The sequence below is a fragment of the Natrix helvetica genome, assembly GCF_964273705.1.
Source record: "Natrix helvetica genome assembly, chromosome: 1".
Taxonomy (NCBI): domain Eukaryota; kingdom Metazoa; phylum Chordata; class Lepidosauria; order Squamata; family Natricidae; genus Natrix; species Natrix helvetica.
Genome location: NC_138548.1, coordinates 71607696 through 71840442, shown reverse-complemented (window position 1 = coordinate 71840442; position 232747 = coordinate 71607696). Strand labels below are relative to the sequence as shown.

General features: G+C 41.2%; 3 protein-coding genes across 11 annotated transcripts; all 3 read right to left on the bottom strand.

The window, feature by feature from the left end:
* Positions 1–14223: 14223 nt before the first annotated feature.
* Positions 14224–89364, bottom strand: MGA (MAX dimerization protein MGA). 8 transcript variants are annotated; one of them, XM_081935476.1, is made up of 25 exons: positions 89297–89346; positions 83392–83509; positions 81379–82509; positions 76501–77443; positions 76208–76307; positions 75591–75683; positions 73528–73659; positions 72492–72590; positions 70154–70806; positions 68827–69163; positions 61524–61768; positions 55812–55955; positions 50192–50246; positions 46652–47145; positions 45220–45493; positions 42738–43211; positions 33989–34267; positions 29533–31517; positions 26975–27099; positions 25481–25526; positions 24286–24468; positions 23021–23132; positions 21742–21981; positions 21060–21236; positions 14224–17862 (listed from the first exon to the last, which is right to left on the bottom strand). In XM_081935476.1, exons 3-25 carry the CDS (start codon positions 82464–82466, stop codon positions 16640–16642), a joined length of 9501 nt encoding a protein of 3166 aa, XP_081791602.1. In that variant the 5' UTR covers positions 82467–82509; positions 83392–83509; positions 89297–89346; the 3' UTR covers positions 14224–16639. The 8 variants fall into 8 exon arrangements, with proteins under 8 accessions (XP_081791602.1, XP_081791601.1, XP_081791599.1 ...); XM_081935475.1 differs by lacking the exon at positions 89297–89346 and adding an exon at positions 89270–89288; XM_081935473.1 differs by lacking the exon at positions 89297–89346 and adding an exon at positions 89194–89271.
* A 10899-nt stretch (positions 89365–100263) lies between these two features.
* TYRO3 (TYRO3 protein tyrosine kinase) lies at positions 100264–191091 on the bottom strand. Of its 2 annotated transcripts, none has more exons than XM_081935486.1 (19): positions 189444–191091; positions 173002–173185; positions 168405–168505; positions 157994–158164; positions 153847–153933; positions 142999–143114; positions 135422–135596; positions 134225–134367; positions 131891–132035; positions 129697–129826; positions 128574–128671; positions 126926–127021; positions 125445–125525; positions 124057–124149; positions 121993–122114; positions 117369–117478; positions 108608–108767; positions 106444–106580; positions 100264–104717 (listed from the first exon to the last, which is right to left on the bottom strand). In XM_081935486.1, the coding sequence occupies exons 1-19, from the start codon at positions 189535–189537 to the stop codon at positions 104354–104356; spliced, it is 2607 nt and encodes an 868-aa protein (XP_081791612.1). In that variant the 5' UTR covers positions 189538–191091; the 3' UTR covers positions 100264–104353. The 2 variants fall into 2 exon arrangements, with proteins under 2 accessions (XP_081791612.1, XP_081791613.1); XM_081935487.1 differs by having other exon boundaries at positions 135422–135593.
* A 14106-nt stretch (positions 191092–205197) lies between these two features.
* Positions 205198–223945, bottom strand: LOC309383225 (transmembrane protein 151B-like). Its single transcript, XM_081935490.1, has 2 exons — positions 223818–223945; positions 205198–207000 (listed from the first exon to the last, which is right to left on the bottom strand). The coding sequence occupies exons 1-2, from the start codon at positions 223908–223910 to the stop codon at positions 205579–205581; spliced, it is 1515 nt and encodes a 504-aa protein (XP_081791616.1). The 5' UTR covers positions 223911–223945; the 3' UTR covers positions 205198–205578.
* Positions 223946–232747: the final 8802 nt, after the last annotated feature.

Below are 232747 nucleotides of genomic sequence, written 5' to 3'. Positions count from 1 at the left end.
TAGTCCTCAACTTAACAACCGTTCCTTTAGCGACCGTTCAAAGTTACAATGGCACTGAAGAAAGGGACCTAAGGCCATTTTTCACACTTACGACCATTGCAGTATCACATATATTAAAATTCAAATGCTTGGCAATTGGCTCTTGTTTGTGATGGTTGCAGTATGCTGGGATCATGTGATCAGCTTTTGCAACCAAAGTCAGCTGAGAAGGCAGATGCACTGACTTAACTGCAATGATTCACTTAACCGTGGAAAGTCATAAAATGGGGCAAAATTCACTTAGCAAATGTTTCACTTAGCAACATAAATGTTGGGCTCAGTTGTGGTCGTAACTCAAAGACTACCTGTACCTGAAAGCCAAATTTAGTCGTTGCACTAATTCAAGTACTGTACATTTGCCTAAGTTTGCACAACCTGCTAAGCCTTTGTATGATCTGCCTAGTTTCCACTTAACATAAGATGTGAACCATGCCTTGCAATTTAGGTGTTCTTTAGCCCCAATCAAGTAAACTATAAGTAAGCAAAATGTAGCTATACTACATGGTATCTGAAGTGCTCTACTGTTCAGTCATCTTGCATCAGAAGGAAGTGACTTGATTAAAGGTAATTTACTACCAATTAAAACTACTACAATCCATCACCATTTCTGCACTAAGCTAACCTATGCAAAGGTCTACTGGAAGTAAGCTTAAATTTCTGGATTTTTCTCCCCTGGTTTTTGTATGTATGGAGAATGTGATTGGGCAAAGATAGGTTCAGCTCTCCTCCAGCCTAATTATTTCTTGGCAAACAATAAGGATGCTGACTAAGAATTTAGTTTTAGTCTCTTTCCTCAAAGTGTTTACACAAATGCTACACTTCTTTTGGCAATCAACTCTCTTTACTTCCTCATAATGACCATTAAATTAGTCAGCAGACATATGCCTTGCTCAGCACAAATCAAGTTGCAAGTGTGCTTGCGTTTAAAAGCAGCCCAAAATAAATAAGTGTTATTTAAGCTCAAATGGTTAACTACATCTTTCTGGGAACAAACACAGAATGCAACCAGAGTAGATCTCTGTCATGAAACATTTAAGAATGGTTTGGTATCTGTTAAAAGTTCTTGTCACAGTACAGTTACCCATTAATTTCATAGCTGCCTTTTCCAACTTTTTTTGTTTCAGGATGTCCCATTCCAGTGTATGTTTTGTACATGGTATTGCTATCTTCCTAGGCAACAGATGTTAAAGCTGTAATCCTACATAAATTTACAAGGATGACCATGGCCATAGGATTCCCAGCTGCATCTGAGACCCTTTCATTACAGGCTTATTTTTAAAAGTGCTTATCAGATCATATTTGCTTTCATTTTATTCCCTGTGTGTCCCATCAGAGGAGACAAATGCTGCACTGCAAACTAGACTAGACTAGACTAGAACAGAACAACAGAGTTGTAAGAGACCTTGGAGGTCTTCTAATCCAACCCCCTGCTGAGGCAGGAAATCCTATACCATTTCAGACAAATGGTTGTCCAATCTCTTCTTAAAAACTTCCAGTGTTGGAGCATTCACAGCTTCTGGAGGCCAGTTGTTCCACTGATTAATTGTTCTAACTGTCAGGAAATTTCTCCTCAGTTCTAGGTTGCTTCTCTCCTTGATTAGTTTTCCATCCATTGCTTCTTGTTCTGCCCTCACGTGCCTTGGAGAATAGCTTGACTCCCTCTTCTTTGTGGCAACACAAAGAAGTAAACTCATGTAGAAAGACACAGTACTGTATACAGCACTTTCACAAACGAATAAACATGACTACCAAACTGGAATGACTGTTAAAAAGGATTAGGCAACTTCACAGAGAAAATAATCCCAAATCTGTAATTATGAAATACCTTGTGTGGGATCAACCAAAGTTGCACACAAAGATCTACAATGTTCACCAGGTGGGGAAAAAGCAACGTACTTCAAACTCTAGGTCAATGGTTTATATCATGAGGTTTGGTTAGGTGGCTCAGTGGCTAAGACGCTGAGCTTGTCAATCAGAAATGTCGGCAGTTCGGTGGTTCAAATCCCTAGTATAGGTTTCCTGTGTGAGCAGGGGGTTGGACTCGATGACCTCCAACATCCCTTCCAACTCTGTTATTCAGTCAAGATCACATGAGGTACTAATACCCTTCTAGAAAGCCTTAGTAAGGCCTGCACTGGGACTCACTTTTGAACATACAGTAAGTGCCAGCAGCCTAGAGCATTCACTTTCACAAACCTGGTTTAGAGAACCTCCTACTGTCTTATCAGGAAAGGTGTCAGCCCACATTTTGTAAGAGTGTAATTTGAAGCTGCACCATGATTGCCAAACCAAGCAAACTAGAAATAGCCAGAGTAACTAAACACAAGTGCTGTATTCCAAATCTTCATGACTGCAGACTAAATGGACCACCTGCCTTTCAGTCCTTCTTTACCAATGTTACATGCAGCCAAAACCAACATGAAAGTATTGTTTTTCCTTTCCTAGCAGGCCTTTCTAACACTTGGTGCTTCTCCTCACTTCTTCTTTACGTGCCATATTTGTCTTTTCTCTATCCTACCTTTCTGTAGGAGTGGTGGGGTTTGTGCAAAAATATTTTGCCTGGTATCCCATTTTCTCTTTATTTAATCTTTAATCTAACCCTAAAGAATGAGTGGGGGAAATAAGGTGCCATAACCAGTATTTCTCACTGGCTGAGAAAAGTAAAAAAGAAATGCACCTGGAAGCCCAGGGGAGGAACAGTGCATTTTTCAAAACAAGGCTGTGACTCAAAGGAGTTTTAAAATGATTGGAGCAAATCAGTTCCCATCTCTGCAATAAATCTTCATTTGTTTGCTTGTTTTGGCCCGGAGTAGATTAGCTTGTTTTAAAGCTTTCTCCCAAATACTGCCCAAGGTTAAAAGTTACACCTTTTTTTCTTTGTTTTTGGAACAGTGTTCTACTACAGTTGATGAAACTCTATTCTGAGTCATCTTTAAAGCCTTCTGCCTTGATATCAGAAGAGATCTTAACTCTCACATCTGTCATCAATTTTCAGACCTGGCACGGAAGAAAAGGAAACGAAAGCCCTGTCCTGACGGGTATGCAGTATATGGTGGGAAGATTGCTGGGAAATCTACATGCAGAGAATGAAGGCAATAGCACTTCCAGCAAGGGACTTTTCTTGGATTTTTCTACCTGTTAAAGGTAGAATTGCTTTTTTAACATGGGACATTTTTTTTTCTTTTTAAGAAACCTGTTTATGTATTTCTTAGTTCAGTTCAGATTCCATAGTCATCGTCCTCCTCCTCTTCCTTTCCTCCACAAGCCAGAGGTGGGTTCCTACCGGTTCGGATGGGTTCGGCTGAGTAGATAGTAACTCGGCCGCCCACAATTCCAAACTGGTTCTATTGACAGCGCCATAAGCTCCGCCATCTTGTTTTTTGCTCATGCGCAGAAGTACTTTTTTCACTACTGCGCATGTGCGCATGTGCTAAGCACACACACACACACACACACGCTAAGCACGCATGCACCCAAAGTGCATCCCTGAGCGAACCAGCAGTAAAAGAATCTGGAACCCACCCCTGTCACAAGCATATCATTCCTTCTGACCTGTCACAATACTTCCCTTACTATCTGGGAAAAAAAGGAAATATGTCTCCCTCACAGAATAGCCATATTGTTTGAAGCTCCATAACACAAGTAGAGCTGACACTTTACAAGTGGTGATTTGCAATCTAGTGGAGAAGACGGCAAGTAGCAAAACAAGGCCTTCCATCATCTGTCACCCCCATTTTGTCAACTTACTTTTGGTCCACAGGGTGCTTTTTCCACCACTTGGGCCTTGTTACAGAATTTATGTTCTGTATTAAATGCCCTAAGGCAGGGGTGTCCAAACTTGGCAACTTTAAGACTTGTGGACTTCTGGGAGTTGAAGTCCACAAAGTTGCCAAGTTTGGACACCCCTACCCTAAGGTTTCTTATGTCAACGTTTGCATTTAGCCACTGATCAACCGTAAAGCAAGAGTTCTTGAGGCAATGTACAATTACATATATGATTAAAAATGAAATGATAAAAAATACCAGACAACATCATTTAAGCCTCTATAGAAAGCTGCAGAATGGCTGTTACAAATCAAGAGCAACAATAATAACTGCAGTAAATACAGTATAAAAATATTGATAAATTGCTTGTGTGTTTAAATACTTCATCCTTTAATAATCTTGCAAATCAAATATATCTGAGGCCTCCTTCCATGATCAGAATACTGCAGCCCAATACTGCATTTCTTTCTGGTTTGTCTATGCTGTAAATTAAACGTTCTTATATTATGCACATTTACACAAAGATAATTACATTGTTGACAGCTTTTATCTCTTTAAAGTGTTTTAGGGTTGTATTCTAGATAGTGAGGAAAGCCTGTATTATGTTTTACTTTAAAGATCAATGCAAGAGAGGAGAACCATCTGTTCCCCCTTTCCTTCATTATTCATCCATTAAAATAGCACGGTTGGGATAACTACATTGGAATGGCTGGCATATGATTGCCTCTCACCTAGAGGAGATACCTGACTTTGGAGGTACAGTACCTCATGCATAAGCGACCTCATTGGACATCTTGCGGTAAAATGGATTCCTGATCTTCTACAAATTGTAATGACATGCTGATCATCTCATTATGTTAAATGGCAGCATGTTCCCCTCCCCCATTCCAATCAGCAAAATGCATGATGTTTTGTTGCATCTCACTATTGCAATTAAAGATGTTTCAGTGTCATATGCTAAGCAATATCCAGGCCTTGAACTATAATAGTAGATGTTGTTATGCTAGCTACACTCTATTAGATGACTACAATATTCCCATTCCTATTGTGTGTCATACTAAGCCTAAGGCTCAAGGATTTCCAGTCGATTGTCACATATTTAATTATAAAGTGTTAGTATGTGGTAATAAATTGAGGAGATGAAGTAATGGAAGTTGCCATTTGTGTTAATTACTAAGAGCACCCTCCCTTGTTCTATTTAGTATTTATATTTGTTTTGGTAGAGATTTGCATGGATGGCTGCAGCCTTAGGTGATGATGATAAATTTATCCATTCAGTTGTGTCTGACTCTTGGCGATTATATGGGCCAGGTCTCTCCACATCTTCCGATCTACTTGTTTGAGTTTTTCTATGCTCTGGCTGGTATCAGCTTTGATGGTGTCCAGACACCACGTCCTTTGGCCATTTGGTTTCCTTTTACCGCCAATTCTTCCAAACGGAATTGCTTTTTCCATCCAGTGAATTGCCCCACATGACATGGCCAAAATAAGTGAGATGCAGTTTTGTGATTTATAGCGTTAGGAAAGAGGTGCAAAAGGAACCTGGGGCACAGATCTAGGACTCTGTAATCTGGAAAGGTCCCCAAATGACTAGAAGCAACGACAAGGGTTTCAGGACAGTAAAAGAAAGTGCTTGCAGGCAAATCTACTGGTTCATGTTACTGTTTGCTATTAAATATTTTCCAAGCTTTGCAGAAATAGACATTGCCTTTAGGGACTGTGCCTGAGCCTTTCTGTGGGTTTCCAGGATTTGATAGAAAACTCCATGCAAACTTGATTTTGAATTGCTCATCCTTTTATTAAATAGTAGTGAGTTTCACTTTTAGACACATGCTTTAGTCATGTGTGGTTCAGTGTGGGTTGCCAATTTTTTTACTACCGGTTCAGGCATGCTCCCGCATGCGCAGAAGCGTCCAGGTGGGTGGGTGGAGTCTCCTGCCTCCACTACTACCAATTCGCCCGATCCGGGCCGAACCAGGAGCAACTTACCTCTGGTGTGGTTCTTCTACCTTCTCTTGGTTACTTTCAGTGATAAGATGCAGAGAATGAAATCTCAACCTGAAATATAAAATTGTGATTGGAATGTTTTCCCTTCTACTGAAATGTGCAGCTAAAGCTTTTCTAAGCATGTACTGAATATGTTTGCAAGTCATACAATTAGTGGGTGCCTACCCTTCTATGTTCCTAAGTACTGTAAATACTATTTTTAGCATTAGGAAAGAAACTAATGCTAACCACTTCCTCTCAGACAGTCTGGCAACCAGCTTGTTTTGACTGGTAAAACCTCTTCTGTCATCTTTGACTTTCTCCAAAGTTCACCTTCTTTGTGCTCTCATCTGGTTCCGGTGGCTTCACACTTCTCAAACCTACTTGTTGAGAACAAAACGAAGCTTCATCAGTCCATGTTAATACGGTTCAGTCCTCTTTGGATTATCAGCTAGCTTCATAATAAGTCAAATCAAATCTTCAACATCTATCTTTTTTAGATCCATTTTAATTGCCAGACATTATATCCACCTCCACTCCAGCTGTCCCAATTAATCCTCCTAAAATTGTACCTGATATTTTAAGATAAGTAGAAAGGTTGACCAAGCTTTCTCAATTCTGGGGGTGGAATTGATTGCATGGCTGTTCTTAGTTGGTGCATAGTTTAAGATTCCACCTCTGATGCCAGTCCAATGCCCTTCCGTCTGTGACAATAACATTTTCCTGTGAGAAACTAAACTAACACTCAGGTTCTCGTATCAACTAGCTAGCACAAAGTGTCTGGGTTTCTGCACGTATACACAAAGAGCAGCAGGGAGCCACGATTGAAGTAAGCTGTCACAATAGAAGTATTGAATCATAGGAAACTTCAGTCACTGATCCAGGGCCTCCATTAGTCACATATACTCCATGCATATTCCCAGTGGTAAGATCTGATTTATTCATTTATTGTATTGAAAAGCTTAGGACAACAATTTTTTCCAAAAAATGTTACATGACTGCTGCTAGCCTACGAACCCCTGGCCTTAATCATGGGGGCAGCCCAATGCTTTCTTTTAAATAACTGCATAGTTTAAGAAAACTGGTTGGCAATGGTATTTGGCATAGAAACAAAATTCATGTAATAATAGGATTGGAAGGGACCTTGGAAGTCTTCTAGTCCAAGCAGGAGAACCTATACTAGGTGTCGGCAACGTGCGGCTTCTGAACTGCATGTGGCTCTTTCGTCCCCCTGCTGTGGTTCACTGCCGGCTGGCTGGCCCCGCCCCTTCCCTCCCAGTCACTCCTCAAATGGCCTGAGAAGGTAAGGGTGATAGCAAGGATGGAGACTCGCTCCATATTCCAGAGCGGGGGGCAAGCACTCCTGTACTCCCTGCATGGGAATCATAAGGAGGATTAATAGAAGCAAGATTATGTAGTGCTATTTGTTAAAATGGGAGAAACCCAGTTTTAAGCCCTAGGAATTAACTGGGTGATTTTGGGCCAGTCATTCATTCAATGCAATTTACTTCAAAGGATTGTTATTGTAAAGATAACACGAAAGGACATTCCCGTGCTAAGTAGTTTGAACTCTTGGAGTAAGATGGTGTATAAATAATTCAATTAAAAACATAGCCAACCTATAGCTGACACACAAATGCTACAAATCATTCAAATATGCCCAGAACATTTTCCTGGCTTTTACCCAAAGTAGCAACAGAATCTGTGCAATAATGTATTATAAGGTTTGCTCCTGTCAAGGGAAACATAGTTGCAAAATTAAATACTGATGAATGGCTTAGAATTTAAAAATGAAGTTTGTTATTTATATACATTTGAAACCAAAACATTCCACTTTTAGCTTGCACTCGCTATGGGTTTAGAGCAGCCATGTCTAATCTTTTGATTTGCCTGAGCTGAATTGAGTGAGGAAAAATTGCCTTGGGCTGCATATAAATATATATTTTATAGTTAATGTATATAAATAACAAACTTCATTTTAAAATATTTTATTACCATTTTGTGGGGTTGCATTACTTGCTGTCTGGAGCTGTATGCAACTCATGGGTTGGATAACCTTGTTTAGGGGAGTGGCCCAGACACCAACTGATTGTCCTGGCTGGTAAGTGAACCATAATCAGGTGATTCCCTAGATCTGTGATGGTGAATCTATGGCACCAGAGGTGGGTTCCTACTGGTTTGGCCAAGTAGGTAGTAACTCTGCTGGCCACACCCCCAACTGGTTCTATCGGCAGCGCCATAGGCGGCGTCATCTTGTTTTTTGCTTTTGCGCAGCAATTTACTACTGCGCATGCACATGTAGCGCACATCAAGCATGCACACGAAACACCTCCATGACCTAACTGGCAGTAACAGAAACCGGAATCCACCCCTGTATGGCATGCCTGCCCGAAGTGACATGCGGAGCCATGTTGCCTGGCACACGCAGCGTCACCTGTTCCTCTTCCAGACTTCATGTGCGTGCGATGATCAGCTGGCCTTTGTGCCTGCGGCAGTGCCAGAAACTGGAAGACCTGGTCTTCCGTTTTCCAGCATGAGCATGCATGCCGGCAAGCTGATCGTCATTGGAAGACTAGCTTGGAATTGAATTTTATTCATCTTCTGGTGCGTACATGCCCCCTGGGCTTCTCTTCCAGGTTGCGGCCGTGATGAGCAGGCAAACATGCATGCTCCCTTTTCGGCACTTGTTGCCGAAAAGGTTCACCATCACTGCCCTGGATTATCCAGAAACTGCCAATGTCTAAAGCATGGATAGATTTTTCTGCATGTGTATAATATGGTCAGGCTGTCTGGAGTGATAGAACGTTGATCCTTATCTGAACGATTCTTTTCTGTAGCATAGGCAGGAGGGGCTACAGCTGGGTTTAGTCACAGCCTGATTGGTCCAGAGACTGAGGAGTTTTTCTTAAGTAACTTCCTTTCCCTCTTGGCTCCCAGTTTCATGAGGTTGAATGGAAAAGCTGCGAGCGGTATGTAAGGAAAGCCAAGGCACACACAAATACATTCCCGACCTCCCCGACCCCTACCAATAAAGACAATGGGCGGGATATAGCCCCTCCTACCTAGGCTACAGAAAAGAATCTAACATTCTGGCTGACTACACACACAAAGAAAAAGAACAGATGGGGTGGGATATAGACCTGGTTTATAGAGTGAACTCAGCTTATGCTAGAACACACAATGTACCCAGGGAGGTTCACATTAAATTCCTTAGAAAAAGCACAAGAGATGAAATTCTGGGTGTACAAAGGGGGCAAGCATTGACATATCATGATATGGAGATAACCATTCTGAAGCAGATCCCTAAGAAGATTAGAGAAAAAAGAAAAAATTATTCGCAATTAGCGAATAAATTATACCAGAAAGGGGTGTGGTTTAGATGGTTGATGCCTGAAGGTATGCTGATATTCTGGGAGGAGACAAGAATCAGAATCAATTCACCCATAGAGGCGCAGGCCTTTATGGAAAAAAATAAAACACTCCTAGAGAAACCACCAGACACTACAACGGACACGCAGGACACGGGAGGGGCCAGAGCTCTGCCAGTGGAGGGAGATGGGGCAATAGCAAGAAGACTCAGATCACAAAAATAAACAAGAAAATCATATTATTATAAATTGACCGAAAGTGAAAATGGAATTATATTTGGATTTTATACTGTAATGTTTAATTTGATTGAATTTAATAATAGAACTAATATGCTGATTGTAATCAATTATATACTAATGCATTATATATAAATGTATACTATGGGTATGGAGGGAACGAAATGAGCACCCACTGAAGCGTCTGGGAGTAGAGCCGGGCTCACGGAATGATCCCGATGCACGATACCATCTTGCCCATCAGGCGGGCCAAGGTCGGGATGGAAGCTGACTGACTTGCGCGGGCGTGTCATGCTAGGGATTGAAGGCTTGTCAGGCGCTCTGGAGAGAGACGAACTAACCCTGATCTTGAGTCCATCACCATGCCCAGATGTAGGATTCTCGTGGAGGGAGACAGATGACTCTTGGTGAAGTTGATAGAAAACCCTAGGGATTGTAGAGCTCCGATGGTGATGGAGAGGTCTTGGATGGCCTGGCTCCTTGACTGGGCTAGGACTAATACATCGTCGAGGTAGCAATTGAGTCTCACCGTGAGAGAGTGCAGGTGAGCCGCCAATGCCTCCAGAACATTCTTGAACGTGTGGGGGGCAGAGGCTAGGCCGAATGGGAGAGCCCTGTACTGAAAGTGTCGACCCCCGTGAGAGAATTGGAGAAATTTGAGATGGGCTGGCCGAATCGAGATGTGCAGTTATGCCTCTGTAGATCTATTGAGGCCATGAAGTCCCCCACCGGATCCCCAGGAGAATGGACTTGAGGGCGGACATTTTGAATCTCTGGTAGACCAGGTAATAGTTGTGGCGCTTTAGGTCCAGAATAGCCCTTCATCCCCCAGAGCTCTTCAGAACAACGAAAAGGTTGGAATACATACCTAATCCCCGTTCCTCTGGGGGAACCGGCTCGATCGCCCGAATGTCCAGCAGGTGCTGAATTGCCAGGAGCATTAGGCGTCGCAGCTCCGGATCCCTGGACAGAGGGAAGGTCCTGAAGAACATTGGGGGAGGGGAGAGAAATTCGAGCTGAAGGCCATCCCTGACTGTTGACCTGACCCAGGCATCTGATGTTATCTGGTCCCACTGATCCGCAAAGGATGTCAGGCGGCCGCCTATGGGTTGACTCGGATTGGAGTCATTTCCCCCTGCGGAAGGGACGGCCGCCCCCCCTCAACAGGGCCGTTTGGACTGCCCCTGATACCTATTCCTGTCCTGGTAGAAGGGCCTCTGACTCTGCTGTCATACCTGTATGGGACAAACCATTGTTGGCGATAGTCCTGGTCAGGGGGCCTGAAGTAAGAAGAGGAAGAAGCATAAGGCCTTCGGTACGAAAACGGACGGGAGTCCGACTTCTTAGTGTTAGAGGGAAGGACCTTCTTCTTATCCCTATTTTTTATCAGGAGGAGATCAAGTGAAGCTCCAAAGAGATTGGGACCAGAAAACGGAGCTGCTGCAAAGTTCCATTTAGACTTGTTGTCCATTTGCCAATTGCGAAGCCACAAAAGGCGCCTCGAGGTAACTGAGGTGGACAATGCCCTAGATGCGAATTTTAGTCGAGTCTAGAGTGGCATCTGCAGAGAACTGGACAGCTGAAATGATTTTGGTGAGGTCTTGGTGAAGACGCTCATCCTGCAGCGGAATACGGTCCTGCAGTTGGCATAGCCACATGACCGTTGTGTGATTAAAATAAGATGCTGCAGCGGCAGATTTGATGGCCCAGGCCGAAGTGTTAAAAGTTTTTGCGGAGGGTGAGCTCCGCCCGCTTATCCTCCGGCTTTAGCTTGTCTGCCATGTCGCCCGACACTACCGTGGAGGCGTTAGCAAGGAGGGCGACTGGAGCATCCACTGTGGGAAGTTGAAGGGCCTGGGCAAATTGTTCCATATTGTAATAGTGCCTATCATTGCTCCCAGGGTTAGGTAGGGAGGAAGGTTGGGACCATTGGTTCCTGACCACTTCCAAAAACAAGGAAGGAGCTGGAACCTCCTCTTTGTCTGTATTGGGATTTATGAACATGTCCAAATTTGGATCCCTGTGTTGTGAGAATGGGGGAGCCTCCGTGCCAATTTGAGTAGTCTTTTAAACCTTGTGTAGTAGAGGCTTGAAGGCCGGAGGAGGAAAGCGATCTGGGAAGGCAGGTGTTTCAATGATCACCAAGTCCTCATCCTCTGAGAACTCCAACTCTGGATGGGCCACCTCCCCCAAAACGGAACCCTTGCTGACTATAGAGGGGGAAGGGGGCCTAGGGTCCCTACCCCTAGAGGCTGATGGGGATCTATGCCTGGAGGCCATAGGAGGCCTGGATGGTCTCTGGGGTTGATGTTCTCTTTGGGACAGGCCCAAGGAAATGCCCCTGGAAATAGCAGCAGAAATGAGTCTCCTAATACTGTCAGGCAACAAATCCAAATCTTCCTCTGAAGGCCCTCTGGGGTCTAGCTGAGCTGCTGGTAAGTAATTCCTGAATCCCCCCTCTCTTGGATCCTCAATGCCCCAAATAGGGGGAGCAAATAGGGGGAGACGGAGAAGTCACCCTTCTAAGGGGCCTTGCTGGTGAAGGACTGAAGCCCCTGAGAGGGGAACCTGAGTGGTGGGAGTTGGGCAATATAGGAGATCTGGATCTACAAGGGGATTCAGGCCTGGTTGCTTGAACCAGCCTCTCTGCCCTAGCCACCTGCTTCTCTAAGGCTTTTTGCCTCCTGGTCTCATCCCTAGTGGCCGCTCTGGAAGGGCGCTGTTCAGCTGCAGGCTTGGAGGCCGCTGTTCTAGGCCGAAACCTGCCTTGGGCTTCCTCCACCATTTCTCCCGGGGCCTCGTTGGAATCTGAAACTGTGGAGGAAATGCCTCACTCACGTGTCCTGCGATGCTTTGAGAGCCGAGTGGGATGAATGTGGACTTCGTTAGCTCTGAGTGCGGGCCGCAGTCTGGGAAAATGGCTGCCACCCACAAGGTCGCCCCACAATGGCCGTCGCACCTCGCGGAGTGAAGAAGATGGGAGGCAATTTACTATTTTTAGATGGCTCTGAGGTGTAAGCTTTGCGACGAGCCGCACCCCAATGCTGCCAAAATCCTTTCGTTGCCTCTCTCAGCCGTGCTGCGTTCTGCTGGAGAGCCTGCACTCCGCGCGCTTCTACAATCAAAGGCAGCTTCCTGGTGTTTAAAACGGCCGCGGTGGGTTTTTAAAGCCTCAGCGAGGCTCCGGTGGTCGCTTGAAGCGAAGAGGAGGCTTGCGGCAATTTAAACTTCGATCTTCAGGCTGCTAAAGAGCTTTCCACTCCTGCGCCCCCAGGAATCAGTACAGCTCTTGCTGGCTCAGGGTGGGGCCGAAGCCCTCAATGCCCTGAAGGGACTTTATCAATTGCCCTGGCCACAATCAATTCGTTCTCTCCTTTAAGTTATTTTATATTTTCCCAATTAGTCAAATGTTGTTGTATTATATTAATTTATATTAAATGATACCTCACTGGAGACACAGCTAGTGCTTGGACCAAAGACTGAGGAAACTGGGAGCCAAGAGGGAAAGGAAGTCACTTAAGAAAAACTCCTCAGTCTCTGGACCAATCAGGCTGTGACTAAACCCAGCTGTAGCCCCTTCTGTTGAAGCTACAGGAAAACTGAACCATTTAGTTTTGAGATAAAGCCTCAAAAATTCAATGGCCCTAAAATACAGAAAGGTGCTCAGGGATTTAATCAAAGCTTTCTCCCCTCCTGCTAATAAAAATTCTGCTACAGAGGAAAATTGTGTCAAAAATTATCTTTGTTCCATCCTGAACAAAAGATTTAACACTGACTTGGAACTGAATTTGAAGTGAAGAATCCTCATGCAATGGCACATGGATAGATCATTATTATGAGGCTGTTCAGAACCAAAAAGTATCTTACCATTACACTACCTAAATTCCACCCATCTCAAAATATGCTATATAACCTGTTTAACTTAGCTGGCCTGGCCTAACTGTAGCTTTTGTGTCCCTCTAGCCTATATTTTAAATTTTAAATGTTTAGGGATAGATTTTTTAGGTTGTTTTAATTTTTAACTATAACTGTACAGCCTATCATATAATTTGTTTTAATGGGTATTTATAATTATCTAAGTTTGTATATTGTTTTATTGTGGTCTGTACACTGCCCCGAGTCCCTTTGGGGAGAGGGGGCGGTCTATAAATTTAATAAATTAAATTAATTAATTAGATTAAATTAATATGAGCTGGGATAATTTTGCATGAATTCTCTGCACTTTATCCACACAAGAACCTTTTGCCTCTCAACATCCATATAAAAATTTAACAGTATGGACAAGAGTTCACCATGTGTTGATCCAGAGGAGCCTGAAGTGTTTATCCAATGGAGAAACTGTGCTTTACATTTCTAATACTTTTGAAAAAGAATGCTAAGTCAAATAGCCCCATGAAAGAGTGTATGAGTCTGTTTTAGTACAGCTGAGAGAACAGAAAAATAATGGAAATGATTCTGGAGAAGTGATTTCAATATGCTATTGTTATGCTAAATAAAATAAACATCAGGAAAGCAGCCACATCTACTTAACAACTAAGGAATGGGCAAAACTCTCCAAAGTATTCTGGAACATTCCAAGCAAAGTTTTGTACAGGAATAAAATCCCCAAATGTGATTCAGACAAATCATAATTTGTCTGAAATCAAAATATTAATAATCTTTATAACAATAACAATGCTAAGAATTTTTTTAAAATTCAAAGTATTCTTTTTTACAAGGACTAATTTTATTCTAGAATTTTATCAATCAAACTCAGTAAACAGTTATCCTCTCAGCTTCTCCTCCGGTGTTTGGCCTAGAAATAATATTTCAAAACCATTTTCTAGTTAGAGATTATTTTAATTACACAGATTCTCCTCTCAGTTATTCAGACAGGCTTTATGGTTTGATAACTACAAAAATACAGTTTTTAGTAGATACAGAAAAAGAAATATCATAAAAACAAAATCTAACATTGTTTTACTAAAAACATTTCAGTCATTTACAGATGAATTAAAAATCAATTTTACAAGCTTGCTTAAAATGAAATGAATCAATTGTCAAGTGTTGATTAGAAAATACTTATAAAATTCAATATTGCATTATTCCTAAAAAAAACTATACATAATTGTTATCAAGGCTACTTTTGAAATACATAGGGAATAGTGTTGTAGGAGGTACTATTATTTTTAAAAAACTTTTGATTTAAGCACTGAAATGCAGACAAAAACTATTGAAAGAGATGATTGGGTATTGGAATTTTCGAGTTGTTATCATATTTATAGTTTTCCTGAAATCCTTTACTGCTTATTTACATTATGATGCACTGCATCTTTAAAATAGTCGTGTTTAGGCAAGAGGCCAAATGACCACAATTGTAATGATATTATGATATAATTTGTTCTAAAGTAAAATGTGGAAGGATAGGTTTTTTTAAAGTTTCTACAGCTCAGAAAACAAGAAAATACTAGGAAAAAGGATGAGCAAAGAATGAAAAAATTAATGCTATGTTTTATTCAAATTTGTAGTGTAATGGTGGTTTCACAAAATAAAGGGTGGGCGTAATTTATTTTATGTTTATTTAATATTGGTAAGCAAATCGCCACAAGTCTTGTTCAGGCTTTTTTACTTGAACAAGCAAGATGTCCGAGTGCAGGATTTCATACAGTCAGAAATCCTAACAATAAAGTGTTGATGTACTCATAAGAGCTGCCTTCATTTACCACTCTATATCCAAGGATCCCATCAGTGCTGATGTTCACACATCTGCTGATGTCTGTGGGACATAGGCTCTCAGAGAAACCACATTTTCAGTTGCACATCCAGACAAAACACTTAAAAGGCTTGTGTTACATTGGAGCCTGAGCCTTAAAATAAACAGGACTGTCAGATTTTAATTAAATTGTGATGTCCGAAAGTTCTTTTCATGTCCTAAGGCACTGAATGAACACAGTGAATCAAGAAACATAAGAAAACCTTATAATAAACTGAAAAATCGCATAAGGGAATATGTCAGCCACAAAGAACAAATTGTATAATCCACACTGCATAATACTTGGACAACTTTTCCTTTCTGTTATTATAAAGCTTTTAAATCAATAGCATTGATTTAAGGAAAAACTAAACCTGTAATTCTGTTAACAGCCAATGCAGATCAACACAGCATTGCTATTTCTGTAAAAAATCTCTGAGAAAGAGTTTAACTTTTTTCATTTAATTCAGTCTGCATATATTTTTAAAAGCTGAGGAATTACCCACCAGAAGTAATTCTGATTCATGCCTGTTTGTTACATGTAAACCTTCGTGCTATAAGCACATTGGAATTGCTCATTTCTCATGCTTATATAGAAAGCCGACTCTCAACAGTTAATTCAATCCACGTGATAAGGAAGCTTCAAATATTAATAAATGAAGACAGCTTTAACGTTTTATGATGGGATAATAAGAAACATTACCTTCCTTATTGAATTTACCTAAAATGCATAAGTTTTAAGGTTTCCTATAACAACTTGTTCAAAACACTCAAATGCTTCACACTTAGTGAAAAATGTATCATTTACAATCATTTGGAAATATTTAATATCTTTTCCTAGATGAAAAATGTCATTATTGTACATATAAAAATCTGTATACAAAAATATAAATCATTTTACAGTATGAAATCTCACTTTGCTTTACAGGAAACCCCCCCAAATTAAACAACATTGTATTACAGAAAATACTTTGTTGCTGAAATGCTTTAATCTGAGTTCCTGAACACATATATTTATACAAACCACTTACATTCCTGATTTTTAAAAATACTTTAAAAAAAGATATTCTATGGCAATGTCATACAAAGGAAATAACCATGACACCTTTCCTGTCAATTAAAAACAACTCCACTGGAGCTTAAGCAAAGCAGTTAAAATTCTCACTACATTAGTTATTATGAAGAAAATAACTTAGTTCTGCATTTTTTTCTTCCCAGAATGAACATTCTCAAACATGTAAATTGTTCAAGAGCCTCAACATATTTTACAAGGGTTCTACCAAAATAATAGATAAATGAAGTATTTTCATTATTTATCTACCTCATTAGTCTCTTAATTTTTTGACTTCTTAACCTCTAGTATAAAACTTTGTTTTCATAAATTACATGCATACTTTTTACAATATCTGACAATGTAATGCAAGCAGCCAAATGCACATGTGTATTCTACATCTACATTAAGCCTCAAAAGTCAGAAAGAAAATATTAAAATCTGAAGTTAAAGCCACAATAATTAAGTTAATTTTGTCACTGCAGTTGCTTTTGTGTTTGTTGCTTTAGAATCATGACTGGGATTAATTGCTGACTGTGCCAATTTCTTCTCTTTTGAAGCAACAGGTGCCAGTGCAGGCATCACTTTAGTACTTTGTCCTTCAGAATCTAATGACTGATTAGCAGTTTTTAACCCCAGTGGTGCCAATTTGGGCATAGGTCTCCATGACATGTCCGATGCGCCAGCTTCTAAATTAGTTTTCATATAAAGAACGGGAGGTGAAACACTTCTTGTCTTTGTGGAGGATTCCATGCTTTTTCCACTTCTGTTTATTTTTAACAAGTTGGAATTTCTATCCTTGACTTCGGAGCCTAGCATGATTTTTAAAGCATCAGATTGTGATGAAACCTCTCTGGCACTTCTATTGCCAACAGGAAAGTCGTCATCATCCAAGTGAAGTAGGAGAGGAGTTATGGAATCACCATTATCTTGAATCATAGAAAGATCCTTAAAATTCCCACCCACTGTACCAAATTGGAAGGCAGAGCTACTTGCTGAATTTGATTCCTGGTGACTTTCTGTATCTGCTAGAGAAAAGCCAGAACTTAGGGGGTTGGAAAGTTCTGGTATGTCTGAAGCATCATCACTCAGATGCTGATTGAGGAATGCAATTTCATTCAGAAGTGAGGTCAGAGTTTCATCTGTATCATCATTCTCCTCTATATCTACTGAACTGCTCGTATCCATTGTTGGTTCATGAATTATGGAAGCAACTTGCTGCAGTTCCATTTCTGACCCAGAGACCTTGGTTTTATTAATCTGTAGCTTTTGCAATGAGGGATTCTTTGATTTTTGACAATCTCCTCCTCCTCCACCTACCTCTTTGGCCCATGTCTGGCTTCCAGTTAATTCTTCAAAGCAGAGCTTTGTTCCAAATGTTTCTGGGGAGCCCTTTAAACTGGAGACGTTTAGTATTTGTGGAAAACTATATTTTTCCTCAAGCAGATCTTGTGTTGTTCCAGTAGCATTTCTCTCTTTTTCAGAACCTCCTTCGTTTTTTTTGCATTTATGATTGGATGTTTCCTGAGATAAAACTTTCATGGAAAGCTCAGATGCCTTAGAATCAGTATTTAGCATTGTATAAGGCCCTTTATTTGCATCCAGATTTAAATTCGTTTCTTCTTCAGTAGCTAGTGATGTTACATTCACGATTCTTGGCATCAAGAATGAATCTTCATTTTCTGCTAAGGCCAAACAAAACAAAATCAATCAATCAGATTATTGATTAAAGGATCCCAATCTTATTTCAATCATTCTGCTTGGAAAAGTAAATTGTTTTACATGCAAAAATTTGGGTTACTGATCTTATGCATGCTAACAGATGAGAATGAAAAGTATCTTCCTTCTTTGAAGAAATGTTGACCTGGCCTTGGGAATGGAGAAATAATGTCAGCCATTAAGAAAAGATTGCTCAGTCCCTAGAAAGCGAAAAGACAAAGAAAGATACTCAAACAATCCCACCTTGATTTTCTTTGGTATAAGAAGCAGCAGGAAGAAACTCTGATAAAATTGAAAGAGTCTGTTCTTCTCCTATACAATAATAAAGAGCATTCTTTGGATCCCTGCTTCGTCTATTCATCCCATATTATATTAAAGGTGGAAAAAATTCTGAAGTGATTTATCTTGGTCTGATATTTTTACATCTCAAAAACCTGGCATTTTAAAAAGGGTGCATAGACTTTATATTTTGTGTGTGTGTCGGGGGGGTGTTGCGTGTATAGAACAAAACATAATTGGTAAATACCAGGTGATGGGCTATCACAAGGATACAAATCCTGGGTAATATTGGGTCCCAATTTGGTTTACTAGCAATAACAGCAGCACTTCCCAAGAGATTAGTGACTGATGGCTTCCCTGCCATGATGGCACTTGTAGTTCTTAGGGTTAGCAGGCTCAACTAGTTTGTGTTCACAATGATAGAAACATTCTGCAAGCCCTCCACAGTTATATGAATCAACCAATTAAAAGCACCCATCGGAGTGCTATCATGACCCCAGAATGCACGTAATAAAAGGCTGATGCAGAGAAGCAGTGGCTTTTTTTTCTTCCTTGCTTTTTCAAATGCTGTGAGTTCAGATTTCTGAGGCTATTGGTAATCATGTGGACTACCTGGCCTAAGAGGAACAATTTGAAGAACAGAAGTGTATTCCAGAGAATAACGTCCATGAAGTAATAAAAAATAAAGTATATCAAAAGTGCACAGAAAATGACGAAACTGGTCCCCAGACATGGAAGATCCATGTGATGAAATATCAAACAATGGAAAAACAGAAGAGGAGAAAGGACTGTTGCAAAAGAGGGACCTCAGCCAAGGGGGAAGGGAGAAGCATGAAATTCACAGCTACTGCAGCTTAATTATGCTAGGTATAAGTTGAACATGGCAATTGCTTTGACAGCCTTTCAAGTTTCTATTATATTACCCGATTAGCAAAAGGAGAGAGAGATTTCCTGAGTTTGCTAATCTCCCAGAGGAAATAAACAGTTTAGAGACAGGTGCACACCAGTGGTGGGTTGCAGGCGGTACGCCCTGGTACGGGCGTACTGGAGCCTACCCGGAGCACCCAATAACAGTTCTGGTACGGTGCTCCGGAGGGCCCACCCACCCGTCCGAGCTCCTTACTTTTAAGTGCTTCCGCGCAGACGCACGGTGCATACAGCAACTGTGCGACGTTCCGCTGAGCAGCTGGAGTGTCGCAGAACCTCATGGAGGCAGTAAGACGCATGCGCATGCTGCGCGTGTCCATGTGGACGCTGCCGGGCCGGTTCCAATTGTACCGGTTGGAATGGGATCCGGAACCCACCACTAGTGCACACATTCATTTTGGATGAAAGAGACCTTTGCCATCAAAGGTCTGCAAATCCTTAGTCCAAACCCAACTCTTGAACTGCAGTTATGCATTGCAGCACAATCCGTCATCATAGTTAGCAGGAGAACAACTGGTAGCGATCAACTGTTTCATAACATGGACTGTCTTAGCATGGAAAAGTAATGATCTCTCACTTAATGTCAAAAATATAAATCAAGGAGGAAACTTTTGTCCAAAGAAAATACTGGTATTTTGCTAAGCCGGTTTGAAAACGCCTGTTTCAAAGGGAAAGAGTAAAGTTTTAGCTGTCATTCTTTTCCATGGGAGCCAAATATAAATACTGATAAACTGTGAGGTTAATCAGATGTAGCCATGTGGATTGAAACATTGACCCTAAAGACAGAATACCTGAATACCTATCCTATACTTGAGTATGCACTTAAATTTGACTTATTAATATAGAATGAAGCAAAATATTTTAACACTGAACATGTTTAAGGATATTTTTGAACAATGGACCCAGAAGTCAATTTTAAGAGTGTCTGCCTCTATAAGCTAGACTGCATTTAAACAACGTTATGGAAGAACAACAAGTCTTACCTGAATAGATTGAGACAGATATGAAGGTGGATTTAAAAATAACAGGCTACAAGATTGATACAGGTAAAGATGCTGCACTGGACAGACAACCTCACCCCCCACCAAAAAAACAAAACAAAAATGGTTAATGCTATTAAGGGATATAAAAAAAGAATAAACAAAAAAAAGCAAGTTGGGTAATTTTCCTCTGCTCGATATACAAAAGAGGCTTGTTAAAACTTTGAGAAGAGCCGTGGTGGCGCAGTGGTTAGAATGCAATACTGCAGACTACTTCTGCTGACTGCCGGCTGCCAGCAATTTGGCAGTTCGAATCTCACCAGGCTCAAAGTTGACTCAGCCTTCCATTCTTATGAGGTCAGTAAAACAAAGACCCAGGTTGTTGAGGCCAAATGCTAGCTCTGTAAACTGCTTAGAGATGGCTGTAAAGCACCATGACGCGGTATATACAGTAAGTCTAAGCGCTATTACTATTGAAGAATTCTGTGAGAAGGACAAAGAAAACAAAAAGAAATCAAATTTTAGGACTATTGATGGAACTAAAGTCAAGATTGTTAAAAGAAAAAGGAAGAAATATAAAGTTGGTTTATTTGATTAAGGTTAAATAATTGGTTGTTATCTCTGGTAACTTTTAATGGGATTATGCTGGTCAAGATTGAAATGACAAAGCTTTAAGGATTTATATATAAGTAAAAGTTAGAATATTGTTGTATTTTAAGATGTGATAAAGTCTAACATTGTTTATATTATGATGAAGGGGAAATAATTTCTTCATATATTTGTTTTGTTTTACTGTATCCTTACTTTTTGTCTTTTGTCTTTTCTTTCTTTCTATTTTTTTATCTCTGCATGGGGACTACCTATAGATGAGACAAGTGATAAAAGTTTCCACTTTGGGGACATGGACAATTTAGTAAGCTTCATGCCAGAAGCAAGGCTAGGTTCAACTTATTTTTTCAGTTGTTTTCTCATCTTACCTGACTGCTCTTTCTCATCATTGCCCTCCGTTTCTGATTTAACTTTGCCTTGTAGAAGTGTGGTAGGCAGGGCAGCAACCTGTCTTGGCACCAATGAGCTTCTGAATGCCAGAACCTGGCCATTTGTAGTTACTAAAAGGTTGGCATTGGCTAATGTTATAGAAGGAGGTAGGTCTCCTATAATAAAGCAATAATAAAGAAATGTTGAGATAAGTACATAAATAACAAGGAATATTATTTATATTGGCATTCCTTTTACATTTATTCCCATAAACTACAACTGTTTTTCTGTAACACATTTCAGACCACACTGAATTTTTTAAATATCAAAAGCAAAATAAATAAATAAAATAAATTGTTAAATCAACTTTGCAATACCTTTATAGTATTTCATACACTGCAGTGGCTGTTGTGATAATTTATTACCTTACTATGCTGATAAATAAAGTACAGGCATCCTTGGTTTATGACAATAATTGGGACTAGAATTACAATCACTATGTAACAGTCATAAAGCGTAATGTCCCTTGATTATGCTACCTAGTTTGTTTCCAGCATTAAGTGATGACTTCACATGATTGCGATTTCCAATTTCCTGCTGGCTTCCCATTGACTTTGCCTGTTCAGCAACGAATGTCAGGATTTTGTGTAGATCAATTATTCCTGTGTTTCTTTAGCCTACCTGTGACATTTCCTTTCTTGGAAAGTATCAATGGTTTTGTACGTTGATTGGATAAGACCACTGGCTTCACCTCTCCAAGGACAGTAGGATCTTTTTCCACCGAAGGACTAGCAGTCTGTGTAGTTTCAATCACCTTCGTAGGATCTGTTTGTTCTTTCTGCTTCCCTTTTTGAGCTGCTACTGCTTTCTGTTTGGCATAAATGTATTCTAACTTCTTCAAGACCACTTCTTGTGTCTTTCCTAGAGATGAAAGTAGAACTCAGGTTTCTCTTTCATAACAAACATGCTTACAAAAGTCTAAACTTCCAAGGGAAATTATATGCTAGCCCAAATGCAATTGTTTTTAGTCTTTCTTTCTCCATCATAAACATGCAAGGGCTCTATATTCTTGGGGACTCCTTATTAATTTTATTTTAATCCTGTCTTTTTATATATAATTCAAGGGTGTGAACCCTATTGTTCCTGTCTCCTACTTTCCCCACAACAACCCTGTGACGTGACCTTGACTGAGAGAGAGTAACTGGTCCAAATTGACTTTCATACCTAAGGCAGGCTCAGAACTCATAGTCTCTGGTTTCTAGCATCTTAACCAATAAACCAAACTGGCCCCTAGTTGCATAATATTACTGTATTAGACAGGTAATCTTCAGCTTACAACCATTTAGTGGTTACAAACATTTAGTGACAAACATTCAGTGACCCTTCTAAGTTGCAACATTGCAAGAAGTGACTTATGACCGTTTTTCACACTTATGATCATTGTAGTATCCCCATGGTCACATGATCAAAATTTGGATGCTTCGCAACTGGCATGTACTAGGGTCATGTGATCACTTTTTTTGATCTTCTAATAAGCGAAGTCAACGGAGAAGGCAGATTCACTTAACAACCATGTTATTCATTTAATATCTGCAGAGATTCACTTAACAAGAGTGGTAAGAAAAGTCGTAAAATGGGGCAAATTCAATTAACAACTGCCTTGTTTAGTAACAGGAATGTTAGGCTCAAATTGTGGTTATAAGTCAAGGACTTCCTGCATGGAAAAAGCATTTAATTATGTTTTATGGTCCTAGCATGAGTTCATAATTTCTTGAAGGTTTTCCTACTTCCCATCTGTGGCAGCTTCCAGATTCTATTTTAGGACCATTCACATATTTTACAACTATACTTCATTTGTAGCACATAACTTTCTTTGCCCACCACTTCAAACTATTCCAGTGATTTACAATCCTAAGAGACAGTTCCGATTTTATTCTGCTCATTCTCTCTGGCATCTCACCTGAAAGTGCAGATACTTTACGAACCAAGGTATCCTGCGTGTGCAACAGTAAGTTCTTTTGTCCTGTGAGTTTGTCTGCTTGATCTGTCAGACCCTGGATCTCTTCCAAGGCCTGAAAAACAAACTATTTTTAGATTCCAGAAGAATATATCTGAGCAGAAATGGCTTCTCATATTCATATCAGTAAATTATTTGAAAACTATATTGAAAGGAATTAAAATTAAATAAAATATGTTCCAAGTCATATGCTTGCACAAAGAAGGGAAATTATACAGATTTTGTTTTAGCCAAAAATGCAACGAGGAAACAACCAATTGGTTAGACAAAATCTCCAATTTTAGTTCATGAGTCATATAACAGAGTAACAGAATTGGAAGGGACTTTGGAGGCCTTCTAATCCAACCCCTGTTCAGGCAAGAAACGTATATCATTTTAGTCAAATGGTTGTCCTATCTGTTTTTAAAAACTTCCTGTGTTGAAGTACCCACAGCTTCTGGAAGCAAGTCATTCCACTGATTAATTCTTCTGTCAGGAAATTTCTCCTTAGTTCTAGGTTGTTTCTTTCCTTGATCAGTTTAGTTTCCAGCCATTGCTTCTTGTCCTGCCCTCAGATGCTTTGGAGAGTAGGTTGACTCCGTCTTCTTTGTGACAGCCCCTTAAATATTGGAACTCTGCTATCATGTCACCCCTAGTCCTTCTTTTCATTAAACTAGACATTAGGCATTTCAAGATATTTTCAAGGAAGGTTTTTTTTTGGGGGGGGGGGGATCCAGAAAAAAACCAGATAACTAAAAAGTATTATTTTTAAAAAGTAACACTGAAATTAGAAACAGGTGTGGCATTGCTTAGCTTCCAATCTCCAATAAGCGTACTGAGCTTGAGTCAATCTAGACTGATCTGAAAATATTACGTGTAACTGAATCCTAGTTAGTACTTAGATGGCTCTCCAACAAGGAATACCAGTACTGCAAACAAGATTGGGAAATTTAAAAAAAACATATTGGAAGAAGACTGTTTCCATAAAAGCTAGAGATATATCCAAAAAATCACCAGGAATGAGCCTATCTTGAAAATGGCTTGAAATAAACTATTATTTCACTTGAGTTGGGTGGCCAATAAATTTATGTAAATAAATAAGCAAGCTTGCATAGTATTAAATAAGTCTATTACTAATGTTAAGCAAGATTTTTCATCTCTACTGTACTTAAAATCAATTCTGTCCAGTATTTTTCTTTTATATGGAAATATGAATATAAAATACTAACTTGTTTTAAAATGAAGCATTTTGAAACCTTTGGAAAAGCCTGAAGTCCTAATGTTGCTTTCAATTTTTCAAAGAGTCCTCTCATTTCTTTTCGACGTCGACGTTCGTTTGCTGTATGTGTTTGCCGATAGTTAGCAAAGGCCTGCTCCTCATTCTTTAGCTTTTTGTTGAGAAACTCCGATTGCTACGAAAAGACAAATCTGCTCTCATGAACAGTTTAAAATACAACATAGTAAAACTGTGATTCTTATAATTAAACAATACATGGTAGAAATGCACCTTGCATCCATCAGGCTTAAATAATTTTTTCAGGATCATAAAAATTGGGGTTATCTTAAAGTGGCAACTGACTGGAAATAAGACTTATTCCTGAAGACCCTCATGGGTGTGTGTGGAGATCAAGTCCTTAAGCTAACGCTTACTGTTTCCTTAGAGTCCTTGTGGGCTAGATGGAAAATCTCCATGAGCTGGGCTGGGCCAAGCTGGGCCTGTTACCGGAGATTGCCAATGTCTGCTTTGTAACAATCAACACTAAGAACCATCTCTAAATTTCCTCACAGCTTTCTGTTATGTCGCTTAAAGCACATATAAGTAGACTTCAACTTTTGATCAGTTCCTCAGTGACCATTCAAAATTACCTGTCTTTGCAAAACAGATTTACAATCTTCCCAAATCCATGCCTTGCAGTCACATGACTGCATTCTGGGCACTCGGCAACCAACCCATATTTATGGCTGTTTGTGACATATGATCATGTGACCCCTATTTATGTTTTTGCTAGTTTTTGGCTAAAACTGCTCTGTAACAAACAAGGGGTCTATTTAACAACTGCAGTGTTTGCTTAACAACCCACCACAAAAAGGGTTTTATAATCTAGCATCATCACATGCTGACCAATCTATGTCCATCATGACTTACAACTGAAATTACAGGATTAGTTATAGTCATAAATCAAGGACTACATTTATTCACCCTCCCCTTACATTGCTGATGTTATATTCCCACATGATTATCGGCAGAAAAATATACACAGATATTGACAAAACTTCATGGAAAGTAACTTAGCATGATACAAGTTAGTTAACTGCTAATATCAGTTTATTCTGCCTTTAGAAATAGCTAAGAATAAATTAGTGAATCTTTACAATGAGACTATCCTTTACTAATTAAACCCAGAAGAATGAACATGACTGTACCTTATGTCGCTTGGTAGTCTTATTAGAATGGTTATGAACCAAGTGCCTGATAGAGAAAATAAACAAGTTTAGTTCCTGGGTTTTTATTCTGGCATTGCCTGAAACTAACTGAAGAATTAAAATATAAAACATAACATAGAAAATAAACCTTGAAAATATAATAAGCCCAATCAGTTTAAAAATGCCAAAAGCAATTTATCCCATCACAAAAATAAGCCTGAGACAGAATGAAAGCATGGCTGAGTTATTCTCTACTGAAGTTATATTCTTCAGGATCAGCTTTCAGAAGTAAGAGCACTCTTGTGATGGTGATGGTCCTAGAATCAAAAAGTGGTGTTGAGTGCCTTCTGTTCTACTCCCTGATAACAAAAGTGTTTCCCTGCTGTTCTAGTCTATTTCCCATGCTTTAGATCAACTACTTTAAAGTGCTGACAGAAGTTATTTGATGTTACAGTGTCATCATTACCCTGATTACACGTATTTTTACATCCTTTCACCTAATAATCCAGATATGACTTTAAAAAAAAACTTGCAAAAACCTGCCCATTTCAGTTGTGATCAATTCTCACTTGAGGTCAAGTGAACATCTCTGATAGAAGAGGTGTGCACTTTGGTGTTTTGAATCAATTATTTTATTGGGGATTAAGAGCATCTTATTTCAGTTTTCAATGTGCTTCTTGCTGTTCATTCTGGACAATAGCCTAATATCTATTCTCTGCTAATCACCAGGATAAATTACTATATTCCTTTTCAAAAATTTCAGCTAGTCCAAAATAAAAAAAATACTTAACTATTAGCTGATACTGGTCAGTGTAATCAGATGATGCCGGTGATTCAGCAACTGCCCTGGAAAACAACCTGTTTCCAAACTGAGTTTGAAGTGTTGGAGTGTAACTTTAAAAGCCCTAAATTATTTGGAGGCAAAGTTTCTAAAATAATTTTTCTCACTATGAAACTACTTAGACCCTCATTTTAAAAAGGCCTCCCCTAAATGCATTCCCTTAAAATAATTTAGTTAGGCAGACACTCTCCATTTGATATCCTGTTAATAGATGATATTTCCTAAGGCAGTTTTCCTTTTACCATATTGTTTGTTTCACCTCAAGGGAAAAAACATCCCGTATTTTAAGATTTAGATCCAGCTTTGATGTTCTTAAGATTTTTAAATATTTAACATTCTGTTTCCTTCGCTTAGTGTTGCTTATTGTTTATGTTTATTCTTTTTATGTTACTTCCAGAAATGTTATTTTTTTGTTACATGTGGAAATTAAATATACATTCTACCATATGCATTAAATAAGCTTCAAGCCTTTGTTTTAAACAGAAATGTATCTTTAAAACAACATGGAAGATTCCCCCTTCTACTATATTAATGCTCATTCAGATAAGGAAAACTGTATTTAGATAAACAATCACACAACAAAAGTCAGAGTTTTCAACTATAAAATTACAAATAAAATTGCTCAATTTGGGTTTTCAAAGGAATATGCTTACAACTGTTTGGACAACAAAGCATGAGCAGCTGTAGCCTTCAAGCGAGCAAGATTAACTTTTTCTGAAAATTCCTCCACAGTCTCAATGTCCACATTCTCCTCAACTTCACTGGATTCACTTCCATTCTGTGACAAAGTAATGAAACACAGTAAATTCTATTGTCCCAGTCATGTAAACTATTTAATATCAATTAATATAAGAATCTACACTTTAAATAATTAATACAATTCTCAACAATTTTCTAATGTATACCAAACTGTTATGGCTATATGTCATTTTAAGAAAATAGCTATAACTACGGTATCAAGTCAAGATTTAAATAACTGAAGATCTAACAAGAGTCATTCATAGTACCAACACCACTATCATAAGATTTACATTGCTGTATTTTAGTGTTAGGTAGCCTATCAGAGTACTGATGGAATAATCATAGCCAAGAGATTACAATGTTGAAAAAACAATTTCAAAGAAAGAAAGGCGAATGATGGATGTAGACTAATGAAGTTCAAAATACTTAAGCTAATTAGAAACAGTAAGTCAGTGAAATAGATTGATGGTTTTACATTGATTTATTTAAGTTGGATTTCCTATATGCTAAAGCACCCATAAAAGCAATTAAAACATAACAAAAAGCTTTAATTCCTCCAGTTTTATGAGATGGGGGGCTGAACTTTACAGGGGTTGTTTCACAGTGGCATTAAGTATCCCAATTAACATACATCTGTTCGAAATTATATTGGTCCCATCATACTGGCTTTCCTTCACCTTTCAAAAACTGAATTCTTTTGGAAGAATTGAGCCCATGGAGGATGAAATGCCATCAGTTATTACTGTTATTGCTACTTTTATTTTATTTTAATTACAAAATAGGTATTTTACTGTATTTACTATAAGAACCATGGTGGCACAGTGGTTAGATTGCAGTATTGCAGGTTAATTCTACCAGCTACCAGAAGTTTAATCCTGACTGGCTCAAGGTTGTCTCAGCCTTCCATCCTTCCAAGGTCGGCAAAATGAGGACCTAGATTGTTGGGGGCAATATGCTGACTTTGTAAACCACTTAGAGAGGACTGTAAAGCACTATATAAGTCTAAGTGTTATTGATATATTATTGATTGCCTTGTATCTACTATTTCTAATTAAAGTTTAGCCTATCTGCCATCCAACTTTCTTTCCATTTCAGGTATATCATCTTTCCTTTATTTTTTCTATGTTAACACTGAAATCTTTTGGGTCACTGGATATCACCCGAGTTCGCCTTTCATGAAAATTAGGTGGGCTTTCCCCCCCAATCCTCAGGTTGGCTTTTGAGGCTAGAGAACTATGACAGTTATGAAAAGATTTTCACATGGACACAGTAGTTGTTCATTTGGATACTTTCTTCCATAGTCAGTTTCACAGTCATTCCATTAGTGGATTAGAAAAATCACAAATGAAGAACTGGTTACTCACATCTTTTTGTAGTTTTTTCTGTGGCACTTGTGAATTTTTGCAAATAGGATCCTGGCTCATTTGATCTCTTATTCCTTCAGAACTTGTGTTCTCAGAAATGTAATGGTTCAGTGAGAGGTGCACCTTGATGCATGATATGTATAATGTGGTATTCCTGACAGATATTCTGTAAGATCTTGAACAGGGCTCCATACAGAAATGAATTTCAGAGGCCACAAAGCAGGAGTGAAATTCAGCAGGTTCTGACAGGTTCTTGAGAACCAGTAGCAGAAATTTTGAGTAGTTCGGAGAACCGGCAAATGCCACCTCTGGCTCTAGTATTAATTATGTTCAACATATTTTGCTTCTCTAGGGACTATTTAGTGCCTATAGATAGATTTCTAGTAAAAACCTATCAGCAGTCTGCTCGGTCCCTGCTATGAAAAGCTCTTAAGGAAGCCTTTCACATTTTAGCTACCTGTTTGGCCATTGGCTGCAAGACATTGATTCTTTGGTGGATATTTCTCTGATTACCTGTCCCTATTTCTTTGGCCTCACCTACTGGCAATCAAGATCAGATCCCCCAAAGGCTCCTCCTTGCTTGGTAGAGAAGCTATTTCAGGAAAGCAACTATTCCAAGAGCTGTCATGATGGTGGAAAGCACTTGGGACAAAAGTAAAACATCCACAACCTTTCCAAGGATCCTTCAAAGTCAAGAGTGAAAGGGTTTTAATCCTGCCAATTTGAGATAGCATTCAAATAGTAGCTGTAGGCATTTCAGCAGGACATGTATGGACAGGGAGGGGGTGGAATTAACAATAACTTTCAGAAATATATTAATTAAGGTTGACTGCATTTCCATCTCATCCATACATAATCAACTATCTATTTTGGGGTGCTAAAACTGACCTTGAAGCTGATTCTAATTATATGTACAAAACTAAACTACAATGAGAAAGACAATGGAAATACTGTAATATCTAAATCCTAATTTTCTGTTTTGAGAGATATATAACCTTTTCAAATATCAAGCATCATTTTGATTGCTCTGTTAGACAATTATAAGATTAGTTTTATATTTTTGAAATTTGTGAATATTTTTTAATTTAAAAACTTAAGATGCTTACCAATACTTCGATGTTTACTGCATCCTCACTTTGATATCCAAATCCTTCATCAACCCTCTCATTTGCAGATTCTTCTGTTTTTTCATCTTTTTCTGTATTATCCCGGGTAATATCAATAAGAGGGGAGGATTTTTTTCTGTGACTCTTGATTTTCCATGTATTTTGTTTTGAGGTTCTTCTTAATTTCTCGGCAAGTTCATCAGCATCCACGTTGATTTTATTTTGTACAACTAAGGATGGTCTGGATATTTTGCCACAAGTTTTACTAATTTTGTGTTCATCTTTCCTATTTCGATTATCTTCTTGTGTATCTTTAATACTTTTTTCATAGCTAGAAAAGTGACGGCTACTTTGAAAATCAGTATTTTTTTCATATAAATCTTGGTGAGTACTACCCAGGTATTCATTTCTTAAGATGTTATTTTTATTTTTTCCAATATTGATCTTGACCTTCTCACTTACTTTTTCTTTATCCTTTTCTTTAGACCCAAAGTCACACTTTTCCTTCATGTTCTGTCTTGGCAATTCTGGATCTTCATTTTTCCATGGATCTAGACATGGTTTAGTCTTTGTTTGCAGCTCTTCGGTATTATTTAGGGTTTGGGGGGACTGAGCTGGTTTCCCTGGTTTCCCCCAGGACTGTTCAGTAATCAATCCTGTTTTTGTATCTAATGGTTTTTGTTCAGCTTTTTTTGATTCAGTAATTGGATTTTGTGTTGACGTTTCTTGTAATAATATATCACGGGCAAGAACTGCAACTTCATTACATTTTTCATTAGGATCTGAAATTTTATCTAGGGGGTGTTCATCATCTTTGTCTTGATTTTTTTTCTTAATCAGTGCTTCATTTTCTTCACATTTTTGCTTCTCACTGGTATAGGAGTGGTCTGATTGTATATTAGCCTGCAACATGTGAGAAAAACCTGGTAACTTCAACATTTCAGCATCCTTTTCCATTATTTCTGATATATTCCTGTTACATGTTATTTCTTCAGAATGGAAGTCTGGATTATGAAGTGGTAGTTTGTTTTCTTTTAATTTACTAATTTCCGAGTCAGTAATTTCGGCCGTTTGTGAACATATTGGATCTTCTTCTAGATTATTGGCACTGAGCTCATTTTTCTTATGTGAAATTTTAATCTCAAGAGATGCAGCTTTCTTTGCAATGGAACTTGAATCATTCTTCTGCCCTGGAAACTGAAGCAAAGCAAAACTGCCTGACTGTAGAGATATTAGATTATTTATATTGCTTGATAGCCCACTGGCATTACACTTTATTTTAGACTGAGAACCTGTTTGATCGGAATTGCTTTTTATTCCAGGAGGAGAAATTCTCAGAGTCAAAGTACCAACTGGGGACACAGAACCTGAAGAATTAACAGGTGTTACTTGAGTTACTGTAGCACAATGCACAGCTGTAGTTCTAATGTCCTGTAATGTCCAATTTGTGACAGGGGATTCCGAAGCAGCAGAAGTGTCCTCAATGATAGAAGACATAAGTATAGTAGAAGGAGGCACGGGCAACAAAGAATTAGTACTATTAGGTGACACTGTGAATATTGAAGGGGACTTATTGGTAGGTGAAACAGGCGTAGAACAGGGTAGGGATGATGAAATTGCAGTTGTAGAAGGTACAAGTGTAGTAGAAGAGGTTGTGGGCAACAAAGGAATGTCAGTAGAAGAGATCATGGACGAAAGTGAAGATGTTTCAGCAGAGGGGGAGAAAGATAAAGCATTAGAGGGCATGGACAGCACTAAAGAGGACTCGGGGGATGGAGTTTGTGATAATAGCGCAGTGGTTGTGCTTGATGTCCCAGATAAAACAGAAACGTTCTCTGCAGTTGAGAATTCAGACAAAACTGAAGGAGATGTAGACAGAATTGAAGTTGTAGTAGTGGAGGTCACCGATGGAACAACAGAAGCTTGACATGCAGCTATTTCAGGAAGCTTAGAAGGGCCAGGAAGTCGGATTCCTACCACAGAGCCTATAATTAAAAAAATTAAAATATTATTTCTTGCTAAATACTTAATCCACCCTCTAACATAAGCATTATTTTTAATGCAATATCAACTCCAAGGTATAAATAAACAAATCCTGATCAGATATCTTCCCAGAACTTTTTTTAGGTGGTCATTTTACATTCACACAAGCAGATGTTGTACTTCCACAGGTTACTGTTTAGAATGGTCCTTCCTGAGCTGCTTTTTGCAGAAAGTGAAGCCAATTTCACGGACTATTCTCAATGCAGTGCCTCTTGCTTTTACTTCAATTCCTTAATAGCAGTAGCACTTAGACATATACCGCTTCATAGTGCTTTACAGCCCCCTCTAAGCGGTTTACAGAGTCAGCCTATTGCCCCCAATAATCTGGCTCCTCACTTTACCCACCTCGGAAGGCTGGAAGGCTGAGTCAACCTTGAGCTTGGTGAGATTTGAACTGCCAAATTGCTGGCAGCCAGCAGTCAGCAGAAGTAACCTGCACTACTGCACTCTAAGCACTGCGCCACAGTGGCTCCTAAGCCAGAGATTCTCAAACTTTCTCAGTTCATGGCACTCTTAATGTCTCAATATTTTTTTCATGACATCCCTAGATCAAATTTGTGAACTTATTTAATTTTTCATTTATTCTGTGGATATTTTTATTGCTCTAATTTTTCAATTTTTTTTTAAATTTTAGAATTGTATGCTGCCCAGAATCACTCAGTTGAGTTGTGTGACTATAAAAATTGAATAAATAAAATAAACTAACTTAAATTAGCAATTTGGGAGTGTTTGAAAGATTTCCAGTATTGGAAATCTTGCAGGACACCATTGTGCACACTTTGGGAAACATGGCCTTAAATTACAGCAGATATCCTTAATGGTAGGCAAAATTACTTTGACTGACAAGAGATAAAATTCATTTCAAACAAAACTGGACAGAACTGCCTAGTTACAAAATATACCTCTTAAAAACTTGCATTCAAGATATAATGCTACAAAAACCTCTAACTATATTATAGACTTTTAAACTGTTATATTTTTGAGGCTTTCGGCTATTAACCAAAATAGAAGCATTCACAATATAATAATTTTGATCAAAATAATGAAATCTTTAAAAACATAACCAAAAGAGAATCCATGAAATAATTAACATTTTGATAGTAACAGTTAAGTAATAAATTATAAATTAAGCGTGCCCTTTTGAAAAAGACAGCAGACACAGCTCAAACAGAAGAACCACCAACTTATTGTACTTTCCGGAGTATAAGACGCCCCTTTCCCCACCCCCTAACAGTGGGTGAAAATGTAGGTGCGTCTTATAAATCGAATACAGGTGTTTTTTGCCTCCCAAATCCTCCACGTGCCACATTTTCACCCTCCCCGGTCCCCAGAAGCACTCTGCAGTGCTCTGCACATCCCATTTTCACTAAAAAAGGGGGCCGTTTTTGGGCTCCCAAGCCTTCAGTGCGTAGCATTTTTTCCCTCCTCAGCCCCTGTGTCAACTCGTAAAGCATTTCCATATCTGTTATCGAGCTAGAAAGCCAATGTATAGAAGTGTCTAAAGGAATGGAAGAAAGATCATATTCCATTAATGGGAAGTAATGATACAGCAAGGGGAAAAAGAGATATTCAACTGCAAGACTATATATTGGAAATATTCTTTTGGATTCATTGGGAGAAAGCAACCTTCTAGATGTTAATGACACAATTATTCTTCTGGGGAAGATGTATCTATCACTTACCCACATAATTTTAAAATGGTACACACTATTACTGAATTCTTCCAGGATGATTTTGACTACTTACTCTGCCAAAGTATCATTTCAAATCTCATGACCCCTGGACACTGTACTGAACTTTCTCCCCCCCCCCCTTTGTTAGCATGTTATTTCTTTTGCACTAATACAACTTTCATTAAAGGAGTGTATTTACTTCTAGTAAAAAGTACTGAATGGGAGAAAACATTCTCAGAAGGCCAGGAATATATTAATCAAAACTAAATTTTCCATTCTAGATGGTGGGCATAATCCAGCAAATCCTGGGGAAAATAAAATTTGCGAACACAGCAGGAACATATGTTCCCTTTCAGATGAGTTTTTTTTAAAAAGAAAGGGGATAGCTCCCTTTTGCTCTGGGTTTTGTTTTGTTTTTTGGCTCCCATTACAATTGCTCCCCAATTTGACTCCTGCCTTTAAGAGCGGTTCCCTAATTTAGGGAAGGGTTGACACAACATTAAGAATTGTGGAGAAACGATTTAGGAATTGAAACTGAAGAACTCCAGGAGGGCCAATCCAACCACTTTCCTACACACACACACACACACACACACACACAGTACATAAGCACTTATTCATTAGAAGTTTATTATTTTAATATACTAAAACTAGAAACACAAATAGAGCAGGATCTGCTAGTTCAAAATTACTTACACAATCGCATACAATAACAGTAAAATATTTGCTGTATTCTGTACCTGGATTACGGAGCATTATGGGCTGTAAACTGGACTGTGCTCCTGAAGTTTGAAGCTGTTGCAAGGGAACAAGTTGGATAATCTGACCATTGGGGTGTCGGTAGAGATTGACAGCACCTGGATGTCTCAAAGGTTGTAAAACGACTCTTTTGCCAGAAGCAAGTTGCATATTTTGCGAAGGTTTCAAGGTAGAAGAACACTGCTGTACTGGAATCAAAATAAATCGGGTTCCCATACGATACTCTGCTCCACGAGGCAAACCTGGAGGACTTGTAGCACCTATATTATTGCAGGAAGAAAAACCATTCTTCTTATCCAATTCTTACTACTTAAGATTTGCAGACTATTTTACAAAGTTGAGATGCAAATTTTTGCTATAACTAGTGCTTCCCCAAAAAGATCAAAAACTTTAGATCCATTTCAGGGGATTTAATGGGACAAGATGTGATTTTCAAATTGAGATTGAAACATAATAGAGGGGAGAAATAAATTTTCGTACCAATTATAACTAGTAAAATACCGTATTTTTTGGAGTATAAGATGCACCGGAGTATAAGATGCACCAAGGTTTTGAAGAGGCAAATTTTTTAAAAAGTAGGTAGGTAGAGGGAGAGAGAAGGAGAGAGAAATACAGTAGGTAGGTAGGGAGAGAGAGTGAGAGTAGGTAGGTAGGTAGATAGAGGGATATATATAGAGAAATACAGTAGGTAGGGAGAGAGAGAGTAGGTAGGTATGTAGCTAGAGGGATAGAGAGAGAAATACAGTGGGTAGGTAGGGAGAGAGAGAAAGAGTAAGTAGGTAGGTAGAGGGAGAAAGAGAAATACAGTAGGGTAGGTAGGGAGAGAAAGAGTAGGTAGAGGAATAGAGAGAGAGAGAAATACAGAAGGTAGGTAGTGAGAAAGTAGGTAGGTAGAGGGGGAGAGAGAGAAATACAGTAGGTAGGTAGGTAGATAGAGGGATAGAGAGAGGAATACAGTAGGTAGGTAGGAAGAGAGTAGGTAGGTAGGTAGGTAGGTAGGTAGGTAGATAGAGGGATATATATATATATATATATATATATATATATATATATATATATATATATATATATATATATATAGAGAGAGAGAGAGAGAGAGAGAGAGAGAGAGAGAGAGAGAGAGAGAGAGAGAAAGAGAGAGAGAGAGAGAGAAATACAGTAGGGAGGGAGGGAGAGTAGGTAGGTAGATGTTTCCAGGTGTATTTATCCATGTGCTGGAGAAGGAAATCGCTGACAACCTAAGACTTGTTTCTGTGGGTACCGCACTTGATCAATGTAATTCCCATCAATCACTCTAACTAAAAAGCTTTCCAAAAGGGGGAAAAAAAGTTTTTGCACTCTGCAAACCTCCACAAAATGGTCCGTTTTTCAGGAAAACAGGCCAATTTTTTTCAAATAAAAGGCATGAATAGCCTTGGGGGGCTTGCAGAGTGCTTCTGGGAGAGGGGGGGGGGGCAAAAAAGAGCAAAAAACTGCCTGTTTTCCACAAAAACGGGCCCATTTTTTGTCAAAAAGATTGCATTTGTATGGAGGCTTATAGAGTGCTGCTGGGGGCTGGGCAAATACGGCCCTTTTTTTTGCTCATTTCTGCCCTCCCCAGCCCCCAGGAGCTCTCTGAAAGCCTTCATAAGGCTATGCACGGCATTTAGGTGAAGGGGGCGAGGCTTCGGGAGGCAAGAAAATGCTGTATTCGATGTATAAGACACACCCAGATTTTCAGCCTCTTTTTTGAGGAAAAAAAGGTGCGTCTTATACTCTGAAAAATACGGTACTTAAAGGAATCACCAAGTACTCCTACTTTGTAAACTATGATGCCCTACTTTTGCAGACAACCTATTTGGAACAGTGTATATGTTATGGCAATATGTCCATGAATCCTTGGCTAGGAACTGACAATATTAACAACAATAGATCAACAAAGATTAGAGCTTTTGTGTCTATTTGTGTTTAAAACCATTGGACTGGAGATTCAAGTGCCTTGGAGAGAAAAAAATAGCTAAGCGTTGCACCACTCTAATGGCAAATGTTCCCAAACATTTCAAAGAAAATTTGCTTCTTCTAACCTGATTGTTCCTATGTTTTCTATTGCACTTGAAATCTTTTTATATTAACCTGTTAGCATGATAGTCACACTCATATAATACCGCAATTGCATGCTGCATAAGATTCTGGAGAGAAATTCAAGGTTTCACACAGATAAAGATAGTGTTTTTGATCCCATCATATAGAATGTCAGTTGGTCTTACCTGAACTGCATGTCTCGAAGATGGTGTGGGCGGAGTCACAGCTGGGTATTAACATGGCCCCTTTTGCCCGGAGACTGAGGTAGAATTTGAGGCCACAACTCTACTACTCCTTCTGACTCTCCAAATTAACCGATGCTCCAGTCGAAGAAGAATCCTGGGAAGGAAGGGAATAGGAAACCACCCCAACTCCTTTCCCGGTCCGACTAACCAGTAACTAACCCACTCAGGCCCCCATGCGCAGGAGCGCACCAAACGGGCGGGAAGTAACTCCTCCCACGTCATCTTCGAGACATGCAATTCAGGTAAGAGCAACAGACAGTCTCCGAAGTGGGGCGTGGGAGGAGTCACAGCTGGGACATACCAAAGCTAGATGTCCATGGGGGGATCATTGAGCCTGAGCCCCTCGAGTGCCCAGCACTCCCTGAAGAACCCACCTCCCAAAGGATGCCTCCGTGGAGGCATAGGCATCTAGCCGGTAGTGCCTAATGAAGGGCGAGGGTGAAGACCAGGCAGCCGCTCTGCAGATATCCTCGATGGGAGGCCTAGTCTGCAGAGGTGGCCACACTCCTGGTGGCGTGCATGGTATGCCCTCGGGCACCCGAAGATCTCGAGCCTTGTAGGCCTTGGAGATGGCTAACCTAATCCACCTGCTGATGGTGGCTGGGGAGACCTTTGCTCCCCGTGTCGAGGGATAGAAAGAGACGAATAGCGCCTCTGACCGCCTGAGGAAAGCTGTGCGCTTCAGATAAATGCGCAGTGCCCTTATGTTCAGGTAATGCCAGGACCTCTCCCTTCCCCTGGAAGGGTTTGGACAGAAGTCCGGGAGAACTACCTCCTGAGCCCTATGGAAGGGAGAGTTGACCTTAGGCATAAAGGCCAGATCGAGCCTGAGCACGACCCGGTTGTCGTGGAAGGTGCAGAGATCCTCCCTAGTGGACAGAGCATTAAGCTCGGACACCATCCTGGCCAAACTGATCGCTACGAGGAAGACCACCTTGAGGGTCAAAAATTGCAAACTCACCTCCCTCAGGGGCTTGAAAGGTGGCTCCAGGAGCTCCTGAAGTAGGAAGATCTCAAGAGGGGAAGCGGTGGACCACCAGGGGCCAGAGATTAGCTGCCCCTCTGAGGAACCCTTTTATGACTGGGTGCTGAGACCTGCGCAGTTTGACACCAGGACACAAAGGAGGCCCAGGTCGCATCGTAGATGGGGGTGGTAGATTTCCTTCTGGAAGCCTCAATGGTTCTGATGATCTTGGCGGAGAATTGGGCCTCTCTTAGTTGCTCCCGCTCAATCCCCAGGCGGTCAGATAGAGCCACTCTGGGTCTGGGTGCTCCAGACTGCCCTGGCATAGGGCCACCTCACCCCGCGGAATGGGGCAGAGACAACATCCCCACTAGTTTGCGAACCAGGGGCACCGGAGCCAATAAGGTGCCACCAGAATGACCTCTGCCCTCTCTAGCACTAAGAACCCTGGAAATGAGGGGAAGGGGGGGGGAAGGCGTAGAGAAGACCCGATGGCCATCTGCAGCGTAGGGAGTCGATGTCCACCACTCGAGTCGGGAACCGTGATATGAACCTCGGAAGCTGGGCGTTCGATGAGGAGGCAAAGAGATCCACTGTTGGCCTACTGAATCTCTGGCAAATCTGCTTGAAGATGCTGGAGTGAAGTTGCCACTCGACGTGGTCTACTGTCTCTCTGCTGAGCCAGTCCGCCTGTTGGTTTTCCACCCCGGAGATGTGTTTTGCCCGAATTGACAGGAGATTCCATTCTGCCCAGTTTCCCAGCCGCACTGCTTCGTCGCGTAGTGCCACAGAATGAGTGCCTCCCTGCTTGTTCACATGAGCGAGAGGGAGAGCACCTGGGGCGTCATGAGGACCTTGAAGATTGCATCGCTCGTTCCATTCCTCTGGTGCAGAAGCAGGAACCACTGTAGTTCTCTGGCGTGGAGGTGAGCCCAGGGCACGATCCTGATGCAGGAGATGAACTTGCTGAGAAGCTTGGAAAGGAGAGCTATGGGGATAGATCAAGTCCTACGAATCTCTCAAATTAATTCCACAATACTGTCCCTACGCTCCTGTGAGAGAAAGACCTAACACTCCACCGAGTCAATGATGGTCCCTAAATGTTGGAGTCTAGTGGTGGGGACTAGGTGGCTTTTCTCGAGATTGACCAAGAACCCTAGGGCTCGCAAGGCATTAATGTTGAGTCCCAGGTCCCCTTTGTTTCTGGCTGCTGACGTGGCTAGCACGAGGATGTCATCCAGGTAACAATGTAATCGGACCGGGATGGCTCGGAGGTGGGCCGCTGCCACGGCTAGAACCTTGATGAAAGTCCTGGGGGCAGAGGCCAACCCGAAGGGAAAGGCCCTGTATTGAAAATGTGTGCCCCCATATGAGAATCTAAGGAACCTACGGTGTTAGGGATGTAACCCTAGGCTTGGTTTGGCAGAAGAATCCAGAAGAAGGTTGGAAAGAGAGCAACTGAGAGTGAAACAACCACAGCATGAAGAGTCACCTTCAACTGCCTATACTGTTAGAAAATGTTTTTCTTATGGGGCAAAGGGGCATATAGCTAGATTCGGTAAAAATGCAAAACAACAATACTAGAAAGGCTAAGAAACATGATAATGTCAACTTAGGTATGTCTACTTTGACTATCTCTAGAAATGCACCAATAAGACATGATTCATGGGTTGTTGATAGTGGAGCATCACAGTGCATTACTAGAAATAAGAATTGTTTTATAAAAATGTCTGCCAGCAAGCAACATGTATCTTTGGCAAATGGATGGAGGGTGAAAACATCTGGTGAAGGTATGGCAAGGTGTTCATTTGTAAATGAGCATTTATCCATGTTGTATATATCTAAACTGAAATTTAATTTGTTATCAGTAAGAGCTCTAGTTAAGCTATGTAGTAACCTTTAGGGGAGATAACTGTATCATAGAAAAAGAAGGTAATAGGATTAACAATCCTATTGTTAATTAACATTAACAAATGGTTTATATATTATAACTGATGACCATACTGCAAATTCAGTGTATGATAATGTGAAACCACATGATGAATGCATACATCTGCTACATAGGCATATGGGGCACATTAATTTCAAGACGCTGCTACAAACTGTAAAGTTGTCAGAGGGAGTGAAATTAAAACCTTGCAGTATTTAAATTGTAATGTATGTAGTAAGGAAAAGAGCAGGGTTACTCCAGCAAACAGATATAATGGGTTTAAAACGAAGGAACTTTTAGAAGTTGTTTTTGCTGATCTAATTGGACCTATAAAACCCAGTTTGGGAGGTGCCTGTTATGTTTTGAGTATCATGGATCATTACGGTTTCTGCTACTTAATGAAAGACAAGACAGAAACATTTCAATATTTCTTTAACAGGTTAAGATTTGCGGAAAGGAGTTTACAAATTATAAGTTCCAAACTATGTTAAAAACAGCTAGTATTGAGCATCAACGTTCTGCTCCTTATAGACCTCAATATAATTCGTTTGTAGAACGAAGGGGGCAAACGTTATAAGCCATGACTAGAACCATGTTAGCCGATTCAGGATTGCCTGAAACATTATGGGGTGAAGCCATGATGTGTGCTAATCATTTACTGAACAATATTGTAAATGCTTCTACCGGAGAGGTACCATTTACTCGTTGGCATGGTAGGAAACCTGATTTGAGCTACTTGCACAAGTTTGGAGTTCCTGCATGGGTGCATATTCCAGCACAGATTAGGTTAAAGGGACAAACTCGTGCAAGGCAGTTAATATTTGTAGGTTATGACTCAAATCATAGATCTTATAGGTTCTGGGAACATGGGACAATTAAGATCTATCACAGTGCTAATGCAAAGTTTTTAGAGCATGTTGGTTGGGATAAACTGGAATTAAGCAATGAGGTAGTAATTGAAACCCGAGTAGATCAAATAATGTATCAGGAATACCAGAAACAAGTGATGAAGGTAAGGAGTCTATTCAGGAGGAAAAAGTGATAAAGCAGGAGAACGTTCAGGATAGTCCACCTATAAGCCCTGAGTTACCCAGAAGGTCAACCCGTGTAACGCGGCCACCTGATAGGTATCAAGCATCTGTTGCATGTAAGGTGGATAAGGTACCTGCTACATACCATGAGCTGACTATGTATCCAACTGAGGATAAAAAGGTAGGGCAAGCCGCAATGAGCAGTGAGTTTAAGTCATTGCAGGATTTGGGAGTGATTGACAAGACTGATTTACCTTCAAGTAAATATGCAAGGGGACGCAAACGGGTGTATAAGTGTAAAACTGGAGTGAATGGGAATTATGTAAACAATTATGGATGGAAATTATGTAAACCACGATGAGCTAGATGATGTTGATACAAAAGGTTCTATGTTTAATAAGGGATGCATTATGCAATGTATCTTGAGCCTACATTATGTACTGTATTGTGTGTTAAAGAAAAACATAAATCATTATTGTGATGATTATGGATTTAGAATGTGAAGTTGTGTGTAAATACATTGACAACCCAAGAGGGGAGAGTGTTAGGGATGTAACCCTAGGCTTGGTTTGGCAATGTATATAAGCTAGGATTACTTTACTGTTACTTTAAATGCTTAAGAGATGTAATTGGTTTGTTACCTCAAGCAGCTATAAGAGGGAGCCAGAATGTATATCATCCGACAACTCATACAAGCTGAGCTGCACCTGTGCCTCCACTCCTCGTGGCATCCACCATCACGCTTACTCACGGTTTGTAGTCTCTCTCTACCTCCTCTCACGATGTCCACTGGTCTTCAGGCTATTGCGTGGAATCAGTGCTCCTTCGAATCCACACGCTTCTCAGCTGTGTCGCCAATCTGCAGCTTGAAGGAAGACCGGGCCACCGCTGAACAGCTGGGGCCCTCCCCGGATTACTGGCGGAGAACAGGCCCAATGAAACCCTCCTGGGCGCTGGCGGTGGTTGTGAGCACTTGCGGCCTCTGTAACCGGAGTGCCGATCCCTGCGCTCTGCGCGTGCGCCCTCATTCCAAAATGGCGACCGCCAATCACGCGGTCTGAGTGCCTGAGCTGGCTCCGACTGAGCTGCTCTCCTCAATTCTAGGATCTGCAATCCCCTCCGCTGAATCAGGGATTGTGCTTTTCGTCGCCCGTGGCGCACAGCTTGGAGCTCCACCACCACCGCTGACCGGTGGCTCGGGAGCCTTCTGCAAATGCAGTGAGCTCAGCTCGTGCCAAGGCAGGGATAGAGAGGCCCAAGAGAGAGGGGTAGGAGGAATTTAAGGTAGAATGAATTAGGTAAAGGAATAGTTTGTACCAAAAGAGAGCTAACCAAGATAGCTCCTTCTGGGCCGAAGACTGAAGTTAATCTGGGGAGTCAGAAGGCGGAGTAGAGGTGTGGCCTCAAATTCTACCTCAATCTCCGAGCAAATGGGCTGTGTTAATACCCAGTGGTGACTCCTCCCATGCCCCACTTCAGAGACAAAACAGAAAACGTTAGCTAATTATCACAATCTGCAGGGAAGAGTCTGAAGGAGCATCTAAAGAGCAACTGACAAACTTGAATTTTCATATGTTATAGTTAGTTATATGAAGTAAGGATATTGATTTGATATATTTAACTATATAATAGTTTAATTTTGTAGAGATACAAGTTTTGATTCTCAGTTTACACCCTTTACACAAATATTTGAAATAATTATGAATTATTTTCAGCTTTCACCTGTACAATCCAATGCCTGCTTTAGTTTTTCACTACATCAGCAAATCATCAGCAAGGCATGAATAACTTAGTTTGACTTTGAGCAATTAAACTACCAGGAAAGCTTCACTGTTAGGGCATTATATCTGTATGTTTAGGAAGAACTCCTCAGCTGGTAAGCACATGTGTGCACCCCGACCCACCACTTGGGCAAGTTGAGCTGTGCACATCTCTGCCAGCCTACTGCTTGAACATGTCGAGCTATGTGCATGCACACCAGCCTGCTGCTTGTGCAAGTTGAGCTGCATGCATGCACACTGGCCTGCCACTTGTGCAAGTTGAGCTGTGCATTCCAGCCCGCTGTTTGCACAACTTGAGCTGTGCGTGTGCAGTGGCCTACTGCTTATGCAAGCTGCGTTTTGTGCATGTGTGCCAGCCTGCTTCTCATGCAAGTCAAGCTACATTGTTGCACGGTGGCCTACTGCTTGCACAAGTCGAGCTTCATACATGCGCAATGGCCCACCACTTGTGCAAGTCAAGCTACGTGCAGGCGCACTGGTCTACTGCTTGCGCAAGTTGAGGTATGTGCATGCATATCATCCGACAACTCATACAAGCTGCGCTGCACCTGTGCCAGCCCACCGTAGAGCCCAGTTTCAAACACTCAACAGCCCTGTAGTGGGTCGCAGCTTGGAGGTGGGGACCCCTGCTCTACCTCATTACAGGTTGCCTGGCAATGCAAAGATTCAATCAAAACAAGCACCTGTAGCAAGAAGTGATGATAAATAGAAGTTTTACCCTGTTTTTGATTTGACGGGGGGCTTTTTTGAATTCCTGAGAGTCCAGAGGGTTGAACACAGCTAACTGATGAAGTTGGTGAAGTCACAGTGAGTGGAATTACAGCTGTGGATGTAGAAACTGGAATTGAAGACTGAGCAAAAGGCATGCTTTTAACTGGCTTTGTTATTTCCATAGCATCTGTGGCTGAGGATATATTTATTTCTTGTTTTCCAACAGTATTTGTACAAGCAATGTCAGGATTATTGTTATTCTGCAAAGGGCTGGAAATTGTTACAGGAAGCGATGCCACAGAAGTTACAGCAGTTTTAGTATCAACTGTGGTTGATCCAGCAGAAGGTAAGATAGATTTGGTATGAGATTTCTGTGGTCCTGTCAAAGATTGAGATGATCCAGTTTCAGAAGCCTTCTTCTGTAGACCTCCAACTGTATTTAGAGACTGACTGGTCACATCATCTAATAATGGCCGAGGAGCTGAAAAGAAAGATTTTTAAAGTCAATATATTAATATTTTTATTTTATATTTTCTCCATGTATGGCAGTGATTTGATTCTGATTGCATTTTCTTATTTTTCTTTCTTTTTTCAAAGAATTTTTATTTTTTTATTCTCTTACATACCATTTTAAGTATACATTCACATAATTGGTATTCTTCTTTACATTTATTATTCTTATACATTTATTATTTCATTTAATAAGTTATAATGTACAATTTGGGTTATTTTATTTACCATCCCTTCCTCCTTTTGTAACACCTCCTTGTTTTCCCTTTCTTTTCTCCCTCCCTCCCTTCTCTACTTTCTTTCTTCCTCCTCTTCTTCTCTTCCCTTTTTCCTACTCCTGCTCTTTGTCTTCCCCTTTCTACCCTCTCTCCTTCTTTCTCCCCCTTCCATCCACCTCTCCTTACCTCTTTCCTCTTTCCCCCGTCTTCCTTTCTTTCTCTCTTCTCTCCCTTTCTTTTTCTATTATTGTTGGTGTATATTTCAAAACTCAGTTTATGTTTCCTCGGGATGGTATTTCCGTCAGCCCAGATATAATTCAGTATCATTTCTTATTCCCTTACCTTCACTAATATACCCTAGATATGCCCCCCCCCCTTTATATCTCGTTCTTGAATATATACTTATATCTTTTTCTGTTTTCCCCTTCTCCCCCTCCCCCCCTTTCCCATTTAATCGTGCATCATCTGGGTACTTTATCTTCTCCCTACTTTCTTTTCTAGTTTGATTTCTCTAACCAGTCATAGAACCTTCCCCATATCTTGAAGTACTCCGATTCCTCTTTATCCTTTATTTTCATTGTCAACCTATTCATCTCTGCACAATCTAATATCTTTTTTATTATCTCTTCGTCTGTTGGTAGCTTACTTCATTTCCAATTTTGGGCAAATACAATTCTCGCTGCTGTAGTTACATGTATAATCAAATAAGTATCCTCTTTCTTGAATTTCTCTGAGATAATACCTAGTAAAAATATCCCTGGTCTAAACTCTACTTCTTGTTGTAACAATTTCTTTAACCATACTCTTATTTTAGTCCAATATTTCCTTGCTTCTGCACATATTCACATGTGGTAGTATGAACCTATTGCTTGTTGACATTTCCAACATTCTGCTGACTTGTCTTTAAACATCTCAGCTAGTTTTCCCGGTGACATGTGCCATCTGTAAAACATTTTATATAAGTTTTCTTTGTAAGCTGTTGATATGGTTAGTTTATAGTTCCTTTCCCATAGTTGTTGCCATTTTTCTACTTCAATCATATGACCAAAATTCTTTGCCCAAGATAATATTGTATCTTCTTACTATAAAGGAGGTCAAGTATAGAAGAAAGTCTCTTATCCTGCCCATGTCTTAAAAACTTCAGTTATGAATCCATGTAAGGACAATAGATATAAAAATGGTTACATGCTAGCAAAAGCTAATTTTAAATAGTTTAAAATATTTCAGAGTTGGCATTTCTCTGTTTCCTTACATGAAGCTTAGTAGTAATATCAAAGTTAGGGACAAATCACAGAAAAAAAAATAGAGAAAAAACTTTTTCTGAAAAAATTAAAACAAGCTATTACAAAGTATTTCCTAATATTTTAGTTTTGAATAACAAACACCTAAAATAAAATACATTGTTTAAAAAAATGAAACACAGTTTAACAGAGGTATGGGCAAAAGCAGCCTCTTACTCCCAATGTCCCAAATATGCTTTTTCTAAAAGGCAACTGGACTTTTTTGGTTTTCGTTTTCTTTGAAAATGTTTCACTTCTCATCCAAGAAGGTTTTTTTGATTCTTCAGAACTTCTTCATTTCCACCCTCAGGCCTCTCATCATCTTGGTTTTTAATTTAAGTCTTGTCATTTTTCTCCATGGATGGCTTAGCAGTATATCAGAATCAATGGCATTAAGCAACATGATAGAACAAAGCTGTCTTCGTTTTCATTCATCCATTCATTTCTTTTAGAATACGGTAGAAAAAAAAATCTGACCTACCTATCTGTCTCTGTGCTGAGACACGAGCAGTGGAGACTGTTGTAGTATCAGTAGAAAATGGAGCTTTAGATGTTTCTGATGTGGACACTTCAGTTGGTAGTGATTCAGAAACAGCAAGTTTATTACTGGGTGCTGTCTTGAGGATCATTGTTGAGAGATCAAACATGGTTGATTGCAGTCTACCCGTGAGATAAGCTGCTAGATGACTGGCTGGATGCAATGCTCCCATCTGTCCCAAAAGAAGTTTGGCTTGAGGAGAGTTTTTACCATTAACCTGAAATAAAAGAGGCAAAATGCCACACCCACTACCACAGCATGGTTCAACAGAGTCTAGAACATCGATGCTGATTTAATTTAAAGCAACAGAATAGTGTGTCATTTAAAAAAAGCTGAAATCAATTTAATTGAACTTTTAAAATTTATTTCAATTTAAAAAGCAACTTGTAGCACCACATGAATTACTGCTGTTTGGAAACTTATTCTTAACCCATCTTATTCTAAATAAGGTATTTTTATTCAGAGCTTGGTCATGTGTTTTATTTTTCAAAAAAATTCCATGTTCCAAGTAACAAAACCCTTTCCTTATTCAGAAATCTATGGATCAGATATGGGTAGTCCTCAACTTATGATTAGTCACTTAGCAACCGTTTGAAGTTCCAATGGAAGTCCCTGGGTATACTTATGACCCAGATTTAAGATTCCAGCAGTTCCCACTCCCCACAATCGCATGACTACACTTTGAGCACTTGGCAACAGAGCTGCATTTACAGCCCTTTGCAGCGCTTCCATGGTCATGTAACTGCATTTTATGAGTTTTGCCAAAAACTAGAATTTACTTCCAATTTTTGGCAAAACCATGCCCGTAATGAAACACGGGTTCCCTTAACAACCAGTGTTCACTTAATAAACAAAGCAAAAAGTTAATAAAATTGGGTCAGTCATGTGGGGGACCCAATTTATGACCATCACAACGGCAATGGGCAGCTCCATTATAGTCATAAATTGAAAACTACCTGTACTTGGACAAATTGCCTTCTGATTGATAAATGAAGAATTTCTAGGCTGTTTACCCTTCCTGTTATCTCAAGAAGCACAAATAAACTTACAGTTTTTGACTTGAGTGTTTTAACATACTGCCTTCTACTTCAGTAACATGGCCAAGATTAGGACTAAAAGAGGTTAAAGCCAGCAGTCAATACTAATAGGCAAGAAATTAGAAAGAAAGCTCATCTGTTTACAATGTGGCAAGAGTATTTGCAAGGAAAAAACCAAGTAATCAGAGAGTTTAGAGTGTCTCTTCAAATAAGATCAGGAATCCTATTTGTCCTATTCTGTCCCTCTCCACTTAAGAACAATTATTACTAACAAATATTAGGGGTGGAGGTAGAATTCTATATACTGAAAGCCAAACTGTCCCAGAAGAATCCCCTACCTGAATTGAACCTGAGGGATTCAAGTCATATTTGCATGTGTTAGCAATCAGCTTTCCGGCAGAAGGAAGTCCTGCATAAAAGGGTAAACCTTTCTTCCTCTGTTCCTGTAATTTCTCAGGGGTTGTTAATTTTTCTGTTCTTTTGCATGGTGACAATCCAGCAATAGGTGACTCAACAACAACCGGAGGGCTTTGGTTCTCGTTCTGACATGGTGACATGGAGATTTTCACTCGAGAAGAATAGATGGGTGTATGCTTTTCATCCCAGGTTTTGCTTTCAGATTCTAGTTCAATAATAAAATGGCCTACTTTAAGTGATTTAGGCATCTTATTTCTGATATGCTGTGATAAGATATTCAAGATCTCTTTGCGATCCTCCTCCCAGTTGCAATCAGAAATAATCTCAATTAATTTGTTTTTGCCATCTGGAGTAATACGATGTACATAAGAAGTAGATGGATCCCCAGCACTACAGGAAAACCACCAGCTTTTCTCTAGGAAAGAATGGGAAAAAGTTTCTGAAATATTGCAACTTTACACAATTTAATTTGGAGATATTTTCATCAACATGAAAAAAGACACAAGGGAAAATAGCAAAAGAAACATACTTTATTAACAATAAAACTATAATATTTAGGCATTTGCTAAACATGTTTGAATTTTATATTGGCTATATATTTATTAATATACTGAGATAACAAATCTTAGAAAATGTATGCTATAAAATGATCAATCTAGTAAAAATCATACTTTTTGCTAACCTAATTTTCTGTCATTTCTATTATTCTTATTGCTCAAATTTTATCATACCAATGTATACCGTAATTATAACTCTTTCAAATATTTCCCAAATTATATAAAGCTTGTTTTACTGCCAATGATGGTATCTGGTTAAATTTTATCTGGCAATTGTGAATTTTGCCCTCCAAAATTATTTATTGATATTTTTGAATTTTTGCTAATACTTGTTTTTGCAAATGCTTTATTTCCTGGCTAGAGACACTGAGAAGCAGAGTGGTGTTTTCCCTTCATCAGTTCCATTTATATAAATCTTGCATTAAGTCTGTAGTTTAACATGTCATGATATAATTGAAAAATATGGATAATGTAACGGGATTAATAGAAACAGTCGTACTCCAGCTATACTAATTTGGAATGCAAATATAATTGATCAATGTGATTTTTCTTTCCTTTCTAGTTTTTTCCCATAAGTGAAGTGTCCACTTTTTTTTCCCAGATCAATGAAAAATTCATTGGTTGCAACAGGAACTAACCAACTGGCTTGTTGTGGGCGGGAGGGGGGGAAGAGACAAAGAGAGTTTGGTCTAAGTGGTTAAGGCATCAGGCTAGAAATCTGGAGACCATAAGTTCAGGTTCTGCTTTAGCCATGAAAGTCAAGTGGATTTACCATAGTCCAGTCACTCTCTTTCAGCCAACTCACCTCACAGGGGTTTTGTTGTGGGGAAAATAGGAAGAGAAGGAGTATTAGAGTATTTGCTACCTTGTTATATAAGGTGGGATGTAAATAAATACATACACACACACACACACATGCAGGATATTTTTTTTACATTTTTCATTAAAATTTAGACTTTCCTATTAACAAAATAATGGAAATGTAAAACTAAATTAGTGATCATTTTGTCTGATTCAACTCATGTAAAAATATTTTAAATTCTAGACTTGTTTTCTATTTTAAGAAATAGATTCAATTTTTTTTGCCACTGAGTTAACATAGAATTAAATACAGTGTTACAGTAAGCAGCACTGCCTCAGATCAAATTGGGGTAACACAGGATAATCCTCAGTAACGGATCATACAAAACAGCAATCATTCAAAGTCACAACAGTGCTAAACAAATTGTAGTTATGCTCGAACCCTCAAAAGTTAGAATTATTACAGCACCCTTGTGGTCACATGATCAAAATTTGGGCACTTTGCAGCCTGCCTGCACTTACCATCATAGGGACACTTCAACGTTCACATCCACCTTATTTCTTTCCTATCTCTGCTCAATTAATGACAGCAACTGGAACTGCTACTGCTAAGCAATGCTGTCATTTGATGTGCTATACAACTGCATCTCTTAAAAGATGGAAATTATGATCCCAATTGCCACTGTTAACCAAGATCTACCTGATCTCTATATATTTTTTACACATATACAGAGACATAAAAACATAGACATATTTTGTTATGTTTTTAACATGGCAATGGGGCTGTATGGTGTGGTATAGTTTTGCTGTGCGGTTGGCAGTTAGGTTGTAAAGTTTTGAAAGTGCGGTGGATTGTGAAGCTGAGATGATAGGATAGATCGTTCAAGAGAGGGGGACTGAGAGGAGAGAGAGAAAGATCAGAAAGATGAGAATTTGAGAGATAGAGTTAGAGCAGAAATTAAGGGGAAGGCTGCCTGTGGATTGGAGAGGTGGTTTTGTGCTCAACCTCCCTCTAATTTCCAGGGGATTAAAACAATACAGGTAGTCCTCAATTTACAACTACAATTGAGCCCAGAATTTGTTGCTAAGTGAGAAATTTGTTAAGTGAGTTTTGCCGTATTTTACGACATTTCTTGACTTTTGTTAAATGAATCACTGCAGATGTTAAATTAGGAACACAACTGTAAGCGAATCTGGCTTCCCCACTGAAAGATTTTGTCAAAAAGTGGCAAGAGGGGATCACAACACCCAGGGACACTGCAACCGTCATAAATATAAACTAGTTGTCAAGCATCTAAATGTAAATCATACGACTGTGCGGATGCTGCAATGGTCATAAGTGTGAAAAACAATCATAAGTCACTTTTTTCAGTGCCATGTAACTTCGAGCAGTCATTAAATGAACTGTTGTATGTTGAGGATTACCTGTACTTTATCAGAATCAAGCAATTAGAAATGGCTGAAGTCTGGAAGCAGATGTTGCTTAATGATGGTGAGATTCAATTAAAGACAGCAGCCTGGACACCGGGGATTGCCATTGCTAAATGATGCAATCCTGCTTTATGAATACACTGCTTAGTGATGGAAATCCCAGTCCCAATTGCCATCATAAGTCAAGGACTATTTAACAATCTATTTAACAATCTTCAGAATCGCAAGAGGTTCCCTATGGAATTTCTTGCAATGATTAACATTATATATTTATACTTTAATTCATATTTTTGACTTTTATTTCTGAACTATACAGAGAACAATCCAGAGTGATGCAGGAATGTTATATAAAGAAAAACAAATTATTCACCATTGAGGGTCTAGGTCAATATTAATGTAGCTGCATTTAAGGAAGGACAAATCAATTGGAATTTGCATTAAATCTACCCACTCCTCCTCCGGAACATTGTTTTCCATAATCTATGTTTCCTCAATTTAGTTCTGCTTTGCTTCTTCCTTTGAGAAAATATTCAATTTTGTTTAGATTGCAAAAATTAGGCCTTACATATGTCATTGTCATCTGCCTTTTTTCCCCTGTATCTTCTATTAATTCTATGTGACTGAATTGATTACACAAAGAACATGATGACTAAGATGAAGTTTTAATTTTACCTCCAGGGTCTTTATCCTCTTCAATTTTCAGGGGCTGGGGATCTGCATCATGTTCCTGGAAACAATATAGAAATATATATATGTATATATCTTAAAATCTGATTATAAGTTGAAAATTTCTTTCCCAAAATACTTATCTGAAATCAGTCTTTAAATACCAATATTTCAAAATGAGACATAGTCAGACTAAGCCATATATGGCAAAATTAGAAACTTCCGGTTTTCTGATTGATAGATTACATGTCACATAGTTTTGGATAATACATGTAGTCTTCGAGTTATAATGGCAAATGGAGCCAGGATTGTGTGACTAAGTGGAATGCTCATAAAGCATGACATCATGTAACATGTAATCTGGGTTGCCACCCTAACTGCAAGATGTGCAGGTCATTAAGCAGGAAGTGGTGGGAGTCCCAGGTGAGGATTGGAAGGGGGGCGCAGAGGTATGAAGGAGGCCCTGGGAACCCCAATGGAGATCCTGTGCAAGTGAGGGAGAGGGATGATGCAGGTGCATAGCATGCAAGTAGAGAGGCCAGGAAGGATGCAGCATGGTGCACAGGAAAGGGGCAGCTTACCAGAGTGCAAGTTCCTTGCCGGCTTCCCCATTGACTTTGCTAAAGTTGTTCTGTCTTTAGAAATCTTCCCCTCCCCTGTAATTTCAGGCATGGGTTGCAAATCCATTTTTTTGGCACCAACGTAATTTTGAACAGTTGCTAAAAATGGTTGTAATCTATAGCCCTGATATGTGCTGGTGGTAACCCATTCAAGTACTCATTAGATCTAACAGTTTTCTGAGATCCTCTGAGATGATCTAAGTTGCTACAAATCCAGGGTACAGCTGATCTTAAGAGTTGCAGAAGCTTTGCTCACATATGTCCTAAAATACTGACAAATATTAGAATACCAAAAAGCCCATGTTGACAAATCTAGGTGGCAAATCTTTTGTTAATTCAAGAAAGAAAATATGCTTTATATTACCATGTTTCCCCGAAAATACAACCTGTCCTGAAACTAAAGTCTTGCCACATTTTTCGCGTGGGCAAAAATATAAGCCCACCCACGAAAATAAGTCCTCTGGACAATCTCCCCCACTCTGCCCAGGCAGAGCACCGCTCGCCGACCTAGTGCTATCCCAAAGGCACCAAGCCACAGGAACGAGGTAGGGGCAAAGGCGCTTGCGTTGCTTGGTGCTTTCGGGATACCGCTAGATCGGTCAGCGGCGCTGTGCCCAGCTGAAGAGGGGGGATTGCTGGGCAGCTGCTCTCTTACGAGCGGGCTCCCGAAGAGCAGGGCACAGCCTCAGGGTCGAATGGCTGTGTTGCACTGTCGCAGCAGCAACGCAGCAGCCATGAGGTTACCAAGCTTGCGAGCAGCCGCCTGGCAACCCCCCTTTCCAGCCGGGTACAGTGCTGCTGACCGACCTAGCAGTACCCGGAAGGCACCAAGCAACTACTCCCAGAGCAGTATCCTATTTCCGTGCTTTGGAAGCTGCAATGGAGGATGGATGCTGCTCTGGGAGTACGCTCTATGGTTGTACAATCTGCAGCTCAGAACTATAGAGCGTACTTCCAGAGCGGCATCCGTCCTCCGTGCTTTGGGAAAAAAAACCAAGCGGTGGGCGGCGCCAGCAGCGGAGATGCCCTTCACGCGAGCAGGGAGAGGAAAAGCCGCTGCGCAACCCCCCTCTCCAGCCATGCAGAGTCCCATTCACTCACCTAGGGGCATTCCGAAGGCACCGAGCTGCAGGAGGCGGAGGGCGGCGAACAGGCGCTCGCGTTGCTTGGTGCCTTCTGGGTACTGCTAGGTTGGTCAGCGGCGCTGTACCCAGCTGGAAAGGGGGGGTTGCCGGGTGGCTGCTCGCTAGCTTGGTCACCTCATGGCTGCTATGTTGCTGCTGTGACTGCGCAACACAGCCATTCGACCCTGAGGCTGTGCCCGGCTCTTTGGGAACCCAGTCACAAGGGAGCAGCCGCCCGGCAACCCAAAAATAATAAGCCCTCTCCTTTAATAAGCCCAAGGCCATATTTCGTGGGTCAAAAAAATATAAGACCCTGTCATATTTTCGGGGAAACATGGTAATTTATATATTAGTTTCCCGAAATCATGGAATTTGGCGGTGGCCATTTAGTCCACGGAGGCCAATCTCCTGCTTAGCACAAGAATCCAAATTAAAGTATCCCAAACAGATGACTGTCCAGCTTCTCTTGAATTCAACCAGTAAAGGACCCTTCTAACATATTACTTCCTGCAACTTGAATTCATTATTTCATGCCCTGCCTTCTGGAAGAACGCAGAACAGGTCCTCTGATTGTTTTATAGCACATCCTCACAGGTTACTGAAGAGTACTATCAATAGTTATTTTTAGTTATCTCATCAAAAGGCTACAATAGCCAAGTTACTTAAATCTTTCTCCATCAACTATCTAATTAATAAAGTAAGCTTTCTGAGCGAAAAACAGTAGTAGCAGAAAATTAATAAAAGCAAATAAAATGGTTCAGATGGCCACACACTAAAATACAAATACTTGAATAAAAGTATCCAAGCATTAGTTTGCAAAATTACTATGCATATAATTCTACGTATTATATTATTGCATATGTATGTACGTATATTCACGCTGCACATGCACATACAGATGACTTGCTGTGGTCAATGACAGGTGAGATGTAACATAAAACAAAGTAGCAATGAAAACATTAAAAATACATTTATGAATACATAATTTATGTTTAGGAACATATTTTCCTGTATAAAGCAATGTCAGAGGAAATAAATTTTGCAACTTTTCTGGGGAAGGTAAGGATTCTAGTCCAAGAATGAAAAGCAAATGCAAATAGAATCACCCACAGAACACATGAAATTTCTTTTAATAACCAGAGTTAATAAAGTTACTCCCTCACCTGCCATAATACTGTATTGTGCTGTGAAACTTGGCTCCCCAACTATTTTGACTTTTCTTTTCCAATCCTAAGTAAGATGGGATCAGAAAGTCTATAGGAGGCACCTAGTCCTACAATCTTTAGAAATGTCCTTTAAGTATTTTCAGGGAGTTAAAAAGGATGGCAGTGAGATCACTTCCGGTCCCCGAAGGCGACGGACGTTGCCGTCTACTGTTCGGCTCCCCGGTGGACTCCTTTTAGGAGCACAGGCAGTCTTGGAGGGACCACCTGCCGTAGGGCGGCTTGCTGGAACCCCCAGAATCGGCAGCAGCCGTGGGGGGGGGGGAGTTTCCAGCTTCGCCTCAGGAGCCGGGGAGGTGCATAGCACAGCTGTGTGCCTTCGCCGAATGGATTCCAGAAGGAAATAATCAATTAGAAGATGCGGCAGAAGTGCTGGAGGTGAGAAGTTTGCTCCAATCTCTTTTAACACCATTTAATTTATGAGCAGCAGCTTTTTGTAAGTTGGATTCAATCTATTTGAAGTTGCAAGATTGGAGGGGGGGTTTCCACCCCCCTCGGGTAAAGCGGCATTTGGACTATCTCTCAATCTCGGAATGGAGAGAGAGAGTAAAACGTTGAATTACTCACTTGTACTAACTATGTGAGAAAGATTTACATCACAATTGCAAGAGGTGATTCCTGAGTTGTTTAAAAGCTTTATGGAAACTTTGGATGCTTTGCTCCCTGGTTCCCTGTGAAAGGGGGAGCAAAGATGGCCTGCTTCCGTCTTCTTCTTCGCTCTTATAAATGAAACTACCTTTGAAGAAATTTTTGGCTTTATAATATTACTACCCCCCGAAGGTCTCCTGGAGCCCCTCCTGTTATGTGGTCTTTCTGGATTTGGATTATTTGATTTTCTTCTTTTGGCTTGGAACTGTGATTAAGGATTAACTTTCACTTCTGGGTTTGTCTGCCTCCACGGTCTCACCCAGCTGCGCATTCCACAGACACCATTTCTTTTGTATAAGACTTACACTCATCTCTGAACTTAACAAATGGGGCCTAGAAAACCACCTCCTGGCAAGGCAGCCTTGGCGCCCACTTCCTCTACATCCAGCCCAATGACTCAACAGACAAAAATTTCATCATTTTTACAACAAGAAGGGACTGGAGAGAGTTCAAAGGGTTTATCTGTTACCCAAATGTTCCAGGCTCTTATGAAGGGACAAAATGAATTGAAAAAAAAGGTGGCAGATTTTAAAGAACAGCTCAGAGATGTACAGCAGCAAACAACAGAAAATAAACAGAGAATTGGTGTGCAGGAGGAGAGTGCGGTTGGGCTGAGGGAGGAGGTGAAAGCAATTCAGAAGGGGAATAGAGAATTGGAAAATTTCATGGTAAAGGTGGAACTTGAAAGAATGTCCCTTTTTCTCAGATTCCAGAAGCTACCGGAGACAGAAGATGAAGATCTTAAGGATACTACGTGTACAATCTTAGCAGAATATTAAGAGAGATAAAGAACAGTTGCGGTGGGATATGGACCTGGTTTACAGGATCAATTCAGAATATGCCAGAACACATAATGTTCCAAGGGAAGTACATGTTAAATTTCTTAGGAAGACCACGAGGGATGAGGTTTTAGGGGCCCAAAGGGGGGGGGGGGACCACTAAAATATAAAGATAAAGAAATTGCCATTCTTAAACAAATTCCGAAAAAAAAGAGATAAGAGGAGGAAGTATTCCTCCTTATCAAAGAAATTATATAACAAAGGAGTTTGGTTTAGATGGTTATTGCCAGAAGGAATGTTGATCTTCTGGGAGGGAAACAGAATTAGAATCAATACAGTTGTGGAGGCAGAAGCCTTCATGAAAAAACATAGTGCCCCCCTAGAGGACGAAATCATAAGAGGTAGTGAAAAAGGTGACAATACACAAGATATGAGGGAGGGAGGGGCTGTGGCTCTGACAGGGAACAGGGGACAGGGAGCAATATTGAAAACACACAGGTTACAAAAATAAATGTATTTGAAATATTATTGTAATTGTTGATATTTTAGAAAGTGGCAAAAGAGATGATTGAACATATGGTTGATACAATGTATAACAAGATGCTGTTTCTGCTTATCTTTTATCTTTTGTTTTTTTTCTCTGTAAAAGTTGTGAGATTTGGAGAGATTTCTACCTTTAGCACGATATAGCTGCCAAAATTTTTTGTACATCCACCTACCCTTTCCTATAAATGTTTAAAAACCAATAAAATTTTAAAAAAGAAAAAAAGAAGAAGAAAAGGATGGCAGTGGAAGGGTTCAAGGAGGTAATCCACTCATATCCTCATCCTTAAACCACCAGAAATGCCCCCAAATTCGCCATCAAAATTATTATTGGGAAGGAGGGAGAACAGATCAAGGAATTTAAAGGAGGGGAAATGGAATGGTTTGCCTCACATTGTCCTCCTGTTACCATCCTCAACTTTATAGTTAATTACACCTTCTAACTCCAATAATTCTCTCAGCAAAGTCTTCCAGAACAAATAATGATTTGGCCCGCAATAAAGCGCATAAACAATTTAGTTTGGTGGTACTGCATCTAAGTTCTTTTCCTTAAGTTTAGTTTCATATCTGGTTTGGGCATTACTGAACATGTCTCAAATTATACTACTAACTAATTTAATGTCAACCCAATAACTATTTTATCATTTTTCTTAAAATATATGCATTAAAAATAGTCAATAATACTTTACCTTTTCAATATGTTTTTCACAATTCTGGGGGGCTTTTTCCTGCTGACCCTTCTCCTTTACTTTCCGTTCATACATTCTCACACGAGCACAAGTCATCATACTTTCAAAATACAGATAAACAGGATCCTTATCTTCTTCTCGAATCTATAAGCCACACAAAGTGAGCTTTCAGTTAAATGAAAGTGTAAGTTACATTTATATCATTTGAACAATTTAAGCACCTTTTGTATTTTCTCTATAACTATAACAAAGGAGCAGTATGTTTCAAAAGCTAGTATTTATTGGAAATGTTTCCAATTGAGCAAGAAAATAGACTGCCTGTCTGTCAGACTTCCCAAAGCTAAGACATGATACAGCATGAATAAATAGTATTTCAGCCATTTTCTTTTTAATGTCCCTTTAAAAAAAATAGCTTAAGCATGTAAGCACTTTGTTTATTACACTTTGCAGTTTGTTACATTAGTTTGTTACACACTTATCGTATTTTAGAAGTATAATATGCACCTTTCCTCCCCCCCCCCCAAAAGAGGGTGAAAATTTGGGTGTGTCTTATACACCCAATGTAGCACCACCCACCCACCGGCCCCCATTCTTTGGCCTCTGCCTCTCAGCAATTTACCTCCTTGCAGCAAATGGAGAAAATGGGGCTTGTGGAGGTGGCAATAGGCTACGGCAATCCCTGCAGCCTGAAACAGCTGATGATCAGGACCTGCTGAAATTGAAAGTGAAACTTGCTGTTTGCTTCATGGAGGCAAATTGCTGGGAGGCAGAGGCAGATATTTTTTTCTTGTGCTAATCAGGCTGTTTGTTGTTAGGAGGTAAGTCAATAAGTATAAATGCCTATAGAATGTTCAAATAATTAGACTTATTTTTTAAAGGCCACTTTATTATTGTTCTAGACAACTTAACAATGTAAAGAAGCTTTTAAAATAAATGCTTAATCTAAGAGGCCCAGTGCTATGGTATTTTCTTTTAAATAGCAGAGAAAGACTGTTGACTTACCTGAACGGTCATTCTCTGGGAGCTGCGGGAGAGTCCAAGCATGGGTTAACACAGTCTAACTGCCCTAGGACTGAGTGAGTTTTTTCTTGACCACGCCTCCCTTTGCCTTGTGCAATTCAGTTTTAAAAATGAAGAAAAGCCATACAGGACGTCCGTTCCTTAGTTCTTCCAAGATCATAGTCCTGACCTTATAGCAGATCCTGGGTGGGGTTGGACTCTCCCGCAGCGCCCAGAGAACGACCGTTCAGGTAAGTCAACGGTCTTTCTCCTGTGCGCTGCTTGGAGAGTCCAAGCATGGGACATACCCAAGCTATTGTGTCCCAGGGCGGGTAGAATCCAGAGAGTCCGTAGCCTCCACAACTTTTTGTAAAATCCATCTTCCGAAGGAAGCTTCGGCCGAGGCAAAGGTGTCAATTTTGTAATTCTTGATAAATGCCGTGGGTGATGCCCACGTGGCCGCTCTGCAAATATCAATGATGGAGGCCTGGGTCGCCCATGCTGCTGAGGTAGCTGTCACGCGGCGCAGTGCAACCTTGCCCTAATGTTCGTAGGCAGGTTTTATGCAGACACGCAACCAACGGCCAATTGTGTGGGACAACACCTTGCGACCAAGTGACCCCGGATGGAATGATACAAAGAAGGATTCGGAACGTCGAAAGTCCTTGGTCCTTTTGATGTAAATATAGACTGCCCTCCTTACATCCAGCTTATGCCAGAGTTTTTCTTTTGGATGTGCAGAATTAGGGCAAAAGTTGGGAAGAATCACTTCCTGGGCTCTGTGGAAGTGAGTGTTGATTTTAGGTATAAACGTGGGGTCAAGTCTCAATATTACCCTATCTGTATGTACAATGCATAGGTCTTCCCTCACGGACAGCGCAGCCAATTCCGATATTCTGCCCGCCGAGGTGATGGCTATTAGGAAGACAGTCTTAAGCGTCAAATGATGGAGGCTTGCCTTTCGTATAGGTTCGAAGGGTGCCCCCGTTAGAGCCTTTAGAACGAACGGTAGGTTCCAGGACGGATAACGATGAACCACCTGACGGCTCTTCCATTTTGCTTTCCACAGCATAAAGGAACTTGTCCCCTCCACTGGGATTGGTCAGGGTACCTGGCTGAACCCACTGTCTTTGGACCACGTCCATGAATAACTCCGGGACTGGGATCAATTCCTGAGTAGGAGCTGGCTCTTTGAACAAGCCTTCCTTGCAGGAGGGGGAGTGGCTGTCGCACTCTTAGGAGTGGAGCCTAAGTCGGTGGCTGCTTTGGCCTTGTGGAGAATTGATTTGAATAGAGAAGGTTTGAACAACCCTGTGAAGGCTGGCTTATCAGGAGGAAGATCTTCGTCCTCTGATAATTCGAAGTCATCAATTTCTCCCTCCTCCCAGACTGACTCCTCCGTGGCAACTGAGGTGCCAGGAGAGGAAGGGGCTTGTTCCCTCATATGTGCTGAGGCCGGTCTGGGCTTCGGAGCACCAGATGGTCTGGTCTCCTTTAGTTTGATGCCCTTGGCTATGCCCTGAGAGATGGCTTTCACAATCACCTCCCTCATTTCTGCCGATAAGGCCAGACCTTTGTCCTCCTTAGGGTAGCATAGCGACGGCTCGCGCCGTCCTCTGGCCCCCCTTGAGCTAACCCCCTTAAGCTAACTGGGAGAATACCTTGGAATGGTTCCAGCTCCTCTCTAACAGAAGAGCTGGGAGAATCGGGGTAGCCCCAGGATGCATCGGGGGAAGAGTCCCTCGAGATTTCCCCAACTGACAGGGGTGATCTGTCCCTTTGAGGAGAAGTAGGGTCCTGCTCTCTCCTCTGGGCTGAGGGAGGGCCTTTCAAGGCCTCCTCATGACCAGGGGATCTGTCCAACCTGTGGGCTTGTGTGGTCTTGCTTTTATGGGGCCCCTCTTTATGATTATCCATACCCCCTGAGGGCCTGGGAGGGGACCTTCTAGAGGTGCCTTTCCCTCCTTTGGGGGGGGAGGGTTCCAATCTGGCACATTTGGAAGAGGGCCCTGCCTGCATCTCCAAACCTTCGTCTGCCATGCTAGTCTGCTCTGGTAGGGACAGCTGTGATGGCCTTGGAGAACTGGATGCAACCCGCTTGGGCAAGCCAGCCAGCCAAGAAACGCCCACAGGTGCTGCAATGGGTGAGGGACGCCTGCAGGCCAGATTCCTTCCCGGACCGCCCCGAAGGAAAGTGGGCAAAGAGGACATGCGGGCCTTGCCGGCGCCCCGGACACGGCCTCGCTGTCTGGCGGCGGTCTGCTGCCGAGGCCTGAATGCTGCAGGGCTTCCAAACCCTGCCGCTCCGCTCGCCAAGTGAATCTCCGATGATTTAAAATGGCTGCCGCTGCACGCGCAGCTTTACTACCAAAGCAGCCGGCCCTGCAGCAAAAAGTGCGCGAACGGTTTTAAAATGGCCGCTGCTGTTGCCAGGCAGAATTGGAGAGCCGCTGTCACTGCCGGAGCGCTCGGGCATTCCCCACGGCTTCTGAAGTAACGGCTGGGGCGCAATCGGAAGCCCCAGGAAGCCCCCCGGCCACCCCTTCGCTTGCCGGCTGCCGCTGGACAAGCCTCTCACTTCCCCGAACTCCGCTTACTATCAGCAGGGGACGGTAGTGCCGACAGACCTCTCAGGCAGCTGTTGCTGGTCTACTTCGATATAATAATGATAGATTTGTTTTAGTGTTCAATTTTCCTTGTGCTTGACTTGGGGAGTCCAATTTAGCTACTCTAGAACTGAGGAGCTCCCCTGTTACAGTCCTAACGGACGGGCTGAGTTTTTAAAACTGAATTGCACAAGGCAAAGGGAGGCGTGGTCAAGAAAAAACTCACTCAGTCCTAGGGCAGTTAGACTGTGTTAACCCATGCTTGGACTCTCCCGCAGAGCACAGGAGAATAATGCATACTTCCAAAAAGCTACATCAATTTTAACAACATCTGTACAAATATAGTCTGAAATGAAACACCACAAACAGTGTATATCTTCTGTACTGTTTGCTGTTTGCTGCAAGGAGGAAATTGCTGGAAGCCAGAGGCAGATTTCCCTCCCCTTGTTTTCCTCCCCAAAAGCTAGGTGTGTCTTATACTTCGGAGCATCTTATTCTCTGAAAAATACAGTAGATACCCTGGGAAAAATAGTATGAACAAGTGGAAAACAATCCTTTCCACATGTTATTTCTGAAGAAGCTAGAGGAAATAAAGATGGAAGTAGAGATGTTTGCTACTGTATTGGTACAGATAGGAAGGAAACAGTCATGTGTTTCAGATGGGGTGTGTTATTATGTGTGAGAGAATGCATCCAGCAAGAAAAATATGTGTAGAATGATTTCAGTTGGGTAATCAGCTGGCCTAGAATGTAGTAGCATAGGTAGGTATGTCTCATTACATCCATGTAACATTTCTATTCTATAAACTAACTGCACTGGCTCCTATACACTTCCAGATGCAATTTATTTATAAAGTCATGTATGACAAAAAAAACCCCAAATAAACTAGGTGATATGTGGGATTATCTTCTCCCAAAGATACCTGTCCATCCCACATACCTTAACAGAGATGAAACACTCTGGGTCATTTCCTGGAAACAGTGTTCCCTTGTAGGATCCAGGAAGCATGTGCTCTCAGTGGCCACCCTCCCCTTTGGTATGTTCTTCACTGATATCTAGTTGGCTTTTACCCCAAGGGCCTTCATAAAGTCAGCTAAGATCTGGTTCTTTCCCTGGGCACTTGGGTCAGGTGAGATATAAAATATTTTAGTCCTGATCGTCTTTTAATTGTTTTACTGGTATGTGCCATTTTTCCTTTGGTTTAATAAATTTGTACTGTGCCAATACTCAAGACTGTTTGAGTTGAATGATCATATAAATGTTCTAAACCAACAAATTCAGCTGGATGAGATCTGACAATGAGTGCATTAAGCATCAGTTTTTAAAAAAACCATTTCAGTGTATATATTTGGGAAACCTGAGTGGGTATAATAGTCCTATAAAAGTAGGTGAAATACATTTTAGAGAATTAAAGTGATCTGAGCACAACATTTATCACATATGAAACATTTTTATGAGAAAAGGATTTTTTATCTGTGACTTGTTCAACAGGTAATCTATGCAGTCACTTATGGATTCTGTATTAGTACAGAACAATTTTTGAAAACTTTTGTAAACAGTGTTTTAATGGGTATCCTGTCATCCATCTTGTGCCTCATTCTTTCCTATTTGTTTTAAATTTTAAATCAAGGGAGACCTAAAACAAAACAACAGTACTTGCAGTACGAAAATAAGGAAATGTATGTACCTTCGCAGATGACTGAGCAAAAAATTAAAGTAACCTATATTCTTCAAGATCTATCTCACTACTACACAAAAGAATATCAAAGTAACTTTTAGGAGATGGAGCAAGAATTAAGAAATAGAGAAATGAACTAATACTATAAAAATAATTAAATACTGTAGTTCCAAGATATCTAACCAATAATGTTTAACAAAAACAGTGGATGGAAACCATGTAGCAACATAGCAGTGTTATGGAGTCACAAATAACCCAACAAAAGCTACTTAGATTATTATAGAAGCAGTCAGAAATTTAGCGAGTCTTCATAAAGATCTGAAATCAGTTATATAAACTGCCAATATATTCATAAGAGAACAGTATTCTGCATTATAAGCAGAATGATATATTTCTGGTTTAGCCTTAAACTTTACTTCTTTTACTTACCACTGGATTGGGTCTAGGTGTATATACTCGTAATGGCTTGACTTCATTGGCCATTGAATTAACTTCAGTTGTTGTAGATTTATCATCAGTTGGTATGATGTCTGGAGTAGGTGACATTGCAGTTTTTGCTGCTTCAACATCTGATGCAGTTGGGATGTAAATTGGCTCTGGATCCACCTCTCCATCTTTTTTTACCCACAATGGAAAACTTTTAACAGGTTTTTCTGGTTCTGTATCACAAATAGCTAAGAAAAAATAAAATTATTTTTCAAAGAAAAATCTCCTTAACCACGAAGTCTTATGCCTAGACATAAGACTTTTCTTTCAGCAAAATTGCTTATTTATGGTGTTTTACTTAAGCAATCAAATAAATACTGAGCAGTCTTTATGAACAAGTAAAAGGACTGAATGAAAAGTAACGCCCACCTCCACAACTATAAACAGGGAAAATTTAATAAAGGAAACAGGAAAATAATCCTTGAAATTAGCTCTTTTGTTACCCAAATTTATTCCTCCACATAATGAATTCACCACATAATTCTGCAAATAAAGTTCAAGCTTTCTAAACCCATCCTGTGAAAGCTTCATGCTCTGCCTTTTCAGCCAAATCCTCAGTCTTTTCCATCTCATTTGAATCAGATGCCTACAAAGGGTTTTGTTTTTCAATTTTGAAAAGGTAAAAGTTGCATGGCAACAATTTTGAACTGTTTATCTGATTATGTAAGAAGGTGAAAGCCAAACTTGCAATTACCTCTTGGATGGCTTGTGAACAGCTAAGTGGTCATGTGCTTCCAAACACTGTTAAATTGTTGTTTTAAAATATTAGGTGTTGCTATGTAGCCCTCTGCACTGATAGTGCTGTCTGGTTCAAAGAAATCCATGTAAATAATATCATTTGCATGCCCTAAAAACTAACTAGGTTTCACTGCCAAAGCCCGATAGTTGAATTTCCACACCTACCCACATCTACTCCCAGGTGTAGATTTTCCATCATCTGTCATCATGTGTCAAATGTAATCTCTTAAAGCTTTTATTTTTGCAATATGCATGTACGGAAAGCTGGCAATGAAAGTTGCAAGTGGAGATCACATGACTCTACAACATTGTAACTGTTCACAATCCAGAATCCTTTGATTAAGATGGACAGCTATGGATGGATGGATGGATGGATGGATGGAAGGAAGGAAAGAATATAAGCACACGCACACACACACACACACACACACACACACACACAGAGTCTCATTAAGCAAGGACCAATACTCATGTCAACAGTCATCATGATAAAAAAAAACACTTGTGTTTGGCACTAAATTTCAACTAGAGAAATTCCTCTGCCAATAAAAAATTTAAATCATGACTCATTGTTTTGTCCCTTCTGTTCCAGCATTTCTTCAATATTAGTGTAACTCTTGTTCTGCAGTAAGTTGGCCAAGGCAACTTTTCCTAAAGTGATTGGCCACGGTGAGTTGGCTGCACTGAATTATCCTAGAACCCTCCAAAGCATCTGAAGGCAGGACAAGAAGCAATAGATGGAAACTAATCAAGTAGAGATCCAACCTAGAACTAAGGAGAAATTTCCTGACAGAACAATTAATTAGTGGAACGTCTGTCTCCAGAAATTGTGGGTGTTCCAACACTGTAGGTTTTTAAGGTTCGACAACCATTTGTCTGATATGGTATAGAGTTTCCTGCTTGAGCGGGAAGATGGACTAGAAGATCTCCAAGGTCCCTTCCAACTCTGTTATTCTGTTGGCAATTCAGCACACTGAAGGCATTACTTTTCATTCAACCATTTTATAAATTTTGTATGAGTAGAAGCATTAAAATATACCAGTGTTTTTAAAACTTTTTTTCTCAAGCTCCTTCCCACTTTTAAAAACGTATGATCTCAAAACAACTTTTGTTTGTATGGGTTATATTTAACGATATTTACCATATGAAAAATAAAAATTGACACATTTACTGCCACTACCAATTCTCACGACTCTGACAATATTTCAATATTTTATTTTGATAGTGTTCAATTTAGATTTCCAGACCTCTAATGGAACCCAGAAGTCCTTGGACCACACTTTAAGAAACATAGCAATATACTAGGGTTCCGCCCCAGGCGCTTGATGGAACCAGACAGGTTCCAGACGGAGCTTGGGCCACCTCCTGCAGCCCTGACCCGCCCTCGGGTAGAGGACCTGGTGACCGCGTGGAATAATGCGACTACCGGGGCCTTGAACCGGGTGGCGCCTTTGCGGCCTCTCCGGCGGCAACGATCCACCCTGGCCCCTTGGTTTACCGAGGAGCTAAGGGTGATGAAGCGCCGCAAGAGATGCCTAGAGAGTCGTTGGAGATCCTCCCGAACCGAACTTGACCGAGCACAGGTACGAGCCCATTTAAGGACGTACCTAGTGGCATTGAGAACGGCCAAACGTCAATATTGTGCCGCTCTCATTGCATCCGCAGAGAACCGCCCTGCCGCCCTGTTTCGGGTGTCCCGCTCTCTTCTGTTTCAGAGGCCACGGGAGGCCCCTTTACAGGGCAGGGCAGAGGAGTTTGGGAAATACCTGCAGGATAAAGTCGCTCAAATCCGGAAGGATTGGGTCCCCTTCAGTGGCCCAGTCGAGACGCCAGTGGCGAGTCTTGAGAAACCTTTTTGGGAGGAGTTTGACTTGGTTGTCATCGAGGATTTGGACAGATTGCGTGGGCGACTGCGACCTACCACATGTTTGTTGGACCCGTGTCCCTCCTGGCTTGTACTGGCATCCTGGGAGGTTACACGCGACTGGCTCCTGGACCTAGTGAACGCTTCGTTGGGTGAGGGGTCTCTCCCGGCCGCCTTGAAAGAGGCTGTGGTGAGACCCTTGCTCAAGAAGCCTTCCCTGGACCCTATGGAGCTGGTCAATTATCGTCCTGTCTCCAACCTTCCCTTTTTGGCGAAGGTTGTGGAGAGTGTGGTGGCTTCTCAGTTTCCACGACATCTGGAGGAGAATGATTATCTAGACCCGCGCCAGTCCGGCTTTCGCCCTGGGCACAGCACTGAGACGGCCTTGGTCGCGTTGGTAGATGATCTCTGGAGGGCCAGAGATAGGGGCTGTTCCTCTATCCTGGTCCTATTAGACCTCTCGGCGGCTTTTGATACCATCGACCATGGTATCCTGTTGCACCGACTGGAGGGGTTGGGGATCCGGGGCACCGTCTTGCGGTGGTTCGACTCCTACCTCTCCGGCAGGACGCAACGTGTGTTGGCAGGAGAGCAGAGGTCGACCCTAAGCCCCCTCATCTGTGGGGTGCCACAGGGGTCGGTCCTCTCGCCACTCCTGTTCAACACATACATGAAGCCGCTGGGTGAGATCATCCGTGGTTTTGGGGTGGGATACCACCTGTACGCTGATGATACTCAGCTGTACATTTCCACCCCGAACCACCCCAACGAGGCCGTCGAAGTGATGTCCCGGTGTGTGGAAGTCGTACGGGTCTGGATGGATGACAACCGACTCAGGCTCAACCCTTCCAAGACGGAGTGGCTGTGGGTTCCGGCTCCCCGGTTCAACCAGATAATTCCATCTCTGGCCATTGGGGGCATTCAACTTGCCCCCGTGGAGCGGGCGCGCAATTTGGGCGTCCTCCTGGATGCCAAGCTGTCCATGGATGAACATGTGACAGCTGTGGCCAGGGGGGCGTTCCATCAGGTTCGCCTGGTGCGCCAATTGCGCCCCCTATTGGACCGGGACGCTCTACGCACAGTCACCCATGCGCTGGTGACGTCTCGCCTGGACTACTGTAACGCTCTCTACATGGGGCTTCCCTTGAAATGCACTCGGAGACTACAGTTGGTCCAGAATGCGGCCGCGCGGGTGATTATGGGGAGCACTAGGTACTCCCATGTGACACCACACCTGCGCGAGCTGCACTGGCTTCCTGTGGTCTATCGAGTGCGTTTCAAGGTTTTGATTACGATCTTTAAAGCGCTCCATGGCTCAGGACCTAGTTACCTCCGGGACCGTATTCTGCCCCATACATCCCTACGACCTATTCGCTCGCACAGAGAGGGACTTCTCCAGGTGCCGTCCACTAGACAATGCCATGGGGCGGCGCCTAGGAGCAGAGCCTTCTCTGTGGCGGGCCCAGCCCTGTGGAATGACCTCCCCCCGGATATTAGGACCACTACAGACCTCCGCTCCTTCCGTGTTAAGCTCAAGACCCACCTTTTTCAAATATCTGGCCTGGCCCAACCATAACTTCGTTACGCTCCTGAGGGGTTTTTAATTCAGCAATTTTATTTAGGGGATTTTAAACTGTGTTTTAACTGTGTTTTTAGCTGTGTTTATTGTCTTTCACTTGCAGGTCTACTCTCCTCCATGCACAAATGTAATTGTCCTTGTTTTTTTCGTATGTATGTGTGTCTTATGTGTATTTTATCTTTTTGATTGTACGCCGCCCCGAGTCCTTCGGGAGAGGGTTGCGGCTAATCAAATAAAATTTGATTTGATTGATTTGACTTATTCTTCAACTTCAAAAGGTATTGCTGTACTAAAGTAAATATATAAACCATCTTCTTGAAAAATAAACATAAGGAAAACTTGGTATAGAGTACTAGTTTACTCCAAGCACCATATGCTACAGAGAAATTGCCCAAGCAATTTGTATTTGGGTCAAAAAGAGAGATAAAATAAGAAAAAAATAGATGCACAAGTTTCTTCAAATTTAGTTTAGGATCATATTTGGCCTTTGAATGGTATGCTAGAAGCTGCACTCTAAAATAGCAGTAAGGTTGGAATAACTGGCGGAAAAAGAAACAAACTTTCTATCCTGCCATATTTTTGTTCAATTATGTAGTTCACATAGCAGCATATAAAGTCAGTATCAGGTAACAGCCACAACAAAGTTGTTATACACAAATCTTTAATAGGAATCTTCTTATTGAATCTGAAGGAAGCTAATGTTGGGACTCACAAGACTAAAGGCAAATCTCAGCCATTGATAACAGGAAAATATATTAATTTGTCCCTTTTAAGAATCTATATAGGAGAAGGATTCACAAGGAACAGGTGTTCAGCGCGAAATAGATCTAAGAGAAGTCTCCTTCCACTACAATGAGTTGTCATTCACTCTGCTGTCCAGGTCCACCTGAAGGAAAACCTAAGAGTTGGGCAAGTCCTGCTTCTATTGGAGACAACTTTCCCCTGCATCAACAAAGAAAAGCTCTCTGTATCAGCTTATAAATGTGAATTAATCTTGGTCATTTAGCCACCACGATGGTCTTTATTAACACTTTGGGAACTGTTGCTTCCATGAATTCGAGGTGCTAATATGAAGCCATCCTGGGTCTCAATGCGGGAAGAGTTTGGTCACTCTCAAACAGGGGTTTCAAAGTCAAGGCCTGGGGACCAGATCCAGCCCACAGGGTGCTTAGATCTGGCCCATGGGGCTGACATGGAAACAGCGAAGGACTGGCATATGGTGCCTCTGCCAGCAAAAACAGAGTCCTCCCAAGCTCCGTTTTCGCTGGCAGAGGGTTGCAGGAGGCCATTGCAGCCGAAAATGGACTTGGGAGCCCATTTTCTCTGGCAGAGCACTCAGGCCACCACAGGTGCCCACAACATGAGTGACGTCAAGCTGGCCATGCCCATTCCAGCCCCTCCTCCCCGAGATCAAACACAACCCTGATGCGGGCCTCAATGAAATAGTTTGACACTCCTGCTCTAAAAGATGCTAGATGCTCAATGCTAATCTCCAACAGAGTTCAGAACGAACATCTCCTAACTCAAAAGGAAGCAATGATAATTTGTGCTTTCTTTGCTACATTCTTGATAAAATTGAGAATAGAGGGAATACCTACAGTAGCTTATGCAGCCAAGGAGCCACAACGCATTAGTCCCTACTTCCTTACGTCATGAAAGTGATAGAACCATCTGGTCATATCCCTGTTCTCCCTTGTGGCAGAGGTAAACCACAAGGATTGTTCACAAATCTTTAATTAACTACAAGACTTCCGAATGCAATGTCTACTCTGCTGGGGCAGAAAATGTCTTCTAAACACCACTTAGGAGGGAAGATGTCTTTCTGCCCACAAAGACAGGAGAGATACTATATCTCTATTCACTTTTATCTCTTTCCCCTCTCTATGATTATTCAGATACATTTTTGCAAATATCACTCCAAAATCAGAATGTGATTCCTTTCTATCAGCAACATGGCCGCTTCTAACACTTTGTCACACTGCCCTCATTTTCAAGTTGACTGCCGCCAGATCAGGTGCTCTGACACAAATGGTTGATTTGTATTCCAGCTGATAGGCTGGCATCACTGTTGGTTAAGTCTTGTAGGATTCTCTGAAGATTACTCCCCGGAAAGGATGATTTAACTCAAAAACCCCATTTGCGGGAGTTGATCACTGCGTTGGGATCTTCAAAACTAAACTATCTGCCTTTAGGCAATCTGCTCCTAAAATGCAAGTAGATATTGCTGTAACAATCTTGTAAATAGTTATGGCTTAAGGCGCCTTTTCTATTTAAATGCACACCCAGTGACATTTCTACCTTGTGCCAACACCTATCTGTGATGTGGAAGTCTTTTGTCAGATTGACTAAACTGTTCAGCACTTGTAGGGTTAATATAAATTAAGAATGCATTTATAACAAACAGTAACAAGCAGAACAAAAAAGAGAGGAAAAAATAGCTTTGAATTGCCCTGGTCATAACCCACAATTCACTGAGCTTTTTGTAAGTATCCATAACGATTCAACTTCTGCAGAATGTAATTTTTTCCATCTAGAACAGTGTTTCTCAAACTTGGCGACTTTAAGTCCTGTGGACTTCAACTCCCAGAATCCCCCAGCCAGCATAGCTGGCTGGGGAATTCTGGGAGTTGAAGTCCACAGGACTTAAAGTCGCCAAGTTTGAGAAACACTGATCTAGAAATAACATTATCTATGAAAACTATGAAAACCAAACCTGTAAGGACAAGGGATAATTTAACCCAATGTTGCTCCACATTGTTGTTTCTACTTTGATTATACTTTCTTCTTGGAAACCTATCATCAGGTTTTCAATGCAGCTACTATGACAAAAAAAACCAATCACATTTGACTTTTCCACTACACTTACTGCCAAATCATCTCTTGAACTGAAATTCCAGAGCTACAAAAGGGAGTTATAAACATGGTTATAATTGAAAAGCTTTTACATTTAAAAATTATACCCTACATTAATTCCATAATATGTATGTGGGCTGAAATAACACAATCTTTTTGAAAAAAATAAAGGAGTAGCTACTGAACAGCTTAAACAGCTTGTCAATACTTACTATATTCAACCTTCTTTTTCTTCTTCTTATCTTTAAGTTTCATTTTTTCTTGCTCATCTTTTGCTATTACATCTGTTTGTTGTTCCTGATTTCTTTCACGATATAATTTATGCTTCCCATGCAGAGGCTTCTCCTGGATTTTTTTCTGCTTAACTAAGACAACTTTTCTTTTTAGGCAAGTACATCCAAACATGCAATCTGGTTTGCGGCAATGTGTTGGCTGACGTTTTTCAACAGCTAAACTAGAACAGATACACCCAAGCCGACAAAAATCATTGTTGCATGCTGGTGCTTTCTTTTTAATTATTTTGTGAATAGGTTTGTTTTTGAGTGAAGCCTGAAAAGTGTTAATATATACCTTTGTTATATATTCAGATAAATATTTGCAAAGCCACAAATGAAAAGCAAATGTCATAGTATAGCTTACAGAATTATTAACAAAGAATTCTATATAGCAGGCTAGCAGTGGTGTTTAATCTATTGCAGAAAAATAGCAATATAACACTGACATATTTACTTCAGCAGACTAAATAGCTACTATTAATACTAATATCAGCTTATTTACATTACAAAAATTTAGGAATAATATAACCAAGGTTAATGTGCATGCTACCTCAAAAGCTGCACATTTTCCTTGATTTTTTTTCTAGATCAAAAAACAACCTATACAGGTAGTCCACGACTTACATTCATTTAGTAATTTTCAAATCTACAATGGCACTGAAAAAAGTGACTTACAACTGGTTCTCACATTTACAACTGACGCAGCATTCCACGGTCACATGATTAAAATTTGGGTTCTTGGCAAACGGCATGTATTTTTGATGGTTGCAGTATCCTAAGGTTACATGATCGCCATTTGCAACCTTTCCAGCTGGCTTCTCACATGAAGCCAGATGGGCTTAATTACATGATTTACGTAATGCTTTGCTTAGCAACAGAAATTCTGGCCCCAATTGTAATCGTAAACGGAGGATTATCTATACATTTTAGTAAAATCAAAATAATCCCAGAGCTGCTCACTATTGTGTTAACCTTCAATAATTACCAACATAATGAAAGACTAGAGTCTGACAAGAGAAATGGAACATAAAAGCAAGGTAATTAAACAATTGTAGATTTTAATAATTGAAATATAATTGCCTTTACTAGTGTAATGGATTTAGATACCTGTCAACTTTTTGGGAACTCTTGACATTAAGATTTGTGATTTTTAAAAGAATCAAAAACATGAATCATGTTGTTTTCTAGTGCAAGGTAATTATTGTAGAAATCACTTACAAAATTGTTCAGATTAGACAAAATTTATAGTTTCCTTTAAACTTACCTGAGCAGTCAACAAAATTGTCAAAGATAGTTCAGCTCGTTCCTCTGTAATATATGTCCGTGGTTTGCCATCCCACAATGCGCAATCTTCTAGGTCCAGCAGTTTCAATTGAGTCTTGGATAAAGTTGACAACCGACTGCCCTGTTGATGCTGCACCTGACGCACAGTAATCTGTTTGCTCTGCAAATTTCCCTCTGTGCTCGACATCATCGAAGCATCTTTCTCAGTAATTGTCTGATCAATTGCCCGAGATTTAGAAACTTTCTCCTCTAAGATGAGTTTATGTTTGTCTTTTTTTGCAACAGAAAAACCTATTGTGCCTTTGGGGGGAGATTTTTCTTTGCTTTTTGAGACTGCTTGCTTTTTACTCTTCATTTTCTCTTTTTTCTTTTTAGAAATAGAAGGCAAGCCCAGAGGTTTGGAAGTATAAGAACTCAAATTAGAAGCAGTGGATTGTTTTTTTAGAACACTGTCTAATGTCCGCACATAGCTGGTGCTTTTAGTTGGAAGCTGATAAACTACAGGAGAACTAGATGTGCTAGGAGAAAATCCAATGCTTGTTTCCATCAACTTTCCTTCATTTTCTAAGTATTCATCAAGTTTGTCACTGCAGAAGGCAGATCGATTCTTCAATAAGCCTTCTAAAATGATACCTGAATAATAATAAAAATACTTTTTAGATTAAGACTACCGTATTTTTTGGAATACAAGACGCACCAAGGTTTTGAAGAGGCAAATTTAAAAAAAAGTAGGTAGGTAGAGGGAGAGAGAGGGAGAGAGAGAGAGAAATACAGGAGGGAGGGAGGGAGAGAGGGTAGGTAGGTAGGTAGATAGAGGGATAGAGAGAGAAATACAGTAGGTAGGTAGGGAGAGAGAGAGAGTAGGTAGGTAGATAGATAGAGGGATAGAGAGAAATACAGTAGGTAGGTATGGAGAGAGAGTAGGAAGGTAGAGAGAGAGAGAGAGAAATATAGTAGGTAGGTAGGGAGAGAGAGAGAGAGAAAAAAATACAGTAGGTAGGTAGGGAGAAAGAGAGAGTAGGTAGGTATGTACATGTTTCCAGGTGTATTTCTCCATGTGCTGGAGAAGGAAATCGCTGACAACCTGCACCACCTAAGATTTGTTTCTGCTGGCACAGCACTTGAACAATCTAATTCTTATCAATCACTCTAACTAAAGAGCTTTCTGAAAGGAAAAGTTTTTGCACTCTGCAAACCTCCCTTCGTTTTTCGCGAACATGGGCCCGTTTTTTTTTCAAATAAAAGGCATGAATAGCCTTAGGGGGGCTTGCAGAGTGCTCCTGGGGGTTGGGCAAAAACGAGCAAAAAATGGCCTGTTTTTTGCAGAAACGTGCCCGTTTTTTGTCAAATAAATTGCATGCATAGCCTTATGGAAGCTTATATAGTGCTGCTGGGGGCTAGGGGGGGGGGATGGCCCATTTTTTGTTCATCTCTGCCTTCCCCAGCTCTCAGGAGCTTTCTGAAAGCCTTCATAAGGGTATGCACGGCCATTTTTGTGAAGGCGGCGGGGCTTCGGGAGGCAAAAAAATGCTGTATTCGATGTATAAGACGCACCCAGATTTTCAGCCTCTTTTTTGAAGAAAAAAGGTGCATGTTATACTCCGAAAAATACGGCACCTGAAATCTCAAGCTGCAACATAATTGCACAAATTCCATTAATTGTATTTCAAAATACTTAGCTAAGCTTAGAAATGTTAAAAACTACAGGCATTTTACTAAAGTACACTATGCAGTTTCCAAATCATTAGCAACAATATTTGTGCTGCAACTTGTTGCAGCACAAATATTATCTTAGCAGAGTGAATCACATTATGACACAATTATTTGAGCACAGTACATTTTATTAACCCAGATTTAAAATGTACAATGTTCATCTAAAACTTAATCAGAGTTGCTGTTGAGTCACTTATAATACTGAATTTGGTTTGAATTTTCAGCTAAAAGATCTGTTGACAGGCAAGCAAGGGTTTATATGGTCTATAATACATCAAGCTTTCCCTTCTACCCTTGCCCCGTCATATATCTGGGAAACTTCAAACAAGAGTAAGCCATCTAAGAATGGGAGCCAGATATTAATAATGCAATGAATTTTTGGTCTATAATTTTAGAAATTGTGGGAGGGAAATCTTGAATATTTTTTTATCTAACAAAATTCCAAAATAAACTTATTTCAAAAATATAAAATATATATGCATACTTTATCATTTGTCCTCTGTGATCTATAGCCACAGAACATTTTGAAACCATAAATTCTATGCATTCCTTCTCTCATTTCATTTTCTTATAGTAACATTCTGCATCAAAAATTTTCCTCTTACCTTCATTTTTTGAAGAGTTGTGAAATTTTCCTCGCCAACCCTTTATTTTCGTGATGTCATTTGTCTTTCCAGTCCTTGAAATAAAATGAAGTCCAGCATCTGGCAGTATAAATGAGTTGAGAAAAATGGAAACAAAAGAACTGTGAGATAATTTTGCTTGACAAGCAAGGTATAAAACATGCTACAATACACACAAATACATAACTGCTACCATGTACTTAAGATGTATGGTCCTTCTAGACCTGCAACTCCTTATGCAATTTCATGTTCTGTACCAACTGTGCCCTTTCCTGGACCTTAAGGCTTTATTCAGTTATTCTTACCCTAGTTACCTCTACAATGGATGACTATAACATGCTGCTCATAATGAGTTAGCAAGATGGTTGTGTGATACGACAATGGTTTCCCCTGCTATCTTGAGTTTTTTAAAACTTTTTTGTTTTCTTGTTTTTGCTTAGTGTTTCATTATTTTTGTTGTTATATATTATATACTGCTCAATCCAGTTTTGTGAGATGGGCAGCTATATAAATTTGTTAAATAGATAAATAAGAGTTACATATGTAAATTCTGAAAATACTCTGTTATTTATTTTCTTTGAAGATATAGTGCAGTGTTACAAATTGAGTATATCTTTTCATTTAAATCACTGAGCTTAATATAAGTCAAATGCAACAGATGTTTAATATGACAATATTGTCATTTGCTATTTAAAAGGAGAATCCAATTATAAATGCAGACTGTATTATCTTACTTATCTAATTCTGTGGTTTGTTTTGAGCCTAGTACAAATGTGAGCCCAGCAGATAAAATAAGCCATGGTTTATGACCTAAAGAGGGTGAACAAGGCTACTATGATTTGTCCAATAACTGCAACTGAAACAAACTATGTGCTGTACAATGTGTAAGCAGTAACCTTACTGAACAATATATCTATAGATGGTAAAACAAAACATGGTGTATTGTTGCAAATCTCCTTCAAAGATAAATACTGTACAAATTATTTTAAGTAATCCTTACATTAAGACGGTGACTTACCAGCAGAATTGGAATCCGTTCCTTCATTTTTCCATGAAGCATATTCCTCTGAATAACTTAATGGCAACTGCACACCCAAATACTTTAGATCAATGCTCATTGTTGGGTCCACAAAATTCAATTTTAAACCCACTAAAGGAATGAAGGAATTTTTATACCATTATTAAAACAATTTTGTATGTGTATCAAGATCATTGTTATGGTTTCTCTTGCAAGGACTTTATTTTACAGAATATAAAGTTGAAACACAATGCTTTTCAATTGGTTCTCTCCCCAGTATAAATTATTAGAAGAAGTCTAGCTAGCCTTAAGTATAGCTTCATTAAACAGTATCAATACCGAATTTAAATCTTGATACAATTCATCCCCAGAATTCAACTTAATGAGAAAAGTATAGTACTGAAAAGGGGAAAGAAAAAAGAAATCCACTATAAACACCTGATTTAATAACCAAAGTTGAAGCCACAATCTACCGTATAAGTATAAGATGCACCAAGATTTTGAAGAGGTAAATTTAAAAAAAAAAGTTTTTGTACTCTGCAGACCTCCCAAACCCGCTGCACGCCCCATTTTTTGTGAAAAACAGGGCATGCAGAGTTTGAGAGGCCTGCAAAGTGTTGCTGGGGGAGCAAAAAACAGCCAGTTTTCCGTGAAAATGGCTCCATTTTTTTGCCAAAAAAAAAAAAAAAAAGGACAGACATAGCCTTTAGGAGGCTTATAGAGTGCTAATGGGGGCTTGGGCAAAAATGAGCAAAATATTGGCCCAATTTTTGCCCCCCAAAAGGGCATGCATTGCCTTTAGGAGGCTTGTAGAGTGCTCCTGGGGGTTGGCAAAAACAAGCATAAACTGCCCCGTTTTTCACTCATTTTTGCCATCCCCAGCCCCCAGAGCACTTTGCAGGCCTCCCAAACCCTCTGCACGTCCATTTTTGTGAAGGGGGTGGGGTTTTGGGAGGCCAAAAATGCTGTATTCAGTGTATAAGATGCACCCAGATTTTCACCATTTGGGGGGGAAAGGTGCGTCTTATACTCTGAAAAATACAGTACATTAAGACAACATCAATCTATATTTGTCTTTTTACTTTCCCCTTCCCAATGTCAGCATTTCTTGGATCCAAAATTATTTTGCAGAAGTAGAAAATCATTTTCACGATATAATCTCACAATTTCCCAATTCAATTACAGCCCCTAGTGCCCTCTCACACTATCCCAATTCTTCAACTCTTAGGATTGTTTTTGCCAAGAGAATAGAAAAAAGAATTTTATTCTACATGCATAGTTTTATTCCTCTGTTTCTTGAATCCAACTGGAAAATTCCCAAGCTTCCAAGTTTCTTCTCATTTGCCTAAAGATATCCAGATTTTTTTCTTTTTTGGGTGATTAAATGATAAATGAGCATGCAGTTTCCAGAATCATGTGACTCTGGAGGCACTGCAGCAGCAGGAACTTTGCGTACTAGTCATAAGTTCCTTCATTCAGCACTGCCATAAATTTGAATGCTCACTGAACAATTAGCAATAGCACTTATATACCGCTTCACAGTGCTTTACAGACCTCTCTAAGTGGTTTACAAAGTCAGCATATTGCCCCCAACAATCTGGGTCCTCATTTTACCGACCTTGGAAGGATGGAAGGCTGAGTCAACCTTGAGCCGGTCAGGATCGAACTCCTAGCAGTGGGCAGTTAGCCTGCAATATTGCATTCTAACCACTGCACCACCACGGCTCAAATGTTTGTAACTCAAGGTCTACCTGTAAAACAAGTGTACAGTAGAAATACAGAGTACAGTTCCTGTATATTTTTGTATTAAATCAACTGGTTTTAAACAAACATTCAATTGATATGCTCTGTAGAGGAAGATTCAGTTTCAAACCTATCCAAATTATTTTCCATCTGATACAAATTATTTCTTATTCTGACAATGATGACAAATCTACATACATCTCTGCATTTTTATCAATTTAGTTGTCACATCCAATTCATGGCATTAAATACAAAATGAGTAATTTACACAATAAAAACAATAAAAATAATCAGGAGTATTTCACAGTACCTATACCTACCTTCTTGAAGACTTGGATGTATTACTTGTTTGTACTTAAAAGATTTTAAATCTTCTAACAATTCTTTTTCCATCTGTTGTATTCTCTGACCATCTGCCAAAAATAGACTTATTTGTTTATACATTCCCAAATAATTTTAGCTACAAAAATGAAGACTGTATGGAACAAAGTAACCTTAGCTTATCAATCAAGGCGCCATGAAATATTATTAATTTATCTACTACATTGTACTTTTCAGTCTGGCAATCTTAGCAGAAATTCATAGATGCTTACAATGTCTTTCTTTGTAGTAGAGTGAGAGAAAGACAGCCACCTGGGACCAAAGTTATAAAATAGCTACGCTACAAATTATATTAGATGAAAGAATCAATAATGATATAAGGAGATGTAATTTCTTTCTTTCAGGGCTTTCAAACTGTAATGCTGAGAAAAATCCTCCTCTGTTGGAAGTTACATTCCCAGATCGAATTCAATGGGATCCCTCCATATTATGAACATCAATCTCCCACTTAATGAAGAAGATACTAATCGTACTCTTTGTTAATAATCAGAACCTATAACTGATAATACTAGTAACTTGATATATATTAGGTAATAAGTTTAACCATTATTGTTACCTGAATCAGTGCATGGATTACATGTAGCCAGTGAATTGTTCAGTGTACTTTGCAATTCTTTTTCTTCAGCTCTATCAAAACTGTGGACATCAAGTGCTTCCTATGTACAATAAAAAACATACTTTGACAAAATGTTTGCTCAGGGATTATACTGGAGGCATTCCAAAGTTACAGAAAGCTACATTCTGATATTAAAATGATTTAGGTATATAATTTAAAACTACTACATTTGAAAACGACAAGAATTATAATACAGAATCCCCAAAAAGTATAAATTTTGGATATAAATTTACCTTGGATACAAAGGATACAAAAAGCATTCCATCCACATCCTCAAGATCAGGATTAACATCCAAATGGGCACTACCACTTCCCAAAGAGATATTATTGGTTGCACCACATTTTGCAATGCATTTAGGTGATCTTCCAGCTTCAGATAACTTTGATTTCCGTGGTCTTCCTCGTTTCCTTGGGCCTGACATTCCATCGTTTTGATTGCCAACAATACTCTTGCCAGAAATGTGAGTCTTCAACGTATTTATATTTTGGTCATCGAAGATAACTTTAGCTAAAGAAGGGCTGCTGGTGGCAGTAGTCTTGAGTTCACAACTACACACTTTCTCAGTTATATTGAGGCTGCTGCATGTTTCAGTACTTCTCCCTAGCACATCTTCTTCTGAAGGTATCTGTGGTGCTGTGTTTTCAGATACCATTTTATTAGTTCTAATCATCTCGGTTTCCTGGATTTCAAAAGGGCTAGCAACGCCTTTATTTTCAAAATGAACAGGGAAAGAATCTAACGAATGAGTCAGTGGAGACCTTTCATTCTTAGAAGTTGTCATTAAGGCCTGTGAAAGAACAGAAACTTTCACTGTATTTCTGATTGTACAGGGTTCTAGGTAAACTACAGGCATCTTCTCACTATCCAATTTTAGCATTTTTGCTTTGGCAACACCCAACTGGTTTATTTGTTGTTCCTTGTGGAATTCAATATCCATTTTATCCATTTCACTGTATTTCTCCAGCTGCTGTTCCAACGTGGAGCCATCACTGTTGGAATATTCTTCTGCAATGTTATTGGTTTCTTCTTCCTTCACATTTACCCCTTCCATGCAAGTTAGAGGTTCATATTCATAGTTATCTAATGGTTCTTCTTTAATAGACAAGTTGATTCCTTCCTCTTGAGTAAGCTGGGATGTCATTTGTGACCATTTTTGACAAGGGTTGGATATTGGACTGAAAAAAGAAAGCAAAGAAAATACTCAATTGCAGAAATAAGCACTCTCACCTCCTCTCTTCGGACAGACATGAAAAGTACACTTGGCTTATTCAAACACCCACCCCTTTAGGCATCACTCTCTTATTAACACATTGCAACAAATAATTAGCATTAAGGTTAAGTCAACAGCAACTTCATAGATGGAAAATTCACTGTTTGGAGCAAAGTTAAAATTTAAAAAATTAAAAGTTTTGGATTGTGAAGAGAAAACACTTTTCACCGAAAGAAAACTAAGCAAAATAAATAAATAGGCTATTTATTCCCTCCCTTCTTCCAGCAAAACCTCAGTATGGGTATGGAGTCAGAGGAAGGGAAGAAAGTTAGGTGGAGATAGGGAAGGGATAACAGGAAAGAAAAAAAGGATTAATGCATTACAAAAGGATTAAAGTTCTATAAGCAAATAATACCAAGCAAGAGCTAGTTTTCAAGAGCATCAATTTATCAAGCAATGCTACAGTCAACACTTTTCTCTATCAGTAAATATAATTATTTGGAAAGAAAAAAACCTTGACTTTTTACTTCCTGTTGGAAATATGTTACATCACAATATAATATACTGTAAACAGCTAATAGTGGAAAATGAGTCATAATGAACCATTTGATGGAATTATGAATAAGGATTTTTATTCCCATAAAGTCACTTAAACATAAGACAATCTTGAAATCCATGTTCTAAAGATAATTCATCTACATTTTGTTGCATTTTTTTTGGACAGTCCTTAATTTGTTGTTTTTTATACAGAGGACCTTTGCTAGTCTGCCCATGTATGTAGATAATCTAGTAATGCTTCAGAAAACAAGACTAGTACTGCAGAATCCTTTACCTTCATTCATAAGAGTAGCACTGATCTTTGTACTTCCTTTAGTGCAGCGGTTCTCAACCTGTGGGTCGTTATCTCTTTTGGGGTCGAACGATTGTTTCACAGGGGTCGCTGAGACCAGCGCAACTCTAAAGTTTAGACTCTACATCGCGTTCCTTGAAATCCCTGCGGATGGGATCCAGAGTGGCCGCGCAGTGTCGCCGTGGCTCCACGCCGTAAAAAACATAGGTGCGCACGCACACCCCATACAATTAGCCTCGGAGACTTCATAATGGAGGGAAAGTGTTCCTGCGAGGGAGGAAGGGGTTTAGGTCCTGCTCTGGGCTGTAATTGTGTGGGGCGTGCACGTGGCTATGTTTTCTACACCTCTGCCAGGTACTTTTAACTATATCTAAATCCACAACCAGACCTGTCATCAAAAGCCAAGGTCAGGAGCCCGAATTGGTCCCATTCACACAATGAAAACCTGCTTGCTAAAAGTACCATAAACCATGCACAAAGGAAAAGAGCAAAAGAAAAATGCAATGCAAGTAACAATTTTAAAAATGATACAAGTGGAATTATTATTAGAAATAAAATGTAACAGAGAAAATGATATGTATGAAAATATAAATTTGGGTTTCCTGAAATGCCACCCCGAGAACCCATCAGAGAAAGTAAATAAGCAAGGGTAACAATAGAAAGGAGGAATGATGAGGAGGGAAAGGAGGGGAATCAAGAGTAGGAGAGGGTAAGAAGGAGGAGAAGAGAGGAGGAGGGGAGGAAAGAGAGGGGAAGAAGAAGGGAGGAAGGAGGAGGAGGAGGGAAAGGAAGAAAGGGTAAAGCAGAGGAAGCAAAGGAGGGAAAGTAAGAGTAGGGGAGAGGGTAAGAAGGTGAAGAGAGGAAGAGGGGAGGAAAGAGAGGGGAAGAAGAAGGGAGGAAGGAAGAGGAGGGAAAGGAAGAAAGGGTAGAAGCAGGGGAAGTAAGGGAGGGGAATTAAGAGTAGGAGAGAGGGGAAGAGGAAAGAGAAGAGAGGAGGAGGGAAGGAAAGAGAGGGGAAGAAAAATTTTATGGTTGGGGGGTCACAACATGAGGAACTGTATTAAAGGGTCACGGCATTAGGAACGTTGAGAACCACTGCTTTAGTGCATTTATTTTAATTAAAATAAAATTTAAATGTATTCTATATTAACACACTGCTTTTAATAACAGTAGAAATAAAAAAAATATGGTGACATACAGGCCATTTCTGAATCTAATTTTTATATTTGTTGAAAATATAACATGATGTATGAACCTGACATAAAGCTGCATTTAATTTATTTACTCTGGATTGCTGTGATAAATGAATTCTGACAGTTTATTTTAATTGGATTTTTAAGTTTTTTATTGCTTTTAAAACATTTTCTTAGAATGTATAAAAAGAAAAGGGTATCAAAAGTAGCATTCAAACATTTTAATTATATTGGAGCATATTAATAGCATTATATTAAGATAATGAATAATATGTTAATACTGTCAAATTCTATTGTGTAGGCACTATATATGAACACATAGAAGTAGTACATCAAGCACTGATCCAGTCTGAATACCATTTCAGCTGGAATTTTAATAAGATAAACGTTTTCAACACTAGCCAAAATACAAATATTCCAATTTTCATATAGCTATTTGGCTGAAATTAATATTTATTTTAAAAAACCCTTTACTTATATCGTTAGAATTCACAAATGTATATATTCCGTATTTTACTAACTTTCATTAATATTACTCCACTCACCTTGTTCTTATACTATCGCACGGGTGTAAAACGCGATCGCATCACGGGCCAGATCGTGACGTATCACAATGTTTTTTGCCTTTGCGGAGGTGGGATGGGTGTGGCCTGCGAGTGAGGTATCCAGCCCGCAGACCTGCAGTTTGACATTCCTGCACTATGGCATTTAGGATATATGCAGCATTCTTTCAAGGAGAGCTGGTGGGCAATTGGGGGGATTCACACTCTCTTGCAGGTTCACCTTGTGTGCCAGTTGCACCTATTTCTGGATCAAGAGATTCTACTCATAGTAACCCATGCCTGGATCATTTCCTAGTTGGATTACTGCAAGGCTTTCTACATGGTGCCGCCCTTGAAGAATATTCAGAAGCTGCTAATTGTTCAGAGTGCAGCGATGTGGGCAGTTTAGGACGCTGATGTAACATCTCTACTGCACTTCCAGGAGCTAGTTTATTATCTAAGAGCTCTATAGGGCACAGGACCAGGTTATTTGAGGAACCATGTGTCTTTGGTTGTCTCTGCTCCCTTCACCAATATCGATGGGGCTGGCATGCCCCAAGTCCTCCCTAACAAGAAGTGTCATTGTGTGGAAATAAGGGCATCCACTCCATTGTAGCACATCCAGAAATCCGGATGGCTCTGATCCTGTATAAGGAATGAAGACCTAGAAGTACCATCAGACAACTGGGTGAGAAGATTGAGTCCTGCTGGCTGATCTGTTTAATTCTTGTCTCTTATTGTTTAGGAGATAAATGATTTTTAGATCTCATATATTATAGATAAACATATATTATTGTTTTGGGCTATTTACTTTTGTACATTGTGTCAATTATGGTTTTAATCTTCTATTCATTGTCTAGAGATGTGATGGTGAACCTGTGGCACACGGAGCCATGTCGCCTGGCACGCACGGCATCGCCCGTTACTCTTCCGGGTTTCTGGCGTGCTGGCCTGTGTTTGTGCAGCAGTGCCAGAAAGTGGAAGAGCTCGTCTTCTTTTCCTGCATGAGCATGAGCGTCGGCCAGCTGATCATTGCGCACGCATGCATGCCAGTAACTGGAAGACTAGCTGGCCAATGTGCATGCTCGTGCCAGGAACCAGAAGTTCATTTCCCGGCGCACGCATGCACCCTGGGCAGCTCCATTTCCGGGTTACGGGCCAGATGAGGGTGCGTTCTCCCTTTTCGGCACTTGATGCCGAAAAGATTCACCATCACTGGTCTAGAGTCACTCCTGTGTGATGGAGACCGATATAAGTTGTTTAAATATTTTTATACAAATGGTGATCATTTTTAATGTAAAAAACCCAACCCTACCTTTCTGATGCTTCTTCCTTTAATCCTTGATCATCACCTGCATTTGCATCTGTCTCCGCAAAATGTAAGAACTCATGATACGGACTAAGGGACCCTTTCTGCAGATCTGGGTCACATATCCCACTCGGTGGTGGGTCTAGTTCTCTCTGTGATGGATCCAAAATACTCCCTTCAAGGGGATGTCCGTGATTAGTAGGAGAACTTGTAACACTACTACTTTCACGGTCTGAGCTGCCATTTTGCTTCACGTCACGCTGAAGTCTACTACTCAAGCCATCTTCTCTGAATCCTTTAGCAAATGGATTATAGTCTATTTTTAGTTGTGTAATTTGGATGTTTTGATATGCAGTCACAGCAAAGAATTCTGTCTGTGGAAAAGTGAAAGTACGGACATCAGGACCATTCAACTGGATAACCTCTGTAGCTTTTTCAGCAGGCACCAGGTGTAGTCGAGGTAAATACCGATGCATAGAATGCAGAATGATATGTCCTTCCTGGTCCAATGTATTATTAGTAAGCTTCAATTTGTAGAAAGATACTGGTTGATGCATCCAGTAATGACCAGTAGAAGGGGATTCAGGATGAATAAATACTCTTCCCAGCACATGGGGTTCTGCCTTTCCACTAGGTTCCCAACTATGGCCATTCCATTTATAGCGGAAGTTGTCAACTGGAGAAATATCCATGACTAGGATATACTTGTGGTTGGATTCTAGGCCTGTTATCCAGTATCGACAATATGGAAACATTCGTCTCCCTTGTTTGGTCAAAATCATTTCGGTGCTGCGATGATAGAATTCATTCCACATATTATTGTTGTCCAGCATAACAGTGATATTCCCTGAAGTGCAATCAGCTGGAAGGTATGTCTTTGCTTTAGATTTCATTGGCTTTGCTGCATTGCTGAGAAGACTGCTGTTATCTTGATTTGAAAGCAGGGTTCCTTGATCAGGTTTACCAGTACTCTGCTTCACAAGAACATAAAGAGCAGGAGTTGTGCCTGTCATTGTCCCAGTATTTTGATTTCCTAATATAACTGGCTGTTTCTCCGTCATGGGAATAGTTGAAATATCCCCAATATTTTCCATATTTATCAATTCTGGCAATTTAACTTCATCGATTTTTAATCATCTGCAGGGGAGAAAAATCAATGAAATAACATTCATACAAAATAGTTAAAGTATGTGTGTGGGATGTATGGGTCCTATTGAAAATGCATGCCAACTGCAACCACAAAGATAAAGAAAACATTAAGAGTATAAACTCCCACTAGTAATTTTAATAAACCATACTGTACCTTTACAAAAATGCAGCATGATAATCTTAATTGCAAAGGGAAAAAAATTCTGAGACGATCCATATGTTGACTTCTGTGAACAAATGTTTCTAAAAGGATTCCTCAGCCAATCTTAGTAAATCAAAATACTTCAATATGAAGTCCTTACAACAGCTATGGCTTAACATCAAAATTAAGACCACCACTTTTGATTGAGACCAGAAAACCAGCACACAGTGGTTAGTCACCAGTTATTCACTGGTTAGTAATTCAGAAGTCAAATCTTTCACTGACTGCAACTGCAATATATAGATACTCTTCAAGGGATTATATAGAACGAGCAGTAAAAGGGAGCACAGTAAATAAAACTGTGATTAATCTTACTGATACTATAACCTGAAAATACTCCAGGTGTATAGGAGAGTATTTGTAGTTCAAGGTTGGAATGAGGGGAATGAAGTGCACTGAGTTGTAAATGCCCAAGCACCTAAATTTTAATGACAGCAGGGACACTGGAATGCCTATAATTTAGGGAACCAGACATAAGTACCATTTGCTCAGACTGTAACTTTGAATAGTAGCTGAACATGGCCATTAAGCATGGAACCACCTCTACATTGTTCTGGCATTGGTTCTCAGCCCATACATGGATTCAGTTCAAAAACAAAATATTGGAGAAGACGTAATAGTTCCCATATAAAATATGTCTAAATGTAAAGATAGTACCAATAACTGACCTGAAATTTTGCAAATGCAAGCTGTTTTATATTTTCTATTGTACTGATGAACCTGCTTTACAGTCATCTTCTTTTCCCAGAAGCTATTGTGTGTGGAAACATTAGTCAATTTGTGTAGCTGTCAAAAGAAAACAAAGTATGTCAAACATCTAATTATCTTTTTAATAGAAAGAAATCAAGATCAATTTATTTTTTATAAACTAAATCATTGTGGCTTATTTTTTAAAAATATGAACAAATATCCTGGTTTTGCATTAACTTCTGACAATTCCAATTAGCACATTATTCTTATTATTCATACTTTAACTTAGAACATAAGATTTTTTTGAGCTAGGTTTTTAAATTCTTATATTTTTATTATATACATTTTGTCTTTTATCTTTTTTTAGTTACTTTAATCATGATTCTCTGATCAAATAATTTGAATGAAAAGCAGGACTAAAAAAAGGGCAAATTAAATAAATAAATCTGTTCTTGATGCATCAGAACAGAATTGGGTGAAAGGAAGCACAAAGGGAAGCATGTTTATTTCAGGTTGTAAATAGCATATACAAGCATATTAAACATTTAACTGTGTACTTTTATTATAATTGCATTCATTTTCCAATCCCCTTTTCTGGGACTACAAATAAGCATTTTTATTACAGTGTTACATCTTGAAAAGTTATTTCCAAATATGAATTCCAAGGATAATTAAAATAAACGTAACTTTTGCAATAAATTCATCTACCTGGCCTTTCAGTTAAATCTTGAGTATAAAGTACAGATAGTCCTCAATTTACAACAGTTCATTTAGTGACTGTTTGAAGTTACAATGGGATTGAAAAAAGTGACATGACATTTTTCACACTTATGACTGTTGCAGGAACCCTGTGGACATGTCATCAAAATGTTTATGACGGTTGCAGTGCCCTGGAGTAACGTGATCACCTTCTGTGACCTTCTGACAAGCAAAGTCAATGGGGAAGCCAGATTCACTTAACAACCATGTTACTAATTTAACAATTTCAGTGATTAATTTAACAACTGTGGCAAGAAAAGTTGTAAAATAGAGCAAAACTCACTTCACAAATGTTTCACTTAACAACAGAAATGTTGAGCTCAATTGTGATTGCAAGTTGAAGACTACCTATAATTGATAAATGTCGAGGATATTTTAGTGAAATAAATCATATTTTAGTGTATTTTGACAATGTTTGTACTGCAACTCATCCTAACAGTGAAACGCAGGTAAGTATCAAATTCTGATTTTAACTAAGCTGATAAAAAAGTTCTTCCACCATTCATCAGCTATAATTTGCTACAACTTGATTCAGACAAACCAAGAATTAAAAAGGGGAGTAGTACAGGAGACCATGTCATGGTCCCATTAACATTTATTTATGTTTACGGTATGGCTGCAAAATAAAACCATCTTCTGTCCTCCCAAATTTCCAAACATTACTATTTTCAAATGTTTCACATTCCAGTTTCTTGGTTCAAATATTAAATTGTAGTTCAACATTACAAGAAAAAAGCACAGCCTCTTACTGGGCTTATACCCTCTTGCAGTCCCCCATCTAGGACAGCCACAGATTGACCAAGATGTTCTACTTCCATTTAGATTATAAAATATAGTTAAAGTCAATCCTACAGATTAATTATGTGTAGGGAAAACAAGCTTCCTAAACGTTCATTTAGACACTTTTTAAATTTTCTTTGACACTAGTCAAATTATCTACGTTCAGATAACGAATTCTAAATTTGATCTTAGACGTACACAAGAGAAGAACATAGGGAAACACACAAACTCAGAGAGGGGAGACTAGGCTTGGCCTCTATGTTAAATGCTTAGTATACCAAATACAAGTAGTCCTCTACTTACAACAGCTCATTTAGTGACCCTTCAAATTACAACAACCCTCAAAAAGTGACAATTTTTCACATTTACAACTGTTGCAGCTTCCCCATAGTCACGTGAACAAAATGTAAATGTTTGGCAACTGTTTCGCATATTTATGATGGTTACAGTGTCCTGAGGCCATGAGATCACCTTTTGCAAACTTCTGACAAGCAAAGTCAATGGGAAAGCCAGATTCACTTAACAATCATATTACTAGCTTAACAGTTGCAGTGATTCATTTAACAACTCTGGCAAGAAAGGTCATAAAATGGGGCAAAATTCACTTAATAAATGTCTCGCTTAGCAACAGAAATTTTGGGCTCAATTGTGGTCGTAAATCGAGGACCACCTGCACAGACAATTGCTGGTTAAACTCCTTAAGATACTTCACATTTTTAAACCAGTTAGTTGACAAAGCCACAGAAATCAGCTCTGAAAAAATTGCTAAGAGTCTGAAAAGAAAAACATATCTTATTAATATTATGAAGGAATGCAAAATTGCAAGCAAAGCAAATATGGTACAGTAGAACCTCGGGTCATGAACGCTTCTGACCATGATCAAATCGGGTGCCGACCAAAAATTTTGCAAATTTTTTGCATCTGGTCATGAACAAATACTCTGGTGACAATCAAACTCAATTGCAGCGATTTCCCCTTCTGCACCATTTTTTTTTTTTTTTTGCATGCACATGCGCAGTCAGTCTTGCTTCCGGTCACGACAAAATTGGGTTACAACCAAAGTCCAGGAATGGATTACAGTCGTGACTGGATGTTCCACTGTATACCCAGCAATTTAAGAGAAAATAAACAAACAAACAAACAACAAACACATTGAGACTCTAGAAAGAGTGGAAAGAAGAGCAACGAAGATGATAAGGGGACTAGAGGATAAAACATGCAATGAATATTTGCAGGAACTGGGTATTTTTAGTCTAAGGAAGAGAAGGGCTAAGGGTAACTTGATAGCAGTCTTCCAATATATGAGGGACTCCACAGAGAGGAGGGGGGAGTCAACCTATTCACCATAGCATCTGAGGGTAGGACAAGTAGTAACAGATGAAAACTTATCAAAAGAGAGATCCAATCAAAAACTAAGGAAAATTTCCTGGCAGTGAGAACAATTAATCAGTGGTATGGCTTGCCTCCAGAAGCTGTGGGTTTTCCATCACTGGAGGTTTTAAATAAAATATTAGACAGCCATTTGTCTGGAACGGTATAGTCTCCTACCTAAGCAGAGGATTGGATTAGAAGATCTTCAAGGTCTCCTCCAGTTGTTATTGTTTACATATTATGTCTTTCAAAATGGTACAAACTACAAAAGTTCCATCTTATGCTAATGAATCCATTATATATACCCTGTCTCCCTAAAAATAAGACCTCCCCAGATAATAAGCCCAATCAGGCTTTTGAGCGCATGTGCAAAAAAATAAGCCGTCCCCTGAAAACAAATCCTGACTACGCTCGCTGCCTCCTGCACCTCAAAAATAATAAGACCTCCCCGAAAATAAGGCCAAGCATTTATATTGGGGATCAAAAGAAATTAAGACCCTGTCATTTGTGTGTGTGTGTAAGGAACTAACCATACCATAATTTGTTACATGATTCCAGCTATTGTTTGTAAACCACACTTTTTGGTTTAATAAGCTCACTGAACTTTATGATAAGAGTAAAGAAAATAAAGCTGAATCCAAATAAAAATTTATATAGAAAGGAACCTCCCAACAGAACACTACATTAAATGGAATGGAACCAGGCATGGGATACAGGGAAAGAAGGCACTTTGAAAGTAGTTCACTCTAGTCAGCCAGCTTCCCCAATGCACTGGCAATGAACTAGCAGAGAAAGGGGCAAAACAATGACCTTCCATCTGTTCCTTTCTTAGTTGTTAAACCAGATAAAAGCCAATATATTTTATTTCTTGAACTGTATCTTTAAAAGAAAAAACACATCTGAAATATTTATGCAAAACCAAAACCATATACAAGCAGAAAGAGCCAGCCATATTAAAATGTTACATTATAAAAAAAACAATAATTTCCAAAAATATATTTATGCAACTTTATATTACTTACATTAAATATCAAATTACAAGAATCAAACACACAAACACACACACACAATTGATGGGCTCATTAAAAAAATTAAACATGCCACATCAGATTCTATTCAAAACTGGACTTTTCCACTGGTAAAACAAAATGACATATCATCTATTCTAATTTAACAGAATGCTGTTCCACTAAAATATATATAAGCCACTTGGACTGAAGAGCATAATTTGAAGTCTACCATGTAGAATATTGTATACCTAATTTTGGAAAAAAAGAAATGACTATCCCTACTACAGCTTTGAACATATCAAATTGATAACTCAAAGGCTGACACTCATTTCATAAAAGAAAATCAGTTTCCCCTAAAGAATTTGTATAGATATACTGAATAGGGAAACCAGGAAATTATGCATTAAAATCTACAGATGCAAAACTGAATGACCTTGTATCAGTCACTGATTGAATCTGCCCTTTGCACTGAATCATGTGTTTCTAATTTAATTTGCCAAATATGCCAGAATCTCTGCATGTCACTTAGGCTTTATTTTGCTTCAGCCTTTGAACATAAACATTTACTTCAAAGCACATTTATTAAGGTTGACTTTCAGCAGCCAACCTTATGGTTTGTGGAATGTTATTACATTGTATCAAAACTGCCAAAGAGCCAATTGTGTTAATTATTTCTATAGTACATCATTCATAGGAACCACTAATACTACAAGATCACAGTAGTAGTAACAGGACTCAATGAAATGTTTTAATGTTTGAAATATAGATTTTTCTAAGCATTTAGGTATATTTAGCGGTCATCTGGGTGTTCTGCAGTCCAGATTCAGCACCCTAATTAGACTTTTGGTTCACGTTTGCAGGGTTTTTCCTCTACTAGTCATCCTAGAAGAGTCACCTGCTCCCAAAGACAGTTTATAGACTGACCGTCTCTCCAGGGATTGTTTCCTCGCAGCTTTATGGCCGCGCTGGCACGAGACGTTTACCTATGGATAACTTGATCACAAGGCTTCGGGGCACAAGGCCTCTTTCCTAAGTTGGCACGCTACACCGAATGAACTGAGCAAACCGGTGGAGTGTGAAATTGTGCTTTTAGACTGGAAGCCTCCCCCCCCCCCCCCGTTTATTGTGGCTCGGAGCCTCCTGCAGCCCCTACCTTTAAAGCAGCACAGGGCTCTGGTCCGAGGTGGGGGTAACCCACGCGGTTCCCACGCACAGCTAAACCGCCCCCCACGCGCGGCTGAGTCAACAAAGGGGGCGCTTGGCGGTGAAAAGCAATGGCGGGAAAACCAGCGTTAGGGAGAAGAAGAAAAAACACCGAAGGCCCGAAAAGGGCAGAAGCGCGCGTTCCGAGACTCAGCGGCCGCCCAAGCGTGCGGCGTACCACAGGCACGTTACCCTCCCCGAAGGCCACCGGGTGACACCGTCCTACGCAAAGCGAGGGGTCGGCAGCGGCAGTGCAGACGCAGCTCCGGGTTCCGCACGCGACGGCGCCTCGAAAAACGTCGCTCCGCGTGTAGCGCGAGGGAGCCTCCCTGACACGCGCGAGGCGCCGCGCGGCTCCCGCCCGTTCCCTTCCCCCTCCCCCACTTCCCCTCGAGGGCTTCGACACGACGCTCGTGGCCGACGGGGGGCGGGTGAGGGGGGGGGAACAACGGGTGTCAATACTCTCAGTTGGCAGCCCTGAGAGAGAGAGAGAGCAGGAGGTATGCGAGACACGCGGAAAGTTGCGCGCGATTCGCTCCTCGGTTGGAAGGAGAGCCGAGGAAAGTTCTCTCCCGCCCTTCCCTTCCCTTCCCCTCACACGCCCGCGCACACATATAGGCCCGGGGTCCGCCCTTCCTCCCCCTCGTCCGCTTTTACCGTGCGATCGCGAGTGGGACGATGTAACCCCCTCCCCCTTCCCCTTCCTGCTATATTCACAGCCAAATCGTGTTACCCGATGGAGAGAAGCGTGCGCACGCACCCATGTGACGTCGTCGGCGCGCCTGGAGAGGGGCGCAGGCGCGGTGCTAGCCCGCGCGACACCTCCTCTTCGCCTGCAGCTTGTCACGTGCTCTCGGTGGCTCCCGTCTTCCTTTATTTTCTCCCCCGATCTCTTCCCTCTTCTCTCTTCTTCCACCCCCACCCCGCCGCCCCGTTTTCCCTCATTTGTCTCGCGCTTGCCGCTTTCGCTTACTTGCGGGAACAGTTCGCGAGGCTCGAGCGTGGCGGGGGAATCGGGGTTTCGGCGGCCGCCAAAAAATGCAGGGACTCGCCTTGCAAAGGAAGGGAGGGGATATACGGGAGGAGCCCGTTTGACATTTTTCGTGCTTTAAAGCGCCACATTGCTGTTTTGCTCCCCTGTTTCACTCGAAGCTCTCGGGCGCGCCGCAATTTCTCCGCCCAATGCATTTCCAGCCCCGGATTCTGGGTTTGTGGGCTACGCTCCGGGAGCAGTTCAACATTCCCGCAGCGTTGTGGGAAAGCGTAAAGCTCGGAAGAGGGTTTATTGTTCCTCTTCCCAAAGGTGGAGGCCTCGACAGCATCACACGGGCGTTGTCCCGTTTTCAGACTGAGTCTCCGTCCTTTGCACCGCCTGCTCCTTTTGTTGCGAAGAGCCCTGAGTAAAAAATAAATAAAATAAGAGGCAAGCGTCCTCTCCCTTCGCGCGTCTGTACGCGCCCGCTCCTTTTCAATCCACCGAAGTAAGGCCCGTGTCCTTTGGTGTTCATCGGTCCTCGATTCCCCGGTAGTAGACATATGATGCTCGCCTGGTCCAAGGACAGCCCTTCGAGGCCTCCTGTGGGCCCCCTTCTAACCTAACACTCTGGTTTTCGCTTCCTTAAAGAAGTGGAATGTAATCAGCACTATGTCCCAAAGGTGCTTTTTCAAGACCTTTGGCTTCTCATCCAAGAAGCTTCTTCAGCTCTCTCAGAGTCTTCAAAGAAAAACCAGAAACTCCAATTGCCTCTTGAAAAAGCACCTTTGGGGAAACCATGTCCTGGATGACTGAGAAGCTCCATTGATGTTTAGCGATAATTAGTAGTACTATGTTTTCCTTAGATTAAAGCAATAACCCAGCTTGCGGGTGGTGGTTTATGGAATAAGCCACTGTTCAAGTTCACATTGATAAGCTATTACCCATGGTTTGTTGAATAAGTCAAGACATAGTTTGATTCAGTCAGCTAATCTGTCCAAATACGCTTACTTGTTGGGATCTTGGCCATATGCTACGGTAATTCTTTTATAGTTCTTTGTCATGATATGATGGCTTTCTACTCTTTTGGCCAGATTAATATATTTTATATCAAGTCACTGGTAACTAATCAGAAATTATTTTATTTCCAGAGAAGGATCAGTGCTGGACCTTCACTGTCATCTTTATGCCTATTGTTTTACTGAATATTACCTTGTGATAGGCTTGGCATATAAACTGGGTCCATCAGAATGGGTTAACACGAGTTTATTCTCTCGTCCATTTTGGCACAAAATAGAGAAGAGCTTTTCTGTAACATTGAGGCTGCTGCAACTATTTTGTTTGTGTGTACACATATGGTCAAACAAAGGAGGTAGGACAGGCATTGTCTCCAGTGGCTTCAGCTACAATATAGCCATTTTCTAAAATCAAACTGATAATTCAGTCAATGAGCTTTAACCAGGAAATTATGAGTTCTAGTCTCACTTTAGGCATGAAAGCTGGCTGAGTGACTTTCGGCCTGGCACTCTCTTTCAACCATACTCCCCTTGCAGGGTGATTGTGGGGAAAATGGGAGGAGGAAAGAAAATTAGGTGTGTTGGTTTAGCTGGGGCTGTCCATAGTTTCTTCAGTTTTCTAGTTCAGGATAAATGTGAGAGGAGTATCTGGTATAATAAGTTACTGTATGTTGTAGGAACTTATCTTTTGACATTCCATTTATAAGAATGTAGATTCTGACATTTTTTCTCTTCAGAGTTCAGATGCTCTACAATGCAAAAATGTGATTGACTTATTTGTAACACCATGTTGTATGAATTCATGCATAGAGTCAGCATAAATAAGTTGAGAGGTCCTTGGTGCTCTCTGGGCTTGCTTGTTTTGCAGACGTTTCATTATCCAAAGTAGGTAACACCGTAGCACTGATGTTATTAGTTTGGATAATGAAATGTCTGCAAGAAAACAAGCTCAGAGAGCACCAAGGGCCCCTCATTTTAACCCTGAGCTACAAATACTCTCCTTTATTGGTTTCCTAAATAACTTATTGGACTTGGTCAAGGGACAAAACAATTTTTTCTCCTTGTCTTTTATTTCCTTTTTTAAAATTCAATAATTTACAGCTTGAATTGTGTTGGAACAATCTTCAAATCTGCAATTGTGTGGTAACTGGGACAATCCTTGGAGTTGCCCTTTTTTGGCACTGGTCATTTTGCATCCTGTGACACAAGGCTTGTGCTTTTTCTGTGGCTTCTTTTGTTGATTTTGTTTATTCAGTTTGCCACCCATCTCACTGTCAGACCACTCTGGATGGCTTACAACATGAAGATAAAACTCTGTGTGTTGTGTGCGTGCGTGCGTGTAAAATCACAATAAAATCATATAAATTCTTACCCGTTATGTGTTCAGCTACTGTTGCAAAGATGATCATTTGAATTTCTTGTCACCATACGTCAAGCAATGTCTATTTTCATTCTCAATTGCATACTTGGAAGGAATTTTGGTGATGTCAAACTTCTTTGATGGTGGTGTCTTTCTGAAGTAGTGTAATTTGACTTTGATCTTAGCCACCCACAATTCATGATCTGAACTGCAATCAGCAGCCACATGTTTCTTGCCAGTGAGGACTGAACTTGACCATTGATGGCTGCATAGGCCATAATCTGATTATGCACCTAATTTGGTGAGGTCCAAGTGTATAAGCAGAATCATGTATACATGATTCAAAATCAATTTTCATGGCAAAATTGAGCCAAATAATTGCCTCCTCCCCAAATCCAAAACTGCCAGTTATGCTTCTTTCTGCTTGGTTGCCAGATTTTGCATTGAAATCACACAGTATATAAACAAGGTCTTGTTTGGAGATGTGCTTCAGAGGTTTTTTTTTATGCTGGCATTGAAGCCCTCTATTTCAAGCTCTGCCACATCAGTAATTGGGGCATAGACTTGGACAACTGTGATTTTGAGGAGCTTGGCTCAGATTCAGATACCCATAATTGATTATTAACTGTCAACAAACTTTCCATTACCTGGGCAAATTTCTTGTGTTTGATAAATGCCACTAAATTTGTTTTCCTGGTGTCATGTAATAAATAGTGAACTGTGTCATGTAATAAATAGTGAATTCCTCTGATGGCAAATATCCATTTTCTATCCAGTCTATCTCAGTGGTGCCAAGAAGGTTGATTTTCAACTGGACCATCTCCTATTGGATGGTATCCAATTTACCCTGCTCATTTGTCAGACATTCCGCATTACTATCTGTTCTGACCCCCCCCCCCCCTCACGCTTGTGAATAAACCAGAACACAGGCTTGGCTGTTTGCCACTGTTTAATTACTGAGATAACGAATCCTTTGGTTGAGGGCCCAGACAACTCACGTTCAATAGAGCAACCCAGATAATTCAAATGAAGCAACGCAGATAGTCCAAACAAACAGACACGGCTGGAATACACAGATAGATTTTCTTAACTACTAATTCAAACAGTTGTTTCCTGCAAATGTCCCCTCTCAACGCCTCACCTATAATCTCTCTTGGGAGGGGCCAATCCACAACCATCTGTGCTTAATCATCTTCAGTGAGTCTGCGTATGAAGTTGCTGCTTCCGTTTCTCAGCCCTTCTCAATCTAACATCAGGGACAAACTGCCTTTGATCCTCCCCACTGCTCCATGCCTCAGGCGCCTCCTGGTGGCCAACCAGCCTCTCTGGTCCCTGCTCTGAGTCTGAACCCTGCACAGGGTTCTCCACATCGTCCAGGGCAGACTCATATGGTTCCTCGCTATCCGAGTCAATCAGCAGCTCAACCGGATCCTGCTGTGCCACAACAACTATCCAATCTGTCTTTGTGTAGCACAGACTCTTGCTTTCACCAACGGTTGCATTAGCATCTGGGACTTCTGTTAGATTTGACCCAGGTGTGCCATTAATATTTGATTACCCACTGGAAATCCTTGTGCTTCTGCAGTAGCTTCTTGGGTACCTTTGGGCCTGGAAGGTCCTATTGTTGGGCACCAGACCTGATTTATTTGAGAGGCTTCTCATAAAATTTTCTTGGAAAGATTTTTTATGAGGTAGTTCACCTGATTTTATCTCAACCTTCCCCATTTATCTGAGCTTAAGATCAGTATACACGTTTAATGTGCCCGCCAGGCTACCACGCATTCCATCAGTCACGGGCCCAGGGCAGGGGTGGTGGGGTAACGGTCATTATAAGGGAAGGTCTTGAGCCGAGAGAGTCCACTGTGCCACAGATAACCGGTTGTGAGTCCCTGTGTGTGAAGTGGGGCCCAGGGAGGCAGTTGGGCTTGCTGATTGTATACTTGGCTCCTCGCTATGCATCAGCGGCCCTGCCCGAGCTCCTCGAGGTGATCTCCGAGATGGCGGTTGAGACCCCCAGACTTCTGGTCATGGGGGACTTCAACTTGCCATCGGTAGGGGAAACATCCGAGGTAGCTCGGGAGTTCATGGCTTCCATGACAGCCATGGACCTGACCCAAGTAGTTCAGGGCCCCACACACGAGGGAGGTCACACACTGGACCTTATTTTTATCTCTGGCCAGTGGAGGAGTGATCTGGGAGCAGGAGATTTAGTCGTTACACCAGTGTCATGGTCAGATCACTCACTTCTCCGGCTTGACTTTCCTTCTGATACCCCCCATCGCGGGGAGGCGGAACCGGAATGTCCTAGATGGTTCCGCCCCAGGCACCTGATGGAACCTGATAGGTTCCAGACGGAGCTTGGGCCATGTCCTGTAGCCGTGACCCGCGCCCGGATGGAGGACCTAGTGGCTGCATGGAACAGTGCGGCCGCTGGGGCCTTGGACCGGGTTGCGCCTTTGCGGCCTCTCTTGCGGCAGCGATCCACCCAGGCCCCTTGGTTCACCGAGGAGCTGAGGGTGATGAAGTGCCGAAAGAGACGCCTAGAGAGCAGATGGAGATCGTCACGCTCTGAATCTGACCGATCACAGGTAAGAGCCCATTTACGGACTTACCTTGTGGCATTGAGAGTGGCCAACCGTCAGTACTGTGCCACTCTTATTGCGTCCGCAGATAACCGCCCTGCCGCCCTGTTTAGGGTGACCCGCTCCCTCCTTTTTCAGAGGCCGCAGGAAGCCCCTTTACAGGGTAGAGCAGAGGAGTTTGGGGAATATCTGCAGGACAAAATCGCTCAGATTCGCAGCGAGTGGGTCCCCTTTAGTGGTCCAGAAGAGACGTCGGAGGTGGGTCTTGAGGGATTAGGCTGGGAGGAGTTTGACTCTGTTACTTCCGATGATATAGACAGGTTGCGTGGGCGACTGCGAGCCACCACATGTTTACTGGACCCGTGTCCCTCCTGGCTTATACTGGCATCCTGGGAGGTTACACGAGGCTGGCTCCAGGAACTAGTTAACACTTCTCTTAGAGAGGGGTTCTTGCCGGCCGTCTTAAAAGAGGCGGTGGTGAGACCCCTACTCAAGAAGCCTTCCCTGGACCCGGCTATATTGTCTAATTATCGTCCCGTCTCCAACCTTTGCTTTTTGGCGAAGGTTGTAGAGAGTGTGGTGGCACAACAGTTCCCACGCCACCTGGAAGAAATGGATTATCTAGACCCGTGCCAGTCCGGTTTCCGGCCCGGCCATAGCACGGAGACGGCTTTGGTCGCGTTGGTGGATGATCTCTGGAGGGCCAGAGATGGGGGCTGTTCCTCCATCCTGGTCCTATTAGACCTCTCGGCGGCTTTCGATACCATCGACCATGGTATCCTATTGCATCGTCTGGAGAGGCTGGGGGTGAGGAGCACCGTTTTGCGGTGGTTCTCCTCCTACCTCTCTGGCCGAGCACAATGTGTGTTGACAGGGGGGCAGAGGTCGACCCTGAGGCCGCTCACTTGCGGGGTGCCTCAGGAGTCGGTCCTCTCACCTCTCCTGTTCAACATATATATGAAGCCGCTGGGCGAGATCATCCGTGGATTCGGGGTAGACTACCACCAGTATGCTGACAACACCCAGCTGTACATTTCTACCCCGAACCACCCCAACGATGCCGTCAAAGTGATGTCCCGGTGTCTAGAAGCCGTGCGGATCTGGATGGGAGGTAACAGACTCAGGCTCAACCCATCCAAGACGGAGTGGCTGTGGCTACCGGCACCCCGGTTCAACCAGCTATGTCCATCACTGGCCATTGGGGGCGAACAGCTCGCCCCCATGGATCGGGTTCGCAATTTGGGCGTCCTCCTAGATGCCTGGCTGTCAATGGACGACCATGTGACAGCCATGGCAAGGGGGGCGTTTCACCAGGTTCGCCTGGTGCGCCAATTGCGTCCCCTATTGGACCGGAATGCCCTCCACACAGTCACCCATGCACTTGTGACGTCTCGGCTGGACTACTGTAATGCTCTCTACATGGGGCTCCCCCTGAGATGCACTCAAAGGCTGCAGCTGGTTCAGAATGCGGCCACGCGGGTTGTTGCGGGAGTCTCTAGGTACTCCCACGTAACACCTCTCCTGCGCGGGCTACACTGGCTACCTGTGGCTTTTCGGGGGCGTTTCAAGGTACTGGTTATCATCTTTAAAGCGCTCCATGGCACAGGACCAAGGTACTTGCGGGATCGTATCCTGCCCCATACATCCCTTCGACCCATCTGCTCTCACAGGGAGGGGCTCCTCCGGGTGCCGTCCATGAGGCAGTGCCAGCGGGCAACGCCCAGGAGTAGGGCCTTCTCTGTGATGGGCCCGACCCTCTGGAATGACCTCCCCCGTGACATCAGAACAACCACTGATCTCCGCTCCTTCCGTAAGATGCTCAAGAGCTACCTGTTTAGTTTAGCAGGCCTGGCCTAATCCCAATCTAGTCCCTCAATTCTGTACTTTTAAATTTTTGGGGTTGTTTTAAGCTGATTTTTTAACTTTTATTACACTGTACAGCCTTATTGTTTAATTGGTTTTTAAGTGTATCTATTTTATATTAGGTTTTAATGTGGTGTCTGTACACCGCCCCGAGTCCCTTCGGGGAGAGGGGGCGGTCTATAAATTTAATAAAATAAATATTAATGTGTTTTAAAAAATGGAAATAGTAAGTTTTTACACATTTGGGGCATTCTGTAACAAATTTCTTTTGTTCCAAACAGTTTTCCAATCATCTTTCTTTGTTTCCTCTTTCTTTTTATTAAACTGCTACACCCGTGCTGGCGAACCTTTGGCATGCGTGCCCAAATTGGCACGCAAAGCCATGTCGTCAGGCACGTGCAACCTTTCCTGTTTGTCTTCTGGGTTTCTAGCATGTATGTGGATGCGACGATCAGCTGTCCTTCGCATGCACAGCAGTGCTGAAAACTGGTGTGTGCTTGCGTGCCAGCCAGATGATTGTAGGACGCACATGCATGCCAGAACCCGGACATTTGGTGTGGCCCCGACAAGTGTGTGTGACATTTCTACGCAACCTTTCCGAAAAGGTTTACCATCACTGTGCTACACTATACTTCCTTTTCCTGGATAATTATAAAATGCATGAATTCTCTCTATATCACAAGAGAATAATTCAACATTTTGCAGATATATTCAGAAGAATTATATCTAGGGTAGTTTGTAGCATGGGAGCTTAAAGCGGTAAACATGCTAATCTGTGAAGAATTGAAGAACAGACATTGAAAAAACAGTATGAAGATTGATTTTAGGCAATAGTATTTTCAGCCAGTTTTCAAAATATGTCATAGCTTAATTTAGGAGGTCTTTAAGCAATTTAAGACGCATCTGGAGCATTTATTGAGAGCTGTGCCTTGCCTCTAGCAAACTGTAACAGAATGTTCTTTCTTGATCATCACTATAGCAATTTGCCAGACAGCCAACACTTCTTTTGATTCCCAACTGCTCTTCCTCAGAGCTGTGTGAATGCAATTTCCTCCAGTTTGTGGGGCGACACAAAAATATCCCAGAAGACTTTGTCTCATCCTCTATGTTACCTCAGCATTGAGACTGGGTAATTGTTATCCTCACCAATATGGGATAATTTAAGGAAAGGGCTTTTTAATGCAGAGAGTAAAGTTATCACCTTCCAATTCTGTGAATCAGACATTTCCCTTCCAGTAAAACAAATAATGTTCTCTTGTTTTATTAAGTACTATCAACCCTCAATCCCCACCAACATTTTTATTTGTTTACATCCTGCCTTTATTGTTTTTATAAATAACTCAAGGTGGCAAACATATCCAATAATGCTTCTTTCTTCTATTTTCCCACACAACAACTTTGTGAGATGGGTTGGGCTGAGAGAAAGTGACCGGCCCAAGGTCACTCAGCGAGCTTTCATGGCTAAGGAGGCACTTGAACTCACGGCCTCTTGCCTTCTAGCCTACTTTAAGCACTAGATAATTTATTTGCTGCCCATCTTCCAGTTCAGGCAATTCTGATTGGCTTACATTAAAATAAAAACATTTAACCGTTTTAAAAACTCCCTTTTTATGACCTTGTAATCTCTTAATTTGGGGTAGAACCAGGGCGACTAGACAGAGCTGAGTATTTACTGGCCAGATGTTCTTCCTGACACCATGCGGAGTTCACAGCAGTTATTTTTTCTTTGCAGATGTCTAGGAGAGAAACATCTAGGATTGAACTCTCAACTTTCTGTGTGGGAAGTGACCACCACACCACTCAAAGCAAGCATTCAACGATTGTAAATATAAAAATGGATTAAAATTACAAAAATTAAAACAAAAAATGAGAGTTTGGAGTGAAAAGGTACTGCTCCTCCTCTGTTCGTGACTAACTACCTTCCAGCCAATAGCTTCTTCTTCAGGACCCCATGCCAGACAGCAGAGCCAGGTTTTAAGGCCTATACTGAAAGGTAAAAATGGAGGGCAGATCATATTCTCAGTGGCAAGATGTTCCCAAGGGCTCTTCTGGATTACACTAGCCAAAAGCTCCAAGATATGTAACTGTTCCCCAGGGTATTAGATGTGTCCTTCTATATGAATTTGCAGGAGCATTTACTTCGTTCTACTTCGTTTTCCAATTTCAGAAGAGTAATAACTTTACCAGAGGTGGGTTGCTGCCGGTTCAGCTTGGTTTGGCCGAACCGGTAGTGGCGGAAGTCTCTGCCCACCCGCCCGTTGCGTGTGAGTGTGAGTGCATGCACGAGCGAACCGGTAGTAAACCGGTTAGCAACCCAGCACTGAACTTCTGAGTGGTGATGAGAATGGCATCTGCTTCCACAATGGTCCCCACTTCCAGGATGGCATGAGGTGGTTCGGTAGGAAGATCATGCATTTCATTAGCCAGGCACTCTTTCGGAAAGGCAATCTTTGGAAGAAGTAAGCAGAGCAAGATGTTCCAGGGTGGGCAGGAGGCCCAAACCTCTGGATCCCAGCAGGGTGGGATGGGGAGGGGAAGGTAGGTGGGTGGAGGCAGTTGCCAGATCCCTGTGGCTGGTCATTTGGGTGGGTACATTGCCAAGCGCTTGAATTTTCATCATGTGAACATAGAGATATTGCAGCAGCTGTAACTTCAATGACAGGTTGTATTCCTTTCCTTCAGCACTGCTGTAATTTCAAACAGCAACTGAACAAGTGGTCATAAGTCATATGCAATTTTTTAAAAAAATTATGCATCTTACATAATACAGGGTTTGAAAATGCTGGGTGAACACTATGGATTACAAAGGATATAGCACTTTTATCAGCACAAGATCTCGCTTCTATAAAAAAATGAATCTCCTAATTTGATGGGCTACCCATTTTTGACTTCTTCAGAACTCTTTATGAGACTGATATGATATTAAAATCAGGGGAAGAAAGAAAAACAAAAAGTATGCCCGATATTATGAACGATTAATTATGATGATATCTGAAGTTTAGATTTTTATCCGAGGATGAAGAATGTAGATGGAATTAGTCATTCTGCTGAGCCACCACCTTCTGCATTTTTACACAAAAACAGCATGCAGGTATCAGGATGGCCATAGAAGCCAGTTGTTTGTTGGCAGGTCTGATATAAGTAAATTAAAAATATGCTTTGTGTCCCATCTATTAAAGAGGCATCAGCTAAGGACCCAGGAGATATGCCTTCTCCATCACCATAGCTGAAACAGCATTTCTCCTGATGGGCTGGACCCTCCTGCCTTTTAAAAGATTGAACATGGCTCCCCCGCCCCCCAGCTCTGGATTGAGATCATGTTGAGCCCATTTTAAATCTTTGAATGAATTGCATTTAACACATTCTTTGGATCCTACCGGTAGTATATTATTAATGTATTAAGAGTAAGATCGTCTAATTTCATTTTATGCTCCAGTTTTGCCTATTCAATCTTGCAAAAACAAAAATGATCATTGGATTCAATGCATTTCATATTATTATTCCATTGATTCCATGCATCAATGTAATCAATTCTACTCTGGGCTTTTAAAAAGCAACCAAAGTGAAATGAATAAAAGATGCATTGAAGCTTCTGAATGTTGGTGTTGGAGCAGAGTCATGAGAATACTATGGACAGCTAAGAAAACAAATGTTTCATCAAACAAATCAACCCAGGGTTTTTACTTGGGGCATAAATGATCAAGCTTCAATTATTCTACTTTGGGCACATTATGCAAATATCTAGCTGTTTTGAGAAAGGCCTAATGCTGCAAGGAAAAAGAAGAAGAGGATGGTTACTAGAGAGATGGATTCAATTACAGTAGTATTGGATGCACTGTAGGAAGATCAAATTGAGAGCAGTTCTTCCTGGAGAATATATATGTGGTTGTTAAGAGTTGACAGCAACTTAACAGCATATAATCAGTCAATCAGTAGGGCACAGTACATATTTTATTTTTTTTTAAAAAATCATAAAAACTAGATACATGCTTCAGAAAATTAGATTTTATATGTACATTTGCTGTTCTTGCCAAATGGCTGCCACAGAAACAACCTGTACTCCCACAGGCATTTATCTGAGAGTAAATCCAATTGAATTCACTGAGACTGAATTCCTACACCTACAACAAAGCACTAGCCAAGTGTTAAAAGGGGAGAGAATCTCTGGACATCTTTCTCTACACTCTATTGTATCGTCAGTCTACTCATATCCCAATTTCATTCCAACTCTGTTATCAGGATTCTGTGCTCAGATAAGTTATCATTATTTTTATCAATGCAGCTTTAAACCACCTCTCCCTTAAAAAAAAAAACAATCTGTGTTCCCCAAATCCCACAAGAATCTATTCATTGTGCATCATTTTGTTTTCTTTTTCTGTTATTGAGAAATACACAAAGAAAAGCATTCAGAACTTAGGATGCAGGTACAGTATAATGGGGTCATACGGCATTGTTACTCACTACAATGGAAGCCTGGATGTGGCTGTGCAGTTTTAAAGAGTCTCCCGTGTTTCTTTTAAGTTTAATAGAAGGGAGGTTTAATTCAATCAAGTACCCATAAACTATAACAGAACATTTATTTCTGGTTGAGACTTGGATGCAAATATGATATTTGAAGTTGGATAATTATTTGATCCCAACTCTTCAAGCCGAAACATGAAATATAGAATTCCTTAACATCATTGACGGGATTATTGTTCATAATTATATCATTAGCATGCCCCCCCCCCCATTTTACCATGCACCACATTAATGACTTGCTTTTGATAACATTGCATTATGATGATGTGAAGTTTCTATTCCATTGGGTACTGGATCACGAAGAAAGGTCCCTATAGTGAAGGAATGTGGTCGAATAAGGCATAGGAGCAGTTTACTTCACTCCCAAATACATACACACAGCTTTTGTTCAGGTGTAGAAGGCTTTTGGACAACAACCATCCTTGTTATTGTCCTTTCCGGCCAGAATGGATTGCTTTGCCCTGCTTTTATGTTTTAAAAAAGCCACTAAATATGCAAACAAGGCAGACAAGGAAATGAACATTATAATATAGTTCATAGTGGTTGTTAAGGAATCTGGTGGTAGAAGTTAAGAAAATTTCTCCATAGGACAGATAGAAATAGGAAAAGGCCAAGTACTATTACTGCCTTTTAATACATTGTTTCTCTCCCAATTTTCTTGTGGGGACCAGTTTTACTATCCCCTAAATGTAGCATAATTAACTAATAGCAATAATACTTAGACTTATATATCACTCCATAGTGCTTTACAGCAGGGGTCCCCAGCCCCCCATAGGAACCAGCTACGCAAGTGAGTGAACCCTCATCTGCACATGTGCAGAATATAGGTAGCATATGAAACTATGCGTACACACACTGGTCCGTGGAGGAAAAAAAATTCCACGGCACCTATCCTTGGTGCCCAAATGTTTGGGCTTTACAATACTCTCTTGAGCAGTTTACAATGTGAGCATATTGCCAGCAATCTGGGCACTTATTTTCCTGATCTCAGAAAGATGGACGGCTGAGTCAACCTTGTGCCTGTCAGGATCAAAGGACTGGAAGTGACCAGAATTAGCCGCAATATTGCATTCTAACCACTGAGGCACCACGTGGCTCAGTAAGACCAAACCATGGTCTCATCTGTAGAGACTCCGGTGGGTTTTATTTCTTAGCTACACGGAAAGGTAATAATGCGGGAGCCTCCTGCAGCTTGCAATGCTTCGGATGTCATAAAATGCAGTTTCTCCTATCAGCCCAGCTCAATATCTTGTGATGGAATTTAACATTAACATTTAGCTTTTATCTGGAGAGCTAGGGTAGGGAATGGCTGTGTAAGAAATGAAGCAGAAATGGAATAGCACAGATAAGTATTGTGACCTGAGTAGGGTAATTCCTCTCTTAATTCTTGGAGGCATGTCACATTTAAGCATCCAATTTTTGTGAAAAAAGATTGAAAAGATAACGAAAAGGTAAATTAATAGGTAGAAAGAACCTTGTCAAGGTCCCTCATGAAGATTTCTTTGCTGACTAGAATTACAGAAATACTAGATTACTGATTTTTAACTGGGAGGAAGAAATATTTTTGGTGAACACCATTAATGAAGAGAGTATGGCTAACAATTTAAAGCCTTTTTAACCTTTTTAAATCAATGAGCATTTTAAAAGAATACTATGTAGGCTTTCCCACCAAATGGCTTGCTAAGATAAATGAAGTCAGTCACAAACATCTTTTACTAGAAGGAAAATAAAACCCCAAGTTGCAGCCACTGAAAGTCCAGTAATATTATTAGAAATTGAACACTTGGTGCTGTGTATTAGAACATGCTAGCTTTCCAATCATTGTTGCTTACTAAATGAATTTAAATAAATACAATCAGGTATGGTAGAGATTTTTGCAGATGTTAAGAAATGTACTGGTAGGCACATTGTTGCTTCTGGACATCACATTAGGGATCCAAGGCTTACATTATATTTGAAATAGCTAGAAAAAAACCCAAATGTATTCATTGACATATCATTTGAAAGCACATGATACAGTACTTTCCTATTGTGACTAATTGTTCAAGTTAAACTGAGAAATCACAGATTTCAAATGGAACCTTTTTTCTGGAATGTTGCTGAATTAGGTAGCCATATCAGAAGTCAAGACTTGAAGGCACAAAATAATGCAACGGAACTTAATTTTTACAGAAAAGCTGAAAAGCATTTAAGAAGAAGTTTAATTTAAAAAGCCAGTGATCCTCAAGCTTTCAAACTAAAAACAGCTCTTTCTTTGTATTAGGGGGGAAAATCCTCTAAGTATTCATTTGATGTCAGTCAATCATTTATTTAGAGGAGCTAATATTGACTGAAAAAGAAAAGGTGCCAGATTAGATGCATAAATTTAATAGGTTTGTAAAGAACTACCTCCTTTTATTGTTTTAGACATTGTGTGTGTTTTCATAGCAAAAATGTTATTGCTTACTTCTAAGCAATATATACTTCTAAGCCATATGAAACCCCTCAGCACTTTCATTTTGGGGGAGGTTTAGGCCCTCCACATTCCCAAGGAATACACATGGAAAGCAAGGCTAGCCGTATCATTGTAGTAGCTAGACAGGAAACAGAAGTTTATAATACCTATTCATAAGTAAATCCCACTGAATTTGGGGATTACTATCAGGCAAATGGGTCCAAGATTTTAATTTTAATACCAAATTATTCCAATGCAGGTATCCTTATTAGTCTTGCATTATTCTCATAAATTCTAACACTCCTCACACAGTCAGTTTTGTTATAAATAAGGTGTGTGTGAGTGTGTGAGTGTGTGTGGGGGAGAATCTGCCTGATTCAAATCAAAAGAAGGGGAAAAAAGGAAGGTAGGTAAGTAAATAAGAACCTGTGGGAAAAAGAGGGAAATTGGAATACTTTTGCTCAACCCCTTATCTTTCCAGGAGCGCTTTCCTTGGCCAACTAAACACCACTCTTGAGAAGAAGCCCAGTGTTTCTTCATTGTAGAGAAGGAGCTGTATTAGAACCCAGTTTGAGGACCACTGAGGTAGCTACTGCTAAATTAGGCTCTTTGTTTCTCATGCTCTGAAAGATAGTATCCGTGGTTCGGAGTATGTGACACATGCCTCTTCTCCTACAAAAGTTAGGGGGCCAAAAACAAAAAACCAACCCTACCCACCAACACTCAAAACCCTTCACCCCCAAATATGCAGAGTACTCAACCCCAACTCTCAGGGAGAACGCTGCGACTCAGCAGGCTGTTCAGAGGCCACTCCCACTGTATTTCACGGACAATTGCAGGATTTCTCTCGGAAGGCCAGGAGGTGATTTTATCAATTTGAGATGTTAGCTCCAAAACAGCTGTCAGAAGCCACAGCTGCAGCTGACATTAATTACTACAACTTCTGTTGGTTAAAAGCAGCTTCCAACCGTCTCTGTTTGGTGATACCATAAGATGATACAATAAGATAGACGCATCTTATTGGAGGGAGAAGTAAAGTCTATTTTGTTGCTGTTGTTGTTATTCGGGCTAACATAGTTTTGCTCCCATCTCTAGATCGTAAAGGAGGCTCTGGGCTTCTCCGTCATATAAATCCTGATGTCTCTCACTTTCTGCATCGTTTCCAAGGCACGACGGGTTCATGATGTAACGGTAGTCACTAGTCACAGCAGCAATTGCTCCCGTTTCCCCATTCAAGGCTCCAAAAGGACAATTCATGGTGATTTCGCTCCTGCAAGCTTCTTGGGATTTCCCAACATTGACATAAAGAGGGTCCTGACTGTTTGAAAGCAGTGACAGTCTTGCCAAAATCATTTCGAGCTGCAGTTTCAGAGCTCCAAAGCTTGGACGTCGCTTGGGTTCCAAATGCCAACATCTGCACATGAGATCGTAGCTGCAAGGCAAGTCAGAGGACAAGAGTGCTGAGACAAAACAAGGAGAGCCATTTGCATTCCCCCTCCCTCTTGAAAATGGCTGCTGATAATGAGCTCCATATCATAGGAATGGATACGGAGGCTAATGAACGATAGAAATACATATTCTGCCCCCTGGATGATTTCTCAAGATGCTTAAACTGAATTCATGTCATCATATTTTTCTACCTTTAGCTTACAGTTCCGTCATTGTTGAATTGTTACTGTATTTAAATGATCTGCTCTGTGTGTTGATTAAGCACAATTCTATGTTTTGGGGAATAGGGTATTTTTTTTTCTTCCTAGCATTTTCCCACAAGTGCAAAGTCTGTTTTTTTCAGATTAACCACATACAATTTAGTTGCATTTATACACAAATAAATTAAATATGATTGTGAAACAATCACTTGTTCTTTACTAAATTATAGCTTGGATTATTTAAGGAAATAATAAATAAATATTTAAAAAAATGCAAGGTGGATAACCTGCAATCTGTAGGGCCTATAGTTTTCAAATCCTCGTTTTTGATTCCTGGAATCCCCTTGAACGAAGACTTTGAATTTCATTGTAAATTTGTGAATTTTGATCTTTTGGGAAATACATTGCCATGCTGTATTATGTCCTAGAATGGGCTTAACCTGTTTTAAAATTTCCAGAACTGGGAACTTTCAAAACAGAGAACAAAGGAATATTATGATCCTCTGTATTTATGAGGTGATAAGACTCTTGGACACTAAAATGCTGAACGTTTCACAAAATGTAACTCATTCCCAATCAGCATGCATTATATATGCTGTGAGGGACGCAGTGGCTCAGTGGCTAAGACGCTGAGCTTGTCGATCAGAAAGATCGGCAGTTTGGCAGTTCGAATTCCTAGCACTGCGTAATGGAGTGAGCTCCCATTACTTGTCCCAGCTTCTGCCAACCTAGCAGTTCGAAAGCACGTAAAAAGTGCAAGTAGAAAAATAGGGACTACTTTGGTGGGAAGGTAACAGCATTCCGTGCGCCTTCGGCATTTAGTCATGCCGGCCACATGACCATGGAGACGTCTTCGGACAGTGCTGGCTCTTTGGCTTTTAAACTGAGGTGAGCACCACCCCCTAGAGTCTGGAACAACTAGCACATATGTGCGAGGGGATCCTTTACCTTTACCTTCTATATGCTGTAAAAAGAAACCAACCCTGGCTGTTTTTTGGAATGATAGATACTGAAGCTGAGGCTCAAATACTTTGGCCATCTAATGAGAAGAGAGGAGTCACTGGAAAAGACCCCGATGTTGGGAAAGATTGATGGCAAAGGGAGAAGGGGAATGGCAGAGAACAAGGTGGTTAGATAGTCTGGGCAGGGGTTTGGGACAGTGGAGATGTGGGGGTGGTGGTGGCTTGCTGTAGTCCATGGGGTCACAAACTCATGACTTAGTGATTGTACAACAACACAACATATGTGCTGGGCATAGAGCATTTATTACAGTGGGTACCCCCGTGTCTGTTTAGGTTATAAATGCTTATTTAAAGTAATTTAGAAACATTTCCTTGAAGCACACCAGATTTTTTTTCAAATTAAAAGTATGTGGATGCAATCGCACTCCTAGAGGCATAGTGCATTGGTAAGAAGGTTTTCCTGTTCAAACAGTACTGAACTTGTTCAAAACATGATTATTCTTCTACACAAAACCTAGGTAAGATAATAGGCCGGTAAGCCACTCACATATCTTCGAGGCACTCTGGGGGCTGCTTCAGTCTGTTCCCACTGATGAGGTAGTTGTAAATTTCTGCATTTTCAATGCCTGCATACGGAGTTTGCCCTCGGGTCACAATTTCCCACATAGTCACACCAAATGCCCACTGAATTGGAATTAAAAGAGGTGAGGAAGAAAAAGAATTACATATATTTTAAACAGAAAAGAAGCTATGTTTGACTCAGAAGAATGTCTGGTAATCAGTAGTGTTTTGCATCAGTCGTGTTTTGTATTATTTTTTAGAACTCTTTAGCTTACACGTGTGTGTGTGTGTGTGTGTGTGTATAAATATATGTATTATGTTGATGGTCAACATAAGTAAAATCATCACCCAGGATATACTGTACATATAAATATACATAACAGCCAAAGGAATACATGTGGAATAACAAAAGAATGGATTTACTTTCCTGTACAAAAATGTATATCCTGGGTGGTGGTTTTTACTTTTGTTGACCACCAGGAGGCAGTATGTGGCAGTTTTCATTTTATATGGAACAGATCTTACTAAGGAATTCACACATTCTCCCAGGAACCGAATTCATGAACCCTTGTACTTAAAGTGATTGTATACAGTGCATTACTTCTGAGAAACATCCGACTCTTGATACTTGCAAGAAAGGATCTTCAGAGACTTCAGATTAGCGTATGCAGTCCACTTTCCTTTTCATTAAGAACTCAGAGAACTGTAGATGTTACATTCTAGGCAGTTTTTGCTTTATGACCATTCGTTCAGTGACTGATTGAAATTATGATGGAGATGAATGAATGGTAATGATTTGTACCTAAAGTTACAACCAGTGCAGCATTCCCGCAGTCACATGCTCAAAATTCAGCTAGGTGCACATCAGTGGGAGGAAGAAGACAGTGAAAACATCAGCTGGGGGTGGTGAGGGATGACAGAGGGCAGGGGAACCAAAAAAGCAGGGATTGGGGAAACATAGAAGGGTGGAGGAAATTGAAGCAGAGGCAAGCGTGGCAGGGGAGGAGAAGTGTGAGGCCCTCACCTAACGGTACCACAATTATGACTACCGGAGCAGATATCACTAAGTGGTACGGTCACAAGCTTCACATAATGACCGCTTCACCTAGGCAATGGAAATTCTGCTCCCAATTAGGGATTTAAATCTGTATTTCTTTTCCCGTTGTTACAAGGTTTTGCATGATCCATATCATATAATTCATTGTTATATTTTATATCTAGTACAGCCTTTGAGCAAAGTGTAGATACAAGCTTGGAATGATGTCATCAGCCATTACTGTGTGATAACGCAGAAGGACAAGGTTACATAAAGGGGACAGAGAGTAGAAAATCAGACGTGATAAAATAGAAACCAGAAAAATCCAACGCGAAATGTTCCTGCAAGTTTATATCCGCAAGCTTCAAAAACATTCCATGATCAAAAACATGGAGGTTTGCCTTATCTCATCCGTAGGTTTCCAAGCCAAAGAGACATTGCAAATTTTGGAGCATGAACTGCTTCATAAAATGCTGCGTATTGGGCACAGATTTATCCTCCAATTTTATTTTCTAAATATGCCTATGGGAGTCAAACATACAAAGAAATACCTATTATCCTTGAGCATTCTGCTCCCCACTATATAAATTTTAATTAAAAGTTTTTTTTTAAACCAGAGCATTAAACTTGATAGGTGTCAAGGGTCCTATAGACAATCACAAATGCCACATTAAAGATCTAAAATCTATTCTACCAATAAAAAACTTTAATGCGCTGACTGGAGGAGATCCAGATCTCATTTCTGCCGACTGGGTGTTTTCGAAGGAAGGCGTGAATTAAGCTGCTGTTTTCTTTAGGAATTATCTCTGTCATTGATTGTTTTGCAGACCAATAGGTTGCAGCTGCAGATTCAGGTCAAAAGTGAGCACATTCACTTTTCATGATTTTGTTCATGATGATATGGCAGAATAAATCTGTGCTGTGGTCTGGTTGGTTTGTACTCTTGACCCATATCGGTGCCTAGAACCATTATGGTGCAAAGATCCTCAAAAATAAACACGACTTGTGATCACAAAACACCTAGGCCAAGAAAGTAGAATAATAGATATTTCTTCATCACATTGGTAATTACAAAAGCAATGCACAACAAAAAGACCAAAAACCCTCCACTCACCACATCGCTATGGGTTGTGTAGAGATTGTCCGCCAGACTTTCCAATGCAAGCCACTTCACTGGCAGCTTTGAGGCAGAGCCCTGGCGGTAATAATCTCCACTATAGATTTTCTTTGAAAGCCCAAAATCAGCAACACAGACATTCATGTTTTCATCCAGCCTAACAGAGACGAAAAAAAGAAAAGGGGCGGGAGGGAGAAAGAACAATGAGCACCAACCGAAAGAACACAGGAATAGGAAGGTTTAGGTTCTCTCCTTCAGACTAGAGCTCTTTCTTTGTGCCAATGCAACATGCTCCTCAGGAACACTTAGAGAGATAAAAGATGCTCAGGCTGTTGCTGAGCCAAAGCCTTGAATGTTTAATGGCCGCCTGCTGGTCCTCACTTCACAGTGGACTATGCTGTGATGAGGGGAAAAGTAGGTGATTCACTCCATGTTGCTTCCCCCACAAATTCATTTTATATGTTCAATACAGTTACTCCTCGTGCATTTAATACTTTTCTCTACTGCAAAAACTATGGCACTTTCCAGAGGGTATCTGGGGCTAGATCCTTGCTTTCAGGCAGCGACATTGTGTATTTCTCATACAGGGCCTCAAAGAATTCGGTTAGTCCAGTGGTGGGCAACCTTTTTTTTCAACTGAGCCAAATCTCGCCAAAACCACGATTGAAATTTATTTGGAGAGCCGCTCTTGCTTAGCAACCAAAATTTTAGGCTCAATTGTGGTCATATGTTGTTTTTCTTTCTTTCTTTCATCTCTCTCTCCCACTTTCTTTCTTTTTTTCTTTTTCTTTCTCTCTCTCTGGCTCTTTGTCTCTCTCTCCCTCCCTCCCTCTCTGTCTCCCTCTGTCATTTTCTCTGGGTGTCTATCTGTCTGTCTCTCTCTCTGTATCTCTGTCTCTCTCTCCTCCTTCCCCCATCTCTGTCACTCTGTGTGTGTGTGTCTGTCTGTCTGTCTCTCACTCACTCTGTGTGTGTGTATGTCTCTGTCTCTCCCTCTGTCTCTCTCCCCTCCCTTCCTCTCTCTCTGTCACTCTGTGTATGTGGGTGTGTCTGTCTCTCACTCATTCACTTAATCACTCACTCTGTGTGTGTGTCTCTCTCTCTGTCTGTCTATCTTTCTCTCCCTCCCTCCCCCTCTCTGTCTCTCTCTCTCTCTCTCTCTCTCTCTCTGTGTGTGTCTGTCTCTCCCTCTGTCTCTCTCCCCTCCCTTCCTCTCTCTCTGTCACTCTGTGTATGTGGGTGTGTCTGTCTCTCACTCATTCACTTAATCACTCACTCTGTGTGTGTGTCTCTCTCTGTTTGTCTATCTTTCTCTCCCTCCCTCCCCCTCTGTCTCTCTCTCTCTTTCTCTCTCTGTGTGTGTGTGTGTGTCTGTCAGTCTCTCTCTGATTCCCTCCCTCACTCCCTCTCTCTGTTCCTCTCTCTGTCTGTCTGTCTCACTCACACACACACACACTGTGGTCACCACTGTGTGTGTGTGTGAGTGAGACAGACAGACAGAGAGAGGAACAGAGAGAGGGAGTGAGAGAGGGAATCAGAGAGAGACTGACAGAGACGAATCAGACGTACTTTTAGCTACCTGGCAGCGGCGTTTTGCCTTGGGGGGCTCCTCAGAACTTCCCAAGACTTCGGAGGGAGGTTTACAGCCCTCCCTCGGAACGCTTCGGAGGGAAGCTTCTGCAAAGGCGAGTGGCAACAAGTCTCCCAGGCTTTAATTTGCCGAGCTGTGCACACGCGCCTGTTTTCCACGGCGTGGAGCAGCGGCGAGATTCTGCGCGACGAGCGATGATTCCAGGGGCCATCCGGGAAGATGAGGAACGCGAGGGGGACCCTGCCCCCCCACTGATGCCCCCCGGAATCATCGCTCGCCGCCCAGAATCTCGCCGCTGCTCCACACCGTGGAAAACAGGCGCGCGCGTACAGCTCGGCAAATTACAGCCTGGGAGACTTGTCATGCCTGGGCTTTTGCAGAAGCTTCCCTCCAAAGCCCGAGAGGAGGGAGGGAAGCGGGCGCCCGGCGCACAGAAGAGCCGCATTAAAATGTGCAAAGAGCCGCATTTGGCTCGCGAGCCGCGGCTTGCCAACCACTGGGTTAGTCAATAGTTTTGCCTTGAATATATTGTGCCAAGCATTTTAAAGTAGTACTAATTGTCTTTATCAGAGGAGGATCTATTTACAAATACAGCGAGAATACGGATACACTACATATTGCTCGTTTATTTAGTTGGAGAGGCCATAAATAGTGGTATATTTGTGGGATTTTCCCTTCTATATACCTATATGTAACTAAACTGTAGGAAAAAAAGTGACTGTTCTGTCTGTCTGTCTGTCTGTCTATCTTAATCTAATCTATCTGATTATTATCTCATCTTTATTACTTTATAAGTAACTCAAGGCAGCAAACACACATAAAACTTCCTATTTTCCCATTCCTAAGGTTCAACCCTGAATCAAGCGGTGTTCTCTACGATATTCTTCCTTGGAACTATCCTGTCTTTATCCAATGGCTGGCTCAATTTGAAGGAATACTACAGCGACAAATTCCTGCTTGTCACCCATGGGTTAAGTGAAGAATAGAGCAAATCTGGGATCAAGCAAGCATCTGTCAGCCCTTCAAAACAGCCTAAACAAGAAACATAACTACTAATATCAACCTTATTGTAAGGTTAAGTAACAGAATCTCTCATGTCTGAAAGCATTTCTTCCCTCCCTTGCCTCTACTTTTCAGAGAACAAGGAAGCGTTCCCTCCAAGATGCTTTCTCTAACCCAGTGATGGCTAACCTTTTTGTCCTCGCATGCCTAAAGCACGCGTGAGCGTGCGTGCGTGCCCACACCCATAATGCAATGCGCGTATGAAACCCGGCCCTGGGAGCCCTGCCCCTGCACATATATGCCCAACCCCCCCCCGGCCCATTTTGGGCCTAGCAGGCCTCCCTAAAGCCTCCTGGGACAAAAACAGGCCATGCGGTGCGCTCCCCCACATGTATGCCCTGCATATGCGTCTCCCGCATGCATGGCAGATGCCCGAAAATCATCTCGCCTATGGGAGGCATGCGCACATTCGTGGTGGAGCTGAGCTGGGCAATGGCTTGCGCACCCACAGAGAAGGCGTCGCGTGCCATCTGTGACACATGTTCCATAGGTTCGCCATCACGGCTCTAACCCAACCTCATACACCCCCATTCCTTCTGAGGGTTGAAATATTTCTTGGCTGTCCATTACCCTGATTGGTTCTTCCTCCTATCTCCCAAGGTTACTCTCACAGCCCATTCACAGTATCTACTACCAAAAGCAGCATGGCACAGAATTTCAGCTGGGTGCTTTCCTAAATTCAATAAATTTAGGACACAGAGGGTCCTTACTCCTCTTTCAGCAACCAGGCTGAAATGAATATCCTTAAAGAATGCAGATGGCTTTGTCCTAAATTGCCCCGCCTTTTCATTATTCTTTGGTTTGTTCTGGAAAGGGAGAAAAGTGGAAGTATGCATTCTCTGAAACAGTGCCAATTCATCAGCTGTCATATGAAAGAGATTTTTCAATGTCTAACCGTTCTGATATTTTTGCTGAAGAAGAGTCAATCATGATTTCATTTGAACCTTCCTGAGGCTGGGATTGGAGCTGCTGGATACAAGGGATGAGTCAGAGAGACAAAGAGACTGAGGTGGGGGCCCTTTAACTCCATTTCATTTGAACCTTCCTGAGGCTGGGATTGGAGCTGCTGGATACCAGGGGGGAGTCAGAGAGACTGAGGTAGGGGCCCTTTAACTTCATTTCATTTGAACCTTTCTGAGGCTGGGATTGGAGCTGCTGGATACCAGGGGGGAGTCAGAGAGACAAAGAGACTGAGGTAGGGGCCCTTTAACTTCATTTCATTTGAACCTTCCTGAGGCTGGGATTGGAGCTGCTGGATACAAGGGGGAAGTCAGAGAGACAAAGAGACTGAGGTAGTAGCGAATCATATATCTATAAACCAAAATAGCAATAATACATTCTGGATTAGTGTGTTTGAGATTGTGATTTTATTTTATTTCAAAATGACCGGCTTAGTTCAATGTAATAGCTGTTTTGCACCTGTCTTTCGCAGTACTCTTTTCAAATTTGGATACTGTCCCCTTTGTGAACAAAATACTAGTCTACATAGACAGATTACCTATCTAGAATCTCTAATCTGTGCTCTCCAAGCAGAAATTAGGTGTCCAATTCGGCCATTCCACTCTGTGGAGATGCCACGCTATCAGCCCCCTCTACTGCAAAGATCCTGCAGGAGAAGAGCAATCTGGACAACCGTGGGATCTGGCAGGGTGAGAACTGTGGACCATAAACATAAAGCTTTTGCTGTGACCCAGCATAACAGATATAATGCCCTTGCTGACCTTAATGGGGACACTAAAGAGATAGGTCAAGGTAGTTGTGATAATGATGACTCAAATAAGCAGGGGATCGTGGTCCAAAATGAAGAACTTTCTTCGGAAAGGCAAAATGGGGAACCAGGTATCACACATCAGTCGCACAAGAAGAGCAAGGTATGCAAAAAGAGAAGTCACCTGCTGGTTGGTGATTTAATCGTAAGGGATGTAAATTTAGGAAAGGATTTGGAGGTTTTAAAAGAGGTCAGGTGTCTGCCAGGTGCTACTGCCAGCAGAGACAAGAGGCATATTCTTAAAATAGTCAAGAATGCAAGTAAGGACTGTGACGTTGATGCTATTATACATCTTGGCACTAATGATCTGTCCCAAAAAGATGTAATTTCTGTGAAGAATGATTTCCAGAGCTTGGGGTATGAACTTAATAGTATAGGTTGTAGACTTATCTTTTCAGAGGTTTTACCAGTATATAAGGAACAAAATGGGAAGGGACAGCGTGTAGCAGAGTTTAATGTGTAGCTAAAGGTGTGGTGTAAAAGGGAAGGCTTTGGTTTTATTAGTCATGATGCCTGTAGCTGGTCCAATGAAAAACTGTACAAAAGAGATGGTTTGCACCCATCCAAGAAAGGGACTGAGTTACTTGGCATTAAATTCACAGATTTTCTGGATAAACATTTAAACTGAAGAGCGGGGACAGAGAATTAATAGATACAGAACATTTCTGTCCCCAGCAATCTAAACTTCATAGGGTTATCAGTGCATGTAAGATAGATGTTTGTGCGGGTAAGATTATCACTCCGACTGTTGAGCAAAACCAAGCATTTAATAGTGAGTGCCATACCATGTGCATGAATCATACAAGTGGCAAGAAAATAGGGGCAGTCAGGCATAACACAGGTTATGTAGACAGTAAACACAGGGTCAATCAAAATGGGCTCAAATGTCTATTCACCAATGCACAGAGTATGAGGAATAACAGGGTGAGTTAGAAATTCAAGTAAAAGAGGGCAGTTATGATATTGTTGCCATTACAGAAACTTGGTGGGATGAAACCGACAAATGGAACATACAGCTAGAAGGATTTAAATTATTTAAAAGAAATAGACCAAATAAAAGAGGAGGTGGAGTTACACTACATATAAGAAATAACTACATCTCTACAGAAATAGAGCACAACAATGATAAGAACTATCTTGAACGCATTTGGGTCAATATTAAAGGTTGGGAGGGGGGAATGACATTGCCCTAGGTCTATACTACAGGCCATCCAACCAAGCAGAGGAAGTAGATGAACTTTTTGCTAGTCAGCTAACTAAGGTATGTAGGAAGCACACCACAATAGTAATGGGGGATTTTAACTACCCTGACATCAACTGGGAAACAAACTCTGCACCAAGTGGAAGATCCAACATGTTCCTAACGAACCTAGCAGACAACTTTGTTTCCCAAAAAGTAGAGAAGGGAACAAGGGGATCAACCATATTGGACTTAATTCTCACTAACAGAGAGGAAATGATAGAAGGTGTTGAAACCACAGGAACCCTGAGGGCAAGTGACCATGCAATATTGGAATTCAACATTATGCGAACAGTAGCAGAACAAAGTGAAACTAGAGTCTTGGACTTTAAGAGAACTAATTTCAATAAACTTAGAGAGAGCTTGGGAAGAATTCCATGGATGAGACTCCTCAAGGGGAAAACAACTCAAGAAGTTTGGGAAATTTTGAAAAATGAGATTACAAAAGCCCAGTCTAGCACAATACCAATGAAGAAGAAAAATAACAGCTCCCAAAAGAAACCAGCATGACTGCATAAAGAACTCTCTGACAAATTGAAAGACAAAAAAGATAAATATGAAAAGTGGAAAGAGGGGGACATAACTAAGGCAGAATATCAGCAAATAGCCCAAGCCTGTAAAAACGAAGTGAGGAAAGCTAAGCTCACAATGCCCAAGCCTGTAAAAACGAAGTGAGGAAAGCTAAGCTCACAATGAAGAAAGTCTTGCCACAAAAGTAAAAAAATAACAAAAAAAGCTTCTTCCAACATGTTAAAAACAAGAAAAAAGTTAAGGAAGCAATTGGTCCATTGCTGGGAGAAAGTGGCAAGAAGGTGACAAGCAACAGGGAGAAAGCAGAACCATTTAACTCATTTTTTGCATCTGTCTTTACACAAAGGGATAAAACAGACCAACCTATCAAAAACAGCACTACAAAAATCAGATTAGGAACACAAGTTGAAATAGGGAAGAAAATGGTAAGTGAGCACCTGTCTACCCTAGATGGGTTCAAATCACCAGGACCGGATGGATTACACCCCAGGGTTCTGAAGGAACTGGCAGACGAGATCTCAGAACCACTGAACTATATCCTTCAGAGATCCTGGTGCACCAGGGAACTGCCAGAGGACTGGAAAAGAGCTGATGTGGTTCCCAACTTCAAAAAAGGAAAAAAAAATAGATCCAGGAAACTACAGACCTATCAGTCTGACCTCAATACCAGGAAGATTCTGGAAAAGATAATCAAGCAACAAATTAGTGAACATCTAGAAGTAAACAAAGTAATAGCCAAAAGCCAACATGGGTTTGTCAAAAACAGATCATGCCAGACTAATCTTATTGCATTCTTTGACAAAGTGACAAAATTAGTGGACCAGAGGAATGCCGTCGACATAGTTTACTTGGACTTCAGTAAAGCATTTGATAAGGTATACCATAACCTACTACTAGATAAAGTAGAAGAATGTGGCTTAGACAGCATCACCACCAGATGGATTCGTAACTGGCTGACCAACCGCACTCAACGTGTAGTCCTCAATGGAACTGCATCTACATGGAGGGAAGTATGCAGTGGAGTACCCCAAGGCTCTGTTTTAGGCCCAGTACTCTTCAACATCTTCATCAGTGATTTGGATGAGGGAATAAATGGGGAACTCATCAAATTTGCAGATAGCACCAAGCTGGCAGGAATAGCCAACACTCCAGAAGATAGGCTTAAGACACAGAAGGATCTTGACAAACTTGGACATTGGGCACTATCTAATAAAATGAAATTCAATGGTGAAAAGAGTAAGGTTATACATTTAGGCAAGAAAAACGAAATGCACAGGTACAGTATAGGTGGTACCTTGCTCAATAGTAGTAACTGTGAGAGGGATCTTGGAGTCCTAGTGGACAATCATTTAGATATGAGCCAGCCGTGTGCAGCAGCTGCCAAAAAAGCCAACACAGTTCTAGGCTGCATCAACAGAGGGATAGAATCAAGATCAGGTGAAGTGTTAATACCACTTTATAATGCCTTGGTAAGGCCACACTTGGAATACTGCATTCAGTTTTGGTCGCCACGATGTAGAAAAGATGTGGAGACTCTAGAAAGAGTGCAGAGAAGAGCAACAAAGATGATTAGGGGACTGGAGACTAAAACATATGAAGAACGGTTGCAGGAACTGGGTATGTCTAGTTTAATAGAAGGAAGGACTAGGGGAGACATGATAGCAGTGTTCCAAAATCTCAGGGGTTGCCACAAACAAGAGGGAGTCAAACTATTCTCCAAGGCACCTGAGGGTAGAACAAGAAGCAATGGGTGGAAACTAATCAAGGAGAGAAGCAACTTAGAACTGAGGAGAAACTTCCTGACAGTTAGAACAATTAATCAGTGGAACAGCTTGCTTCCAGAAGTTATGAATGCCCCAACACTGGAAGTCTTTAAGAAGATGTTGGATAGCCATTTGTCTAAAATGGTATAAGGTTCCTGCCTAGGCAGGGGGTTGGACTAGAAGACCTCAAAGGTCTCTTCCAACTTTGCTATTGTATTGTGTTGTATTGATTGTTTGCTTTCATCAATCAGAACATCAAAGTGAGCAGTACAGGTAATCTTCGACGAACAACAGTTCAAAATTATAACAGCACTGAGAAAAGGGACTCATGACCATTTTTCACACCTACAACTGCTGTAGCATCCCCATGGTCACATGAACTAAAATTCAGATGCTCAACAACTGACTCATATTTATGACGATTGCAGTGTCCCGGGGCTATGTGATCCCCTTTTGCGACCTTCTGACAAGCAAAGTCAATGGGGAAGCCAGATTCACTTAACAGCCGTGCTAACTAACATTAACTAGTATAGTGATTCACTTAACAACTTTGGCAAGAAAAATGGGGAAAAATGGGGAAAAATTCACTTAACTGTCTCACTTAACAACATACATTTTGTGCACAATTGTGGTGGTAAGTTGAAGACTACCTGTCTCTTAGAATAAAATTTCAAGTATTTTATTTAAATCTCAGCCCCCAATTCTTCCCCAAACAGGTACAATAAGGCCTTCCCAATCTAGAGCCTCTAAATTTATTTTCTATGCATGCTTTAACTCTTCTTATAAGGACATTGTGAACTTACATGCAGTTCCGAGCAGCTAGATCCCTATGTATAAAGTTTTTGGAGCTCAGGTATTCCATGCCACTAGCAATGTGAATCATAAACTTTAAGAGGGTCTGCAGAGGCAAACTCTGTAAAAAAAAAAAAGAAGTACAGTGGAAGGTAGATTATTAGGAAGAAAATGTAACATTTTAAGCCATTATGAGTTCCAGAAATGATACAACAAAAGTACCCCGTTTCTCCCAAAATAAGACCTCCCCAGATAATAAACCCAATTGGGCTTTTGAGCTCATGCGCTAAAAGAAGCCCTCCCCTGAAAATAATCCCCCCCCCCCGAAAATATTGCAACACAGCAGCAGCCATAAGGTGATCACGCTCGCCACCTCCTGCATCTCAAAAATAATAAGACCTCCCCGAAAATAAGGCCAAGTGCTTATTTTGGGGGTTGAATGAAAATAAGACCCTGTCTTATTTTCGGGAAAACGCAGTAGCATAGAAAATCCTAAATCTTAAATCCTACTGCGGAAACAACCATTTTGGTCTTTCACTAAGAGTGTTTAAAAATAAATGAATTGACAACACATGGAAAGCAGAAGCTCTCTCCACTAGTCATGTTAGAGGCCAAGTTATAACAAATAACCTGCACATAAGAGGCAGGACATCAGGAGAAGGGCCTTCTTTTTACTTTGTGTTGTATGTTTTCTCAACTGGCAAAACTTTGCAAAACAAATAATATAATGTATTTTTATTTATTTATTATTCATATTTATAGACCGCCCCCTCTCCCGAAAGGGACTCGGGGCGGTGTACAGTCCCTAAAATACGTTATAAAATACATACAAAAACAGTTAAATAATTAAATACGTAGGTGGAGGAGGTTGTAAGACTGTACATAGAATAATAAATATAATACCTTAAAAGCTTATTAAAACCCCAAACCCAATTAAAATGAATAAATCCCCGGGAGGTAAAACTAAGAAAGTGCCAGGCCAGCTGATTGAAATAGGTGAGTCTTTAACTTTTGCCGGAAGGAACGGAGGTCGGTGGTAGTTCGAATGTCTGGGGGGGAGGTCATTCCAGAGGGTTGGGCCCATCACAGAGAAGGATCTACTCCTAGGTGTCGCCCGCTGGCATTGACCAGCAGACGGCACCAGGAGGAGCCCCTCTCTGTGTGAGCGGATAGGTCGCAGGGACGTGTGTGGTAGGATGCGATCCTGCAGGTAACTAGGTCCACTGCCATGGAGCGCTTTAAAGATGGTGATCAATACCTTGAAACGCACCCGAAAGGCCACAGGTAGCCAGTGCAGCTCGCGCAGGAGAGGTGTTACGTGGGAGTAACGAGTACTTCCCATAATAACCCGCGCGGCTGCGTTCTGAACTAGCTGCAGTCTCCGGATGCGTCCCAAGGGAAGCCCCATGTAGAGGGCATTGCAGTAGTCCAGCCCAGCAATTTCCTTCATTTAAATGATATCCATGATTTTTTTTTTATAAAAAGAATTGTCACTCCAAGAATCAATAGGCTGTTAATGTTAAAGTGTGAATTTCAATTTTGGATTTCATTTATTGTGTTCAAAGACTAATACAAACAAATAAAATGTAAGACAGAGTTAAAATACATTTGCTAAATAACCTAGCCTAGCATCTAATATGTTAAATCCAGAATACAACCTATATCAGATATACTAAAATTATATTAAGTGTGATATGGAAAATTACAAGAAAGTAAAAATATCTGTTAATATCAGTGAAGGGGTAATATCTAAAATTTAAATAACTAATACTTATAGGAAATGCATTGCAGGATATTGGCCCATGAGACTTTGACAGATCTCCTCCGCTGCTGTAAAAATCTAGCTACATACGCTGTAACAAGAGGAAACAAGGAGCTGTGGTGGTGCAGTGGTTAGAGTGCAGTACTGCAGGCTACTTCTGCTGACTACCAGCTGCCTGCAATTTTGCAGTTCAAATCTCACCATCCTCAAAGTTGACTCAACCTTCCATATCCTTCCAAGGTGAGTAAAATGAGGACCCAATTTTTTTTTTGGGGGGGGGAAATATGCTGACTCTGTAAACTACATAGAGAGGGCTATAAAGCACTGTAAAGTCTAAGTGCTACTGCTATTGTCATTTCGTCTATAAGCAGCATTTGGGCAAGGGCTGAATCTGGACGACCCAATATCTATTATGTCTCCCCAATGGGAGCAGTGAAGAAGGACACATTTTGTAGTTTCTACCTCTCCAGAATTCACAGGGGGAAATGCTTTCGACCAGTGGAATTTTTTTATATTTAGCATCCATTAAATTTAGCAGAGGGGGAAGCGTGACATCAGGCAAGAGAGAAAGCTTCCCAATGGCTAGGTGTTTCTAGCTGTGTATGGTAGCTAGCAGCAGCAATAAAATATCTGTTGTGTACTGGTGACAAGTAAGTTACAAATATCAATGAATGTGTTTTGGTTTTTAAAAAAAATCCCTTCTTGTATGTCCTCAAATCCTCCCAGTAAATATCTTAAAGCCTAACCTTGTCTTTACAACTGTTCTAATCCAAGCATTGCATGTGCTCTAACCTAACTAAAAAAAATACTTCAATAAAAAACCCTAAACAAGATTATTGTACTTCAATTGCAGCATTATCAGTCTGAATGCAAAGACTTTGCAAGGGTCAGTGCTAGTAAACATTTTTTTTTCATCCTAGACCAGGCTAAGTCCAAGAATATTATAGAATTCCTGGAAGCCTGACATGATGGATGACAAATCAGCCATCAAAGGGTACATAGAGATAAACAACATGTACATGCCATTCAAAACAGATAATCAAAAAGCAAAAAAAGGAAAAGACCAAAAACTTCTTCACTAGCAACCAACACCCAGATAGGCATCAAGATTAACATCAAGATTAACACTAGATCAACAACCAAGCTATAAACAACACCCCAATCAAGGACCTACCAACTCAGATCACCCAAAATATGCCCACCAACACCGACAGGGCAAGCCACCTGTATATAAACTGAAAGCAAACCCCACTCCCTTCTAGCATTGATGAAGTTCCTAAACCAAGTAATGAAACATCTGCAAGAAAACAATGAAGCTCAGAGAGTCCCATGACTCCTAAATTCAGCCCTGAGCTGCAAATATTCTCTTCCACGGCACACATACAAAAATTAGCAAAGAACACTTTCACTGCTACTGGCAACAAAATAGCAATAACACTTAGACCTCTTTACCGCTTCACACTGTTTTACATCCCTCTGTAAGCAGTTTACAGAATCCGCATATTGCCCCCAACAATCTGGGTTCTTGTTTTCCCAACCTCGGAAGGATGGATGGCAACCTTGAGCCGGTCAGAATCGAACTCCTGGAGCGAGCAGTGAGTTAGCCTGCAATACTGCATTCTAATCACTGCGCCACCGCAGCTCACCTTGATCCCTGAAATGCACATTTAGCATTTCTGAATCTGAAATTTAATGGCAGATAGCACAGGGGTTCTAAAAATCGTTGCCACTCTCCACATGTTTTATATGGTTAAAGGCATTAACCATTTTCATTGTCTATAATTAACGGCTCACGTAAGACTCGGATTACTACAATTTGCTTTACAAGTGGCTGCTCCTGATGACTATCCAGAAACTTCAATTGGTTCAGAATACATCCTCTCAAAAACTGGATTTCTCTCAAGTTGCAATTCTACTTTGAGAGCTGAGGTGATTCTCTGTTTGGTTCCAGGTGGAATTCAAGATGCTAGATGATATTTTTAAATCCTACATAACTCAGCACTTGATTATCTAAAATAGCACTTTCTCCCAATTGCCCAGTATGATGTGGTAAAGGTAAAGGTTCCCCTCATATACGTGCTAGTTGCTCCCGACTTTAGGGGGCGGTGCTCATCTCCATTTCAAAGCCAAAGAGCCAGCATCTCCGTGGTCATGTGCCCGGCATGACTAAATGCCGAAGGTACATGGAACACTGTTCCCTTCCCACCAAAGGTGGTTCCTATTTTTCTACTTGCATTTTTTACATGCTTTCGAGCTGCTAGGTTGGCAGAAGCTAGGACAAGTAACAGGAGCTCACTCCGTTACGTGGCACTAGGGATTCGAACTGCTGAACTGCCGACCTTTGTGATCGACAAGCTCAGCGTCTTAGCCACTGAGCCACCTAAGACTAAATTCACTAAATTTCTTCTCTCAAGGATGATCATCTTGAAGGGAATCATGAGGTAGGCTTTCTTAAATGCAACCTCTTTTCCTTATTGGATCAGCTTCCCTCTTAAACTCTTACAAGCTTCAGGAAAGCCATTAAAACCTGGATGTTTAAGAAAACTGAGAGTAGAACTGACATAAGCTGCAAGTCCCTTTTGCTTATTTGTGTTTTGATGTTTGTTTCTTCGTTGCTGAAACCTTTTATAATTTTAGCTGTAACTGCTAATAGTTATTTTATCGTTTGTTTTTAATTTTAATTTTTAACCATCTTACTGGAAGAGGAGAAAGTAAGCTATTCAGAATCTTTTTTGACTTGTAGCAGCAAATACAGTAAGCAGCCCTGCTAGGAACCAACCAACTAAACAAATCAATACCTGAGAATAATTTACAACAGTGTAAGCGATAGAAGATCAATTAATCTCAGTGTTGCCTTAAGAGAAAAAACTTACAAAGGGGTTTTCTCCAATCCTGGACATTAGTAGAAAAGAATGAAGGTCTCCATGCTTCATGAAGGGCAGGACAACCATTGGGATTGGAAGGCGACCTTTAGGCCGATTACGCAAACTGACCCCTGAGTTGAGAGAACAGAAATATGAATTAGCAAGAACCACGATACCTGCAATAAATGACCATAAATACTTAGCATAGCTCCCTCTGCACAAACTGCTGAAAACAACACTACATTCTGAGAGGGCAGCACTTCTAAACCCTTAGTTTGATCCAATCCATGCATTCATCCCATCTACTCTTATTTGCTTCACGAGATTATATTTAAGTAGTACAGGTAATCCTCAATTTACGACCCCAGTTGAGCCCAGCATTTATGTTGCTAAGCGGGACATTTGTTAAGTGAGTTTTGCCCCATTTTATGATCTTTCTTGCCGCAGCTGTTAAGAGAAATCACTGCAATTGATAAATTAGTAACCAGGTTGTTATGTGAATCTAGCTTCCCCATTGACTTTGCTTGTGAGAAGTCACAAAAGGGGATCACAAAAAGACCTTGGGACCCAGCAAAGGCCATAAATATGAACCAGTTGCCAAGCATCTGAATTTTGATGACATGATCATGGGGATACCGCAAAGATCATAACTATGAAAAACAGTCATAAGTCACATTTCCCCCTGCCATTGTAACTTTGAACAATCACTAAATGAATTATTGTAAGTCGAGGACTTCCGGCATCAAAAAAACTAGGCATTCTTCAAATAACCGGACTTTTTATCTGGATCAAGTAGCAGTCAAAAATACCCCATGATAACTCCAAACTGGGGACATTGTCTTATTTGTACTCAGAAACATTCCATCTAAAGCAGGGGTGTCAAACTCAAGGCCCAGGGACTGGATCTGGCCCGTGGAGTACTTAGATCTGACCCAAAGAACCACCCTGGAAACAGCCCATTTTCGCTGGCAGAGCTCTCGGCCCACCACAGGCACCCCTGACGCGAGTGACATACACAGTAGCTGGCCACCCACCCTCTCCCCCTCCCAAGGTCAAACACAACATTGATGTGGCCCTCAATGAAATCGAGTTTGACACCCCTGATCTAAAGCAACAGGATGGTTTCAGACTGGTAGTTATACTTCTCAGCTATCACAACTACTTGCTTCATTTTTGAGAACCAATATATGTTAGAGAAAATGAGGACTATCAAATAGCAATAGTCTTCAGAAGAATTATTTGAAATGTAACAATACAGTATATATGCGCCCTGAGAACGACTACACTCCAAATATATTGGTGACTACTGTTCCTTCTAATTTTCTATTACATGGCCTGTGGAAAGCCTCTGTTAATTGTTTTGTTTGGGTTTATTCTTGGTGACCATTGTTGCTTTTAAAATTCTTTGCTTATATTGTTTCTTTATTGCTTCAACAGATCGCTAGTCACTCAGGGTTGGATTTGTAAGATGGGCAGCCATATTGATAGATTTAGTAAATTAATAAATTTCCTTCTACAAATAAGCACAGCACAAAAAAACCATGGGCTTCCCCCTAGCTCCCCCTGGATGTAATCGCCAAGCCCGTCTGTCTCAGCAGAATGAGGAAAATTCTCAGGGATGATTCACAACCTGGACAGCGTTTCTTTACTCTCTTTCTTTACATTGGGCAGGAGATATAGAAGCATAGCCAGCCAAATGAATAGGCAGAAAAATAGCTTTTATCCATAGGCAGTCAGACCTTTAAATGCAACATAACACCATCAAGGCTAATGTGATAGACTTGCAGTGCCAGAGTAACGTGCAACATGTATATACTGGTGTAATATAATAGTATATATACGTATATATGTATGAGTATATGTGTTACTTTATTACTTACTGGGTTTAGGGATTTCTTCTTACGTATTGATTTATTGAGATGTATTCTGTGTTCTTGGGTGGGCTACACCAAGGGAGGCTCATTCAATTTCATTGTACACATGTTGTGCAATTGACAATAAAGGTTTGATTTGATTTGATAAATATATAGTTTGGGACCCTCTAGTGCAAATATTAAATGTGACAATGCTCACCTATTAATTTAGTAATGTGTGGATGGTCAAACTCCTTCATGCAAGCAGCTTCTTTCAGAAATTCCTCTATGTCGTTGGAAGTGAAGATGTCAGCTAAAATAAAAGGAAGTACTATTGAGAGTTCTTTTAAACTCATTAGCGGCAAATTCAAGAAAAAGAGCAGAATGTACAAAGAACAGTTGGAAGTCTATAGGAAAAGCAGAAAAAGTAGTAAAACAGGTGATATGAATAACACTTCATGTTCTGACCCCCTCTCCACGCCTGTGAATAAACCAGAACACAGGCTTGGCTGTTTGCCACTGCTTAATTACTGAGATAACGAATGCTTTGGTTGAGGGCCCAGACAACTCACATTCAATAGAGCAACCCAGATAATTCAAATGAAGCAACGCAGATAGTCCAAACGAGCAGATACAGCTAGAATACACAGATAGATTTTCTTAACTACTAATTTGAATGGTTGTTTCCTGCAAATGTCCCCTCCCAACGCCTCACCTATAGTCTCTCTTGGGAGGGGGGCCAATCCACAACCACCTGTGCTTAATCATCTTCTGTGAGTCTGCCTATGGAGTTGCTGCTTCCGTTTCTCAGCCCTTCTCAATCTAACACCAGGGTCAAACTGCCTTTGATCCTCCCCACTGCTCCATGCTTCAGACGCCTCCTGGTGGCCAACCAGCCTCTCTGTTCCCTGTTCTGAGTTTGAACCCTGCACAGGGTCCTCCACATCATCCAGGGCAGACTCATATGGTTCCTCGCTATCTGAGTCCATCAGCAGCTCAACCAGATCCTGCTGGGCCACAACACTTCAAGATGGGCACAGTGCAATCTGCTTAATCCATAGAACTGGCCATTAAATATGTCAAATAGATAAACAAATAGATTGGATATGAACAGTGTTTCTAGTCATATTTTAATTTACCAATCCTAATGTGCAGATTGTGAATCACATTTGTCAAACATTTAAGTTATGGAAAAAAATGGAATTTAAATAAAACCATAGAATACAGCATTATTATGCTATTGAGTGGGGCATATGTGAATTAAAAACCAGTACAACTAAAGGATGTCTGAAGGCTATTGGTTTTGACGCTATACTTTTGTTGTGCTTATATCTCTACTTTTTATGCTTATATTGAAGTTTTTAATTGTGTTCACTGCCCAGAATTACACTGATGAGAACGGTTGCCATATACATGAAATAAACAAATTACACATTCAAGGAATTTATGCCAATTATAGGCAATAGAAGAAAAGGGAAAATGGGAAGACAGATAAAGCACAGCCAACTATATGTAGTTTGGTGACTATATAGTCACAAACTCAGAAAATGGAAGGTTTATGGTGACAAAATGACATGGAGACAGTTCAAATAGTTTAGATTTACTCACCTTTTAGCATTTTCACTGCAACTTTCTGGAGAGAGCCATCAGGCATTTTCAACTGACCCTCCCTTACGGAGCCAAATTCCCCTAATAAATTACAAAAAAAAGTAAAGTAAAGGAGTATGATAATTAAAAAAAGCTCACCACAGTTAAATTGGGGAAACAAAACAACCACTTCATAAACACATGGCCCAACATAAGGGGATCAGGACAGCTGTATTTGAAAGGCAAAAACCACTGTTTTGAAGACAGCAAAGTCCACATTTTGGACAGAGAGGACCGCTGATTTGAAAGAGGGACCAAAGAAGCCATCTATGTAAAAATTGAACAGCCCTCTTTCATCAGAGGGGGTGGGATACGACATCATCTATCTCCAGTCTAGAACATAGTCATTTCAACAGTTCCAAGAAGACTCCACACCCATTCGCACTACTCAGGTGACCTGACGACATAGATAAACTTCAAGGTGGCCTCAATGACTCTCTAAAAGAATACAAATGATCAGCTGTCTGCAAGTATAAATCCTTCCATTTCCCAATTTCCAATCCAAGCTGAAGAAGCTTCTTGGATGAGAAGTGAAACGTCTTCAAAGAAAAACCAGAAAGTGCTGTTGCCTCTTGAAAAAGCACCTTTGGGACAACCATGGGCTGGATGACTGAGAATCTCCATCAACACTTCAGTTAAAGTTTGTTTTAGGATTAAGAGTAGAAAGCTTAGCTTAAAAGTTATTAAAATGTGAACTACTAAATTAGAGTTTCTTCCAGTCAAATATGTTCTTCCATTTTGAATATTCTCTGAGAAGGAATATAAAAACCACCTTATTTGCAATCAAAATCTACAGATTTTTTTTCTTCCCAAGGAATACAGAAAAACAGGAATTGATTGAAACAAGGTAATAAATAGCCAACATGCTGGAATCAATAGGACATAAACTTGTTTAACTGCATTGTATATATGGAGGTTTGACAGGGTGCTAGTAACAAGCTACAGCAATAATCTTCCTAAATCTCTCTTGATCGTCCAAAAATATTTCTGCTGCCATAACCCTTGTAGTTTCCACTTCCCTATTAGCTTTCCTTCTGTTCATTTCCTGCAGCTTTCACACATTTTATAAATGCATTCTCCAGTTCCACCTTTATACTATTGTTCTTTGTTTTTTCTAACGTTCATGTTCTTTGATACGGTGCATTTCTTATGTTCTCACAAATGCTTCTAATAATCGCAATGTATAGGCAGACCTGCATTTTTAGCCCCAGATAATTCAATCTGTCAGCCTCGGTTCTCTTCTAAAAGCACCGATGGAATGATGAGTATTCCCCATCTAAAGTTCCAGTTCCTAGTTACATTCGGTTGCAACTATTGCAGTTTAGGTCTCTGCCATTTAGTGTGGCTAAATCCTTAGAAATGAGATATTTGCAAACGACAATATAGGAACTGAGCTTAAACAAAGTAAGTGCATTTTCCGTAGGCTTTGATGGACTACTCACCCTTGCCTAGCATTCTTCCCAGGGTAAACTGTTGCTCCTGAATTAGGACATCTTTCAGTTTGGTCTTCAATTCATCACTGATTCCTATACTGTCCACTGAATAAACAGAAGAAAACAAGGGCAACTTAAAAAATCTAGCTTTAATCATAGTCTAGATAAGTGATGGCGAACCTTTTCGGTATGGAGTGCTGAAAAGACAGCGCCTCGTGTGCGTGTGGGCGCTTCGCACACACCCACGCACTTGCCTGGGCTGCGAAGAGGAAGAGCAGCTGCCCAGGGGACATGTGCCTGCTGGAAAATGAACTTTTGGTTCCGGCACATACATGCACTGCAGCCAGCAAGTATTCTGGCTTCTGGTGCGCATGTCCACATGCCAATCAGCTGGTCGGCGCACATGATCACACCGGAAAATGGAAGACCAGCTCTTCTGTTTTCCGGCACTGCCACAGGCACAATGGCCTGCTGATCGCCGCATGCGCCTGTGCGCCAGAAACCCAGAAGAGGAACGGGCAATGCTGCGTGTGCCAGGCGACATGGCTCCACGTGCCACTTGGGGCACAAGTGCCATAGGTTCACCATCACGGGTCTAGATTGATATACTTTTGATCCAAGGAACAGTTAATGTTGCATAGTTTAGAATAATCCTCCCTCACCACAGGTATTGAGATGCGTTAAATTACAAGTTCCCATTATATTTGGCTAGCACAACCTTTGATACCATGAGTGGAAAACATGGGAATTAAGGTTAGATGCACTGAAAGGCAGCAGTTTGAAGAACACCAAGTAAGGGTGCATGAAAAATGAACTAAATAAATTCAGTCCTACTCCCTAGGAAGAGATTCCCTTCTTTAGTCTTATAAAAGATATAAAGCAACAAAGATGCAATAAAGTTGCTTTTTTCAGTGTTAAAACATTTCAGTGTTTCAAATTATTTGCACCACTTTCCTTGAATGATAGGAAATATGAGTTTAAAATCCAGCCATTCCCATCATGGTCATCTCCACTTAATGACTGGCAATTCTGAGAGTTACAGTCTGGAGAATACAAGTGGGAACGGATCGCTTTAAACAGTGTCTGTGAATCAACCTCAAAGATAGCAATTTATGCTTCAGTCTGAAGATGGCAAGCCCTATCTTTTATGCTATAATCAAGATCCAAACAGCAGCACAATAGTTGAACTCTGATTTGAAATACAAAAGTGTATCACTGCTTCAAACTTCAGTTGGATCATCCTCCCCAGTTTATGTGAGAACATAAACTCTACGGTCAGCTGGATTTATACCCCAATGAATGTGCATAAGATATTCATTTTACTTTCATTCATTTTACTCATAAATAATTTGAATCAGGATTCAGGTAAAAGGAAACAGAATGAAAACAGGTCCTTGATGACATGGAAATCCAGTTTTGTTGTCGTCGTCCCCCCTCAACCTACAGAAGACAAAGGAGCATGGATAGGGGTACCAATTTTGCATAAGGCATGATCTTATGTAGTCTTTCAATTTGGCAAATGAATATAATATTATATGTATCATCATCATCATCATTATCATCATCACAGTGCTATTAGGAAATGGTTTGATGAGAATTCCCATTAAGAGAATGGAAATATACTTGCTGAAGAAAGAGTCATATATATTTTACTTACATGTTACTTCAATAAGCTCTGGGACTTCTCGATTGAATGATCGCACTGCTCTGAAATGGACTACAGGATCACCTCCGACCACACTGCCAAAGGCTTGACTAAACAGAGGGGAAAGCAATGAACATCTCATAAAATGTGCAAAGTAGAATACCAGAAAACCTAAGTTATGTACTTGCTACAGACAACAGCTAAGAACCTCTTTATCTTGGCAACTATTTTCTAGGCCGTGCAAAATATCAGAAGGCCCAGGAAAATTCTTTCAGATTTCCAAAGGGCCTCTGGAAAATGGTTACATTTACAATACAGTATTGTAAGGGTGGGAAAATAGCATTCCTCTAAGGCTTAATCTACTGCTTTTTCTTCATTATTACCTATGCCACCCTCTTCTTATGGTTCCTTCTTTCCCTACTAACTTATTGGCAAAAGTGTAATATAGTCAGTGGCACAGGGAAATCTGGAAGCCAATTCTACAGGTTGTTATATGAAGGCAGTGGTGGGTTGCTGCTGGTTCGGACCAGTTTGGGTGAACGGTAGTTGCGACCAGTGGCTGGGCCCGCCCACCCACCCGCCCTGGCACTATCACATCCTGTATATATAATCGCCGGGTTTTTGATGCCGTGCGCATGCTTACATTTTCGGTTCCAGGATAACTGGTTGTTACAATATATGATTCCCACCTCTGTCTGGAAGGCTGGTTTGTGGAATGGAAAGACTGATTAGGTCATCAGTTTTTTCCATTTCAGAAAGCAGATATTTTAAGATTTCAATTCTCAATCAGGAGGACAAAGATTATCATATTTTCCATACACATCAGTCTGTGTGTGTGTGTGTGTATGTGTGTGTGTGTGTGTGTGTGTGTGAGAGAGAGAGAGAGAGAGAGAGACAGACAGACAGACAGACAGACAGACAGACAGAGACACAGAGACAGAAAGACAGAGAGAATATGAAAAAGACTATGAAAGATAAAGTGAAAATGAAATGCTTGATGTGGTTAAAGACTATGCCAGCTAAGGAATTCCCGCTGACATATCAGGCAGCAACATTTTGAGGATCTCTGAACAAAGGGATGCTGAAATTACAATGGGAATGATAAACAGCAAAAAAAGGAAAAAAAGACTTTTACCCAAACCGCGTTTCTTTTCTTCTTTTCCGTAGAAGAATTAGTGCTAAGGCAACTGCTGTAACCAGTGCAGTTAGAATTCCTAAAACCACAGGAACCCAGGATGTTCCATAAAGAGGCTGCCTTTGCCCCCCTGTTTGGAAAATATAATCCTTGTGAGAAAGCGAAATGTTTAGCCTATAAGTATTTTTATCCATGAAAGAGGTCCACTCCTAGAAGGAGGTTCGCTAGTCATATTCTAAATAATGCTAAAATGATGTAGCAGCACAGCCAAAGCTGATGTTCTGCAAGGTTCGAAGGGGTACATCTCCATTTGGTCAATTTCTGAACCTGCCATCCTTAGAAGAGAAGGCTAAACATGCTGGGCCTTTGGTTTCATCAATCTTGCTAATTTTGTTCTTAGGCAAAGGCCGATTGTTCAAAGATGCAGCTGGAACATGATGCAAAATTTATCTCGGAGATGTTCGCAAGTTGTACTATGTCTAACACAATCATATGACACCACCCAGTGTGGCTTTTACAGTAGTTCCTCTGAAGTGTTGAATGTAGCTTTTATGTATCAAAAAAAATCTGTTTTCTTTTGGTTTGAGAAAATAAACCCATGCTTGAAACCTTGCGGGGAAACTTCCAGGAAGAAATGAAAAATCAGCTGTTTCCATTTGGAACATTTCCCCACTCCTCCATTTTATGCCCATACTCTATAATACTTATATTACAGGTAGTCCTCAACTTACAACAATTCATTTAGTGACCGTTCAGATTTATGTTACTGAAAAAAGGGATTTATGAACATTTTTCACGCTTAGAACCATTGCAGTATCCCCATGGTCATGTGATCAAAATTCAGATGCTTCGCAGCTGACTCATCTTTATGACTATTGCAGTATCCCGGGGTCAAGTGATCACCTTTTGTGACCTTCTGACTAGCAAAGTCAATGGGGAAGGCAGAATCACTTTAACAACCATATTACCAACTTAAGAACTGCAGTGATTCACTTAACAAACGTGGCAAGAAAAATCCTAAAATGGGACGAAACTCATATAACAAATGCCTTACTTAGCAACAGAAATTTTAGGCTCAATTGTGGCCGAAAGTCGGGAACTACCTGTACAATGCATAATTAAATTTAAGATAATGCATCATAATTTAACATACTATAAAGTTTATATAGTATTTGCAATGCTATAATTACACATTGCTGTACTTCAAAAGATAAGCAATTAACGATGGCTCCCTATAATTCTTTTATAACTAAGAGCAAAAACTGTTACATACCCTGATCTGGGAATCTTTATAACTCATTCGGGGGGGGGGGGGGATCTCAAATGCAGGAAATACTATTCCTATTAATCTAGGCCCGTGATGGCGAACCTTTGGCGGGAGTGCCAGAGGTGGCATGCAGAATCCTTTATGTGGGCACATGTGTCATTGCCAGCTGCTCTATTAGTTTCCGGTGTGGCCAGTTAGTCTTTGCAAGTGCTGGAAAACAGCCCGAAAATGACATGAAAAAGGCCCCCAAACCAGGCCATTTTTTGGCCTCAAAACAGCCTGCAAAACTGCCTGAAAAATGGCCAACAATGGCCAAAAAACAGGCATGTGCACCAGCCACCTGGTCTTTAGGTCTTTGGATTTCTGGCACTCTGGCGCATGCACACACATTCTGATTTCGGCACTTGGTGCCGAAAAGGTTTGCCATCACTGATCTAGGCCAAGGGTGTCAAACTCACCTTGTCACGGCAGCATCACGTGATGTATTGGAACTTTCCCCCCGCTTCCGTAAACCGGGCGTGGGCATAGCCCACACATGATACATCCTGCCTGCAAACCAGGAGTTTTGACATCCCTGATCTAGGCCATATCATTCTCACAGGTTCTTTCAATCATTTTTAATAATACAGTAACACCAAACAATAGTAGGGGAGCCAATTGTATTATATTGCTCTTTTCCTTCACATGTCAAATGTTCCTTTACACAGAAAATTTGCAATACTCCCTGCTTCTGCTAGATTGTTTGAAGCTGCTTGGTTCTCATCTGTGAAAACATACTACATATGCAGCTGGGAATATTGGAAAGAGCACAGCCAGAGAAATACAATGGTACCAGCTCTCTCACTGATCCTCATCTGATGCACCATATTAACAACAGCCCATTTTCCCCAAACGCAAACAGAAATGCTTCCTGCATTTGCCACTTACCTATTAAATCTTGGGATGTAAGCAGTAAGGGCTCACTCCAAGGTCCACAGCCGGCTGAACTGAGTATACAGACCTTGATTATAAGGTCTTTTAAGGGATTCCACATAGAAAGGTTAGCTCTTGCTTCCTTCACAATCATTTCCCCCTGTAACCCCCCAAAAAAACCACAAATGTTGCATTGTCATTCAAGTGACATTTGTTCATTATTACCTTTGAATTAGAAAATCAATTTCTTCTGTTCCAAGTTATCTAGTAATCTTGGGATTAGGGTTTGTTGCACAGTCTATTGTTATCTGTCCTTTCCAAAAGATGATACAACCGTAAGAAGCTATTTGTGCTTCTGGCATCTCCTGTACATCCCATGTTTGCCTGCACTATTTGGGTTGATAAGCAAGGCTATTCCAGGACAATTCAGAGTGTGAATTGTTCTACCCTGTGCAGCTACTTGCTGTCATTGTCTAAATTCCCACCTTTATGAAATTCACTGGTTTCCATCAAATAAATTCTGTGCTTCAAAGCCCGGAAATCAAAACTTATGCCTAGTCTTTGTCATTCAGTTACATAGTAAATAACTGATGATTTGGTTTTACACTAAATTGAGGCATTATTAATTGCACAATTGAACTCTGGTCTCTGAGCCGAGCCTACTTTGTACCCATGTAAGGATGGAATTACTGTACAAAACATTATTTTCTAGTTTAGAAATAAAATGTCGCCCATAATGGAAGCAATTTAATTCCACCGTCATTAGTATTAAATCTTCCTTCCCAGATATCTCCCGCTTCCCACTCCACTTCACATATGATTGGGGCATGTTCGTCTGAGGCTACTTGATACCTCAATTGTTTGTTATTTCAGCAAGCTATTACCACTGCTATGAAAAGAACGGAACAGTGTAGTAACCGTTAAGAGAACCCAGATTCGGTTCCCTAAAAATAGCTGACCAAATGCATTGATAGACAATAGTCCTATCATTCCCAAATTAAAACAAAAACTGGGCACAAAATACAGTTTATATCTGGCATTCAAATTTGCAAGAATCAGTAGCACTAGATAACAGAACAAGTGGTCCTCAGTCTCTCACTGGTAAAAGAGTATCTGAAGTAGGGCATTAAGCTGGAAAGTTTATGTGAAAGCAGACAATTTTTTAGTCTTGCTATCCTATTCCTTACACAGTTTTTGCAGTCCTAAGAGCAAATACAATATGCATGTCTAATATCAATGGGTGGAAGCTAATCGAGGAGAGAAGCAACTTAGAACTGAGGAGAAATTTCCTGACAGTTAGAACAATTAATCAGTGGAACAGCTTGCCTCCAGAAGTTGTGAATGCCCCAACACTGGAAGTCTTTAAGAAGATGTTGGATAGCCATTTGTCTGAAACGGTATAGGGTTTCCTGCCTAGGCAGAGGGTTGGACTAGAAGACCTCCAAGGTCCTTTCCAACTTTGCTATTGTATTATATTGTATTGTATTGTATTGTATCTAAGCTGCTGTGAAGAGAAGCTCATCCCAAGCATGAACATAAGTAAGGCTTCCTACATTCAGTTATGCCTTAAAATAACTAGCATTACCTCTTCAATCTCTAATATTTCTTGCTTTCAGTCGTACTAGCAAATCTATTCTTATCAGGGTGGATAGTTTTTAATTTATACTCCCCAAGACTAAACCCAGGTCTGTTTGTGATGATATGAGTTATATCTGTGCAAGGCAGTGTTATCCTTTTGGGGATACATTTGAAATGCCTCCAATTTTTAAGTATTTCTTTTATTTTTTGAGGAGATTTTCCAGCCTTAATCAGCAAGTTAAACAAAACCAGATGCAGAATAAATGCACACAATACACAAAGAGACATTTCTCACTGCGAAACTGAACATCATTACTCAATGTGCATGCAACAAGCAGCAGCCAAATTTTTAGTATGATAAATTTCGCAACTGCCACCATAAAAACACAAATCTGTGAATACACATCTTACCAATATGGAGACCCCACTGCTTTTATTGGTAGTTCATTCTAATCAAGCTGCTTTTTTTTAATCGTTCAAATTATTACTTTTTAGAACTCATTACCATATGATGCAATGAAATCTATTAGCAGCATTTTCAATTTATGAAGGTCATTTATCACTTGTTATAAGGATCTATGGGTTAAGGATAAGGATCTTTGTTTGGGCATTTAAGCCTATTGGGCTGTCGTTACTATATTTTCCTGCTTGACCTCTAGCTAGCTAAAGGATGATGGGAGTTGAAGAGCAATCCATCGGCAGGCTATAAGGTTAGAAAAGCTTCTTCTAGATAGACTTTGGTCTGCTCCACCAAGAGCATATGTTTATTACCTGAGTTATGTTATCTTGGCTCCACTCCAACCTGTATCCCAAGGCATTCTCCCCAAACATTTCTGGAGCTACTGCTTCCCATTCCAAAATCAGACAAGAATCTCTTTGGATAATGTGTACATTTTGTGGAGTACAATTTGGAGCTGCAAGGGAAAGAAAATTGCAATGTATTTGTTGTGCTGTTTAAAAGAGTAAGCCTCAAAGTACAGAAAAGCTTTAGGAAATCCTAAAGATATCCTTTTTTAAATAAATAATTTTTATTAAATGTTTTGATCTTTAAAAAACAATAGGGAAGACACAGCAAAGAAAAAAAACACAATAAGACACAACAAACCATAGAACATACATAACAATATACAATAATTTTACAGCTTTCTCTATTGGCCTTCCTTCTGAGCTTTTATAATTCTCCCTTCTGCATTGCCTTCCTCTCACTATAACCTTGTCCTATGATTTAACAAACATAGTCTTAACACTTATAATAGTATTTATTATTTATATCCATATATTTGTATTCTCTATTTTCTGTCTTGGCTTCTGTTTTCTAGCCACTTGTACATTTTATTCCATACTTTATAGAAGTCCGATTCTTCTCTTTCTTTTAGTTCTATTGTCATTTTATCCATTTCTGCGCATTCGAGTATTTTCCTGATTGTAGTTTCATCTGAGGGTGTATTGATTTTTTCCCAGTTTTGTGCGAAGGCAATCCTGGCGTGAGTATGTGCATGATTATGTATTGAGATTGTTTGTCCATTTTTTGATCCAGCAATCCTAATAAGAATGTTTCTGGTTTGAATTCTATTTTTCGCTCAGTCATTTCTTCTAAAGATATCCTAAATGTTATTAATAATCGTTTATTAAATTTGTGGTTAAGTTCTACACAGTCTTCTAAAAGGTTTTCCACCTTTTCAACAAGCTCTAAACACTGAAACATTCATTTTATTCAGATGTGTGTCCAACCACACTTGGCCAATAAAGAATTCTATTCTATTCTACTTGGAAGACTATGGAGGCAGATGATTGATTGCTTGAACCACCTGAGTTTTGCACGTTCCTTGTAATCTTTGTTTAATCAGACAATATATCTGTTCAATTAATCAGGAGGTTGCTATTTTCCAAATATTTTCTGATTCAACACACACACACAAAAAAAAAAACCCACGATATTTTTAAAGATTCTAGCCCTCTAAATCTTACCTAATCCCAAGGTCTGAAAATAGACCCAATCTGAAAAAGGAGAGCTGCCCATCTCATTAGAGCACTGAACTCGAACAGTGTAATTGGTGGCGTGCTTTAAACCTGGCAAAGCCCTTGTAAAGGGAGGGACAGAGAAAACTTCGGTGACCACCTCTTCCTGCAGCTCAGCTACCTGCTGGGATAAAGGGATAAAGGAAAAAACATGAAGAAACAGATTCATGGATTTCACATAAAATGCGTCATGGACGAAAATCATAGGAGGGCTGCATCAATAAATGATATACTACACATCATCTTGGCCTTGGGCCATTGAAATGCAGTGATGAATCCTTCAAACAATTGAACCCCGTGAAACAGAAGAAAACTCTAGAATAATCAAAAGATTAGCATAATGATAATAGCAAGCATACAAGCACCAAAAATCGGAGATTAGAATAATCTGGAATTTTGAAAGCTGCTGCCAATCTCTCCTGGGCCTTGATGAACAAACAAGCATATTCCATAAATACAACCGCAGCATTTCCCCCCCCCCCGCCCCACCCTTATAGTGTCAGTAAAACTGCAACGAACTGCATTAATGGAAAAAATGAGGAATCTCATACAGTATGTCCTACAATAGTTTTGAGATCTCACAGGTGAGAATTCTTGGAATTGCAGTCACCTCTGGAGATCAACAAGAGGAGGAGAACTGCTACATGAAAATAACCCTTGCATCCAGATGCAGTTTTTAATCCCTCCGGTTAACTGGGCTTTGGACTTTTTATTTAATTTTACCAACCTATTTTGCACTTTTTTATTGATTCCCTTTTTTCACGTCATAAGACAAAGGTTCCCCTCGCACATATGTGCTGGCCATTCCCAACTCTAGGGGGCAGTGCTCATCTCTGTTTCAAAGCTGAAGAGCCAGAGCTGTCTGAAGACGCCTCCGTGGTCATGTGGCCGGCCTGACTAAATGCCGAAGGCTCACGGAACGTTGTTACCTTCCCACCAAGGGTGGTCCCTATTTTTCTACTTTTACGTGCTTTAGAACTGCTAGGCTGACAGAAGCTGGAACAAGTAACGGGAGCTCACTCTGTTACGTGGCGCTAGAGATTCGAACTGCAGACCTGCTGACCTTTCTGATCGACAAGCTCAGCATCTTAGCCACTGAAGCCACCGTGTCCCTTTCATATCATACATCTCTCTTGGTTTCAAGGAGAAACCTATTCAATTAGTCAAACAATTATGATTAAAACACACACATACACACACATTTTACGTTAGGCATCCACCCATACCTTTTGTTCTACCATCAACTCCAATGAAATAGACTCTGCAGTCTGTATACCTCTGTACTGCATGCATTACAGCCAGAGATGACAATATGAGTGAGCCTGCTTTTCATAATCGTGTCTTTATAAGCATGTATTCAGCTCTTTTCTCCAGCCCTAGAAAAATAACAATCCTTCCTTTCCTACAAGCACCAGGGACTGCTAATAGTAGAAAGATGGCTCAGATGGCAGTAATGTTTACAAGTTAACTGCACATTTGTATTTCTTTGCTGGGGTAACTCTCGGCTCCAGTTGATCTTTTTATACTGGAGGGTGGTTGCCTCACTAAACTTGACAGATCAGAGAATGAAATGCTTCTTTGTTTTTCCCAGCATGGGACAGAAATGGATGTAAAGGGGGTGGGGGTAGAATCCTCTCTCTCTCTCTCTCCCCCCCCTCTCTCTCTCTCTCCTTCAGCCATGGAAAAAACGGTTGTGGGGAGGAGCCTGGAACTTAAGAGAGATTAGCACTATGTGCAGTGACCGATGGACGTGCATGTTAGGAACAATAGGCTGTACCTAGTACAAGCAGGCAGAATTCTAATGTGCAAGAGGAAATTCATTCTGATCTGTCAAGTGTCCCAAGAAAGCACCAATAGAGACCGTGCAGGGGAGGGTTGGATGCAAGGATAGAGGTAGTGACATTACCGATAAAGGGGGGGCTCTTTGGTTTCTTGAAAGTCTTAGGTAAGAGGGCATTCTGCATCTCTAATGAAACTGAATAAAATAAGTCAAACTACAGCCACTACCTGGCTGCTCATGCTTTCAGTTACATTTTTTTTGTCCCTCAGGATTAAGTATACCCTGTGGCCTAAAAGAACCTGGAGAAATTGTGTTTAGCCCATGGCTCCATCACAGGACTGAGGTGAATCTAAAAAAAAACCCAGGCTTTAAAAACAAATGTTCCGTTTTTCTTTCTTTGTTTCCCAGTTCTGTTTTTGCAACATCACTCAAACACCTTGTTCTGTCGGCTTGATTACTCCTAATCATAGTTTGTGTCCATGCAGTCACCACAAATCAATGCCTCACGGGAGACATTTTTATCTTAATCAAGCAATCACTCAAATATTTTGGAAGAATATTTTTTTAAAAAATTTAAGAATACTGATTATTCTTATATTACCCTGGAGGAGTTCAGGGTAGCTACATTAATCTATAGAGATGAGTCTGGTCATTTAGAATAAAGGGGCTTGAATTCTCAGCTGAAATTCTCATCTCTCCTTATAGATGCCCACACTGAGGAACTAAACCCATAATAATTTTGCAGTCCAGGCTGACTCATGGCTTTCCGCAGCAAGAAATATAAAACATACTATTTACGTCAATATATATAGCATTTGCTTCAAGGAATGCAAAAGTCCAGCCCAGTTGTTTTTCTCAAAGTAAACAGCTTGGTGCCACACCAGTCCATTTCCAAAACAAATCCCCGGTGAAATTATCCTTCCTGCTTCTAGCCATACATACATACATACATACATACATACATACATACATACATACATACATACACACACACAGACACACACACACACACACACACGGTTTTGTTGTATTCAGGTCTTTTCCCGTGTAAGGTTGAGATTGTCTTTGCAACGTTTCGGCAGGATCTCACCTGCCATCTTCAAGCGTGGGCTCAAAAGCTTTTGAGCCCACGCTTGAAGATGGCAGGTGAGATCCTGCCGAAACGTTGCAAAGACAATCTCAACCTTACACGGGAAAAGACCCGAATATAACAAAACCAGCATACCCACACCCGTGAAAATATATATATATATATATATATATATATAGGCTTTGTCATCTCCTCAACAAGAAATCTACTTATCTGATTTTTCTGTTTTTGAAAAGCTAGTCTTGCAGTTTCTTGCCTAATCAACCAGAAGGATTTATAGTCCTTTCCCATCATCTCAGTTTCTATCGAAAAAAGCCCTGCACTGACACTAAAAGTTTTTTTTGTGTGTGTGTTACATAGGAAACAGATACAAGTAACAGATAAAAATTTTAAACAAAATTAATCAAAGTGATAATAAAGAAGAAAAAGGAATATTTTCTTGGGGGGGAAAGACTGTTTCTAGTGTGCTGCTCCTGGAAGGAAAGAGTTAATTTTTTCTTCCCCCGGGACAGCAGTTGATCTTCCAAAACTGTATTGTCAAAGAGGCTTCAAAAACACCATCAACTGGGGCCTATAGGAAGCTTTTCCAAACCTAACTGTTCGTGATCAGCATCTTTAGCAGAAGCATCTACCACAAGCCATGATGACAACCATGGTGTGTAAGCTCATCATAGGTGTGTAAGCTCATCATGTAAATTATGTCCTTGCATCCCAGTATCTGACACAAGTATGTATGTTGCAGTGATTGGTGGCCAACAGATCTAAATATATACTGTACATACATATATTTGTATCATGCTAGCACCAGACATTATCATTTTTCAATCCTTTCTTCACTCTATCGTAAAACTTTTCAAGGCAATTTTCAAGTATTTGGGAAATAAACATAGCAGAAATCTCCAGCGCCCAAATAAACTGTAGAGACTAGCATATAAAATGTAACGTTCTAGTTTAAAAATCCATGAAGAGTTACATTTATCGTGCCAACTCAACTAGTTTGAAAGAAAGTCACTGAGAATAAGTGAGCTTTACGGGATTTTCCAGACCTGAAAGAAAGGGATTTCACCCAACAGAAGACAGCTGAAAGGGATTTTCCCTTTGCACTTGTTTCAGAGTCCAACAGCTCAGCACAAATCTTGTGAATCTAAATGCAGATGGGAAAAAAAAAAATCCTTTGGGCAACGTGGGCCTCAAACCACTTAGGTTTTAGAGCCTAACCAGTACTTTGAACTAAAATCAGAGTTCAATGGCAACCAGTGCAGCTAGCGAAAGTACCCGTGGCATCTGATCCCGCTGTTACTTGGGTGACCAATGTGATGAAACAATAGAGTACTTTCACCCTACTAAGGCAAGGGAAGAGTTAAGAGGGCACTTCCTATAAGAGGACAGAAAGATAACAAACTGGAGAGAGGTGCGCGTACGTCCGCACGCACACACACAATTAGCAGCACACATTTGGTAATTGCGATTGGATAGTGCTGGCAAACCATGTGAAAAAGAAGAAACCAATTCTGACCATAAATATGAAGTTCTGAACCTTTCGACAGAAACAGTTTACATTAAGATCATCTATTAATATTAACAGGGGTGTCCAACTCGATTTCATTGAGGGCCACAACACAATTGTGTTTGACCTTGGGGGGGGGCAAGGTGGACGTGGCCAGCTTGACATCACTCGTGTTAGAGGCACCTGTGGTGGCCCAAGTGTTCTGTCAGCAAAAACGGGCTCCTGAGCTCCATTTTTGCTGGCAGAGGCACCGGTCATTCACTGTTTCCAGGGTGGCCCCATGAGCCAGATCTAAGCATCCCACAGGCCGGATCTGGTCTGCAGGCCTTGAGTTTGACACCCCTGATCTATTCAGACAATGTGGTCTTATTAAATAAAATGTTGAATGATCCACTAGCAGTACACCAAGAGACTGGCTATAATACCCTCCCTGCCTACCACAAGAAGAACTAGAGTGGAGAGAACATACAAAGTCTAAATTTATAATTCTGGAGTAGTGGCAACAAGATCTTGAACTATTTATACCCTACAAAACTTTGCAGAAGATAGGCAACTTCTGAATGAATACATTTAGCTGCTTTCTCATCAATAGAAAATTCCAAAACAGCTTTGAAAATTTCAAAAACAAATCCAGCTAGAGAAAAAATTACAGCAGTCCAACTGAATGTTAAATCCATGCATAGATCTCCTCTAGACAGGGCCACAGCTAGTGGAGCAGATCATCTCAGAAAAAAAATACTGTTATCACTAAGGCTGTCTCACCATTAAAAACGTAGGAGAACTCCTACACTGTATACTTGAATTTTAGAAGACGTCTCTAATAACTGCAAATGTCTATTTCACATAGGTCTTCTTTCCTACAGATAGTATCTCCATGGTATAAATGAAGTCTCAGCTTCTTCATTTCAGAATGAGTATCAGTATGACAGGCATTCGTAGGTGTTGCTTTGGTCAACCCCAAATTTGGCTTTGGCCTGCCTGCTGCTGTGGAATGCAGCCGTGGAATGAATGGATGTCTTATGAGTGTAGGTGTGCCTCAAAGTGAAAAAAAAAGATCTCCACCCTTGTTTTGCGTGCTGTTTTTTATTCTTGACTCTGCCACACCCTCAGGACTTTGGCCTCTGGTGTTTCTGCTTCAGGGACACCTGCAGCTCGGTTTTGACAACAGCACATTGGAGAACTGTGTGAACTGGTTCAATCTGAGATGCAATTACCATAATCAATTGCTCCCATGCATGATCAGGTTGCAAAGCTTGTTATTGCCTATTGTTCAGTGATTCCTGTTGGGACAGGCCTCAGGAGATTTGATGCTTGAGACATAGGAGGAGCAGGCATATGTTCCTCAGCCTTTCTGCAATATTGCCAACAACTAAGTGATTTTTGTACTTGAAGCAGAAAATCCCTCAAGTTCTCTGTCTTTATCTGAAACTCAAGCATGAAATGGTCTGTTCATGATTTATATATTTTTTCCTGGAGCTCCACAACAATATAGCTTCAGAAATGCTTTATAATATTTCCTATGGAGTTATGGGCCAAATGTTTTCTCATTGGCAAGAACTCTTACATCTGGGAATGCTTTTATTATTTCCCTTTCATGTAATAAAGACACCCCATTTAGCATTCTCCTATGCCATTACAAGGGATGCGGTGGCTAAGTGGCTAAGATGCTGAGCTTGTTGATCAGAAAGGTTCGACAGTTTGTCAGTTTGAATCCCTAGTGCCACGTAACCGAGTGAGCTCCTGTTACTTGTCCCAGCTTCTGCCAACCTAGCAGTTTGAAAGCACATAAAAAAATGCAAGTAGAAAAATAGGGACCACCTTTGGTGGGAAGGTAACAACGTTCTGTGCACCTTCAGCGTTTATTCATGCCAGCCACATGACCACGAAGACGTCTTAGGACAGCACTGGCTCTTTGGCTTTGAAATGGAGATGAGCATCGCCCCCCTAGAGTCAGGAATGACTAGCGCATTGTATGAGGGGAACCTTTACCTTTACCTATGCCATTTCAAAGGGCAGTTTTGTCACTCATGGTGACAAGGGATGTCAAGATGAAACCTGCAGTCTTTGTAAAACCAGGGCATGTAAGACATAAATATAACTTGTTCCAACACTGAATATGAAAGCTAGAAATGAAAGCTTGACTGGTAGAACATAATGGAGCTGTAAGATTCAGTAAAGTAAAAGTAAAGTCCATTTTATTCGCTTTTTTATTTTTGGGGAAAAAGATTAACAGCAATACCCTAGCCTTAGTTATCCATAATATTAAATATGATATGGCATTAAAAAGATACTGTATTTTCTACTAGGATTTGGTGACAAATGGGATCAAATAATGTCCTTTTACATTTAAAGGATTCAAAGGCTTATCAAACCATCTCTGCCTTCAAGTCGAAACCCCTTGTTGCCTGCATATCAGTAATTTTAAAGATATACCCATTCCAATTTGTCTCACAGTCCACACTTCTGAACAAGATTTTATGTTCTCTCTCTCCCCCCTCCCTCCCCTCCCTCTCTCTTTCTGTCTCCTTCCCTCTCTCTCCCTCCCCTCTCTCCCTCTCCTCCCTCTCTCTCTTTCTCTCTCTCTCTTCCTCCCTCCCTCTTTCTCTCTCCCTTTCTCTCTCCCTCCCTTCCCTATCTTTCTCTCTCTCTCCCCTCCCCCTTCTCTTTCTCTCTCCCTCTCTCTCCCCTCCCTCTCTCCCCCTCCCTCTCTTTCTCTCTCCCTTTCTCCCCTCCCTCTCTCTTTCTCTCCCCCCTCTCTCTCCCCTCCCTCTCTCTCTCCCCCTCTCTCTCCCCTCCCTTTCTCTTTCTCTCTCCTTTAGATATTTTTTACCCCACCTTTATTATTTCCATAAATAATTCAACATACCTAATACTCTTTCCTCCTCCCATTTTCCCCACAATAACTTCATTCTCATCCTTAGCATTTTTTCATGGTCTGGACACAGAGTTAGAGGTCTGCCTGATTAACTTTTTCCCTAGTCTGCTGTTTGTGACAAAGTCAAACAAATAACATTAGATTAAGTAATGGGGAATTTATAAAGCTCCATGGTTTATAACAGTGGAAGCTCAAATTAAAAAATAACTTCTGTCGTGCAAAAATGTTTAGCAGTTTAGTCTGGAGAAGGACATACATGTAATCGTTTTCATACCTGTACTGTACAAGAGTGTAGGGGGGAAAGGCCATCAAATCCGGGTTGCCAAGTCACACTGGCATTGTTGCTGGTGATCTTAGTGACTGTCACATTGAGAGGTGAAAAAGGGGTTGCTGAAACAGAAGGAAGATTTTTAACATATGCAAAACTGAGCAGTTATTTACATAGAAATGTGCAAGTGATACAGTCTGGGGAATTTGGACAAGATCCCTGAGAGGTGCTAATTGAGCTATGAATGAACAGAGGTAGCCTGTTCATGACATTTTAAATCCTGATTAACACGGCATATCTTTCCCCTCCAAGTTGATGGTTAAACAGAGAAAATAAGGAACATTTGTTATTTTCAAAAACATTCTGTTACGGAGTCTGAGAATCAAGTGATAATAGTCTGACATTTATTAAACCTTTCGAATAACATGGCCTAGTACTACCCCTATGTCATAATTGCATGTTTCTCCTGTAATACTACTGATACACAAACACACACACATACAAAAACACATCTTCTTCCATTAGGTTATGGCTGGCAATTTTCTTGGCAAATCTTGGCTGACTTGCAATTGTCTCCTTCCTAGGGCTGAAAAAAAGTGACTGGCCCAAGGTCACCCAGCTGACTTTATTCCTAAAATGGGTCTATTTAGCATCTGCCCGTTCCTAGCCTAGTGATTTAACCACTATGGCAAAGTAGCTGCCATTACTAAAATATTGGAATACACTGGAAAAGAACAGGATTAACAGAAAATCTACAGAAATTCAGGCACGTTTGTTCAATTTTTATAAACAATATTCTGTGAAAATTCAAAATGTGACATTTTAAATCTTTATTAACAAACAAGCCACCCTACGTCATTCACTAAGCATCCATTTATGTTCTTTCTGTTGAACCAATCGAGACCATCAACCCTTTTAAAACTTTTATCTCATTCTGAAGTTTATGAGGCTTGCAAGAATTCTGGGTACGTAATGAGATTCATCTGAGTGATACATCACCTAATGTCAGAACAGCATCATTTCTCTTGGTCTCAGCAAACACAAAAGGGGATGCAATTGCTGCTGAAGTCATTGGAGTCACTGATGGTGCAGGCAAGCAACTCTTTCTTTAGCTGGAAAACCCTCAGTCCCCTGATTATGAGTCATAGTTGTTTGGGAAGTTCAATTACTGTAATTCCAGTATTTTCAAGGTTGTATTAAAAATCTGGCATCAACTGAAGCTTCTATGTGCGTGTATCAGTACTATTGTATGGAAGACGTTTGACCTTTTCCATATTTTCCTGCCCAATTTCTATATTCTCCAAATTAGGTTGTATAATACCCTCTCTTCCCCCTCCGATTAAGTGAGAGGATCTTTTGACATAGCACCCAATAATAAACCTGATTTACTGGAGAGATTTGTTCTTGTGTTTATTTTATAGCCTGTTTCAAAACAACTGCATTTATTATTATTATTATTCTAGTATATTATTACTGATTACAGGCTTTAAAACAATTTACGTTTTACAGTCTGATTTCTGAATTTGTAATCTATTTCTCCTCTTTGTTGTTTGATGTAATATTGAGCAGGTTTGGCAACTGCCCAGAGAACTTACATTAATTGGTAATTAGGAAAACAAATCACATTAATGGGTAAAAAGTCTACACCCAACCTTTTGCATTACTTCAGAATTTCCACAGCTTGAACCAAACTTTATTCATGAGTTTTACTGTATATGCATATGGCAGGCACTCCCCAACGTCATGTGGTTTAAATTAGGCTATTACTCAACATCTGAATACTTCAGAAGAGAAACCACAGTTCAGGAACTGTTTCTTTTACACATTTGCAGATAATGCACAGAGGAGGCTAGATTAGATATGTAATGTCAGGGGCAAGATACACAGAGTAGAACCTAGCATTCTTTGATCTTATTTTATTCATTTCTGCTATATAGGACATTACAAAAATTTAATGTCTTCTACACTACACACTGAATATTGCAGATACTACTTCCAGAGGTGGCCTATGGCTCTTATGAACACAAAAGCCAACAACACAAAACCAAACAGAAGTTGGCAACTTCAAGGAATGATCCATCCCTCTAGGACCCTTTTGCTTTAGATCAAGGGTGTCAAACCCAAGGCTATGAGCCGGATCTGGCCCATGGGGTGCTTAGATCTGGTCTACGGGGCCGCTTTAGAAACAGCAAAGGATTGTCCTGCAGTGCCTCTGCCAGCGAAAATGGAGCTCGGGAGGGCAGCCCTCCTAAGCTTAGTTTTCACTGGCAGACGATTGCAAGAGGCCAGTGCAGCTGAAAACAGAGCTCAGGAGCCCATTTTTGCTGGCTGATCGCTCAGGCCACCACAGGCGCCCCTGACACAAGTGACATCAAGCTGGCCATGCCCACCCTGGCCCCCAAGGTCAAACACAGCTCTGATGCGGCCTCAATGAAATTGAGTTTGACACTCCTGGTTTAGATTATCCTGGACAACAGACTAAACACTGCCACATCTCCTTGCTAATTACATTGCAAACGATGCTAAGGAAAGAACACGTCTTCACAATTCAGTCTTGTTTGAAAAAGCTCCAGACGTCTTCTTTCCATAAGCATTCTGAGATTAATTTCTTTTCTTTTTTTTCATTTGTACTTTATCACTGTTGTCATTGTGACATTCATTGGCAATATTTCATTAAAAGTATATAGGAAGACAGGATAATTATGAAATGAAATGAAGTCACAATTTGGATGAGTCTCATAATAAAACACATGTTTAAAAGGAATATGAGAAAGTTCAAGGAACTGTCAACGAACAGGAAAAGAAAGTGGGAACGCATAGGAGCAGTTGCCTAATCATTACACATTTTTTTGGAAAACACTATTAAATAAAAAGGGTAAAGATTGTGATGACACTGCTGGTTTGAGAAAACCATTTCCAATTTCTTCCTTGGTTTGTTGTCTTTTTAAAATATAAATTCAAGCTGGTTGCCTCTCACTTCTCTTGTTCTGGCCCATTTCCCTCTCATTTACTCTCAAGCTCCTCACTCTCCATATGTTCTCTCAGTTCCACCCCTTCACTGCTCCCGTCATCTCCTGTTCCCACTCATGGCTCAATGGTTCCATTCATGTTGCCACTGATTCTTGAAACCAACTCCCACTCTTTGCTTGGCAAACGCTTCCTCTTACCTTTAGATCTTGCCTAGTAATTTGCTTGCCATTAGTTTCTAGAGCAGAAATTCCTTGTACTTTGTTTACTTGCAGTGCTTTCAAATATCTTGCCCAAAGAGTTCTAAATATATCCTAAAATTCATTCTGAGCTGAAAACCTAAATCTAGCTTCTCCTCATCTCTCCAAAGCTCCGAACCTTAGAAGAACTAATTTTTGGTCTCCATTAGTAAGAGGGGATTCAGTTCCAATCCTTGCTGGGCAGTCTATTGCCTCCAAACAAAGACAATGCAGTTTTCTGTTAAAAACGGAAGAGTTAAAGCAGGGGTGCTTAAATCTGGCCCACGGGGCTGCCTTGGAAATAGCGAAGGACCGGCCCACGCTGCCTCTGCCAGTGAAAATGGGCTCCCAATCTCCGTTTTCAGCTGGGACGGCCTCCTGCAACCCTCTGCCAGTGAAAATGGGCTCCCAATCTCCGTTTTAAGCTGGGACGGCCTCCTGCAACCCTCTGCCAGTGAAAATGGAGCTCGGGAGGGCCGCATGCACTCGGGCCATCATAGGCACCCCTGACACTAGTGACATCAACTTGGCCACACACACCCTGCCCTCCCCCCGAGGTCAAACACAACCCTGATGCAGCCCTCAATGAAATGCAGTTTGACACCCCTGAGTTAAAGAATTAAATAACACCCCCCTGGATCAGACCACAGTTTCAAGAAGTTTGGAATTCTTTCCAGTGGGTCAAATCAATTAGAAAGTGGCATCTATAAATAAAATCAGTATTTCCCCCCCCTCACTGTGATTTGTTGGAAACAATCTAATGGTCTGGTTTGAACATAACCCAGACTGTATAACACATGCAGCTTCAAGGATACCCCACAACTGCAGTACTGAAATTCAAAAGTAAAATTTGTAAAATAATACATCCTTGGGAAGTCAAACTATTCTCCAAGGCACCTGAGGGTAGAACAAGAAGCAATGGGTGGAAACTAATCAAGGAGAGAAGCAACTTAGAACTGAGGAGAAATTTCCTGACAGACAGAACAATTAATCAGTGGAACAGCTTGCCTCCAGAAGTTGTGAATGCCCCAACACTGGAAGTCTTTAAAAAGATGTTGGATAGCCATTTGTCTGAAACGGTATAGGGTTTCCTGCCTAGGCAGGGGGTTGGACTAGAAGACCTCCAAGGTACCTTCCAACTCTACTATTGTATTATGTATTATGTAAATACTGATTTTCAGCAGTTTTGGAGATTTGGAACCACACTTCCTCTGTGAGGAAAAATGCTCTCATTCTCACTCTGATGCCCACCAGAGATCTCCAGAGCTGAGCAGAAAATTGCTCTTTTTCTTTCAGGCCCATCTTTTCAGTTTATGCCATTATTTCACCACAAGGTTTTCAGCCCCCTGCCAGGTTGAGAAGTTGAATTCCAGCTCCTGATCTAGAAGACAATGCCCACCCCAATATAACAACTTGTTCAGGTCAACACTGGCTTACAGCGCCAAACTTCTCTCCTTCCAAACCGTTCTATAAATGTAAAGCTTTGCCCCTGTGGAAGGTGGCCCAAGGGGCATCCTATATTCTTGAGCTGGCACAGCACTAAGCAGTAATGGCTTGGTTCACAGATCATTCTAAACGAAGAAAACCTAAACAAATTACTGAACTATGCGTGACCCTCAGTATTTTCTTGCCTAGTGTCACTCTACACTGTCCTTTTCAACTCACCAGTTCTGTATTTGACTTCCAACTTGGTCTTAACAAAAAAATAATAATATAACAGCATAATGCAAGATGGATGAAAAATCACTACAGAAGCCCTCACTTAACAGCCTCAGCTGAATTGGGAATTTTGGTCCCAAGCCATTGTAGTTGCTAAGCAGGTCACCACCTGTTTTGAGTATATTTTATGACTATATTTACGATGGTCCCTGCAGTAGTTACAGGAATCCTGTGACTGTTAAGCAAATCCATTCTCCCAAATAGGTGGTTTTTGCCAATTTCTGGCAAAACAAAAATGGTAGAAAAAAGTTGCAAATCGTAGTCACGTAATCACAGAATACTGCAACCAGTTGTAAATGCAAGCCAGGTGCCAAATGCTTGACATCTGACCTCCCCTAGGGAGGTGTGTGGGGTGTGTGGCAGTCATAACTCCGAGGAAGGGTTATAAGTAATTTTGGGGAGCCTGTTAGAACTTTAAACAATCTTTAGGCGACTGGTAATTAAATGAGAACTACCTGTATAAGAGTTGGATCATTGATGGCAAATGACTACTAGAAAGGCTTTTTGTGAAGACATTTCACATAAATCAACCCTAATTGATCTGAAAGAACCTGACTAGATCGGCGCACAAAAAATGCTAGCATCTTTCTACCAACAGATGTCCTCATTTAGCGATCATAACTGGGACAACAACTCAATCATTAAAGTTGTGACTGTGCTTATGATCTAACTTCAGCTTTCCTTTTCTTTACAGACCTGGAAGGTCATAAATCTGGGTGTTGATTTCAAAGTTACTATTTCATCATTGCCATAACTGGGAATGTCTATGGAGATTCTTAGTCATCCAGGCTATGGTTGTTTCAAGGTGCTTTTTCAAGAGGCAACTGGGTGGTCTTGTTTTTCTTGGATGACGTTTAGCTTCTTCTCCAAGAAGCTTCTTCAGGTCTGAGACAAGTCCAGTTGTCTCTTTCACGTTATCTCGTGAAAAAAGCATCTTTGGGGTAACTGGAAATGGTAACGACCAGTTGCTAAGCAAGGGATATCTATATTCCACATTTTATATTTGGCAACATTTATTCCACCTACAAATTTAGAAAAACAATGTAATATCTATAGCAGTGATGCCGGACCTTTTAGGCACAGAGTGCCCAAACCGTAAGGCACACACGCATGTGCCAGAACCCCTTGGAAACCAAATGACCAGTTGGCTGGCGCACACGTGCACCTCGAAAACCTGACAACCAGCTGGCTGGTGTGCATGCGCACCTCGGAAACTCAACTACCAGCTGGCCACTGCGCATGTCAGAAACCCGATGACCAGCTGGCTGAGCTGGGGTGACAGCGCATATACCCTGTGTGCACCTCTGGCACGCGTGTCATAGGTTCTTCATCCCGGATCTATGGTATCCCCTGGCTTCCTGTCTCACTTGTCTTGTCTGTCTGTCTATTTATCAGAAGGTGGTGCACTGTAAAGCAAAATGCCAGCTTTCAGCATCACCCATATACAAATCAGGATAGAATAGATTAGAATAACAGAGTTAGAAGGGATCTTGGAGGTCTTCTAGACCAGTGATGGCGAACCTATGGCATGCGTGCCACAGGTGGCAGGCGGAGCCATTTGTCAGGACATGCGAGGGGCTGCCCTGTCAGCTGGCCAGCGCGCATGTGCGCGCTGGCCAGCTGAGTTCACCTTTTTTTAAAGCCATTTTTCGCCCTCCCCAGCTCCAAAGGCTTTATAGGAGCCTGGGGAAGGTGAAAAGAGCCTCCCCCGTCCCCCTGGAGGCCCTCCGGAGGCTTCATGAGCTTCCCTGACGCCTTTGGAGCGCTCAAAACGACCCTCCGAGCAAACCAGAAGTGACTTCCTGTTTGCTCAGAGGATCATTTTGAGTGCTCCGAAGGCTTCAGGGACCATCCGGAGGCTTCCCTGCGCCTCCGGAGGGTGTCCAGGGGGGCGGGGGAGGCTGTTTGCGCCCTCCCCAGGCTCCTATAAAGCCTCTGGAGCCTGGGGAGGGTAAAAAAAGCATGTAAAAATGGGGGGGAGTGCCTGTAGTGCGTGCATGCGCACTGGGGGGGAGCGCATTGCATTATGGGTGCAGCACGCTTCCCCCCACTTATGGCACGTGAGCGAAAAAAGGTTCGCCATCGCTGTTCTAGACTAACCCCCTGCCTAGGTAGGAAACCCTATACCACATCAGACAAATGGTTATCCAACATCGTCTTTAAAACTTCCAGTGTTGGGGCATTCACAACTTCTGGAGACAAGCTGTTCCACTGATTAATTGTTCTGTCAGGCAATTTCACCTCAGTTCTCGGTTGCTTCTCTCCTTGATTAGTTTCCACCCATTGCTTCTTGCCTTACCCTCAAGTGCTTTGGAGAATAGCTTGACTCCTTCTTCTTTGTGGCAGCCCCTGATTGCATAAAAGTAGTGCTTTGTGACTGGCTTCTCCTACCACAACAGTCATTTCATGATTAAGCAAGGTTACAGTGGTCATTTTGTCAAGTAACCAGAATGTACTCTCTAGATAATAAATGTGCTCACCAAATTTAAAATGGTTGCATAACCTTGTCAAAAAAAGTACTGAAGTAATTACATTCCTTGACTAAGAGAAAAGCAACTTTCAGAATCCTGAACCTTCATTGGATATTACATTCTCCATCATGGATCAAGGATCCGTACAAGATAGCTATGGCTGCATACATGACCCTTTGGAAAAGAATCCACTCTTTTGACTTCTGGTGTGAGCCTTGACTGACTGAAATCCACAAATGAGCAGAGATGAAAACCGCTGTGAAGAATGAAAGACCAGTGATAGACCAGTTCCTCAAATCTCTCTGGAAAAGGGAAGATCAAGAGATGGTCCATGAGTGCATTGAATGGCAGCTCCTCATACAGAGACCAAAAAGGGTGATCTCCCAGAGGTTTATGTGCTTTAAGCCAAGGGAGACAACATCTTAACTCCTCAGTCATGGCAGAGCCTTTTATAAGGACACTAAGACAGTTAAACTCATTTTCTAATCACATTTGAAAACATTAACCACTGTATTGAAATTAGAGATCTTCAAAATGATGAGTTTAGTTTGATACCTGGTGAGTTTTCTCTTTTTTCTTTGGATTTAAGACATTTTCAACAGAGTCTTAAGAATTTAAAATAATATACAATTGGCAAAAAGCTAAAAAAGCAGTTTTTATTTTAAAAAGATTTAAACTGATTGGGAGACCAGAGACATTTGGAATATTGATCATTTTAGTTATATGATTTGAAAAAAACAAGTATGTAGTTAAATAATATACTTTGGGAAATGACTGAAACAGAACTAAATCCATATTAGGAACCAAAGCTTGATGAGGGTTGTCAATAAATACTAGAGGGAACTAGAGAGTCCCTTTGGGGAGAGGGGGCGGTATATAAATCGAAATAAAAGTAAAGTAAAGTAAAGTAATGAATTAGGCAGAAAAGAGGTAAAATGGCTAAGCAGGCTATAACTTTTTCTTATTTTAAAGAGCTTTAAAAAAATAAACCATGGACTAAAATATTAATAGCCAATGTCAGAAAGGAAATTTCAATGATAAACTTTTAGAAGATGAGAAAAAACTTTTAAAAAATGTGCATAAACAATATAGAGGTTGAAGGCATGAAAGACAACTAAATTGAGATTACCAATATGGGAATACAAAAAATAACTCAGGAAAAAGATCTGGATATGGGACAGCTGCAACAGGAAAATTTGGACAATGCATTTTGGGGGGATTTACAAAGAAGGTTGGTAAAAGCTTTGAAGGCTCATTTCAAATGCCAAAGAATGATGAAAGCTCAAGTGCTATGATGCCGTAAGAATGATTTAAAGGTCAATATTGAGTGGAGCAAAACAAAGGAATATAAAGTGTCATTATTTAGCCAGGAATAAGCTATTTGTCTGATATTTCTGTTAACTCCTGATGAACTATTTGCTGAACCAGGATGATTTATGGATTCTATATAGGTAAGTTAGGTTATAATAATAATAATAATAATTTAAATTTATTAGCCGCTCCCTTTCCGAAAAGGACTCGGGGCGGCGTACAATGGAGTAAAAAACATATAACATTTACATAAATCCATGACATACATAAGTACAAAGACACACATGTTCGGAGGAGGTTAACAGATACAATACATAGACAATTAAAAACCATTAAAATACCCTAATTACAAAACCCCATGTACAATCCAAATTCAAAATGTTAAAAAACAGACAGTCAGGAGGAGTACGAGAAAATTACGGTTGAGCCAGGCCAGATAGTTGGAAGAGGTGGGTTTTCAGTTGTACACGGAAGGAGCGGAGATCGGAAGTAATCCTGATGTCCCGGGGGAGGTCATTCCACAGGGCTGGGCCCATCACAGAGAAGGCTCTGCTCCTGGGTGTCGCCCCCCGACACTGTTTGGCGGTCGGCACCCGGAGAAGTCCCTCTCTGTGAGAGCGGATTGGTCGTATTGGTTTTTTATGCGTAACATTAAAAAAGAGTGAAAAGTTAATCATCTTATGCTCAGTGTGATGAAGGTTGGAAGCTTCTTCTTTATTCTTATCTATGGCGCCTTTTAATTTCTGCACCTTCTGAACTTTTTTTGTTCTAGTTTAGTCTGTATTCTGTTCATTAAAAACTTCAATAGGACTATTTTTAAAAAAGAAAAAAAAATCCACTCTTCTCATTAATTCAACTCAGTCATAACAATATACTCTTATATATTCTATTTTGCACAACAAGGAATGCAGCCAATCAAGCCCCAATTATATTTCCTTGCCCTACAAACATATTACTTATTCTTAACCTACATGTTTAGTTTCTTATTAAATAAGAGAACAAATTGCAGGAGGAGAAAAAAAAATACTTTACAAGCAAAATATTGTTATGCTTTAAATGAAAGTTTAGCGCTGCAAAGTCTAGAAAGATATAAAAGCGATGTCTTCTTGAAATGTAATTGTTCCAAACAGTGGCCTGTACCCTTCTGCTTTCAATAGCTCATGAAAAGTGGGAGACACTTTGGCTGCCAAGACACCAAATCTACAGCCAAAAAAGATGCTGTTCTCATTTACACATTATAGACGATGTCATGACCACAGGCATCCATAGGAGAGACTAATGAGGAAGCATGCATTGCACTGTCGTGACACGAATCACATTATTGACTTTCTATATATAATGCCATTGCACAAGAACTAAAGACTGGAGTTTGTGCTGTGACATTCTGACTCATCCCATCTTCTCATATTCTCATATCACCTGAGGATTATGATTACGACACCCCCTTTTTTTCTAAAAAGACCTTTGATATTCTAACCGTAGGCCTCCTAAACTAAAACAAGGTTTGTTCCCTAGTATTATTATTATTATTATTATTATTCATGCTTCTAGACCGCCCCCTCTCCCAAAAAGGGACTCGGGGCGGTGTACAGTCCATGCCAAATATATCAAAATACAATAAAAATTGAATATGTACAGTATCTCATTTCCTTCTTGAGCTGCTGGTGGTTTATATTTATTAGCAAATTTTCTTGATAAAGGGATGGGCCTGCATAAAAATATAGTGATTTTTTTTTAAAAAAAAAATCTAAATAGATCTGTTGAGAACATGAAGAATCAGCCAAGAAGTCATGTGTGAGGGTTGTGTGTAGCAGTTTTAAAACGTGGAGAAAAAAATGATTGTAGCTTAGTTTAGACTACCGTATTTCCCCAAAAATAAGACAGGGCCTTATTTTCTTTTGACCTCCTAAATGAGCACTTTTTGAGATGCAGGAGGTGGTGAGCATGGTCACCTCATGGCTGCTGCTGTGTTGCAATATGTTTTTGGGAGGGCTTATTTTAGCGTATGCACTCAAAAGCCCGATTGGGCTTATTATCAGGGAAGGTCTTTTTTTCAGGGAAACAGGGTATTTTTTTCTCTTTTCCTGTGAGGGAATAAATCTCCTTCTATGTTTCCATCTGTGGAAGGATAGGAAATGGTTTCTCACCTTTAATCTGTACAATGGCTGTCCGAGAGGAAGATAATCCCTTTATGTTGTGGGCTTCACAGAAGAAAACTGTGCTTTGGTTAATACCTAGAAATCAGTAAAAAAATACTTAAAAAAAACCATAAAAGTAAGTATTTAATCATCCTTAAGGTAGAATTTTACAGGTTTCATGCACTGCTCAGATTTTACCTACACAATTCAAAAGACTGAACTGAAAGCTGATCCAAAATTATGTGGGTGTTTTGTTTACATGCTGGTATATTTATTATTTATTGACTATAGTCATCCAATTCCAAAAGAGTCTGGGTGGCATACAAAACCAAAAATCCTTGATAAAACAATTAAAACATAATAGTCCAGCCTGTCTGCACAGACAGGCTGGACTAAAACAATCTTAAAAGGAACACAAATCACAACAGGCCTCGTGAATACATGAATCACAGCCCCGGATCCAAAACCAGGTTTTAATAGTTTTCTGGAACCCCAAAAGGGAGGGCACTATACTTATGGGCAAGGGGGAGGAAGAGAGGCTGTTCCAGTAAAGTGAATAAGCTGTTTCAAAGGTAAGCTTATCGCAGTCGCCAGAAAAGGGATCACAAGCATAGTTTAATAAGTTCCTATTTCCTTTGAAAATTTAGCAACTTTAGTTTCGCAAAGCGTGCACATGAATGATGACTATATATCTGGGAATATATGTTGGCTTTACTACTAGACTACAAAAATAAAAGCTGCAGAATGAAAAGCTTTCAACTAGAAACAGCACGTTAGCTCTTCAGAGCCATTGTCTGCACACCCTGTGAAGGAAGACAAACTTCTACCTTTCCTCTTCCTTTCAGAGTTGTGTTTTCATCTACATTTTGGCCTGAATTTTATTTTTTTATCTAGAGAGCGGAATACTGCGTGCACCTGTGAAGGAAGTTTAATAGGTCAAAATAGGAGCATGGCTGAAAAACAAAATCAACTATGCTTTCAAATCAAAATGGAATTTCCACTTCATTTTGAGCTTGTAAAAATCCAGGTAATCATGCTTGAGCAATCTGAAACTTATTTAAAAGGAAGTTTCATCTGATCCCATAAACAAGCTTCCTGGTAGGGAGAAAATCCTGTAAAATGATCCCTCCGTATCATAGGTTGGTGGAACTGCTAGGTAGTTTGCAGGTAGACCTGTACATGTATATACAGTATGTATGTATGTACGCATGTATGTATGATAAATCAATTTAAAATTGAAGATTGCAGTTGCAAGATGCAGAATAAAAACTTTAAAACAATGTAAAAACAATATCAACAAGATATTTAAAAATACCAATGAGGGTTGAGAACAAACCCCATAAGAGCTTAATAGCACAAGAACATCGCATCTCACAGACCATCTAAACCCCAAACCCTGGAACATATCTGGCTCTTCAATGCTTTGAGAAAGGTCAGGATCAATTTAACCTCAGAGGGTATGGTGTTTCAGACAGCAGAGTTAGGGTGCAGTGGTGAGATTCAACCAGTTCCCACCACTTCAGAACCGGTTGTTAAACTTTCTGAGCAGTTTGGTGAACTGGTTGTTGGAAGAAATCATTAGGGCAGAGAGCTGGTGGTTAAATTATTTGAATCCCACCACTGGGTTAGGGTTATGGCATTTTTAGTTGAGGAGATCCAGGGTGCACCACTCCTGTCACACTGGGTGGGATGGGTAGAAACAATCAGTCCCTTACTTAATCCCCCCCCCCCAATCAGAGGTAGGTTCCTACTGGTTCGGCCCGGTTCGGCCGATTAGGTAGTAACTCGGCTGGCCAAGCCCCCCAAACTGGTTCTATCGGCATCACCATAGGTGCAGCCATAGGCGCCACCATCTTGGTTTTTGCTTCTGTGCATGTGCAGAAGATTTTTTTTAACCTACTGCGCATGCGCATATAGCACGTATCAAGCGTGCGTGCAAAGCGCGTCCGGCAGTAGAAGAAGCCGCAACCCACGCCTGCCCCCCCCCCATCCTAACCGTGAACCATGATTTACAAATTCCATTAGTTAAATTTGGAGAACCAAAAAAAACCTACATGGTAGCTTAGTATTAAATGTGAACAGATTACCAACTCCCACAATAAAGATCACCAAGAACCTGGGAAGCCGACTGAACTCAGAAGTTGGGAAGTTCTAAGTCCAATGAGTCCAGTGCCAATAGCCACGACCTTCAATAAAGGCTCCTCTCTTCTTCAGAATAAATCGCTGGAAAGAGGTTATCCAAATAGGATGTTTCTGATAAGTAACTATTAGCTTTACCGTTCCTATAATTATTTATGATGGAACAATGGGATGGAAGGCCAGCCATCCAGAAAGGGAATGTTTCTTGGAATGTTTGTTTTGTCCCTTCACCCACCCAATGATAAGAAGCAAGGCCTCTGACTGGAGCTTAACGAGCAATTTCCCCCAGGCAAAAGCATTGACTCCACTATTATTACTGACATCATGCTGGTTGGAATCACAGAACTACTGTGACTGGGAAAATGTATTTTTAAGCTCCCTGCAGAAGACTTAGAGGAGCAATGAGATTCTGAATGAGTTTATAAGCTTACTTTTCAATGCCAAATTTGCCTCACTGCACATATGTTTCATTTTATTTTTGTAACTACTTGTGGTATTGCTTGTGAAAGAAACACAATTGATACCACCAAATTTCCATTCGTTAGAAAACTGGAAGTGGGAAGCTTTGAGGTAAATACATCTGTGGAAACTGGTCCCTGGAGTTTTAAATCTCATCTTCAACTTGCCTTGTAGTACTTGTTTCAAAATATGCTTAAGTCTGAGCTACAGCTGAGGCTGCCATTCAGGAAACCACGGTGTACTGTCAAAACCTGTCTGGAGCAATCTTTATATTACCTTCACTAAAACTGAAGTTAATAAGCAGAATTAGATCAAAAGGTGAATCGAGAGATGTCAACAAGTTTTAAAACCTTCTTACGAAATCTCAAAGTTGCATATTTGGCATTAACTGAGCAAACAATGAAAACATTCTTGTTGCTCTTTCATACAATACTCAGCATGTTCCCAATATCTTCTAGGTATAGGCGGATATAAACACAGAAAAGCCAGACTGTGCCCTGAAAAAGTAATCAACTTTTTATATAAATTAGTTTAACCACTGAAAACACTGCCTCTTCCCACCCTATTTTCTTCCTGGTCTATTATTACTTTCTTTTAGCATCTCTGTGCTCTTCCCTGCTGATGCCAGGCTTTTTTTCCCCTTCCTTATACACCTTTGTTCTTGTATGCCGAAGGAGCTATAACTTTTTACAAGGTTTTAGCAGATTCATCTGATTGTTAACTTCCTCCTTAGTGTTTGTGCAGAATGAGCATTAGATGAAACAGGGCATGTTAGGGCTTAGTTAAGGGCTTTCCAAGCACATATATACCTGTTTCAGGAAGCAATATCTCCTTTCAGTTTTAAGATAAATATCAACAGGAAATTCTCCTTGGCAGGTCTCTTATTTTGTCTTAAATCTAGAATGTCTTTTATTTGCTCCTAAACATAGGAAAAATATTCACTACAGATATATCATTAAATTTGTCTCGAAAATCTCAAAGTTCTAGGTCAGGGGTCAAGCTTGCAACGACACATTGTCGTCACGTGACATATCACAACTTTTTCCCCCTTCGCGAAAAGAAGGGTGGGTGTGGCCAGTGTGTGATGCATCCGGCCCGTGGCCCATGAGCTTGACACCCCTGTTCTAGGTGGTAATTGTTTAATCTCCCTAGTTGTGGATTCAACCGTATTTTCTTTCACCTACTACAAACTGGTGCACACAGTAAGCTTTTGACATTTGCTAGAAAATAGAAACATTCATACAAGTCATTACAAACAATAAACAATTTTGAAAATAAAAACATTTTTCCAACAAAATACTGGGATGGGGGAGAAAGAAACACATCTTTGTTTTTGAATTATCTAACTTGCCACTCAGAAATTTTAGAAACACTGTTGTTTTTGGTGAATTCAGTTCTATATTGGGTTCTCATTTGGTTTTTTTCTCTTTTTAGCACACTTGAGACACAATTTTACATTGTCTCAGAAAACGATTATTAGTGTTGTTTATACCTTTGCCCTATTAGCCACCCAATTCCTTTTTGAATAGTTTTCATTTATCACAGGAAGAAGCCTTACCTGACACATTTAGAGTGGAGGGAGAGATATCTGGATGTCCAAGCCTGGAATCGCCCATCCACCAGACAATTGTCACTGGCTCAGGTGGTCCTACTGCAGCACAGGCCATTTGGAAAGGCCTACCAGGGATGACTGACTGGTCTTTTGGCTCAACAGTGAAATAGGGAACACCTTGAAGAATAAAATGGGAGACGTTTTCGTTTTATGAACTGAAATAGACACAACTAATTCTTTCTTAGCAGTTTATATTTAACAAAACACTAACTTTCTCTTGCTCCCACAGAATATATTTTGGAATTTGTGGCCATTTTTGTCATTTTCTCTGCAAAAAGAAGACTCCACTGTCATTTGCCAGATCAAGCGTGTCTTTGTGTATTTTGTTACCGAAGGAATAAATTGATCATTGAATGGGAGAAAGAAAGGAATAATTGTTTTGGTACACTGCCAGGTAATTTTTGAAACTATCCTAGCCTTTTTTGAAAATTTGGAACATGACTTATTGACTGCTTGGTAGGAAAACAGAGCAGAGAGTGGATTTTACTACCTAATCCTTCTTTCAGATAATTAAAAGAGAAATTTCAACTGTTTTTGACAGAAAGGGGATCAAAGAAATATGGTTTCCTGATGAAGGATTAGTCTTTTCACTTTTGTTAAGTAAACTGTATGATGAGCATTATTCAGTGAAAGCATTTTACTATGCGCCTAGATGCATATCTGAGAAATAATTAAAAGATGCCAATATAATTAGAAGCATACATATTAAAAGCACCAAAATAACACGTGTCAAGTTAGAAACTGTCAGAAGGTATACTCCTATTTTGTATTCTCTGACTCTGAATACCTTTCTTTGGCTACATTATAAAAATGTATTCAGAGATATAGCTGGCCCTTATTCTAAACTAAACCCCAAAATAATAAAATCTACAGCGAAGGAAATCAAATAAATATTTGCCCTATAGACAAGCTTTTCTTGATGTCTTAGTCTATGCCAGGGGTGTCAAACTCAAGGCCCGGTTGCCATATCCGGCTCATGAGGTGCTTAGATCTGGCCCATAGAGCCACCATTGAAAAAACAGTGAAGGACTGGCCTGTGGTGCTTTCGCCAGCAAAAACAGGCTCCCGAGCTCCATTTTCGCTGGCAGAACACTTGGGCCACCACAGGCACCCCCGACACAAGTGACATCGAGCTGGCCACACCCACTCTGGCCATGGCCACCTCATTTCCCCCCACCCAGGTCAAAAACAACCCTGATGCAACCCTCAATGAAATCAAGTTTGACACCCCTGGTCAATGCTATATGTTAGGGTAGCTAATTAATGCTAAGTGACTTGTTAACTGAAGGGAGAAATTGTACCAATGTTGCTATATTCATTATAAAACTACATTTATTGTGAATGCCTGAAAGAGGATAAAAAATACGCTTCAATGAAAAAGAATGTTGGTCTTACCTGAACGTGTCTTTTCAGTGGGGGAGAGGGAGTGGTCATGTGTGGGTATTATCAAAGCCTGATTGGTCCAAAGACTGAGAGTAAACTTCTTAAATACTCCTTCCTTCCATTCCTGCCCAGTTTCCTCGAAGACGAATAATCCAATGGAAAACAAACACAACAACAACAAACCTCCCGGGAAACTCCCGGCCCTCCCCTTGGCCCCATGACTCGATTAGGGCGGGTCGTGACCACTCCCTCTCCCCCACTGAAAAGACACGTTCAGATAAGACCAACGTTCTTTTTCCACTGGGAGAGAGGGAGTGTTCGCATGTGGGGCATACCCAAGCTTACTCCCAGGGAGGGATAAAACCACCAACTAAGGCCCAAGGGGAGTCTCAGCCACCACCCTCTGCAGGACCCTCCGCCCAAAGGAAGCATCCGCCAAAGTGAACGCATCCAGGCGATAATGCCGGATGAAGGGAGTCGGCAACGCCCAAGTCGCTGCCCGACATATGTCCTCAAAGGGGGCCCTAGTGGCCCAAGCCGCCGTAGTCGTGGCACTCCTAGTGGAGTGGGCTGTTATTCCTGATGGGGCAGGCCGCCCTGCTGCCCCATAGGCCTCCACGATCGCCTGCCGAATCCAACGGCCAATGGTGGCCGAGGACACCCTGGTCCCTAATGTCCCAGGCTGGAAAGAGACGAATACGGAGCCCCGCAGTCCGACGGAGATAAATGCGTAAGGCGCGATGGACATCCAGACAGTGCCAAAGTCTCTCCCTATCCCCAGACGGGCCCGGGCAAAAATCAGGCAAAATGATTTCCTGGGCCCTATGGAAGGGGGTGTTCACCTTAGGGAGAAAAGTCGGGTCAAGATGGAGAACCACCCTATCCTGGTGGAAATGGCAAAGATCATCCTTGGGTGATAGGGCCCCTAGTTCCGAAATGTGACGGGCCAAGGTAATTGCCACCAGAAAGACTACCTTAAGAGACAAGAACCTCAAATGAACCGACTGGATGGCTCGAACGGAGGCCCCGTTAAGGCCCTGAGAACCAGTGGCAGATCCTAAGTGGGAAACCTGTGTATGGGGGAGGCCTGAGGTTGGCCACCCCCTTAAGAAAACGCTTTATCAAGGGAACGTGGGAAAGGGAGGAAGCCCCCACACCCCCCAGAACCGAGGACAGAGCCGCCACCTGACGCCGCAGGGTGTTGTGCGATAACTCATTGTCCAGCCCTTTCTGCAGGAAGTCTAAGACATTAGGGATCGTGGCTCTGGCCGGCGAGATGCCAAGAGGAGAACACCATCTAACGAAGGCAGCCCAGGTAGAGTTGTAAATCCAAGTTGTCGACGGGCGTCTAGAAGCTTCGATGGTGCGGATGACCCCCGAAGATAGTTTGGCCTCCCTCAGGAGTCGCCGTTCAAGAGCCAGGTGGTCAGATGGAGCCATTGGGGCTCCGGGTGAACCAGGATCCCCTGGCGCAAGACCACCGTAGAGAGGCGCTCTGCCGCAATAGTCCTGACTGAGGGATCCCCGGGTCGAAACCCTTGCCCAAGTCCTCTTCCGCACTAGCCGGGCTTTCTGCCTGACCCTGGGGAAATCACCGAGCCCTCCTCCATAGCCTTACTCACGTGTCAGGACGTGTGGATGTAGCAGGAATTCAGGCCACTGTAGGCCCCACCGGAGCCTGGGCCTGGAGCGGCACTGGGAGCCGGCTAGGTCTGAGGCCTCTGCCTGGCCCCTCCAACGGCCCAGCAGGCCGACCAAGGTCGCGTGCACGTGGCCTGTTCAAAATGGCTGCTGAAACTAGCGCGAGGCCAGGGAGGCCCGAATTCGCACGTCCCGGCTCTCCCGGCCTCCTACGGTGAAAGGGGAGAAGCCTTCTGGCGCTGGGGGCCTCGCGGCAAACTGCGCGCACTCCCCCCTCGTGCCTCTCTCTTTCGCCTTAAAAATTCCTCGTCGGCGCGCGCAAAGGCCGCCCGACCAAGCCGTGGCTTTTCCAGCGGCTTATGCGCACCTCGTGGCGGCGGTGCTGCTTCTCCCAGCCCTGAGGAAAGGCACAACTTAAGGCCTGGAGCTGGCCTGGAGCTGGCACCCCCGCGATCCCGGGGATCGTGCTAAGGCGCCGCGCCCACGGAGGGAAGGATAGCCGCCTCCACAGGGCCCTCCCCAGCCGCCCCAAGGCAGAAGAACTCTCCCTTGGGCCCCAGCTGCAAATTTAGAATTTAATATCCTTTTAAAATGTCCAATTAGCCAAATCCTAAAACCAGATTGAGTTAAAAGCTCCAAATAGTATCCTATCTAGACACAATTCTTAACAGTGCTTAGACCAAGAGACTGAGAGGAAACTGGGCAGGAATGGAAGGAAGGAGTATTTAAGAAGTTTACTTTCAGTCTTTGGACCAATCAGGCTTTGAGAATACCCACACGTGACCACTCCCTCTCTCCCACTGGAAAAATATAAAATTTTCCGCCAATCCAAACATTTCATACTCACCAAATACCTGAAAATGTATTTAACATATATCTCAAAGTTTAATTGCTTTTTTTTTTTAAAATAGCTTTGAGAAAAATGTAGTTTTTAATAGAAAAAACACAGCTTCTCTTGTTTCAAATCACTTAGATATGAGTGGTTGTCCATCCAGCTTTTCGTGTTTGTTTTCTACATTTGATTTTATTTTCAAATAGGTTTTTATCCATAATTGACTGGCGCCCCCCAGAAATTATGTAAGTAACTTATTAACATATACTTTCTTGACATTTAGAAAATGTTTGGATTTATTTTAAATTCTAACCACTTATTTGCATTTGAAGATAATAACTTTGGACAAACCTGCCTATGTTTAGCAATTTTTGTGGGAAGAATGTATAATCTAAACTTATGGAAATCACTGATACTTACCAGTATTTAACTCTGATAGGATTATATCACAAACTGATATTTACACAATGGCAACACTATCAGATAAAGAAAAATAAGCCCCAACAGAGTCCTAACTATGCAGGAATGTTCAGTCTTACTTTTAAGTCATTTGACCTCTGATTAGCTGCCTGATCTTAAACAAATATCCCAATCCTTTGCACATTTTCTAAGTGATAGCTAAAAACAAGTTGACACAGCTTTTTTCAACTATATAAATTGCTTGCAATATCTTGGACATGATTCTAAACCAGAGATGACTTTTCTTGATTGATTTCAATGTACCGCTCAATGTTCACTGAACTATACAGAGTAAGATAGAGAAGGATAACTGTAATTAAATAGAGTAAACAGAGTAAGATACAGAAGGATATGGCAAAGTCCAAATCTCCTGGATAAACACAACAGGACAACATGACCTTCCTCAGAACTGATTAGAACAGGAACTGCTCCATGGCCAATGAAAAAGACCCTTTCATCAAATGCTATGAAGTAGCATGAATATCAGGGCTTGAATAAGCAAATCTAAACAATAGGTTGAGCAAGAAGACTGTGGATGCATCCAGAGAAAAACATCAAACCGAAAAGTTTATTTCCACATACCTTACCCACTTCTCTCCTTTTTCTAATTTTTAAGCCACTAAATTCACTTTTAATTTAATTCCTGGAAATCAGAGGCATCTGGGATGCACTAGTTAACCATCCATGATGTAAATGAACACATTTGATCTTTAGGACCCCAAAACATTCAGTTTGTGTTTCCCAGCAAAAATTTTAAAAACATTTTAAAGGGCCAATGCACTTTAAAATTCTTTTTCATGTTATAAGCATGAGAAGCCTCCTGAAGGTCCCTGAAGCCTTCGGAGCACTCAAAACGACCCTCCGAGCAAACCGGAAGTCGGAGGGTCATTTTGAGTGCGCACTTAAAACGACCCTCCGAGCAAACCAGAAGTCGGAGGGTCGTTTTGAGTGCGCGCTTAAAATGACCCTCCGAGCAAACCGGAAGTGACTTCCTGTTTGCTCGGAGGGTCATTTTGACTGCTCCCAAGGCTTCAGGGAAGCCTCCTGAAGGTCCCTGAAGCCTTTGGAGCGCTCAAAACGACCCTCCGAGCTTGGAGGGTTGTTTTGAGCGCTCCAAAGGCTTCAGGGAAACCTCCTGAAGGTCCCTGAAAGCCTCGGGTGCAGAAACTTGCCTAAGATGCCTGGCTGCCAGCAAGCACGGGCACAGTGGTGGGGATGGTGGCGGGAGTTTACGCGGTGTGGATGGCATCTTTGGCAAATTTGGGGACCTTGCAAGGCCTTTGCAAGGTTCCCAGACTTGCCTAAGATGCCTGGCTGCCAGCAAGCACAGGCGCAGGGGCGGGTACGGCAGTGGGAGCTTACTCCTAGGCGCCGGCCGCACCATGCAAACTACCACCCGTTGCTCCGTGCTCAACAAAGCAAGTCCGGGGAGGGGAGGTCTGGCCGCCAGCAAAGGACTTCCGCCCAGGTGGCCCGGGTGGGCAAAAGAGCGAACGAACGATGGAGGATCAGGCAGGGCACTGAGGCCCCTTCACCTCCCTTTGCTCCCACTTGGTCTTGATGATGTCACCGCAGCTGTCGGGCGCGGACGGACGGAAGTAGCCTTCGTCATCAAGACAAATTGGGAGCGAAGGGAGGCGAAGGGGCCTCGGTGCGCTGCCTAATCCTCCATCACTCACTCGCTCTTTCGCTTACCTGGGCTACCTCGGCGCCGCTCTGGCTACCTCCATCCATCCGCGCCTGGCAGCTGCTGTGACGTCATCAAGACGAAGTGGGAGCAAAGGGGTCTCAGTGCTGAATCAGGCAGGGCATCAAGGCCCCTTTGCCTCACTTCGCAACTCAGACGAAGCGGCAGCAGGGCCCTCTCTCCCAGCCGGGCTCTTCCCTCTTGCTCTTTGTCTTGATGACGTCGCCGCAGCTGCCAGATGCGGACGGACGGAGGTAGCCAGAGCGGCGCTAAGGTGGCCCAGGCAGGCAAAAGATCGAGTGAGAGAGCAATGGAGGATCAGGTAGCTCGCTCGCCAGGCTGCCTTGGCGCCACAATGGCTACCTCCATCCATCCATCCATGCCCAGCAGCTGCAGAGATATCATCAAGATTAAGAGCGAGAGGAGGAATTATGGGAATTGAAGTCCACAAGTCTTAAAGCTGTCAAGTTTGAACACCCCTGTTTTTTTTGAAAGGGTTAGGGGTGCAAGGGTCTTGTAACTTGACAGCTTTAAGACTTGTGTGCGTCAAATGCCAGAGTTTTCTGAGCCTCTGCTAAGCAAGAACGTTGTTAAGTGAGTTTCACCACATTTTACAAGTTGGCCATGCCCACCCATTCACATGACTACCAAGCCACTCCCACTCAGTCACATGGCCGGCAAGCCACTCCCACCTGGTCACATGGCCAGCAAGCCACTCCCACCCGGTCACATGGCCGGCAAGCCACTCCCAAAAAGCAGACCACACCTACAGAAGAGGTTCTAAAAAATTTTGAAACCCACCACTGTTCCATCCTCACCTTTCTAGTGCCCACCAGACTGCAAGCTTCCTTCATTTTTATTTTACTTGGGCTACTTCGAAATAAATATATGACATGAAAAGCCTACAAGCAAAGCAAAGTACAAAGCAAAAGCAAAGTATCAGACTCAAGTATCCCTCATATTCCCAACTGTAACTCCTGATCCCTATAGAAAAAAAAAGTGCTTTGTTTAGATATGAGGCTATCTGGCCAGAAAAATAATGGCTCAGGTAAACTAGGATAGTAAAAATATCCTTAGGAAACACCCACAATGGGACTGATCTCATTTTGAGAGAGTTCTCCTAATCTGTTTGGTTCAAAGCTAGGGAAATCCCTGCAGTACTCTAGTGTTCTCCTGGAGCTGCTTTTCATTTTTAGAAATTGGAATAGTATTTTAGGACACACATCTGCCATAAGACAACTTAACGATATTCTTTGAGATATTAAATAACTCACAAGGTTGACACAAGTATTGAGTAATAATTTTAATTGACAGCTTGTTTTGTTTTCATTCTTAAATAAACAGCTGCTCAAAATCCGAATCAAATAGCTCTTTGGCTCTGTTGGCTTTAAACTTGATATTTTTTGTTTTAGTAAAGCAAAAGCAATACTGTTTGACCTTCAGAGTTTACGTTATGTCAACAGAAGCATTTAGCTGTACAATGTTTGGGGGTGGGGTGGATTCTATTTTCTATATATGTAAGGATAGAAATGTAACCCGAGAAAACACCTCAGACAAGATCCTCCCTAGTTCTCATGAAACTAAAGGGAGGGAAGGAAGGGGGTAAGCATATTGAGACTTGCAAAATGCCACTACCATATACCTACCTCAGGGGTGTCCAAACTTGGCAACTTTAAGACTTGTGGACTTCAACTCCCAGAATTCCCCAGCCAGCATGGCTGGCTGGGGAATTCTGGGAGTTGAAGTCCACAAGTCTTAAAGTTGCCAAGTTTGGACACCCCTGACCTACATAAAAGAGTCTGTTGGCATGCATAATATTGAAGTCCACAAGTCTTAAAGTTGCCAAGTTTGGACACCCCTGACCTATATAAAAGAGTCTGTTGGCATGCATAATATTGGTTTTCTAGGCTGATCTATCTTTAAGAGCTGAGATCTATAATCAGAATTCTCCTTTCCCTTCGGACACTAAAGACAACTGTTTCCTTTTTACACTTTGAAAGGAGAAGGAAGATAGATAATATGCTAAAGAGAGGATGTTTGGAGGAGGAGGAGCTCAGGGTATGACTGGGTAAGCCTGGCTGCTTCAATTTTACAAAGATGAGCTTAGTTGGCATCAGGGTGTATGTATCTCATGTCTCTCTCTCTCTCTCTCTCTCTCTCTCTCTCTCTCTCTCTCTCTCTCTCTCTCTCTCTCCCTCCCTCCCTCCCTCCCTCCCTCCCTCCCTCCCTCTCTCTCTCTCTGATATATCCTTTGATATATTCAAACACCCAATTTTTCTTACCTAGATTCTCAATTATCAGTTTCTCCAGTGAACTCATTTTTCTTAAAATGACACCTAGCCTCTCTCCCCCACTTCCCCCCCCCCGTTTTTAAAACTCCAAAAGCTGGTAAGGAAGAGCAGAAGCTTCCTAATTCCCAGTGTGGCTGACACAGCTCATGCAACCTTCCTGTATCGTTTCTATCTGCTTTACCACCACTGAAGGTCTCATTATTTCTTCCAGAAGAAGGGTAAGGAGAGGCGGGGGGGGGGGGGGGACAGTATTGCAAGTATTTTTGTGCCAAAAAAATAAAAATATCTAGAGAGCATGGTACTCTGAGCCCATGCTGGGGCTCTGATTCAGCCATGAGTCAGAACAGCAAGCGTTGCTTGCTGCATTAGAATGTAGCCCTGCCGCAGAATCCTTCCCAGTTATTATACAAGCTGACACTGATAGCGTGGTCGGATTCAGGGCCGTAATCATAGCCCATACAGATCCTCCCAAGGTAAGCTAAAGGAAGCCACCTATCCTTTATGAATCATGTAACTTTTGGACTTCCCAGATGTATAGTTACCAGGCCAAAGGCTCTCTAATATGTCCTCCATCCAATCTGCATCAGCTACCAAGTCTAAACCGAAGTAAGGAAGGAATAAAATCCTGTATGCTACTCCCACACAGTTTCACTAGAGTTAAAAGCACGGGTGCATTAATAAGCAGCTAAGATCCTACGGTGTTACATTCGCCAAACATCAAAATATAGATTATTTTAAAATCTAAGCAATGATACCAGGAGAAAAAAAAACCCCAACAACCATTAAAATCGAATGTGCTGTAAGATACCAAGAGAGATATTTAATCAGAGCCTCCAGCAGACAATCTCCCTCCTGTGTCACCAGTCCTCTGGTTCTTGAGCGAGCCAAGCAGATTGCAGCATTTGCATATAAGAACTCTCTATTCCAAAGAACCATTATTATTTTTTTTAGTTTTATCTTGTCTGACTTGATCTAGCAATAATCCTCCAGCCCAGTTTTCTGCTAAGCCTCATCCTCTGTCTCTTTGATTATGATCTACCAAATCTAATACTGGACTCCAACTTCTCCCCGATCACAGCTTATTGAGCTTTGAACACAACCCTAGCTTGTGTTTAACCAGTCTCCTGCCTCTCCTTAATCTGATTAACATTTCTCTGTAATTGACTGGGACCCTTTGGAATTTCCTAACAAAGCTAAGCCCTAGATTTGAAATCAATGCCACAGGCAATAATATATGATCTCCCTTTCCCCCTATTTTCATAACACATATCTAAGACAATGGTGGGTTGCTCTTACCGTTGCTATCAGTACGCTGCTTGTGGTCTGTTTGTGCATGCGCCTGATGTGCGCTGCGCACACGCCTGACATGTGCTGTGCATGCGCCTGATGTGCGCTGTGCACACATGCGCACTCTACTGCCCCTGCGACACCCAGCTGCTTGCCGGAGGTCGTGCAGGCGCCACACGCTGTGCGTGCATGTGCAATTGGCCTGGTTGCTTCAAAAACAGGTATGGAAAGCAGGCAGGCGGGTGGGCCAAATGAGCCACCGTACTAGTACGGTGGCCATGGCTCCCGACTACTACCGGTACGGCCATAGCAGGCCATACTGGCCAGAACCCACCACTGATCTAAGAACTAAAATAGAGAAGGACGTCAATTTCTCCTCACTCACAAGAGGCAAATCAGTGTCTTGAAAAATTATCTACACCTTCCTCCACAATTGGTAAGCTCACCAACATACTCATCTCATTATTCTATTGTGAAGACATAGGCAGACAGTCACATTCTGGCAATTTCCTATGCACATTTTCAAATACAGATCTGGAAATAGCATTGGAAATGTTCCATGTCCTGTACTACTAAAGATTACAAAAATCATGCAATAGCCTACAGCTACTCCCTTCCACCAGTTGGATCTTTATTGGCTGATTATGAGAGTATTTTTGTTTTGATCATAGCTGCACAGACCCTGGAAATGGGCTAACATCAATCAAGCCAACCTCCTCTCGCAGCGTACAGTAATCCCTACTGCCCCAGACAGAAGTCAGCAACATGACCCCTTACCTTCCACAATAAGCCATACGTGCTGTGATTCCTCTTTCTTCCCATTGGTCTCCACTTGGCACCAATATTTTCCAGAATCGGTCCGATCTACAGACTTCAAGCTAGAAAGTCGAAAAGGGAATATAAAATGGTAAATAACACTGTACACAAACAAACATGTGGATATAAAAAAATTCTCAATTCTTTTGTTTTTCCAGAAAATTTAAATTCGTCACAAGTTGAATAGTGTAGTCTTTTTAGTGTTGTTGTTTTCCTCACCCTGAATATTTTTAAAAGGATGAAAGGAAAGGCATCAATGAAATAAATGAAACATTTTGTCATGTGTGTGCCTTCATGTAAGTTTTGACTTTTGGCAACTGTCCAGCCTAGGCTCTGTAGTTTTCTTGGCAAAATTTAAAAAGTAGTTTGTCATTGCTTGATTACTAGGGCTGTGAGAAAGTGATTGGCCCAAGATTATCCACTTGACAGGACTAGAACTCATGGTCTCCTAGTTTCTGGTCTGATGCCTTAGTTCAGGGGTGTCCAAACTTGGGAACAAGTCTTAAAGTTCCCAAGTTTGGACACCCCTGCCTTAGTTACTACATTAAACTGGATCTCAAAATGAAATCTAGTCAATTTCTATCTCCTCCGACCAGCAGATTCTACCTGGAAGGCATTCCCAGACTAGCCATATAGACTAAAATTGCCATGGGATAAACTTGGGATCATTTTGCAAACAAGATACGTATATTCATTGTCATTGAATTGATCCTATAACATTGTAAGCTGCCCCGAGTCACTTTGTGGCTGAGATGGGAAACAAACAAACAAACAAGTTCCCCTTCAGGTAGTTTCACCTAAAAATGTTTCTGAGAATAAATCAGGAAGCAAGAACTATGTTGTAGAACAGCTAACACAGTTGACTATGCTGGCCAGAAATTATGGGACCACAAAACATCTGGAGGACATCTGGTTGGGGAAATTTCTCTAGAAACAAAAACACTGCAATGAAGGAAGAGAAGGAAGATTTTTTTTTTCTCCAAAAGGGTTTAGGAAAATTGGCACCAATGGAAGCTAAGTAATAATCTAGGATTACTACCCACATGAATTAACTGTGCAATTCCTGTCTGAAGATTTTGAGAGAGTTAAATCATTCACTGATTCCAGGAAGTCTGGTGCTGCCAAGCTATTCAGCCCTAAACCTGAAGTTTGAAAATATGCAGAGAGAGCAAATGTGTTTGTTTTACAAGAGTGAAGAGCACACACGTTTCTTCATAAAAGAAATTACGTAAGGATCTGTGATCTTTTTGACCTTACTCAGCATAGCTCAGATTTAATAAGCCTCCTAACAAACTAATCATTTTCTTATCAGCAAGAAAGGGAAATATTATAATGCCTTTGGGAGTATAACTCATTTCACTGGGATGTGGTACAGCCATGGATGCCCACAGGAGAGGCAAGGCGGGTGAGGCAAGGCAATAAATGATGAAGCACGCATGATGATGCCAGCATGCAAATACTGTGACTTATATTCTTAGATGTCAGGTAAATAATAACAACATTTAGGAAACGTTTCCCTGGCATCCCTTCAATTTGTTGTAGAAGCTATTAGGGGAGACATCTTAAAAACCTCATCCAAGAGAGATGTTCTACCCCCCAGCTTCTAATTCACATAATAATATATATTATCTTTTCTCTAGGACCTCAAGTTGATTTTCATGAGAAGCTACCTTCATTTTACCCCTGCCACAATAATCCAGTAAAGTAGGCTGAATGAAGAGAAAGTGAGTGGTCCAAAAAATGTGCCAGAATTTCCATGATTGAAGATGGATTTGGACCTGAATCTTCCCAGCCATAGTTCAATGCCCTATCCACCCACTCATCACTAGTTTTTAAAATTATCAAAGTTTCAGCTAGTGACAGTGTCCAGCTTTATTGATAACTAAACCCTTATTCTGTACATGAAGACAGGAAGTCTACTTTCATATTTCGGTTTCTCTGTTAATTTGCTGTCTGCCTTGACCTGTCCATCAAAGTTGACTTCTCCTTCCATACAGCATTATTCAACCAACACAACCTGAAGTCTCCAATGCAGACTTTCGTTAGGATTGCCTGAGGGGCAAACATAAACGCTTGTCACTGTAGAACACTGAAATATTAATTTCCTGCAAACACTGAGATATCAGTTTCATTACAGAAGCACAATAAAATTTCATGGGCTCTGCTGACAATTTACAAATCTCCACAAACTATTTATTCAGAAGGTCGCGAAGGGGTTATTTGCAGATAGCTTCTTCTCAAGTACGCCTGGCAGAAGCACCATGAAAACAGTTCAACTTTTTAAATAGACATACACAGAAGCACAATAAGCATCTTTTCTACGTCTTATAGTCAACTGACTGAAGTATTGCATGCTTGGGTTAAAGTAAATGATGGAGTAAACACTCTGGAACATTACTTGTGGGAGATGACTAAGGCTTGGTTTGTATGACACATCTCTCAGCAGAACTCAGATTTGATCTAGGAAGTACAGGCTGAATTAAATTCTCTCCTTTTAATCAAAGTCAAGGAGAAAATAATGTGAAGGAGGGAAAACAATGTCAAGGAAATGTTTAATTATATCTCAAAAACTAACCATTTAGTTTTGTTGCAGAGCTTACAGGAACAAAAAAAAAGAGTATAGAGCTTTCTTTATCTTCGAAAGCTATCATTAACAATGCTGGAAATAAAAGCCACCAGAGGGGAGAAAGCTCACTCTGGATAAAATGACAACTACAGATTCAGCAGAAAACTGTGGGGACTAATACAATGTTGGCTGCTAGTTCTCTTTAATGTCAATCTTAGAAATGGAAGGAAAGGAAAGTTTTTTTCTGGATTCCTTAGCGAGTAAAACGAAGAGGTTGGGAATGGACTATTCAATGTCAATTTGTGTTCTTGCACTGGAATATGCAAGAACGCAAGTATCTCTGTTACTTATAAAAACGACCCCTTCTTTTATGTATGAATCCAGGATATAGAAAACAAGACCCCTAGTTTAAAAAAAAAAGCCACTAACAGATACACACAGTAAGTAGCAGCACCCACCAACTGGTCTGGGTTAGGCTGGTTAGAACTGCCAGGAAGACAGCTGTGTTTAGACAAACTGGGAAATTAAAAAGTAACCCCAGAGAAGGGCATATGAAGCTGCATTTCTACTGTCGCCAAGAAAACTGCATCTATATATCCACTTTTATCTTTATTTTCAGTTATTTGCAAAATATATTCTGCCTCCAGTGATTGCAATAGTTTTTGCACAGGCACAAATGTGGTACCAGATAAGTTGTTTGGCACCCACCAAACCTTCTACCTTATCCAAGGTAGATTGTTCCTTCCTTTCTTAAATTCCTGCAAATGCCATCAATAAATTCTAATCAATGAAACGATGTGTGGTACAGAAAAGAAAAAAGATTGTGTGGTTGAGAGAGAGAGAGAAAGATGGTAGCATGCATTACTAGTTGGATGTATAGTTGAACCCCTTTACTAGTTGGATGTATAGTTGAACCTATTTCAAATGAGCTTTTTAAGACCAGGTTGCAAAAATAGTTTTCCTTAGGCCACAGAGATGAATAAAATCCACAAAGTCTCCCTTTTTGTGGCTCCAAGGGTATCTGCAATGTGTGTATGTGTGTGTGTCTATTGTAAAAGTCATAATGGCAGTAACAATCATGCAATCAAAGCTCTGTGGTTGTAGCTATCATCTTGACTTCTCTGATATCTCCACATGGATGCCCAGTATGTCCCTAGAGTACCATAATTTTGAAGAACAGTAACACCATTTACCATTATTTTGCTACGGGCGCAAATCCCCTAAAATAAGCTTAACAAACCAACAAAAAACCAAGAGGCTTTCCTCTCCTACAACAAAGGAAGAAATTGAAAATCCATCCACTTAGCCTTTTCACCACACTTTATGGTAGTATTGTCCCTCCAAAATGCAGTCCCACTTTTGGGATAGCTGCCCACTTTTGCCTACAGAAAATCATTCTCCCTCAGGCTGAGGTTGTAATATGGGAGGAGGGGGGGCAATTATATTGAACTTGTTCAGCACGTTTAAGATTTGTTATAAGGATTGCTATTAAATAATGAACGTAGATTGCCTTAAGCATTTCAGTATTACTGATATGTAGAAATGTTATAAATCATTAGCAACGAAAATGGGGAAAGAACTAGAATGCATGAAAATTTTAGATCCGTGTTTCCCAACCTCAGCAACTTCAAGATGCGCCGAGTTCGGCTTCCAGAATTTTCTGCTCTGGATGGGAAAGTCTGCCCATCTTAAGAGTTACAAAGGTTGAGAAACACTGGCTTAGATTCAGGAGATATTAAGCAAATAAAGAATAAATCCAGGAAACAAATTGCCCAGTTGGATATTTTGTGCTTTGGCTTAACCTAAATTATTTCATGGGGCTAGTGGGAAAATAAATAAGGGGGACGAGAGAATCACAAATGCCCTTCCCCCCAAAAAAATTCCACAGAAAAGGACACTGCTATGTACTTTCCAGATACAATAAACTAATCTTTAATATTCGCATTCATCATACATTGATCTAGCCTATCCTGTTATATATGTCATTCTTACCTGAGGAAGCCTATCCAGTGTTCTTCATTTACTGGAATGTACACCTGGTCTATACCCTGCACCACAGCTCCATCCTTGATCCACAGCATCTCTGGTTCTTCCATTCCCTCCAGGCTGCAGTTGAGCTTCACTGGCTGCCCCTGGGACACGGTCAGTTTGATTGGCATTCCAACCCCTTTTGCTTCTGGAAAGAAGAAAGGAACCTCCCGCCCATCCGTGCTCCCAGGTAGGGGAGCAAGGAGGTTGGGAGTACAGCAGATCAATCAAGGTTCCTGATCTGTAGGGTGATACAGTCGAAGAATTAAATGCACAAGCGCTTCAATACACATCATCTGAAGCTTTATATATATTTGTATTGGGATAATTACAGGATACGAACGCTGAATTTCCAGTTAGGAAATGGCAAAGGAGAATAAAACTATGCAGGACTTCTTCAACAATGTGCTCATTTGGAAATCAGCAGGGTGAAGCCCAGTAGCAATTTTTCAGCAGTACAGGCAGATGAATTAGGTACCCTTGCAACACTGCACGGTTAATGCTTTTGAAAGAATTATTCTCAGAACAATAGTACAATTCCACCAAAATTCTCTCTGGAGGCTTTTTGATTCCCAGGTAATATTCATTACTTTAAAGAAAGCACAACTTTGAACGATTTCTATGGGGAGTAAAAAGAAATCATTCACATAGGGAGTCATTCAGCTCACAGCTTCTCTTAATTGCAAAAGCTTCTGAACTATGTGAAAACTCCATGGATGGAAAAGCATGGTTGAACACTTAGCCCTGAAAGGAAAACAACCAATTTCAGAACATTTCTCTCTCTCTCTCTCTCTCTCTCTCTCTCTCTCTCTCTCTCTCTCTCCCTCCCTCCCTCCCTCCCTCTCTCTCTCTCCTTTTCTCTTCCCTTTTCCCTCATGTGTGGTGCAGAATTAGTTGAACCAGTAGCCAGGCAACCCCCAAATTCAAGATAGATGCCAAATGCTGATCTCATCTCTCTTTTGGAAAGGTGTCACTAATTCATTTGCAGATTGTGATGTTTCTCCATTTATAGAATAAATGTATTCTTCAGGATATGTTTCAGGGCCACCAGACACTTTTAATGTCAGTGGAGGAGACAATGAAGATTTTTGGACAGATCAGATAGTCTGAAGTATACCATATTCAGCATTGGAAGAAAAGATGACGATATACTGCAAGGAAGAAAATAAACTAGACAATAACTAAGCCTCAAGAAGAAATTTCAGCCACTAGACCAGCAATGGGGAACCTTTTTTGGCTCGCGTGCCATAAGCGGGGGGAGCGCAGGGGGGTCGTGCATGGGCGTGCTACACCCATAATGCAATGTGCGACCTCCCCCAGCGCGCATGCATGCATGACAGCCACAACCCCCCCATTTTTTGCATGCTTTTTTCATCCTCCCCAGGCTCCAGAGGCTTTATAGGAACCTGGGGAGGGCGAAAACAGCCCTCCTCCTCCCGGAGGCCCTCAGGAGGCTTCAGGAGCTTCCCTGAAGCCTCCAGAGCACAAAAACCCGGCCCTATGGGCAAACCGGAAACTCAGGAACGGACTTACAGTTTGCTCGGAGGGCCAGTTTAAGTCCTCCGGAGCCTTCAGGGGCCTTCCAGAGGCTTTATGGAAGCCTCCGGAGGACGAAAAATGACCCTACAAGCAAACTGTTTGCCCGTTGGGCCATTTTTAGTCCTCCGGAGCCTTCAGGGAAGCCTCCGGAAGGCCCCAGAAGGCACCAGAGAGCTTAAACTGGCCCTACAAGCAAGCCGGAAGTGACTTCCAGTTTGCTCATAGGGTCGTTTTTCGTCCTCTAGAGCTTTCAGGGAAGCCTCTGGAAGGCCCCTGAAGGCTCTGGAGGACTTAAACCGACCCTATGAGCAAACCAGAAGTCCATTCCTGAATGTCCGGTTTGCCCATAGGGCCATTTTTTTGCGCACCGGAGGCTTCAGGGAAGCTCCTGAAGCCTCCGGGGGGGGGGGGGGGCAGGGGAGGCTGTTTTCGCCCTCCCCAGGCTCCTATAAAGCCTCTGGAGCCTGGGGAGGGTGAAAAATGGCCTCAAATAAAGGCTAAAGTCAGCTGGCCAGCACATGCATGTGCGCTGGCCAGCTGACAGGGCAACACCTCGCGTGCCCTGACAAATGGCTCTGCGTGCCACCTGTGGCACACGTACCATAGGTTCACCATCCCGACACTAGACAATTGCCCATCAGTATTATTACATCCTTGGTAGCTTTATATTATCTTGGTTACTTTTGGAACCATTTTATATAAGGAGGTATAACTGAGCAATGTTAATCTTTTTTAGATATTTCACAGATGCTAATGGCAAAAATATACCATGATAGATGATGATGATGATGATGATAATAATAATAATAATAATAATAATAATAATAATAATAATAATAATAACAACAACAACTACTACTACTACTACTACTACTACTACAATAACAACAACAGAAAAATTGCTGCAGGCTGTGAAAACGGAGAACATTATAAAAAAAACAGAAACAAAGGCAGAATATAAGGAAAAACAGCTGGATGACAGATTAAATAGATGGAAAATTTTGCATGGACAACACTTGAAAAACATTGAAGGAAAACGTGATGACAACCTTACATGGGCATGGCTTAAGATGGGAATCATCAAGAAAGAAATGACAGGTTTAATACTGGCTGCTCAAGAACAAGCACTACAAACTAATGACATGAAAGCATAGATACAAAAATACACCGACAATCCAAAAGGCCGATTTTGCAACGACAAAGTCAAAGCTGTTTCACATTTAATATGTGAATGCAGCAAAATCGCACAAACTGATTACAAAGCTAAACATGACCGAGTTGCTAAATTAATCCACTGGTCATTATGTAAAAAATATGATTTACCTGTATCTGAAATTCATGGGAACATAAAGTGGAAAAAGTTATTGAAAACGAGAAGGTGAAGATCTTGTGGGACTTTTGAATACAGACGGATCGCCATTTGGAACACAACACGCCAGATATCACAGTTGTCGAAAACCGAAACATACAATTTATTGACATCGCGGTACCAGGAGATGCCAGAGTCAAAGAAAAAGAACTGGAAAAAATCATGAAATAACGCAACCTGGCCACTGAAACTACGCGATTATAGATGAAACATGTAACAGTGTTTCATGTGCCCCATTGTCATTGGGGTACTTGTTAGCATTTCCAAGAATTTTATAAGATACATCAACAAACTGCAGCTTCCTGCAATACCAGCAGAACTGCAAAAAACTGCGCTACTCAGAACATCGTATATTTTAAGAAGGTACTTGTTTGATACCTAGGACACTGGCAGCAACCCGTATCAACCATTAGCACCAGTCAATGGTATTTGTGATGCATTTTTGAATGTTCAGTTGACTGAGTTTCATATTTAATGAATAAAAGAGATAATAATAATAATAATAGGTTTTGAAAATAAATATTATACTCACTGATCAGTCAATCTTTTTCAGATTGCAGATCAATTATTCTGTAATTCCACCAATGCCTTTGCAAACCCAAACTCCATTTAGAACTACGCAAAGCTCTGATATAAGTTGCCTTATCACTTTGTGTTTATTATTCAATGTGCTCTACATGGTACATGGTACTGTCTTTAAAGACCACCCCAAATCTGTTGGTTCAGAATGTAATTGGCCAGTCAGATAACACTGGTTTTATGTGTGCTGCCAACAGATTTATGAATATATTGCACAGGGTTGTGTTAACTTATAAAGCCCTCCAAAGCTTGGCTCTGGAATATCATAGAGCCTGTCTACTTTAGGGAGAATCTCCTTGTTCTATGCAGTCTTTTCAGAGAGAGAAACTTTGGATTATTGTACTATGACATCTCTAAGGAGCATGGCAGGAGCCCCTTCATTGCTAAGTTTAAAAAAAACTGTGACAAAAATTATTTAATTGGTCTTCTGAATATTAGGCATGTTTGGGCTTCAGGATTTGGTTTATGAGTGTATACATAACTTTTGTAGGTACATGATTTTATCTTGCTTTAATTATAATTATGATTATAAAAGTTATTGCTTATTTTTATGCTGTTTTCTATCTTGGCTAAACTGCACAAGGACATGGGATGGAATGGTATAGAAATGTGTATATAAACACATCAATAAACCAGGCTTGAATTTTTGAACTGAAGGATGGCTCAAAGGTGTTTTAAATAATAATCAGCCAGAGACTGTAGGCGCCTAAGAAAGTACTCGTGTGAATTTTCATAGCCCCATATCTATTCCGATTCATTTTGCTCGGATATAGTCATATTTTTAAAAAGCAAAAGCTTATTGTCAGCTTTCTTCATAAGATCACACCCATCTTCTTCTTCCTAGCGTATTCTGGCGGGTGCAGGGTCCGCTTTTCGGATCATGTGACCTGATAAATTGAATGTATGTCTAAAATGTGTGTCTTACATTTCATGGAGTTTAAGACAGGGGTGTCCAAACTTGGGAACTTTAAGACTTGTGGATTTCAACTCCCAGAATTCCCCAGCCATCATGGCTGGCTGGGGAATTCTGGGACTTGAAGTCCACAAGTCTTAAAATTCCCAAGTTTGGACACCCCTGGTTTAAGAGATTTAATCAAACTGACTGGATAGCTCCGACTATTACAGCATTTGTGGGAATGAACAAGCCACAAAGTCAGAGCCACCCAATCTGCTTGACAAGCTTATGACAACTGTGTTTCAAAAAATCCAAATGATTGTGATTCCATACCATTATTAACATATCCAAATAAATTCCTTAAATTGTATCAGGCAGAATGGTAAGTCTGGTAGTCTTAAAATCAACCCAACTTCCCTTGGGATAATGGAGAAGAAATAATTACATTGATATAGTGTTACCTTTGCACCGGTGGAATTCCACTAGCAGAAAAATATAGAATACAGAATAATAGAGCTGGAAGTCTTATAGTCCAGGGATCCCCAACCTCCCTGACAATGGCCTATTCAAAACCGGGCTGCATGAGTGGTAGACCGGTGTGCATGCATGTACACAGTTCCACTCCCAGGAGTGGGAGCCTGGTCCCCTTCTCACCACCACCCCCAGCCAGGCCACCAAGCCACATAGTTGGGGACAGCTGTTCTAGTCTAATCCCCTGCTTAAGCAGGAGACTATATACCATTCTGGAGAAATGGCTGTCTAATCTCTTCTTAAAAACTTTGAGTGATGGAGCACCTACAACTTCTCTCTTTGATAAGCTGCCATCCATTACCTCTTGTTCTGCCCTCAAGGGCTTTGGAGAATAGGTTGACCCTTTCCTTTCTGTGACAGTCCCTCAAATATTGGAAGACTGCTATCATGCGACCTTTAGTCCCTCTCTTTGTTAGACATATCCAGTTCCTGCACCGTTCATCGTACATAAACTCATTGGGAGTCTGAATGATAAGAAGAAAGAAACATTAGAACCCTCTAAAGAGCCGCAGTGGCACAGTGGTTAGAGTGCAGTACTGCAGGCTACTTCTGCTGATCACCAGCTGTCAGCAGTTTGGCAGATCGAATCTCACCAGGCTCAAGGTTGACTCAGCCTTCCATCTTTCTGAAGTGGGTAAAATGAGGACCCAGATTGTTGGGGGCAATATGTTGACTCTGTAAACAGCTTAGAGAGGGCTGTAAAAGCACTGTGAAGCGGTATATAAGTTTAAGTTCTAGTGCTATTGCTATTCACACAATGGGAAGTCCTGTCTCCAATAACTACCAGTAGGCAATGTTAGTCCTGCAAAAAAGTGATAAAACATGGCTGTGTATTTTTTTAAAAAATTATTATATTTTGTTAATTATATATTTTGCTATTGATTAATTATATCTGTCTTCTTGCCTTATCTCAAGAATCCTAAAGAAGAAGAGATTTAAAAATATCTCCATAGAGTAGTGACTGATTTCCAAACGACAAGCTTAGCATCTTTAACCCCTGAGCCTTCAGGCTCCATTCAGATCTTAATGGAAGTAAAAAAAAAAAAGTAAAAGAAACAGGACTACTCATAGACTAAAAAGTATTTCATGGTCAAGTCACATAGTGACATATGCCAACAAACAAACACGCGTTCTATTCTACCTATTGTTTCTCTTGATGAAACAGCTGTAACAATTATTCTCCTTTCCTACATCAAAGCCAAACACACAGTGCAAAATTTGAGAACTGAACCTGTGTTTCACTGATCTCTTAAAAAGCAGACACTACATCTGTCCAGCATATTAATAATGCATCTCTAAAAAATATTCATCTACCAATAATAAACTAGAAATTTCACTCATTGAGGCACAACATTGACTGACGATGTACACCATGCTAAGCTATGATTTACTTTAAAAAATAAAAATAAAACATAAATAGTTCTATTTATGTAATATGCTTTTCAGATCAGCAGGATAAGCCCCGTTGAAGATAGTCCTTCTGTGAGGAGTTTAACTATATGATGTGCAGAAAAGGGCTTTCTTTGAAGTAGCTCCTGGATGGTACAAAACATCCTTAGGAAATATGTACTTCCATTCTCCTGCTATTTAAGAAATAAACATTTATGGAGTTCTTGGTGCTCTCTGAGCTTGGTTGTTTGCTTGTTTCATTACCCAACATCATCAATTCAAGTCACATCAACTAGTAGTAACTAGTAACATCTAGTAGTAGTACTAGTAAGTAGTACTAGTAACATCATCAATACAAATCAATGTAGGGATTGCTGCCTCTTAGTAGTACTTGCCTTACCAGTTTTGTTTTGTTGTTATATTTTTATTGAAAGTTTTACAACAAGCATAAAAGCTAACACAAATTAATAAAAGGCAAGAGCAGAAAAGAGAGACAAGAAAAACAAAGATCAACATGAAGAAAGAATAGAAAGAAAGAGAAGCTTCCAATTTCCTTTTCAGCAAATATAAGTACAATTACAACGTTACTTCTTATTCTGTGGTTACAAAAGAAAGCTCACTCTTACCCATCTTTTTTAATCATTGACACCAGAAACCAGATTTATATACCACTTCATAATGCCGAGAGATTTACAAAGTCAGCATATTTCCCCCAGCAATCTGGGTCCTCATTTTACTGACCTGGGAAGGATGGAAGGCTGAGAAACCTTGAGCTGGTCAGGATTGAACTCCTGGCTGTGGGCAGAGTTAGCCTGTAATATGCATTCTAATCACTGCACGAAATAACAAATCATAAGTGCATTTTATCTCATTTTTATGTAAAAAGTTTCTAAAAGGTTACAAGTAAACCATAAATATAGGCGTTGTTTCTTCTCTAATCAAATGTGTTACCATAATTTAACTATCACCACTAGTTCCACTATCTGCACCAACCATTCCTCCATTGTGGGTATTATTGAACTTTTCCACTTTTGAGCATACAATAATTTTATTCAGTTGTCATACAGTATATAAAAACAAAGCTCCATTACTTTTTCTAGTTGTTTGTCCACTAATATCAAAAGAAAAGACTCTGGTTTCAACTATACAGTATCTAACCTTTCAAATCTTCTGAATTAATGTATCTATTTCTATTCATTTTTAAAGGTTTTTATTTTACATGTCCACCAGGCATGATAAAATGTCCCTTCATAATGTTCACATTTCCAGCAAAGATTTGAAGTACGTTTTTTATATTTTAGACAATGTCTTTGGTGACAAATACCTATGATAACTCATTTTATAAACGTTCTCTTTAATAGTAGAGCATAATGTAAATTTTAATCCTTTCAACCATATATTTTCTATTGATCTATCTGCATATTAGAGCCAATCTTTTACCCATTTTATTATCCATTATTTCGCTTATTCTTCTTTAATATTTTAGCAATTCTTTATGCATTTTAGCAATAACTTGTTCATCATTAGCATATAATTATATTCCAAACTTGCTTACTCTTTTCAAAATCATAAAGCCTTTTATCCACTTTAAACTTTTCTGTTAATTGTACATAAGAAAACCATTGATAAGGAGCATCCTTCCATTATCAAATATTATTTTGATTTCATTTTATAATCTCCTTGAGAGAAATTCTAACGCATTGTAATAAGTTAACTATTTATGTTTACTTGCTGCTTCTCTCCTATAAACTGTGTCTTGGGCTGAAAACCACAAATGTGATTTCAAGAAGACTCTACATTTAAATTTATTCCATACTCTAAGAATAGCCTGCCTGAGATAAAGACTTTTGAAATCTACATTTATGTGAATGCCACTCAAATTTCAAATCGTGACCTTCTAAATCCAATAACCTTCTATTTCTTAACAACACCCACTTTTTGTTCAAATCAAACAGCAGGATGCAAAATATAGTTTAAAATCTGGAAGGCCCAAATTTCCTTTTTCCTTCACATCTTGCAATACCTTATATTTAACTCATGTTTTTTTATCCTTGGCATACAAATTTAGATATATACTTCTGCCATTGTTTAAATGCTATGTCAGTTGTCACAACAGGTATCGTCTGAAACAAAAATAACATTCTAGATAAAATATTCATCTGAGTCACAGAAATTCTATCTAACAATGACAATTGTAACTGATCCCATCTTAACATGTCTTTTTGACTTCATTAACTTAACAGAGTTATTTGGAAATAACGTAAAATCCATATTTGTCATAGTTATACTGAATATTTTACCTTCTTCTCAATCTTAAAAACTGTTTTATTTCTCAATTTTATTTCATCTTGTATCTTCATATTTTCTGTTAATATTTCTGTCTTCTGTTTATTAATCTTAAAACCTACTAGTCACCAAAATTCTTTTAATTTACTTTTAATTTACTCAATCTCTTTTAAGGAGTGTGCCAAAACTAAATCATCTGCAAACGTTTCTGTAACCATTCATCATGTGTTTTAGCCTCCAGCCTCCTAATCATCATTGTTGCTCTTCTCTGCACTCTTTCCAGAGTCTCAGCATCTTTTTTTTATTGCTATAATCAAAACTGGATGCAGTACTCCAAATGTGGTTTTACCAAAGCAGCATAAAGCGATACTAACATTTAATGTAATTCAGTGGTGGGTTTCCATTATTTTTACTATCGGTTTGCTTGTGCGCATGCATGCGGTTGCACGCATGCGCAGAAGCGTCCGGGCAGGTGGGTGGAGCCTCCTGCCGTCGCCATTACCAGTTCACCCAATCTAGACCAAACCGGGAGCAACCTACCTCTGATGTAATTTTGATACTATCCTTCTATTGATGTAGCCTATTGTATTGACTTTCTTTGGCAGTGCAGCACACTGTTGGATCATACTTAAGTGGTTGTCTACTAGGATTCCTAGATCCCTCTCAGGGTTACTGTTGTTGAGCCATTCTATATCTGTGCCTTTCGTTTTTCTTGCCTAACTGTGAAACTTTACATTTCTCCCCACTGAACTGCATTTTGGTAGAAAGGGCCCAGTGTTCAAGTCTGTCAAGATCCTTCTGGATCTTGAACCTATCTTCTAAAGTATTGGCTATTCCCTCATATTGGTGTCATTTGCAAATTTATAAACTTTATAAACTTATATAAACTTGTCTCCTACATTCGTATCTTCCAAAATTAAAAAAAAATCTAATTCAAATTATCAAAAGTGACATGATTTAAGAAAATTCTTGCCCTGCCAATGTTGATGGGTGTTTTCTCCTTGATAAGAGTATTTTTTTTATTAAACAAATTTATATGGTCATTGATCACCCAATTCAAACATGATGACTCGTAGTGACTTATAACATTTAAAGTTCATTGTATACAAAACCCCACTCCCCTTTGATTAGAGTATTGTTTTCTGCTTGATTGTTTTGGCTGGTGTTAATCCTTGCTCATTTGGGTGTTGACTGCTGTAGTGTTCTCCAGTTCCTCTCCAGCAGTCAACACCCAAAAAAGGACCAACCAAGGAGAAATCACCCCCCCCCCTAAAATGTAAGGGCAAGCTACTGTATATAAACAGGGAGCAATCACCACACTCACTAGCACTGATGATGTTACCTAGTTGGGTAATGAAATGTCTACAAGCAAACAACCAAGTTCAGAGAACACCAAGGACTCAACCCTGAGCTACAATACATATATACTCTTCTACGGGAAGTAATAATCTCTTCCATCAAGCATTTAGTTAAACATTTCTATTTAACCAATATTGAAATTTCAGCTAAATCAATATTAACTGTTTTGTCTAGCTCTTAAGGGTTTGTTTATATTTGAATTTGAATTTTTTTTTCAGATGTAAGACTCTTTGATTACCAAATAGATTGAAAGGTAGTGTATAAGAGAGAGGGATGGGAGAGAAGGAGGGAGGGATAAACTACATTAGCAGCAACATATCTAGCAGCAACAATACAGCACATTCTGTCAAAAATTTCCAACTACAGAACATTTTTGCTGAAGTTCTAAAGTTTAGCACAAACTATATAGTAAGATTTGGTGAAGAGCCTTTTTAATTATGATACCTGAGTCTCAGATCGCTTTCTGCAGGGATGTGCACTAAGCAACCATGTTGTAGTTTTTCTAGTGGAAAATTGACTCCCCCCCACTTTTTTTCAACCATAAAATATTTAAGGAACTTTAAAATGCTTTGTACTAATCTCCGGCTATAGTTATTTTATATTGCAGCCAGTTTGCTCTCTTTTTTTCAGTTCATATTTGTATTTCATGTCTTATATTGCTTTATGTTATTTTACTGTAGTATTGGAAATTGCTTAAAGTATATTGGTATGCAATATAAATACATTACATAAAAATAAAGAAAACCACACTTGTGGAACTAAGGAACCTCTGCAGAATAAAAGCATTTTGTTCTATTATGGACTTCTACTGGCTTAACAGCCAGTAAAACCAGTGGTTCCCATGCCATTGTCTTGGTAATGTTTTCTTTGTTGTTCGTTTAACTTAAATAAATTGCTAAGAGCAGTGAAGCTGGCAAAATAGACTACGTTTAGACACAGCACTTTTTTGTAGCTGGGCTAAGGAATTAATCACACACTCGGAAACATGATCTAAGCCCTTATTATTTAATTCAACAAATGAGATTAAATTACGTGTGTTTGTGCATGTGGGCATGTGGCAGAAAACATCCTCCCTCTCAGTGTGCATCCTTTTGAAGCAATAAAGTTTCTGCTAGTCGCCCTACGACCATGCCATAGATACAAAAAGTGGGCTTTATAAAATGACATTCTTATGAAATAAAGGCAATATTTTGCAATAGCAAAACTGCTCAGCTTTTCAGTAATCCACTTGCTAAAGTAGATAATCATGAACAAATAAAGCTATCTTTGCAGACAACTTCAGATTTATCATAAGTCACTATACTTGCCATAATCTTAAGTAAGCAAAATACATTTCACATTTGAAGGAGAGCCCTGCACAAATAATGAAAGAAAGAAAGAAAGAAAGAAAGAAAGAAAGAAAGAAAGAGAAAGAAAGAAAGAAAGAAAGAAAGAAAGAAAGAAAGAAAGAAAGAAAGAAAGAAAGAAAGAAAATGAAAAATAAGGTACAGCATATTTTTGGCTTTTGATTGTGGGAAATGAATAACCACTTAAGGCATAGGTAATTCTGGAAAAATCATAGGGTAGGTATATATTTTCTATGGAAAAGCACAGCATTCATTCACATGCATGCATGTATGAATACATAACTGTTGCTTAACTGAAGCATGGTCAATAATGTATCATAACAGTGTAATGGTTATAGAAATAAGAAGCTCATTTAGCTATAGCTTAACAATTCTTTTGCATTCAAGGAGCACCTTGACCTTTAATTCCATACCTTTATTAACCAAATAAAAGCTACCTAAACAGTTGGGTGTGGGTATGAGAAAAACACAAAAGAAGTTGCACAACACTATGAACTCCCTACCACTCTTCCTATTGGTCTAATCACCAGTAAACCACTATATTTTTGGAGTATAAGATGCACCAGAGTATAAGACACACCAAGGTTTTGAAGAGGCAAATTTTTAAAAAGCGTGAGTAGGTAGACAGTGGGATAGAGAGGGAGAGAAAGAGAGATAAATACAGTAGTTAGGTAGGAAAAGAGAGAAAATAGGTAGGTAGGTAGGTATGTAGGTAAAGGGAGGGAGGGAGGGAGGGAGAGAGAGAGACAGAGACAGAGAGAGAGAGAGAGAGAGACACAGAGAGAAATACAGTAGGTAGGTAGGAAGTGTGTGTGTGTGTGTGTGTAGGTAGGTAGGTAGGTAGGTAGAGGGATAGAGAGAGAGAAATAGAAAGAGACAAACACATAGAGAGAAATACAGTAGGTAGGTATGGAGAGAGGGTAGGTAGGTAGGGAGAGGGAGAGAGAGAGGGAGAAATACAGTAGGTAGGTAGGTTTTCTGTCAAAAAAACTGCATGCATAGCCTTATGGAGGCTTATAGAGTGCTGCTGGGGGCCGGGGGGGCAAAAACGGTCCGTTTTTGCTTATTTCTGCCCTCCCCAGCCTCCAGGTGCTCTCTGAAAGCCTTTATAAGGCTATGCGGTCATTTTGCTGAGGGGGCGGGGCTTCAGGAGGCAAAAAATGCTGTATTCAGTGTATAAGACGCACCCAGATATTCAGCCTCTTTTTTGAGGAAAAAAAGTGTGTCTTATACTCCAAAAAATATGGTAGGCAAGAAATTTCAGTTTACTTATGCAACTATCAGCTAGTTGTAACAATTAACTACCAAGTCCAGCTATCATCTAGGTGCAACAATTAACTACCAAGTCCAGCTATCAGCTAGTTGTAACAATTAACTACCAAGTCCTTCTAGATGTCTTTGCAGTGTAACATATTAACTTTCTGCTTTGGCAAATATTCTTTACTGCTGGCATTGGGATTCTTAAGAGGGGAAAAAGGAAATGGAAGTGGATGTTTATCAGAGGAATATTCTCCTAATTCCCATTGCATTAGTTGCCAGATATATAAGACCACAATGTAGGTTTGCTTGAATTTGGAACAGAAACCTTTAAGCTAGGTCCCCATGCTATATTGCAAATATAATTCCCAGAATTCTGAAAATGGCACTATAACCTCATCAGTGGTATAACAGGTATAGGAAAGCTGACTTGGAAAGTATTTCAAAGTTGATGACTCCATGCTACAGGTGTAAAACTGATCAGCCTGCTTGTATAGAGTTTTTGCTAATCTCACACATTATCAATGGCAACTAAAACTGACCGACACTTCCTGGTCCAAAATTTGCATAGCTCAAGTTCTTACGTTTAGAGGAATCTCAAAAACCTCAGCATTTTCAACATGCTCTCATAGTGACTCTAATTAGTCTTCCTTCCTTCCTTCCTTCCTTCCTTCCTTCCTTCCTTCCTTCCTTCGCTTTTCTATCATGTATATCCCGTCTTTATTATTTTTATAGATTACTCAAGTCAGGAAATACATACAATGCTCCTTCCTCCTCCTATTTTCCATATAGCAACCCTGTAAGGAAGCTTATCCTGACAGAGAATGACTGGACCAAAGTCACCCAGTCAGATTTCGTTCTAAGTTGGGACTAGAACTCACAGTCTCCTAGTTTCTAGCCCAATGCCTTAACCACTATACAGATTGTACTACTCAAAAGAGATGCAACAGAGGACTATAGTTGCAGAGTCTATAGATATAGAAGGATCTGCATGCTTTCCAGATACTATGATCTGAGTCTGCAAGTAAGATAAGATCCACATTAATTCTCAAAAACATTTTTCCAGAAGAAAATATCCAGGATCGTTTCTGACACACAAACCTAAATTATGTCAAAGAATCAGCATTACTGTTTTTCTTTGAGATTGATTGTTTTTTTATTCTATCTATTTATATCCACTTCTTATTTTCTACCCACAGATTATTTTGACTCAATACTGACATCAGCCTTCATTCAGTCAGTCACACTAACCAGCTAACTTTGGAAACTGGTAACAGATGGATCCCACATGGAATTATTAGTTTATGACCCAGTGACAACAATTATGGTTCCAAACTACAATAATTCACCAATAGAGTAGGAGGGTGAGGGATTACAATAATAGAGCTGGTCCATTAAAAAATGACTTCCAAATTGTAACCTGTTCTGAGTTAGAAAACAAAATACCATGTTTCCCGGAAAATAAGCACGTGGCCTTATTTTTGGGGAGGTCTTATTATTTTTGAGGTGCAGGAGGTGGCAAGCGTGGTCATTCCATGGCTGCTGCTGTATTGCAATATTTTTGGGGAGGGCTTATTTTTTTGGGAGGGCTTATTTTAGCGCATGCACTCAAAAGTCCAATTGAGCTTATTATCCTGGGAGGTCTTATTTTAGAAGAAACAGGGTATTAATTTCAAGAATTTTATAAATGTTACTGATTCATTGGAAAATCAATTTATGTGTGCATTTGTGACATTTCAGCAGGGATGCTGATAGAACATTATTTCTATCAGTATTTCACAAAAGCATTAATGAGGTGATGTACAGACATATTTATTCAAATTCTACAAAACGTGTCAGTGGTATATTTATTACCATTTGTAGAAGAAGTAAACAGTTTTTTTAACCTCCTGTCTTTCCATAAAAATGAATGCTTGGGATAAAATCACAGAGAGAAAAAGGATACCCTTATGTTCAAGAGCTGTAGCCAATATTCAATTATGGAAATATAAATAGAGCTGCCAAAGACCTCAAATATATTTATGATGTTGACGCAATAAAGAAATACTAAAATAGCCAATGATTCTCATTCTAATATATATTTTTCTGCCTGAGATATAACGCCAAAGCATGCTTGCAACCTTTCATGGACCTTAGCCAGCCATAGTCCTGAAGTCATCATTATTTTGGTACATGGACAGAAAACTCCACAAATATCTTTCCCTTCTGCCATACCAGCAGAAGAGAAACTTACAATAAAAAACAAATCACTGCCCTTTTACTATCCACAACTTCATCTACCTGGGACAGCTGCCTGAGGAATCTATGGCATTCCAGATGTTAATGAATTACAAATCTTTTTCTAAAGAATTTTATTGGTTTTTACAAATGTTTATAGGAAAGGGTAAATAGGTACAAGAAAATTTTGACAGCTACATTGTGCGAAAGGTAAAAATCCCCCTGAATCTCACAACTTTTACAGAAAAAAAGGAATCAAAAATTAAGAAATAAACATTGGCAGCTTTTTGTTTTGCATTATATCAACAATATGTTCAATCATCTTTTATGTCACTTCCAACAATTACATTATAACAATAATTGCAATAATGTTATGAATTACAAATCTTAATAGCCCTAAGCATCCTGGCAATTGATGCAACAATTGGAATTACTGTTCCAAACTACTGGAGAGTCACAAATTACCCATCCTAACCTGATGATAGAGCCTGGTTTTAAAGGCAAAACCTTTAAATATATTTCATGCTAAATATCTGTGTATGAGTATTCTCATAGAGTGTGACTTTTTTAACCTTCAAGTGTGCTAATCCAACAAATCATCACTTAAAACCTCTACAAAGATAATGAGGCCATACTACAGGGACCATCTTACTGGACATTATATTTAGAAATGGACCAATTCATCCAATTAGGTAGCCTTTAATGGGAAGGATCTCCACCTCAGTGAAGTTCTAACTCTACCATGGACTCTCCAAATAATGTTACCGAGAGGATTGGGAAAGTAGGCAATGGAGTGGAATGGAAGAGTCAAATTCCTGGCATACAAAACTATTGGTTCAACTTGACAGGTTACAAAGATGGGCATGAACTCACCATCATCTACCAAATAATCATTAAAAAAATCAGGGTTTTAAAAAATATAAACCATGAAATACAGTTTCCTTAATGTTTATCATTTTTTCAGCTCCAATGAGGAAAGATGCAGGCCAGTCTCACGGCACTGGGAATAGATGGGAAAATCATTGTGACTACTGCACTTATACCTGGGCAGCAGGGAAAACCTTCTCTTCTCCTGGAAGTCCCTTCGGAGGAGGAAGAAAACTATCAATGGGAGTTTACTCTACTTGGGTTTGTTTATTTTTTATTTTTCTTTAAAAGAAGAGACTGGGGACAGGAGTGCTGGAAAGCAAAGGGCTTCCACTCCAAAGCAGCCCCAGACCTGGTTGTGCTGCTTCATCTACTTGGTTGCAGAACAAAAGTGACCCATAGCCCAACAATGTCCCAAAGGTGCTTTTTCAAGAGACAACTGGACTTTCTGATTTGTCTTCGAAGACCATTCGCTTGTCATCCAGGAAGCCTCTTCAGCTCAGAAGCTTCTTGGGTGAGAAGCGAAACGTCTTCAAAGACAAATCAGAAAGTCCAGTTGCCTCTTGAAAAAGCACCTGTGGGACAACCATGACCTGGATGACTGACAATCTCCATAGTCATAGCCCAACAAGAAACTCGGGAGCTGGAGCGCACCCACTTGGGAAACGTAAAATCAAGCGGGCGGGAGAGCGTGAAAGGGGGAAAATCAAGTCGAGAGTCGGCTGCCGTCCCCCTGGCCGAGAGGGAACTCGCAGGAACGGAATCTCCTTACCTGTTACAGCCCTGAAGTCCCGCGAAAACAGAGCCCATAGTGCCGGCAACAGCAACAGGAGTCCCCGCATCTGCATAGTCTGCTTCATCTCCATCTCTTCCCCCTCATCATCCTTATCACCATCCTCCTTGCGACCTCCGAAGCGCTTGCCTGGCGTCGGACCCCAAAATTCAAAGTCGGGGAGGAAAGGAAGAGGAGGGAAAGGGGGAAAGGGAGAACGGGCGGGCAGCAAAGCAAGAAGGAAGTAGGGAGGAAAGGAAGAGGAAAACCAACGACGCCCCTTCCTTGAAAGAGAAGGTCCGCGCCCCCTCGATCTGGGCGCGAAGAGGGGCTCGGCGCCCACGCGATCGCGCCCGGCAAGGAAGGAACAGAAGAAGCGGCTGGAGATGGCAGCGCCAGGCACCCCACCAGCGCTGGCTCGACCGGCGGCTCTGCTCCCTTTCCCTGAGCTTGCGATCACCAAGTCGGGAAGGTCCCCCCCTGCCGGCTTCCCTCCCGCAGTGCACAGAATTCATCGGGCCCGCCGAGCCCGCCGAGTTGAGCCTGGCCCAGCGCGCAGCTCCCTCCTTCGGCCGCCGCGACTTCCTTCTGCAAGTCTTGGCGTCGGCTTCTTGCTTCTCCTCCAGGAAATGGCGCTTCTTTCACGGGAGGCCACGGCTCTCCTGCTCATGACATCACCGGCTTCATGAATATTAATCCGTCGACGGCTTCTCCTATTGCTTTCCTGAACTTTGTTGTTTTATTCCCCCGCGAAGTGGAAAATAACAGGCCTGCGGCAGAATCAACGTGGTCTCCCGTTTTCAAAGAGAGGGGAAGGCGCGGTGCGACCTTTTTTCTGCGCGCAGGTTAGTCAGCGAGCCGCAGTTTCTACTCAAGGAGCAGCTCATCCCAAATCAGAGAGGTCGTGGTTTGAAAAAGAGAGAGAAAAAGAAAGAGAGGGAGCGAGAAAACAGAAGGGTCTGTGTGAGACGCGGACAAATAAAGGACTACCCATTTCAATCTTCATCCAGAGAAGGTCGCCAGTAGATCAATAATAATAAATAATGTTTACAGAGCCATACAAGTCACCGATGTGGATTTCTTCCAGTAAAAATCCAAGAGAGAGAATGTAGTTTCTTCTTCCTTTTTAAAAAAAATAGATTATACATTTTACGTTCAGTTTTTGTTAGACGTTCTCCCGCAGAGTGTTTTCCATGGAATCAAAGCATTACATACAAATTCATTGGACAGTTTACCTTCATCCCACTTCTCTTTTTGCCCTCTCTTGTTAATGTGGCCAGTGAAATAAGTGAATGTGGAAAATTCTTCATTATGAATATTGTATCTTATGTTAATAATGTATGGTTCAGATATTTTATGTATTTTGTGTAGCTAACTTCTTTGAGCCCAATTTTGCTTTAAGACCTCATGGCAGCTGCATAATATTTCTTACTCCAAGTTAGGATGGACTAAATATAGTGATGCCCAAAGTTATTAAACTAAATGTGTACCTGAACCTAGTCTCCTTAGTCCTGTGTGACATTCTACCTAGTTATTAGAACCATCAGCCAATCAACATTATGTGTCTAAATTGGGGAATCTGAGTTATAGTCTCTCTCTCATAGACCATAATAAAACGTATATTTTTAATAAATTTAGTTGGATGTTTATGGAAAAAAGTAAATTTGCTTCTTGCTTGTTTGTACTGTGAAAATCTATGTAAGGTTGGTATGTTTGGATTGCCCTGTCCGGTGTAATCCTTAATCCAAATTGTCAGTACCGTTTACTGGAAATAAAAACCAACAGAGAAAAACAAGAATTGGGCTATCATGTTTTGGTTGCAGATTGGGCAGCAGAGAGATGTAGTAACTCTTGCTTAACTGTTTGAAAACTGGAGAAAAGGGAGTGTGTAACTATGTATTCCCTAATTCCCTGTGTATGGCTGATCCAAGATATCTGGCTGCCTGAGCTATGGCCAATTATTTTGACACAAAATATAAGAAAATATCCCAACATATTTCGTGGCAGTAATACCACAATAATAACAAATTACATAACAATTTGCTGCTGTTTCACAGCTGTCTAAATATAGTGGGTTATTTCACATTGCCCAAATTAGGACCCTAAAGAGCTATGTATCAATTGTATTTAAAAAACTGATAATAAGAAATAGCAAAACCCAGTAAAATATATTGGCATTGATAAATTCACTGTCAGTCAATTGCAAAAGGCAGCTTTATTCAGAACAGCTTACATCCTGTGACGATAAGTAAGACCATCCACATCTGCCTATCCCAGGTCCTTGGGAAGGACTCAATAGGTGGACAAAAATGCCAAATCCAGTCTGAACATCTGGCTGACTGTATGATGAGCAGTAATAATAATTTTTCTGAATATTGTAAAGACAATTTTTCTGAATATTGTAATCAATAAATAGTTGCAAGCTCTGTAAGAAAGCCATGCTACTCTATGATGGTTAAAAAACAAATCAGGAATCTGATAGCATCTTTTCTAACTAACAAATTTAAGCTCACAAAAATCTGTTAGAAAAGGTGCTACCAGATTTTTGATCTTTTGCCAAACTATTGAGTTGGGTTAAGTAATGAAACTTGGTTGGGCAATGTAACATCTGCAAGAAAACAACCAAGCACATCAAGGATTCCATAGTTCAACCCGGAGTACACATATTCTCTTCTATTGAAACTCTGTTGAATTGATTAATGCATTGTGCTGTAATGTTAAGCGTGGAAGCTACCTCTTCAAATTCCAGCTGTAACTTCCTTAGAGAAATATTTATTACTTCCTTTGGCTACTTTGTTATATTTCCTTTATGAAGCATGATGGTAGGTAGATAAGATTAAGTAGCTTTCAAGGTTGTAATTAGGTTTAAATAAAGACAAAAATGATACAGAGTACTCTTAATATTCCCCTCTCCCAGCTTCTGTACGTTTCTTACTTCCTGCGTGCATGAAATGTTTAGCTTTGGCTATTCTAATCATAATTCAAACACTTTTCTGGTTTTGCATAAATGCAACTTTTGACTTGTTTCTGGTTTGGTACAATTATTATTATTTTTTATCCTGATGAAGGGCTTTATTTAAATCTTGTTTACATAAAAAGAAATTGAGAGGCATTCCAAATAATTCATCATCAAATCTATCTGTTTTAGCAAACTTTAAGATAAAGTCTCTTTCAATTTAAACCCCACTCCTGGTGATTTCACGGATGCATCCATTCAATTTTTATACCAACAATGGGGAAGTGGTGGTTGCTGCCTTAGCTTTCATATGTCAACAGGAAAAAAAACAGGTTCTTTCTTTAATAGGGAAGAAATTTTACTCTCATAAAACATCTGGTTTGTGGTCATATATATTAATCCAACTAGAGGTATACAAAATAGTTGAACACTTTTCAGATTCCAAGAACTGTTCTTCAACCAGGATGTGTAAAAAACTATTTCCATCAGATATGCTGATTGGATGTCAAGAAATCATAAGTCCTATCAATATTGTAAAAGTGTTCAATTAATATTATCCCTTCCTGTCAGCATGAGATTTTGGCCTGTAAAACAACCTACTGGAGCATCATGAAAGTTCTGCTAATTAAAAATGCCCTTCTACTGCCTAAGTATGAAAATACAGCGGGATAGTTCTGTAGTAGGATGAAACTGTTTTGCTTATTGGTCCTTTAAATAGGTATTTAACGTGCTTTTCATTTAGCTTTGGGGGGGGGAATAATCCCACAATTCCTGTAATTCTTCAATAATAAACCTTGTTTCCCATTTGTTATATTTTAAGAAAGACAACTTTTTCATAGTGTTCTTAAAATTCCCCTTTATTAAAATTGAAATCTGGTCTCCAACATTAAATCTATTATTTTATTTTATTGAGGTAATGTGCAGCTATTAATGAAATTTCCGTGTGCTTAAAGTATCCTGTTGAATTTTCTGTTTCGTAAAACTTTTTCTTACTTTCTGTATTAAATGACACAAAGACAACCTGAAAAGTATTCATTTTTAAGTATGAATTATTAGGAAAAATAGTTAGTAATTATGCAATTACTATGCTGAAATACTTGGACTAGTTTAATAGTAGTTTGAATATAAGTCCAATACTTATTTGTGGGAGCCTAGCTTGGGCACTAGTAAGATGTTACTTACTTTCTTTAACTTCCAGAATTCCGTAATTAGTATAATAATTACTGTGACTTTTGAGTCCATCTCAAGACCATAGTAAAAGATTGTTGTAAACTGCCAGTGAAAGATATCGAACCTTGGGAATTGAGGGTCTCAGTTGAGTCACATTTGGTATATTTGGGTAGATGGATAGATGACTGCATGGATGGATTTGAGTAAGTTTAAACGTGAATAAGATTATTGTGTCTGAGAATATTTGTACGAGAAGAGTGACATTGTGAGTGTGGTTTCACTAAAATAGTGGTATTCATCCCTGCCTCACTTAAGTTGGCAAAGAGAATAGAATATAGAATTCACTACAAAATCTATAATGAAAAAATGTACAAAAACTATTTTCATGATTTTTTTCTCAGTGTATATTTAACCAGTAGCAGAAATACCACATATAATGGTAACTACATTTCTTCATTTACGTGCCTATTCGCTGGAGCTCTCTGGGTACCTCAAAGAAAACAGATAAAACCATGGAAGACAAGAACAAGGGAACATAAGTAATAAAGACACAGAACTAAATCAGCACAGGTGTCTGGTGGGAAAGTAAAATCAGAAGCAATAAAGCTATAACTTAAGTATTTTGGATTCACAATGTGAAGAATTTGATGCGTGGGAAAAATCAAGGACAACTGAAAATGAAGCTGACAGAGGTCGAGGTGGCCAGATGCTGTCGCTGATGGCACAAGCAGGAGCTTACAAGAACTCATTTACAACGATCAGTCATAGCAAAATGATGTTGACGAAGAGATGGAAATGACTGAATGACCAATTGCACAGCAAGAAACCTCGATTTATAGCTTTAAAATGTAGGTCTTGTGATGTCATTATAACCTCCGGAGTCATCCCTAAGAAGCCTTTTCTGTGCTTGCTAAAGAGTGTTTCTCAATATAAGGAATCAAGTGCTTCTCCAGCATTACACATTTGTTGAGAATGCAACATCATCCTCGGGCCACTCCTGTGAACGCGGCCTCTGCTTGACTTTGTCCCAGCTTCTTCCACCATAAGCTATGCTGAACGGCCAGTCTCTCAAGGGTGCCTGCTCTGCTGTTGTTGGCTACCCGATGTCTGTGGGTGTGCCACCCTTCCAGTCCCCGGCATCTGGTTACCATTTGCCCTTTGACAGCGGGAGAGTCAGAGCTCCAAACCCATCTCTCAATTTGCCTAGTCAAACAATGGATGGCAGGAAAAGCAGAGTGAGAAGGGAGGGAAGTGGGGCTTTGAGTCCTGGTTCTCCTTTCCTTCCACAGAAGGTTTTCTTTTTCACTGAAAGGTCACTTGCAAGGATATCTCCCCCCTCCCAGCAAGTTGCCATGTCCACTCCAAGTGCCTAAGTTGTAAAGGGGTTTTTATAGTCACGTAACACTGAAGTTACACCAGCGCCGCGTAACGGAGTAAGCTCTTGTTACTTGTCCCAGCTTCTGCCAACCTAGCAGTTTGAAAGCACATAAAAATGCAAGTAGAAAAATAGGGGCCACCTTTGGTGGGAAGGTAACAGTGTTCCATGAGCCTTTGGGATTTAGTCATGCAGGCCACATGACCACGAAGACGTCTTCAGACAGCGCTAGCTCTTCAGCTTTGAAATGGAGATGAGCACCGCCCTCTAGAGTCAGGAATGATTAGCACCTTTGTGCAAGGGGTACCTTTACCTTTAACACTGAAGTTAGGGGGGGGGGGGCAGAAAAGCTGAATCATGGAGAAAGCAGCCAACACCCCTGCAGTACTGTCTCCAATTCTTTCAGGCTCCATTGCATTTGCCAAAGTGACAGCATAATACATGTCCAGCAGGCTTCCAGAAGATCTCTGGACACATGTAGAAAAAGTCCCAGCTTGCAAATTAGGCATTGCAGCAAGTTAAGCTGGGGGAGTACTTTTAAGTGCTAGGCTAGCAGTCACACCCTGGAGTGCTAGACACATTTAAAACGCCCTTCTGTAAATTTATCAGTGGCAAAGCTAAATGGATGTTGGTAGCTGTTCTATAGGAATGTCCCCCTTGCAGTATAGCGTTGCTTCCCTACGTGGGGAACTCTGGAGCTCTGCAACCTTCAGCCTACACACTCCTGTGGGAAAGGACAAATAGACCCATTTCTCTTCCTGTTCCTGTTTTGTCCCCTGTGGTAAGAGAACCTGAGTCTTCTCCCTTCCCACCGGATTTCTTCTGGGTGGCAGGAGAAGCAGGGGGAAAGCAGTTGCAGAGAATAACTCCTTCTTTGCAAGGTGACCTATTCCATTTGTGAGATAGACAACCAATAGCAAAAGTTCCAAAGGTCTTTTGCTGTTGGCAATTGTGGTACTACAAGACCTGTTCGCCACTTGCTTCTGTCCTCCCCTGAAGGAAGTTATAGCCTCTGTTCTGCTTTGTTGCCCAATAAAGACCCTAAGGCAATGTTTCTCCACCCTAGCAACCCAAAGATGTGCTTGCTTGAAACCGAATTGAATTGTTTGAAGCCTACTAGTTGGAGAATTCTGGGAGTTGAAGACCACAGATCTTCAAGTTGTCACAGTTGAGAAACACTGCCCTCAAGTTAGGCAGCATGGCTTGGAGTTCTTATAATGGGTAACAGAATAGTTATCTATATGGTCGAAGTAAACTTTGGTACGTTCTTCAGACACAGAAATTTTGAAAGTTCAAAGAAGGAGAAAAGGGAGTGAAGGAAAATCAGGAATAATCTGATGAAATTTCTGCGCATATGAATGACAAATGCAGTGATCTGGGGCAAGTAGCTATTCTGTTCTACCCTGCTGATTTCAGCAATGGAATTATTTATTTCGTCTCTTAGGATTCAATTTAATCTCTTTTTTTTTCATATACAATTCAAGGTGGTAAACATCCCTCTACCTTCTTCTTCCTCCTATTTTCCCCACCACAACCACCCTGTGAGGTGAGTTCAGCTCAGAGAGAGTAACTGATCTAAAGTCACCCAGCCAGTTTTTCATGCCAAAGGCGGGACTAGAATTCACAGTCTCCTGTTTCCTAAGCCAACACTTTAACCACTGCACTGTGCATGTTGCATAACAATATTGCATGACTACTCTTACTAGGGATTTAGTTTCAGTATAAATTCCTTTTGATGCAGCAACATCTTGAAATTATGCAAATTCTTCCTACGGATCTTGCTTGAAGCATGTTATTCTAGATGACTGGTATCAACACCTCAAATTCCAGGGTAGCTGGCAAAGAATGCTGAAAGGGCCTACTACAATCTTGCAACCCTCTTAAATAATATCCTTTTGTAGCATTTTAATTTCCAGTGTCCCTGCTGCTATGTTATTGTAGAGCATGGTAGGAGATTACAATTGTTTGAAACACAGCTAAACAGGAATGATGTTTGCTGCAAACTCTGCTCTGTGACTATACAGGAGGCAGGTCATCACATCAGGGCTGGCCCACAATGACTTAATGATTAAATTAAATTAGATCTTGCAATACCACACCCTGACCTAACTCTTCCCAAATTAGGAGATTAGGTAATCTCTGCTAATATTGGGGTTGATCTACCATGGATTGCCTAAAACATAGAATTGGCTCTGCGGCTCTTTAATTAAGTGAACCTTTGACTTGTTCAGACACAATATCTCATTTAATTAAGAGAAGACCCCTAATAAGGTGGAGGGTTTGTTTTCTTTTGTTTTTTTTTTGGGGGGGGGAGGGAGTGTTTGCTGTCCTCAGCATTGACATCAAGGAATTCAAGAATGGCCTGCTGAATTTTTGCTATTACCCACGGTGTCTTTGCTCCCACCTCTAGTCCTGTTTCAAATACTCCCACCCAATTGCTAGGTGAGCACAGCAGTTTCCTCAAATGCAGCAGTGTAGTGAGCAGATAACTACTGACAGGGAAAGGAAAAGAAATCAACGAAGTATCTTTGGAAAGAGAGCTTGCCTTGGTAGTTTCCAATAGAGGAGAATATACTGCATGTAACTCAGGGTTACCTAGATGGGTAATGAAACACCTGCAAGCGAACAGCCAAGCTCAGAGAAGACCAAGGATTCCACAGTTTCGCTTTCAACCGGAGTATACAGAAGAGAATTCAAAATCCAGTTTGAAGTTCAGAGAGACAGATCAGGTTTGTCAGTCAGTCCAAAGGACAGTTTCAGGAGCAGGATTCACAGGAATGACACATTAAGAGCAGGAGGTTAGGTAGTTATTTCCAATGTAGAAACATAGGTCAGATCTGCCTCTTAAATCAGGCTGCTGCAGCCAGCTATCTTTAATTAAGATGCTCGGCAGGGACCCTCACTGAATGTTTTTGTTCTGTTCTCAGCCCTACTTGCTGAGTCTGAGGGTTGGGGGTGGGGTGGCATGCTTCATTATGTGACAACTAAAGCTGTTTGTGTTTGATCAGCGTTAGGGGATTCCTGAGACTGACACTCCATAAATTCAGTGGGAACAGCTTATTCCTGCGTCATGACATCTCTTTTGGTATCCCCAAGGTCATCCAAGTCTTGCAATGCAGCTGTAGTATACACCTATATGACACTGATTTTTGTAGTCTGGTGTATAGAGATGACAGCAGCCTCCCGAAGTAATGTGTGCCTCACTCTCGCGGCGATTTTATTGGATGACCTCTAATGGAAAATGGACAGCAATATTGCATTTTTTCCATTGGTGTACTGTTCACTATTGGCCTGACTGTGGATTGGTTTCGGCACCAATTTTGTAGCCTTTTCTAGCTTTATGTGCATCTTGATCTACAAGGATCTCTTTCAATTCACATCCATAAACTCAGGGTGGGTTCCGGCAGGCACACTACTGCCGGTTCGCTTGTGTGTGGCTTGATGCATGCAGTGCACGCATGCGCAGTGCAATTAAAATTGTTCTGCACATGCGCAGAACTGAAAAACAAGATGGTGGTGCCGTGGGCGCTGCCCGTTGAACCAGTTTGGGGGCGTGGCAGGCCTGGGTTGCTGCCGGTTCCAGCGGCCCAGGCTGCCAAACCGCTACCAGTTCTGCCGAACCAGTAGGAACCCACCACTGCATAAACCTGTGTCATGAATAACAGTCTCTGCTGATGGCAGTTAATGTCTGTGCGCCATTTTTTTTAGGAAGGTGGTCCTCAAACTTAACACCTGATTGTCATTTCTTGGATGGGAAAGTCTGGCCCAATTTACCCTCTTTGGAGAGCTGAGTACTTCTCATACTTTTCCTCAGAAGTAGAATGAAGGTTAGCTCAGTGTGTTCCATAAAGGTTGTTTGTTAAACCAGCATCTCTTTTATCCATTGATAGAGCTTAGAGAGGAAGCTCTGAGCACACCTATGTCACAGCATTTCAGAATGATAGATAGTTCTAAAGAATTCATAAGCTTTTTCTTGATGCTATAAATACTGCTTGCTTTAAGGTTGGTGACTGCAGCCTCGATATTCTACCCTTTCTATTATTGTCACACGATAGATTTACACATTCTAGCAACTGGGTAATTCACTTGTGTTTGGTAAATAGCTGTGTATCTGCTGTAGCATGTACCTCAGAGTGTAACATTTCTCGGCTTCCAGGTTCTGCATGCTTTCGGTGAGCTGATTAGATTAGAGCTGCCCACACATTTTTTTCTGAGCCCTGCTGTAAAGACAGCAAGGAGTGACATGTGGGGCGGGTGGGCTACAGCCATGAATCAAAATTACAGTTCTCCTATATGAATCCTTTAAAGGATTTTAAAAGGAAGGAAGATCGTTAAGGCAACATGATAAAGTGAATTCAACTGTGCTTTTGTTAGGTAAATCCAGACTGACTACCAGATAGCAGTAAATGTAGGTCATTTAGCATAACACCATAGGCATCAGCAGCAACGGGCACTGGTTCGAAAACTATGGGTGTGATTGGGTGATCCAAGCCCCGCCCCCTTTTAATTTGTTTTGCATCCAACAAAGAGGAGTAGGACTATGCTTCCCTGGTTGTTTTCCATTCTGGCAGTTGCTGTGAATGCCTCTGCGCAACATCACTGCCTTCATATAGTTCTGAATGGGGCTGATAAATAATAAAGATGTTAGGTCAATTAATTTTTTTAAAAAAAATTGAGATGAAAACTATATTGCTAAGTTTCTGAAGTACAATAATACAATAATACAATAGTAGAGTTGGAAGGGACCTTGGAGGTCTTCTAGTCCAACCCCTTGCCTAGGCAGGAAACCCTATACCATTTCAGACAAATAGCTATCCAACATCTTCTTAAAGACTTCCAGTGTTGGGGCATTCACAACTTCTGGAGGCAAGCTGTTCCACTGATTAATTGTTCTAACTGTCAGGAAATTTCTCCTCAGTTCTAAGTTGCTTCTCTCCTTGATTAGTTTCCACCCATTGCTTCTTGTTCTACCCTCAGGTGCCTTGGAGAATAGTTTGACTCCCTCCTCTTTGTGGCAACCCCTGAGATATTGGAACACTGTATATCTGAAGTCCTGGAAAATGCATTCATTTAATGCTATTTTTCAGTTCTGGGGTCCAGTATTGTCCCACTCACCATTTTGCTATGTATTGCTAACCAATTTCATTGTATTTAAGTACAATGACAATAAAGATTATACTTATACTTATATTTATGTAAAACACATACACACACCTTCTGTGCCCACTAGAGGCACCAGTTTTATAACAACCTCAGCAGCAAAACACTTCTACCCAGTGGTAGGATTCAATTTTTTTACTACTGGTTCTGTGAGCATGGCTTAGTGGGCGTGGAATTGCTTGGTGGGCATGGTATGATGGGTGTGGCAGGGGAAGGATATTGTAAAATCTCCACTCCCTCACCACTCCAGGGGAAGGTTACTGTAAAATCCCCATTTCCTCCCGATCAGCTGGGACTCGGGAGGCAGAGAATAGATGGGGGCGGGGCCAGTCAGAGGTGGTATTTACCGGTTCTCCGAACTACTCAAAATTTCCACTACCGGTTCTCCAGAACTGGTCAGAACTTGCTGAATGCCACCTCTGCTTCTACCCGTTTAATTATCAGTAAAGCAAGAAACTACAAAGATATTCTCCACTAAAAGCAGTGATCTTCTAGTACATCCAGTCAATATGCACAGTGAAAATTAATTTCTGTATCGCTAATGAAATATACACATTTAAGATTTATAAAAGATTTATATTTTGGGTGGTAAACAGTCAGCGCTGTCAGAAACAATTGCGCAGGTGTGAGAGAAGTCTGTGTATAATAAAGGCTGAGAGAGCTGACATTAAACAATTTCATAGGCATGTTCATGCAGGGTTGTTGGTTTTATTGGCAATGTTATAGAAATAATACTTTGTTACTGCCTTCTTTGTAGGATATTATTTCATTTCCCAATGAGACCTCTAGCGTTGGGATCCCATATAGTCTCCTATCCAAATACTAATGAGGCCAGACACTGCTTAGCTTCAGAAGTCCAAAAAATGACTTGCCAAGGCATCTCTGTATTCACACATATTTCAACATATGACTAAATAAAAGGCGGTGTAGGGTTAGTCCCTAACTCATGCTTTTTTCATTCTTACACCATGAGACCACAGATTCCATTTTGTTGTCAGCATGTTGGCCAATAGCCAATACCTCTGAGGGAATACTAGGCTGAAGAAGAATTTTTTAATAATTTAATAATCATCGTTAATAATTTATTTTCTTTAGACTGGCTTATGCATTGGTGTTTATAAAAGGCAATAATACAGTTTGGCAGTCTGTTGCAATTCAGGAATCATCGACACATGCAGCCCACACCCATAATCCTTCTGAAGATTTCTTCAATATGTGTGCATGAGAGAGAGAGTGTGTGTGTGTACATGTGTTTCTATGTCCACAGACTGCTGATGTGAAGCTTCTGAGAATATAATTTTACCTGAGGAAAAAGGGAGGAAGGTGGACGCCTTGGTTGTAAGGGTACCTGCAAGATGTATAGACTTTTAAGAATAGGTGAGCAGACCAAAGAATCATTTTGCTCAGTAGAAATATATTAAAGACATAAAAATAGACTCTCGTCAGTGAGACAAAAATGCCTTTTTTGTTCTGCCGTTCTGTTCGAGCCTATTTTAACAGAACCTTATATTTTCTCAAGTTCCTTTGTATGTTAAGCAAATAATTGGCATGTACTGTAAAAACGTCCATTTGGGACTACTCTTTATGAAAAGCACAGGACTGGATGTGCAGCAGTGCAAATCACTGCTTCAGCCAATGGTACTAAAGCATGCTATTTACCTCTTTGGAAAGATGCCCTGTTAAAACTGTGTGGGAGAGAAATATACTTCATCAGCATCAGCAGACTACAGTATATTGCCAAAAAAGAAAAAAGAAAGAAAAGATAATGGATACATACTTGGACTCACCTTGGAAAATTGGCCAAAAAGAAAGCCAACAGAGGGAGGATAAAGAACTGAAGAGGGTAAGGAACTATTTGGGGGAAAGAAGTAAATGAAAGACAAAGCAAATTTTGGTAAGAGGAGAGGAAAGAAGAGAACATTAGATAGTGAGACATGGCAGACACATCTGTGATGAACCAAAGAAAGATCTTATTAAATCTCTCGGGTTCACATATTTTGCTTTTTTCCCTTGCATAGTGGAAATAGCAAATAAGGTATTTTTCTATCCCCCCCCCCACCATATTTCAGGCTTTGGAACATTTGAAGAAATGAGAAGAATTATCAGTAAATTAGATGTGCTATTCAGTCATGATACTGAGATAGCATTCAATTTGGTGCACTGTGTTGGAGTAGAACTCGTACCAGTGACGTGCGGTGAGGTTTATGGCTGGTGAGGCTGGTGACGTCATCAGCGTGAGCCGCGGTCCCCTTCATATTGACTCAGGAAGGAGGGGAATGGGACCACGTGTGCAGGAGGCTAGCGCTGAGGAGCTTCCTGCACAGGTGGTCCCATTCCCCTCCTTCCTGAGTGATTGCTTTGTTTTAAAAAAAAAGGCCATCCTAAATCCTGTAAAGGATTAGTCATATAACCTGAATGCCAAGCTGACTTAAGCACTCTATAATAAACACCCCAATGACCTCATACTGGAGATAGACCAGGCAACCCCGGGTTCTGACATTAATTTAACCATCTGAATATATGGAGAAGGCTGGCTCCTGACCTCTCTGAAACTGGATTACCACGGAATTAAAAAAAACCACTTTCCTCCCAAAAACCCCTTCTGCGCCAGCCGACATTAAAAACAGCGGAAGGTTTCTCTTTCCCGGATTCAATTGCACAATAAAAGCCCCATGGAGGACTTGGGTGTCTCTTCGTCCCTCCTCCGGACATGCCCAGGGCAGGCGTGCAAGCCTGGGGTCCGTTTGCCGAGTCAGAGCTCTCTTACCGAGCCGTACAAGGCGATTGGGGAAGGAAACGGGGCCAAGAACTTCGCCACCCCAAAGTCCCACAAAAAGGAGACTCCTCCGCTCCGAGAACCGTGGCACTTCCCTCCCGCAAAGCCAGGGGCCTCCACCCGCCTCTTCAGCTTCACTTTCTCCCTCCTCCGCAAGGCATCACCTGCTTGCATTGGCCGCCATCTCCCCCAGTGCCGCTCGCTGCCTTCAGGGGCTCCTCCCTCCCCCTGACTCAGGAAGGCGGGGAATGGGACGACGTCAGCCTCACTCCTGCGCACATCCCATTCCCCGCCTTCCTAAGTCAACATGAAGGGGACCGCGGAGCGCGACCGCGCCTCACGCTCCGCGATCCCCTTCATGTTGACTTGAGTCAGGAAGGAGGGGAATTCCCCTCCTTCCTGACTCCTGAGTCAACATGAAGGGGACTGTGGAGCGGGCTCCGCGGGACTGCGGCTCACGCTCCGCGATCCCCTTCATGTTGACTTAGGAAGGCGGGGAATGGGACGTGCGCAGGAGGGAGGCTGAGGCTAGAGGAGCCTCCTGCACACGTGGTCCCATTCCCCTCCTTCCTGACTCCTGAGTCAACATGAAGGGGACCACGGAGCGCTCCCATTCCCGACCACGTGTGCAGAAGGCTCCTCAGCGCCTTTTCCCTTTCCCCTTTTTTTTTAATTTTCATGATGAGAGCGGTGAGGCTCTGCCTCCCCTGCCTCCCCTGACCGCACGTCCCTGACTCGTACAATTGTACCATATATCTAACGGATATCAATTTGGTGAAAGCTAGAAGTAAGAATCTAGTGACTTCTTGATATTTTCATAACTGAACTTCTGGAACCCTTCATCACTGACTGTACTGTCAATAGGTGTTATGAAAAAACACCTGGAGAGGATTAGATTGTTGACTTCTAAACGACTTGTTATGAGCATGGGGTAGGATGGGAAGTGAAGTAATGTCTCTTCTAAGAACTTCTCTTAAGACATCTGTCTTTTAAGATCTCTCTCTCTCTCTGTGTCTGTCTGTCTGTCTGTCTGTCTGTCTCTCTCTCTCTCTCTCTCACACACACACACACCCACACACCAATGTAAATAAATATTCATGAACTTAACTCCCCCCAACTTTTCATTCATTTGTCTCCAATCTTCAAACTGCCTAGAGTATAGTCCCTGCAGTTCTTTTGGCACAGGTTTTCAGAAGTGATTTGCCACTGCTTCTTATCTAAGGCCGAGAGAAAGTATAGTCCTTGATTTACAACTGTTCATTTAGTGACCATTTGAAGTTGCAACAACACTGGGGAAAAGGTTTCTCACTCTTATGGCACCCCCATAGTCACATGATCAAAAATCCAGACATTTATGACAGTTGCAGGGTCCAAGGGTCATGTGATCTCCTTTTGCAAGCTTCTGACAAGCAAAATCAATGGGGAAGGCAGATCCACTTAACAACGGTGTTATAAGGTAACATCTTCTAGGAGAAGGGAAACTCTGATGACAAACCTCCACTGCCTTGTGGCTATATCCACTACTGGAAAAGGCTTCAGGAGTCAACCTCAAGGCAAAATCCGGAGCCGGAGTCCCGGAATCAGTCCGTGACTGGGTACAACCACTTTCTTGTAACCCCTATGACGCAGCTGGAACCAATCGTATCAGCTCTGCCGTTCCATTGGATTATTTCAGCGACGTGGAGAGGGGGGATCTGCTGCTTGGGTAACAGTCTATCCTCCATATTAATCCACCCAGGCCTCGTGCTCCGGAGAGGACACTCCAGCTTTACCTCTTTCCAGAGCACGATAGCATAGTCTTTTTGAGACTGAATGATGCCAATGAATGAATGAATGAATGAATGAATGACTAAGGTAACAGCTGCAGCGATTCTCTTAACAACTGTGGTGGGAAAAGTCAAAATGGAACAAAATTCACTTAACAAATGTCTCACTTAGCTACAGAATCTGGGCTCAATTGTAGTCATAAGTTAAGGATTACCTGCAATGGCCCCAAAGTCACCAAGCTAGCTTTATGCTATAGACTGCTATAACATGGACTGAAGAGAGGGTCTTTGTGTGTCACATGTTTCCACATATTTCCTTAATAGTTTTAAATAGGAGAAGAAGCAAAGTGTGTTCCTATCGAAAGAGAGAGTGAAAGAAAGAGATAGAGACAGAGTTGTCTTAGAAGAAAAGTGAAATGGAACCAATAGCATAGAGATGTTATGGGATGATTGTAGGCATAACCATTTTTATTATGTCTTCTGAATGACACACAATATCTTTTTATTTTAAAATTAGATAATAAAATCAGGAATCTGGCTCTTATCACCATGTAGCATACACAGGAATCAGGTTATTATGGCATAGGAGTTGAAGTGTATGGAGCTTTTCAGGGGGGACCTGAATTCAGTGAAGTTCACAAGATGGCCTTAGAAATTTATCTTACCCTAACCATGAGCTTTAGATTAAAGGGGGATAAAACCATACAAACTGTAAAAATCCCTGAAGAAGCAATCATATCATGATAACATCCTAACTAACCTACAGTATTTATTGAGACCCTTAGATTCAGAGTTGACTTTTCTTAAGATTTTTACATGAATAATTCTCTTTTTTGGAGAAATGGACAATTGAGTCTTTAATGAGTTTATGTTGTATGTATTGCTGTTATTGGCAAACAAGTAGTTGCCCTTAAAACTCTCTTAGCAGAAAGTCAGAGCGAGGTCTCCAGGCAGGAAGCACGGCGGAGACAGAAGTGCCTCCTTTCCTGGCCCTCTGACCTATGCACAATTAGTACTGGGAAAAAACGAGCTTCTTGGTAAGTGGGTGGGTTTTCGTTGATAACCAGTTGGCTAGAGTGGGAGCAGCATTGGTCATCCTGACAACCACGGTCAGTGATGCTGCTGCTGTGACTTCTCCAGAGTCCTGTCCTGTGAGAGCCGTGAAGCTGGCATAAGGAGAAGCGGCTAGTGTTCAGAGAGAGCTGTGAGTTTGCACTGCCATTGTGGCGAGAAAAGATAGAGGAGGTACTGGAGGCATGATGGCAAGTCTCACAGCCATGAGTAATTTCACTGTATCTGCGAATCGAGTAACTGTTGCCTACGGAAGAATGGGTCAGGTTCAGGAGCATGGCCTCGGAATAGCTGGGAATCAGCTGGCGATTGGTGCAGATGTGCCACTCAAGCTCAGCACTGTCCTGAGTACTTACCCTGGGGATTCGGTATCTGTAGAGGGGCTCCTCTGCCACAGAAGGCACACTGTACTCCAGGCCAACAAGTTTCTCCACATGGTAGTGTACATGTGCAGTCTGATATTCCATGAAGACTCTCAGTGGCCATGAAATCATCATCAAAGCAGCCACCCAGAAAGCATAATGGGATACGTACCAGGGAAGATGTTCTGGGTCCCCATAAGCCATCATGACTTCTTTGAAGTCTATATTTTTGAGTTTCATGCCTTCTCTGATCTCCATGTAATCATCCAGACCTTCTATTTCTGTGAAGAAATGAGCTCGCTGTGCCAAGTAAGAGTTCTCAGATTCCATGTTGGCAAAACTGAAACATTTCGTGAACTTTAGTCTTGTGGTGGAAAACCATTCCAGGCCCATGAGTTCCTTAGATATGTCTTTGAATCCACAGTGGGAATAGTCAAACTCTGCTTCAGCCACATGGGTATTGACTCTCTCATGGTAAACCTGAGTTGTTGTATAAGAGTCACCATTGCGATACCGAGTTACCTGCCTTGTTCGTCGGACAAAGTGGTAGCTTATGGCTTTCCACCATATACACGGCGTGGCCTGTTTCATTCTGGCAATTCGATCATAGACACTTTCCACATCAGCTTTGTATTGAAGTTCACTTTTGGTGCGGCAATGCCAACACTCCACCAAGTAGACCACATAAAGAATAACAAGGAATGCTAATGGAATATACACATAGCCATCCGAGCAAGGACTGTCATGGTAAATCATAGACTTGCCTTTGAAAGAACTATCAAAACTGAGCTTAGTGACTTGTGTGAGTTGGCACCAAGCTATAGCCCCCAGGCAACTATATATCAGAATTGAGAGAAGGAGACACTTCCAGTGAGATTCTCTGCACAGTGAAGAACTCAAAGATTGCTTGATTGGTCTTTGCTGAAAATCAGATAACAGAGAAGAAAAAAGAAAGAACAGAAATGAAAAGAGAGAAAGAACATTTTTGGTCAAATAATACAGTAATTAATCTTACATGTTTTAAATTTTCATTTTTCAGAGATATAAGGCACATCTCATCAGGATTTTCAGGTAAAGGATATTCCAAACTTGCAATATGTCCCAGGTTGCCTCCTCCAATAAATAAACAATTGCTTTGAAATAATTCAGCATAGGGAAAGAAAACAAGCATTTTGCAGGATTTGTTAGCTCTGTTCTATTTAACAATCTGTTCTATTTAAAATTGTTTTTAACAGAGTGGGAAGTAAGCCCTGTCTGGAAGTAACACGTTATCAATTCTTCAGTGTTAATAGTGGATTTGAGTGGATTTGTAAGCTGATATAACTAAGTGACTATTGTAAGCACACTTTACTAAGACGAAGACTTCAGGTTGTTTTTCTTAAATAATAATGTACTATATGATTATTTTTAAGGAAACGTGTAATTTATCTAGTTAGTTGAAGAATTCCTGATATACAAGTCTCAGATAACTATACTTTTATACACTTTCAAAATAGATACAACAACCTAAGTAAAAACTTCAGTAAATAGAACAGAAGAGAACACAACAGAACAGGACAGAATAAGAGAACTGGAAGGGACCTTGGAGGTCTTCTAGTTCAACCCCCTCCTCAAGCAGGAATCCCTATAGCACATCAGACAAATGGTTGTCCAATCTCTTCTTAAAAAATTCCAGTGTTGGAGCATTCACAATTTCTGGAGGCAAGCTGTTCCACTGATTAATTGTTCTAACTGTCAGGAAATTTCTCCTCAGTTCTAAGTTGCTTCTCTCCTTGATTAGTTTCTACCCATTGCTTCTTGTCCTGCCCTCAGGTGCCTTGGAGAATAGCTTGACTCCCTCCTCTTTGTGGCAACCCCTGAGATATTGGAACACTGCTATCATGTCATTCTAGTCCAGTGATGGCAAACCTTTTCGGCACCAAGTGTCCAAACCAGAACTTGGCCATGTACACACTGAAGTGCTGGAAACCCGAAGACCAGTTGGCCAGTGTGCATGCGTGTGCTGGCTACCTGGTCTTCGGGTTTATGGCACTCTGGCGCACATGAACACTAGCTGGCTGGTGCACGTGCATGCACCGGGAACCAGAAGAACAGCTGGTAACGACGTGCGTGCCCACAGAGGGCTCTGCGTACCACTTCTGGCACGTGTGCCATAGATTCGCCATCACAACCTCAGTCCTTCTTTTCATTAAACTAGATGTACTAAATTCCAGCAACCATCCTTTGTAGGTTTGAGCCTCCAGTTCCCTAGTCTTCTTTGTTGCGCTTCTCTGCACTCTTTCTAGAGTCTCCACATCTTTTTTACATTGACCAAAACTGGATGCAGTATTCCAAGTGTGGCCTTATCAAGGCCTTAAAAATGGTAAATTTACTGTACCTCTTGGCCTTGAAGTTGGGAAATAGTTTATTCTTGACCCAATTGACATCTTTTCCATGAGAAATTCTGGCTTCCATTTAACGACCAGATAAACTTAGCTACTTTTACCTTGCTTAGATTTGGGAGAAGGGCGTTACAGGCTGTAGAAAACAGCTCATCCAGCATGTAGAAAACTGAAAGTTTCTAATCTCCTGCCCTCACCCAAAAACCTTCTGGGTCTTCACTTCAGGGCCCATTCCCTGTATTGGGGGCAGGAGGGAGATATGCATTCTTGCTGCTACTATACATCTTCTTTGGGGCACCTCACCTAATGTCTTGCCCTGGGGTGGGTTTCTGCTGGCACGGTATGGTATGCATGTACCCGTTCGTCAAATTTAGCGTGCCTTTCAGTACCCGTTTGTCTGGTGGCACCGTACCAGAACACTCCCTCCCGTGGCTGCCTCCGCTCGCTCCCCCCATCCGCCCCGTCGCCGCTCTCTCTCTCACTCTCTCCCCGCCTCACCATGCTTGCAAAGCATGGCATGAGGGGCAGAAGCCCCCGAACCCAGCGGGGAACCTAAGCAAAGGAGGAGGCAGAGAGCACCTTTCTTTCTCCACTTGCCCGAACGAGTGAAGGAGGCAGGCAGAGAAAGAAAGTTGTGCGTAGCCGAGGGCAAAGGAGCCTGCCGCTTGCTTCCTTCACACATTCGGGCAGTGGGGGTGCTTTCTCACACGCCTTCATTGAAAGAAAGAAGGCATTGAAAGAAAGAAGTGCTCACTACTACCCGCCCCCCCCCACTCATTTACCATCTACTTATTATGGGCTACCCGCCCTACCGCCCATTACGAACTACCCCTTAGCTGCAGCCTTTTATTCACCAGCTGGCTATTTTATTTCCATCAGCCCATCATTTCCATCTAGATGTGGACTATCTTCATCTGCCTTTCCCCTTGCCAGGACTATCCCCTTGCCAGGATTATCCCCTTAGTGGGAATTGCGGCTGCTAACGCATATTAACATCGACAGCTCCCACTTGATGAACTTGGCCCTGTCCAATATGTTATATACGAGGCTAGACCTGCTACAGCTACGAGAGTCCCCCCTCTCGCAGTTATGGCCTCCTGCCCTTTCAAGGGCCCACCTTGAGGACGGGTTTATTAACCCAGAGAGGTGGAGGAAGCGCACACTGAGGGGTTTTTTAATTAATTGTCTTTTAAAAATTGTAAGGGGTTCCAGGGATGGGGGGGGGGACCAGGTCAGGAGTGATGGTAGAGCCAGGCATCTAGGTATGGTCGAAGGAGGAGGGAGCGGAGTGGGGGAGGAGAGGGAAGATAGCATTCCAGTGCAGGGCTCTTTGATACCAACGGTCGTGGGGAGGGGCAGGTGCGAGGACAGATCAAGAGCGCGTAGTCGGTTGGGAGACCGGGGTTTTTGGTCATACCCGGTCGTTTGTACCAACCCCTGCATACTAGGTGGTCAGGATCTACAGACCCAAGGCCTGAGACTGTTGTTAAGCAAAGCGAGGTCCGTTGTCAATAAGGCCCCCCTCATCCACGATCTAATTTTGGAGGGGGAGCCGGACCTCGCAGGAATAACTGAGACCTGGTTGGGCCACGAGGGTGGCCTACCCCTCGTGGAAATGTGCCCGCCAGGTTATCGAGCATTTCACCAGCCTCGGGCCCAGGGAAGGGGCGGTGGGGTAGCAGTGATTATCCGGGAAGACTTGGAGCCAAGAGAGTTCACTGTGCCGCAGACATCCGGGTGTGAGTCCCTTGTCGTGAGATGGGGCCCAGGGAGGCAGTTGGGCCTGCTGATAGTATACCTGGCTCCTCGCTATACATCAGCGGCCCTGCCTGAACTCCTCGAGCTGATCTCATCGGTGGCGGTTGAGACCCCCAAACTTTTAGTGATGGGGGATTTTAACCTGCCGTTGATGGGAGAAGCGTCTGAGGGGGTTCGGGAGTTTATGGCTTCCATGACAGCCATGGACCTGACCCAATTAATTCAGGGCCCTACTCACGAGGGAGGCCACACGCTGGACCTTGTCTTTGTCTCTGGCCAGTGGACGAGTGATCTAGGAATAGGGGATTCAACTATTATTCCCCTGTCATGGTCAGATCACTCACTTCTCCGACTTGAGTTCCCTGGTGCTACCCCCCGCTGCGGGGAGGCGGAACCGGAAGGTATTAGATGGTTCCGCCCCAAGCGCCTGATGGAACCAGATAAGTTCCAGACGGAGCTTGGGCCACCTCCTGTAGACCTGACCCGCCCCCGGGTGGAGGACCTGGTAGAAGCATGGAATAGTGCGACTGCCGGGGCCCTAGACCGAGTGGCGCCTTTGCGGCCTCTCCTGCGGCGACGAACCACCCTGGCCCCTTGGTTCACCGAGGAGCTAAGGGTGATGAAACGCCACAAGAGACGCCTAGAGAGTCGTTGGAGATCCTCCCGTTCCGAATTTGACCGAGCACAGGCACGAGCCTATTTGAGGACGTACCTTGTGGCATTAAGAGCGGCCAAACGTCAACATTGTGCCGCTCTTATTGCGTCCGCAGATAACCGCCCTGCCGCCCTGTTTCGGGTGACACGCTCCCTCTTGTTTGAGAGGCCGCGGGAAGCCCCTTTACAGGGCAGAGCAGAGGAGTTTGGGAAATATCTACAGGACAAAGTCGCTCAAATCCGGATGGGATGGGCCCCTTTCAGTGGTCCAGTGGAGGCGCCCGAGGCGAGTCTTGAGGGACCATTCTGGGAGGAGTTTGACTCGGTTGCCATCGAGGATTTGGACAGGTTGCGTGGACGTCTGCGACCTACCACATGTTTATTGGACCCGTGTCCCTCCTGGCTTGTACTGGCATCCTGGGAGGTTACACGCGACTGGCTCCTGGGCCTAGTGAACGCTTCGTTGGGCGAGGGGTTTCTGCCGGCCGCCTTGAAAGAGGCGGTTGTGAGGCCCCTGCTCAAGAAGCCTTCCCTGGACCCAACGGAGCTAGTCAATTATCGTCCAGTCTCCAACCTTCCCTTTTTAGCGAAGGTTGTAGAGAGTGTGGTGGCACAACAGTTTCCACGTCACCTGGAGGAGAATGATTATCTAGACCCGCGCCAGTCCGGCTTCCGACCCGGGCACAGCACGGAGACAGCCTTGGTCGCGTTGGTTGATGATCTCTGGAGGGCCAGAGATAGGGGTTGTTCCTCTATCCTGGTCCTATTAGATCTCTCGGCGGCGTTCGATACCATCGACCATGGTATCCTGTTGCACCGGCTAGAGGGGCTGGGAGTCAGGGGCACCGTCTTACGGTGGTTTGGCTCCTACCTCTCTGGCCGGACGCAACGTGTGTTGGCAGGGGAGCAGAGATCGACCCTGAGCCCCCTCACATGTGGGGTGCCACAGGGATCAGTGCTCTCGCCTCTCCTGTTCAACACATACATGAAACCGCTAGGCGAGATCATCCGTGGTTTTGGGGTGGGATATCATCTGTATGCTGATGATACTCAGCTATACATTTCCACCCCGAACCACCCCAACGAGGCCGTTGAAATGATGTCCCGGTGTTTGGAGGCCGTACGGGTCTGGATGGATGGCAACCGACTAAAACTCAACCCCTCCAAGACGGAGTGGCTGTGGCTTCCGGCCCCCCGGTTCAACCAGTTGCTTCCATCTCTGGCCATTGGGGGCGAGCAACTGGCCCCCGTGGAACGGGTGCGCAATTTGGGCGTCCTCCTGGATGCCCGGCTGTCCATGGATGACCATGTAACAGCCGTGGCAAGGGGGGCGTTCCATCAGGTTCGCCTGATGCGCCAATTGCGCCCCTTATTGGACCGGGATGCCCTACGCACAGTCACCCATGCGCTGGTGACGTCTCGCCTGGACTACTGCAATGCTCTCTACATGGGGCTTCCCTTGAGATGCACTCGGAGACTGCAGTTGGTCCAGAATGCGGCCGCGCGGGTGATTATGGGGAGGACTAGATACTCCCCTGTAACACCTCTCCTGCGCGAGCTGCACTGGCTTCCTGTAGTCTACCGAGTGCGTTTCAAGGTTTTGATTACGATCTTTAAAGCGCTTCATGGCACAGGACCTAGTTACATGCGGGATCGCATCCTGCCCCATATATCCCTACGACCAATCCGCTCACACAGAGAGGGACTTCTTCGGGTGCCGTCCACTAAACAGTGTCGGGGGGCGACACCCAGGAGCAGAGCCTTCTCTGTGATGGGCCCAGCCCTGTGGAATGACCTCCCCCATGACATCAGGATTACTTCCGATCTCCGCTCCTTCCGTGTACAGCTGAAGACCCACCACTTTCAATTATCTGGCCTGGCTCAACCGTAATTTTTTCTTATTTCTCCTGACAGTCCTTTTGAATTTTAAATTGTGTTATTATTAATGGGGTATTTTAATGGCTGATTTTTAACATTCCTAATGTGATGTAATTTGTTACCTCCTCCGTGCATGTATGTCTTTGTATATGTGTGTATTTGGATGTTTATGTGTTTGCACATATGTTTTATGTTTTTATATGTTTTATATGTTTTATTGTATGCCGCCCCGAGTCCTGTGTGGAGAGGGAGCGGCTAATAAATTCAAATTTATTATTATTATTATTATTAAAGCATACCCCTGCCTGAATGCATGAAGGAGGCAAGCGGTAGGCTCCTTTGCCCTTGGCTACCTGCACCTTTCTTTTTCCACCTGCCTCCTTCACTCATTTGGGCAGGCGGAGAAAGAAAGGAGGTGCGCGTAGCCGAGGGCAAAGGAGTCTGCCGCTTGCTTCCTTCATGCGTTCGGGCAGTGGGGGTGCTTTCTCGCATGCCTTCTTTCTTTTTCCGAAAGTGTGTGAGAAAGCACCCTCACTGCCCGAATGCGTGAAGGAAGCAAGCGGCAGGCTCCTTTGCCCTCGGCTACGCATACCTTTCTTTCTCCACCAGCCTCCTTCACTCGTTCGGGCAGGAGGAGAAAGAAAGGTGCACATAGCTGAGGGCAAAGGAGCCTGCCGCTTGCCTCCTTCACGCATTCGGGCAGTGGGGGTGCTTTCTCACACGCCTTTTCTTTCTCCAAAGGTGTACGAGAAAGCACCCCCATTGCCCGAAAGTGTGAAGGAGGCAAGCGGCAAGCTCCTTTGCCCTCGGCTACGCGCACCTTTCTTTCTCCACGTGCCTGAACGAGTGAAGGAGGCAGGTGGAAAAAGAAAGGAGGAGTGCAAGAAGGAGTGCAAGAAAGAAGGAGTGCAAGAAAGAAGGAGTGCTACGTATACCTCCTTTCTTTCTCCGCCTGCTCGAATGAGTGAAGGAGGCACTCACTGGCCACTAAACCACCTGTTAGCCAACATTCAAACCAGCTCGCTTCCTCTCTCCCGGCATGGGCTCTCTGGAGGGGGAGGGAAGGTCCCTCCCAAAACCTCGCTTGTCCTGGTGGCACCCCGGCAATAGCAGCTGAGTGAGGGAAGGAGGAATTCTGGGAGTTGAAGTCCACAAGTCTTAAAGTGTCAATTTTGAACACCCCTGGGTTTTTTTTTCCTAAAGGGTTAGGGGAGTAAGGGTCTTTTAACTTGACAGCTTTAAGACTTGAGTGCTTCAAATGCCAGAGTTTCTGAGCCAACATTTTGGTTGCTAAGCAAGAGCGTTGTTAAGTGAGTTTCACCACATTTTACAAGTTGGCCATGCCCACCCAGTCATATGACCACCAAGCCACTCCCACCCGGTCACATGACCACCACGCCACTCCCACCTGGTCACATGACCACCACGCCACTCCCACAAAACAGGCCATACCTACGTAATAGGTTCTAAACATTTTTGAAACCCACCACTGGAGCCATCCAAACAATAAACCAACTACAGTTATCCTGAAAATGCAAGAAAATTTTGACAAATATAATAGAAATAGCTGTTGAATGGGGTCATCTCAATGAGTTCTGGAAATAAAAGAAGACACTGTACTTCTAAACGTTACTAGCAAGACAGACCCTCTAATTTGGTAAAATTGATCCCGAGAGGCAGCAGTAAGATTAAAAAGACACAGTTAAAGGTACTATTCAGCTTGCTGTGCAGTCTCTGAACTACTGAGCTATTTTTCTATGAGGCACTAAATGTTGTCCCAGCATGAGGACTGAACTTAAATTTAATGGTCATTTCAGTTGATGTTTTTAAATGAAAAGGAACTACCTAATTCTTTGCCTCGTGTTGCTGCAATGTCCACCAGAAAAATGATTGGTTACAGAATTATAGCTGTCAACTTGTACCAATTTTTTGGAGATATCTCGAACAATTTTTGGAACATTATATAAATTCACATACTTATCAGCTTTTCAACCACGTAAACTAGGGAGTGACCCTAACAGTTTGAGAACATGTATTTTCTTAATAGGGGTGTTATTATCCACTATTAATGTCCGTACTATTTTTTTTAATATATTGTAAAAAGTGATGTATATTGCTGGCCTATGACCATAATAAAGATATCTTCTATTCTTCTATTCTTTGCCTCTAGCAAGTAATGATTTGGATCTACAGTGCTGTATTTTCTAACTTTTCAAAAAGAAAAATGCCTAAAATGGGATTCCCAGTCTCCTAATTTCTAGTCTGATGCCTTAACCAATACATGAAACTAGTCTTCCTAATAAATTATAATACTATTTATGTTTATGAATAAAGAAAAACAAACAAACAAAAAATAAAAAGCAACTTTGAAAAACAAATAACATCCCCTTTCTCTATATTCCAACTAATTTTCAGGATTTATAAACATTTAGATTGTCTTAGAAACCATTATTGTCATTGCTTGGGGTTTTTTGTTTTGTGTTGTTGCATTCTGCCTTATATTTAGTATAAGTTTACTTCTGGATGTATGCTGTTAATTGTGCCATTGTTGCTATCTAGGTTTGAATTTCCAATAAAGTATTGTGGATGGTGCATGTTTCTTCCAATATTGGACAAAATTTACGGCAAAGTAATTAAAGAGTCCATCTAAACATTTCAAGAACTACAGTCAGTTGAACTTAAGTCCTGTTCGGATTCAGGTTCATATCACTGATTTTCCTCAACATTTATGTATGAGCTACAAGAAATTAATAGATGTATCTATATATCTCTGTGCAATTTAGCCTTACATTGTCCTTGTTTATACATGTTTTCCCTTTCTTTTCCATCCCAGTATGAAAGACTCTAGATAGTCTTTGTGTAAATTCAACCATTGAAGACATCCAAATAGTGATTTCTGTATATTTATTTCTTTATGATTATTTCTGAGATTAGAGAACTTTTTACAATACAATATTTGGAAAGGCTTTGATATCCTCATGGAGCCGAAGTGAAATAGATAGAGCCTCCTCCAAATGGTTAGCCATAAACAACGGCAAGGTTCTTAGCCTGGAATGCCCTTTGCCAAAATAGGATCTGAGCTGGAAAGGTAGATTGATATACCTTTATTTACACATAAGCACAAAGAGATACAGGTAGTTCTCGACTTATGAACACAACTGAGCCCAACATTTCTGTTGTTCAGCAAGACAGTTAAGTGAATTTTGCCCCATTGTATGACCTTTCTTGCCCTAGTTGTTAAATTGTTCATTGAGGAAGGAGCTATTCTGATTTGGGGAAGAAGGGAACACTGAAGGATTGAGCAGGTATGAAGAAAACATTTCTGCTACTGTCACCCAAAACCTTGGGGAAAAGGGACATAAACACATCTTTCTACTAGAATGCCTAGGGTGGGAAGAGTCTCATTTAAGAAAAATGGTCCATAAAAACTGATGCCCCAAGACATTAAGAGATCTATAAATAATAACGAGAACTTTAACTTGCATCTGAAATGTAGGAAGTTCTCATTAAATGGGCATAAAGAACTGTGATTGGCCCCTCTGCAATTGGACTATTCCGTTTTTAAGTAACTTTCAAAGGCAATGTACCCTGAATAAAGCACATTATAAAACTATAATCCAGTTATGAGATGATGAGGACATAAGTGACAGTTTCCCTCATTCCAAAAATTGGAACTATGTACAAAGATCTACCTTACATTAAAAAAAGGATATATAGAATGCTTATTGAAAACCAGCTACATTCATGCTGAGTATTTTTAAAACACAGCTTCCTGGAGCAATGATCAAAGAGTATTAATTTTCAGTCTGCACTGGAAGATGTTGCATAATCTAACAGGTCATCAAAAAAACAAACACTTCAGTGGAGAAAGATACCAAATAATCATAAGAAAGAAAAAAAAAGAAATCAGAAATTAGGAGGAACAATGTACAAATACAACAATCAGAGTAAAAAAATGAAACCAGTCCTTGTCCATAAATAGACACTCAGGATGGCACAGCTATGAAAATTACATTCCAATTTAAAAATGGTGTTTAAACTTAGACAACACACACACACACCGGTAAACTGGACTTTTCTCAACAGTATTATGTTGGATCAAATCAATTCTGAGATAGTCCTTTTTAAAAACAATGCCAATTTATCCTCTGGTACTTCTTGGTAGTTTATTCAACTTATTTGATCCAGATGTTGTCACTGCTTCTGAAATTCCACAGTGGTGGGTACCTTGGGAAGAATTAACCCTTGCTTCAAAATTAGTAACTTTTCTTGTTTAAAGCAGTTGAAGATGCTGTAATGAATTGAAATTGATATTAGTTACTTACATGACCTCTGGAATTATGAACTTGAATGTCCCATCCCACCAGTAGATAATCACTTTAAAGAATATTACATCATACATCACCTTAAAATGAAGTTAATAAATCTTTAAACATTGGCTACTCTCATTGGGCTATCACATTTTATACTGAAATCAACAGGATTGTTAATATAATTTTGGACTTGTTGCTGGATATTAAACTGTTCTTTTTAGCGTATGTTAAGAAACTATCAAAATTTAAAGATTGTGGAGTCGGTATGGAGAATAGCTAAAACGTATCAAACTGAAGGAGAACTAATATGTTGGTGATTTGTAGTAACATATTTAAATAGGCCCAGAGGTGGGTTTCACATAATTTTACCACTTGTTCGCCACGGACTGAAAGTGTGAGTTTGTCTCCCAGTTGATGTCAGGGTAGTTAAAATCCCCCATTACTATTGTGATGTGCTTCCTACATACCTTAGTTAGCTGTCTAGCAAAAAGTTCATCTATTTCCTCTGTTTGGTTGGGTGGCCTATAGTATACACCTATGGCAATGTCATTCCCCTCCCCTTTAATATTGACCCAAATGCATTCAAGATAACGTTTCGTCATTATTGTGCTCTATTTCTGTTAAGATGTAGTTATTTCTTATATAAAGCGCTTATAGTAACTTCCTTTAAACTGATTAACTTACTAGAGACTCCTTTTTGGGTTTCCTTCAAGTCAGTCAGTAGCCTGGACAAGTCCCTGCAGTTTGGGGGGGGGGGTTGCCACTTTTGAGGAAGGGTTATGCCTTTGATTCCTTTCCAAAATTCAGACGTCACCCAGCTGGCTTCATGCCAAAGGGCAGAACTAGAATTCACCATCTGCCAGATTTCTAGCCTGGTGACTTAACCAATACACTCAATTAGCTGTCAGTATAAATCATTGTCCCCTTATTTCTCCACTGCAATTATCTCCTTTTTCTTTATGCTTTGCTTTATAATATCTCTTAAATGTGCCTTATTTCCCCTTCTCTCCTTACTATTTAATTGACTACGACCAGCATTACATGTAGGACAGTGTTTATCTGAGAGCAATGAGCAATATTTCTGAGCTTTTTATATTATAGGAAATATAATTACCTTAGGTCTCCATTTTGGCAACAGGATGCAAGCTAAGTTAATTTAAAACTTCCATTTTTATATTTGCAGCATCACATGCACGGTAGCTTGTCTCATGGAATAGATTTCAACAATAAGGTTTCTGGTAACCTTAAGCCACCTTGCTTTCATCTACTTCCATTAACTCAACTCATTTACTTTCATTAACTAAACATGCATTTGCATTAAAACATAGGAGTTAAGTTAAAAGGCTCTTTGGATATAGCCATTTAATGCTGCAATCACAAAGGATTAATTTTAATTAAAGACTCCAAAGACTTGTGAGCAGAGCTTCTCTCTATGGATTTTTTTTTAGCCCCCTAAAAATATAATTCCAGAAAATTGGGAATCATTCAGTATGGAAGGAGGCTGCAGGCCCCTTGCTTGATGTGAGTACAGTGGGTGTGTAATAACCCAGTTTGAATAACAGGGTAATTTAAACAGCCACAGTCCCATTTAGTGAGCATACTGGCGATACACTGCGGTATCAATCAGGATGAGTCAATAGTAAAGAAACTACATTATCAGAATAGCCTGCATATACGTACGTAGTATAAGGCATAGCATTGTTGAACTAATTGGAATGACTATCACATAATTATGCGTATCAAAATATAAATGGAATATTGCCACAGGAAAGTCCTTCAAAAGAAGCAATTTCTCTAAAATGAGGCATCTGGTAAAAAGAGAGGTCAGAGGAGAAGTCAAAAGAGTCAAGCCTTGTCAGGCTGCTTAGGAAGAAATATCAGAATTTCAGCTAGAGACGGTCAGTGAAACCGCTACCAAGAGATCGACAGCATGGCCAATAAAAATATCAAGAAAAAGGTTGGAGAAGGACAAATGTTTTGGGAGGGTTGTTTCTTTTTAATCTTGTAAACTGGCTAGAACTGCTTGTGTGAGATTGACAGCCCTATAAATCATATAAATAAAAAAATAAATTAATAGAAAAGGATTGTAGTTTTGTACAAAAGAAACAGAAACAGACAGTAGATGACAAACAAAGAGATCTTGAAGCACAAATTTCTAATAACATCAAGACTATCCATAAAAGCAACATGATCAGATGCATCAGAAATACTACGACAGATAAATAAGCATTCGGATAATCAGATAACAAGGACACAACAATACTAAAGGAGGTGAAGAGATTGCTCAGGAACTGGCTATTTTGCATCTGATTTCTTTGTAAAACCCATGCTGGAATGTCATTATCAGGAAGGGAACTTATAGAGCAGGGCTGTCAATCTCCCAGCCCAAGGGCCGGATGTGTCACATGCTGGCCACACCCACACCCGGTTTAGTGAAGGGGGAAAAAGTCCTAATATGCCACATGACACCGGAGTGACAATGTGAGTTTGACACCCCTGCTGTAGAGCATAGGCAATTTGCAGTGACTTCAGCAGGCTTATTGATGTACTTAAAATAAATAAGTTACTGCTCAAGATGCTGTCCATCTGAAAAGTTCTTAAAACAAATATGGGGATAAAAAGTAAAGTAACCAATAGAGGCAGATCAAGCAGAACAACTGTCTCTTTGAAGCTATACTGTATCATCAACCCTGTGACATCAGCTAAAAATATTGATACAGAAATAAATCTTTCTTGGAAGATACATTCCCAGTAACATAACCTCCTCCCAACAATGCAAGCACTTTGAGTTGTAAGTAATTTCCTGGTAGTTGTAATTATTTCAAGGAAACAGATAGTAAATTTCAACAGCTTGCCACCCCTATTATAGAGTGTGGGGGGAAAAAAACAATTTTATTATCACAGTAAACAAGGCATCGATAATTGAAGTATTTATGCCTTTGATGTGCTGATCATGGTATACAGAGAATAATTTTCTATAGGAGACAAGAAAATGACCCTAGTTTCCTTTTGGTCCTATCTGTTTTTCTTATCTAGAGTTGTAAACTAACTTTGTAATCATTCTAAGACTGAAGACTGGGGCCCTTCCCTTGAATGCTTAGGAATGAGATGATCACAGTATTCTAAAAAACAAAACAGAAATTAGTTTATAACAGGGGTGTCAAACTTGTGTCATCATGGTGGTGTTACGTGACACGTTGGGACTTCCCCCCCTTCGCTAAACCGGGCATGGGCGTGGCCAGCGTGTGATGCATCCGGTCTGCAGGCCGCAAGTTTAACAGCCCTGGTTTATACCTTTCCAATCCTTTGACTCAATTCCTTAAGTAAGATTCCTACCATAGAACTCAGGTAGGGAATTGCTGTCCTTTTGAGAAAAGTATATACCATATTGTCCTAACATTATTTTTATCTCCAAGGATATAAAAGCGATCAATTTATACTGTTTTTTTTAAATCAGAGGAGATAACAGAGAATTGGAAGTGTCTCTATAAAATGATAGAGACTGAAGAGAAATTAGGGCAACTTTTGTGAAGGTAGATCTTGCTTTTAATAGCATTTTAGAGCCCCAGGAGACTGCCGCTAGACAGGAAGACATCAACGATCCACTGAACGTGTTTAGGTACACTTTAAAAGATTTTTCCCTTAGCAGACAAGGGAACTAGAGGAATTCTCAAGTTATGGACTCAGAACCAGTGCAGGAAGAGAAAGTGTTGGAATAAAGAGCTATTTGTACAGTGAAAGAATACCCTAGGTATGTCTGCTGCCCTGAGTTTGACACACATGCACACACACAGCGTATAACAACAACATCAGAAAGGTTTGACAAGAATTATTATTGAGAGCAATGTTTTTAAACTTAGTTTTAAATTAACTGGATAATTAAGGTAGAGGATCAACTATTTTTTTAAATGGCCAATGCCTCTAGATGAGATGGGCAGCACTGAAATCAAATCAAATCAATCAATAAAAGCAAAAATAATGATTTTTTTTAAGAACTACAAGAAATAAGTGGAATAAGGATTAAAATGGCAAATACAATCATATAAGCAATTATCAAAAGAGAGACGTCCATTTTTGTCTCTCCTCTTTTCTCTCTTGGAATTGGAAGTACCCAGCAAAGTGATGCTGCAAAACTTGATTAAAATATTGACCCATTTTAAAGCTACTGTGAAAACGACAAATTTTACTTGGTTATCGTTACAATATTAGTAGGAAAATAATATTTTCAAAATCATGGCAATTTAACCACAATGTGTTTAACTACAGTTTAGATAATGTCTAACATTCTGGTTGCGAAACCTTTAAAAAGATACCGTAGAGATGGACAGGTGTAGAAAGCAAGAACCACATCCTAAACACTTTAACAACTTTCATGAAAAGCAAAGTAACCATTTCAAGGGTCCTTTTAACCTTTTAAAAGGGATAGGTGGAGGGATAGAGATCTAACAATATTAGAACGAACAATTTTTCAAGTAAGCTGCTGTTGGGAATTTCAGACCAAATGAAAGGAAACTCTATTGCACTATGCCAATAACAAAAGATTGGGGTCTACTAAATTTAAAGTTAGACCAAGTTTAAAGTTTGTCTACAGATACTAAAATGATGGTTTATTATTATACAATTACAGTATAGTAATATTTATTTTATTGTTGTTCAGTTGCTAACTTGTCTCTGGCTCTTTGCAAACCCATGGACCATAGCATGCCAGTCCCTCCCCCCCACCCTCCACTGTCTCCCGGAGTTTGTCCAAATTTATGTTCACTGCACTATTGACACTATCTAATCATCTCATCCTCTGCCATCCCCTCCTCTTTTTGCCTTCAATCATTCCCCAACATCAGGGTCTTTTCTAGAGACTCCTCTCTTCTCATTAGGTGGTCCAATTCAGATTCGGCACCTGTCCTCCCAAAAAACAATCAGGGTTGATTTCCTTCAGGAATAGCATTTATTACCAATGCTATTGCTATAACATTAGAGAAATATGCGGGACGCCATGGCTCAGTGACTAAGACGCTGAGCTTGTCAATCAGAAAGGTCGGCAGTTTGGCGGTTCAAATCCCTAGCACCGTGTAATGGAATGAACGCGTTACTTGTCCCAGCTTCTGCCAACCTAGCAGTTCAAAAGCATGTAAAAATACAAGTAGAAAAATAGGAACCACCTTTGGTGGGAAGGTGAAAGTGCTCCTTGCGCCTTTGGTATTTAGTCATGCCGGCCACATGACCACGGAGATGTCTTCGGACAGCGCTTGCTCTTCGACTTTGAAATGGAGATGAGTACCGCCCCCTGGAGTCGGAAATGACTAGAACATATGTGCGAGGGGAACCTTTACCTTTACCTAAGTACTAATTATTGGGAGCCTAAAGGAAATAGTATGGGCCAGTATTTAAAGAATTGTCCTGGAACTGGAAAGACCCACTTCAAATCCATATTGGCTGAAATCACTGGATGCCCTTGATCTGGCACTGCCTCAGCTGAATGTATTTTACAGTTGTGGGGATACTAAGTATGCTGGCTTAAGCTCCTGGAGAAAAAAGCATGGAATACATTAACACATAAAAAATGAATGTAATGGGATAATGGTGTTGTGCTCACATCCAACAAGGATTTGGCCGGGTTCCCTGGTTGGCCCCTGAGGAATTCCTACGTTAGGCTAGATAAGCCCTTGAATTGATTCAGCAACATTCTTTTTTTAGATCTTATTCGGGGACCTCGTATACTATGCAGGCCTCTGAATTTACGTCAAATTTATGATTACAAAATCATGTACAAGTGGATTCTATTGGCATTTTGTTGTAAAGGTTAGCAGTATTTGCAGACAAATATATCTGCAATGTGTTTTGTGGACCCAGGTGGAAAACAGATTGGATCAGCACATTTGTAGTTTAGAAGGCCAATCGTACGAAATGTCACTCAAAACAGCAGCAAAGCAATGAGTGAGAGAGCACTTGTTTATCAGATCAAACTCGCTCTGGATATATTCATAAAAAGTAGGTAGGAAATCTGGAGCAAAAAAAAGGGTGGGGCTGGGGGGACTCAGGATATAGTTCTCAGATCCTTGAACCTAACAGAGTAAGAATGAATCATATGTTTATCCATAGTCCAGAGAAAGGTTTTCAGAACATTTCTCTGCAATTGGAAATGACTTTAAACTTGATCACCTTTGACTGGCAAAACAATACATTTTGGTTGGCTGGTTAGTGCCCCAAATAGGCCCAGGGTACTGCTCCAAGGAAGATAAGTTTACCCAACAAAAACTTCTCTTGCTCACCCATCTTATCATAAGAAAAAGACGGGTACACAAACCCGTCACGCACGCACACAAACACGCACATTAGAGATTACCAGTACAGATCTCCAACTCTGTGTTTTCAATCATTTCTACAAAAGAAAACGAAAAGGACCCCTTCCTGCCTTATTATTGTTTTCCTTGACCTGTCTATTTTAAACAACACTTTTGTGTGAGTTTAATGATGGCCTAACCTGAAAGAATCCTAGTGATATCTGTGGTTTTTGCTTCCCCCCTCCCCCCCCTTAATTAACTCTCCTAGTGCCACATCCAAGTTGCATGGGTACACAACGTCCCTTCATTCTGGGTTCCGATATATTCTTCGCGCTGGCTCTTTTGAGGATGGGTGCAACTGTACACGCATCCTCAGGTACAGACAGCTCCGCTTCTCCTGCTCGGTCCACCAGGCGTTGCCCACACACGATGGCTTAAACGCCCCGCCCCCCCCGACGCCCTTGGCTTCTCACCTCCTCGCTAGCATCTGTAGTTGCAGCCGTCGCCGCCACTGCTGCTTCTGGACTATTTCCAGCGGATGGCTCTGGTTCCCCCTCCGAAGACATCCTTGGCCATTACAGATCCCGCAGCCCAGTTCCCGGTGTTCAGTCGACGGGAAAGTTCCTCCGTTCCTCTCCAGAGCAGCCGACTCGGGCTCTCTAAGGTGAGGGAGGGGCGGGGGGGGCTGGCGAGGAGAGAGCTGAGGGAATCCACCGGATTCTGCCTCCGGCTGCAGCTTCCTCTCCAATTGGTCCCGCTTTCCCTGCGCAGACCAAACGGGAGATCCGGTCCAGGTTTTCGAGCGGGGCGCCTTTGCCGCCAGCCCGCCCGGCTCCCGAGTCAGGTGGGTCCTTAGGGCTAAAGGGGCTCCGGCTGCGTCTGCCGTTCAAGTCGGGATAGACTGCGGCTGCTCTTTAACTTTAGAAGGAAAGAGGCTGGAGACGCCTCTGGGAGACGCTGGAGAGGCGGGCGAGCCAACTGAAGGTCCCTCTTGCTGGGCACGGTGCCGGCTGTTCATCCACCGCCCGCTCTCTCTGTCCAGAAATCCTCTGCAGCCCCCAACTCTGCAGTGGAATTAGTTGGCTGCCAACTTCGGGTTTCTCTGTATTTTTTTTGGGGGGGGGGTCACTTGGCATTCCCGGCTGCCAGTCAGAAAGAAGGGAGGGAAACTAAGATCTCTGCTTGAGGGTTTTCCCTTGGAAAAGCCCTCTCTAGCTTCCACTACATATCTCTGGGTGACGCATATTTTGTGGACTTCTTCCTGATAAGTGATAAGCCAGTGATAAGTTTAGGACTGGCACGGAAAGAGATCGATCTTCTCTGGGACTAGGTAGTCACAAAAGTCTCTCAAGTCCCAGAAACCCTTCAACTGAACATTTTCTGTTCTATCCTGACATATGAACTAGATATCCCTTGGTGTATTCCTCATCTCCTCTTGTGACAGCCAAGTATTGCCTGTTTTGGGGTGGTGGGGAATAGAATTGGAAGGAGGGATCCTTGGAAAGCATCTTAGAGCTCTTTTGATCCAACCTCCTATCCAAAGCAGGAAGCCTAATAATGACTGTCTAACCTGACTTATGGCCTCAGGATGAGGCGTTAAGTACATTAAATGCCTAACATTGACATCCTAAATATAATTTAACAACTGGCCACTAACTGGCCCTCTATACAAAGGTTATACTTGAACTAGATTCTAGATGAAACATAACCACATCTGAGATTTATTCTTTCAGCTAATTTATATAGTAATAGTATAAACTACTATTTATATAGTTACTATTGGTTACACACACACACACACACACACACACACAGAATTATCAGTGGCATGAATGGATTGATTTCAAATGATAGTGGAAATTTTGTAATACAGTAGAAGGATTCCTATAAGATAAAATTCATGGCAAATTGGCAGAAATTGAGTATAAAGCTGGAACTATTTTTTTAAAAAAAATAAATTGGGGTGGGGATCATCAGATCATCAGAAAATACAAGGAAACTGGAGAGCAGCAAGCAAACCAGGAGATTCGGGAAAACCGAAATAAAGGGGAATAAAGAATGCCCATATGATTTGTGATCTGTACATATCTTTTCCTATTTCTTGTTGGAGGGCTAAAAAGAGTCTCGTGGGTCAAGACAGCACTTCATTTTGACAATATAGTGTTTGTTTGTTTGTTTTCAAAATAGAGGTGGCAGTCTGATAGTTCGTGGAGATGCTTGGGCATCATTTGTTTTGATTTCAGCAAAGCACATGAAAAGATCTATGGCTTTCTTGCTGAGAAGATGGTACAATGTAAGCCAGGGAGTTCTAAAATAGACCCACAGCTGGTTGAGTTGCCATACTGAATAAGTACTCATTAATGGAGTCTAAATTGCAAATTAATGGAGGATGCAAATTGCAAGTGGCTCCTTCAGAGATAGCATGATATCAGTGCTAAATCTATCCTTAGACATAAAGACGGTTTCTGAGAAAAACTAGATACGTTGCAGTTTTAACAAAGAAATATCCTGATTGAATCTCAGTCAATCTATACTAAAATATAGTGCACCTCCTGCAATAGCGAAATGCAGGCTGTTTATATCTTAGTGGGAGTTTGAGAGTTCTTGCAGTTTCCTAGCTGTTCCTAGTACTGTATCTTCTGGCTCTGATATTATTCCTGGGATATGTTGGAAACAGTCTCCCAGCTTAGGAATCACAGCCCTCCTATCACATCTGGGACCACTTTGGCCTTCACTTTCCACATCTTCTGTTGTTTCTCTTTCAGGCCCTGGTACTTCTCCAGTACTTTATACTCCTCCTCTCTGATGTTGCTCACTTGGCACTGCTATATCTATCACCACTGTGATCATTTGGTCCTTGTCTACTACCACAGTGTTGATTGGCCAGTACTTGCACGGTCATCTGAATCTGGGAGTCCCAAGGATCATAGCCTGTTATTCTCCATGACTTTCTGGACCTAGGAGGGCCTAGCCCAGTGATGGCTAACCCTTCTGTCCTTGCATGCCAAAAGAGTGCGTGCACACATGAGCCCACATCCATAATGCAATGCGCCCTGTCCCCTGCGCATGCACCTGTGACCCCATGCATGTGCGTGACCCCGCAAATGCACGTGACCATTGTGCATGCCTATGACCCCATGCACGTGCATGACCCCCATGCTTCCCCGCCCCCTGTGCATGCGCACAACTCCCTCATGCCATGTTTTGGACCTAGCAGGCCTTCCTGAAGCCTCCCGGAACCAAAAATAGGGTGCGGGAGGATGCTGCACCCCCACACTCCCCCCATGCATGTGCACATCCCCCCGCATATGCATGCACATGTGCAGCAGTGACCCAAAAATCAGCTGGCGGGCGGGCGGCGCACATGCATGCACGGTGGAGCTGAGCTGGGCAACAACTCATATGCTTGCAGATAGGGCTCCGTGTGCTACCTGTGTCATGCGTGCCATAAGTTTGCCATCACGGGCCAAGCCCATTTATTGTGCAAATGTTCCTGTAGGCAGTGCAGTGCTTCACTGTATGTTATTCCTGCCTGCATCTTTAGCCCTGCCCATATGTGTTGGACAGTCTCTGAGGTTTTTCTGCATAGTCTGCACTTCACATCCTATCTAGTGTGGTGGACTCAAGCTTTTATAGATCTGATGTGCAGTACCAGTACTTGTGCTACCCCATTTTGGCTGCCAGAGGCACCACAGGCTGTTCCTTTGCTATTTTAGGCCGGGCCCATGGGTCAGATTTAAGCACTCTGCAGGCTGGATGCAGCCGACGGGCCTTGAGTTTGACACTCCTGGTCCATATGGTCCTGTAGCTTAGTAGGCAGGTGGGGTATTGGCTGGTAGTTATTGTGAGAAAACACACACACACACATGCACACACACCATCCCTTTTCATTGATGTCCTTCAAGCATTCAAAGTTTTTTGGTATCACAGCAGTTTAGTGAATGATGAACTGGGGCATCATAAGATGTTTTTAGATTTAGACCAACGCCTCAAGGCAGCAGTTCTCTCCTTGAGTGAAATGTCATGGCCAAAGTTGGTACAAAATACATCCAATCAAGCTTCTTGACAGAGACATAAATTGGTTCTCACTATTAAATGCATTTTTCTGCAACAACATTCTAAAGGAAAGTAGCATAATATGGGAAGAAAACACAATAACCCTTTTAAAAGTGAAAAGTACAGATGAGTTGTTTCAGAAGTAGCTCACATTCTGCAATTATGATTGGTTTTAGCATCCCAAGGGTGGAAAGCAGTCTAAAAATTCACGTTCCAGAAAAAGTATTCAATATTCATGTTAAGAAGATAATTCTGAGATTTCATCAATGGGATCTCTTATCAGTAATACTTGCATAGAAGAGCCCTCTTTTTCTTCCTATTCTAATACACATTAATTATATATTCCATGCTAAATGTTTGATGGATGCCTTACATAGAGGCATATTTTACGCAAATGCCCTCTGCTAATTTTATCTCTTAATAGCAGAACATCAGAGCTAGGCAATTTTTCACATGAGTAGTAAATGAGGATGTGGGATTAATTCTACCAATGCTTTCAGAGCATTACATAGCTGGGGATAACCATTATCTTCCTCAGCTACTTCAAAACTACAACTGACAATTTAACTGGAAAAGGAGAAATAATTAAAATAATAATTGCAACGAACTTTCTAACATTTTACATTTTAGTTCATAGATCAAAGAGTGAAGATTTAGTGTTAAGCTTTCAAACTACTTTAATCTTGCCTGTTTTCAACCATGCATACTAAAAAGGTGAAATACTAATACGAGCTTGCTCCACATATTATCATAATTCTGACACCAAATGGATTCTGTCATCTTAGTAGAGGTCTTGAGGACGGAGCTCCAGGGAGGGAGGAAAAGAGATTCCAATACTTAACTTAGTCTATCCCCAAAAGGCCTCACTTTCCTGAAAAAAAATCTATTCTGTTTTGGAAATCTTAGGAAAAAGATTGGAGAAAAATTTCACCTGTTTAGTCCTGACAGAGCCATGGTGGCACAGTGGTTAGAATGAAGTACTGCAGGCTAATTCTGCTGACTGCTGGCTGCCAGCAATTTGAGCAGTTCGAATTTCACCAGCCTCAAGGTTGACTCAGCCTTCCATATGTGTATTGGTAAGTACTGCAACATCTACGTATTATAATAGCTCTTTTGAAGGGTGGAATGGTGTCTGCTCTGGTGTTACTCATTATTTTATTTTAATAGTTATTTAAATAGTTATTTTACCTTCCGAGGTCGGTAGAATGAGGACTCAGATTGTTGGGGGCAATATGCTGACTCTGTAAACTGCTTAGAGAGGGCTGTAAAACACTGTGAAGCGGTATATAAGTCTAAGTGCTACTGCTATATAGCTTCCTAATTTGATTAATACATTGGTGTTGGAGCTACTCTGTACAAGTGCAATGATACTAACTCTAAACTGTGGCTATGCAACCAGCATTTGGTTTACTTTAAATGGGGTTACTGGATGCTTAGGGCAGTTTTTTTTTAGTTATATGATTTATTTATAGGTAGTCTTTGACTTACAATCACAATTGGGACCTAGATTTCCATAATAAGTTGTTGTGATCATAAGTAGAGTTAGACCCTATTTTACAACCATTTTATAGTGGTTGTTAAGCAAATCACTGAGGTGTTAAGTGACTCACACAGTCATTAAGCAAATTCAGCTTCCCCAATGGTTTTTTTTTTGCTAGAAAAAGTTGGCAAAAAAGTCATAAATTACGATCACATGTCTGCAGAGTGTCGCAACCGGTCATTAAACGAGAGCAAGTTGCTAAGTGCCTAAAGTGCAATCACACGACCACAGAAATGATGCAACACTTATATCTTTAATTGGTCATAAGTCACTTTTTCTGAGGCTATCATAATTGTACGTTTTCATTAAACAAATGGTTGTAAGTCAAGGACCACCTGTACATATATCCATATAATATATCATGAATATCTTGATATCTAGATACTTTGCTAACTTGTTACCTTGATATCTATCTATCTCTGCCTGCCTGCCTGCCTGCCTGCCTGCCTGCCTGCCTGCCTGCCTGCCTGCCTACCTACCTACCTACCTACCCACCCTCTATCTATCTATCTATCTATCTATCTATCTATCTATCTATCTATCTATCTATCTATCATCTATCTATCTATCTATCTATCTATCTATCTATCTATCTATCATCTATCTATCTATCTATCTATCTATCTATCTATCTATCTATCTATCTGTATCCATTCATCCATCCATCCAATATACAGAATGCTGGAGACTTAAAGCCTTAAAAATAGACAATGTTTCCCTTTCAGTTACTAAGAACGTAGGATTCTCTTGCTCAGCTTTTTCTATCCCTCACTGAATCTTATTCCCAGGGTTGTCCTTTCTTACACAACATGAATAAGACCCCCTTTAGCAAAGAGGTGATAAAAAATGGGAGAAAGGAACACTAGTTCCCCAAAAGGCCTCTCTTTCCTGAAAAATCAATTCATTATTGGAAATCTTAGGGATTTGATTTGATTTTATTAGATTTATATGCCGCTCCCTCTCCCCAAGGGACTCGGAAAAGATTGAAGCAAAATTTCAACTGGCCAGTCCTGATATATTTAGCGCTTTACTTATCCAGAACCCTTTTTAATATTTCAGATACTAGTACTGCACCCAAAGAATTACTCATTTTGGGTCAGAGACTTTAGAACAGGGGTGTCAAGAGGACAGCATCAGGGTTGTGTTTGACCTCGGGGAGCGGGGTGGATGTGGCTGGTGTGGGTGTGGCCAGCTCGACATCACTCATGTCGGGGGCGCCTGTGATGACCCAAGTGCTCTGTCAGCAAAAACGGGCTCCTAAGCTCCGTTTTCAGTTGTGACGGCTTCCTGCAACCCTCTGCCAGCGAAAACAAAGCTCACGAGGGCCGACTGCGACCCTCCTGAGCTCCGTTTTCACTGACAGAAACACCACAGGCTGGTCTTTTGCTGTTTCTAGGGTGGCTCCATGGGCCAGATCTAAGCACCCTATGGACTGGATCCGGCCCCTGGGCCTTGAGTTTGACACCCCTGCTTTAGAACATTAGGTTTGACCCTCCTCCCATTACAGTGCCATTCTTTGGTATGTTGTCCCCACAATACTTCTCATGCGAGCATGACAATACAAGGTTTTTTAACAAGGTTAAAAAAAGAGAAGCTATTCAGAAAGGTAGAAAAGAATAAAGTTTAATGGAAAATCTATATAGACTTCACTTAACAAGCAAAACATTATATCTCCAAAATAAATGATTTAATTAAAGAGTTTAGCTAATTAAAGTAGTGCTTTTCCCATCATGTCTGATTCTTAGAGATTGCCTGGATAAGTCCCTGCAGTTTTTTGGGGTAATGTTTTTCAAAAGTAGTTGACCATTGCTTCCTGCCTAGGGTAGAGAGAAAGTGACTGGCCCAGGTTTACCCAGCTGGCTTTGTACCTAAGGCAGGACTAGAAATCATGATCTCCCAGTTTCTGCCTGATGCCTTTACTGGTACACCAAACTGGCTCTTTAAGGCAATTACAGGATTCAACCCTTTCCATCTCCTTTGGCAGATGAGCCAATCTCATAAGAGATAGATAACATCTTTTTTTCCCCTCTAAAGGTAAAAGACAACCAACTTTTAACTCTGTTACAGAATCCTGATAGCTCAGTGTTTTTCAAACTTGCCAACATCAAGACGTTAACCTTAACTAGGGAATTTGTGGCTGGGGAATTCTGGGTGTTAAAGTCCACGCATCTTAAAGTTGCCAAATTTGAAAAAATACCAAGCTAGCTTCTTGGAGATTCTAAAAATGACTGACGGGCTGCTGTGAAGATCGAAAACCTTCTGTACTGAATCTCTTTCCATATTTTTCTATGAAATCCTTTCTTTTGGTCCACTTAAAAAGATTAAAAAGTTTTCTGCCTGCTGCAGAAGGAAGATATTGGATGTGTGAGGAAAAAGACCCAACCTGTTCATGTATTCTTTGACTCTATACCTATGCTCCTGTATGCCTGTATTCTTATTAGAGACCCATAAGTTGGCATATTATAGTACTTGCTAAAACTTGTAGATAAATGGACATGTATGATCCTTGTTGTGAAAGCCTTATAAAATGCAGTTTTGTGATATTTTTAAACATAGCCTGTCTGGGACATCAAGTGAATAGAAAAGTGAAAATGGCAGAGGGTAGCAGATCTCAGAGGGTCATATCAAGATACAGTAAATGAAGGAGAACTCTGCAAAAAGAGGAAGTGCTCTAGTAATATTCCAAAGGAACAGAAGATATGAGGAAAAGATATAAAAAAGAAGGTTTGTGAATATGTCGACGCCTCACTGGATATAGCTGTTATCTCTGACCCGTGTTGCAACTCGTGTCATGTGAGTACAGTCTAACTTAAGTATTGATGCAAATCTCTAGCATTGTCATGTTTGAACTAATCATGAAATAATAAACTCTTTTGTTTCAAAGCAGAATTGTGGTTGCATGTTTTGCATTTCTATTTTAGTGTTTTTCATTTTATGACAGATGTTTGATTATTATGTTCAGCAAAAATCCAAGTGTCACTGTTGCCCTCTTCTTCTTGATCTCTCTACATTTCACATATTGGTGGAGAATCCTGTGTCCGGAAGTGATGAGCCTACATTATTTGCAATCCTTGTGGACTCTCAGCTTCTGCTCCAAGAGTAGATGGAAGCTATGACACAGAGGGATTTTGTCTACTTTTCCTAAGATGGGAGCCCTTCCAAAAAGTCACCCTTGCAACTAGATTGTTTGCAATTTACTTGGCAAGGGGTTGCCTTTAAAGGACATCTGGAAACTTCATCTGATGCAAAAATGCACAGCCTATATGCTTATGTAATTGTCTCATTGTTGCCATGTAATGCCACTGCCATAAAAGCTGCACTGCCTACCAATATGTTTCAAGTGCAATTCAAGGTGCTGGCCATCACCTATAAAACCTAATATAGATATGCAGCTCAGTGTATCAGTATACAGTATACAGCTTGTAGATCTGCAAGACCACTTTTCCCAGGTAGACATTGCTGTTGTGGCCCAGCAGGATCGGGTTGAGCTGCTGATGGACTTGGATAGCGAGGAACCATATGAGTCTCCCCTGAACGATGTGGAGGATCGTGTGCAGGGTTCAGACTCAGAGGAGGGACCAGAGAGGCTGGAACAGTGGGGAGGATTAAAGGCAGTTTATCCCTGATGCTAGATTGAGAAGGGCTGAGAAATGGAAGCAGCAACTCCGTAGGCAGACTCACAGAAGATAATTAAGCACAGGTGGTTGTGGATTGGCCCCTCCCAAGAGAGATTATAGGTGAGGCGTTGGGAGGGGACATTTGCAGGAAACAAAAACTGCAAATTAGTAGTTAAGAAAATCTATTTGT

Bases quoted from the DNA above. Each gene is read 5' to 3' on its own strand.
- MGA (XM_081935477.1), bottom strand. From the start codon at position 82,466: ATGGAAAATATTGGGGATATTTCAACTATTCCCATGACGGAGAAACAG. The intron at 73,660-75,590 runs GTAGGTATAGGT...TCATTCCTTTAG, and splicing joins ACATCCAAGTCTTCAAGAAG to TGGGTTTAAAATTGAATTTT. The intron at 47,146-50,191 runs GTAAAATTAAAA...ATTCTTTCCTAG, and splicing joins AGAGGATAAAGACCCTGGAG to AGAAAAGCTGGTGGTTTTCC.
- TYRO3 (XM_081935486.1), bottom strand. From the start codon at position 189,537: ATGGAGATGAAGCAGACTATGCAGATGCGGGGACTCCTGTTGCTGTTG. The intron at 173,186-189,443 runs GTAAGGAGATTC...TCTTCTTTCCAG, and splicing joins GGACTTCAGGGCTGTAACAG to AAGCAAAAGGGGTTGGAATG. The intron at 124,150-125,444 runs GTGAGTAAATCT...CTTTTATTTTAG, and splicing joins TGCAGTGAAAATGCTAAAAG to CTGACATCTTCACTTCCAAC.
- LOC309383225 (XM_081935490.1), bottom strand. From the start codon at position 223,910: ATGTCTTCGGAGGGGGAACCAGAGCCATCCGCTGGAAATAGTCCAGAA. The intron at 207,001-223,817 runs GTGAGAAGCCAA...TCTGATTTTCAG, and splicing joins CTACAGATGCTAGCGAGGAG to CAAAGACCAATCAAGCAATC.